Here is a 288358-nt window from a genome sequence, read left to right on the forward strand (position 1 = left end):
CAAAGGGTCCCGGCGACCCGTACCTGTTTAGCTGTCAATGTGTTTCCCACGACTGACATGCATGCGTGCATCTGAATAAGGGAATACTCTCAATTAATATTTACTTTGTAGACGTAACCACGTCTTCTTAATAGGAAGTCTAATGAATGAATAGTCTAATACCTACATGTTTCTATTATTAGATTTAGGTATCCATACTTAATATTATAAATGGAAAAGTGTGTGTCTGTTTGTTTGTCCGTCTTTCACGGCAAAACGGAGCGACGAATTGTCGTGGTTTTTTAAGTGGAGATAGTTGAAGGGATGGAGAGTGACAAAGGCTAATTTTTGTCTCTTTCTAACGCGAGCGAAGCCGCAGGAAAAAGCTAGTATTAAATGGATGAAAATATATTATTGATACATACTACAGTTTAGTGTTAGTAGTGGTAGTGAAACACTTTTTTGTACAAAAAAACACACATAATTTATACTAAAGCGAACTTATCCCATTTAGGAATTTCTTCCAGGTTAACCCTCGGGTTAACCCACCATTTTCGTTGGTGCAAGTGGCCCTTAGTGCCTAAGTAAGTACTTTGTATATCGTTGGAATAAAAAATACTAACATTAGTTAATGTCTTTCCTATACCTGACAAATACAATTTTCTGTAACCGTTACATTTTTTGTACGTCACCTATTTAAATAAAGACGTACTTAATGAAATCTTTTTTGTCGTTAAATTTTCACTCGCTTTAAGAATATGGAATATTAACGGTCTTCTTAAAATCCGGTTAAGATGACCTACGGGTCAAAATGACCCTACTTATAACGTTCCCACACAGCATCCAAAGCATTCATCTCGTATCCAGTTTAGATGACCTAAGGTCACAATGGCCCTACCGCTCTCACGGAGTATCAAAAAATCTTACTATGATTGACCTTTGGGTCAAATCTGGATGAGTCTAGTCTGGTTCGGTTCTCACGCAGCATCCAAAGGGTTATTTTAGCCGCATTGACCTTTAGGTTAAATCTGGAAGATTGTGGACTGGTTAGGTTCTCACGGCAACGGAAGGGTTGAGTGACCAGTTTTAAGATGTTTCAGTATTATTATTACTGGTCAATATTTTTTAAGAATATTAAGTTAGATATCTACCGTCTTTTGTTTGAACGATTGCCTTCAAGTAGGATAATATCCTAAGGCATTTTTCTCGATATTTATCAGAATTAAATGTTTCACACAGTGCGTAGACGGAATCGGTAAACTAGCAGTGAATCAATTTACTTGGTTGGTACAGCGCACTTGTGATTAGTGATAACTGATAAATCATCATCATCATAATATCATTCATTTTACATAATATCAGTCAATATATTGCAATAAAATGTGTAAACCATCCATCACAGCATAATTAATAATTTAAAACGTACCTTATTTCAAGTCACAGCACGTTCAAATCCAAAGATCTATTTTGCTATGTATTTTAAGATAGGTACCTACTACACAAAGGAAGAACTTAACACTTACGCCTTGTCTTGCGTGGGCGACGGTCGCGCGACCGTTGCCGTCGCGTCTCGTACTTCCATATCGATAAGGTTTGATTTCGTATGCGTCGCACCGCCGTCGCGCGACCATCGCGCGACCGTCGCCCACACAAGCCACGGCGTAAGGAATGTGTAACAATATCATTTACAAAATATTCATTGATATCAGAATTCGGTATTAAGTTAAGCGTACCTTAACTTTTTTTTCCTAGCCATGCCTTCCATGTTTTTCTTTCTCTCAAATTAAGAATTTATTTATTACTAGCTTTTGCCCGCGGCTTCGCTCGCGTTAGAAAGAGACAAAAAGTAACCTATGTCACTCTCCATCCCTTCAACTATATCCACTTAAAACATCACGTCAATTCGTCGCTCTGTTTTGCCGTGAAAGACGGACAAACAAACAGACACACACACTTTCCCATTTATAATATTAGTATGGATATGGATATTCTATACGATAGATTTTACAAAGTTATTCGTATTAACAGGTAATAATAACTTGTGTTACAAAGTTATACTTAACTAAAACCGAAACATGTAAACTAAGCTCATAACCCCACTCTTAGGGGGTGGTATATAACTACATATGTAGGTATTATGTAGGATACCTACCCCTTTAAGAAGGGTGGGAAGACAGTGGGCGAAGATGTGAAAATGTATGCTTTTAGAACCGTCAGAGAGTATTTATATTGTCCGATTCAATTTTTTTCTTTACTAGCAATAGGACTATTGAATTGAGGAATTTAATAGTCTACCTACTTACATAACGCCGCCAGCATCCTGTTCAGGCAGCGTTCCCACTTAAGACGATACGGTAGGGGTCAATTCTCCATACAAACGCTCTCGACTATTTCCTCCCTGGTTTTTGAAGATAGAGCAATGATTTTTTCAACACAGATTGTTATTATTTTTATCTGTGTCGGACCGTTTTGATTTTTTTATTCTACTTTTTAAAGACTCTAGAGCCAATCAAAAATTTCCAAAAACGGCCTTTTTCATTGTGGCGCAAAAAAAGTTGTGATACTCAAGATTGGTAACAATTAACCAAAAAAGCTAAACGGTCCGACATAGATTATTTCATTTTTATTCAGATTCTCAAATTTCGTTCCGATTGATTAAGTTTTGAAGGAGGAAAGAGTCGAGAGCGAAACCTTGATTCTAAAGATTTTTTTGAAATATCTTTTGACTGAGTTGTTCTTAATGGACAATGTTTTTTCGATAAATCTAGTTAATAACACTTGTATATTTAACTAAAATTCCCAAGTTGAAAGGGGGGCTCCTTTCCATTTTAGCATTTTCGCTACCGTATCCTCTTAAGCGTCGTGTGCCTCGGGGCGCGCAACGGACGTCTCCGCCACGCCGCCTGAATGTAATTAAAAAAAAACGTCTCCTCAGTACATTTTGTATAGGAAGGACGTAAGACGCGCCCCAGGCGGCGTGGCGGTGGCGATTTTTGAATTACATTCAGGCGGCGTGGCGGAGACGTCCGTTGCGCGCCCCGAGACATGCGTCTTATGAGTGTGGATGGTCCCGTGAGATTTTTTATATTCAGCAATATTTAGTTTTAGGTTTAATTTTATTTTTGTTGTGTTATATACTTAGATCTATCTTGTAATAAGTTGTCTACTTAACAAAAGGGCTTTAAAACCTCTACTTTTAATTATTTTCTAGATAGAAAATTTCTATATCTCATGAGAATTTATATATTAACCATTTTTTCAGGGTAGGTATAGGGGAACATTTTTCACGACAGTTCACTTTCCGAAATATGTATTAAAAAAACATCCTGTATAAGGTACCCGCGAGATATAATACTCGTACATCAGAGGGTGGTACATACCCCTAATAAGACAGGGAGGGAAGACGAAGACTTGGGACTATACAGCGTGGCCCGCGATAGTTTTCTCCCTCATATGTACAGGGTGGTACATACGATAAGACTGGGTGGGGGCGTGAAGACGGCGAGTGAAGACGGGTGTGGAATTATATAGAGTGGTTATCAATGTTTTAAGATCTTTTTACATCACATTTGCTCAATAAGTGCGGAATTGCACACAGGCGTAGCGGGAGTTAGAGAAAAAAGAGTTTCCTTAAGGAGTTATGAAATGTATAGTAAGGTGCATTAGGGTAATTTCGAAAGTCGTCTAATTTAGTCGTATAAAAACCACCATTATTTCCATCATATCAAGATTCCCCTTTCGAAATTACCCGAGCATTTCTGTGATTCGAAATTACTCTTATGCACCTTACTTATTTTTTTATCGTTTTATGTATTTTTAGGAAGTGTAATGAAAAACATTGTGTGTAACTCGAGGCGTAATAATTTCCCAAATCAAGTATTTAAATCGCTTACTCAGACAAGCTGACGCGATTTTACTACCTATACTCTTATTTACAATATTTTGCATAATGTACTATACATTCATGACATTTTGTAACACAATAAAAACATATTTTTATCTTGTTTCAGGTGACTACTTAAGAAATGGAGATCAAACAACTTCACTACATACCTAAATTGTATTTACAATTTACAGCTATGAGCACTATTTGGACCAAAAACAAATGAATACCACTTATGTTAAATTCTTCCTTCAATCACCGCCATATTTATAACACATCTACCTACATCAAAAATGTTCCATCATCAAACATTGTAAGACAGTTAAAACAAGTTTTTGAAGATACAGCTTCGAAATACAGTATATCTTCATGGATCAACTGGAGGGAGCGAGAGGAGATAAGAAAAAAAAATTCATGTTATTATTTTAATCTAAAATCAGTGTAAAGTATTTTCTTCTGTAAAGTATATTTACCTATAGAAAAGGTGCTTAGCACAAGGAATTTTGTACCTTGACCCGCCTGAATGTATTAATCGTTTGGTTTGGGCACATGAATTGTACTGTTACCCCCAACCAATCTCACATTGTAACTGACTACTATCGTCATAGGCATCACAAAAATATCATCATGACATTTGAGTTCTTCATATATTCATTCGAGAAATACTTAGAAATAGGTAGTCGGGATGACATAATTGGTTTAATTAGACAATAAAATCATGTCTTAAAGATCCGATAATCGTCACGAGATGGCGCTGTTATCAATCGGATAGACAGGTCAATGTACGACATTTATCATGCTAAGCGTCTTTTCTTTACTATGAAAAGACCTAGGAAATTTTAGTACCTTATCTGTTTACTGGTTTTTCGGAGGTTTAATCGAAAAAGTCACGAAGCTCAATTTTTAAAAGTGTTCATGAGTTTAGCTTGACTTTATTTAATTGTATGTATGTACATAATGTACAAATATGAAAAAGTTCAATTAAAATGTTAGGACGAGACAGTAAAGGCAACAAACTACTGAAATAAATGCTATCAAGGATAAAATTAATTCCAATATAAAATTAAAAGCCTGGTGTCCACTAGTTCGAGTCGAGTCTCATTAATTTGCCTTCTGCATTTCTTATAGAAACTGCGTCCATTAGCGACGCGTCGAACCGTACTCAAATGTATGAGGACTCGATTCGACGGGGCTTGATCCCGCCCAAGTAGACGCCAGGCTTAACCCACGGGGTTGTATCATCTCTCGTGGTATATTTCGGGGCACGCTCGGTGCGACTTTGAGGGCGAAAGCAGTTTGAAAGTCGGCGGTATTGATCGTCCCCCCCCCCCCGCGCTTCGCCCGCACTTAGGGTGCTAAGAAAATTACGATTTCACATCATTCGGTACCTCTAGTATGAAATTTTCATTCGAAAACGTAAGGGAAATGTTTCGATAAGCCTAATTTTGTAGGAGACCTTGAAAGTCGACCATTCGGTTTCATGAATTTCGTTCCATACTATCTCCACTACTAGCGATTTCAATTTTGCTAACAGAATAGAATATCGAATGGTCATTACCAATCAATTTAAAATTACTAGCCCTCCTTTTTCAGAATTCGTGAGTCCGAAATTCGAAAATCAGTGCCACACACTCATGGGACAAAATGCCCATTCTCCTTTCAAACTCAAACTCAGAAATATCTTTATTCATGTGTAGGCCTAATTACCAGCTCTTATCAATAGTTCATTACATATATATTACGATCTTAACTCAAACATTTCGATAAACCTCATTTTATGGGTTTTTAAACAGCGCTCTAACTTTTTGGAAACAGAACAGTGAACACAGTGTGAATGAAAAAGAAACTGAAGTTCTTTTTCATTCACACTAAGGAGCTCCGAAAACGGATATTCACCGCTAAAAATAATAACAGCAGAGGGGCATTTCTCTGACGTCAATCGTGCAAGTATTTTACGCTTTCTCTCGACTCGAATGTTCTCGAGAAAGGCACATCTCGAGCTACCGGATAGCTCTCGGGGTATAACATCAAGCATGTGCTGTAATGAAATATTAGTAACGCCTTCACACATAATTATTCATTACACCCTTATAAATAATCTTAGCTAGCAGCCCTATTAGCCCGGACACCTGAGAGCCGAAATATGATAGGAGATAAATGAACAGGGTTGTCTCGTGTGGGTGTCACCTAAAATTAACCAGTAGGTATGGAAAATTAATTGTCTAGTACGTTTTTTGATAAAATGTGATAGTTATTTTCTAACTAGTATGAAATAGTTCGTAGTTACGGTAATAGGTAATTACCTACATACAATGCCTTGCCTGCTTGAAAGCGAAAAAAGTCCAGCCACGTAAAACAAAATAGTTTGTTTTTTACAATGTTATTTACATTATTTTGTTACATTTTGGTATACAAATTTTTTTTTAATTGTTTAATGGTAATTTTTTACAATTCGAATTTTTCAACCAATGAAAGTAGGAGTTTACATTTAATTTATGCAATAAATATCCATCGGTATTAGTACTCCTCAGCTAAATCAATATTTTCAAAATCTAAGGCGTCGACGTCGAAGAAATTAAAAAAAATCCACTATCTTTTCTTATTATTGTATTTCATTTCGTTTTACACAATTTACTAGCTTTTGCCCGCGGCTTCGCTCGCGTTAGAAACAGACAAAAAGTAGCCTATGTCACTCTCCATCCCTTCAACTACCTCCACCTAAAAAATCACGTCAATTCGTCGCTCCGTTTTTCCGTGAAAGACGGACAAACAAACAGACCCACACACTTTCCCATTTATAATATTAGTATAGATTTATACTTATTCTTCATATTACGGTAGTTACTCAGTAACGGATATGTTTACCCGGCGTAGGGTTAGCAACGCGACACCGCTGCCTCTCTTCACTTGATAAATGACCACTCGAGATCGCCGTCTAAATGAGTCCACGTATAATACGCAAACGCGGGAGCGGACGCGGAAGCTCACGCGGTAGCGGGCACGGTTAAATCCATACTAATATTATAAATGGAAAATTGTGTGTGTCTGTTTTTTTTGTCCTTCTTTCAGAGCAAAACGGAGCGACGAATAGACGTGGTTTATTAAGTGGAGTCAGTTGAAGTGATGGAGAGTGACATAGGCTACTTTTTGTCTCTTTCTAACGCGAGCGAAGCCGTGGGCAAAAGCTAGTTGATCATAAATGTTTTTTGACGTGCAAAAATTTGAAAAATCGTTTTACCTACTCACGGATATGTGTGGCCGCTGTAGGTTTGTCTGTTTTTCGTTGATAAATTACCACTTGAAATCGGTGGATTACCTATTTTTCCTAAAGGTTATAATTGAAGGAAAATGGGTAATCCACAAATATCTATCAAAGTATGTTTTTTTTTAATTTAACTGTGTGATTCGAACTAATTAATTTCAGTCAAAATCACATTTTAGTGCGCCTTAAATCAAAAAAGGCCTAATGTTCTCGAAAATATTAAACGTGGATTTAACTAAAAAACGCCAAAAACGGTGTTATTTTTTTTTCTATTTTTTTTTAATTTTCTTCATCTGTAGGCCGTAGGGTTAGCAACGCTGCCGCTCATCACTTGAAGAACGAGCACTCGAGAGGCGGTCTCTTCGTAATTATACGATAAATATTAGACGATAAACACGAGGTTTGAGTTACGTCTGAAAACATGTACATTTTGAGAGGGATTACTTAATTGGAAATCGATAGCGGCACAAGTAAGGTTTTGTAGTTACGGCCCTTGATTTAACTGAGTAAATGAAATATAGATAACTATAACTATCCTAGTCTACAATCTTATGTCGTTTTAGGTTTTTGTGGAAACGGGCATTTATTTATTAAGTTCCCTACTCGTAATTTGCTCTCGCGTAATCAATTGGCTCGTCTTGGCGGACGCACTATTACCGTGCCCCAGATACGTAGCATAATTAAAATAAAATCCTAATTTGTGAAAAAAAAACTGCGTACCTAGAGTCTGAATAAAATGTATTACTTATAGCATTTTCCATTACAAGGTTTAGCAATGTCATCATTAAATCTTTATATGACAATTCTGAAACTGCCACACTTGATTCTATTTAAATCAGTGAAAGTTTAGAAAGAATTGGACCAACCCTAAAATCTATTACAACTTTAAAAACCTACACGAATACGAATGTATCTAGTAAACAAATTCAGAAGGTCCATTCTCAAATTAAACGTTATTCACGTAAACTACAAAGGCGACCTCGCGGCGACCCATTAACCGTTCGGATCGGCATCCCGAAAACATTTCAGTCTTCACTCCGCATAAATAATGGACATCCTACAAAGTGGGCATTAAGAAGAAGGGGCGTGGATCGATAGCAGGGTGACCACACTTTAAGGTTCGTTCCTTGCGGGGGGGCGGGCCGGGACTCTGCGGTCGTGGCGGGTGTTTCTTCTTTCGTTCCTTCGGCCCCACGCACACATAGAACTAAACTACACGACCAGTTTGCGAAGAACTTTGACAATTCATTCCGTGGCTCTGTTACTGGAGGGAACTCACCGCGCGGAGGGGGTAAGGGAGGTCTTCTTAAACTTGTCGAGTTTATATCTTCTTCCTTTCCTTTAGTAGGGTGGGTGGGGGCGTTTATGTGTGTGTGTGGGTGGGATCCGCAACTTTAAGACTGTTAGTGGGGTCGCAATCAGAACTAGTGCTTTTCATTAGAGGAGATGGTTATCGCTGAACGCTGGTACGTGTTTTGTTTGACGAGAACGGCCGTGTATTTGCTTTCGCTTTGTTCTATTTGTTTTTTTAAGATTTTATAATATGAGAAAACAATATAGTATGGGGTGTGTCGACTTAGGAAAGCGAGAGTGTTTTAGAGCACTAGTTCAAACAGGTTTAACTTTGATAGTTTCTAATTTTCTACGAAAGAGTTTTTGTTAGGTTTAGTTCCATTAAATGGGAATTTGTTATTTGGCCGTTGTAAATTTTTTATACTGACAATTAATTTATCTATGGAATGGATTAAGGTATTGTAGAATACGAATCTACATCTTAATTTTATACATATACATAAGTAAGTACCTACTACAAAAGGATAAGTTCGCCTTTGTACCTACTGTTCTTTACTGTAATTACTGTGTTTTTTTTTGTTATTAATTGTACAATAAAGAGTTTACTACTACTACTACTACTCCTACTACTACTACTACTACAAACCTTCATCAAAATCCATAATTTAAAAAAACCGGCCAAGAGCGTGTCGGGCCACGCTCAGTGTAGGGTTCCGTAGTTTTTCGTATTTTTCTCAAAAACTACTGAACCTATCAAGTTAAAAACAATTTTCCTAGAAAGTCTTTATAAAAACGATCTTAGTAAACCCTTATTTATTTTTAAATACCTATCCAACAATATATCACACGTTGGGGTTGGAATGAAAAAAAATATCAGCCCCCACTTTACATGTAGGGGGGGTACCCTAATAAAACATCTTTTTCCATTTTTTATTTTTGCACTTTGTTGGCGTGATTGATATACATATTAGTACCAAATTTCAGCTTTCTAGTGCTTACGGTTACTGAGATTATCCGCGGACGGACGGACGGACGGACAGACAGACATGGCGAAACTATAAGGGTTCCTAGTTGACTACGGAACCCTAAAAATCATCAATGCAAAAAAAATATTAAACCATTTTTCTAAAAACCGAAGTCGCTAGAAAATCTACAGTGCCAAAGACACACACAGTCACACACACACACACATCCTCGCATATCAGTCAAACTTTTAACACCCCTCTTTGCGGGATTTAAAAATAAAGGACCACCTTACCTTGATATCGCAAGTATATTAATAAAAGGAAAAAACATTAAAAGTTAAATCCTCCATGAGACTAAGTAGAAAAACCATTTGAAGTAGAAAAGGAAAGTAAATCCTCGGTAAAAAGAACTTCAACGCTGCGCTGTCTGGAGTCGAGAAATAGTTAGGGACGACAGCTTGCGGATAGGGTTGTCACTCGCCATGTGTTACCGTAAAAATATCTAAATAAATAAAAATATGTAAATAGACAAATTCTGCGAAAAAAAAATTTCTTTAAATAAATGTAGGAAACTACAATAGAAAAATAGTGTAAATTATTCATATTAAAACAAAAAAAAAACATTTAAATTTTGTACAATTATTTATTTATAAATTAAAAAATAAAATACCTACATTTTTATTATACCTACAGTTAGAATTATTCACAAATCTAATCTAGTAACTCTTTGGAACGGCAAAAGTACTATGAAATTATCTTCCCATTACAGCTAATGTCACTTCTTATCGAATTAGCGCTTCAAGTCTAGATTTTTAGTCCTATACTTTGGGACACTTTGGTTGCAGGAAAATCGTGCTAAACATAAATTCTAAATTGGTCTTGAGTCTCTTCAACTTGTCTGTATTATTCAACCACTGTCCAATGTCCAAATAGGTTTATGTGAGCTCAATTAACTAATTTATAATTAATAAAAATGCCACTATTTATTACGCTTGTTGATCCTTGTGATAAGAAAAGAGATTATCAGAATAGGTACCATTGGTAGGTATATTTCGCAGTTTTCTCCAAAGTAGAGGTAAAAATTATAGTACCTTTTTAGGGTTCCGTAGTCAACTAGGAACCCTTATAGTTTCGCCATGTCTGTCTGTCCGTCCGTCCGTCCGTCCGTCCGTCCGTCCGTCCGTCCGTCCGTCCGTCCGTCCGTCCGTCCGCGGATAATCTCAGTAACCGTTAGCACTATCTAGCAGCATCAGTTAAAGTAATTAGTCATGTCATAGATATAATAGCACCTTACTTGGCCGTAATATATAATATTTCAATTTCACAAGGCACCTTTCCAGATCTTATGAAATGTAGCAAAGTCATACCGCTTTTTAAATCGGGTGATTCGAGTGATATAACCAATTTCCGTCCCATATCAATACTTCCTGTACTAAGTAAAGTCTTTGAGAAGCTAATGTTAAATGATCTACTGGGACACTTCAACAGACATAGATTACTTACAAGCAAACAGTTCGGTTTCACAAGGGGCCGTTCCACGACCGATGCTGCTTCGGTACTCATTAAACATATATATAATTTTTGGGAAAATTCTTGTGATGCAATTGGCATATTTTGTGATCTTTCAAAAGCCTTTGATTGTGTGGATCATGGAACGCTCATTTTGAAATTAGAACATTATGGTTTGTCTATAAATGCCCTAAACTTTATGTCTTCTTACCTTAGCAATAGAACACAAACAGTAGTTGTTAACAAAACTCGCTCTAGCGGGACTGTAGTCCAATTAGGAGTGCCACAAGGCTCAATTTTAGGTCCATTCCTGTTTTTGGTTTATATAAATGATTTGCCATGTATAGTGAAAAACTTTTGTGAAATAGTACTTTTTGCTGATGATACATCACTGCTTTTTAATGTTGACCGAAAATCTACGGATTACAATGTAATTAATAGCACGTTAGCTGATGTACTGCAGTGGTTTACTGTCAACAATTTACTTCTTAATTCTAAGAAAACCAAATGTATTCGATTTTCTCTGCCGAATGTTAAACCAATCGATACAAAAATACTTTTGAATGATGAATGCTTAGAGATGGTAGATACAACACTGTTTCTTGGTTTAACATTGGACAAAAATCTACAATGGAGTCCTCATATAAAGAAACTAGCAAGCAAATTAAGTTCAGCCGCATACGCCGTTAGGAGAATCAGGCAACTGACTAATGTTGAGACAGCTCGCCTAGTGTATCATAGTTATTTTCACAGTGTAATGTCATACGGTATTCTGGTTTGGGGCAAAGCAGCTGACATACAGACTATCTTTGTATTACAAAGAGAGCCATTCGTTCTATTTACAACTTAGGAACACGTGAATCAGTAAGAGAACTCTTCAAAGAAATTAATATCTTAACTGTAGCTTCCCAATACATTTATGATAGTATAATTTATGTTGTTAAGAATTTAGACTGTTTCACTAAGAATTCTGATATCCATAATTATAACACTAGAAACAAAAATAAGCTTGCCATAAAGAAGTTTCGTGTCCGTAAAGTACAGAAGTCATTTGTTGGGCAATGCATTCATTTTTATAATAAGTTACCTGACACTGCTTTGAGATTACCCCTCCCAGCTCTTAAGAACTACTTAAAAAAATCATTGATGTTAAAGGCTTATTACAGAGTCGAGGACTATTTGACAGACAAACATGCATGGCCCGAACCAGAAACTACAAAAAACGAATAGCAATTAAAATAATTGTATTATGTATAGAGGACACAGTTCAGATAAGAAAGCACATCAAATATTTTATATTTTATGTTGTGTAGGTAAATTACATATTTAATGATATTGAGATTCATATTATCTTTTTCTTCTATGACAATTTGATATGTTTTCTCTGAAGAAGAACGACGTATTATTAAGCAATAATATAATTTATTGAAATTGATTTCCATAGAGTACCTAGTCTGTTCATATTCTTTGATGAATACTTTTGCATGTTAAATTGTATGTTGTTATTTAATGCATGTTAATTATAAGATGTAATGTTTTGAAAAGAAGTTGCCCGCCGAGTTTCTTGCCGGTCCCATAGTGGATACCCCCTCCCAACTGAGGGGGGACTGAAATCTTCTCGAGGCTGAGGCGTAGGGTTAGAGCCGGCGTAGCTTTATTTGACGTTCATATGCGCATTGTAATATGCCTACTTGAAAAATAAATATTTCATTTTCATTTCATTTTCACCCTACATGTAAAGTGGGGGCTGATATTTTTTCATTCCAACCCCAACGTGTGATATATCGTTGGATAGGTATTAAAAAATGAATAAGGGTTTACTAATATCGTTTTTTGATAATATTAATAGTTTCGGAAATAATCGCTCCTAAAGGAAAAAAAGTGCGTCCCCCCCCCCTCTAACTTTTGAACCATATGTTTAAAAAATATGAAAAAAATCACAAAAGTAGAACTTTATGAATACTTTCTAGGAAAATTGTTTTGAACTTGATAGGTTCAGTAGTTTTTGAGAAAAATACGGAAAACTACGGAACCCTACACTGAGCGTGGCCCGACACGCTCTTGGCCGGTTTTTATTAATAATAAAACTACCGTGAGACACTGACATATTAATTATGTAAAATCGGGTTACTCACGTAAAATTGTCGAAGATAGCTCGACATGTTTCGCTCCGTAACGAGGAGCATTTTCATTGACAATTTTACGTACCCGATTTTACATGTTTAATATAATTATAATATATAGTACCTATCCATCCGATAAATAAAAACAGTATTAAATGTCGATGTGGAAAATAACACGAAAAATCTGATAAATAATTTTCCTTAACCCGGCAGTGGCAACCCTATCAACGTCAAATCCTCTCGAACGGTAAAAATAGTAAGAAGATTTGCATAAAATTGTCTTCATAATGCCACGCGATAAGAGCAATTAGCTGCGTTTTTCCTCTACACTTTTTGTTTTTATCCTTCGTCTGTGGTTTAAAAAGTTTAAAGGTTTTCTTAGTTTTAAAAGATACTTGGATATAAAAATGACAGAAAAAGTTATGTTATGCAGCTGCAGTTGTAAATATTATCAGTAAAAATGTAATGATACACAGTTATTATTTAAAAAAAAGAAAACAAATATTCTATAACTAACAACATCATTCCGGAAGTTATCAAATAGCATAATTATGAATAATTATTTTTCACCACACCAACTGGTAAAGGCTTACTTTGCTATTCGAAAACAGGTAGCAAAATTGCATTTTATCCACAAAAGTGCAAAGTAATTTCATACAAATTTTAACTTGATGTCTTGAGCTGGCTGGTAGAACTTACCTATAAATGATGATTTTGGACCATAAATATTGAATAAATTGATGGATTTGATTTAGTTTCATGTTTTGTAGTCAGTCTTTTGTTGGTGTTGGTGTGGTGAAAAATTTTGTGTTCCACTCGGTGGCAAAGTTTGTTTAACCTTCGTGCCTTGAAATCCTCGCAACACTCAAGATTCCACTTTTTGAACCACTTGCTGGGCTCGCGGTTCAATACTGGAATCTTTCGCTTGCTCGGGTATCAATATTGGCACGTGCGGTTAAACAACAACTTTGCCCCCTTGAAAAACAAACTACTATTATTATACTTTTGATGTTTTTTAAAATCTGTTGTTTTGCGTGTAATCTATAGTTGGTTTTTTTTAAATCAGTGACATTTATCGAACTCTCATTTTTACCAAGAATAATTAAAAATCCAAAAACAAGATTTACACTTATGAAATCATAAGCAGTGACAATTCGCTTTAAAAAAAAACTAGTGAAGGACATTTTTAACGGCCGCCATCTATTCTACGCGACTGATCCTAACGACAAAATTAGATAAATAAATAATAAATAAATATTATAGGACATTCTTACACAGATTGACTGAGGTCCAGATTGATTGAGGAGATAAATACATATTCACTAATTGGCACTTCACATTATACTTATTCATCGTTGCGACAACCCTAGCTGCGTTAAGTCCTCTCGAACGATAAAAAATGTGAAAATAGTATGAATATTAGCATAAAATTGCCTTCTTAATGCCACGTGATGACTGCAATTAGAACGTTTGCAGTCTAGACTTTCATTCGGTCTGGGACTAAAATGTTATGACATGGATTACGATTTTATATAGGAAATTATTATCGTCTCGTACCGTTTGGGTCGAAAGTAAAGTATCGGGTATCAAAATTATATTCCATTGTCTAGTGACACTACTTACTTAGATATTTTTAAATTAAAGGGGAAATGGAAAAATTCACACCTTCGGCAGGCCTCGAACTTCCTATACTGCTTTGCCGGAGCAGACACAATGACCAACTTAGCCACGGAGGTCTGCTAGATGCGTGCAAATTTTTCTCTGCCTTCCCTCAAATTTCCTTTAACTTAAAATACACTTACTAGGCTCTAGCGTCTTTAAAAATAAGGATATGAAAAAAATCAAAACGGTCCGACACAGATAAAGATTATAATAATCTGTGTTGAAACAATCATTGCTCTATCGTCAAAAACCAGGGAGGAAATAGTCGAGAGCGTTTGTATGGAGTGACCCCTACCATTATCGTCTTAAGCTTTGGTTTTTTTTTCAAGCCCTCAATTTCTTCACTCGAGAACTTTTGGCTGATGGTGAAATGTTATTTTTGAAATATGAACTAAAGAAATCAATCGAAATTTCATGGTAAAGACCACTTCTGTAAAATTGTATCCATTAAGTTGTTGGCGACTGGCTGGTGCACGACCTCCTTATAGTAAGTAGTTTAAAATTATGTCACTTTCGAAAACTGGGGGCCGATTTTTGAGTCTCACTGTCACTAAAATACCGGTTGAAAACGGTGAATTGCCTATTATTTTCAGTGGCAATTTTCTGAATTCGAACGCCGTGAGACTCAAAAATCGGTCCCCTGTTCTCATGTTTTGAAAAAGGATTGATCGGTAGTCAGTCTGCCTTATGTCACGGAACTATACGTTTTGTTTACCAATGTCAATTTAAATTACTTAATTAAAATAAGTGCTTTTAATACGTGTCTTCATCATTTTACATTAGTTAATACAGTCCATAACCCAACCCTGCTAGCTATCAAAGTAGTAGAATTGAAATTACTAGTATTGAAGATCGCACCTAAGTAACTCGTAAGCGAACCACGAAATTGAGCGTTCGACACTCAAAAACCGTCTCTGCAAATGCACCCTAGAAATGTATAAAACACGCTGTAGGTACTAGTACCTATACTTAGTAACAACACGGTACAGTAGTACTTCGAGATAAAAAGCGAGTCAAGAATGCAAGCAACCACTAATGAGTTTCAAATAGTCGAGCGAGGTTGCTCGCGGTCCACTTTTATGTTTCCGATGTTGTAGTTTAGCAAGTTGGGGAAGGTAGGCTACTGGTATAGCTACTTGAACTCGGTTTATATTAGACTAGCTTGTAGCCGCGGCTTCGCCCGCGTTATGGCCCAGCCACGACATTGGTCTAAGCGCGATAGCGGTGAGCTGCAGCCATACGTGTGAATGAAAAGTCCCATCGCTGTGTCTCGCTCCAATGTATGGCCGCCGCTCACCGCTGCCGCGCTTAGCCCAATGTCGTGGCTGAGCCGTTAAAATCGAAAACTGCTGTATGCTCCATACAAACTTCCAATCTTAGAGAAGTGGAGGGTTAGAAAGAGACAAAAGTAGCCTATGTCACTTTTCATCCCTTCAACTATCTCCACTTAAAAAAATCATGTCAATTCGCCGCTCCATTTTGCCGTGAAAGACGGACAAACAAACAGACGCACATACTTTCCCATTTATAATATTAATGTGGATGTATGTGTAATAGCGTTGTTCAGAATAAATTTTAATAAATCATAGGCCAAATCCTCTAAATATATTAGGGATCAGATATTGTCAGTATAAAAAGTCCTATATTTATTGGTAACATCATCCGAAAACCTTAGAAAATAAAACAAACAAAAAACTTCAAACTTCCCCACAAAACTGAAGTTACGGGGTAAAGTTAGGATTATTTAGACCCTGTGACACAATGTAAAACATTTCATAGCAACCAATATGGGACCAAGTTCAATTTACGTCTAAAATCGTCCTTAAGAAATCAATATCTTTTGAAATCATCATTTGTAGTTGAATACATATCCCAAACGCCTGTATCCCATAAAGTAGACAGAGCACATGAAGCTATACTCAAGTTTCAGTGCCAATCTTGGCAATTAATGTTTTTTTTTATTATAAATGGGCTTACTCTTGGCCACAGACTAGCTGAAGGCAAAGACGTGGCCTACGACGGAGTGAGCTCGCCCAGAAGATGCCTGTTCAACCGAAATCTTTTGTATCGTCAACATATCACTCGAATGAGCGACGAAGACTGACCTTTCGTGTGAAGTACTGTTTATAAAATATATCAACAATGAGGTCCAAATCTGAAAGGTCCGAGGTCATATTTTCATTAATGCGGGCGCCCCGAGGGCCCGGGCTGTCGGCTGAATCCCAATGTTCGTATTACGAGTAAAACTTGGAACTACGCGTTAGCAAGATTTATAAAGGTGCGATTTAGTTTTGTTTTGGTCACTTAAGAAAGATGTTACTTTTATATTTGATAACGACAAAGAAAATAACGATCTAGTAGAGTAAGTAGGTGCATAACAATAATAGAAAACTTCGCTTGATTATTTTATTTAAGAAGTTTATTTGAGGAAAAGATCATCCTAAAAATCTGCTTTGGGGATTTTCCTAGCGTTTGATAAGACGTTAACTAGTTTTACAACGGAAATCAGTAAATCTGTATTAAAACATAAAAATAACTTAGACTACTGAACTATAGTTTGAAATATAAAACTTTAGGGTCGATTTTGGATCGATTGTCAGAAATTCAAAACTTGACCCCCAAGTTACGAACTTTTTTTCCATATCCTACGAAGATACTTACTAGTGAATTCAGAAAGACTACTCTTGAGAAATATCCTCGAAAATGGATCGAAACATGTCGAACGCTATATCGACTTAACACGTGAGTAACCCGCTTAAAATACCGCAAGGTGAGTGAACAGGCATCTTCTGGGCGAGCTCACTCCATCGTAGGCCACGTCTTTGCTTTTGGCTAGTCTGTGGCCAAGAGTAAGCCCATTTATAATTAAAAAAAAAATATATGTTTGAGTCTCACGGGAGTTTTATAGTTAAAATAGTGAATTCAGAGTTTATAAAGAATTGTGTGTCACTGGTAGGTACCTACATTTTATGATAAGTAAATAAAGCTTCGAATGTTCCATCCCGAAAACCAATAGTTTCACCAAAACTATCCAACCATCCACAATCAAAGCAAAACACATAATATGCCGTAAAGATAACCCGTCCAACTTTATATTGATAGAGGGCCAAAATTTAATATGAAATATCCAACTATCACGCACACATAGACGTTAAGTACAAAGTGGGGTGTCTTTGTTGTACATTAAGGAAGGGCAAGATGGGATGGGGAGCGTTTTGTATTCGCCGCCCGTTCATTCGCAAGCGTTCTATGGCGTCACTGTTGGCTTGGAATTTGTTTATTAAGAACGGGTGTGGTTACATTTTTGGGGTTTCGGATCGATCTATTGATTTGGTTGCGAATTTTGATTGGTACAGTTCGGTAGTCTTTAGGTTGAATTATGCTTTCACTTTTTGGTGGATACTCCTCAATTTTATAGCAGTACGAGTTTTACGCGTTAAATCAGCAGAGTTTTAAAAGTTTGACTACTGATGTGCGAGCTGGCAATGACTGAAAATAAAATAGAAATGAAACAAGACATTTGACAACATTGGGCAAGCAATGATGACGTCGCCTGAAAATATTTCGACTTTTCCACCGAGGTTTCACCCCATATGAATAGCCCTAACTGAGATATTTCTTATACAATGGATATTATACTATTTAGTGTGTTTAACAGTTGTTTAGAAAATATCAATTGTTGCAAAATTCTCAAAATTCTTGTCTTTTATTTTAAACTTTTTTAACTTATGTACTTACTCGTAAAATATGTAACAAAATACTTGACTTATTGTAACAAGTTTGATATAATTAAACTCTTTCCCAACAGTATAAAAATGTAAACACAAACATGTCCCGTCTTCAAAGTATCCGGGTACAAAAAACCCGGGCCGCGGAAAGTTGCGCGGTTGCGGCGCGTATTTAAAACTCATTAGCGGCCAGTCTTACCGCGAGGTTATTTGCTCCAGTTAAGAGTTGTATAAACTTTGGCTTTTTGTTACAATTGATGGCCTATTTTTAGTGGAAGATCATCTAAGGCTTCCAAACGTAATTATTTCACGAATGTAAAAAGTCAGTTTTGGTAGTTTTTTCTTTTATTTTACAACAATTTCGACATGAATTATATTTTTTTCCCCTCACTAGCTTGGAAACACGTGTTTTGTCCTTTAATACCAGCGGGTAAAAACGCATTTCATCCACTAGTGGGTAAAGTAATTTGACCTTACATAAAATCAAATTAACTGCTTTAAAATTGATAAAAGTAGGTGAATCTAGTAATAAAGATGATTTACCATCTGTGGAACTACTGGAAGCAGTGATAAACGCATTTTTTTCGTTGTAGTTTCCTCGCTATAGTGAGGGGAAAAGTTTTGTGTTACACTCGGGTGCAAATGTATTTTAATTCTCGTGTGTTAAAAAACTCGCAAGTTCAGGATTCTATTCTAGAACCAACTCAACTATAGAATCCTTTCACTCGCTCGTTTTTCAATTCCACACTCGGCGTTAAAATACAACTTTGCCCCCTTGTATAACAAATAACTATTAAAGCATTACCTAAGGTACAGTGGGGCAAATCTCGACTTCGGAGCAAATGTAACTGGACAATTTTTCCATGTTTTACAATGTTTGCATTATTAAAAAATAGTGTCCACCGGTTATATGTATATGGTAGGCGTGTTCAGTGGGTACCTGTAGAACTCAACATCATAGTATAATAATGGAAAAAATGGATCAGTTACAATTGTCCCCCAGTCGAGATTTACCCCGATGTACCTTAGTTGTTTTTCAAAAGCCGTAAACTTCAGTAGTTAGTAGGTAGATAGCTATGCTTTACGAATAAGCACGACCAATTTTATTTGGTAAAACATGTGCAACAGTCTTAGTGAGTCTAAGCACTAACAAACTAAAAGTTACCTTTAGTACATTTATATAGCCGTATTATAGCCACCCATACCTAACTAAAAAGAGATCAGAAAAATATACTTAATAAAGCTTGTAATAAAAAAAATATCACTTAATATTCTATAAACTTCTCTGACATGTCAAATTAACCATATTCTACAATAATTTGATATATAGATGTGAGAGATATTTACATTTAGTATGGGCACTTATTACCATTTTTTTTCGCGACTTTCCCAAGTTGTGGTCTGTCGATTTTCGCCCTTCTTCCGGAGTCATTATGCTAATACTGTATACAGAGGACAATACCCTTTGTGAATTATTTGGAACATTATGCGAATGTTATATGAACGGACAGCTATGGGTGACACAGCTAATGTAAGTAAAATTGTGAAAGACCTAGTTCCAAATATTAAAACACCACCTAAATACGGCACTCATAGTTGATCTTAAATATTGTTGACATATGTTCCTATATAGTTATGGTTATATTACTTGTATTTATAGATAAAATAACCTAATTATATAAATATTAAAACTTCACAGAAAAATTGTAAGACAGCGGGGCAAATCTCGACTGGCGGGCAAATGTAACTGGTCCACTTTTTCCATGTTTTACAACGTTTGCATTATTAAATAGAGTGTCAATCGGTTATATACGGTAGGCATGTTCAGTGGATACATTTAGGGTGAAGACACATATATCAGCATCGAATCGCATTTAGCTGGATGATTTTAGACACACTATACGCATCGGAAGTTAAAGTATGCTGTTACATGTGTTCAGGTGCTAAAGGGAGCTAACGCACGTTTTTAAAGCTGAAGTATCATATAGCATGCATTTCATCCGCTAAAGCATGCGATCGCATGCTATTGAATTGAATCGCTTGAATGTGCTAAAATATGGAAATTGTTGTCGTCCTTAAATTAGTCCTTTGCAAGGACACTGGTTAAATAAGCACCTATGAATATCAAAATTGCGTATTTTGCAAATACTTACGGTTAGATGACATTATTTTCGCTATTTCTTGCCCTGCATTTTCCTTCCTTTGATGATCACCAGACATCGGATTCCGTGAGGCGATACTTCTTGACAGCTAGGGACTTCCTATATCGATAAACTCATTTATCGATACTAGTTCTAAATACTAGTGATCACACAAAGGTTTGCTTATAAAATATTTTTTTATTAAGAGTATGCGCATGTGACACTGTTTGAGTTGCAGGCGTCCATAGGTTACGGTAACCGCTTTCCACCGCACCAGACCGTATGCTTGGTTGCCACCGACGTTGTATAAAAAAAACATTATATAATTAAATAAGAACTCAATTTTCTTCTTCTTTTTTGAAAACGTTTTTAAAAGTTTACTCGTCACAATTTATGTCGACGCTATTTATTTTAGACGCTATGTACTCGTATGAATTTCATACTGGTCTTCAGAACAATAGTTACAAAAAACACACACAATGTTGGGGGCGGTCACTAGTATATAGAACTAGTATCGATAAATGAGTTTATCGATATAGGAAGTCCCTTGCTGTCAAGAAGTTTCGCCCCACGGAATCCGATGTCTGATGATCACTATATATTGGTGAAGCCATGTCATACAGGCAAGGATATTTTTGCACTAGCATAATCATTATAATCAATTTATCCTCGTTCATTTTCGCAAGTAAGTAATTCTAAGAACATATTAAATTATTTTCATAGAAAATATTTTAATGTATTTTTTTTTAAGCATAACACTACTATTATGTTATAAACATTAAATAAATGTCATATACAAAGAAAAAGTGACCAAAGCCTCCAGTGTTCCGAGCTGGAATCGAACCAGCGTACTCCGCTTACCGGGCGAATGCCTCAGGCAGGAACACTGGAGGCCTTGGTCCACTTTTTCTTTGTATTATATGACATTTATTTAATGTTTAAGTAAGTAATTATTGCAATGTAAACAAACTAGTGCACTTTGCTAGATGGACACGTAGTGATAATAACGCGGTGGTCCGCCCGCACTCTGTGAATATCATGCTTAAGCAGCCTTGCTCATTCGCATCCCTCCCTTAAGCAGCCGTTATCAATCGCAAGTGTCATGACTCACGCGTAATCATCTTTTCTCATCCGCAAGCATCTAACCTCATGTCATAAGCAGCCGTTCTCATGCTTTATCTTAAATAAGCATTCTTCAGCATGAGAAGTGGATAGTTACACTTATACGCATTTAATGCTGAAGCTGAATCGATGCGGAAGGGTGAATTGATGCGGACGCATCTCCATACAATATTGCGTTTTTGTACTACAAAATGCGATTCGATGCTGATATATGTGTCTTCACCCTTAGAACTCAACATCATAGTGTAATAATCACTCACTAAAATGATATTACTTTGTCACTATACACAGTTCGCTCATTAAAAAAAAATACAAATACAGAACGTTAGCTCTATTAGCTATTTCCAATAAAAAAAAATGTAAATATTGTGAAAAGGAGTGGATAAAACGAACTTAAAAGTGAAATTCATTTGAACACATTTTCTTTATTTTAAAAGTAAACATGCGTTATTTCAACATAGTTTTACATGCACCGATGTCTTTTGAATAAAGTTGGTTTTTATAAAAAAAGTCTACAAAGTAGGTAACAAATTACCAACATAGGTAGTGCAGACTGCTACGAACTTTGTTGAATTTATATTACTTAGTTGTATAACTATTTATTACAAAATTCAATTTTAAAAGATCCCTTGCTGGTATGGTATACCTAAGTAAACGGAAACCGAAAGTCTTAATTATGTATATTATCATAGATATAACAAGATCATACCATCCCATACATTAAAATGCGACCGCCTACGAACGCGCTTACACTCCACCACACATAGATGGCGCCACAAAAAAAATGTCTTGTAGCTTTCGATTATACTTGTAGATGGCGTTAAGTGTCACTTTTGACATAAATTTACAGCTCGGAATTGACACTTAATGCCAATCTACAAATAATCGGTGGCAACAAGGCATTTTTTGGAGCGCCATCTATGTGTGGTGGAGTGTAAGCGCGTTCGTAGGCGGTCGCATTTTAATGTATGGAATGGTATGATCTTGTTATATTTAATTTATGATATTATGAAGCAAAGTACTTCTACAGGGAAGCGCTGGTAGCCTAGCAGTAAGTACGTGCGACTTTCGTTCCGGAGGTCGTGGATTCGAGCCGGGGCTGGCAGGAGGATGATGATGCGAAGCAAAGTACTTATGTAGTAACCAGTACAATACACTATTACCTAATACATTTTTTAATAAATAATAAACCTCAAGGTGAAATATTTCTACCAAAACAAGGTTGCCTAGATAATGCCTAGACCACCTTCAATTTACACCTACCCACCAACCCGTCAACAAACAAGCAACCAAGACCCCTATTACCAAGTACTAAAGTTAGATTTCAGTCTAGATAGCTAAAATGAGGTATTTTGGACAGGCGCCCTCGCTAATTTTCTTTACAGCGCTTCGATGGTGCGAAAAATTGTGTTTTTCAAAGGTTTTCGACGAAGATCGGATTGGACGAGTTACGTAAGCGTTCAGGCGAGTTATGCGAAAAATTCTGAAAATAGTTTGTAGAAAATGCTGAAAATAGTTTTTAATTATAAACGTTGCTATACATACTCTGAATTGAATGTGATGCTTCACTAATACAGTTGATTTTTTCGATATCTAAATAGAAATAATATAAGCAGTGAATATCGAAAAATGTTTAGAGATTCGGGTTAACTACATAGTATTAACGGCACATTTTATTTTTATATATTTTTTATTACAGGAATGTTTGTTCATTAATTATCTTTTTTTATAATTGGGTACCTATTTAAATAACTTATTGAATTATGTTTTAACTATGTGATGTATATGGTTCAATATTATAAGCATGTTTATTTTACTACTTTTAAAATAAACTTGTGCATACATTTGCTGGGTAAAGCCATCTGTTGTTGAGTAGTCAAACTTTACGTTGTACTCTATTCGTCACTAGATGGCCACTGACTAAAATTAGTGCCATCAAAACTCCGTACGCAGCGCTATAGTCGCATCCTACCGTGAGCGCCATCTTTTGATGAGTAGAAGTATTAATATTTAGAATAAGGGTTTTAGAAAGATTGACGTTTCACTTTTAACGACGTGTGACGATAATTAATTTAATTTGTTTAAATTTTTTTTAGGATGTGGAATTTTAACGAAAAAAAAAACAAATAATATGTAAGTACCTACAACTAAGTAGAATTATAAATAGGTACAACAATTCTCCAGATAAACCTATATTGTATTGATGTAGGACTACATTGTTTCATTTTATTTATAATCATCGTCATGATTTATTCTGTAAACACTTATACCTTTTATTAACCTTATACTTTGACAACCTGTGTGTAGGTTATATTGATTTATTTCTATGTGTAGGTTATTATTTACGTCTTATCACTCATATAAAATGGTAATTTTTATTTAAAATACTCCCCGCCGTTTTTACATTGGTATATATAATGACGGTATAAATTTATTTTTCTAGTCAAGGATAATTTATATAGGATTTACAATCTTCATACTAATAATCGTACCTCGATTTTTTAGCGCCACCTATTACATACTATCATAACTAAAGGTTGCCTGGAAGAGATCGCTCTTTAGCGATAAGGTCGCCTGTTGTTTACATCTGTAATAAAATTTATTCTAGTGTGTTCCTTTGTACATTTCTGAGGTTGTGCAATAAAGTGAATTTGTATTAGTGTAGGTGACAAAGCCTGTACAGCTGATTTGTTTTATGTCCACTTGACGAAGCCTGCGCTGCTGATCACGAACTATTTTTGTTGGTATGGTTTTTGGGTTTGGTTATGACTTTGACTTTTTTTTATTGTATTTTTTTTAACCCTGAATAAATGAGTTTAATTTGTATTGTACCTATTGAATAACTACACTGATGATGCCTACAAGTTTTTTTTTTTTTTCAAAATGTATATTGACGTGATATCATGATATTAAAATAAAGAAATATGTCATTTGTTCTTATAAAAAATAAAAACACGCAAAAATATTTGTGAAAAATATGATTTTGGTTACTTCCAGGCTGTGAAACAGCGCCATCTAGTGTTAAGCCTAAAAGGCACATACATTTCAGGGGTACGCTTTTTTGTATGGGCTTTGTACGCTTTTGCTTCCAATTTTATCACTTATCCACGTGGATAAGACATCTGTCACTCTCACACTGCTTTGTCAAAGCGTGACAGACGTCTTATCCACGTGGATAAGTGATAAAATTAGAAGCATGATACGCCGGCTGTAATAAATTGTTCTTGTTCTGGTTTTCAGTGTAATTTATGGTTTATATGCGTGGTAGAGTATAAGTAATGTATTTAATATTTGTAAGAGGGCGATTTTTTAATCTCGCATACGGAATTTTGTCACTAAAATACTGGTTGAAAACGGTGACTTGCTTATTATTTTCAGTGACAATTTTCTGAATTCGAACATGTGAGGCTCAAAGATCGGCCCGTTGATCTTAATCCCTAAACTATTGTACACCGCTAAGATTATACCGATTTTGTAAACACAAGCCTTCTTGAGCTTACCGTGGGACTCAGTCACTCTGTGTAAGAATGTCCTATATTTATTTTAATAATATTTAATGTATATGTGAGTGTGTTTAGTAAAACGTTCCACTTTATCGGTGACCATTATGGTGAGATTTACCTACTTGTATCTTTATATGAATAAACTGATTCTGTGACGTTTTCCCGTATTGTGTGAGTGGGACGTTTTCCCGTGCACAATCGCATATTTTCAGGACATAGTAGAATTATTAAAGAATAATACGAATGTACTTATCACATTTTGGCAGAAGAAGCAACAACTCGAGAAAATAAGTAGAACCAAATAGGTACCTAATTATATTTTGAATTTTATTTAACACTACTTCCTCTGCCCTTTGCTTTTACCTATTTTTTTATAGCATACAGGGTGGATGTGGCACTACAACAAACGGTCAATTAGGCCGTTTATTCATTGTTTTAGTGCTAATCGATTTTATTTTCATCTCGTCATAGAGAATAAGCCTACTTTACTAATACCAGTATTTTAACATCGACCGCTCGATTTCATGTGGATATTCTGTGAATAAAATATCCACTCTTAGCGATTAAAATTCTACTAAGAATTGAAAAATTCAATCCCTTAAATAAATATAAATTTTTCTATCCGAAAACGGATAGCAAAATTCCACTTTATCCATAAGAGTACTTGTACTATTATATATTTTGAGTTGGCTGGTAGAATTTACCTACAAATAATTATTTTGAAGAAATTATTAAATTTGATTTTGTTTGATTTTTTATAATCAGTATTTTGTTCATGTTGGTGTTGTGAAAAATTATGTGTTTCACGGTGGCAAAGTTTGTTTAACCTACGAACCTTGAAACCCTCGCAACGCTTAAGATTCCACTCTTTGAACGACTCGCTGGAATCTTTGGAATCTTTCGCTTGCTCGGGTATCAATATTGACACGTGCGGTTAAACAACAACTTTGCCTCCTTGTAAAACAAATAACTATTTTTCCTTAAATATAAAAACTTAAAGTATCGTTAGCGGACGTTTCCACTTGTAACAAAATTGATCATGGAAGTAGTTTCTCGATCACCCCAATCCACTCACAATGTAAACCAGTTCGCGTCTGGTCGCAGCTGCCGGACTCATCTCGTGTGTCCGGTAGAATGTCTCGATTGTGATGGTAAGTAGTAGATTTGATAATTATAATATCGTGAAATAATTATGATTAGCTGAATGATTGTGATTGTATATAGATACTAGTTTTTGCCCGCGGCTTCACTCGCGTTGAAGCAGAAAATTGCGGAATGCTTTATTCAAACTTCTACCCCCCATTTTAGGGAAGTGACAAAAAGTAGGTAGCCTATTTCACTCTCCATCCCAACTATCTAAACTAAAATCATGTAATTTGTCGCTCCGTTTTACCGTGAAAGACGGACAAACAAACAGACACACACTTTCCCATTTCTAATATTGAGTATGGGTATGGGATGGAGTCAAACCAAGCTAAATTGGAAGTGATTATGAAAGTGAAAGCACAGACTGTGAAAGTGTTAAATAAATTTCATAATTTAATAGAAATTTGACTTTTAAACGCTTGCTCGTTTTACTCGTTATCAGCGGTTTGTAGCGGCGGCAAACTTTGTCTGCCTCTAAATACCTATTTTAGGTCATCATCATCATCATCATACAATCACGCCTGTATCCCATAAAGGGGTAGGCAGAACACATGTACTAAAGTTGTAGCAAATAAGGGGTTGAAAAAAAACGAAACTGTGACATTGCAGTGACTTGTCTCGCCTCTAAATTTAACCTATTTTATTTTTTAGGTGCCTACAAATTTTCTCCAAAAATACATAATGAAACAAATTGTTTCACTTTTACTTTATTTTTGTCCTGTCAAGACATTCTCGATATTGATGTTTATGTATACAAACCGTAGTTATGCAACCAAATAGTAACCTGGCCCCGTAGCCGAATGGCATTTCTACGACGCGAAACGAAAACGAAACGCCGCGAAAGGTAGTCAGGCTCTGTCGCGCCAATACGCAAGAGCGATAGAGATAGATTTTGTTATCCTCTTTAACTCTTTCCTCCCATTTACTTAAAAGTTAACTGGAAGAAATAAGATATGCCTACTTCGGATGTATCTAAAAGTTACGTTACTACGATATCTACGAGCGTTTCGTTTCGTGAGCGTTTCGTCTGTGGTTTCGTGAGCGTTTTTACATTCGGCGACGTACGCAGTTAACCTGTGTCAACAAACACTAAACTAATCCATGTCCATGTTGAACCTTGAACCGCCACGTCGCCCCGGTTCATATAAAGGCATATCGGAGTAAAATTACCTAAAAGTCTAGTACTGTGGCATGGTAAAGTGTTACAGGCTTATTAAAGTTTTCCAATTTTTTTTACTTTTGAAAACTTTCAGCAATATTCATATTTATACATCAAACAATAACCATAACCCGTGTCAACAAATAGACTAAACTAATCCATGTTGAACCTTGAACCACTGCGCCGGTTCATATAAAGGCGCCGACATCAGAAGAGTAAAAAGTCTAGTACTGTGGCATGGTAAAGTGTTATAGGTTTATTCTATTTTCCAATGTTTTTTTTAACTTTTGAAATGTTTCCACAATTTTCAAGTTTATACGTACATCAAAAAGTAACCCTAATCCGTGTCAACAAACATAGTAAACTAATCCATGTTGAACTTGAACTGACGTGCCGTACCGGGCCGGTACGGGCACGTATAAAGGCGCTGACATTGTAGTAAGAGTAAAAGTCTAATACTGTCGGGTTCAAAAGCGGTTGGAGATTGATTTTATTTTTCAGGAACTTTTCTGTTGTTAAAAAGTACCATGTAAGCACATGTGTAGAAACAATGATCGTGTCAATAAACAAAGTAAACTAATTTTAATGTTTAATTTGAACTACAAAGCTGACATTCGATTGGAGTAAAAGTGAAAAAGACAAGTACTGTCGCACGCACAAGCGCCGCTATTTTAAAACAGAATCTATTCCGATTATACAATGATTGAAGGTACTATTATTTTAATTTGAAGGTACATATTTTAATTTCGATCTTAAATACTATTTACTATGATGATACTAAATGCGCCCCAATCACCAATATGATCACCAAGGTCATATCAAAACCAGCTCAAAACACATTAATTTCTAACTTAATTCCCAATGCATCACGCTCGTGGTATATTGATAATATTAACATGTTTTCCAGTAATATAATATGTTTAATATGTACAAGGACCGTATAATACGGAACTGAAAAAGCCCATACAAAAAAGCGTACCCCTGAATTGTATGGGCCTTTTAGGCTTAAAACTAGATGGCGCTGTTTCTCAACCTGGAAGTGGCCAAAATATTTTTGAGTTTTTTTATTTTTTATAAGAACAAATGATATGCTTCTTTATTTTACATACATACATACAACATACATACAATCACGCCTGTATACTCAGAACACATGAAACTACTACAGCTTTTGCCACTCTTTAAGGGGTTGAAAGAAAACGAAACTGTGACATTAGTGATTTTTCGCCTATAAGAACAATCCCATATGCTTCTACGACACCCACGGAAATCAAGGTATCAACGTCAATACACTTCTTTATTTTAATATCATGAAAAATACAATTTCGAAAAAATAATTTGTAGGCATCATCAGTGTATAATTGTTATGATGATATTTTAATAGGTGGTACTTAATAAAAAAATTAGGTACGATTCTTAGTATCGAGACTGTAAATCATATATACATTATCCTTGATATGTAATATATTCAATTGGTTGGTGACCCTGTAACAGAGTATAAATAAATCAATATAAAAGCATTGTATAAAATGTATAATTGTTTCATTACTCCCATTATTTCTCAGTATCCAAAATATAGTTAAATAGTAAAAAAAGCACAGTATTTTATTTTGCCTTATTAAATACACTAATACAGAACCCATCCCTTTCATAACCTACATTAAACCCTCAAGTTAATTCAATAACCGTTAACATATCCAAACACTTCTCTCCTCGCTGCTACCTGTTGAGCTCGCATCTTTTTATTCCCATACACGCGCGACTAAAAATCGAATAAATCAAAATAACCGATCACCGCACAAAAGCTCATTCAGAATTTAAACCAGTTTTATTCTTTTTTAACTGAAAACACGCAGCATCCGCGGCCATCTGGCCAGCTATTGTGCGTAAGACAATCTCGCGATAACCGGTTTTTCTTTTCACTATTATCGGTTTTATTCTTATTTTAAAACTATTTAGGGCAACGGACAGTCACTATAGTCAGTGTGTGGTGGATTTTGAACGTGGAACGGTTGATTTTGGTTGTAAAAAGTGTAAATATGAGAAATTATTATTGTTTTTCGGTAAAAATGCGGCTGAGTGGTAAGATTTTTTTTTAATAGTTCTAGATTGATTTGTTTTACTTATAGGGCTATTGTGCTACTATTCGTCCATATAACTAGTTTTCGTTCACACACGGAAAGTCAAATTTAATACAGAATGATTTTGTAAGTAGTCAAAATACTATAGCCAAACTTTGCATAATAGTGACTTTTAAAATCATATGGGAGGTGACTTTTGAAATACTATGAAAAGCTTGGCTATAGTACTTACGAAATCATCCTGTTTAGTAAATTTTAAATATATTTTTATACCACGCCGGTGGCAAACAGGTATACGGTCCGCCTGATAGAAAGCAGTCACCGTAACCTATGGACGCCAGCATCTAAAGGGGTGTCACTTTTTTGAAAAACCCCATACTGTATAGTTCATCGGAAATACCTCTGCATGGGAGCTCATTGACGAAATATCATTACGCGGCAAATAAAACTAGAGTGGACAAAAACTAGCACCGAACCCTATATCTATATATTTTCCTTATCAAGAAGTTTATTTTCGAAAATTGAAAACATGTCCAAGTTAGACAAACTGTCCGCGTGATAGTAGCGGCCACTTAATGTATGGTAACGGTCGTCGTGTCGTCTTGCTCAGGTCTTAATTAAAATCGACCCTTCATCGGCTATTAGATAGTATACTTGCATATGGAGTGTAGGTATGTACTACATATCAATTGGTACTGGTACAGTTCGCGACCAATATCGAGTTTAAAAACTATTGGAAAGTACCTATAGTGAGACAGAAAATAGGTATTTTCAATATTAAAATGGAACTATTAAAAGCGTAATCTACGTTCATAAAATACAATTTTTTTAACTAGAGCATTTGAATCAAGTTCTTTATTTGCATTATAATTTTTTTAACCCCGATGGATCCCTCCCGAAAATCGAACTATGTAATATTGTTACTCGCTGTTTTTTCAAAATTTTAATTTTGTGGGTAGGTTATTATTAAAGCGTTTTACGTCTTAACAAACAATTACGAACTAGAGCAAATTCACTGAATCAAGAACTTTTTATAACAATCATAATTTTATTTGTAGAAACTATAATATTGTTACCCGCTGTTTCAACTCGTAATATTGTAAGGTTTTACTTAGTAATACTATAAAGTCGTCTTTTTTTATAAATTCTCCTAAGCTAAGGATGGAGCACGCTCGGCTGAAAAGAAGAAGCAAAGCGCTTCGTCATAAAACACTATAATGTTCCTTTTTTATATAATACAATGAAGTGTTTTCTTATAAATTCTGTAGATTCTAAATGAATAGTGTAATAGGTAGATTCTAATGAACATAGGTGGCACCGGTGGCACATAATATGTAATAGTTTTGCAGTACTAATCATATTATTATTTGGCACAATGACATATTGGAAGTCACCTTACTGGTTGGACTGGATTGGACTGGATATCGACTTATAATATTAATTGTTTGCAAATATACGCCATACGTTTAAATATAATATACTGGAAAGTTACTTCTCTAATCTACTAAACACAGAATACATATTAGTACAACTGGCTCTAATTTAAATTTATCGATTGATCAAAAAATGTGTTTGTGATTGTCTGAAGACGATAAATATTTCGACAAGATGTACTTACGAATGTTACCAACCTCCGTTCGCAACACAACTTACCGAACCGTTTCAAATCCCTTCCCTATCCAGGCAATAATCACCCAAAAAAAGTAAATCGGCCGATACGGCCGCCATTTGTGTATCGATTTTGAGTCCCCTTTCTCTTATTATTATTTTTTTACATAACAAAGAAGAAAATATAAAGGAGGAGTCTAGGGCACGCGCCCCCGGGCGCGCTTGTGTGGGTGCGTAGTGCGATAGTGGTGGTGTGTTTGTGTGCGTGAGTTGAGACGATCGGCCGTGAGAGCGAAATTGGGGGAGTGATTTGAAGCGCGAATGAGTGATCTTGATGGTAGTAATCCATTCTGTGCCTTGTATTTCTATATTGCGTAGAATAAATCTCACCTGGCTCGTAGGAATTCTATTCTAATTTTAAAAAGTGTTATTGTTTCAAAATGGTTTTGACACGACCTTGATCTCTAGCCAGAATTTATATTCCGATCTAATCTAACATGACATAGTGATGGCTACAATAACGGTCTATCAAAATGTAACCTTTCACTTTATCTACCATCCTACCAACGACGGTAAAACGCTTGTGCTACGTGACAAGTGCTACGCTACGACGTAGACCGTTGCATTGTTTTAATATTACGTTACTGCTAAGTAACAAAATCCAATAAAATCTTGATGCCGACTTTTGTAGTTGATTTTTAATTGTGCCGTCATTGTAACAAAAATCGGTCGTTTTTGTCTTTGGCTAGGCTGTGGCCAAGAGTAAGCCCATTTATTAAACAAAGTTGTGTCCTATTATCATTTCAATTCCAATAGGACCAATAGAAACGAGACGAAAACTATCGGTCCGATTTGAACTTTACGATAAGTCAAACGGAAACGTCTCGTTTGACCAAGAACGATTTTTACGGGACTGATAAAGCCCAAACAAAAAAACGTACCTCTGAAATGTATGGGCTTTTAGTCTTAAAACTAGATGGCGCTGTTTCGCAGCCTGGAAGTGGCGAAAATCATATTTTGTCGAAATATTTTTGCGTGTTTTTATTTTTAAAGTAAAATTACATATTTCTTTATTTTGATATCTTGATATCATGTCAAAACACATTATGAAAAAATAAATTTGTAGGCATCATCAATGTAGTTATGATAGTATTTAATAGATGGCGCAAAAAAATTGTATTCGATTCTTACTATGAAGATTGTAAATTCTATATAAATCATCCTTTGCTTTTGACTTTGACATGTCGATTAGCGATACTATAACTAATGTTTGATGTTCTTAAAGTTGCAACCGAGTCGTACTCGTATTTACTTTACGCAGAAAGTATTTAGATATCACTTCCTAAAACACCGGCAAACAACTATCAAGTTGGCTCGAACGCGTCATAAGAAACAAGGAGCCGAAGAAAGCATCTCTTGGCTCTCCCCTCCTTGCACACACACAGCCGTGTTTGTGTATTTAAAAAAATACTTGACACGTACACGCATAAGCGCAGCTACCAATAGATTCATTAGACACATTTCTTTGATACAGCCCTGCTTTTAGCGATCTGTAAAACAATTTTAAGCTTTCATTTAGAAAAAGGAATTCCGCGCGTATGTCAACCTTAATGGGAATAAATAAGAGTTGTTTTTTTTTCTAAAGTTGTAAATGACAAAGTGGTCTAGGAGTAATTGCGTCTTTGGCTGTTTTTTTTTTCTTTTTCCTTTTTGCTAGGGTTGGGACCCTACGCTGAGATGCCGTTTGATGTGAGCCCGTCTTAAGATGAATGGAGAGGGTTATGAAATTTTGATTGTTGTATATTTGTATGTGTGTTTAGCAAATGTCTGGTGATTATGACGGACTGAAAGGGTACGGCGACGTTTTGGGATTACTTTGTGGAAAATAAAATGCTAGCATTAAAAACCTTTTTGTACGTGTTATACCTAGTTAGCTTTTCTTTCGTCTGTCGGATGGGTTATAAACAAAATACTGCACATTTTTAATCTTAGAACGCAATAAAATAGGAATAAATTGATTGATATATGATTTGACTATCTGAATTTTTATCATATTTTCCTAACCATTATCATCCTCCATGCCTTATCCCGGCATTTTCCACGGCTCTTGGGAGCCTGGGGTCCACTTTTGGCAACTAATCCCAAGACTTGGCGTAGACACTAGTTTCACGAAAGCGACTGCCATCTGACCTTCCAACCCGAAGGATAACTCATACTTTCCTAACCAAAATGTATTATTAATAATAATAATTTCCGTATTACTACCTAAGGTTAATAAATTCCTCCATTTTGAATAAAATACCAATAAAACGAAACCAGACATAAATCTTCATGTATCAATAGTTCGGAGGGGAGGGGTGATCAGTTTCGATATTAGGGTAAGATGGATAAACCGCGGAATGTAGGGATCGCATTAGATGCCTTGTTTATAATAACATTTGCAATATTCAATATTTATAGTAATGTACATATGGTAGTGAGGAGTTGTACTTTTATAGGTATTTTAGGGAAATACTTATAGGTAAAGTCAACCAATTGGAACCCTAGGCCACTCTACAACCATGTCAAAATGACAAGCAGTAAGATACTTCCTACAACCTGATTTATAACGTCACTATCACATAGATCTAAAGCGGCCTAGGGTTCCAATTGGTTGACTGTACATTGGGTTTTTTTTTATTCTACTCTTAACTTTTTTGTACATTTTGAAGATCGTAGATAACATACTATTGCAGGTGACTGAACTATTTACCGTTAAAATCAAAAGTAATATAAAACTACAAATAAATAAAATAAAAAATAATAAATTATATAAACAATATTCAAGTAAGACAAATAAACATCTAAAATGTAGTGTTCCTGCAGAAAAACGCAAACGTATGTAGTTTTGTGACCTCGTGGGTAACAGCAATGAGGAGGCACACTGACAATTTATCTCGCCAGGCGGCGCCTCTGCAAGTGTCTAGACATGTCACTGTCATTCTTATGTGAGAGAGAAAAAACATATCATCGTCTCGCTCTCACGTATGAAATTCTTTATCTGTGCAATGGACTAATAGGGTGGCGCCATCTGTCATAACCTTTGAGTGTGCGTCCTCATTCTGATAAAATTATTTTATTTTATTGAATATTTTTGATTTGTTCTTTTTTCAAGTCACTACGGCGGGCGTGTGGTCTAGTGGTATAGACGTTAGCCGCGTAAGCTGAAGACCCGGGATCGATTCCCGCCTCGGCCACCAGTGGGCCTTGCCGTTTTTTTCTTTCGTGTATAATATCTATTTCAATTCATGTAGAATGTAATTCTAAGCAGTCAGTACTATATTTTCTTCACCCTTTATCAATTATTTTTTGTTTAAACCAAAGCTTTACGGGTCAAATTGATCGTTTCACTGCTAATGAATTTCTAATCCATCTTGTTCGCAGAAATGGTCGCATTAAAATAATATTTCTAAACCCTGCGAATGCCACCTGAGCGTAAAACTTGTAATTATCTGTACAATAACCCTCTCTGAATGGTCTGTTATTGAAGCCAGGCTACCCGCTGAGACGAGCTGCTTGGACAGTAGCTTACATCCCAAGTTATAGGCGAGAGCGAGATATAGTTTTGGCCCCCTTCACTTTTTGGGGGTTTCGATACCAAAATGCTCATAGATTCGTTGTGTCCATCAGAAAGGTCACAACCATTTGACTAGGTAAGTAAAACATTTCACATGTATGCGCATTAACAGAAATTGTAAGCGCGAGCGAAGCGAGCGCGAAATTTTTTTCTATTATTTATGGAGAGGGGTGGGGGGGGGGGCGCTTGATTCAATAAAAGCTCCTGTCTTCATAGGACACGTACGCGAGGTTAATGCTTTTCTGTGCGGCGTGTTCATTGAGGAGTTCACTAGGACAAGAACAAATGGTTGTGATAAAACAAAAGAGGCCAAAGACCAAGCTCTGGCAGACCAAGAAACCGATAACTGATAACAGTCGGATTTGAGCTTTAGTTCAGGGCCAAGGCAAGGCATGAGAGAGAAAAGCAAATTGCAGCAATGGCCAACTTGGACAGACATGGAGAAGTCGAGAAGTTCGACTCTAATTGCAGAACTGCGGAAGAGCAAAGCTTGGAATTAAATAGGCATAATTGCTCTCATGTTATTCGGCCCTTGCCATATTTTGGGGTATTTAGACTTGGGTTATTAGAAGTGCGTTTATCATCACGCTTACGCTCCTTTGTCTCATACAAAATTGCGCCTCTGTGAGACGTTTTGCGCCTCTGTGAGACGTTTTGCGCCTTTGGCTTTAAGAGGAACTCCGCTTTGAATTGCGGATAAACACTGAGCGTTTGGATAGCGAAGTAACATTGTATTTTGTTGTTCGGTATCGCAACAATGTGGTTCGTCAAGAGCTAGAAACATCCTTCGCGGCGCCCTAGCAACAGTAGCAACGGCTCCCACCTTATGAATGTTGTACATTGTGGTGTAACTTTTCAGATAATCTGAATCACAATCACAAATATAGATTTTCAATATCTGAATAAAATTCATTTCCGGCTCCTCTCGCCATTTTGGGCTATAATATAATAATAATATAATATAATTTCTTTATTCAGACACAGGTCCATGATTATTGTTAGTTAAGTTCTTAAAAACTATGTTATTTTAACTAATTACAATTAATAATTCTTACCTAATTAATTTAAGTAATAAATATCCCCACTATGGGGGTTTATTAGTGCCGACATCCAATGTCTTTGCAAAAGACTATCTGGCCTGTCCGCAAGCATGCTTAGAATGCTGTTGGGACTACCCTGTATTCTGTTCCTGATGGACAAGGCTTTTTTACGCATTACGGCATGGAAGTCGTCTACGTGAGCATCGGCGAACATTCCAGATGCACTGCAGAATCTAGGGAGTCCCATCAGAACCCTAAACATGTTATTATAGAGAACACGTAAGGCGTTGAGTGCTCTCTGGGTATAACTAAACCACAGGCCACTGGTGTAAAACGATTGACAGAAGGATTTGAACAAGGTTCGCTTTACTTCTCCCGAACAATGAGCGAACCTGTGAGCCAGCATATTCCCCCGAACAGCCAACGCCCTACGTTCCCTATATATTAATATTGTCAATAAACTTTTTTTTTCCCTCTCAATATCACTATCGTCCTTTAAATCACTCCTGATAATGTGACCTAGATACTTGAACTTGTCAACCCTCTCCAGCTCCTTATCGTACAGTTTGATGGGCGGCATATATCCTAGAGACCTGCCTCGCACCGCGAAAGCCATGACCTGGGTTTTAAGACAATTGCACTTCAAACCATGTGAGTCGGCATAGGATTCGCACTTGCGCAGCAGGTCCCTAAGTCCACAGACAGCTATGTGTGCGCCCACGCAATGACGATTTTGGCGCCCCCTTACCATTCGGCGCCTAGAGCGGCCGCTCCACTCGCTCTACCCTTAATCCGGCCCTCTTCACTGAGTAAAACTTGTAATTATCTGTACAATAACCCTCTCTGAATGGTCTGTTATTGAAGCCAGGCTACCCGCTGAGACGAGCTGCTTGGACAGTAGCTTACATCCCAAGTTATAGGCGAGAGCGGGTAGCTTCACTGAGTAAAACTTGTAATTATCTGTACAATAACCCTCTCTGAATGGTCTGTTATTGAAGCCAGGCTACCCGCTGAGACAAGCTGCTTGGACAGCAGCCTGTGTCCCAAGTCATAGGCGATAGCGGGTAGCTTCAGTAAAACAACGTTTACTTGGGCACAACTACCAACCAAAGAATACATACATACATACATATAATCACGCCTGTGTCCCATGAAGGGGTAGGCAGAGCACATGAAACTACTCGTTTCAGTGCCACTCTTGGCAAATACCGAAACTGTGACATTGCAGTGACAGGTTGCCGCCTTTCGCCTACGCCACAATTTAAACCATATCCACACACCTTCTATGACACCCACGGGAAGATATTGGTAAATTAACCCGTCACCACACAGGCAACCAAAGAATATATTGTAAATTATAAAAGTACAAATACAGAAAGCTCACCGTCAGTGACCTGTCAACGGACTGCATGCGTCATTGAGTTTTATTGCGCAGCGAAGGTCTTCAAACTTTATAGGCCATCAACTGTACGTGAATGTATGAAAGAAACGCGGAGTAAGCCGCCTCCGCTAGCGCTTATGACTTGGCCCACACAGAAGTTTACTTGGCGACCGTAAGAGGGCGCGTGGGCCATATTTTCGCGCGTGGATGGCCATGTTATTTATCTGTCGGAGACATGTTTCGATAAGTTTACTTATTTAGTTTCATATAATATCAATATCGGACTGATGTCATGTGGCATTCAAAATATTTAAGTCTAAGTAATGTAAGTATAAGTTAATTCAATAAAATGTATTTTCGGTCATTAATTTTTTAAATTACTGTTCTCGTAATGCTAATTCACCTTCCGGTAATTATGTTAGTACCCATAATTTTCTACATTTAAGTACCTACCCACATAGTTTTATAATCTTCATGTACCTACGGGACGATTCGCGGGACGATTCGCGGAAACTTGGCGAGAATAACTTGATGTTAAAATAATAATTATAAAAATATAGACTATTGCCTGGCTCTTGTGAATCTATCCATGAAACTAGTATTTTTATATAGACTGCAATATTGTAAAAAATAAGAAAACTCCAAGTCTAAATTTAAGAAAAAATTGTAACAATATTTGTAAACGACTGTTTGTTTTCTCAAATAAATAAATAAATAAATAAATATCATACGTATGGAATAAGGGCCTAAATACTTACTTCCTAATTGTACCATATTTATAGATGCCATAATAAACAAGATAAAAAATTCCATCCTTGGGAAACTGTAGACATTTTTCTATAGAGTGACGGCAGGTGGACCAAAATGTTAACGGAATGGTGGCCGCTAACAAATGTAAGAAGTGCCTGGCATCCGTTGGCTCGTTGAGTCGACGACATGCGAAAAACTGCGGGTCACAACTGGATGAGATTAGCCCAGGACCGGGAGAAGTGGCGTACTAGTGTAGCCGGCTAGCAGCGGGGAAATTAAACAAAGGTTCTTCCAGTAAATAATATAATATAAAAACTATATATACAATAAAATGGGAAATATCTGTCAGTACGCAAGTAGGTATTTACAGGATGTACTTATTTAAATGATCGTCACTGGCCTCAACGTTCCTTATGCTGGTCTTCGTCGAGCAGTATAACGTGGTCTGTCCGCGGATGCCACTGCGCGACTGCGCATTTCTCCGAGTCGTATAGAAACCAGCGCTGAGAGATGCGCTTCCAGCGCTGAGCGATTGTGCCATTCGGCTAGCCACCCAGGCTAAGATGTTCCAGCAGTATGAGCGACGTTCAGCAAAGTTCTTCTTAAATTTTAAAGTAGAAGAAAGGGCTGCAACAATCGTGCGTGCTTAGATCTGCAGTCGGAACCTAGCCCAAGCCTTATTCGCTTTCACGAAACAGTGACGTACTATAAGACTTGGATTAGGTTTCAACATTAAACGAATAAACTTAGAACTATTTACATATTATACAATTATAAATACCTGCATAAGAGGCAGCCCAACACAAACACACTGTTTTTACAATAGAAGTATTTCACAAGTTTTAAATACAATTAAATAAATAGCACTTGAAATGTATATCAGCCTTCCCCGGCAGAGAAAATTTTGTGCAAAAAACAAAAGACGCGCGATATGGCCGTACTTTTTCTTCTTAGCGGCCAGTGCGCGCGACGGCTGCAACATGCAGGTTTGCCATGTTACACTAGAAGAGAGGCCTATGCTCAGCAGTGGGCGATAAAGGGCTGATATGATGAGACATTTGTCACGCTTTTTTATTGCATTTATAAATTTCAGATAAGTATGTAGAAGTACGGTTCTCACGTTTTCTACATCGGAATTGTAGCTACAAGATGAATTTCCTAGTAACCACATGTTATAAAAGTTACCTGTTATAGTATATCCCGGTCAATATAAGTCATAAGTGCCATAAGTGCTTACTAATTTTAAAAATATGTCTCACAAAGTATAACTTAAATAATTTAATTTATTTAAGTTAATAGGACGAAATGTGTGTGTATTAATGTATATGTACTTATAGTGTACGTTGGGCGGCTAGGGCGGGCCGCGGCGGGCGGGCGGCTCCCCCGGAAATGCTAGTTACATCACGTGACATCGTCGCAATCATGGTCCGAAGACGAGCTAATTGAGTTCAAAGGTTAATACCTTTAAATTGTATAGTACAATTTCAAAAATTAATCTAAGCTTAGGTACTCGACGTTTTTAGGGGCCATAAAACTATTTTGCCTTTTGCAAAATTTATTTGCTTACATACAATGTGGGAAGTCCGGGAGACTTAAATTAAACCATTTCAATAAAAAGTATCAAAATCTAATTTATTTTATCAGTAATCCAATCACTTGACGGTATCGACTTGGAGATGACACATGCAAAGTAAAATAAATAAATATTATAGGACATTTTTTTACACAGATTTACTGAGCCCCACGGTAAGTTCAAGAAGGCTTGTATTGTGGGTACTCAGACAACGATAAATATAATATACAAATACATATATACATAGGAAACATCCATGACTCAGGAATATCTGTTCTCATCACACAAATAAATGCCCCTACCGGGATTCGAACCCGGGACCGCGGCTTAGCAGGCAGGGCAGCAGCAAACGCGAATTTTCTGCTCATTGGCTGGGGTAAAAGGATCTTTTTCTGAGGTAATATGCATAATCATGCACATAGAACTGATTACATGCTTTGAACGCCGAAAATAAATCCGCAACACACGAAACATAATGCGTTTAACCGGGACAGCACATGGAATACCTACCTACTCCAATATTGAAGTAAGGATACAAGAGTAAGAACCGTCCCATGTAACGTCCTGCCCTAGCTTACAACTCATACAAGCTAAGACAAATTAAGTCCGTGTCGCTTAGATTACGGACTATTGGCCCGATTCGAACAAAAGTTCAAAAATACCAAAATATGTTGGATCGGATATAATTTTTTTTTTGTCAACATGATCGGATATAAATATGACTCTTACAGTCTGACCAAAAAGAGTCATCATCCTCCTTGCGCTATCCCGGCATTTGCCACGGCTCATGGGAGCCTGGGGTCCGCTTTCACAATTAGTCCCAAGATTTGGCGTAGGCACTAGTTTTACGAAAGCGACTGCCATCCGACCTTCCAACCCAAAGTGTAACTAGGCCTTATTGGAATTAGTCCGGTTTCCTCACGATGTCTTCCTCCAACGAAAAGAGTAGAAATTATAAAGTGACGTAGTGTCGTCCCGTTATCTTTATCTCACACCACACCAATCTCACACATATTGATTTGAAAGGGATTTTTTTAAATTTCTACTCTTTTTGGTCAGACTGTATGCCAGTGTCAAAAAATCATTTTTCTCAAACATGCAATGAAATATTGTCTTTACGTTCCTTAAAATGGGCTGGGAAGTATCGCTTTTTGGGCGCAACAACTCGAGAGGACTGTAAAGGGATTTCATATTATTTTTTAGGCCTAGGCCTGCAAAGTAACTTTTTTTTATAAAATATTGTCCTTTAGAGCATTTTTTTTTATTTCATTGTATGTTTGAGAAAAGCACTATACATGCCTCGGCGTTAAAACGGATTCCCGGCCTCGTATCCCTATCCGGCCTCGTATCCCTATCCGGGTATATACCCACTTGGCCGGAAATCCTCATTTTCCCGGCCTCTGATGTAATGTACTATCTATTAGTTTAACGGAAAGTCACTTTTGATACTGGCATATCCGATTCCTACCTGACGATGTTTATCAATGTTACTATCAGTCTCTTTTTCAGTGTCCGTATTTTTTTTATCCATGGGCGGCTAGAGGTTATACGGTAAACACATACTTTACCTAAACACCGGTCTAATCAAATCATCGAAGCAGTTAAAAATACAACCTGTTTTTATTGAATTCCGTTAACTTTAAGGGAAGGTTCTTTAGATCAAATACAATTAATTTCTCTAAGAAACTAGCGTCTTAACTCTTACGGCTATCGAGTTATTAAAAAAATTAAGATAATTACTGAACACGTGTGTGACAACCTTTACCAATTCCTAATGTTATTTGTTTTGACATGTGCTGTCAATCACTTGACACTAACTTGAATGTTATTCTTAAGGGTCTCTCCCACTAATAAATCCATTTATTATGTATGAAAATGATTAAAAATATTTTTTTGCGAATTTAACTAAAAGTTATATACAGGGTGGTTCCTGATAATGAACCTTAGCTACGTGTCGAATTTAACGGAAAACAAAAACAACACGGTGTATACTTTCTATCCAATAACCCATACATGTCAAGTTTATTTATCAATTTTATTTCCAAACATGTCATGGACATGCATGTATCCATCATTTATAATTTTTATCTGTATCACCAGTCCGTTACAGTTAAAATTGGAATGTTCAATTTTTTTTTTTTCTGTTACCAGCCAGATATAAAAAGATTTGCACGACCGCTTACAAGGTCGAGTTTGTTCGGACTTTTTTAACACTTTCACTGTCATATGTGCTGGACAGTGTTTTAGACAATAGTTGGATGGCCGATTAGTCGGCCGACTAGTCGGCTAGTCGGCCAGAACATAAATTTCAACTAAAATCACCAAAATTTTCAGTCATTCAATCGCAATTTTCATTATTTTTACAGGCTCAAAGTTCTGTGAGAAAATTTTATTTTTTTGACAACTGGTGTGGCTTAGTGGGCACTGATCCTGACTATGAAACCGATAGTCCTAGGTTCGAATTTCAATGAGGGCCATTTATTTCTGTGATGATTAGAGATATTCGTTGTTTTGACTAAGAAAGGACTAACCAATAGGTACATAATACAAATATATCGGCTGTTAATTTATTTTCGTCCTGTTTTTCTATCACTTATAAGGGGCCGACTAATCGGCTTTTTTTGCCGACTAGTCGCCGACTAATCGCCGACTACAAATGTGGCCGGATAGTCGGCTTTCCCGACTAGTCGGCGACTAGTCGGTACATCCCTAATAGAAAACACACAAATATTTACAGTAACCAACGAAAGCTTAGGTATATTAATAAAATTTACCTAACACAACAGACCTTCTGCAGGTATGATTTCAATTCTTAATTAAAATGTGTAAATATTATATAAATGTGTACTATTCATGGTATAAAGTATTAAAATATATTCCGTTTGGGCCTTTTTTTATAGATTTAATATAGTTTTAAATAAAAAATTTAATTGGATGTCCTGACTTATCCCAAAAGTTATTGTTACACGCATTTTACGTTCTCATATGACAAATACTAAAAATATATCAAACAAATATATTGCAATAATAATCTAGACAGTTTCAGTCATGAGTAATACTTAAGTACTTGTAGGTACATTTTTTTTCTCCCTTGGTAAGTACACCAACCCAAAGGAAACTTAAAAAATGCAGCCGCCGCCAAAACCGTTCAATTTCCGAACCGTGCGAACTTGCCAGCAAAAACTCCGTTATTATTTCCATCGAGAAGATTCCGAATTCAAAATAACGAAGCCCCGGAGCGCGGCGCCGGGAAAGTTCCACGAAAGTTCTTAACCTCATTAAATATCCAATAATTCACGAATTTATGTCTTCATTTACATAAGGAAAAGATAAAGACAAGACGCCCCTGCGCCATTTTTATTTTTTAACGAGGGGTATGATTTCGCCCGCTCAGCGCGCGGTCTATTGCTTGATTTCGGCCATTTTGGAACCCCTTCGAATTCGAAGTGCATTATTTATTGCGAACGCGGTATTATTATGTTGTTGCGGTGATTTTGTAGATTGCAAATATTGGGGTACCTAAGTATAAATATATTAGATTGAAATAAAATGACGGAACTTTTTTTCAATTTGATATTTATTCAACTAGACAGATTTTTAAAATAATTTGCTGTGAGAAATTAACTTCTATTCTAAGGACCACTTGCACCAAAGAAAATGGAGGGTTGACCCGAGAGTTAACCCACCATTTTATATGGAATATGACAGATGACAGTCCACTAACCCCGAGTTAAATGTTTGGTGCAAGTGGGCCTAATCAAGTTAAGTCCACAGAGCATAGCCCATTCAACTGGAAAAATACCTATCCACCTTACAGAAAACAATAGACAAATAACATGTGTCCAGCTCAAAGAGGGTGTTAAAAGACGTGGTGCAACAAAAAAAATACAAAAAGAGGAATAGTCGGGTGAAACAGAATTAAGAGTTTCTGGACCATGATCCCACTGTACAAGTGTACAGTCACCTGGTACATACTATACCAGTGATGGGCAAAGCACGGTCCGCGAAAGGGGCGCCACTTTCCCGAATGAAGGTTGAGGGAGGCGATGGCTGAGATACGCGTCGTACTCGTGAACGGGTGCTGTCTGTGAAGACCGGTCTGTTTAAGCTTACAGGGGTTATAAGTGACATTCATTCTGATTTATATTTCATTAGGACACTTTGTTCGGTACTCGTTTGTTTCTTTTTTTTTAGTTAATATTTTGATTACTATACAATTTTGGCTCTTGGAGACCCTATACATCTCTAAGGATAATTAGATTAAGTATATGTACATGTTATCTTTAGTTGTGACTTTAGAGTCATTTGCATCTCTAAACTAATTTTAGACTTCTTTTTTTGTATTTTTACTTTTCTATAACATTATGTGTACCTACTTGTGTAGTTTTTAGTTGAAAATCGACATTTAGAGACCTTATACATCTCTAATCATTGTAGCAGCGTTATACTTTAGTTAGAACTTAGAATTAGTATTATCAATTGTAATTTCAGTTCAACTTGTATATTAACGTGTAAAAATGCCCCTGTTGCAATTTGTAATTTGGTCCATCAAAATAGTGTGATATGGCCAGCATGGTATTAAAAATGAATTTTTGGTGTAAATCCGGCACTCCTCTAAAATTTCTTTAAATTTTGGTCCCCAATGAAGAAAAGTTTGCCCACCACTATACTATCTTGTAGATCTTTTTGTGTTTTTTTTGTACTAAAGTAAAATACCCTATAATGGAGGATGCCATTATGGACAAACAAAACGCATATCCTTAAAAATTAGTTTCTAAAACCTGACGGCACTGTACCATAAAGCTGAAGAACTGTACCATAAAGCTAAAGAGCTGCTTAATTTTGGCGCTAAATTTAATTCTGTTATTTCTGAAGGATTTGGTGACGTGACAAAATAAAAGTCATCATGTTTACTGCAAAAAATATAGGACGAATTCTTAGTAGTGTTGCTAAGGCCCACTTGCACCAGCCACTTAACTCAGGGTTAGTGGGCTGTCATCTGTCAAATTTCATACAAAATGGTGGGTTAAACCGAGGGTTAACCCTCCATTTTTGTTGGTGCAAGTGACCCTAAGAGAGGCAAGTTCATGTATTTAAATAATACATAAATAAATAATGCTCGGTGTACACTTTAATGAGTTTTACTTACTGCATTAACCATGAATAAGATATAAAACATACTAGTTTGTTACTCCAAAGATATAAAGAAATAGTGTTATTTTGTAAGTGTCCATTACTGGAACCGGAAAACTGCATACCTCCTATGATGGACAAGGAACAATTTACGAAACCAAACTTTACAAGAAACAATCCTATGTTAAAATAACGCGAACTATTTTTATTTGGGGTAAATAAAATTGACTCATTGAGTATCAGTTGGGCGGATTTAAAAGTAAAATTTTAAACTTATTTCACTGTCCATAATGAGGGATCCATTACTGGAGAACTGACGTCCATGACTGGAGAAACCTCGTTTTAATTTTTTAACTATGAGGTAACCAATAGCAGTATCTATTCTGCAATACGCTTGAAATGTAAAAGAAGGATAGTACATTCAAGATATAACACGCTTAGCGGTACAATTTTTACATTTATCAGTGAAATATCAAAAATAGGCAAAAAAAAAACTTAAACTGTCCATGATTGGGTCCGTCACCTTACTGCTTCTAGATATATTTGGGGAGTTTTACGGCAACATACCCACTTATATTTGAGTAAACGAGTAGTTATTGTTCACGGTTGAACAATACAAGCTAGAGCGAACTAAGACAAAGCTCGTCTCAGCCGCGTTGCCAAATTCTACGATTTATGGCGCAGGAAGTCTTACTCGTTCCGGTGACGTCACTATACTCGTGCTGCTTCACTTTATAGGGGGTTCAAAAACAAGAAATAATCAAAATTATTTTTTAACAAGCAGAAACGTCTACTAACGAATCTCCACATTTTATATTAAAGGAAAATATGTATAAGGAATAACTACTTAATCATTTGGTAAGGTACAGCGGGACAAATCTCGACTGGGGGGCAATTGTAACTAATCCATTTTTTCCATTATTATACTATGATGTTGAGTTCTACACATATCCACTTAACACGCATACCATAGGTATATATAACCGATGGACTATATATTTAATAATGCAAACATTGTAAAACATGGAAAAAATGGACCAGTTATATTTGCCCCTCAGTCGAGAATTGCCCCGCTGTACCTTAGGTAAAACATTTTTAATTTATTATCGATTACCTATTTATATTTAATTTCAATAGGTAAGTAAGTTTTTGCCTATGGTCTACTATAAAAATTCAAGATGCAAAACTAAAGCAGCATTAGAGTATTGCATGTTTAAAGATGTGCACTATTTTCGATCAAGAGTATATATAAGTAGGTACTATTTATTGCATGTTTACTTTTGGCTTCCTATATCTGCATTATTATTCTTTATAAACCATACCTAAGGTATTCTTTGTCAAGACTTTTATATTTATTACGATTCAAAATCTCGGCACTTTCTGCCGCTGCGCCCGCTTTTATCTTGGTCCGTTGGAGGTGAGACGGTGCCAATGTGTCTACGCAGGTAGCATCCCACACTAACATTCGCCCCATACTCCAAGGGACCAAGAATACTCCATCAGGCCTCTTGCCATCATCTCTGATTATGCCAGTCGGCTCAAGTTAGCTTTATTTTTTTAGATTTCGAAATTTTTTAGACAAGATTATATTTTCTTAGCTCTCTTTACCTATAACTGCACCGCGTAAGTACTTAAATCTATAAATTGAAATAGATATCATACACGAAAGACAAAAAAAACGGCAAGGCCCACTGGTGGCCGAGCCGGGAATCGAACCCGGGTCTTCAGCTTACGCGGCTAACGTCTTTACCACTAGACCACACGCCCGCCGTGGTACCCGACGAAATTTCTCTAGTGTATGTTATCTCTGATCAAAAAATATTCAATAAAATAATTTGATTTGTTCCTTAGTTGTACTTAAATCTAATTTAATATTTCTAAAGACGTCCAGATTTTGATATGTTCTAAGAATGAAAATCATAAACCCCCTGTAGACGCACAGGCACTTCCGCCGCACACTTGAGGGAATATATTAAGAACTTCCTTGGCTCGTGAATGAATTTGCGAAGTCGCATTGTGTGGGGTCGCTTTTACCCGCCGAAGGTGAGGGTTATGTTAAACTGGTTTCTAAAACAACATTTTTTGTGTGTGTCTTTACTATGTTTTTATCCGTTGGTAAATATCATCATTTATATCACGTTTTAAGATACAACATTAATTAAGATACCTCCAAAATAGTTGTGTGTAATTAACACGTTCTTGTTCGTAGATAATAAAGACAACACCAAACACTAAGTACAGTCAACCGATCTGAATCCTAGGCCACTCTAGAACCCTTTCACAGTAAAAGTTAAACTGACTTCTATAGCAAATGTGGAAAAATACGAAAGAAAAGCTTTTAGCACTACATCTGTACTTACTTACCATCGTTTACGCCACAGACATCAAAACGGGTGATATCTATCCCTATCGCTCTTGCGTACAGGCATCTTTTCGTTTGGGCGAGCTCACTCCATCGTAGGCCACGTCTTTACCTTTGGCTAGTCTGTGGTCAAGAGTAAGCCCATTTATAAAATTAAAAAAAAGACATTTTACTATTCGGTAAACAGTTGTTTAGCCCCGTTGTCCCAGACAACTGTTTAGTCCTTTGTAATTATTAACATCTATAGAAATCTTCTCACCAAAATCAAAACTGTCCCCTTGAAACCCAACAATCCAAGTAACTTCCAAGTCGTCGACGATTTATCGACAAATATTTGGACAATATCGCTAATTTCGCATTCTGCCAAGACAAACTGTAATCCGCAACTATGGGCGGTATTCAATAAATCGCAAGTTGCCGACCAAGACCGGACTTATGCCCGAAGAAAGTATAACTCCCGCTGACCGGAGCTAGGGGTGGGACAATTTATCGACACGATCGCAATATCGATACTTTCATAAATAAATTTTAACATAAGTAAATAAAAAAAAAAAAAAAAATATTGGGGACACCTTACACAGATCAACTTAGCCCCAAACTAAGCAAAGCTTGTACTATGGGTGCTAAGCGACGATATACATACTTAAATAAATAAATACATACTTATATACATAGAAAACATCCATGACTCAGGAACAAATATCTGTGCTTATCACACAAATAAATGCCCTTACCGGGATTCGAACCCGGGACCGCGGCTTAGCAGGCAGGGTTAGCAGGCAGGGTCGTTGCCGCGCCGCCAGTTTTTGCGGCAGGAAATCTGCGGCGCGGCACTACACGCAAGAACTCGCGGTGCGTCGACGCACCGCAAAAACTCGCGGCGCGGCACCGCAACGCAGAATTTTTGCGGCGCGTCGCCGCGCCGCCAAAATTGGCGGTGCGTCGCCGCGCCTCGATAACTATACACAGTGCAGAACTTCACGATCAGTCTTTATCCAGACATGGATCCCATTACGCGCATTCTGCTCTTGCTCGTATTACGGAGGCGCTTACAAAAAAAGGAGACGAAAAGAAGATGCTGGGTCAACCCATATATATATAAAATGAATAATGACGGAACTCATTTTGAAAGGAAATATGCGGCATTAAAGACAAGTGAAGTGAAGTTCAAAGAATATTTCAGAATGACAATAGCAAGTTTCGAAGAACTGGTCTTTAAAATCTCACCTCGAATAAAAAAACAATATATAAGGTCCTAATTTATTAGTTGCAGATATTTTAACACATGATACTTTACATTAAAATAATTAACGCCGACGACGAGACGACTTGGACGCCTTTATGAGTGACTGCATGGCCGGAAAAATAACACCAGAGGGAGTTGAGGAAATCAAGGGGAAAGGCCTTTGCCCAGCAGTAGGGCACTATAACGGGATAATTAAAAAAATCTGTACCAGTTTAATTTTAATATATTTTTAAGAAATTTTTGTACTAAAATGTAGATTCTAGCGAAAAAACGTACCTAGGTTTTTCCAGTTGAATTTACGATTTAATCGATTTAAATAAAACTTGCCTACTAAATTATCCATTTGCATATTGATCGTAGCGAAAACACGTACGAAAACGACGTACGTTTTTCTGTTTTACTTTTTTAAAGGCACAGGTCACACGTTTTTCATCAAATCTATGTCGTACCGTTTAGGTTTTTTGGCTAATTGTTACCAATCTTGAGTATCACTTTTTTTGCGCCATAATGAAAAAGGCCGTTTTTGGAAATTTTTGATTGACTCGAGCGTCTTTAAAAATTAAAATATCAAAACGTTCCAATACAGATAAGATTAATAATTAATAACAATCTGACTGGGAGCAAATCAAATTATTTTATTGTGATTTGTTATTTAATAACCTAACAACAAAATTAAAATTTTGAAAAAACTCCCGACCGCGACATAGTGGACCGATTTTCATGAAACATGGCTAAGAACACTCCCGACTAACTCAGCTTTCAGACAAAAAAACTAAATTTAAATCGGTTCATCCGTTCGGGAACTACGATGCCACAGACACACACACACACACAGACAGACAAACAAATAGACAGACAGACACGTCAAACTTATAACACCCCTTCGTTTTTGCGTCGGGGGTTAAAAATAGTCTTTCGCTATATCGTAATGCTGCAAAGGAGATAGGAGGTGCAAGCACTAATTGTTGCCTTGGGCCTTGTCGTTTTTTATTTCGTGTATGATGTCTATTTCAATTTATAGAATAATCTGTGTTGAAAAAATCAGTCTACCTTCAAAAACCAGGGAGGAAATAGTCGAGAGCGTTAGTATGGAAATTGAACCGTCCTGTATCGTCTTAAAAATATAATCGATTGTCGATTTGGCCCCGCTCCCCAGCTGCCAGCTTGCAGACCTGAGGTTGACTATGATAAGAGAAGTATCTTAGCAGGTTGCCTCAAGGGCCTACTCCAAAATCCTGCCAGATTTCCGTCCATAGTCCATAATAGTGCGTAATTTTATTTTCACGAATTTATCGGATTCGGATCGGACGTAGTTCGAAAGCGCTCTATTTTTAACGTAGGTACCTATCGTCATATTCAGATAGAACGAATATTTTCTTTACCTATGTATTTACAAATTGTCAAATCTTTTGGGAATTACATAAAAGTCATAAAATTATTTATTTAATTAAATTTTGAAAAAAACCCCCGACCCCGACATAGTGGACCGATTTTCATGAAACATGGCTAAGAACACTCCCGACTAACTCAGCTTTCAGACAAAAAAAAACAATCTAAATCGGTTCATCCGTTTGGGAGCTACGATGCCACAGACAGACACACACACAGACAGACAGACAGACAAACAGACAGACAGACAGACAGACAGACAGACACGTCAAACTTATAACACCCCTTCGTTTTTTGCGTCGGGGGTTAAAAATGTTATTGTTTAAATCTACCCATCGATGTACCCATTGCGGAAATATAAATTAGAGAGGCACTCCATAAATGTCAATAAACCCTTAATTGCATGATTTTACTTTTTTTAACAATTTACAGATATATGACACCATGGTGGTATATATGCTGAGCCTGGAAAAATACTGAAAAAAATCTATCACCATTTTTTAAATATGAAACAACGTAACTAATAAAAAAAGATGATTTTTAATAGCATATTGAAAAATTCGAATATTGCTTAGTATTTTATCGTGAAAAACTGTACTAAATCTACTATTGATTCAATGTTTGTGATGCTTGGAAAAAAACCATCACCAAGTAAAGAAGGGTTAAATATAAACGACACGAAGTTTAATTCGAACACAACAGTTCACAATTGCGAGCAGCGGTTACGCACCGCCAGTTTTGGCGGCGCGGCGACGCGCCGCAAAATTCTGCGTTGCGGTGCCGCGCCGCGAGTTTTGCGGTGCGTCGACGCACCGCGAGTTCTTGCGTCGCGGTGCCGCGCCGCAGATTTCCTGCCACAAAAACTGGCGGCGCGGCAACGCAACGCAGAATTTTTGCGGTGCGTCGCCGCAACGCGCCCATGTGGCCAGGCCCTACCAACTAAGCCAGACCGGTCGTCAAATAATCTATAATCTTCTACACTACATCAGTGGTAAACGTTCGGCTCGAAAAAAGTAATGGGGGGTGGGATGTGATGAGAGCAACTTTATCGATAGACTGAACAAACTGGCAATAAGAAAGCATATACGTATTATCCTTATTAGCATTATATTAGACGTAGAGGGCCTAGTTATGAACGTAGCGTGGTAAAAATCTGCGTATTTAATTATTTATCTAACTTACTTTGCACAAAAATACAAAAAGTTGCAAATGACGGAGTTTATGCACGATCTTAATTTGAGATTTAGGTATTGTATTGAATTTGTTTGGCAATATGTTTAATCTGCAACTATGGGCGGTATTCAATAAATCACAGGTTGCCGACTAAGACCGGACTTATGCCCGGCAGCATATGACTCACAAATGCAAAATGCCTACTAATCGTGCAACTTCAGCGATGTTATTTGCGCGTTTCTACCCTTTTAAAACTTTTTTGAGTAGATAATTATGCCAATGACTATGTTAACGTAAAATATTGCGGCTTAGGATATTGTAAAATTATTTATTATATGTACCTTTGCAGAGCGAAATGTTGCTTTTGACAGCATTTTCTTTAGTTATTCGCCCATATTTTTTATCGATAGTCCTTTAGACCTACACCCCATCTCTAGACACGGTCCGCCTTGTTTGCACGCGGCAAGTCTGATCGTTTAAGCTGAAACAGTAGCTTACTTATTACCTGAGATGGCACAACTTGCTCTAACAAATGTACAGAAACTGAGAAGGAGGGAAGTGAAAATTTGCTTGACTTGCAAAATAAAAAAATTAAACATCTAAAAATAAATAATAATAATAATACCGAAAAAAGACAATTTATCATAGCACGAAAAAAGTGTTATTAGGTAAAAAATATATCATAAAGCAAAGGTAACTTTTTGTGTGTAAAAGAAGAAATTGAAATCGAGTGGCGATAAATTATGAGTAGGGAAGTAGTGGGGTAGGGGGGTAGTAGGGAGTATTTTAAATCGACGAGAGCTACGAATTTCCTTTTCGCACGTGTATCGTTCGACGTCATGTTGCGCACTACTGCAGGCCAAAAAAGCAATCTGTACTGAAAATTTTGTTTATTCTATTTATTACTTATACTTAAACTACCTTCTCCGCGTAGCCCGTCAATAGAGTTTCGCTTCGGCGAACCAACACATGCAAGTATCCATACTAATATTATATTATAAATGGGAAAGTGTGTGTGTGTGTCTGCTTGTTTGTCCGTCTTTCACGGAAAAACGGAGCAACGAATTGACGTGATTTTTTAGGTGGAGGGTGGAGAGTGACATAGGCTACTTTTTGTCTCTTTCTAACGCGAGCGAAGCCCCGGGCAAAAGCTAGTTAATAATAACTTAATGCTTGCTTTTACACTCCATAACCGAGTTTTGTTATCATTTCAACCACCTTAGTTGCCAAGAGTGTCACTGAGACTCGAGTAGTTTTATGCGCTCTGCCTAGCCCTTTATGGGATACATGCGTGATTGTATGTATGTTTCTATATTTAATATTTATTTAAAAAAAAGTCCTCAACAATATGCGACCTTCTTCACCCAGCCTGTAGAGTTTCGCTTCGGCAAACCAACACATGGAAGTATTAATAACTTAAGGCTTGCTTACCGCCTGGGCCGTGTTTTAAGACGAATAATTAGGTAGTATTTTTTATACTCTCGCCATTTACCAAAATACATTCGATAACAACTTTGTTCCCTTTTAGTTTAGAATAAATATTATAACAGAATATTGATTTAGACTAACACGATTTGCACTCATAATTTTAGAACAAAACGGGACTTAATCGCGTAAACACTTACATTTATATTAGGCCCGACGTTTCGAACATCACATTATGTTCGTGGTCACGGGTAGACTGGCGAGGAATTGCATCAACATCTTCTAGCCGCGCGAGTTTCTCGAACTACCCGCACTTGTTCTTGATTATTCACTTTTGCGCTAGGGTTGTCACTTTGCCTACACACAACACTCACGACATCAGCCGGTGTGTCCCTCGGTGTTTTTTCACGCTTACATTTGGAGAAACCAAACGCACAATAGCGGTAAGGGTCAAGGAGCATATCGCGGCTGTCAAAAACCGCCAAATTAATAAGTCTGCGGTAGCTGAACATCTGCTACAGTCGGGACCAAACCACTGGATCGAGCTCCATAGTCCCAAAATTCTATCAACGGAACGTCTGTTCTACAGCACAAAAGTACGTGAAGCGATTGAAATTAGGAAGCATCGAAATTTCAACCAAAATGAGGGACAGGGAATTTCTTCTTCGTGGAATCCAGTGATTAGCAAATGTAAGCGTGAAAAAACACCGAGGGACACACCGGCTGATGTCGTGAGTGTTGTGTGTAGGCAAAGTGACAACCCTAGCGCAAAAGTGAATAATCAAGAACAAGTGCGGGTAGTTCGAGAAACTCGCGCGGCTAGAAGATGTTGATGCAATTCCTCGCCAGTCTACCCGTGACCACGAACATAATGTGATGTTCGAAACGTCGGGCCTAATATAAATGTAAGTGTTTACGCGATTAAGTCCCGTTTTGTTCTAAAATTATAAATATAACAGAGTTCTATAAGATCATCATTCGCCTGCCCTATACTTGTACCATTTACTTAGTATCGACCAAGCTAGTACAATAACAAGTATCTTATCTTCTTATCATATTCATATTCATATTCATTTATTTCGTAAATGCACAGATACATTACACGTCAACAGTTACAGTTCATATATTATCTTATCTTATCTTCTTAGCGTTACCTAGCGTTTTCCCGGCCTAACGTCGGGGTCCGCTTTCCTGCTCAGTCTTCTCCACTTCGCCCGGTCTTCGGCCTCCTTAGGTGTGAGATTGTTCTCTTGCATGTCCGCAATAACAGATAAATATATACACACACACACACACAAACACACATTTATATATTTAAAAAAACGAAAAGTCCTTAGCAATATGCTACCTTTTTCACGTAGCCCGTGGTCGAAACTCCGTTCGGCCACACATGGAAGTATTAATAACTTAAGGCTTGCTTACCGCCTGGGCCGTGTTTTAAGACTTTAGTTCGCTCCCGTTTACCAAATTACGTTATTACTAGAGTTACACGTGCAAGTTCTTAGTTACACGTGTCATATACATACTACTTGTAATAATTATTACCTACATTCATTAATAAATTTTAAATATTATAGAAAACAGAAGAGGCTTGGCCACGTCTTTGCCTTTGGCTAGTCTGTGGCCAAGAGTACGCCCATTTATAATTAAAAAAAAAAGAAGAGGCGTACTAGTTGGACATCTGACGACACGGCGACACGATCTGTTCCTCAAAAACATCGTAGAAGGAAAAAAAAGGTAAAGAGAGGAAGGAAGAAGAGCTAGGAGGAACTATTTCAGCCAAATTAAAGAAAAGGTTCAGGTCATGTCATAAGGCCAGAAGGTGAAGACACACCGACAAGAGCACAGGCTCTTAGAAGAAGAAGACGTTTATAGTTATTTGTTATACAAGGGGGCAAAGTTGTATTTTAACGCCGAGTGTGGAATTGAAAAACGAGCAAGTGAAAGAATTCTATAGCTGAACCACGAGCGAAGCGAGTGGTTCGAGAATAGAATCCTGAACTTGCGAGTTTTTTAACACACGAGAAGTAAAATACATTTGCACCCGAGTGTAACACAAAACTTTTCCCCTCACTATAGCGAGGAAACTACAACGCAAAAAATGCGTTTATCATTGCTTTCAGTAGTTCCACAGGTGGTAAATCATCTTTATTACTAGATGCACCTACTTTTACCAATTTTAAAGCAGTTAATTTGACTTTATTCAAGGCCAAATTACTTTACCCACTTGTGGATAAAATGCGTTTTTACCCGCTGGTATTAAATGACAAAACACGTGTTTCCGAGCTAGTGAGGAGAAAATTAGTTAAAGTGATATGGTGTAAGTGTTTGAAGAGTTTTTCTTGCAGGATAAAATAGAAAGACTGTCTATATACGGAAAAAAAAACATCTTAACCCTAAAGAAGAACCCTTCAGTCTTACTCTAGGTAAAATGTAAAATGTACATTGAAATAAATAAATATTGGGGGACACATAACACAAATGAACCTACTAAGCAAAGCTTGTATTATGGATGCTAGGCGACGATATGAATATATAGATAAATACATACTAAATGTATTTTTGTAATTATATATGTTTTATTAAGATTATGTAAATAAAATAGAATAAATTACACAATACATACTTTTATATACATAGTCTTCTATGACAGAAACAAATATCTGTGTTCATCACACAAATAAATTCTCTTACCGGGATTCGAACCAAGGGCCGCGGCTAAGCAGGCAGGATCACTACGCGCTAGGCTAGACCGGTGGTGTTATGGTGTAATTTAAAATTTTATTATTTGGGTACCTAATTTGGAGAATCATAGTCACCTACTCGTATCATGGCCACTTAACCTACAGTCGAGTTTTTTAAAAACATTGTAAGCCAATGTTTCAAAGATACACTAAGCAAGTATACATATATTCCTCTATGACACTCAAACACGATACTTAAACATATTTTTCTACTCGTCCACTTTAATCTGTCAATTAGGACACCACAGACTAAACTATACGTGCTGACTTTTCAGTGTTGGATAGTATTTGACACTTAGTCACTCAGCAAGCTTCGTGGCCTAAACATGGTACCTACTCGACTGAAAAGCTTTGTATTATATCACGATTGTATAAAATACTATTTTGGGACGTTGGTTTGTGTACTTATAGATGTTTGTGAACTCGATGGTAGACATTTATTGGTACCCGCCAAGACGGAGACCCTGTGAAGGCTCGTCTGCAGATAATTTCAATTACACCTTACAATTCAAATTACCCCAACGCATTCAAGAGACCCCAAGATCGCCATCAACAAATTAGACCAAAAGACAACTTTAATATCTTTCACAAACTCCTATCTTACACTTACATAAACAAAAAACCTACCTACAGTCATTGAAATACAGACGAAATTCTGATGCATTGTCAAAGGTTAGACATTTCCAAAGTTACTTCGTAAGTGAGCATCGATACAAGGTCTACCAAAATGTTCAGTTTAGGACGTTGTCACAATAAACAAAGATTGCAAGTTTCGACGCTGGTGGAATGTCGGGGGAAGCGTTTTAATACGACAAGGTTCTAAGTGTGCTATTCAGAAACCGGACGATAGATTTCTAATCAAAGATGCGGGTAAATCTTAGCAAATTAGAGGGGAGCTACCCTTTTGTGGATAGGGCTGGCGATACTATAGGATAGTCTACTTTTATCGAAGTATTAAAATATGAGAATCTTAAAATAGGGTTCGCTTTTGCGATCGTAAAGAAAGTAGGGATAGATATTTATACCTACATACATATACTCACGCCTGTTCCCCTGAATTTTGACAATTTGGCCCATATTGTTAGCTTGATATGTGTTAAAATGTCAAATTTATTAATATAAGTCGCTAAATTGTCGCGCACCGTGCGGTTTCAGAGGAATTTCCTCCCACAAACGCTCCGGCTGTAGAATAAGCTCCCTGTCGAGGTATTCCCGATGAACTACAGTATGAGGTTCTTCAAAAAAGGAGTGTACAAGTTTCTAATGGGTCGGCAACGCGCATGTGACACCCCTTGAGTTGCAGGCGTCCATAGGTTACGGTGACCGCTTTCCATCAGGCGGTCCGTATACCTGTTTGCCACCGACGTGGTATAAAAAAAAAATAAGCGCCATCTAGCCGAGCGTTCCCCAAAGGTGTAACGCCATCTAGGCCACCGTACCTTTTTCTCTAGGGCTTTTAGGTACGTTTTTTTCTTAGACTTTATCCGTCTATACGGAGTTACACTCTCACTCTCTTTGCCCACGATTGACCCACGGATTTGACCACCATGGAAGACTAATAGTTATTTGTTATACAAGGGGGTAAAGTTGTATTTTAACACACGAGAAGTAAAATACATTTGCACCCGAGTGCGAAAACTTTTCCCCTCACTATAGCGAGGAAACTACAACACAAAAAATGCGTTTATCACTGCTTCCAGTAGTTCCACAGGTGGTAAATCATCTTTATTACTAGATTCACCTACTTTTACCAATTTTAAAGCAGTTAATTTAACTTTATTCAAGGTCAAATTACTTTACCCACTAGTGGATAAAATGCGTTTTTACCCGCTGGTATTAAAGGACAAAACACGTGTTTCCGAGCTAGTAAGGGGAAAAATATAATTGTTCTTTTAAAACTGATACCCCTGCATATTACCACCAAGGAGCTCGACATATCGTCTTAAGTGGAGGGCTCTAATGTCCAACATGCGTCTCGGTACATGTACAGGGTGGCTAGCCGAATGGCACAATCGCTCACGAAACGCTCACGAAACGAAGCGCTAGTAGATATCTATCTCTATCGCGCTTGCGTATTGGCGCGACAGAGCCAGCGGCGTATCGCTTTCGTTTGGCGTCGGAGAAATGCCATTCGGCTACGGGGCCAGACATGCAAGTATATTAGGTGACTCATAGGCACTCCATTAGTTAAGTAATTTCTTGTCTTGTCACAACTAAGAGCTTTTTAATATATTTCTTGTAAAGATTCAAAATCCATTAGGTATAAAAATTTTATTGACAATGTTGGAAATATACGTATGTATAAATTACATATGTACCTACTTATACTTTACAATTTAATCTATGACTGCTGCTTTGATAGCATGGTACGGAAATGGAGTATTATCGAGACTAGAAGAAAAAGTAGTAGTATTTCGTTAAATTTTAATTATTTTATTACAAATAAAATAAATAACCTGTTATGTGCGGTATTTAATTTGCCTGTTGATGTTCTGTAGCCAGAGCCACCTAGCTAGAAAGACGGGAACTAACAAAAATGGCAAACGATCACTACTACCATCTAGCGGCGAGTAGATGCAAATCACGCTGTGGTTTTTGGCTTGTTTTTGGCCAGTTTATTTTAATAAGGTTGTATTTGTATAGGTAAGTAAATTAAGTTAAGTAACTTAAATATTTGTTATAATTATATCGATAATATGAAAATAGTTTATATAAATTACGAAATACTTAACTGAAAAAGATTAACAGCCTTTTTTATCTTGGTTTTTTGATAAAAATTCTGTCAGACTAGAAAAGAATATTCACGTCATCGCTTGTCAATTAATATGAATTCTTTAGTATTGTTTTTCGAAGTATAATAATTTACTTTAATTATAAAGTCTTATAAAACATGTTTAGATGTAGGACAGCGTGGCTGGTAAGTATTTTATATTTTTTATAAGGAGGAACTTACAATGTGTTGCATAACTTGCAATCCGAGAAAAATATTGGAGACCAAACATTTGCTATACTACGTATTTTTAGGTATTTTTGTACATTTTAATAAAATTTTGCAAAAAGAACAAAGGTGGGCACACTAAATTGCCAATCAATGCTAATTTGCGTCCGTCCCCATTTCACCATAGGACCACTAGACAATCGGCAATGCGGCATCGCTTCATGGTCAGTATTCCAAAAATGCGCACTAAGCGTTTCGCTTCAACATTTCTTTTGCGAACCGCCAAGGAGTAGAATGCCCTGCCTGAGTCTGTGTTTCCGCACGAGTACAATCCAGGCCCCGTAGCCGAATGGCATTTCTCCGACGCGAAACGAAAGCGATACGCCGCTGGCTCTGTCGCGCCAATACGCAAGCGCGATAGAGATAGATATCTACTAGCGCTTCGTTTCGTGAGCGTTTCGTGAGCGATTGTGCCATTCGGCTAGCCACCCTGGTCTCTTTAAAGCAAGAGTAAATAGGTATCTCATAGGTAAGCGTGATCCACCGTAGACCGCATCATCACTTACCATCAGGTGTGATCGTGGTCAAACGTCTACCTATCCATACTAAAAAAAAATAAGGGTAAAATCATTAAATATGTATATTTGAAGCTGCACTATTTTAATATCTATCATATGGTAGATATACCGTGCCCTTCTTACAGTCTGGCAAAAAAGAGGAAATGTGGTAACTTTTGAGTCTCTTTTTTAAAAGAACGGTAAGAGTTGCCATGATAAAATTGTACATTACGATAGAAGTGCGTAAAAAAGGAAGTACGAAACGAGTAGCGATAAATTAAAACACGACCGAAAGGAGTGTTTTAAATCGTTACGAGTTACGAATTTCCTTTTCGCACGTGTATCGTACGACGTTTTTCAGTACAGATGGCCCTCCGAAGTTTCGACCTGACATATAATGAACCACTTCTCGCACTAGTGCGTAAAAAAACACCATCTGTACTGAAAAGATTGTTTCATTGCTAGTCTTTCTTGTGAACCTGTGGTTTCTAGTAGGTACATATTTAAAACATTCATATTTTGCAGGTAATTCGAAATCACAACAAATGGCTGCATTTCCACGAGACTCAAAAACTCAGCTCAAGAAGCAAATATCAAAGCAATCACATACACACCATTCGCGACCATTTATTTTGGTATTACGTTCTTTATATTCTCTCTCCATATTATACATACAATCACGCCTGTATCCCATAAAGGGGTAGGCAGAGCACATGAAACTACTAAAGCTTCAGGGCCACTCTTGGCAAATAAGGGGTTAAAATAAAACGAAATTGTGGCTCCATATTATATTTTACTAATACCTAGTAGTTTCCTTTAGTTTGTCTTAAAGAGAATATTTTTGTTTATTATTTTGTTTTCAGTAATAAGCGCTGGTGGCCTAGCGGTAAGAGCGTGCGACTTTCAATCCGGAGGTCGCGGGTTCGAACCCCGGCTTGTACCAATGAGTTTTTCGGAACTTATGTGCGAAATGTCATTTGATATTTGCCAGTCGCTTTTCGGTGAAGGAAAAACATTGTGAGGAAACCGGACTAATTACAATAAGTCCAGTTACCCTCGAGTTGGAAGGTCAGATGGCAGTCGCTTTCGTAAAACTAGTGCCTACGCCAAATCTTGGGATTAGTTGTCACAGCGGATCCCAGGCTCCCATGAACCGCGGCAAATGCCGGTATAACGCAAGGAGGATGATGATATTTTATTTTCAGTATAAAAACTAATAATATCTAGTTGTATTTATATGACCACTAGCTTTTGCCTACGGCTTCGCTCTTAGAAAGAGACAAAAAGTAGCCTATGACACTCTCCATCCCTTCAACTATCTCCACCTAAAAAATCACGTCAATTCGTCACTCCGTTTTGCCGTGAAAGACGGACAAACAAACAGACACACACACTTTCCCATTGATAATATTAGTATGGATATTACTATGGATAAATCCCGCGTTTGCTTAGCTATAATACCTATGTAATGTTAACGTAACTATGTAAATAAATAAAATGAATGATGAATACTGCATGTTGATAATTAGGTACTTCTCTTTGTTATTTTTCTTATAAACTTATTTTTCATGATTTTTATATTATGTATAAGTATAATTTTTATATTCTCGTCAACAGCCACCCGAAGTTCCAGTCGACAGCAGCGCTTCGCTCCATCCACTTCGCAGTTTCCCTGCGAAAAGAAGAAGAAGTAAAAGCGCCAAATTTCCCTGACTCGGTCACTACTGGTGATGTCAAGTGAGAAATACTTACTTTTACATTCTAAACTGAGATACGCGTCATACTCGTGAACGGGTGCCTTTATAACTAAGTAACTTTAATTCTGATTTATATTACACTAGCTTTGGCCCGCGGCTTCGCTCGCGTTAGAAAGAGACAAAAAGTAGCCTATGTCACTCTCCATCCCTTCAACTAACGTTAATTCTTCGCTCCGTTTTGCCGTGAAAGACGGACAAACAAACAGACACACACACTTTCCCATTTATAATATTAGTATGGATTAGGACACTTTGTTCGGTTCTCGTTTGTTTCCTTTCTTTTAGTGAATATTTTAAATATATGGTTTTGACTCTTGGAGACCCTATACATCTACTTTTTTCTTTAGTTGTGACATTTAGAGACATAATTTTAGACTTTTTTTGTATTTGTATTTTTCATATTTAGTGTAGTTCTTAATTGTAATTCGACATTTAGAGACCTTCTACATCTCTAATTAATTATAGTAGAGTTATACTTTAGTTAGAACTTAGTATTAGTAGTACTTATCAATTGTAATTTCAATTCAATTTTAAATATTTTCTAAATATTATGTACATGTGACGTGTAAAAGTGCCCCTGTGGCCTATTTGCTGAATAAATTATTTTAAAGATTTTTGATTTTTGTATGTACTTAGTTAGAAACAACATGTGAGTACGTGACATTTCATAACTCCCCCGGGAGAACGGTAGAGAGAACGTAGAGGGAGTTACAGAAAAAACTTTTTCTCGATACAACAATTTCTATTTGCGTCTTTTTTATTTCAAGTGTGATGAAAAATATTCTGAGTAGGTAGCTCAGGAATATTGCAACCTCGAGTCTTTTAAGACGCAATTAACCGGAGCGAAAATGCTAAAATGGAAAGGAGCCTCCCTTTCAGTTTGGGAATTTTAGTTAAATATACTAGTGTTATTAACTAGATTTATCTATTTAAAAAAAATGTCCATTAAGAACAACTCATTTAAAAGATATTGCGAAAAAATATTTAAAATCGCACATATTGCACAATGTACCTACTATTGTTTCTCACAGATACGTAAAGAAAGAAGGCGACGCAGTGGCCATGGACGAGGTTGTTATGGAGATCGAGACAGACAAGACAGCATTGCCAGTCATGTCTCCGGGGCACGGCAAGCTCGTCAGGTACCTGGTGAAGGAAGGCGAGGCCGTCAAGTCGCAGCAACCATGTTTTATAGTAAGTCTTTGTTTGAATTTGTCTAGTTTGCCATAGACACAGTAGTAACACTTATGTATGTAATATGCGCGCCGTGTACGTACGCAACACACGTAAGCGCACTCGCCTAATACCATAAAGAGACACTATACAGTACTAAGCTTTTGCCCGCGGCTTCGGCTTAATATGCCTACTTGGAAAATAAATATTTCATTTCATTTCATTTCATTTCATTTCGCTCGCGTTAAATTCGAAAATTGCGGAATGCCCCATACAAACTTCCACCCCCCATTTTAGGGAAGTGGGGGTTAGAAAGAGAATAAATAGACTACACTCTTCATCGCTTCAACTATCTTCACTTAAAGAATCACGTGAATTCGTCGCTACGTTTTGCCGTGAAAGACGGTCAAACAAACAGACACACACTTTCCCATTTATAATAAATGGATCGTCCTCGTTGCGTTTCCCGGCATTTTCCACGGCTCATGGGAGCCTGGGGTCCGCTTTGACAACTAATCTCAAGATTTGGCGTATAGGCACTAGTTTTTACGAAAGCGACTGCCATCTGACCTTCCAACCCGAAGGGTAAACTAGAACTTACTGGAATTAGTCCGGTTTCCGCACGATGTTTTCCTTCACCGAAAAGCGACTGGCAAATATCAAATGACGTATCGCACATAAATTCTGAAAAACTCATTGGCGCGAGCCGGGGTTCGAACCCGCGACCTCCGGAACGAAAGTCGCACGTAGGTACTTAACGCTAGGCTACCAGCGCATTTCAAACTAATTCAACTGTACATGCAACAGGTAGACGTGACCGGCGTGGCGCCCGCAGCCGCCCCCGCCCCCGCCGCCGCTCCCGCGCCCGCCGCCGCCCCCGCTCCCGCTGCCGCCCCCGCTGCCGCCCCCGCTCCCGCTGCAGCGCCCGCGCCCGCAGCACCGGCCGGAGCCCCGATCGTGGCGAAGGTTTCTACTAAAGCAGCGGGCCCTACTGTAAGTAATTTAGTTAAGGCGCTACAGGAGCGAAAATGCTAAAATGGAAAGGGGAATTTTAGTTAAATACACAGACCAACCCCTATAGACATCCATTACAAGACGACTCGCGGTCACCAGCCTTACTTGTATTTGCCATGATATAAGCGCGGGCGCTCGCCATGCCCGATCAGTAACGACCAAGTAACCGACCAGAAAGCAGCTCGTGTTTTTCGCAATAAAAAAATTGAAAAAGGGTATTTTGATGCCTTAAAGATGTCCACCTGTAGTGTGGAAAGGTAACAAGAAGATCAAATTTAAAAACAGACGGTATTACATTCCACAGATAAGTCATATTTATAATTTATTCAGAGCCGGCATAGGTCAACTTACACTGGCTATTTACGCGACTGCCTGCCGTCCTTGAAACGGCCAATCGCAGCGCGCTAAACACATTCCCCTCCCGCTCCTCGCGCCCCAAGCACTGGTGATTTGTAGCGCGCACAAAATTTACAATATTGGCACTCTATAGGAGGTTCTCTGTGGTTAAATATAAGTACTAATGTTATTACCAGGGCCCGTAACTTTCATGCCGATGACATCAATTTGTCGTCACGTTGCATATAGGATGATTCAAATAGTTTTATTGTAATAATTAATCATTATTCATTAATCAATTTAATCGTGTACAAGACTTCAAAAGAAAACTATTCATACGTGGAATAATTAATTCCTACTTGATACGTGAAACGAAAAGGAAACAATTTGTTTTGTTTTAATAATTTATTGAAATATGGTAACAAAACTATTTATTAAAATGTATGTATGAAAAATAAACAAATAATTTAATTTACTTTTCACGTATATTCAAGTAAGTATTAATTATTTCACTTATGAATAGAATAGTTTTGAAGTCATGATTAAAAAAATGATTGATGAATAATGATTAATTATTAAATAAAACTCTTGAATCATTCTATATGCAACGTGACGTCAAATTTATGTCATTGGCATACAAGTTACGGGCTCTGGTTATTACCTAACTAGATTAATCGAAAAAAAAATGTCCATTAAGAACAACTCAGTTAATATAAAAGATATTGCGAAAGAATCTTTAAAATCGAGGTTCCGCTCTCGACTGTTTCCTCCTTCAAAACTTATTTAAACAATGAAATAATATGTATATGTCGGACCTTTTAGATTTTTGGCTAATTGTTACCGATCTTTGAGTATCACACCTTTTTTTGAGCCATATTGAAAAAGATATGGGATATGGGTTAAATTGTGGCGTAGGCGAGAGGCTGGCAACCTGTCACTGCAATGTCACAGTTTCGTTTTCTTTCAACCCCTTATTTGCCAGGAGTGGCACTGAAGCTTTGGTAGTTTCGTGTGCTCTGCCTACCCCTTTATGGGATACCGGCGTGATTGTATGTATGTATGTATTGAAAAAGGCCGTTTTTAGAAATTTTTGATTGGAGTGTCTTTTAAAATAAAAATAGCAAAAAATCAAAAAGGTCCCACACAGATAAAAATAATATTAATCTGTGTTGAAAAAATCATTGCTCTATCTTCAAAAACCAGGGAGGAAATAGTCGAGAGCGTTTGTATGGAGAATTGACCTGTATCGTATCGTCTTAAGTTATATAAATGGCACTATAGCACTGGTTGATGTAAAGTTATGCCATCAGTTCCTCAGCCGCTTCTTCGCCGGCTCCAACACTAGTAGCAAGAATCATTTTTGATGGGTGGTTAACATAATTTGAAATAGAAGATCGCTTTGCGATTTTTCTACTTCGGTCAAAACATAATCCAAAACCTTATTAATTATTAGGTATTTCCTGAGAAGGCAGACATAAATTACTGTGCAATAAGTAGGTAAGCCTTTTGGAAACATCTTTTTTTACATTATAAAAATTCCTTATAAATATGTCTCTTACACACATTATTAAATCAGTAATTGGATATACTCTTAGTTCGACACGTTCGTTTTTCGTCACTTTCCTAAATTGGTCCGATTCTGCTTTCGTCAGCCATTCTTGATTCGTCAATTTAGTCTGCAGTCATTATCGTCTTTGACCATAATGAGTTGTTGGCCTTTTTCTTATTTCGAGTCAATCGTTTTTCGTCATTTCGTATTTGGTCATACTTTTTCTAAGTTGGTACCGACCTAAGACTACGAAAAAACATAGATTTAACAGCGAACATGCCGAAAGAAGATTAAAGAACGAGACGAATTAAGATAAAGATGAACAACGACATTGACCGTAGTCGAGAAAAACCATCGACGATCGTGACGAATAAAGAATAGCTGACGAAAGCAGAATCGGACAAATTTAGGAACGTGACGAAAAACGAATATGTCCACCCAAGAGTATACCAATAATTGTATGATTTCAGTTAGCAGCGCAACGTCTCACAGATCCAACGAAGACGATATCCGGCACTCGCACCGAGCATCCCGTGCCCATGAATAAGATGCGTCTGCGCATCGCACAGCGGCTGAAGGAAGCACAGAACACTACGGCCATGCTTACCACATTCAACGAATGTGACATGAGGTAAAATACACTTTTCATTTGTCTTTCTTCAACATTTTAACGCCAAAGATTCATAAGTTTTTTATATGCCTACTCTCAGAACCCTCATCCCCCGATTTCTGGGAGACTAAACTCATTTGATTTTTAGGGCTCCGCATTTTTTAGTCAGGCCAGCGGGCCGATTTTTGAGTCTCACGCGTTCTAATTCAGAAAATTGACACTGAAAATAATAGGCAAGTCACCGTTTTCAATCGGTATTTTAGTGACAAAATCCCGTATGCGAGATTCAAAAATCGCCCTCTAGGTCCTCATCATCATAGCATTCTGGTGAAATCGAGGTCGAGGGTACTCCTCAAAGCATATTGATTTATACTTATTTGTTGTGTTTCCGACTTCGATCAATTCATGCAGTCCAGTTGGTAATCAGTGATTTTTAACCCCCGACGCAAAAACAACGGGGTGTTATAAGTTTGACGTGTCTGTCTGGCTGTGGCATCGTAACTCTCGAACGGATGAACCTATTTAGATTTAGTTTTTTTTAGGGTTCCGTACCTCAAAGAGGAAAAACGGAACCCTTATAGGATCACTCGCGTGTCTGTCTGTCCCTCTGTCACAGCCGATTTCTCCGAAACTACTGGACCGATTTACTTGAAATTTGGCACACGTATGTAAACCTGTGGCCCAAAGACGGACATGTAATTTAATTAAATGAAATTTAATCACAGGGGTCACTTTTGGGGGGTAAAATTGAAAATTAAAAATCAAAGTTATTAAAACTATATTGTGATACATATCAAATGAAAGAGCATTTTATCAGCATCTGAAATATATTTTTTTTATATTTTTTGTTTTGGTAATTTAGAAGTAATTTAAGAAAATAAGCAAAAAATGACCATTCCCCCCCTTATCTCCGAAACTACTTAGCGTAAAATTTTCAAAAAAATACACGAGATAGCCCTCTCCATGTAGATTACAGGAAAACCTATTAGAAATCTACAGTCAAGCGTAAGTCGGACTTAAGAGAAAAAAACTCAGATTACGAATTTCACTCACTGCCGCTGCAAGTAGTTACTAAACGTCTTAAAATTGTGTAATCGAGTTGGACAGGTATAAAGAAATTCATTTCTGTCTTTTTCTTTTTAGAACTTGTTCAATTTTTTTTTCATTTGTACAAAATGACTTAAGTTCCTACTAAAAAGGAGGCGCTTAAGACCGTTTATAAATTGACTAAGCAAAATTTTATTCAAATCGGTCCAAAAAAAGGTGTCTGTTGACGAAAACATAGAATTTGTGCCACCGAAAGCCCAAATCTGAAGTCCATTTTGCTCTATCTCTTATCGTTTCCGAGATATATACGTAAAGTCTTGAAAGTTCGAAACGTTAACTTTGCCATCATAGTCGTTCAGGCGCTCATGAGTTCTTTGTATGGAAAAGTCGAAAACCGACTCGCACTTGACCAATGTTCATAGAACGTTGTGGTTTTTTTTTATTAGCAAAAATGACTTAAGCGCCTTCAGAAGTGTAGGTGCTTAAGACCGTTTGTAAGTTAAAGTTAGCTGTGATGGCTCAACGAAGAAAGAAGATTTCAGTATCCTACTTATCAGGGCGAGCGGTAGCGAAGCCCTCCTATAGTCGACAAAGTTCCGAACCTTGTGGTACATTTTTTGAAAAAACTATCACGCCTATGAAGTTGTGCTTAAACATAGTAATTTATATTCATATCTAGATTTCATATCTGTAAAAAAATATTATTTTATTGTCATTTAAAAAAAAATCAAATCTTAGTTTTGTGTTCAATATTGTACTACTAACGCCATCTGTTAGGACTCTAAGGAGTAAGAAAACATCGTTTACTATTTTGTATAACTAACGCCATCTGTTAGAAAACTAAAGAGGTAACGTTGTATTTTTGACGTCTGTCAACTATGACGATCAATCGAAACTTGGCACTGGAAATGGCGCGTAATTCAATTTTTCTATGGGAATCAAAACTTAGCCCCTACATTTTTAATATTATGTTATGGCTCGTCAAAGTTTAGGAAGCCAGCCAGAAGCCAAGGGAAGAAAGGGAGGGAGAGAGAGGTTATCAACACGGTGTTTTCAGTCAAAAGAAAAAGTAAATTTTATTTATTTATTTATTGTTGAGAAACCCAATGTACTTAGGATATGTTTAGGAAACTCAACGATAGAGTTGTTCGCTGTCGTTCGCTAGATGTCACTGTTACCCCCGCAAACTGGGCAATGACTTGTTTTCGTAAAATGTATAAGTATTTTTTGATGTCCACATTTTTCGTTAGATGTCGCTGTACCACCTGCAAACTAGCGAACGGCATTCTATGGTTCAATAACATATATTTAAATTGTATTAATTTCATCTTTTTTAGGGTTCTGTAGTCAACTAGGAACCCTTATAGTTTCGCCATGTCTGTCTGTCTGTCTGTCCGTCCGTCCGTCCGTCCGTAGAATGCTGAAATTTGGTACCAATATGTATATCAATCACGCCAACAAAGTGCAAAAATAAAAAATGATAAAAATGTTTTATTCCAACCCCAACATGTGATATATTGTTGGATAGGTATTTAAAAATGAATAAGGGTTTACTAAGATCGTTTTTTGATAATATTAATATTTTCGGAAATAATCGCTCCTAAAGGTAAAAAAAGTGCGTCCCCCCCCCCTCTAACTTTTGAACCATATGTTTAAAAAATATGAAAAAAATCACAAAAGTAGAACTTTATAAAGACTTTCTAGGAAAATTGTTTTGAACTTGATAGGTTCAGTAGTTTTTGAGAAATATACGAAAAACTACGGAACCCTACACTGAGCGTGGCCCGACACGCTCTTGGCCGGTTTTTTTAAAGCTGAATTAGTCGGGAGTCTTCTTAGCCACATGTCATGAAAATCAGTCCACTATGTCGGAGGTTTGTTTTGTTCTAAATTTTAATTTTGTGGTTAGGTTATGGTGTCAAATCCCAACTCATCAATCATCGCATTGTGGCATTCAGGCGCACAACGCGATTTGACAGCAATCTATCAGGCACTGGCTCCATTCATAGAGAACGGCCAGTCTTATCACCTGCGTGAATCGGGATTTATTATAGGTTTATTTTTGCAGTAAGTTAATGGAGTACCGTAAGGCTAACCTAGCAGCATTCACGAAGAAGTACGGCGTGAAGCTTTCTTTCATGTCTCCGTTCCTCAAGGCTTCTGCCAACGCGCTCATGGACCAGCCTGTCATCAACGCAGTTATCATCGACGGCAATATCGTCTATAGGTGAGACGTTTTCGGGTAATTATTTCAAGTCAACCAGAACCTAAATACCTAATCTACCTAAATAGCAGATTTTGATACACGCTCTTGTTTACCCTGTATTTCGTCCTCAATCTGGCTTGATCGTCACATTCCAAAATATTGTTTCAACAATGAGGGTTTTCTGAATCGTTTTCATTTCGCCAGGTGACGATTCTAAGGCAGCAGGTCTTTCTGACATGAAACTTCAGAATCCACCAAAAATATTTTGAAAATTCTCATGTGACATATTATTCAAACATACCCATGATTTTAATTTAGCAAATAAGTTTTTCTATTTTTTTAATTTAGGTGCTTGCGCTTTTATATTTTTCCCATCCCTTCTTGAAGGATACTCTCACAAAGCTCCGATGGAAAAACGCTGATTTAATTAAATATACTTTATCCATAGATTCTTAAAAGGATCTATTGTTTCAGGTAAACTGACCCCAGGGGACATGCAAGGCGGCACATTCACAATTAGCAACGGCGGTGTGTTTGGCTCGCTGCTTTCCATGCCAATCATCAACCTGCCTCAATCTGCCATCCTGGGCATGCACGCCATTTTCCAGAGGCCTGTCGCTGTCGGAAAGAAGGTGAAAATCCATTCTAGTCCTATTTCAGAGTCACATAAATATGAAGGTAGATGGCAGTGGCGGCTGGTGAAAATTTCTGCTAGGCAACACCAAAGCAAAATAAACCTGCCTTAACATTAGGTACTTTACTAGTAATCAATTTTAGGCAAGCCGGTGGGAATCGGCTTGTATGGACCAGCCGCTGCTGGTAGATGGATACAAGGGTAGTGAAAAGTCTAAGAAAAGATGGATGGACTGTTTGAAGAATCATAATGCGAATGAAAGGTATCACTATGGAAATGACGGCTGATAGAGTGGAATGGAGGAGAGATCTGTTGCGATGACCCCAGGTAATGGGAGAAGGGCAAGTGAATGATGATATTTCAGACAGTCACATTAACAACACATGGTCTCACTAGAGTTCCCCTGAATCGGATGTTCCCTACTGTGAACCTAGCACATGATTGCCGCGAGAATCGCGAGATAGATCACACATCTTCTTCTAATCGTATTAATGACATAAGGATGAGTAGTCTATCGCGCGGAAATCATGTGCTAACCATGCTGAGACCCAGGAGGTCTACCACACAAATCGAAATTTGATAATTGCCAATGTGTCGCTCGAATATGCAACAGCAACTCTGAAGCCAGTAACTAAGTAACTAAATTCCGACATTGGACAAGGAGCTATCCTTTACACGATGACCGAGCCCTGAGCCACACACCCAACCTATTTATAGTAAACCTTCTACTAATAACTAATAACGAAGATCAAAATTTGGAATAGAATAGAATAAAATCTTTATTTATCTCATGTTGCTCTCATAGCAACATGATACTCTACAGGGTATTGCAATATGGTACATCTAATTGCGTTTGTGATACTAACTCACGATTTTTCACTTTTTCCAGATCGAAATTAGGCCGATGATGTACCTGGCACTATCCTACGATCACAGACTAATCGATGGTCGCGAAGCGGTGCTCTTCCTCAGAAAAGTCAAGTCTGGAGTCGAAGACCCAACGTCCATCCTCGCCGGAATGTAGATTTTAGCCAATTTGGAATATGACAAATTCAAAAAGGCATTTATATGTATGATGGATGATGATGGATTATAGAATCTTAATCTTACCCTTATACCCTTTAACCGCTGTAGTCCGATATATAAGACAAACAATATCCATCAGCTCATTTAACCGAGGTTTGATAAATAAGACAAATCTTCGTATAACTTCGTAATACCGCCGGCGACATAGCACGGCTCAGTGAAAAATTCAAAGCGGTTAAAAGGATAATGAATCACCACAATCTCACAAGAAGCTCACAACTCGTGTCCATATTTATCAGCGCCATAATTATCTGCATGCATATACTAAAATTGCTGTGTCAAGTATTCGATGGCGCAAAGGACTTATAATTTTATTGAAAACTTGATAAGGTGGTTGGTTACTGAAAAAATCGGTTGCGTTTTCCTTTTTGAGATACGGAACCCTAAAAAGGACAACACACAAGGAATTGCATGCGCTGCATTGCCGGCCGCCTTTTCGTATTTGTACACGAGATTGTCACCAGGCAGCCCTAATATTATTTTTGCATAAAGATTTTTTATTTTGTTTTAATACGCCCCTACTGGTGGTCTTCTACATTTTCTAGAAATAAAGCGTTGGCATTCCCATTTTGCTTACGCCGGGCACAGATGGGAATAAGTTCATCATTGTACTTACATTAGCCATATCATGTCCCATCTGTCTGTGTCATGTGTGGATGTGGCTACGTCTTATGGAGCACAGATGAATGGGAACACACCTAGTACGTCTTTGGTAATATGTTTATACTCGTGTAATAAGTATCCTGGACTGATTGCTGACAATTCAAAATAAAAGTAAATTGATATGCTATTTGTTTAATTTATTTTGTTTTGGAGTCACCTATTGAAAGTTAAATTAAGTGAGCTTTTCAGGAATCCCGGTGGTCAAACTGAAAACGATAAATTCTGTCAGTATTTACTTACTGCGATGGCTCAGCGACCCGAATTGGATCTTGGCCTCCGACACAATATTCCGCCATTCGCTGCTATCCTGTGCGATCTGATGCCACTCAGTCACTTGAAGGTCACACAGGTCTTTCTGGACCTCATCGATCCATCGGTACCTGGGCCTTCCGACCGGCCGTTTTTCAGTAGACCGCCACAAGTGAGCTCTTTTGGCCGCACGATCCTCTCCCATCCTCTCCACATGGCCGAACCATCGCAGACGAGAAGCCTTGCTCTCACCGATGACGTTGGGCTCGCCCACTAGCTCTTCTACCAGTCAGTTGTCAGTATTTGGAGAAAAACCATTGCTGATAGTGATATGTACCTACAGTCAACCTACAGTCAGAACTGGTCAGAACCCTCTAGGCCATTCTCCAACCATGTCAAAATGACAAGCAGTAAGAGATTTCGTGAAGTTTTCTTACAATCTGATTTATAACGTCACTATGACATAGTTCTACAGTGGCCTAGGGTTCCAATGGGTATAAGGTCACTCTTTATTTATTTATATTGCATAAAATTATAAAATACTAAAACGTAATAAGGAATAATATATGTATATACACGATTATACAGTATTTAAGGATAAAAAAGTAATCTATTTCCTAACTTAAAATTAACTTATAAGTAAGAAATGCTCCCCAAGTCGTCACTGTGTGTTATGGTGCCCAGAAAGCTGGCAGCGTTACCCCTTTAGATAGCCAGACTTAACCTCTGGCCGAAGTAGCTGCCAGCTCTCTGGTCACCAAAGGCATCCACCAGGCGCTGGGATATCTCTTTGAAATACGGAACCCTAAAAAGATTTCGCGCTGGGCCCCCGCGGTCCCAAAGTTTCGACACCGACTGATAGGTAATTTGAGTAATTTTATAGGTAAATTTTCTGCAGATGATTAAGTACCTACTCAGACGTTTTACCTGCCTATTCATCTATTTGACGTAGTTATTCAATGCTCTTTGGTCTTTACAACTCAACAACAACATAACCATAACGCATACGATTTTAACATCAACAGACTGATCGATTTTTAATCGATTACGAGATATACAATCGATAAAAATTTCATAATTTTGGGTAATGGCAACATTTTAGCAACTGTCAATTTGTCAACAATAAAAAAAAATTGGTTGGTAGATGCGGATTGACGGAAACGTTTGCTGTGTATTTTTATTAATATTTCAGCGTGGTTACTTGTTTATTTACGCGTTATATCATAGTATCAATTATAATATAACATTTATCTATTAATTTAAGTTTCATTTCTTCGTTCTGTTCCGTGAATATGTGGTAAAACCGTCAAAATGAGGCGAGGTCATTCTGGCATCGGTGGATGGCGGAATGAAAATCCAAGACATTTTTGGCCTCGCGGAGGCGGTGTACCTCGGCATGGGCCTCCCCAACAATACCCTCTACTAGATCTACCCGCCAAGTAAGTTGAAATGAACACTAAACTCTAAATATTTAGATTGCATCATATTGCGCGCCTAAAACGTGCCCTCGAGTTTTTTTTATTTACGTTACGCTTGTTCCATCGAATTCTAATACAATACTAGTTATAAGCTTTTTAGTAATAATAAATAGAAATAATACCAGGGTAATTATTTTGTTTAAAGATATGGAGTTCCAAGATTTAACCGAGGAGGACCACATTATAATCCTCACATGGGACCAAACCTTCGAATGCGAGGAGTCGATCGCCGATCGTTCGGACCACACGATAATCGGCCTCGGTTTCCAGGGCCCAATGATCGGTACAACTATCAACCACCCCATTTAAGAAATGATGACACCAGTGACACAACAAGTTACAAAAATATAGTCAGTTATTGTGAAAGCAGAAAAAATGACCAGAGCCGCATCAATAGTATGGGGGATGTAGACCACAGGCAAAACTTTAATTCACCTCACACTCAAAAACCATACGGCCAACATCCTATTTCACCATGGGCTAACCCTCCACCCGAAGGGAGGCCTGGCTATGACGACAGAGGTCACAGACGACCAAGCCAATACCATGACAATGTGGACGGGAACATTCCCAGTTTTACTAGCCATAGGCCACCTTCCTCTGACCATTATGGAACTAATGTGGCCTCAGCTATTGACAACTCAAATTCATTCAGCCGTTCTGTTGATGATACTGTAGATATTGTCAGAAAAAGGCTATTAAATCGGAATGAATCTCACAACAATACAGATCACCCTCCTGATCAGGATACTAATGAGAGGACTGACTCTGAGGCAGCACCGACCACCTTATTCCAAAGTGAACCACAGACACCTCCAGCCAGAAAGAGGATACAGCGACGGAGACAGAATGCCCAGTCCAATTGTGACAAAATCAAAAACAAAATTGTGCACCAGTTGTTCAAAATGGACAAGGAAAAACTTAATAAATTGATGGACAATCCAAATTCATCTTCTAAATTTGAATATGCCATAAGCAGTCTTATAACAGAGTCTCAAAACAGTTTGGACAGACATCTCAGATCTGTTGCAGAAAAGTCTCTCTGTAGCTCAAGTACAGAGTTCATTCATGATGACAACAACACTATTTATGAAGATACATTTTTGAAACAAATGCAGTGTATCTTAGAACCTCAAGATACAGTTTTACTTGAAGATATCAAGCCACTTGTAATGGCAGAGTTAAACAAAGTTCTACAATTAGACGATTTTGACCAGAGATTTGAAAGAGGTGACGAAGACCCTAGTTACTACCCATCAGAAGAATCAGCTGTCAATACAGACTATCCAAATAATTATGCATATGACAATGTAGATTTCAGTAACGATGTACTGCCAAACTACCCCGAAGAAGAGAACCAGTCTTACTATGAAGACCGGCAATATTCACCATCCAATTTTCCAGAGCAAGACACGCCAGAAAGTCCAAGAGGGCATGAGCAAAATGAACAGTACAGTTACAATCAGTCTTCTAAATTATTTGAAAGAAGAACTGCAAGAAAGAGTTGTGATTACAGCCAACTAAAGAAGCAAAGTGCTGAGAGCCGTGACCAAATGAGGAGGAGCATTGATGAAGAACGGAATAGGTTTAATGATGCAAGGCGTAAGCTAGTGACTCCGCCCCCAGTGTTTGATGCAAATATTGAGCATCTCTCAGAAGAAGATGATCCATTCGCTGATTTGGACAAGCAGTATCATGTTGCGGTAGACCACAACTTTATAGAATCTGAATTGGACAAGCAATACATAGCTGCAACTGAGAAAAACAGTTCAAAGAAAGAAAATGAAATAAAAACACAACTAATAAGCTTTGTTGAAGAGCCTCCACTGAACAAGCCCATCAAAAAGGAAGTTTTGCTTAGCCCAGAAATAGATCCAGTAAATATTAAGAAGGAAATTGATAACCAGTTACTTAACATTGCTAAATCTCCCTTAAAATTATCCTCTTCCACTAATAAAGATCGGAAGAGTCATAGAAGGAGTCATTCAAAAAGTGAGAAGAAGAAGGATGACAGTGATGTGTCTGTTCATGACACTAGTCATGTAAAAGATGAATATCAAGAATTAAATACTGAAAATATAAAGCATGAATACAATCCAGACGTTACAGATAGCCAGGAAAGTTCAAGATCAGAAACCTCAAGCACAGTAAAATCAACTATTGCACCGAATTCTCGCAAAAGATCCATTGATCAAAAGCCTTCTCATCGAAAAGAAAAGCGCAAAAAGAGTGACGTCAGCCCTGAGGCCAATAAACAAATATTAAATAAAAATATAATAATAAATGTAAATGACTGTGGATCAAAGTCTACAGAAAAGAAATGTGATGCTGCTATATTCAATTTATTTTTCTCTAAGGATGAAAGTGGGAAGGAGTTACCAAAAGAGAGCAAAACGGTTGAATCCAGTGACAAAGCTTATTCAGATAAATATGTCAAGAGGAAAGAAACACCAAAAAAGAAAGAAGATAAGAGGAAGCGATCCTCAAACAGTCATTCCATTGTTAGCCCTAAAGATACCAATAATAGTAGTAGTGAAGCACAACCCAAAACGGATAGTAAGAATAAGCTTAGGACAATAGATATGTTTCTGAGTCATCCAGTTAAAGTATCAAATGTGCACCAAGCACGTAGAAATACAGCACAAGCTCCAGCTATTAAAAAAGAAGAAAGTGACAAAAGTACGTCACATGCCAACAAGTTAATAAAACGAAGTGTTGGGACACAAATGATACATAAAACACGTAATAAAGAAACACAGGCAACTTCATCGAAAAGTTCATCATCAAAATTATGTCAAACAGAATTTAAAAAATTTGCAACAAAATCAATACAGACAGATCCTGTTGTGTTCGAAAAGTCACGAATCAATTCCAGTGACACCTTTGAGAGGATGAAAGAGATTGATCTCGAAATACAAGTATTACTACAAGAGAAATTTAAACTTTACAATTCAATTGAGACAAAAGAATCATGTTCTAACGCTATACAAAATTTGGGTATGACTGTCCTGAATGTCACTCCTATTGAAGATGGCAAAGATGATGCTAATGACGATGTTTTATCAGAAGACGTCATAGTTGATAACTTCACCAGTATTCCAGTGGAGGAATTGGAGCAAATCGCACTTGAAAGTGTGCAAGATATACCTACTGAATCCCCTAAAAAGACTAAGAGAAGTCAACGCCGAGCAGTTATAGAAAGGCAACGGAAAAATTCACAAAGCCCTACTGTTCGCAACAAAAGCAATAAGAAGCTAGCTGCTCCTAACATATCACTAATAGAGCAGATTATAACTGATGATCGACCTTTAGAAGACATCATATCTCTTGACGATTTTGAAAATCCCACTGAAAGTCCAGTCACAAAGAAAAGCAAATCTAAAAAGGCACAAAAATCGAAATCCAAAAAGCAACCTAAGAAACCTAAATCTAGCAAGCCTGTTGTCAAACACTCAGAGTTCACATTAAAAGAATGCCAAGTAGTTTTAACGAGAGAAGATTTAAGCAAGTACATGTCTAAATCTGACAAATCAGAGGAGCCACCACAAGAACTTATAGTAAAAGAACCTGAAATTCAAAAAGAAGTCAAAGTACAAGAAACTGAAATTCAAAAAGAAGTCAAAGTACAAGAAACTGAAATCCAAAAAGAAGTAATAGAAGTGCCAGATGTAGAGAAGACGGTGGATGCAGCTGATATGTTGGACATGTTAGATGTATCGGAAGATATAGTTATTGGGGACAACTGTGAGATCAAGTCAGACAAAGAGACAGAAAGAATATCAATAGGTGATGATATAATTCTGGATAACAGTCAGTCGTCGTCAGATGATGTGGCGGCGGTTGACGGGCAGAGTGAAGATGAGTGTAAGATGTTTGATTACTCATCCGATGAGGCCCTGAAACGAGAGTCTATCACGGTCACTGGGAATGCTGATGCTGTTCTGGCCATTGAGGTATGTATGTTTTCTTGAGCCACTTTTATCTGGTAAAATCACGCCTGTAGCTGACTTCCACCCTAGTTTTGGGTGTCGTTAATTAATTGTATACTGTATTTTAAACAAATTGTCTTGGTTAATAAAGTATTTTAACTTTTTTTGTTATGTTCAAATTTCTTTTTTAACACATTTATTTAATGCATTAATAGTTGAACTGCCCAAATATATACTTTACCCCTTCAAGTCCCAGCGACATCATATGATGTCAGTGTACAGAAGATAATGATGTCAGTGTTACAGAAGATAAGATTCTGAGGTTCAAATGCTTGGGACTCGAAGGGTTACTTACCAACCAACTTAACCTTGAATTGTCAAAAAGCGGTAAGAGTTCCACTTTTTTTTGCTCCTTAAGCAGATCTGTTTCAGTCATTAATAATTATCAGACCCTTTAGCACAACTTGCCTTGTCGCGCGCGAGTCCATACATCAAGCGCGACTTCAAGTATGGACTCGTGGGCGACAAGCAAGTTGTTCTAAGAGAGGGGCAGGTGCTTTTTAAGAATAACTATTTGGCGAGTGTTATACGGTATACAGATTCATAGTATAGCATAGTATAGAGGGTGTCGTTCAGGACGAGTGCCTTGGTTACTATTAAAAACAAAACTTATTTTTTTTTTCAGGCCATAGACAACAATTTCGTAGCAGCATGCCTAGACGGCAACGTATACCACTTTAACAGCGACGGTCAACTGTTGGCCACTCTACGGGGGTCAAACTTGGCGGTCACATGCCTGATCATCGTCAAGGAGAAGTATGGGACCACTGTGTACACCGGTTCTCTGGACTCGAGGATACGATACTATGATTTAGAGGTGAGTTTTTTCTTACATACTATTAGAGTAGATACGCGGAATGGGCTCTAGCCGACTAAAAATCGCTCGTTATTTTGAAGACGCTGACGCGGCGTCGTCGCTAAACCCATGCTTACGCTTGTTCATAGTAACTAGCGATTTTTAGTCTGTAAAATCCGATTCCGCGTCGATATTGTTGGGGTGTAACATTTTTAACCCCAGACACAAAAACGACGGGGTGTTATAAGTTTGACGTGTCTGTCTGTTTGTCTGTCTATCTGTCTGTCTGTGTGTGTCTGTCTGTGGCATCGTAGCTCGATTTGGATTTTTTTTTTGTCTGAAAGCTGAGTAAGTTGGGAGTGTTCTCATGAAAATCGGACCACTGTGTCGCGGTCGGGGTTTTTTTCAAAATTTCAATTATGTGGTTATTAGTGATAATAACTCTGAAAAAAGGCGACATTTAGAAAAGTTTATATGATGAGTTGATGACATTGTAGTCTCGAAATGTGAACAGGAATACTCTATTAAAATTATTTGATTTCCTCATGTTACACTGTAGGTATATAGATAAAAATAACAACAGATTTCATACTATTAAACACTGGAAATTTACACCAGTTTAAAGTTTTATTACCGATGCAACTGGATACTCTGTAGCATTACGAATTGCTGATATTAAAATGTTGTTCATTAGAATCCATGCGAATTTTTTTGCGCACTCAACAGAAAAGCGAATTGCTTAAATTAGTTGACATAGTATATTTTATTCGCATACTATAATTTATTTACATTTGAATGTTATATAATTTGAAAACCTGAGCTGAAATTAGTGTTTTGTGTAAATATAAACTGAAATATTATTCAAAAGGCCACAAAATATAGGCCCACTGAACCAGGCCCCTTTATGTACAGTCAACAACACAGTTGTGAATACAAAATGCCAAATATATCTATACAGAACTTTATTGCCTGTTCATTAAGGTATACATATTTTTGGCACTTTGTACTCACAGCTGTGTCACAGTATAATAAAGAGTACTATCGTACAGTATGGCCACTACCGCTCCCCGCTGAAAGTGCCGCCCACCCCCTCTCGGTTACCTCACAGTTACCGCATGTCAAAAACGCGAACAGTCGACCTGTCATATCTCACTCACACAAGCATGGTACGCGTTCACCTACACGAGCTTAGAATGTGTGCTAGGAACGCGCTTCTTTCATATATTTGACCGCCAGTGACCGAGATGTGGCTGTGTTTTTCACTGTACTATGGACTTGCTACAAATAACCTTTACATGTAAAAACTAAACACAAAAAACTTAATATAAAAAAAAAACCTGAGATTTTATACGATTACTGTCTGGCGAAAATTACAAAAGATTTTATCGACTTTTTTTCAGACTGGGTTGGAGAAAGGTCCAGAATGCAACGTACTCAGTCCCATACAGACAATGGACCGTGCGTGGGACACCGTGTACGTCGGCACTAGAACGGGCTTCGTCACACAGTATGAGTGCAAGGTATGTGTAAACTAAGAATCTTTTTAGTAAATAAATCTCTTTACTCAGTACAGGAATATCTCTCAATGTGAACTGACGATGACCAAGAAAATACATTATGTATTATTAGTATTCAATTTTTTTTTATATATTTTTTTTATATATTAATGCCCGGTAAGGGCATTTATTTGTGTGATGAGCACAGATATTTGTTCCTGAGTCATGGATGTTTTCTACGTATATAAGTATTTATATATTATATATATCGTTGTCTGAGTACCCAAAACACAAGCCTTCTTGAGCTTACCGTGGGCCTCAGTCAATCTGTGTAAGAATGTCCTATAATATTTATTTATATATGTTAATAACCTACTTGACATGACATAGATACTATATTTGACGAAGCCTGTGCTATGGATTTTTTTTGTACTTATTTTTTATTTTATTTGCTTATTTATTCAATAAAGGATTATTTATTTTATTATGTAGATTTTTTTGTAACTAGTTAATTCATTTGACATGTTTTTATTAGACACTTTCTATCTTTATTTATTCTAATTTGACATTATTTAATGGTACAATATTTTTTTTATTGTGAAACCATTTTATTTAAATAATTAATGATGAACTGATTTATAACGTAACCAATGGTTCTTAAAATGTTTTATGAATTGAATTGTTTACATGATGCACATACGACGATCGCTATACAATAAGTAATTGCTATTGTACTCTTTTACTTTAAATATGAAAATTGTATTGAGAGTCATAAACTAAACTAAACTGTGAGGAATGAAAGACTGACAAGCAATGCAAATTTGATTAATAATGGACAGGTAAGAATACTATCTTCATACAGTCAACCAATTGGAAGAGATTTCTTACAATCTGATTTATAACGTGACTATGACATAGTTCTACAGTGGCCTAGGTTCCAATCACAGAACTTAATTTAGATAGAAGAAACAAATTCATATTTTGTATAGGGGCCGAGCGTGTCAAATTTTGTACTGAAGTTGATTCTTGCCTGTAATTTTAAATATGTCTCAGGCTCTTGATTGTTCATAATTTTTGTGTTGTTGCAATTGAATATCACGTAACGAGGCATTTTTTATGTTTTGGTTGACTTCAACTTACAAAAATTGACGCCCGAAAGCTGCAAGCTGCGAGTAAAGACGGACAACTCAGTGGATTTCACTGAGTTCATTTGACGCGCTGAGTAGATACGTTTGCTTGATCTATGATATATATGACATCTGTGGTTCCAATTGGTTGACTGTACATCCAAATTCAAATAAGTACGTATTCCAGATTACTATCATTTGCATTGTCCCGGCCGTGGCTCATGAGCCTGGGGTCTGCTTTGACATCTAATCCTAAGATTTGGCGTAGACACTAGCTTTGCGAAAGCGACTGCCATCTGACCTTCCAACCCTAGTAACTAGGCCTTATTGGAATTAGGCCGGTTTCCTCACGATGTTTTCTTTCACCGAAAAGCGACCGGTAAATATAGAAATGACATAAATTTCGCACATAAGTTCCGAAAAACTCATTGGTACTAGCCGAGGTTCGAACCATTTAAAAAATGTATCTACCAAAATAAAATAAAAAATCTTATTTGTCTTTCAATAGACATCTTTAACATTGTGCAATGATAATGCGAGGGGCAATACCTAGGTTATATACATAATTATGTGATAACAGATTGTAATTCTTCTAAAACATAATTTCAGAACAATATGCTGATACCACGGAGTACAATGAAATTCTCAGAGCAGTCCATTCTCTGCCTTCGCGCGCTGAAGGAAGGACCTAGAAAGGTAAGATTAATATTTCCGCTAGTCTCCAAAGTAATGTTTATTGCCAGCTTTTGCCGCGGCTCACCAGCCTTACTTTATTTAGAAAGCGGACAAAAAGTAGCCGTATGTCAGTAACGACCAAGTAACCGACCCGAAAGCTTCAACTATCTCCAATAGGAGGCAACTGACATTTTACCCGCCAGGCAGCGCCACCAAGTGCATAGACATGTCACTGTCAGTAACAAGAGAGAAAAAAAAACATTTTCTCGCTCTCCACGTATAATAGTTATTTGTTTTACAAGGGGCAAAGTTGTTGTTTAACTGGCATTTACGTGCTGATACCTCCTTGAGCATGCGAAAGATTCCAATACTGAACCGCGAGCGTAGCGAGTGGTTCAAAAACTGGAATCTTGAGCGTGGCGAGGGTATCAAGGCACGATAGGAGGTTCTCTGTGCTCCAAACAAACTGTTTATTGCCGAGTGAAACCAACATTTTTCACCACAAACACGAACAAAATACTGATTATAAAACATCAAAATAAATTAAATCCATCAATCTATTCAATATTTATGATTCCATCATTTATAGGTAAAATCTAGCAGCCAGATTAAGACATCTTAAAATTTGTATGAAATTACTTTGCCCCCTCATTTTGCTATCTGTTTTCGAATAGCAAAGAAAGCCTTTACCAGTTGGTGTAGTGAAAATTCTTTATCTGTGCAATGGACTAATAGGGTGGCGCCATCTGTCATGACCTTTGAATGTGCCTCCTCATTAAAAAACTACGTCAATCTTCGCTCCGTTTTGCCGTGAAAGACAGACAAACAAACAGACACACACTTTCCCATCTATAATATTGTATGGGTGTCTTCTTGAGATGAGACTAATTAATTAATAAAAACTGTTTGTACTCGTATTACTATGTTACTTATAAGTTAGTTGAAAAAGAGATCTGCATAAATTCGATGTAAGATTATATATTTTAATTATGCTCAGATATTTTATAACAACTCAGACGCTCCAATATATCTAATGGCTAACTATCTTTATCGACCGGTCTGGCGCAGTCGGTAGGGACCCTGCCTGCTGCGCCGCGGTCCCGGGTTCGAATCCCGGTAAGGGCATTTATTTGTGTGATGAGCACAGATATTTGTTCCTGTTTCATGGGTGTTTTCTATGCATATAAGTATTTATATCCATACTAATATTATAAATGGGAAAGTGTGTGTGTCTGTTTGTTTGTCCGTCTTTCACGGCAAAACGGAGCGACGAATTGACGTGATTTTTTAAGTGGACATAGTTGAAGGGATGGAGAGTGACATAGGCTACTTTTTGTCTCTTTCTAACGCGAGCGAAGCCACGGACAAAAGCTAGTTTTATATATATCGTTGTCTGAGTCACAACACAAGCCTTCTTGAGCTTACCGTGGGCCTCAGTCAATCTGTGTAAGAATGTCCTATAATATTTAATTTATTATTATTTAAATATATCTTTGATATCAAATCAAGAGTGAACAGACATCTTCTGGGCGAGCTCAGTCCATCGTAGGTAGTCAATCTCGGTCTCGCGAGATCTCTTTTGTACGAGATCTCGGTCATTTTTAGCGAGATTAATCTCGGCCGAAAAATCAACGAGATCTCGCGAGATTAAAGAGATTGAACTCAATCATAAAACGTCTTATTCAAAGCTTGCAAACTGACTAGACATGTTTCGTTCGCAAGTTGTAAGTGATTTATATGAACTATTATATCATTTGACTGAACTCGTCAACTCGGTAGAGATTTAGATTTCTACTCAGATTCAACTCGCTTATTTCAGTCAGTAATTTACCTATCTCAGTCAAATGTGAATGACGAATGACAGATTCGGACCGTTTCGAAAGAATTCGGGGGGTGTCAGGGCAATTTGCATGATTGGCGATTCTTTATGGTATAACACTTATGGGTGTGTGTATAACCATCTATTATACGAATGTAACGAATTTTCGTGCAGTTTTGTTGGATGTCGAGAGAGCAGAAGCCTTATACTACGGCTCGGCTGTCGTTTGTTAGGCAACCAATAACAATTTCTATTTTACACTGAAAAAATAAATTCATTTGATTATATTTTTTAATTCTTATTTAAATAGTCCCACCACTATAATATGTTATTGTTAAATATCTATTTCTGTTTTTAGTTTCTATTTAAGTTTCATATTTAACTGTTGGGTTTCAGAAGCGTATTGTATTGGTAGTCTAATATTTTTATGTACTTTATTTTATTAGTAGTCAACTATTTATAATTTAGTATAGCTAATGTTTTTATGTAGGGTTATCTAATGATGGTAGGGATAACCTTGACTTTTATAATGTTAATTTTTTATCCATTCATCAACAAAGTGATACGTTGAGGAATTTTCAAGTAGTCTCTACAGTGTACTGTTTGCGGTTGGCATGGTAACGAATTCAAATTTCCCGATTTTGGCACGTTTCGTTTTTTTTACTCACTCGTGAATAATTATTTAATTTAATTTTCTTACATGATAATTGATAATCTAAACTATATTGTGAGTTGTGAGGTACATAATTTATGTTACATAATATAAAATACATTTGAAAAAATAGTCAAGATAAATTGAAAAAGATATCATACACAAACATCACACGCATATTAAACATTATCATACATAAAATAAATATTTAAGGTCCGACCGAGATCTCGGTCTCGGTCTCGGCATTCTCGGCCGAAAATTGGGCCGAGATTTCGGTCTCGGTTCTCGGCCAAAATGGGCCGAGATTCTCGGCATAACCGAGACTGCGGATTTAGATTTCAGTTTGTTACATCGCCCGTTTGGTATCCCGATTTTAGTGATTTTGGTAGGGTCTTTATCGATATTTTAAGCCAAAAACAAACAAATACCTAGGTATAATTCATAAAAGTGTAAAATATTTACAACTTGATGTGTGTGGAAGACAACGACGATGCGAAAAATCAAAGCAGCAGGTTAGAATAATACCTACCTTACATGATAGAAATGGCGAATTACGGAATATCGGACGAAATTTTGAGCTTTGTGGATGCTGTTTTGAGTTTTTTTAGTAAGTATCCAATGGGTTTTCCATAGTCATGTTTTTGATATACATACATACAATTTTGGAAATAATCGCTAATCGTAGGCCACGTCTTTGCCTTTGGCTAGTCTGTGGCCAAGAGTAAGTCCATTTATAATTAAAAAAAAAAATAATGAATACAAACTCAGTAATTTCATGTTTTTAGGTGTTGCTAGTAGCAGCGCGCTCCGAAAACGTGACAATCAAGGACGCACAGACCGGTCTCCTGATGCGGACGCTGGAAGGTCCACGCATGACGGTCTACACGCTCGTGTTCGAAGAGGGCAAGGTCTACTGTGGGACCTCGAGTCATCAGATACATGTGTTTGAGTATAACGTGAGTATACACTATAGTCATACTAGTTATGAAAAAACTCGTGTTCGACGGCAAGCTGCACTTTTAGATGGAAGCAAGCCGCTTTGCATGGTGATAGTAGACATCATAGTAAACGATTTTTTCCGAGGATATCGAAATTTCATCCCTTAGGAAGCCGAACGCAGCGAGGTGTTTTATGAAAATGAAAAAAATTCTATCTTTTTATCATATGGTCCGATTTTGACAAATCGTATCTCAAATGAAAGATATTGATTAGTGCAACTTAAAAAAATTAAAAAAAAAAAGATATATTGTTCAGAAAAAGTAACAAAAAAAAAAAGTTGAAAAATGTAAATTTACGTATCGCATTAAACAACTTCAAAGAATGAATGACAAAATGTAGAATATCGATATACGAGTTTTTTTATATCAAAGACAGATAAATTCATAATTGAAAACTAAAAACCGCATCGAAATCGGATCAGTAGTTTTTAAGGTACATGTTGCCAAAGTTGGAAAAGTTTAGTTTATATGATCACTTTGCAATTCCTTTGCCAGAAAGTCAGAAATAATCTATTTTTCTTAGACATAAAAGTACACAGTGACAGTACACATCAAAATAAAAGTTTTTTTCTCGAGGATATCATAATTTAAGCCCTTAGAAGGACGAGCGTAGTGAGGACTATTAAAAACTGTTAAAAAAATTCTATTATTTTTGTGCTTTGTCCGATTTTGACAAAAAATGTGTCAATTGAAAGGTATTGTTTAATGTAATCGAAAAAAAAATTAAAAAAAAAATTGCTAAAAACGTGTAAGAAAAAATTTAAAAAAAAACTTAAATTTTCGTATCACGCTGAATAACTGCTAAGAACGACAGATAAGATATACAATGTCGATACATGAGTTTTTAAAATCAAAGACAAATAAATTCATAATTATAAACTGAAAACCGAATCGAAATCGGATCAGTAGTTTTTAAGAGACAAGTTGCCAAAGTTGGCTTAGTTTGTTTATATGGTCGCTTTTAAATTATTCAGCCAAAAAGTCAGAAATAATATATTTTTCTTACAGCTAAGAGTATGCATTGATAGAAGACATCATAATAAATGATTTTCGCTGAGGATATAAAAATTTCATCCCTTAGGAATCCGAGCGTAGCGAGGTCTGCAACGAAAAACAACAAAAAACAAGTTTTTTTTTTGGGTTGTCTGATTTTTACAAAACGTGTGTCAGTTGAAAGAAATAAATTTATGTAACATAAAAAAATTAATTTTTTCTTACACGTTCTTAGAAATTTTTTTTTTAATTTTTTTTTCGATTACATTAAACAATACCTTTCAATTGACACATTTTTTGTCAAAATCGGACAAAGCACAAAAATAATAGATTTTTTTTTAACAGTTTTTAACTCCTCACCGTGCAGTCCTCACTACGCTCGTCCTTCTAAGGGCTTAAATTATGACATCCTCGAGAAAAAAACTTTTATTTTGATGTGTACTGTCACTGTGTACTTTTATGTCTAAGAAAAATAGATTATTTCTGACTTTCTGGCGAAAGAATTGCAAAATGATCATATAAACTAAACTTTTACAACTTTGGCAACTTGTACCTTAAAAACTACTGATCCGATTTCGATGCGGTTTTTAGTTTTCAATTATGAATTTATCTGTCTTTGATATAAAAAAACTCGTATATCGATATTCTACATTTTGTCATTCATTCTTTGAAGTTGTTTAATGCGATACGTAAATTTACATTTTTCAATTTTTTTGTTACTTTTTCTGAACAATATTTTTTTTTTAATTTTTTTTTAAATTGCACTAATTAATCAATATCTTTCATTTGAGATACGATTTGTCAAAATCGGACGATATGATAAAAAGATAGAATTTTTTTCATTTTCATAAAACACCTCGCTGCGCTCGGCTTCCTAAGGGATGAAATTTCGATATCCTCGGAAAAAATTGTTTACTATGATGTTTACTATCACCATGCAAAGAGGCTTGCTTCCATCTAAAAGTGCAGCTTTTGGTCAAAAATTCTCCATAACAAGTATGACTAGCGTGATTGATGTACATATTGGTACCAAATTTCAGCTTTCTAGTGCTAACGGTTACTGAGATTATCCGCGGACGGACGGACGGACGGACGGACAGACAGACATGGCGAAACTATAAGGGTTCCTAGTTGACTACGGAACCCTAAAAAGGTGAGTGGCGTGGGTAACAATTTGAGGCGAAGCCGAAAATTGTTAATAAAGACGCCACGAGCATTTTTTGACTCAGTTAAACACCGTTGCATACAATACTTTTTCTACGACCAAGCACTTATTTTGAAAGAAAATTATAAATTCAACAAATACCTACTTTCAGTCATCTTAGTTATCTAGGTGGACCGCCTACCATTTTAAATATGCAGTTTGAGTGCAAACATGAAAATAAAACTGTCTATGGCACGAGCATTTTTTGACTCAGTTAAACACCGTTGCATACAATACTTTTTCTACGACCAAGCACTTATTTTGAAAGAAAATTATAAATTCAACAAATACCTACTTTCAGTCATCTTAGTTATCTAGGTGGACCGCCTACCATTTTAAATATGCAGTTTGAGTGCAAACATGAAAATAAAACTGTCTATGGTATGGTTCTTTGAAGCCTGGCCACTAAAACGAATCGAGCCGAGTTGAATCGAGTTCTCATACATTTGAATGCGATTCGACGCGTCGCCAATGAACGCAGCAGAAAACGAAGGAGTCTCGACTCTGCGAATTGGTTTGTTAAGTTGGTAGCAATGTATTTACTGAACTGTAACAGCTATATCGTGCTACTGCTACTAAATGTTTTCAGGGTATAGACTAGATAGACTTGTCCTGACATCTTTTATGTAGGGTTTTAAAGTTCTATGCACGACCTTGTAACTCACGAATAACAGTACGGGAGTAGAAAAACAATATTAGGATATACTTACAGGCTTGTATGATCATCAGACATCGGATTCCGTGGGGCGAAACTTCTTGACAGCTAGGGACTTCCTATATCGATAAACTCATTTAGATGATACTAGTTCTATATACTAGTGACCGCCCCCAACATTGTGTGTATTTTTTGTAACTATTGTTCTGAAGACTAGTATGAAATTCATACATAGCGTCTAAAATAAATAGCGTCGAAATAAATTGTGACGAGTAAACTTTTAAAAACGTTTTCAAAAAAAGAAGAAGAAAATTGAGTTCTTATTTTATTATATAATGTTTTTTTTTATACTACGTCAGTGGCAACCAAGCATACGGTCCGGTGCGGTGGAAAGCGGTTACCGTAACCTATGGACGCCTGCAACTCAAACCGTGTTACATGCGCATACTCTTTTAATAAAAAAATATTTTCTAAGCAAACCTTTGTGTGATCACTAGTATTTAGAACTAGTATCGATAAATGAGTTCACCGATATAGAAAGTCCCTAGCTGTCAAGAGTAGAAATATTTTCAATAAATATAATTTGACTTGTGTTAATTAGAATTGACCTTGTGATTTTTAATTTCTAATTCATGACGAAAACGTTAACCCTTGTTGTTTTTTTTTTCAGAGCGGCTCCCACTGCGGCACACACGAAGGGGGTAAGGGCGCCGTGTGCCTCCGCGCGACCGGCGGCCTTCTATTCGCCGGCTGCTACGACGGCTGCGTGTACGTGTACCGCGAGGGCAACACCAGGCCCATCGCGCAGCTGCGCGGCCCGGGACTTATGTTGCTGTCGCTGGCTGTTGTTGGGACTAAGGTGAGATATCTAACTCCACACATATGTGCTACGATGTATGAAGCTAGGAACATACTACGCGGACGTCCGTCGTAAATCGACCGCGGACGGGGATCTGGACAATGAATATACACTTAACCGTGCAAACTATCGGTCGACGGACGTGGACGTGGCCTTGAGCGCATGGACGTCCGATCGAAATCTGGCTCGCTGGATGTTTTGTGACCGTGCACACTGATCAGTCGCGGTCGATTTACGACGGACGTCCGCGTAGTATGTTCGTAGCTTTATTAGTGCTACGGCGAGCGTTGTGTATCTAAAGGGGATCATGTGGCCCGGGACTTATGTTGCTGTCGCTAGCTGGGACTTGGGTGAGCACAACCGTTTTCGGCCAGGGCGACTGCGTTTTACTTTTGAGGCTTTTGGCGTAGCCAAAGCTACAAGTGCTACGATAGTTATTGTGTGCTACAAATACAAATAATTTATTAATAAAAACATAATTGTACAGTGATTGTTCTTAAAGGCTAAGAATAATAGGCTCTTAAAGGCTACGAGAGCAACAAGCGGCTAATGGCGCTGTTGCGGGGCATGGGACTTATGTTACTGTCGCTAGCTGTTGGGACTAAGGTAATATGTGCTACGAATATTATGAGCGCTACGATAGTTGTTGTGTATCGTAAGGGTGATATGGGGCCCATGGCGCAGCTACGCGGATCGAGACTTAAGTTACTATCGCTAGCTGTTGTTGGGACTAAGCCGAGATACATCACACAGACAGCTGTATGAGGCCTACCTCTACCAACGGCTTACTGTTCACAGAATTCTTTTATTCATAAAAAATTTACATTGTGTCTGAAAATATACATATAGTTATTAGCCCTTTCCATAGCATACTTGCAAAGTGATAGTAAAACATGACCTTCCGCTCTACATCGATTTTAATAGAAATATAAAATAATATCTACTATTGATCTTTATTTCCACTCTCTTGTACAATAAAATTGTTAGTGTTAAGTTAATCCACTCTTCAAGATCAATTTTATATTAAAAAAATTTATTTTTGCAGATTATCGCCGGATACAAGGACAGAAGTTTGTACATATGGAAGATTCCGCTTAGCATACTAAAAGAAATGATTTTGTAAATTTCACCATCTACCATACTTAGTGTTGTAGGTGTTTGCACTGTTTTAACTGTGTGTTAGGTTAATTTAGTTACGGGAACATTTATTTTACTTTACTAGATGAACTAGATCGTAATGTTTCAATTAAAGTTTAATTAAAGTGTTAATTGGTTTTATGTACTTGTTTTATTTATAAGAGAACTTATATTAAAAACGTGCAATTAAGTTTGTCTTATTTACAGCCCTTTCCTAAAAGATTTAGCTTAGCTATACCGACCCACACAGTGACATTAATGTATGTACATCGTGCAACGCCGGGTGGAAGTGAAATATTACAAACAAGAGTAAGTTTTAAGTAAATCAAAAGACTCTAGTATGGAATATTCTTACGTCCCGAGGTTACACACAATGTTTTTCATCAGACTCGCAATGTAAAAAATATGTAAATAGATATGTTCGATGTGTCCCAAAATGAGTTGTCACGGAAACCAACTGAAACGGAATAAAGACCCAATACTTGTTACTGACTTAAGTAACTGAAGACACGGACGCAGTTTCCCTAGAATAGTACAGCGGTTCCTAACTTACAAAAAATTCGGACCCGATCCATAAATACGGTGATAGTCCCGTTTATACTTGACATATGGCAACCCTATTTATAGAAAGAAAGAGACAGCTATATATGCTTTCTCTTTTTCCAACTAGTGTTGTCCTAATCGGTAATAACCGAACCATTTGAATCACACAGATTAAAAAATATCGATTGTCCATTTACTTTTGTTTTTTATGAACGCACTTTAATTTCTGCCAAGTGGCACTCCTGTGAATACGTTCTGACTTACGTCAGTGTGGGTGTTTCGGTTTCAGTGTGGCGGCCATTATTCTACGTTTAATTATTTAGTTTTTTTGCTGTTTAGTGCTTTACCAAACAAAGAACTTGAATATTTTAGATATATTCTCTAAAGCCATACTTTTGGACAAAATACGTTTATAGTACAAATATGAATCCAGAATAGTAGTACCAGTTCCATATCGTGGCGATTAAAAACAAGGATGGGCAGAAATCCGTTCTATTTCGCAGATTCATTGTCTCTTGATACAATTTTTCTTTCATTTTGTATAGTTTTTAGATAGAAGCCTTTCTTTTGAAGTGATATTAAGTTTGAATATTCTGAAATGATGTGGTGACTCATTGTGTTCGTGTTAGGTACATTCGAGGAATTTATGGAGAAAAAATCCGTAATCGTATGTAATATGAATGGCGCACTTGCTAACGGAGATCATGAGGCAGCCACGATTACACACTGAACTCTGCGCGTGCTAGATTTGTGATGAAATATTTTCTCTTTGTTACTCGTATACGCCTCCTTTGCAATCGCATATTTGTAATCTATGTCATTTCAAAGTTTGCTCACGTTTGTCATTCATTCTATGAGTATCACATAAAGTAAACGATAGTACTGTTTGACGTACACTAATATGGGTCTGATTTGCATTGTTTTCATTGTAACTAATCTTTATATTAATCATTGCAAACAACTATTCACTTTAATATTATTTTTTGCAGCGACTATCTGTTCAAGCTGCTCCTTATCGGAGACTCTGGAGTGGGCAAGTCCTGTCTTCTACTCAGATTCGCCGATGACACATACACAGAGAGCTACATCAGTACTATTGGTGTGGACTTCAAAATTAGGACTGTAGAATTAGACGGCAAGACAATAAAACTACAGATATGGGACACGGCAGGTCAGGAGCGGTTTAGAACCATCACCTCGTCATACTACAGAGGGGCACATGGCATTATTATTGTCTATGACTGCACAGACCAGGTCAGTACACTAATATAGTTTGATTGAGTCAGTCAAGCTGCTCTTTGTTTAGTATTCCTTTGTATGCAGGCAACATTAATTTCTTTGAAAATAATTACTTAAAGGTATATTATAATTTTTGTACCTTCTATTTTTTTTTATAAAAGCATAACAATGGGAATAGAATACAAGAAACAGTAGATTGACTCATTTTTTTTATTATGTGAAACTACAACTATCAAAAGCTAGTGAAATTAATAATAATCAAAAGCATAGGAATTTTTAGATTAGTTACCAAATGCACTTCAGAGACAGGATAACATAAGGAAAATAATGCCAAAAAGATATATTAAGTGTGAAGCAGCATAGACTAAACTAAATAAAGGAAGACATGTAACTCAGTACATCGCTACACGGCCTACTTAACGCGAGTTATCGTCGCTGGTACCTCTTAGTTTTCGAGTTATTTACAGATGGCGCTATTATCAATGTTTAAAAGTGCCGTCTAGTGAGATAATAATTAATTACATTGCCGAGTAACCATATCTGAATATGATTCAATATTTTGAGCCGGGCGGCTCCTTGTTTTTTGGCTTAGGGGTTAGTGTATTTGACTTGCACGTCTATGATCCCGAGTTCGAGACCCAGGTCCGGATTTTTTTTAATATGTTTGAAAAACAGTTATATTGTTGTTTTTTACTTTTTTTATATATATAATTGAATATTAGAAAAATAAGTATGATTTGAAGTTGAATCATAGAAAATTAAGTATTGTTCGCGCCTACTTGTTGTCTGTTTATAAAAACCATAGGTATAGGTCCTATACCTACTCGACTCTCTAATCACTTGCCGCCGAAGTCAAGAGGACGGAATAAAATAATAGGTCATATGAATTATTTAAATCATGAGTTGTATAGTAGGAACATTAAATTGTAGGTATGTAACCTCAACAAATGTACTAGTAAACCCTCAGTACCAAAAAGTACGGAAGAACCGGGATTTACCGGTTCTTTCCCAGTACCGGAAATCTCAGTCACGGTTCTGGGACTGGTACCGGTTCTGCATTCCCTAGTAGTGAGGTGTTTTATGAAAATGAAAAAAATTCTATCTTTTTATTGTATCGTCCGATTTTGACAAAACGTATCTCAAATGAAAGGTATTGCTTTATGTAATTGAAAAAAAAATTGAAAAAAAAAAAAAAATTGTGTATAAAAAAAGTAAATTTACGTCTCGCACTGAATAATTTCAAAGAATGACAGACAAAATGTACAATGTCGATATATGAGTTTTTTTATATCAAAAACAGATAAATTCATAGTTGAAAACTAAAGACCGCATCGAAATCGGATTAGCATTTTTTAAGATACAAGTTGCCAAAGTTGGGAAAATTTGCTTTATATGGCCACTTTGAAATCCCTTTGCCAGAAAGTCAGAAATAATATATTTTTCTTACACAAAAAAGTACATAGTGACAGTACAACTCAAAATAAAATTAAAAATTCCGAGGATAAGGTAAAATACCCCATAATGGATGGTGCTGCCATTATGGACAAAAAAACACAAATCCTTAAAAATAAGTATCTAAAATAAGTTTCTAAAACCTGACGGCTATGTACCATAAACTAGAGTTGTAGAGCTGTTTCATTTTGAAGTTTCAATTAATTCGGTTATTTCTGAAGGATTTGGAGACAAGATAAAATTCGCCAGTTTACTGAAAAAAATATCAAGACAAATTCTTAGTAATGTTGCTAAGAGAGATGAGTTCATGTATAAAATAATAAAAAATAACGCACGGTGTAATCTTGAATACGTTTTACTTACTGCATTAAGCATGAGATAAGGTAGAAAACATACTAGTTTGTTGCTCCAAAGATATAATGAAATGACGTTATTTTGCGAGTGTCCATTACTGGACCCGAAAAACTGCCTACCTCCTATGATGGACAAGGAACAATTTACAAAACCAAAATTTACAAGAAACAATCCTATGTTAAAATAATCCAAACTAATTGTATTTATGGCGTATAAAATCGACTAATTGCGTATCAGTTGGCTTTAAAAGTAAAATTTTAAACTTATTTCACTGTCCATAATGGGGGATCATTACTGGAGAACTGCCGTCCATAATTGGAGAAAAAACACCTAGTTTTAATTTGTTAACTATGAAGAAACCAATAGGAGTATCTATTCTCCAATACGCTTGAAATGTAGAAGAAGGATAGGACATTCAAGATTTAACACGCTTCGCGGTAGAATTTTTACATTTATCAGTGAAATATCAAAAACAGGCGAATTTTTTTCTTAAACTGTCCATGATTGGGTCTGTCACATTATCATAATTTCATCTCTTAGGACGACGAGCGTAGCGAAGTCTGTTAAGAAAACCGAAAAACAAAATTTGTACGTCGTCCGATTTTGACAAAACATATTTCAATTGAAAGGTATTGCTTTATGTAACTCAAAAAAAAATATTGAAAAAAATTGGAAAAATGTAAGATTAAAAAAAACTTAAATTTTCGTATCACAAAAAACGGTAGACACGATGTATAATATCGATATATGTTTTTTTTTTAATTAAAGAAAAATAGATTCATGATTATAATCAGCACTAAAAATCGAATCGAAATCGGATCAGTAGTTTTTAAGATACGAGTTGTCAAAGTTGGCTTAGTTTGTTTATATGGTCGCTTATAAATTCCTTAGCTAGAAAGTCAGAAACATTATATTTTTCTTACAGTTATAAGTATGCATTTGTAATAGACATCATACACACATATACAGTTACATAAAACAATACCTTTCAATTGAAATATGTTTTGTCAAAATCGGACGACGTACAAAAAAATAAGATTTTTTTTCGCTACGCTCGTCGTCCTAACCTAAGGCATGAAATTATGATATCCTCGGAATTTTTTATTTAATTTTGAGTTGTACTGTCACTATGTACTTTTCGGTGTAAGAAAAATATACTATTTCTGACTTTCTGGCAAAGGAATTTCAAAGTGGCCATATAAAGCAAATTTTCCCAACTTTGGCAACTTGTATCTTAAAAAACGCTAATCCGATTTCGATGCGGTCTTTAGTTTTCAACTATGAATTTATCTGTCTTTGATATAAAAAAAACTCATATATCGACATTGTACATTTTGTCTGTCATTCTTTGAAGCTATTCAGTGTGAGCTGTGTGAGACGTAAATTTACTTTTTTAAAGTTTTTTCTTACTTTTTTTTATAATATTTTTTTTTTAATTACATAAAGCAATACCTTTCATTTGAGATACGTTTTGTCAAAATCGGACGATACAATAAAAAGATAGAATTTTTTCATTTTCATAAAACACCTCGCTACGCTCGGTTTCCTAAGGGATGAAATTTCAATATTTTCGGAAAAAATCGTTTACTATGATGTCTAATATCACCATGCAAAGCGGCTTGCTTCCATCCAAAAGTGCAGCTTTTGGCCAGAAATTCTCCATAACAAGTATGACTATAAAAAGCTCGTGTTATTATTTTGAAGTTTATTAATAAACGTTACGAAAATTTATGTTTAAGTAAATAAATAATTTTATTTTTAGCAAAGTGCCTTTCTTTTTCTGTATACCTCATGTTCATTTAAGCAAAGATTTCTTTATTATAAATATTATAATAAAAATTTGTTACTTTTCTTAATTATAAATATTATAATAAAAAAAAATATCAGAGTAAAACAAGAAAAAATACAAAAAGATATGTCATTCTTGGAATTGGAACCGGGGACCTCACGTTTGCGAATCAGACGGAGTAGCCGCTACACTAACTATCCTCTTACCGATGCTGACGAAAAAATGTAACGCTTACACATGTCATTTCCTAGGGGAGGTCCTTTACTCTGATGCGAACTGTACGAAAAATCCCGATTGGTAAAAAATACTTAATTGTTTTTGTAAATTTCGGTGTTATATAATGATAATGTTGTATGATCAAGTTCCAAATTTTTAAATATTACGACTTGGGTCATTTAAATGAAATTATTTCGTGAATTGAACAATACCATTTGTCGCGAGAGTATAGTAATGCCATCTATTGTTTTACGAGTCAAACATATAAAGCGATGTACTGAGTTACATGTCTTCCTTTATTTAGTTTAGTCTATGGAAGCAGTAAGCCATGCCATATAAACATATCTTGATTTGATGTAATAATTAAAAAAAAACATTGGCAACTTTGTCAGACTTTGTTGATGTCCTTTGGTGGTCAGTAGATTAATGACCTGAAGTTAATCAAGTTCAATGTTAAAACCTAAACAACTGATCAAATACCTATTTTTCTGCAAGAAAAAACAATTTGATATCAATAATCTGTTGCAAAATAGATGTTATTCTCTTAGATTATTTATTTATTTTGTTTAATAATCTGTGCATTTATATTACATAAATACAATTGATTACCCACTTACCCACTGATCTGAGTACCCACCACACAAGCCTTCTTGAGCTTACCGTGGGCCTCAGTCAATCTGTGTAAGAATGTCCTATAATATTTATATTTATTTACCTAAGGCTTTATAATTTAGTGCTTTATAAACAACTGCCTACATTTCTACAAGAAGATACAATGGTATCAATAAACTATAATGCTAAATAAGTATCATTGTTAAAGAAGAAAATATTTGTTTAGTAATCTGTACATTTACACACATTACACAAACACAATTGATTATTTTACACACTAATACATTTTGTATTCAAATACATAGAAAATAACTTAGATAAAAATAACAATAGACAGTCTTATGATTATATTGCAATTTCATCTTTGTTAGAAAATGAATATTCTACAGTACCAGAGATAAGTTATAATGGAAACAACATGTTGTGTTGTATTATACTAGTTTGTCCTCTGCTTCTTATGTTTACAACTTATTTGTAGATAAGCTAAAATAAACATATTTTACCCATAGTTCACTGTATCAAAGTCGTATTGTGAGTCATGCATAAACAGATGATCAAGTTCAATACATAATTGATTTAATAGCAGTGTGAATAGTTCATATAAATAGCTCATGAACATTACCTGTCAGAGCTCAAAGATGTATCGCCTTAGGATATTTAACTGCACTGTTAAATTTTCAATACAATTTATGTGAGGCATTGTCCTTGATTTTTCTCAATATGCTACCGATATACATAGAAAATATCCATAACTGTAAAAAAAATATCTGTGGTCATCAGACAATGTAAGGACCTACCGGAATTCTGACCCAGGACCATTGACTTAGCAGTCAGGGTCACTACCAACAAGACCTGACCGGTCGTCGTAATGTTGATGTTTTTGAATCATTATGATATAATTTACAAACTTATAATTACTGACAAAGCAGAGCAGGTAACTAAGCAACTGACCTGGTGAATCAATACCTTGTATTGACTTTGATTTTATGACTTTGACCTGATTTTCTCTATTAACTTGTCTTCAACTGGATGTTGAAATAAAAACTTTTTCAGAAAATGAAATGTTAACTTGACCTGTTGGTGGACAATAATACTACACACAAGTTTTAAATGTAAACAGTCTCTGGTGAACTAGAAGATAGGACTCTTCTATCATAAATTGAAAATGAGTTAACATCATGAGACTTAATATCAATTTCAAATAAAAGTGATAATGTTATCAATACTACAATTGAATACTGATTACCATAATTATAATATTGAAACACTGATTCTTATATAGTTGAATACTGCACAAACAGTTATCTTGTCTTCGCAAAGTTGATATGTTTGAAATTAAAACCAAATTGAAAAAAAAAGTAGGTCAGTGAAAGTAACTACATAGAGTACTAGAGTTGTATCAATATTTTCTAATTATGACATCACAATTATTTAAAATTATTTAGCTAATGGTTCTTCTTCTTCTTCTTGGTTATGGGCTTTGTAAGGCTACAGAGCGCCTTATGTATCACTGCGACCATTTCTGATCTATTGTGATTGCCACCTACTACAACTCTCGATCAAGTCCTACAAATTCGAAGATTTGTAGTATCTTTTTGAGATCGAGATACCTCACATCCTCTGGGTTGCTATAAATGGGTAGCTAATGGTTACTTCGTAACAAAATTATGATGAAGATGCACTCGATGACTTTATTCCATGTAAATTCAGCAACAGCTGATTGTTGAGTAAAAAGTATATTCATAATTTCACCTTATAAACTCTCTATCTTTTACGGATAATTTATCATAATATCATCACCTTTTTTTTATTTTTTTGTATTAAATCCCCGTGCGTAGCCGGGGTGGCCCGATAAATAAAAAATATAGGTAAGGTACAGCGGGACAAATCTCGACTGGGGAGGGGCAATTGTAACTGATTCATTTTTTCCATTATTACACTATGATGTTGATGTATTCTACTTGTATCCAATGAACACGCCTACCTTACCTACCTATATATAACCGGTGGACACTCTATTTAATAATGCAAATATTGTAAAACATAAAAAAATGTACCAGTTACATGTGCCCCACTGTACCTTAAATCATTTTTCGTAAATATAATTCTAAATTACATGGGTGATTCTAAGTTAAGAGGTAATACGTTGTATGGAGAGACGGCGCGAACTTTTTTGTTGTTTTTTACCTATTTGTTTATTTGTATTAGTTAAAACTGCCAATTTGAAGTGTTTACAAAGAGGACCAGTCAATTTATTTGTTTTATCGTGTTTTATCAGCGACCAGGGGAAATACTCAGTCCAGGGGAGATACTGTTGCACAGGGGAGGATACTTTGTGACCAGGGAAGAGACAGTTGTATGAAAAATTTAGTTTTATTTTTTTAAGAAATAACTCTATTTATTGTTTTTATTATAATTATTGATTATTTATACTCAGACTTTACATTTCATAACATTTTTACAGCAAGAAAAGTGATAATTCCTTAATGAGTTGACTTATTTTTCACTTCTCCATATTATCCATTAAAACAAAAATAATTTTAATGTACAATCAATAGGTAAACAAAAACCTATCCTTTTAATATCAGTATTAAACCTTTTTATTAAACAGCTTCACGAAAATTTCATATGAAGTTATTGTGAATGTGTCCTCTTTTTTTCTTAATAGTTGCGTTTTTCTGGAAAGAAAACCTTCTATCGTAAAGCTAGAATAAAAATAGGTACAACGCTAAACAAAGGTTAAGAGAAAACGGAAATAAAAATAATCAAAACTAGTACAAAAGTATCTCCCCTGGCTTTTTTGATACGCCAGGGGAGATACATTTTCGATGAAAATCAAAAATAGCTGTAAAAGTGTTTCTCGTACGCAATTCATAAATAAACGTAACAATATATTCAACATTTACAGTGGATATTGTTATATATATTAGTATTTAAACAAATGATTGTGAAATAAAAGTGACCAGAGGAAAGACTGCATTCACTCAACATTTCTGTACCCAGCGAGTGCCGTGGCCGAAATAATCAACAAAACGGATGCATAGTTGCCTTACGCGCCTCTTGACGGTAACTTCACATAACACCCTGTGTATTAGACGACAGAACCTCCACAGATTAACAAATTAAACCGACTTTTGAACGAAAACTAAAAAGCCAGGGGACGAGACACGAAACACGTAGGACAAAGTTTGGAGTTCATAATTGTTGTTAAATACAGTAATATAAGAAATTCCACTCATAAAATACTGTTCCTTAGTTATTTATGTTTGTAAAATTAAGGCTATTAAAATAATAAGTGAATTTTAACAAAGTCATAATTACTTGTTGACAAATAAATTCGGTTGGGGGACAGGCCAGGGGAGAGACATTTTTCCTACATTAGAGCTGATTGTGACTAATTTACATGAATTTCTGTAATAATTTTGAATGCCCAGGTAGAAAACATTTAGTTTTATAAAATAAATATGTTATTATGAAGTATTATCCTGAAAAAATATATTTTTTTGTCAGTGCCGTCGAAAGTACCTCTTAACTTAGAATCACCCACCTATTAATTCTGGTGTTAGGTAATATAATGGTCTAAATGTAGGTAAATAAGTTTTTCCGCGTACCTCGTTGACCTAGTTCAGATAACTGGTTCGTGTGTTCAATAGACTTTGTGTAAACAGTTCTCAAGTTTCTAATGGGTCGGCAACGCGCACGTGACACCCCTTGAGTTGCGGGCGTCCATAGGTTACGGTGACCGCTTTCCATCAGGCGGGCCGTATACCTGTTTGCCACCGACGTGGTATAAAAAAAAATCTACGTCTTAGATAATCTTTTTAAGTGTTTGTCTATTGTTCTGTGATTTAGCTGTTCTCACGAAATTGCATTATGATGTTTGTGTTGCTGAAATTAGCCAGTTTTGTGCCGTTATGGAATATTCTAATAGATCTTATTGAAAAACTTATAAAACCTGGATTTTAAGAGTATCCCAGGGTAACGTAACCATAGCAAGGAATGAAAATAAAATGTTATTAGCTGGGTCCCCACAGAGCCAGGCACGATGCAAAGTAATGTGCTCGTGCGGCAAATGTTCACTGTAAACGTGCCTCAACCGAGGCAGGTCGCAGGCCCGAGCAAAATGTGCTTGCTGCCGCCGCCTCGGCCGAGGCACGTCTAAACTGAACGTTTGCCGCGCGATCACATTGCCTCGCGACGCTCCTCGCTCTGTGTGACTATGAACCCGTTTATTCTCTTCAATTATAAAACAAAGCTTATCCCCTAACATTCACTAAAGTTATCAAGCCGATAAAAGTGTGATAGAAAGGTACAGTCGAGTTCATAAATATGTGTACATTTCTTCACCTTAATTCGTTGCAATAAGGTGAAAAAATGTACACATTTATGAACTCTACTGTATACAAACGAACTTTATCGGCTTGATAACTAACTTTAGTGTAAGGTACAGCGGGCCAAACCTCGACTGGGGGGCAAATGTAACTGGTCCATTTTTTCATGTTTTACAATGTTTACATTATTAAATAGAGTGTCCACCGGTTATATATGGTAGGCGTGTTCAGTGGATACATGTAGAACTCAACATCATAGTGTAGTAATGGCAAAAATGGATCAGTTAAAATTGCCCTCCAGTCGAGATTTGCCCCGCTGTAACTTACGTAGAATAAGAGGGTACGTGTATAATAAATAAAGTGCCAGTTCATTAAAGCTCAAGTACGTATAATGTGCAGTAAAATCGCACCGTTTGGCGGCTCGCCAAGCTCGCCTAACTTCAATATGTAAACAATGCCAGGAACTAATTACATAAACATACTGACGTCTAAACAGTTAACGCTGACGTTCCTACAAAACGAACATTCATGGAAGAAAACAATTTTAATACATTGCACAAAATAAAGCAGGAGATAATTATAAGAAAAATATGGACAGTAGTTATTTTTAAACTCAATTTATATTGAATAAGTCTGAAGAAAGATATAAAGTAAATGACCGATATAGATATAAGTTGACCGTGACCTCACTCGACACGATTTCATATTAATACTTTAAAACCCAATTTATATTGAATAAGTCGGAAGAAATATATAAAATAAATGAGTTGACCGTGACGTCACTCGACACGATTTCATATTAGATAATTCCTTATTAGCAAATCGTTTAAAACCCTTTTGACAGTTATAATAATAATAAAATTTCATTTATTTTCACCTCACAAAGGATACATAAGAACAATTTTAACAGAAAATGGAGTTAAGCCCAAGTTCTTAATAATAAAAAGATGCTGATTTGACTAGAAGCAAAGTACTGAGAACTGATATGATAACACGCAGCTCGTCTATGAGCTCGGGGTCATTGACTCATTATCAAGCTATTAATGTCACCTGTGAAATGCGCCCGGCGTGAACTGCAGATGTGCGTTATCGTAGTTTAATTTTACTAGATAGGGTACAGTCAACATCAATAGCAGCGGATGAAATAACGCACCAAAAGTATCTGAATAATTTATTCTAAATATAGATGAATCTACAGTTCACGGTCAGAAATGTCAAAGTTCAAATATTTTTTCTATGTATAGGCACATCTTTATTTGTTAAGCGGTTACCGAATGGTACTTTCTCATGAAGCGTTATTTGGTCTGCTAGTTGATGCTGACAGAACGTACGTCCTTACACTACACTACACTTTGGTTTTCATCCATACGTGACGTGCCACGGTTAAAGCCCAATTTAGACGGTACGAGAACTCGCATACGAGTTTTATTACATTGCGCAATCCTCATCAGCCCGCAATGTAACTAAAATCGCATGCGAGTTCACGCCGTCTAAATCAGGCCTAAAGGTATCTTATGGCGGTTGGCTCTTACGATGCTATTAATGACTTCCATTGGCCAATGCGGTGATATGCGACGTCACTGATCACCATAAGTTACCTTTTCCCGTGGAAAGTCACATTTTATTCTCCGTGAGCGTGCCTTACGTTTTTCTATGTCGCAAAAATACGATGGGTAAATCAAATGGCAATGAACAGAAGGCATAAAGCCTAATGATTAGTGTTAAAACGGTATTTTTTGTCGGCATAATTAGGTATTCAATTAGAAATCGACGATAAACCTTGTACTTACATTCAAACTACACAATAATTTTAGGACACAGTATAATAACTGAAATAAAATCCACTTGTTCTTGAAAACCATCTTACTGTACACTATTTTATGCAAATAAATTACTTACTTACTAATGATTTTATAAAATTAGGTTCTGTAATTATGCAGACAGGTCGTTCAAGCAGAAAAATAGCATCTACAATTCGTTTCATTGCGTCGACAGTGATGGGGATGGGTTTTTCTAGGTAGTGAAATAGGTCTAGTTTGAGAAGTTTTAGTCATATTAATACATTTTTTTTAGTAACGATATTTTGCGTTATTTCACAGGATTCGTTCAGCAACGTAAAGCAGTGGCTTGAAGAGATCGACCGCTACGCGTGCGACAATGTGAACAAGCTGCTAGTCGGCAACAAGTGCGATCTCACCACCAAGAAAGTGGTCGATTACACCACGGCCAATGTGAGTACATAATTGAAATTAACTATTGACTTCAGAGCATTTAATACTAGAGAGCGGACAAGCGTGTTGCAGTAGTTAGCTCATTGAGCATACAGTTGTCGTGTGCGTGCGTGATGACACTACTCGTTGGTCGTTCGCATGTACACAGACATGGAAATGATGTGCGTGTATTGCTCAAGAGCCCAATAGCACCGTCCATCTCCAAGTCTGTGTGGGTTCGGTTCAAGAACTTTTTTTTACGCAGATCCGCCGCCACATTGTCTTCCCAGCGATACCGAAGCCATTCCTTCGAACAGCCACCAGTCAATCAAATTGGTTTATTCTAAAATAGTACTCTAAAATGATTTTTGTCTCAAATCAACTTAGTTTCACAGTAAAATCAATAAGACATTTATGATGGGAATGTTTAACCGTATAGATAGACAAGAAATGTACCTATAACCACTACATATTACGTTACCAGAGATCTAAAACTATTTATTATACGTCATTGAATTTATTTAAACAGAGCGTTTGAAATGAGCCAAGCTCAAAGTTGGAATACTGTTCCATCTCTAAGGACCCATTTACAGGCATGCCAGTTTAATTACACTGCGTGATTTGATCCCTTGTCTTATTGAAGGAACCTCAATGGCCCGCAATGTAAAAAACGTATGTATGCGAGCTCGCGAACCGTCTCTACGAATGGCCCTAAATATACAAATCATTTAATTACCAATTCAGGGATTTCAGGGTTACTTCGTCAAGTTTCCTGAGGATCAAATTTCCTATGTGGCCATTTTTTTTTAATACCACGTCGGTGGCAAACAGGTATACGGTCCGCCTGATGGAAAGCGGTCACCGTAACCTATGGACGCCTGCAGCTCAAGGGGTGTCACATGCGCGTTGTCGACCCATTAGAAACTTGTACACTCCTTTTTTGAAGAACCCCATACTGTAGTTCATCGGGAATACCTCTGCAGCTCATTCCACAACCGGAGTGTCCGCGGGAGGAAATTCCTCTGAAACCGCACGGTACGCGACCATTTAGGTTGCAAGGTGTGTGGATGAGCGCCCTGTCGATGGCTGGCTGAATTCCGTGTTTGGATCTCATTTAATTCGCCACCTCAACTCAATATTCCGTCTCCTTCCAGCAATACGCGGAGCAGCTCGGCATCCCGTTCCTCGAGACGTCGGCCAAGAACTCGACGAACGTGGAGCAAGCCTTCATGACCATGGCGGCCGAGATCAAGGCGCGCGTGGGGCCGCCCTCGGCCGGCGCCGCGCCCGCCGGCACGGCCGTCAAGATCGAGCAGGGCCGCCCCATCGACACCGGCAAGTCCTCGTGCTGCTGAACACCAAGTGAGGACCTACTCTTTTTACCTACCACTCAAAAAGGCGTAAGGCACCGGTCCCATATAAAGCGAGTAAGAGGAACTCCCACCCGACGTCCATCGTGGAACTAGGGTTGCAAATAGAAAAAAACAAATGTTTTTTTCAAAATTATGAAAAAAAACCGAGCACCATTGATTTTTTTTTTCAGATGAACAAATAATTCGACAATAACGGTTTTTCGTGAGTTGTAACGGTTTCAATAACAATGACGTACATTTTAATTCGATTAACATTCAGTATACAAACGTTTATTGGGGAATCCCCGATGCGGCGTGCAGCGTGGAGAGGCGGTGGTGTTGCCAACAGTAAATAGTGATAACTACCAACTACAGATTTCGTAAATGTTACTTTTATAAGACCAGAAATTAAAGTTATTTGATTAAATTCGTTTAATAGTTAACATTAAGTCTAAATAAAAAACCGTATAAAAGTACTAACTGCTTTGCAAATTTTGAGATTTCGTACTTTAGAAAAAAAACATACTCCAGAAAAGAAACTTTTTTTTTTTTTCAAGCCAGAAAAAAACACTTTTTTCAACCCTACGTGGGACCGGGGCCTAAAAGGCCCCATCCATCTTTGTCTGGTTCTAACTTGCCGATGACGCTTCTTCATCGGCATCTAGGTACTTTAGGCTATATTAGCCTCTTGCATACATCACGGTTAAATCAGTGCTGCTCAGTACTTAATGTGTTTTAGGAACGCTGTCCTAAGGTGTTTTAAACTACCGAATTGAATGTCAACTTCACTTTATATCGACGTATCACTAATTATTGAAATGTAAAGTCCGAGACAGAGGTTATCTTATCCAAGACGAATAAACTATAATTTTCATAATATCCCCTTAGCAATCCTCAAACCCCCCTCCTCATAGCTCTTGTTACGCATAGGTAAACACATTGAAGTTCACAATGTAGTGCAAATAATAACTAATAACAATATCCAATGTGGAATCTGTTTCTAGGCGTGGACCTAGAAACAGATCGCAGTATTGAATTTTACAATCGCAAAAAATCAATTGAAAAGCACGAAATGAGCGTGAGAAATGTCACTTACCTTACACAACGTATACTTCCTGACAGTACTTCAACTTAGTGTTTTTCAAATAAATAATTTTAATTTCAGGCTGGCGGCTTGGCTCGGGCGCTGTGCGATGCGCCGGCCGCACCACACATAACAAATGCAATTACCACAAATCGTTTCATCGCATCGTTAATTATAAACTAATATAGTGCCCGACCGGCGGCGGCACAGTACGCAAAAGGTAATAAAATTAATACAAGACGAGAATGGTTGTCCCTACATGTTTCCTGATCTGGAAATGGGATGTAATAAGTAATTACAATCAAGTTAATAAATAATGTTCAGCATTTTAAATCTATTTCTATGTCTAAAATTCGATTTATGCTTGTCTCATTTAATACGTTTTCTAACCTTAAAATTCACATGTTCAACAAAAATTTTAACAAAATAGATTTTTAGCTTCAACAAGTCAATTTTAAAGTTAGAAAATTGTTTTGATATAAGATAAATAGACTTATCACGTCATCTGGAATGAATGCAATTCTGTTTCAAAGACCCGAATGATTCACGATCCAAAACCGCACCAACTAATGTTAAAGCCATGTATAGTTGGTTCCCTCAACTGTCAAGTCGAACACAATCTAAAAGCAAGTATACCATAGAGATATCAAGGTAATTTACCATCAACCATAATATTACCAACGGAGAGGTCCTACAGAACTGTCAACAAGAGTAAAAGGGAAATAGCTATTATTTACCCTTATCCTACGGGCGAAATCAAATGGTGTCACCTTGTGTTTGCTCAATGTCAACAATGATCCTAAATTTTTAGGTATTTGTCAAGTATGTAGTGTTAAAATCCGCTTTTAATTTCCTCGCATTGCGTATATTCTCTCAGACGCGTGTACATTCTATGGTATACTTGCTTTTAGAAAAAAAGCGCCATCTATCGGTAGCGTCCAGCATTTTATACGAGTTAAACAACTGTCTCTACCCGTACTGTGCCGCGTGTGGTATTTAAATAAGCTGACTTAAGTTGCTATGTCCGAATATCTTGATAGTTAAAGGGAACGAAATGGATGGGTGTATGTTTATACATGTTTATATATAATGAATATTGTAGGTTAATTTTGTGCTGTTCCGCGAGGTCAAGCCGATTTCAACTTAGGTCAAATTTGTATGTGAGGGCTCGTTTTGTATGTTCTAATGTGTGTTAGATGTGGGGGAGGTAAATAAGGCTTTTTTACACAGTTATACTCATTCGAATATCTAGTTGCACAAACGCTTGCTGGTACAATTATCTGTAAAGGCAGGGGCGGCTCACTCCGCGATTCTATCGTTGCGCTATAAGTACGTGCCGGCAGCCGCGAGTTTGTGGCCCATTCAGTGGTGACGACCTTCGCGCGGCGCAATAGAATTCAATGTCGGGTGCTCGCGTGCGGTCCGTTTGTTAATGTAGGTAAGAATTTAGAATGGCGGCATTTTGTGAACATCAAAGGAGTACTTGTACTATTATATATTTTGTGGTAAAGGCTGGCGTCGCCTGCATTTATTATGAAACTGCATCCATTGGCGACGCGTCGAATCGAATTCACCGTTCATAGTAAATGTATGGAGAACTCGATTCGAAGCAGCTGAATTCCTAAGTGGACACCAGGCTTTATAATATGTTACTTTACAAAGGTCTTAAAAATGTGTCCGACTCTTATGGATATCAAACTTAAGCTGTTCATAGTATCAAATTTGCTCTAAATTTGACAAAAGAGAAGAGGTAATTGTGGGCACATGCTAATATAACTGTTAGCTATGTCAGAGCATTTGTGAAAGGATTTTTTTCATGCGGCTACTGAGACAATCAATGTTTAGAATGGTGCTGCAAAAAAAACAAAATTGTCAATCGGATGGAAAAGTAACTGTCTCAAAATTGGATTCCTATAGAACATCGAGTTTCCTGCTGTAAAAGAGTTATTTACCTCCAAGTTCTAATGCACACAAATCTACTTGATAGTTAGTTATGCTCTTAAGGCACTGGTCCCACCGCGAGCTAGTAAGCTATGAGCTATCGGCTATAAAAACGGACAAAAGATAATCACTCCCGTGTAAATAAAAGAGACACGGCGATGTTTATAGTTACTCGCCCGGCGGTGAGCTATCAATATCGCCGTGTCTGTTTTATTTGCAAGGGGGTGCTTATCTTTTGTTCGTTTTTATAGCCGATAGCTCATAGCTACTAGCTCGCGGTGGGACCAGTGCCATAAGCACTAGCTCCAAAGCGAGTAACCTATGAGCCATCGGCGAAAAGAAACGAACAAATGATAGTCGCTCCCGAGTAAACAAAAGAGACGCGATGATAACAGCAAGCGAAGCCACTAGCAAGTTAAGCCACGTAGAATAAAGAGTACTATTGTACAGTATGGCCACTCCCGCTCCCCGCTGAAAGTGGCGCGCTGAAAGGGGTCTCGGTTACCTCACAGTTACCGCCTGTCAAAAACGCCAACAGTCGACCTGTCATATTTCACTCATACAAGCATAGTACGCGTTCACCTACACGAGCTAAGACTGTGTGCTAGGAATGCGCCTCTTTCAATATATTTGATCGTCAGTGTCCGAGGTGTGGTTAAGCTGAGTTTAGACCAGCAAGTTTTGAGACGCAACGGTAAGAACGAGTGGCAAGTATCTGCATCTCTTTCTTGCATATACTTGTCTCAAAACTTGCAGCAATAACGTGCATGTCTAAACTCAGCATTATAGCTCGTCGTCGAACGATGAACTGTAAATCGCTCACTCTCTTTTATTTATACGGGAGCGACTGTCTTTTGTTAGTTTCTATAGCTCAACGCTTAATAGCTTTTAGTGGAGTGGCTTAAGAATGTAAAACCATGAGTTCTTGTAGATTTGTGTGCGTTGCAACAAGTCGTATCATACTGGAGCGAGCCAGCAGCGATCTAGTTATAAGTCTATACTTACCTAGCCCGTTCGGCTGTTTCATTTATACCCGCTGATTTCACTGAGGTACTAATTTTATATTCGCACTGAGTGTTTCGATACAAGACCGAGCTGTGTTGGATTTTGTGTTCGAATGTGATCTTCCATGCCTTAAAGATCCATGAATCTTAATGGAAAACCACAAATATATTAACACAAAATTGTAGATATAGCATTATGGCCTTAGATATTATAGCATCCGTGTAGGCAGAGGGATAGTATTAAAGACATTTCATATATCATACAGCAATCGTGTGATAATTTTAAAAGTTTAACGGTCTTCTATTATAAACGCCAGATGTTATTATTTCGTCCTTATTTAAAGTATTATCGCTGGTGTTTAAAATGATGGCCGGTAATTTATTGTATAAAATCTATAGCTGACTCATTTATGTGGTTATTTTTCTACATCAGTTAGTTAACCAAATCAAACGCTGACCCACTGTAATTCTGTATGAGGGTTCTTAGAAATTAAAACAGTATGCTATTATAAAGATGTTTTATTTCAACCTACATTCCATAGTTAATTTAAGCTGACTTCACGAATTGGTCGAATTATTAGCAATTTAGATGAAAATGAAAATGAAAAAAGTATTTATTAACTCCATCACAAAGTATACATGTACAATAATTTTCTTACAATTAATGGATGGTTACAATAATTGCAAAACTTGTGCGGTGGAGACTGGTGCCCAAACTAGGTTGAACCTGTGTGTCAGGTCACCAGGTCTCCAATCCTCAGATGTGTATAGCAACGCAGATTAAAGTAGAGATATGAATAATAAAATAGCCTGACAGTATTTCCTTCACGAAGTACACTTGCCTCCTGAGAACTAATTTTTTTTTTAATGGTATAGGAGACAAAACAGCAAATGACTCGCCTGGTGGTATGAGATAGTCATCTCCTATGGAAAAAATAACACTTGTAACGGCGTGGAATGCCCTTGTTTATTTGTGAGTGTGCAGGGGAAAACGTCCCACTTTGTCAGTCTATTCATATAAAGATACAAGTAAATCTCGCCTTAAAGGTAACCGACAAAGTGGGACGTTTTATACTAAACACACTCACATTTTTGGAACTTTTTACTCAAAATAAGTTCAGAATATTTGTACAAAATATGTGGTAGCTCAGGATGCAAGAAGGTCCACTATTTCATCTATAAGTTAGTAACCTTTCTAAACTACAATCAGTCTTATCTCTATGATGACTAATTTGCTAGCAGCAACACCTCATCATATACTCGTAGTCGTGACAAAGCCCGTGCAGATTCAGCGGGCACTGGAGGAACTCTGGACACAACACTGGCAGTTTATCTGAAAGTTACCGATTCAATATTACTTCTGCGTATGCAAGTACAGCATTAGCCGGGTCCACACAGCGAGACAATTTCTCACGCGGCAAACGGCGAACGTAGACGTGCCCCAACCGAGGCAGATTACTCGGCCGAGCAAAACACGCACTTTGTCACGTCTACATAGTACGTTTGCCGCGCGAGGAAATTGCCTCGTGACGTGCTTCGCTCTTTGTCGACCCGGTAATTAAATGAACAGCTTTCCCAAACGGTTACTTACTATAGAACTTACGTCTCAGACGACTGTTACATAGCTAAAGCCTGACCAGGAATATAAATAAGCATAGTCAAGAGGGCGCTGTTAAATCTCATGTATGTGTTGACTTGAGTACTATGAAAAAAATTGTTCGCTTGATATGGCGCGTAGTCGTATATTTCTGGCCAGGCTTTACAAGTTTTTACTAATAGAAATCCCTCAGAACACCGAGAGTATCTATTTGGTAAAGGAAAATATCCTTTTCCCCTCACTAGCTCGGAAACACGTGTTTTGTCCTTTAATACCAGCGGGTAAAAACGCATTTTATCCACTAGTGGATAAAGTAATTTGACCTTGAATAAAGTCAAATTAACTGCTTTAAAACTGATAAAAGTAGGTGAATCTAGTAATAAAGATGATTTACCACCTGTGGAACTACTGGAAGCAGTGATAAACGCATTTTTTGCGTTGTAGTTTCCTCGCTATAGTGAGGGGAAAAGTTTTTTGTTACACTCGGGTGCAAATGTATTTTACTTTTCGTGTTTTAAAAAACTCGCAAGTTCAGGATTCTATTCTCGAACCACTCGCTTCGCTCGTAGTTCAACTATAGAATCCTTTCACTTGCTCGTTTTTCAATTCCACACTCGGCGTTAAAATACAACTTTGCCCCTTGTATAACAAATAACTAGTCCACTTTTCCCTTGCTTTTTAGAGAGCTATGACAATATGCGACTCGCTCGCAACTTGCCCAGTGTGGGCTATCACGTTTTCTCATTATCCGATCCGATATAGGAACGATGTCAAAGAAAGCGCCGTTAATATTGTATATCGGTCCTTTAAATAGGTCCTTTCATAACTTACTAGATGGCGCTGTTATCAAAATACTCCTACCTAAATGGTAAGCGCAGCCGCAGCAGTACCCGTGTATGATGGCGTCATCGTCCTCGCAGCTCTTCGGGGGACAGCCGTTGCACCACATGCCGATACCCAGCCATGGCACGTTCCCTTCAAACCAAAAGTAACGTGATAATAATTTTCCAGTTCAATTTAACGTTTATGATTCAAAATCAGGTAAGTAAACGTCAATTTTATGGACTGTTTACCAAATCTTGGCAAATTAAAATTTTGAAAAAACCCCGGACAGAATGCAACTTTCTCATCTGTTTCTGAAGGATCTAGATAACCGTTACCAGTTAATTTGTTTAAAAATAATTTATATAAATTGGTAAAAGGAGGTACCTATACTTACATCTTGAAGCTTTCCTTACTCCATCTAACCCAGAATCAGTCGAAGAAGGCCACAGTAACCCTGCAGCATTTACAAGACACACCACAAGCAATACGCACAAGATCCTAAGAACAGCCATTTCGTGTAAATGGGGCTTGGCGGGCAAATTCGGGGTTTTAAAGGGGTCAGCTTTATAATTATGGGTAGGTCAGTGCCTGATAAGTTAATTGGTTTTAAAGTAAGCAGTTGAGATAATAAGGTATGTGTAAGTATGACTAATATCAAATATGGCATTTGGTTTCTCTTTCTGATATTTAACAGCGTGTCCCTACGATTAGCAGCTATCAATGACATCAAATTTTTAACAAAAGAAACTTAATAATATATGAATCTACTTACATACTTTATCTTGATTCATATAATAAACTATTTTCATATCGTTTAATATTCAAAATCAGATTTCCTTTCAGCTTTTTGTATGATATAATCCATACTAATATTATAAATGGCAAAGTGTGTGTGTGTCTGTTTGTCTGTCTTTCACGGCAAAACGGGCGACGAACCGTCGTGATTTTTTAAATGGAGACTTGAAGGGATGGAGAGTGACATAGGCTACTTTTTGTCTCTTTCTAACGCGAGCGAAGCCGAAAAGCTAGTACAATATAAATAATAAACAACTATATGTTACATAAAACATTTATTACTAAACATTGAACATTGGTACATTACCACATTAAAAACATTAACATTTTTTATGAAATAAGATTAAATTCAGTAGTAAAGGCCCACTTGTGTGACTAAATTATTAAACTTATAAGTAAATGGCCGGGTCCTCACAGAGCGAGGCAATATGCTCACGATAAAACCGTTCAATGTACATACGTGCCAAGGCCGAGGCAACATACAGAGTAAACTGCCTCGACAGAGGCAACATACAGAGTAAACTGCCTCGGCCGAGGCATTGATACAGAATAACCTGCCTCGTCCAAGGCATATTTAAAATTTGCCGTGCGAGCACATTGCCTCGCGACGCGCCTCGCCCTGTGTAGACCCAGCTAATGAGATCAAAATAATCACAGATTAGCGATAAGTCATTTTTGTGCTTGTGTATGTTGCAGTGATTAGTACATTTGGCTATTTAATACGCATGTAATGAATACTTAGTGCAAATAACATCTAGCTAGACAGAAGTTTCAATTTATCTAAAAAAAATGTTTAACCCTTTCAGTGCCAATCACGAGTATCACGACACATTGTCATGGAGATGTGGATGATTTCACTATATAAAAGACTTAATTTTTTTAAAATAGTAATATGTATTTAATGTAATAGAACAGTTTCTATCCCTGATATGTTTAAAAAATGCTCAGTGATCTTTGATACTTATGACGTTGACTACACTGACGGGCCGATTTTTGAGTCTCACGCGTTCGAATTCAGAAAATTGTCACTGAAAATAATAAGCAAGTCACCGTTTTCAACCGGTATTTTAGTGATGCCGGTTAGCCTTGCCTGGCCTGTGAAGGCCTGTCAGGGCTGGTTTGCGATCTTCTTCTTCTGTGGTTTTGGTTGCTGGATTGATTTGTGCAGCTTCAGGTTGCGGAGTCCTTCAGCTGCTGTCATTGTCGGACTGCGCTAGGCTCACCAGGTCTCTGGGGAGCAAGCGCTGTCGGCAGCGGTACCAGAAGTCCGGCGGTCGGGTGTGCAGTGGTGCGATTTCTTGTAGGTGCGGGTGTCTTGAGATGTCCGCTTGCGCGAACATCTTCCTCGCCAGGCTTCCAATGAAGGCGTCCCACACAGGCGGATTTTCTTAAATTTCTGGCCAAAACTAATGGATTGAAGGAAACGTTAGAAACGCTGAAATAATAAAATAAAAACACAATTAAATTAAACTACAGCTTTATTTATGTTCGATTTACTGTTGCAATTTTTTTTCTATATTTTATTAGTTATGTTTTCTTACATGTCCAATAAATACTTTAATTCTTTTGGATAATCATTTATTTTTGTATCTTGTTTGTAATGTTTTCGTGAAATATCCGTTATGTAAGGATCAGATGAAAGAGAAGAACCTAAAAACAAAGAAAAAATAAAAACTAAATATTTTCGTGATTTCTACTTCTACTTGATAATTGACTAATAAAAAACAGAGTAGCACGTATTAGCAATATAAACTATCAAAAAAGTTTAGCTAATACGTTGTGTTTTGTTAAAATCTTTACGCAATAGCGGAATTCTATTGAATTTATAACTTTGTAGCATAATATAAGCATCCGGCAAGCGTAACTCCGATTGTAAATAAACTTTTTTTTTCTTGTGTGCAGACAAACTTAAAAGTATATCCATTTATATTAAAACATAGGTACATACCTCCAGCTTCACAATCCATAATATAAATTGCACTGAACACATTAAAATAAGATAATATCTTATATAAATAAACTTATCTTTAACAAGTAATTAGTCTTTGATCAGAAGTCGATACTTTGTTAGTGTGGGTAGTATTGAAAACGTTCATTTAAATTGTCATGCGGACTGTCATTAAATGCTAAGAAGCATACAGATTAGAAAAATAAAGTCACGTGACCATTATAGTTGATTTGATACCATAGACTTTTGGCCATAAATTTAAGAAAATCCGCCTGTGTGCGTCCAGGCCTCGCTATTTCAAATCGACCGCGACCGCGACCGATCAGTGTGCACGGAACAAAACATCCAGCGAGCCAGATTTCGATCGGACGTCCATGCGCTCAAGGCCACGTCCACGTCCGTCGACAAGCGCGGATCCAGCTTCGTGCCCAGGGGGGGGGGTCACGTGATAAAGGCCCAGGCCTCAGGCGGGGGTCACGTGGTCAATTTGTATGGCCAATCTAGGCTCCAGGGGGGGGTCATGACCCCCATGACCGGGGGGTCCAGGGGGGGGCCCCTGGATCCGCGCATGTCCGTCGACCGATAGTTTGCACGGTTATGTGTAATTTCATTGTCCAGATTCCCGTCCGCGGTCGATTTACGACGGACGTCCGCGTAGTATGTTCCTAGCTTTATAGTTCGTCGCCGAGCGATGAGCTAAAAATCGCTCGCTGTCTCTTTTATTTACACTGTAGCGACTATGTTTTGTTCGTTTATATCGCCGATAGTTTTTTTTTTATTCTGAATGGGCTTACTCTTGACCACAGACTAGCCAAAGGAAAAGACGTGGCCTACGATGGAGTGAGCTCGATTACTCGCTTTTGGTGGGACCAGTGCCATAAGCCATAATATAAGGTCCTAATTTATTAGATGTAGATATTTTTACAGCTGATAGTACTCGGTCTCTGGAGTATATTAAACCGTGAAACATTATAGCTTTTACGATGTTTTTTTGGAGAAAACGGAAAAACAAATTTGCTACGTAAAAACACCCTGTTTATGTGATTATTAAATGAAAACTCATTGAACAGATTCTAGTACCTCTTTTACGTACCACTTAACTGTAACTGGCCACTTCAATGACATGTGCAGTTTTCCCGCCGAACCTTTACGACATTTACAACAAACAATTGTTGACATGACAGACAGTGTTATTGTGACATTTGATAATGCACATGATGATTTTTTTTAGACGAAATTATAATTAATTTTTTTGTTAGGAAAATGAAATAAAAAAAGTTACATGAAAAGATTTCTTAATTTATATTTAAAGTTAATTATTTTAATGTAAAGTATCATGTGTTAAAATATCTGCAACTAATAAATTAGGACCTTATATATAGGTAAATGGTAAAATTAAAGGGGCCTGTCTTAAGAAAGCGAGAGTATAGGTACAGTAAATATCTAAGCACTTATCTATATTCGATTAGACAAAGATAAACGTAGACAAGATAATAAATATAGACAAAGAAATGAACATATAAGCACTTAATTAACTTCTAATTTAAATACCCTGTTTTTAACAGATAAAAATATACGACTAAAAATAATAATACAAAAACATGTAAGATACTTAAAACTAATAAATGTGACAAATAATTTTAACTTCTGTCATTTTTATTACAATACATGAAAAATGTGTATAAAATCTTTGCTTAAAATATCTAACTATTTTGTGTATGTCCTAATTATTTAATTATTCTTATTTAAAAACCAGACTTACTGTTTGTTCTTCGTTTGTGTCTATTTTATTGACTTTCTATTTTACTTTATTTAGGAAATAATAACTTTGGTGGAGATATCGGAATTACAAACGAAATATATGTACTAAATTAATAAAAAAGGCTACTTACAACTACATATAAAAGTTAGGTATTTGGCAGTAACTATGAAATTATTTTTGGCACTAAACACATTTAAAGAAATGCATATCCTCAATAATATTGGAAAATCCTACGTGTTATGAGTTATGACTAACTTAGAAATTAAGCTTACACATATAAAAAAAATCGTAGGAAGTATGGTGGGAAGATTCTATTTACATTAGGTACAATTTGGCACAAAAATAATACTGATCTTTAAATTATAATATTTTAGATCTTACATTTGGCTTTTCTGACTCAGATTCAAAAACTATATAACAAAATGAAAGGATTTTATCCTATATTATTTATTAAATAACAAAACAATGCTTGGCAAATATGGATGATAATGTTCACATTTAAATTGCATTTAATAATAAAAATGGGAAGCGCTAACACTTTTACGAGGAAAAAGAAGCACTATGAGTGCATGAATATTATAATACTTAGTGGCCGTTTCACACTAACGAATTACCTCGATTTTTTCTCGCTGGTGTGGTAAGGCCTTATTACAACACTAGAATAAGTTGAACTTATAACGCCACTGGTTTAATAATTTTAATTTATCGTCTTCACTTTAGTATTTATTAAATAAGTACTTCATTATTTATTTCATTTACAATTAAGTTAAATTCGACGCCGAGGCGAGGTAATTAAAATTAGTTTTATACATCTAATTATTGACTTTATTCAATTTATTTTACTTTTGGGCTGTAAATACACTAAACTTAAAATACACTAGTAGTCAATATGCTACAATTTCAAAACGACCTTTGCTCATAACACACGAGACCCTAATTACTATATTCCCAAAAGGACCCTGTCCTCGATATGCACCATTCTCGTTGCGTACTATTTCCAAAATACTATAATCCCAAAATACCCTAAATGATCTCCACTCGGAAGTGCCAAAATACTCTACTGTCATAAGGCATTAATTCCAAAATACTCTAATCCCAATATACCCTAGTCCCAAAATACACTATTTTTTTTAATGCCAATTTCTCGTTTCACGGGGGAGGGCTCACCTGGCGTTATTGGATTGAAATATGTTTTTTTTAGCAATGCCACTACTTACTTAACTTATTATTGGGTTCCATCGTGGTGCGGGCGGTGGGCTGGCAACCGGTCACCATCACAATTTCGTTTAATTTCAACTTCTTACTTAGGAATTCATAATCATATCATTTCCTATTCCTAACCATTTGCACCGGCCGTAGCTTAAGAAATTAAATTAATTTTAATCCCAATGCCAATTTCTGTTTTTACGTTATTAAATTTTCTTTCAACTCCTTAATTGCCAAGAGTGGCACTGAAATTCATAGTTTCATTTGCTCTGTCTACACGATTTGTGAGTTTATGTACGTAAACTTATTATACAGGGTGTATTTTGACAACACCTGGTTTCAAGACTTAGCCGTAAAGCGTTCAAAAAGACACAGTCGCGATACTCTCTCCTCGGCGGTGGGGCCTCAATTTACGTGTACGAAATGCGGACGGGCATGTCGCTCCCGGATAGGTCTATATAGTCACGCGAGGCGTTGTCTCTCGCATTCGGACGCTGCTTAAATCATCTGTCAAGATGTAAGAGGCCTTATGATTTTGATAGCGGGTCAGTAAGGGCAGCTATGAGATGCCGTAGTCCGACGTGAAAATGGTCTCCACCCCCTCCCCCCACCCCCGCCCTTCCGCTTAACGTAGAAACGAGAAATTGGCATTAAAAAAATAGTGTATTTTGGGACTAGGGTATATTGGGATCAGAGTATTTTGGGAATAATGCCTTATGACAGTAGAGTATTTTGGCACTTCCGAGTGGAGATAATTTAGGGTATTTTGGGATTATAGTATTTTGGAAATAGTACGCAATGAGAATGGTGCATATCGAGGACAGGGTCCTTTTGGGAATATAGTAATTAGGGTCTCGTGTGTTATGAGCAAAGGTCGTTTTGAAATTGTAGCATATTGACTACTAGTGTATTTTGAGTTTAGTGTATTTACAGCCCAAAAGCATTACTCTTCTAAGTTTTTTCAAACACATTTATGATTCCAGGGAGCCAATGTTGAGTGTTGAGAGCCTTATAGGCAAGATGTCTTTAACCAACTGAACCAAGTACACTGGCTTATTATTTGAAAAAAAAAAAAAAACATATAAGGCGGATTTGATATTGAACTATTATTGAAGTGCAAACTTTTTTTATTGCTTGGTGGTTTCATCTCAGTATACCCATGTCATGTCATTTGTAGCATACTATGTGTTCAGACAGAAGCGCGATCAAGTGTCTCTGTGAATGGAGGCGGTAATTAGGTTGCTAAATTGGCATATTTCTTGTGTTGACAATATAGTTATTAAATTACCAATTAATGTCCATGTGTTTGACGGCCGGTCTGGCCTTGCGCGTGACCCTGCCTGCTAAGCCGCGGTCCTGGGTTCGAATCCCGGTAAGGGCATTTATATATATATATATCGTTGTTGAGTACCAGCAACACAAGCCATCTTGAGCTTACTCGTACCGTGGGCCTCAGTCAATCTGTGTAAGAATGTCCTATAATATTTATTTATTTAATGTATGTGTGTGTTGATTTTCAATGAATCTCACTCGATTATGTAGTCTGTTCTTGATACCATGTGTTCAGACGGAGGCGCGTTCGAGTATCTCGAGCGAGCCTCTGTGTGTGGAGGCGGGCAACAGCTCGCCTTCACACGCCTTACTGCCGAGACAGTTGCAGGAACATACCTGTAGCGAAATAACAATCATCAATTTAGACACTTAAAATAATCATAACTCTTATAAATAGGTCATCTAGTCAAATAAAATAAAAATACAAAAAAAGGTTTTTGGAAATTGTAACCGAAAATTTCAAATAGCAGATTTCGCAATAGAGTCGTACTTTTTTAACCCCCGACGCAAAAACGACGGGGTGCTATAAGTTTGACGTGTCTGTTTGTCTACCTGTCTGTCTGATTGTGTGTGTGTTTGTTTGTGCATCGTAGCTCAGGAACGGATGAACCGATTTAGATTTAGTTTTTTTTTTGTCTGAAAGCTGAGTTAGTCGAGATTGTTCTTAGCCATGTTTCATGAAAATTGGTCCGCTATGTCGCGGTCGGGGGCTTTTTCAAAATTTTAATTTTGTGGTAAGGTTATCAGCAATCAATTTAACTACTTCTAATTTTGCGGATAAGGAAGAAAATGTCAGTGATAAAACCATTATCAAACATTTCCTTACATCATCGTTAGGCTTCGTACATCTTTAGAGATAATTTGAAGATCTGTGATCGAGCGACAGCGCCGCTATAACTTGCAAGTCAATGGACGCAGAAGACAGTGCAAGGTTCAGAGACAATCGAAAAATCAGTTTTTAGCCTCCGACATAACTAGATCAAAAGCTAAGATGAAAGAAAGATAATAATAAGAGATAGAAAGTGACACTAACGTCGCTTACCGAAGCCTGGTCATCGTGGTGCCTGCCTTTAAGTCCTTGTGCGTCCAGTGGCAGTATGGTTTTAGCTTCTTTCTCTCTCTAGTAAACTAGGAAGGATAGAGAACAGATAATATAAAGTGAGACTAACGTCGCTTACCGAAGCCTGGTCATCGTGGTGCCTGCCTTCGAGACCATGAGCATCCAGGGGAAGTATAGTTCTGGCGGCTTCTTTCTCTTCGTCACGAGCATTTTCTTCGGCTTGCCTGTCGATATCGAAATCGAAAAGAATATTTTAACAGTTTTTCCTAAGATGACTGGGCACAGAGTTCCTGAATGTGAAATGTGCTCCGTGCCGTGGTTTTCTGAGGGTTTAGATGAGATTCTTCAAAAAAGGAGTGATAATTATGTAAAGAGTCGGAAAAGCGCATAAAAACAGACTCCAATATCGTTTAAAGTGTAGGACAGAGGAGCTAGCGCGTTGACAAACAGAATTAGGAAGAGGTTGAATCCTTTCATTTAAGTGGAGTATCCCGTAAGGGTAACCTTTTCCTAGAGCCAAGTCAAATGAACGGGTAAGCAGGTTAGCCAGCCAATAGTTAGGGCTATTCATTAAATGACAAGTATTTTTTCTGGGAAGAGGTGGATCGGTTGCTGTCCAAAACAGTTTTTTTTTAATTATTTTAACCCTTTACCGGATGAATTAAAAAATATTTGTTGACATTTAAACTTTAATAGTTCTCATCATACATCATTATATCGACCATAAATGGCTTAGCATGCGGTAAAATAGTTAACCTACTTACATGGTCATGAACCGTAGTACCAGCAAGTTGATGCTAGCGGCCACCACCGCCAGCCCAAATAGAATGAATACTAGACTGAGCGCCACGTAGCCCGGTTTACTGGTCAATGCTTGGTCGTTCTGAAAAAAAAAAAAAGTATATTAAACATTCCCGATATGGATTAAAAAGAAAAACCAATCATTCGACGAGCTAAGGCAATAAATAATGTGCACTTGTACAGGACTATGTTGCCCAGCTGACTGAAGGCCGCCTTCTTGCCTCAGGCGAGGCAAAGGTGCGAGCACGAGCACGGAAGTTTTCCGCACGAGGCAATTGCCTCGCGAGGCTGTTCGGTTAGTGTTGACCCAGCGTCATCCTATTTCATATAATCTAGTAATTATTCTAGCACAGCGGTTCTCAAACTTATTTTCCCATGGAACCCTTTTAGATGGTAAAATATCTGACGGAACCCTTAAATTAAAAATTGAAAAAAAAAATAATTATATTAATAAGTCATCATAAGTAGTAAAATCTAATTATTAGATTCTAATGTGATGAGGTTATTACATGAAACTGTTTTTTTTTAAATAATATTTGGTTTTATGGAAGAGAGTTGAAGTTGCATATCAGGTAACCAAAATTCACACGGAGACCCCAGAGAGGCTTTGCGGAGCCCTAGGGATCCGCGGAGCACACTTTGAGAATGGCTGTTCTAGCACTTCGTACAAATTTTCAGCACTGTTCACTATGGCATTTTATACAGCGATGGGTTCCAATTTAATTTTGACTACTTCTACTCAGTAAAATGTCTGTGACATGAACAGATATGACAAAATTATAAAGGCACTCTCTTACTATCATCTGGCCGCACAACAATAGCTTGTCAAGTAAAGTAACAGCCAACTAATAGCCAGTGAGCCTACAAGCGCTATTTTGCGATTTAGGTTTTAGAATTTTAAAATGTATGTACCTGTAAAGCCACATAGTCTCCAAAGCCGATGGTTGTCAGCGTCACAAAGCAATAGTAGAAGCTGTCGAAGTAACTCCAGCCCTCATAACGAGAAAACACTGCTGCACCTGGAACAAGTATTGTTGAGATATTATATTAGCATATGACGTCTCATATGTACACAAAGGTATAAGATATAAAGGATATTTCGATATGAAAAAGTAATAAAATATACCTAAAAACAAAATTTTACCTCATACGGCAGTTCTAAAATTCGTTTATAAAGAATGAATACTGAACTGATCCATTTTTTCCATTACCTATTACACTGTTCAGTTACACATGTATCCACTGAACACGCGTGCCTTAAATAACCTGTCCACTCTAATTAATAATGCAAACATTGTAAAACATGGAAAAAAATGGATCAGTTGCATTTGTCCCCCAGTCGAAATTGTCCCGCTGTACCTTATAGAAAACATCGTGTGTTGTATTTACCTGGTCATCGATTTGCTGGGTAGTTCTTAGGCAATATAGTTATTTTTATGACATAGGAGGCAAACAACGGATCGCATGATGCTAAGCCAGTACCGTCGTACAGAAGGAAGGCGTTGCCGGTATTCAAAATGGAACTAAGCACTTTTCTTGAAAGCTTGACGATTGTATGTTATTTTGAATAAATCGTAGGTAATAGCCGGGTCCAAACAGAGCGAGGCCCGTTGCGAGGCAATATCCTTGAGAGACGAACGTTTAATGTATATAGACATGCCTCGGCCGAGGCAGGTTGCTTGGTCGAGCAAAACGCACGCGCTGCCTCGGGCGAGGCACGTCCATGTAGCATGCTACAGGATTGTTGTGCAATATTGTTGTGTTGTCGTATTGTTTATGTATGTGTGTAATGTTTGAGGTTCGTAAATACCCTAGGAGGTAAGCCACCAACAGTGGTTATGCAGTTTCTTTAAGGTGTTTTTTAGGTCTTACCTGTAGTAATAATTATACTAGACAGCATCCCCGTCGCAAACATGAGGTTCATCTCCGTGGCCTCCGTAGTCTCACAGCGCAGGTAGCACTTCGCTCTGCGTATCACGACTGAGGCGAACTTGTTGAGACGCTCGCCTATGCTTTGGAACATCACTAGGCCTAGAGGAATACCCACCTGAAGAGAGATTTGAAATACTAGTAGAAAATGAGTGGTAAATCTTTTATAAAGCAAAAAAGCTGAAATGTCTGTCAAAGAAGCTTAGGATAAATTTCAAACATACTGCCTTGAACTCAGAATGCAGAAGCCTCACCGAGACAGTAATCAGAAGTAGGGACTTGTAAATTTATTTCATAGATATAACGTATATTTAAGTCCAAAATGTTTAATTGAGTAAATAAATTCGTGCCAAACTAGAATTAATGATTGTTGGGGCATGATCAACTTGATTATTTTATTAAGCGCTTCTCTAATCATGATAGCAAAAATTCTAGAAATTACTTACCATAGCATAAGCCATACAGAATGCTTTGCCTCCCACAGTAACCGGAGTAGAGTGCCCATACCCAATCATAGCCAACACCACAGTGGCGAAGTAAAATGCCCCGGCGAACTTCCACTGTGGCCCCGCTTTGTGCGGCTTGTTCTCTATTATAACTATCTCTATCATGTGGTAGTCTTCTGGGGTGATGTTGTATTTACGCATTAGACCATTCCTCATGTCTGAAATAAAATTAAATTGGTGTTGAAATATATTACAACTTCAAGAATTATGTAAAGTATAATAATTTTAGCAACATTTCCTAAACTGTGATTTACAAGCAAATTGGTGGGTTGTGAGTATAGAGTGGGCTCTGACATAGCTGGGCACCGTTAATCAAATAGTTAACTTCGTTAATCGCTAATCCGTTACTAAAAAAGTTAAAGTTAACTTAATCGTTAAAGCGATACTTTTCGACAAATTTAACGTAAGTTAAAGTTAATCGTTAATCCGTTAACACGTGAAAAAAATGAACTTTTCTTTAAATATTTAGTTGCATCAGTATCCACTATAACGTATTATATTTCTGTAAAGGCCGAAGTACAGCTAGCCTATAAGAAATAATCAAAAACAAACAAAAGTTGACAAAACTCACCAGAAAGAACTTCCCACCTCTTGCTCTCAGTTTCAGACTCTAAAGCGTCGAAAACTGCCGCACCGATCAGCAAATATGTGAACGTGCACACCACCAGGGACAGAGTGCGGACGTTCTGACGCTTCATGATGCCACCAGCAATGCAGCAATATGCGGCAAAATAATATTTATCGCACCGAGGTGCGCACCTGCGAAACAGTTGTAAATATTATCAAAAACTGTTAAATACACCATTATTATTCATGAAAATAGTAGAAAACTTAACAAAGAGAAGGAAAACATGTGTAATTTACCATTTTATAAATAGAAATTGTGTGATATACGATAATATACGTGAGGTATTTAAATTCTGCACTGCAGATTACGATTTAAGTAAAAATGTAAACGACTAATGTTTAATTTGGCTTTGAACAGTCTTATAATTCAAGTATAGGTAAAGAGGAAGCTATTATAAACAATAAACGACACGAAGTGTTACTTTTAATTAATAAAATAAATAAATTGTTTGTACAAAATCACAGCACAAATGAATACACAAATCGACAGTCGTGGGTGTGTGTTTCTATCATTAAAAAAAAAACTTTTGTCAATAATAGTGTTGTGCTTTTTCTATTCTTAGTGTCGGTTTTTATTTTGGTATTAAAAGGCACCTACACGGTGCAACACGACAATTCATAGAGAGTAGGATAGAGCGAGATAGAGTGACGAAAAATATAGCTATCTCATTCTCAGAACTCGTGTAAAGCAGTCCTAACAAAGTTAAAACAGTAAAAACGCTTCTAAACCTTCAAGTGTCACTTTGTTGTTGACAGTGACAGTTCTTCGTGTGCTAACGTGGGTCGGCTACGCTGCGCCTTTTCCTTTACGAAAATTATTTAGGATCGGCGGCCAAAAATAGCGACACCATGAAGATCTCCTGCAGTAAATCTAACCCACCTTTAGGTAAAAAATATAAGTTTTATACAATAAAGTGGCTATTTCCTTCACATTAAGAGCAACTTGTAATTAAAGTACTTTCTCTTTAATTTTAAGGTGGTTTGCTCGCTGTAGAGCTGTATCGGGCTTCCGGGAAGAGCATCGAGGTCTCATGGGGGGCTGACTCCACCGTTACCCTGCCTAATGGGTCTAAAACTGTGCCATATGGAACCAGTAATGATTTGATAAGAATACTGGAGAATGCGTTCAACAAAGCCGCCGGGCCGCTTCAGAAGGTTACGATGAACCACTGGCTGTCGTTCAGCCTCATCTTGGAGGACGAGATCCCGAAATCCATCGAGTACTTGGATAAAACTTTGGGAGCACTGACATATCTGGTAGGAGAAGCCTTATCAGTCAGTGATTTGGCTGTGTTCAGCGTGCTTCACGGTGAGTTTTTATCAGATATCATAAATATTATTTTATATGCTTTTAAACACAATTAGGCTAGAACTGTAGAAAAGTTAGTAAGAATGTTTATTAAAGTTTAGAGCATGTGATGTAAGAGGCATTTATTATGACTCAACCCAACAGAAGCTGTATGCAAGAGTAGTAATTCATTTTCAATAATTCAGGGTCTTGTTAAGTGGAATTCCACTCACTTATACAATTATATAACTTTTTAACCATTTTGCCATAAATTTAAGTTTTATAAATTAAAAGCAAATTAAATGCAAGCTGCCCTTGTCAGCTATGTTAAGCCTTGTTAAGCCATCAAAAGCGATGTCAAATAAATCATCTGAAATAGACACTAAGGCCAGTATATATAAATGCACAGATGTAACCAGTGTTACGCCAGTGCTGTTAATATTGATAGTTTCAAAAAAGGCTGAATTGGAGTATTTTGTCAAATTTGCTGCGAGATGCTACTTGCACAGTTATTTTAAATGTATAACAAATAAACTAAGTGATGCAATTTTTAGGAATTTGTTGGTATTTCATATATTACGCAATTTTATAGCAATATAGGTATCTGATTCTGATTTATATCAGAATCAGATATAAATAAATAAATATTGGGGACACCTTAACTTAGCCCCAAAAGCTTGTACTATGGGTGCTAAGTGACGATATACATACTTAAATACATAAATACATACTTATATGTATACATAGAAAACATCCACAACTCAGGAACAAATATCTTTGCTCATCACACAAATAAATGCCCTTACTGGGATTCGAACCCAGGACCACGGCTTAGCAGGCAGGGTCACTACTGACTGAGCCAGACTGGTTGTCAATATAGGGGTAATATATTATCCAAATTTTTTGGAGGTCCTTTACATTTATCATCCCACTTATCTATATCATTCAATCAACATAATACTCATGACTATTTTTATTTTGCTATTCCTGGTAATATTTTATTTACCAAAACTTGTATCAATTTGGTTTGTTTGATTAGTCTGACACAACTTTAGACTTGTTGTTTTTTTTTTTTCACCTCACAAAACAATTAAAATTATTCTTATGTTAAAACATTTATAGTGCAACAACTACTTATTAATTCATGTTTTTATAACATAGCCAATTTAACAATTCTAACAACATTCATTCAAATTCTTTGACATTTAACAATTCTAATATATCTTAGTTTAGTGTACAGTTCAGTTTAAACCATATTGTTCTTAACCCTTGCTTTAATTTCACAAACTACAGTATCCAGCAAGTTTAAGGATATCTCCAAATCCAGTGCTCCGACCAACATTCAGCGCTGGATGAAGCTGATTGAGTCCCAGCCTCCTGTGATAAAGGCCCTGAAGGACCTGCCGGCCGATGCCTTGGAAAACCTGTCTAAGGCTTCTTCAAGGTATGTTTTAGTGTATTGGACGAAGCTATTGGTGCATGTTCTATTCGGTAGGGATGTAGTAGAGTTTAATAAATGAAACACATGTTGACTCTCCAAGGTATCAATATGTAATGTCGATTAGAATACAGATAGAATAAGCTGATCATTATGAGTAATACAGTTTCCATATATAAAGCATCTAGCCTACTTAATCTAATTAGGTATGCTTACACATCACATTAGTATGTTTTTTTTTCTAAATTGTTTTCACTTTCCGGTTTTTTGTCATGTAGCTATTATTATATATTGTTGATTTATTATATTGCCAGCAAAGTCACAACAACTGTCACATAATACAGTCATTTATCTCAATTTATTTATCCATACTAAGTAATATTATAGGAAAGCATGTGTGTCTGTTTCTTTCACGGAAAAACGGAGCGACGAATTGACGTGATATTTTAAGTGGAGATAGTTGAAGAGATAGAGAGACATAGGCCACTTTTTGTCTCTTTCTATACCCCCTCTTCCGTAAAATAAACTTATGGCACCTTTCAATCACCTTTTGGTTAATATCAGAAATTGAAATTATATCTAATAGTAAAACTGTATGTTATAGTTACAGAATTGTACATCAGCTGTAACTATAAAGTACTTAAGACTTACAATAATGTGACTGATAAATTTTTATTGAAAATAAAATGTTGTAATTTCAGGAGGTCACCACCTGTGGATGCCTCAGGGCCCAAGCAAGAGGGTAAATTTGTGGACCTGCCTCATGCTGAGATGGGGAAGGTTGTTGTTCGATTCCCTCCTGAAGCATCAGGGTAAGCAAATGAGTCATATTTATATACAAAGACTACTTAGTATATTTTAGTGATAAGAAATTAGCCCCACTTCTTTTTATTCTACGAAAAATCCTTTTTATACTTCGTTGAATCTTTTTTCTTCTGTTTAATTGAAGAAAAATATTTTTCTCCTCACCAGCTCGGAAACACGTGTTTGGTCCGTTAATACCAGCGGATAAAAACCCATTTTATCCACTAGTGGGTAAAGTAATTTGACCTTGAATAAAGTCAAATTAACTGCTTTAAAATTGATAAAAGTAGGTGAATCTAGTAATAAAGATGATTTACCACCTGTGGAACTACTGGAAGCAGTGATAAACGCATTTTTTGCGTTGTAGTTTCCTCGCTATAGTGAGGGGAAAAGTTTTGTGTTACACTCGGGTGCAAATGTATTTTGCTTCCCGTGTGTTAAAAAAAAAATTCCACACTCGCCGTTAAAATACAACTTTCCCCCCTTGTATGACAAATAACTATTGCCAAATACACGGCACCCCAGGCACGACGAACCAAAAAAGCTATAACTTGATGTCATGAAAGTGGACATGAGCGGGCTTCTACGGGCCACGCGAGTCCAATACGGAGTAAAGTAGAGAGAATAGTAGAGGAAAGGAAGTAGAAAAGCGGTCCTGGCAAACCAAGATAACGATTATTTGTAAAATAAGATTTTGAAACCAATTATTATTTATTTAATTATTACAATCAAAGGTAACATAAATAATATAAATATACAGTGCTCCACAAAACTACGGTAAGTTTGACTGTGGAGTCAAGAAATCAATAAATAATTCAATACCTAAATTATTTTTTATTAAGCAGAAACGTCTGCTAACGATTCTAAACACCACCCCAAGACGCAAGGACGTATATAAGGGGGGGGGGGTTCAGGGGGTTCAAACCCCCCCCTTAGGCAGGGCCGGATTAAGGGTAGAGCGAATGGAGCGGCCGCTCTAGGCGCCACATGGTAAGGGGGCGCCAAAATCGAGAATGTGGAAAAATCCATACAAAAAATTATACGTTGCGTGGGCGCGCACATATCACAAAATGGCAGGAGGATTCGGAAATTAATCCACCTATTGAAAATCTAGATTTGTAATTCAGATTAAGTGGAAAGTTGCACCATATTGCCATTCATAAGGGCGCTGTTGCTAGGGTGCCGTAAAAGGAGGATTCTAGCCCTTGACGAACCACATTGTGCGGTGAACGGCAAAGTTACGTCGCTATCCAAATGCAAAAATATACCCGATAGTCCAAAGCGGAGTTCCTCATAAAGCCAAAGGCTCAAAACGTCTCAGAGAGGCGCAATTTTGTGAGTCGCAGCATATGGTGAGCGAATTTCAAAGCACTCAGATCACTTAGTGGCAAAATACCGAAATGGGCGTCCCGACGGTGACGATCGAGTCCGCAGTTAATCTCTTAATTAACTCTTAAGCATTATTATAAAAATAATAGTGATGGCGAAATGTAAGGCCTAAAAGTCGGGAACATAGACGCCCTGTGAAGTCAAAATACCCCAAAATATGTCAAAGACCTCCAGAGTGCAGCTCTGCAGAATGCAGACGATAAAAGCTTGAAAGTTCGCGGATTCCCCGCTGGCACCTTGTCTTAATTAATCGAGTCAATAGGAAAAAAATTCGCGCTTACTATTATTATTATTTTTTTTTTTAATTTATTTATTTAAAGGTAACATACATTTTACATTTTTAAAGTTCCTCGCCAAACTGCTCATGCAGTTTGTTGGCGAGACAGCGCTCATTTTTTACAAAGCTATGTACCGTTCTTAAGTGGCTATAATTCTAAATAATGCTTACCCTAAATTTAACATTAAATAGTAATTTAGTAAATACACAACTATGTGAATATGTGCTTAGACTAACATGCTTTACAAAATAGTAAGTATGTATAACAAACAATACAATGAATTCCTATTACTGCTTGGTAGCTGCATTTAAGGTAGGTTATCTATAAGTGTTTTTTTTTAATTTATTCTTTACTTGCAATAAACTATATTTGTTTTCCTCTCTTAACCATTCTATTTCATTGTATATTTTCGGGACTAAAAATTTATCTGTTCTTCTACCATAATAATTTTTAACTAAATGTTGTATATATTTTTTTATTCTAATATTCTTTGTTCTATATCTACTTTTTTTATATATTTTATACTTATTGTTACAGTAGTTATCAATAGCTATCAAATATTGCATTCTTTGAGGCAGAGGTAGTATTTTATACATTTTATAAAGTTTTTCATAATCACCGTTTAGTTTATTTTTTGTTTTTCTGTCCAATAAATATTTTAAAGTTCTTTTCTGTAACTTTTTAATTTCTTCAATATAAGTTTGGAAGGTTCTACCATACACATTAAGTCCATAACTTATCACTGAGTCCGCTAACGCGTAATAAACGCGTAATAATAATTTATAATTATCTGCTCTTTTAGTTAGGACAAATTCCGAATTTGCTTTCCTGACTTGGCCACTATAGTGCTCCATTTTGTTTGTTATTTTATGTACATGATATTCACGTTCAGCCACACGTAACTATACTAGGGTGCGGCTACGAAAGTTCAACCATTTGTCCCTTTCGCACTCTGTCTGATGAAATCCATAAATTTTGTATTGCGTTAATCTTCAAATTACGGCATTACTATGAAAAAAATTTCGCGCTCGCTACGCTCGCGATTTATTTTCCTACGTAGTGAAACTTCTTCATAAGGGCGCCGAAAATTTATGCCCTGGCGGTGAACTAGTGGCACCTCGTACAACTGGTCGCCAAACCCATCGCAATAATGTTCCAGGGGAAACTGCGGAGATATACTACCAGCGAAACGTATTAATATCCTTTCTTGGAACATTTGATATCCGAGTTAGACGCCCGATTCCAACCTCATGAATACGCAGTTGGCACATTACAAAAGGTCTTGCCAACGAAGACTAATGTTGACAACGCCACAAAAACGGAACTACTGAAAGCTGCTGAACTTTTTCTCCACAAATTCAAATCTGAATACGAACTCTGGCATAATCATTGGTCAACCCTGGAGCCTGAAAAAAAATCTAGAACTGCTATTGGGGCCATCGACCAGTGTGATCCAAATTTCTTTCTTTCGATCAGAAAGTTGCTATTGATACTGGCCACTTGGCCAGGTTAAAAACATTTTTGCGTAATAGGACGGGACAAGAGCGCCTCACGGGGCTAGCCCTTATATGTCTATCCATAGGGAAGTAGCTGCTCTAATAGACGCTAATGATATTGTCAATCAACTAATTTTAAGAAGAAAACGATTAAATATAGTTTTATAAGGAAGTAGTGTCTTTTACACTGATTTAAACTTTCATGATTATTACACATAATTATTTTTAAAATCGGGACTTAATCGCGAACCAAAAAACATCGCAATTTCAATCGGGACGAAGGTTTTAGGATCTCATCCACATGGAATCCTGTCATTAATAAGTGTAAGCCGAAAATAATATCGACAGTCGTTAAATCGAATATCGTCAGAGTTGTATGTCGACAGAGTAACATCCCTAGTGCGCAAACAGTTCAAGTTGATAATCAAAACCAAGTGCGGGTAGTTCGAAAAACTCGCGCGGCTGTCAGAAGGTGTTGATGTCATTTCAAGCCAGTCTTCTCCGAGACCACGGGGACAACGCCGTCTTTGAAACGTTAGAGGTCAGTTTAATATGTAGTTATACGCGATTAAGTCCCGATTTTAAAAATAATTGGTGTCTTTTAATTTGCATCATTATTAATTAAATGTTCGAGACCGCTTTTTATCCGGTTGAGTTTATGACCCGGACCCCCCCCTTAGACTTTCTATATATACGTGCTTGCCAAGACGTATGTACAAAAGGAAAGGCATGGAAAGATTTGCGAAGTCCGGCGTGGCTTCCGTAGCTCAATTGGTAAGAGCATTGCACGGATTGCAAAAAGGATGCGGGTTCAAGTCCCGCCGGAAGCGTAAATTTTTCCATTTTTTTTCCTTTAATATAAAAAATTCAATACCTCTAAGGTAACAATCAGTTAAAATGTCCCTGATGAGGGATAAAACAGGATATCATCGTCATCATCATCAAGGTTAACATTTGAGTATAAACATTAAAATAACATAAATGCAGGAAGGCAATCCCTTATAAAGTTTCTAATTCATTTGTTGTTTCAACCTATGCCCATTTTTCGTGCCCTGCTACTCCTTGAAAAGAGAATGCACATAGCGGACATGAGAATGTTGAGATGGGTGTATGGAGTGACCAGAATGGATCGAATCAGGAATGAGTATATTAGGGGAAGTTTGAAAGTTGCGCCTATAACGGAAAAGATGACTGGCAGGTTGGTATGGTACGGTCAGGTAATGAGGAGGGATGCATGTCATATAGGCAAAAGAATGTTGGAGATGAAGGTTGATGGATGGAGAGGGAGGGGTAAACCCAAACAACGATGGATGGATTGTGTGAAAGAGGATATGAGAAAGAAAAATGTGAGTGTTGAGATGACGAAGGATAGAGGAGAATGGAAGACGAAGACGTGTTGTACCGACCCCACGTAACGTGGGATAAGGGTAGGAGGAAGAAGAAAAAGAAGCTACTCCATATCCAAAATGAAGTGGTATTTCTTTGTATATCCAATACAATACAAATATTCTTTATTATTCACCAATATAACAAAATTACATTAAAAAAAAGCACATAACTTTAATTAACTATGGTAGACAACAGGCGGTCTTATCGCTAAAGAGCGATCTCTAATAATGTGGACACCAATCTCTAATGTCACAGATACTTGCACATTGGACACGCGAAGGCTGCGCTGCTGAACCAGTACTACCAACAAGCGTTCGAGGGTAAACTGGTCATGAGGTTCGATGACACCAACCCCGCTAAGGAAAACGTCGAGTTTGAGAAGGTATGTTTCAAGATTAACACTACTTTTGTAGGTTTAAGTATTGCACTTAGGTATATGCGAAAACTCGCAGATTAGGTAATTTACATTGCGGTATTTGATTTATATGCTGAATTTTATGTAACCTCAACAGTCTGCGACGTAACTAAAATCGCATTCGAGTTCGCGCGTCATGTAATAGGTAAGAACTTACGTTGATGATGATGGGATGATCAAATTAACAAAATTATTGTCTGATCCTTCTAGGTTATCCTCGAAGACGTAGAAATGCTGGAAATCAAGCCGGACCTCTTCACCCACACGTCCCAATATTTCGACCTGATGCTGCAATACTGCGAGAAGCTCATCAAGGAGGGCAAGGCTTTCGTGGACGATACTCCCGCTGAGCAGATGAAAAACGAGAGAGAACAGAAGGTTGACAGCAAGAATAGGAATAATTGTAAGTATTATTAGGCATTGGCAGGATCGCCATGTAGTATTTTGTTTAAGTAGTAGTATTAAAACACTTTATTGTACCAGAAAACAATACAATACACAAGAAAAAAGCTTATCATGAGTACTAAGGTGAACTTATCCCTTTAAGGGACCTCTTCCAGTTAACCTTTGAGCAATTAACGTTGGATAACCTGAAAGACTCGTCAAGGGAGCAAGTATGGTCCACTAGTATCATTAGAACTGACACTGAATTTGGCAGATGTTTGAAAGCTGTCACCAAAAAAGCTAAAAGATTTTATTAAAGATAAATCAGCCAGGTATTGACCAAGTCATTTTGCAAGAGCGCCAGCTGCCAACAAATGGGATATTTGAGATATGAGTGGTATTAGACATTAGTATACAGTGAAGACTGTTAAGAACTTCATTTCATTTATTTGCCATAAATTGTATGTTTACATAAGATGGTACATGTACATGTTTAATAAGTTTCAAAACAATTTTACCAGATTGGTGTAGCATTATTTAAACAATGTTTACAAAAGTAAAACTAACATGCAATATATTTTATTTTATTTTACAAGCTGAAAGTACTCTTTAAGACTATATGGACACAGTTCGATAAGATATTTTTTTAGACAATTGAGGAATTTAGTGGATGAAAGAGACTTTATTTCTATCGGTAAGGCATTGTAAACCCCTGCCGCTAACTTCATTGGTTAATATAATAAAAAGATATTTTCATCCACTAATTCGTTCCATTCGTGCCAGCTCTTGTAACCTGACCTGACCTTTATCCTAACTAAAAGTTTTTTTCTCTCCAGCGGTCGACAAGAACATGCAACTCTGGGAGGAAATGAAGAAAGGATCATCCACCGGCGTGCAATGCTGCGTGCGAGCCAAGATCGACATGCAATCAGCCAACGGCTGCATGCGGGACCCCACCATCTATCGGTGCAAGCCTGAACCACACCCTCGGACCGGCACACAGTACAAGTGAGTTTTTCTACTATCTCTCTCACTCTTTCCCTGACTCTCTTGCGCTCTCGGTCTGTCAACTGTGCGATTAAGGACGTACAGTTAGCTAATGGTTGCATGCGGGACACCACCATCTATCGGTGCAAGCCTGAACCACACCCTCGGACCGGCACACAGTACAAGTGAGTCTTTTGACTATCTCTCGCTCTTTCTCTGACTCTCTTGCGCTCTCCGTCTGTCAACTGTGCGAGTAAGGATATAAAGTCAGCCAACGGTTGCATGCGAGACCGCACCATCTATCGATGCAAGCCTGAACCACACCCCCGGACGGGCACACGGTATAAGTAAGTTAGCTAACGCAAATCGCTATTTCCTATTCGCTATCCCTGTGCCTGCCAAAAACGTTAATTGACCTGCCTAGTGAATTTCGAAAAGGTTCACCATGACAGCAATAGCATAGGTGTAGGTTTTCATGAATTAGGTAAATCAACAGAATATTCCCTACTAAAGTCTGACTGTACACTATATTTCCATAGTAGATATGATATATTCTTAATTTCTTATAGGTATCTTTGGCGCTTCAGGTTTTCGCCAACAAAGACGCGCCGTTATTGTTCAATATCAACTTTCGTTAATTTCACCAGGGTTGATATATACGAAATGTTCAAAGGGTTAACCACATTTTTTTGGAAATCTCTGGGTCTATAATGTTATATCCGATCATGTATAATTGTATATTATTCCAGGGTGTACCCGACATACGACTTCGCTTGCCCCATCGTGGACGCAGTTGAGGGCGTCACTCACGTCCTACGCACAATGGAGTACCACGACCGAGACCCGCAGTTCTACTGGTTTATCGACGCTCTAGGTCTACGCAAGCCTTACATCTGGGAGTACAGCCGGTAAGATCACTTTATGTTACATTACTAATTAATCCCACTTCTGATACCAAATCCAACATCAGGGCCTAATTGCATAACAATTTACAACTCATATTACAAGCGGTAGTCCCCCTCCAATTCATTTTATAAGAAAGAGAGTTCCAGTAATACAAGTGGTTATGATTGGGATTCATTTTCTACACATGTTGTACATTTGTGAGTACAGTCGGTGAGTAACATGCCCCATAGTGGACGCCTTTGAGGGCGTCACTCACGTCCTCCGTGCCACGATCGAGACCCGCAGTTCTACTGGTTCATCGACGCTCTATAGTCTAGGTCTACGCAAGCCTTACATCTGGGAGTACAGTCGGTAATTTACTGTGACCAATGTACAGAATATAGGTACGAATTAGCTAAAAATCGTTGGTCATGTTGACTTATGTTATGTATGTATTTGTGGGAAAGGGACGGAGGAAGTCACTTTTGTTTGTTTATTCTCAAAATAAACCCTTTTTTAACAACATTAAATCTTCTGCCAAACTGCAGGACAGTTTGTTGGCAGAGGGTGTTTGTTGTGCGCGTGTCACGGGACACGCAAGCGCAGACTTGTGGCCGAAAGGTGTGGTTTTTCGGCGGTTCTGGGGCAACCTGCCGAATCTTACAATGGGGCAAACTACGCAACGGATTAACGGTTACGTCATCGCTCAAAACTTATTATTCGTTTGTTACTACATAGATAACACTTTTCTTGGACCATTGATGTCTTAATTAAATAAATGATTTGAAAAACATTTTTTTCTACTCGTCGACTGTAATCTGTCAATTAGGACACCACAGACTAAACTATAAGTGCTAACTTTTCAGTGTTGGATACTCTATGGCAGTTCCGAATCAACTATAATATCTCATTATAGTTGACTTTAGCTAACTGTAATAATTTCAAAAATAGAACTTCATACAATTTCTATACTAATTTGCGATACCTGGCAAATTTTTCTGCATCTGAAACACATTTTTTTATCTGTCGCGTTATCGGCCATTCAGAGACGTTTATTACAAACAATTGGTTGCTAGGTAATTCGATGTTGATACAACGGTGAACGACGCTACTAACATTAATTTTAACTTGGAGATGATATTTCATTGATGATCTTAATTAAATATAATTAAATTTTCACTCTCGAAAAACAATTTTGGCCTAACCAATTTGTATTATATCAGTTCTATTTAACCAATCAGTTCCAGTATTTTTTATGACGATTATTTTTGGAGGGTCAATAATGTATGTATGCCTATGTCTTTTCAGATTGAGTATGACGAACACGGTGTTGTCAAAGAGAAAATTGACCTGGTTCGTGGAACAAGGACTCGTCGATGGATGGTATGTTTAGTACATTACGTACAAGTGCGGAAAAGTGGAAGTTCATTTTCGCACGTGTATCGTACGACGCTTTTAGTACAGATGGCCCTCTGAGGTTTCGACTAAGAATCACTATGTGTACTGAAAATTAACATCTACATTGACTCATTTGCTTTTTAAATGTAGCATTACTGAAAATATTTCTTTTACTTTTACGATTGCTATGTATTCAATATTAATCCAGTCATCATAAAATGTTTTAATTTGTATTGCTTAAGTATAGCTAGGCTAGTTATGAAAAATGCCAAATCAAATTTGGGCCACTTTAATTCAAGATGGCGACTAACCCCGGCGCCCCTCAAGGTCGAAAACTTGCATTTTTCATAACTAGCTTATACTTAAGCAATACAAATTAAAAAATCTTATACCCCACCTTTTGTACGGCAAAGCCCCTATTTTACACCCAATGACTGGATTATATCGCGATCAAACCTAATCAAACAAATTTTCCAGGGATGACCCCCGCATGCCAACAGTACGGGGCGTACTCCGCCGCGGTATGACCGTGGAGGGACTTCGGCAGTTCATTAAGGCCCAGGGCTCCAGTAGATCTGTCGTGTTCATGGAGTGGGACAAAATCTGGGCCATCAACAAGAAGGTATATAACCAAATGACATATCTTATACTTTTAAACGAGCAATTCTTGTATATTTATATATTTATTTACACTGACGATCTCGGAAACCGCTCTAACGATTTCGCAGAAATTTGTTATATGGGGGTTTTTGGGGGTGAAAAATCGGTCTAACTTATCCTTAGGTCCCGGAAAACGCGAATTTTCGAGTTTTCATGCGTTTTCTTCGCGCGCCATCTCGTGTGCAGTAGTTGTACTGTTAAGACAGAATTCTTTCGGTCGATGTAAGTACTATTTATTGCAAACACTAGATGGCGACACAGGTCAAGGCTAAAACGAATAGAAAAATACACTATTTGAGTTTTTGTGGCGAAATGCGCGCCATCTCGTGTGGAGTAGTTGTGTTGTTAAGGCTGAGAATTCTTTCGCTCGATGTAGGTACTATTCATTTTTGAACTAGATGGCGACACATGTCAAGGATACGAACAGAACCGAGCGAAGCTCGGTTGCCCAGATATTTGTATCTGATAAGTGATAATAGGCTAGTTTAGTGTAGTTTCCTATACTTAAAATTAAATATTTTATGCAGTGCACGAAATAAAGCACCACACAATTAGAAGAAAAATATGGACAGTAGTTATGTTTAAACATAATCTCTATTTAATAAGTCAAAGAGAAAGATATAAAGTAAATGAATTGACCGTGACGTCACTCCTCAGTATTTCATAGTAATTCCATATTAGCAAATCGTTTTGAGAGTTCTTACACTGAGAGAAAATACAACCAGTTTTCATGTTCGTTCAACAAGTTTTTTGGTTAAAATAGCGCCTACGTGCTCTTTGGTTCAAACAACAAGCCATTTGAATCAGCAATATATTTGAATCAACAAGTCGATTTTATAAAAACAACCTGATACATATTGTTTTAAACATACGTTTGGCTGATTCAAACGGATAAACCGCAACAAGTCGAACTTGTTAAATTCACAATGCAAATTTCTCTCAGTGTAAAAAGAAACTGATTTGACTAGTAGGAAACTAGCCTATTTGCACATTGGTCTCTGGGTATGATCAATTGATGATTGACCAAACGATGAAAGTTATTCTACAGGGGCTCATTTCTCAAAACTGAAAGTTACAATTTACAAGCGGAAGTCTCTTTCCAACCTGTCATATTAGACATTGACAACCGCTTGTAAATTGTAACTTCGAGAAATGGGCCCCAGGGGCCCGTTTCTCGAAAGGTACAAGCCTTGTATTACAAGTGCGCGAACTGTCAAATCGTATGGGTTGTCATGGAAACACACTTGTAATACAATGCTTGTACCTTTCGAGAAACGGGCCCCAGGTCACATTTCTCAACCAATGGGGCTCATCCATAAATTACGTCACACGTTAAGGGGGAGGGAGGGGTTCGACGAAGTGTGACAATGTGTGACAAGAGGGTGGGAGGGGTCCTAAATTGCGTGACGTCACATTTTAAAATCTATCATAATGTAAGTGTGTGACGTCACACTAGGTAGGGGGGGAGTCTCACAGATGTGACCAGCTGTGACAAGGAGGGGGTGTACATGATTTTTAGTGTGACGTAATTTATGGATGATCCCATTACAAGCGGGCGGTTATAAATTACGACCCGTTTCTGACATAGTGCGCCATCTTTTGTCTGATAGCGAATGTTTTAAAGATGCTGTGGCCAATGACGATCGTTTCTTTTTTTTTTCCCAGGTCATTGACCCGATCGCCCCGCGCTACACCGCACTGGAAGCCAACCCAGTGCCAGTAAACCTAAAGGGTGTAAGCGACTCCACGCTAACCGTCCCCCTGCACCCTAAGAACGCGGACGTAGGGTCCAAAGTCGTGTGGGTCTCGAAGCGGCTGCTTATTGACCAGGTTGACGCAAAGACGCTAAAGGAGGGAGAGAATGCTACATTCATCAATTACGGGAATGTTATGATTAATAAGATTCACAAGTGAGTAGCCTTTATTTTTAACTAAATAACCTAACCTCAAAATTTTACAACTAGGGAAGGAATCAAATTATTTTATTGAATATTTTTGGCGGGCGTGTGATCTAGTGGTAAAGACGTTAGCTACGCGGCTAAAGACCCGGGTTCGATTCCCGGCTCGGCCACCAGTGGGCCTTGCCGTTTTTTCTTTCGTGTATGATATCTATTTCAATTCACCTGATGTAGTAGACCGATTTCCATCAAACAGGGCTATAAACGCTTCCGACTAATTCAGCTTTCAAACAAAAAAAAATCGGTTCATCGGTTCTGGAGCTACGATGACGCACGATATAGACGCACACACAGACAGACAGACACGTGAAGTAGTTTCTTATATAATTATGTAATTGACGACCGGTCTGGCTCAGTCGGTAGTGACCCTGCCTGCTAAGCCGCGGTCCTGGGTTCAAATCCCGGTAAGGGCATTTATTTGTGTGATGAGCACAGATATTTGTTCCTGAGTCATGGATGTTTTCTATGTATATAAGTATGTATTAATCTATTTAACTATGTATATCGTCGCTTAGCACCCATAGTACAAGCTTTGGTTAGTTTGGGGCTAAGTTGATCTGTGTAAGGTGTCCCCAATATTTAATTATTTATATTTTCATTTTTTATGTTCATGTAAATAAATGTACCTCTATTTAGTATATTAATCACCCACCAGATCTGCCGACGGCACAGTGACTAGCATTGACGCAACACCCAACCTCGATAACAAAGATTACAAGAAGACCCTCAAACTGACCTGGTTAGCCGACACCCCACAATCACCAGCCCTTGAAGTGTACTGCGTATACTTCGACCATATCATTTCCAAAGCAGTGCTTGGAAAGGATGAGGATTTCAAGCAGTACATTGGACATCAAACCAGAGTATGTATTATCAAAGATATATGTAACTCCTTATAGACAGCTAAAGCCTAAGAAAGAAACGTACCTCAAAACCATACATAAAAAGGGGCGATGACGTAGCTGGCGATACACCTTTGGGGGACGCTCGGCTAGATGGTGCTAATATTAAGATTTGACATTTTAACACATATCAAGCTAAGAATATGGACCAAACCAAATTGTCAAAACTGAGGTTCAAAAGTTTTAAGCATGTGTCGAGAGATGGCAGTCTATGCACTGTGATTACACATTTTACTTTGACAGTAACTCTCTATAATACTCGATCCTCTTTGGTATTATGAATGTATTGGGGTCAATCCGCGGGAAGAGACATGAATCATGATTATGTTTTATGGCATGGTCAATTTATTCACAATACAAGGTCAAATAGTAATCTATCTCTAAATAAGTGTTACTTTCCCGATATATGCATAGATTACTTTCATTTGCAGCTGTGTATGTGTGTTCAAATAAACAATCAATGAAGTCGTGACTCACGTTACTTTTACATGGATTCACCCGTTAAAAAAACATCTTTGGTAGTTCTAACCAGAAGTTAGTTCTGCACCATAAATAAAAAAGTGACAGCCATACTAATATTATAAATGGGAAAGTGTGTGTGTCTGTTTGTTTGTCCGTATTTCACGGCAAAAAACGGAGCGACGTATTGACGTGATTTTTTAAGTGGACATAGTTGAAGGGATGGAGAGGAGAGTGACATAGGCTACTTTTTGTCTCTTTCTAACGCGAGCGAAGCCGCGGGCAAAAGCCAGTCTAAAATACATTCGCAACAATAAGAACTACTCACACAGAGACGAACAAGAGTCGCTCCCGTGTAAGACGAGATGATAGCGCGAGCGAGTTGTTCGTCGCCGGGCGATAAACTTATAAATCGCACGTTCTCTCTTGTATTTAGATGGGAGCGACTATCTTTTAATCGTTCCTATTCGCCGATAGTTCGTCATTTACTTTTGGTGGGACCAGCCTTACGGCCCAGCCACGACATTGGTCTAAGCGCGACAGCGGTGAGCGGCAGCCAAACGTGCGAATGAAAAGTCCCATCGCTGTGTCTCGTTCCAATGTATGGCCGCAGCGTGCTTAGACCAATGTGGCTGAGCCGTTAGCCTTAAGCTCCAAATTCGAGTGGAAGTTTTAGAGCAATATGAATTGAGCATTTCTTTTTTTTTGCCAGTTTTATGAAGTGTGATATTTTTGAAAAAAATGCGCTATTTCTACTCAGAATTACTAGCTTTTTCAATCCTAGTAATTTAAAAATTTGTCCCATACGATTTTTTCTTATTTTGTTACCATTTTCCGTACATGTTATATGGGGTAACAAAAGAGGAAAGTAACAAAAATGTATGGAAATTCTGGGACACTTTTTGTCTCCCAGTGAGATTGAAAGTACTCGTGATTCTGAGTACAATTGACCTAAAATTCCCTAAAACAATCAAAATTTTTTTATTGGCAAAAAAAAAGAAATGCTCAATTACGCACAAAAGGCTAAATTATTATTTTTTTCCCAGTGGGAGATTCCCATGATCGGCGAGCCAGAGCTCTCCAAACTGAAAGTCGGCGACATCATCCAACTACAACGACGAGGCTTCTTCCGTGTCGACGCGGCGCCATCGCCGCCCTCCGTACACACCCAGCGCGCGGCGCCACTTGTGTTGCTGCATGTACCTGATGGCCACACCAAGGAGATGCCTGGACAGGTCAGTGGTACTATTAGAAAACAATATCTGGGTTCTGTTTCGTATCCTTGACATGTGTCGCCATCTAGTTCAAAAATTAATAGTACCTACATCGAGCGAAAGAATTCTCAGCCTTAACAACACAACTACTCCACACGAGATGGCGCGCATTTCGCCACAAAAACTCAAATAGTGTATTTTTCTATTCGTTTTAGCCTTGACCTGTGTCGCCATCTAGTGTTTGCAATAAATAGTACTTACATCGACCGAAAGAATTCTGTCTTAACAGTACAACTACTGCACACGAGATGGCGCGCGAAGAAAAACGCATGAAAACTCGAAAATTCGCGTTTTCCGGGACCTAAGGATAAGTTAGACCGATTTTTCACCCCCAAAAACCCCCACATAACAAATTTCTGCGAAATCGTTAGAGCGGTTTCCGAGATCGTCAGTGTAAATAAATATATATATAAATAAATAAATATACAAGAATTGCTCGTTTAAAAGTATAAGATATGACTGCGAAGATAGGGATACTTCGGTGCCGTCCGTACACACCCAGCGCGCGGCGCCACTTGTGTTGCTACATGTACCTGATGGGCACACCAAGGAGATGCCTGGACAGGTCAGTGGTACTATTAGAAAACAAATGACTGCGAAGAAGCCCCAGCGTGCCGCGCCACTTGTGTTGCTGCATGTACCTGATGGCCACACCAAGGAGATGCCTGGACAGGTTAGTGGTACTTTTAGAAAACATATGACTGCGAAGACAGGGATACTTCGGTGCCGTCCGTGCACACCCGGCGGCGCCACTTGTGTTGCTACATGTACCTGATGGCCACACCAAGGAGATGCCTGATGAACAGGTTAGTGATACTATTAATACTAGTATAGACAGAAACCATATTACTGCAAAGATTGAAGGTTTTTGCGCGGCCACCGTCCGTGCAAACCAGCGCGCGGCGCCACTTGTGTTGCTGCTTGTACCTGATGGGCACATTAAGGAGATGAAACCATATAGCTGCAAAAATATAATATTTCCTTGACGACGTCTTGCAGAAGTTGGTGGCTATGGAACAATTTTACTAATGATTATAATAACACTTATTTAAAGGCGAATCGAGCTCTTATTAGACCTTTATGTCAGGCTGTGTTCAGATTTCAGTGATTTGGACAGTCGTATAAAGGCATCTGATGTGTGTGTGTGTATGTTAGATTTATATTAACCGAAATAATGCGAAACGTCTCCGTTGAAGTGGTTTCTTCTGTTCGGATATTCCTCTACAGGTCAACATTATCAACAGTCATTATTGTAAGCAATAATTATATGAAATTATTTTGTCAAGTGTAAAGTATTAGTTACACATACATAGTACACATACTTGGTAATTTTTAAAATAAAACATCAAAAAAAGGAAACTTAAAATGTAATCTCAACATATTTTAAACAAATGAAACTTAAACATTCTTCTATAATCTCCGCTTAACTATCAACAGTCATCAAAGGACTCGTAAATAAATGGGTTAGCGAAAACGAACTCGATAGCGATTCTACACCGAGGATGCATGGCTAGCATACTGGACAGGAGGTCTAAAAACGCTCGTAGTTTCTTCTTGTCCTCTCGCTTGCTTTCTATGTCTTTCTCTTTCCCCCAATCGTTGGAGTAGGCTTGGAATAGGGAGGTGTTCAGTTTTCCGTTGAATTCGATCTCGTTTATTATTACTTTCTGAAAAATGGAAGAAAGTTAAGAGTAAGTAGTCGGCGTAAGTGTAAGCATAGATTAAATATAAGAAGATCATATCCCATACATTAAAATGCGACCGCCTAAGAACGCGCATACACTACACCACATATAGATGACGCCACAAAAAATGCCTTGTAAACGAGGTAGGCAGAGCACATTTCACTGCTCAGGTTTCGGTGCTACTCTCGACAGTTAAGGTTTTGAAAGATAAGGAAATATAAACCAAATGAAAGCGTGTTAGTTACCTCTCTACTCCCAAGTCTCTTCATAAACGCAGTTCCTCTAAAATGCGCATTCCTAAACTGGGATTCCATCAGCATTTCCATAGGTATAGCACCAAGCGTGCACAATTGCTGATACAATATATTATTGTTATAAAACCCAGGGAAAAGTTTGTTATTCGTCGCCATTTCGTACATGACTAGAGCGGTTGACCAGACATCTATTCCGTAACCAGCTGGGTAGCCTAGTATTAGTTCTGGTGCCCGATAGTTGACAGTCCCAGTGTTGGGCAAAAGGCTGCTTTCTTCTAGGTAGGAGGCTTGGTCGAAGCCGCAAAGCTTTATGCGGGTCTGAGATGAGTTTATTAGGATGTGGCTTGGTTTTATATCTGGAAAATAGAATATATAAATGAAACGAATGAACTGCTTTTGGGCGTCGTTTTGGTGACGTCCTCAGCTCTCTTATATACAACACGGCCGTAAAATTCCAGAGCGATTTGATTGGTTGTACTGTGCATGTGGCTAAAAGATTACTCTATAACTGGTTGTTATCACTCGACTATAACGAGACTGAGACATTACTCTTGAAAATTGTTTATTATTATCACACATGTAATAAATATAACTAACTAAATTGGAAGAAAATTGCTAAAATGTCAAGCCTACCTGGTTACTTACTACACATATAGTCTAATAGGTAAATTATGTAAATTGAATGTATACTAACTAACATAATTGTAACTTTCTGTAATTTACTGTATCTATCCGTAATATATATTTTCTTTCCTTCATCGTCATTGCATGACATTCAACTTAAGCATCTGGTCTCCCGCGATACAGGCCTAGCCTAGTGCGGGGACTCCTGAGGTATCGGTAAACCAACTAAGCTATGCACGTAGGTAATTGTAAGCTATGTAAGAATGCATCTCATTTGTGTCTTTTTGTGCAATAAACATTTTTTATCTTTTTTATCTTTTATCTTAAATGAATCAGTCAAAAAATTGTTTTATTTGTTAGGTAGTTTAGATGATTCAGTGGCGGAGTAACCTAAAATGAGAGCTATGATTATACAGATGTAGTGCGAAAAGATTTGCCTTCGTATTGTTACGGAAACGTACGAACGTGTCATGCTATTTCAGTAAATAATATATAATAGTTATTTGTTATACAAGGGGGCAAAGTTGTATTTTAACGCCGAGTGTGGAATTGAAAAACGAGCCAGTGAAAGGATTCTATAGTTGAACCACGAGCGAAGCGAGTGGTTCGAGAATAGAATCCTGAACTTGCGAGTTTTTTAACACACGAGAAGTAAAATACATTTGCACCCGAGTGTAACACAAAACTTTTCCCCTCACTATAGCGAGGAAACTACAACCCAAAAAATGCGTTTATCACTGCTTCTAGTAGTTCCACAGGAGGTAAATCATCTTTATTACTAGATTCACCTACTTTTATCAATTTTAAAGCCGTTAATTTGACTTTATTCAAGGTCAAATTACTTTACCCACTAGTGGATAAAGTGCGTTTTTACCCGCTGGTATTAAAGGACAAAACACGAGTTTCCGAGCTAGTGAGGGGAAAATATTATTACACAGATTGACTGAGGCCCACGGTAAGCTCAAGAAGGCTTGTGTTGCGGGTACTCAGACAACGATATATATAATATACAAATACTTATATACTTAGAAAACATCCATGACTCAGGAGCATATATCTGTGCTCATCACACAAATAAATGCCCTTACCGGGATTCGAACCCAAGACCGCGGCTTAGCAAGCAGGGTCACTACGCGCTAGGCCAGACTGATCGTCAAAATTCAGTCAGTCTCAGTACAAGATGTACTGGCATTGACTGAACTAGCATGACAAAAACGAACGTTTCCGAAAAAATATGAAGGAAACCCTTTTCGCATTACATCTGTATTGGACTATATACTTTATGAACAGTGATCGGAACTATGGGAGCAAAACTTTAACAAAACCTTAGAGCTGACATAAATTTAAAATAAAACCAAGATTATTATTTTCAGATCAGTGGTGTTACATTTGATTCTATACCTGAATCCAAGATTTCTAATACATTACTACAAGGATATTAATATTTTCATGGCTGTACGTACTCTAAAATGTCCACTTAGCAAGTTTTGTTAAAGTTTTGCTCCCATAGTTCCGATCACTGTTTATGAATATGCTCTAACGCGATGCATATCGTCACTACTTTTAAAAAATCTCGTTTCTCACGCTGCTCCTCAAAGTTAAAACGCAGTAAGTCTATATGCATTCCATACATACTTACTACAATTTTCTTTTCATTGACAGACGAAGATACAAGTTTTTTTTTAAATTAGTGACGATATACTGATAGATACGAAAGACCGATCTATCCACCTAAACGTTTCAGCATTAAGATTAAATTAATCCCTATATTTTTTTGCCATTTAGATTACATAATATATACCAATTTCTCTTTTAAGTCACCTTATCTAGTAAACAGTGCAGCTGAACACTAAACCGGGTTTCACTAAACTGCGGACTTAAACTACCGAATGCGCATATGTGACATATGTTTGTTATGAAAAAGCGGCACCCCGTGAATCTATTTTTAACTTCCGAAGTCCTGACCTTATCGACATACACAAGTAATCTAACGATATCAATACCACTGGCCCTCTAGCCAAGCATGCAATCGTTAACGCTCCGTCGTTTCGTAGTTCTCTCTCTTTCGCTCTTCCGTATTGGCGCGACAGAGCCGCGTGTCGTTCGCCAAGGAGCGTTAACGATTGCACTTCTGGCTAGAGGCCCTGAAGTGCGTAACTAATCTATTTGGACAACACAATGGGGCCTTATAAGCATGAAAGTACTTTACACACGTTTAGTTTACTTTTATAGTTTGTTACAAAGTAATCGCATTGAGGGAATTTCGTACAGTTTGAGCAGCCGTGTTTATATTGTGTTACAATTTCCGGGAAGGCGATCTTTACAGTAAATCAGAAGTCACTCTGACCGCTTTTTAAACACCTTTTCAACTTTGTAACTGAGGTTAAGTTTGTTGGTCATCTTTCATACCCACGAATGCTGGCCACCAAATACATGCCTATAAAAAATAAAAGAAAAAAAAGACGTACCTGAATGAATAATGTTATTGTTCCTCAATATAGTAACAGCAGAAACCAGCTGCCTGCTCAGAATCTGCACATGATCAATGTGGAAACTTCGCTTATTTTCAAAAAAGGCCTGTTCAAGATTCATAGGATAGTACTCCATGAAGTAGCACCATAGCCCAGAGGCCACAAATCCGGTGATTAGTCGAACACAGTTGAGATTGTTCGCTGGGACGCCATTTTGAAGTTCCATCATCATATTCTTCTTTTGAAAACCTAAGTTGTATCCGTTGGACTGCTTCCTAAAAATAAATACATACAAGTTACAAATATGTTCACAAAGATGAGTATTTTATGCAACTGGTAGTTAAGAGGTCAAAAAAGGTGAGTGGCGTGGGTAACAATTTGAGGCGAATTTAAGGCGAAGCCGAAAATTGTTAATAATGACGCCACGAGTATTTCTTGACTCAGTTGTACACCATTGCTTGCAATATTTTTCCAACGAAGCATATATTATACAGCAGTCAAATTTTATTACACCCCTCTTTTTGCATTAGTGTCAAATACATATAGGTAAACTTTAGAAGCTTTCAGCCAGGCTGTTACTGAAATATTTAAAAGAAAGTTTAGGTATATGATGTACTTACTTCAATACTTTTATTGCAAAATCCTGTTTTCGCGAATCTATGCACCGATATATTTTGGAGAACCTTCCATCGAATCGTATTACTTCTGTAACAGTGCATTTTTCTCCCAACATCAAAAGCATTCTTGATTGCAGAATTTGAACAAACTTGCTATTGGCTAAGTTACTTCTTGCTACTTCATTTTCTTCACTATATTTGGCTTCTGTATCTTTGTGTGAATTTGTATCAAGCCTTGTGCTAACATTCTGCTTTTTTGCAGTGTCCGGAATTGTCTTTGGTACAATTTTTTTGGGAATATCTTCAGTTTTTGGTGGCTTGTCAGATGGTTTTGTATCAGTTTTATTCGTCTTTTGTAAATTATCTTTTTTATCTTTGAATGTATGTATATCTGTATTTGTTGTTCCAGGTTGTATCTCATTTGTTACCTTATCTTGGATAATAGTTTTTTCACTTTCGGAATTATTTTCAACAATATTTGTTTTCGTTTCGTTAATAATATCTCCCACTGCTGTTTTGTTAGGCTTACTTTGTTCAGCCGTAATTATATTTTGAGTATTAGCGCCATCATTATTTTCATCTAACTCACTGTTATCAACGCTTTCTTCAATGCCATAGTCTGTGTCTAGTACTAATACTGATTCAGAGTTGTCGCCTGTAGGTTCAACAAGTATTACTTTAGTTGATTCATTTAACTGACTTTCTTTGACATGTTTTATATCTCTTTTATTTTTATCTAATACCAATATCGATTCTGTACATTCTCTAGCAGGTTCAGAACTGGTTACAACATCTAATTTATCTCGCAAACTTTCCTTCTTAGACAATATGTCTGCAGTTTTTGTCTTTCGTTGTCTGTTTGTGATTAATTTCTGTTTCGCTGTCTGAATCATCAATTAAAATAACATCAGGGTCTGGTTTAATGCACGTCAATATTTCAGTTGTGTTATGGACAGCAGCAGCAGTCATTGTCTCTATTTGAGTAATCGGAGTTTGGTGCTGCGTATTTGAATACTTCATTACTGTAGTTGACATTTCGACTTTATTCTGTTTTTTGTTATTTTCATCGGTATTATTGTTTGTAGAAGCAATAAAAGATTTTATCGCGTTTAGTTCTAAATTGTTATCATCTTGAAGAGCATCTATGAGGTCTCTGTGATCAGAGTAAATATTACTTTCTGAATTAGACATTGTCGTAGGTGCTTCAGAAGATCCAAGTGGCAGTTTAGCATCTGTTATGATTTCTGAATCCTCCATTTTAGTCACTAACTGCAAGCCTTTGTCAAGGGTGTTCTTAACTACTCCAGAATTCTGTAATATTTTAACCAAATCTATATTACCCTTCATTTCTGTATCATCAATATTTGTTTCTGGCAGATATGCAGCAGATTCTTGATAATTATTAAAAGATACATTTGTGTCAGAGCTAGAAACATTCTCAATTTTTTTTACGTCCTCAGCTTGAGGATTGCAATTCTGGTATGTATCAGTTATAGTTTCAGTTCTGGCGCTTAGTTCTGTACTTGTGTTATCTAACTCTGTACTTATATTCGATCTTATTGTGTTTAGGTTTTCTACACAGCAGGTCCTGCAAAAAGAAAAAAACATTAAAATAAAGAACATTTCGAATATTTACAATTTCAGACATTAACAAACTAACCTATGATTATTGACTGTTGACTGTAATGCTGGTTCTTGATTCAATTCCATTTTATTTTCAGAAAGATTAACTTCACGCGTTGTATTTAATATCAAAGTCTCTTTATGAGCTATAGCCTCTATTATCTTAGTATTGTCTGATGTGCTGTGTTGTACGTTCATATCAACAGCGGTATTTCCCTCCGTCGTTTTTTTGGCACAGTCTTTACTACACTCGTTTAGACATTCTGCAATTTCATCTACGTTAAAGTCATCAAGGAAACTAAGGTCCATATTTTCCATTGTTTCGGCGCTTGTGTCAACCTCGCCTTTGGTAGATTCTTCGTCAGTTGTATCCCCATGACCAAATACAATGTTGATTTCTAGCTTTATTTTTTTACGTTTTTTATCTTTAGGTGATGGTTGCTTACGCGCCAATTTCTTTACCGGTGATTTCTTCATTGTGGGTTTTTCTTCATTGTCATCTTCTGCATTAAATGATATAATCAAATTTTCTTCTGGCACAAATCGCTCACCGTTAGGCACTGTGGCAAATTTATTTTTCTTGTGAATATGGTTCCAGTTATAGTCTTCTTTCCGATAGTCGGTTTTAGGATATTTACGCTTAAGTTTTGCTCTTAAATCAACGTGTGAACCCCTTTGAGCATGCTTCTCAGAATTTTGACTATGATAATCTCTATTTTTGCTTGATGATTTTTCGTAATTAGTATGGTAATCAGACCCAGACCCTTTATGGTAGATTTTTTCTGAATTATGAGATGGATGGTCTGTTTTTATTCGCGAAACGACGCTTTTGATAGGCGAGATGCTTTTACTTAATCTACCTTCATGGGCGGTTTTAGACCTTTTTTTTGCTGTGTTATCAGTATCAGGCGAAGATAGTTTAATTTTTTTAGTCTTACTGCTCGAATGTTCTCTTTGACTAGATTTTTTTTCTGCAGCAGCCCGTTTCTTTTTTAATATTTCAATAATTTCTTCCTTTGTTAAACGAGGTCGCTGCAAATGAGCGTCTTTATTGGCTACTGCCTTATCCTTAGGTCTTTTTGACTGTATATCGATCGTTCGACTTTCTTTCGATTGACCACGTTTTTCTAGTTTACTGGCTTTAGAAGAATCTGAAACATGCTCTTTCTTCGTTTTAATTTTAGTTGAAAAAGTTGGATCTTTTTTATTCTTTAATTTATAAATCTCTTTAAGAGTTTTTATATGAGCAATAATATCTTCGTTTGTTTTATGACTTATATTTCTTTTTGTATTTTTGGGCGGCGAAGGGTCGTTTTGATCCCTTGCCAAAGTTGTTTCCTTAATTGGTTTGCGCTGTTTAATTACCTTGTCATGTTGTGGTTGATCGTTTTCTTTGTTATTTGTCGTTTGAGTTTCATTACATTCTTTATATTTAGATGGCACGCGTTCACCACATTTTGTTATGTATTGTTTGTCAATGTGTGGAACCGTAACTTTCTTCTTGAGCAGTTTTGTTTCACTACAAGTTTTAAGTTGTTCGGAATTCTTATACACCTTCGCCTGAGTTTTGGCGTGGTTATATTTATCCTGGATATTACTTAAATCATGTTTTAATTGAATTGTTTCTTTAATCTTATTTTTATCAGTAGTTTCTTTATATGTTAGCGTATGAAGGGCCGCAGTTTTGTTGTGGTTTATTTTAACGATATCGTTATTATTTTTTGATGACGACACCAAAGTCTGTTTTTTCAGTGTGACGCTGTTTTGTATACAAATGTTATTAGTATTATTTGTGCTAGCAGATTCTTCTATTGGGTGTACTGACTGTTTGTTTTTTGATTGCATAGGAATCTTGTAGTTTTTAGGCAAAGAAGGTTCTTTTCTTACATCGGTTGGGCGTGTAATATTGTTTGTGTTGCTATTAGGCGTCATTTCTTTGGTCATGGTGGCTTGAGGTACTGTTTTAGGTTTTATAAGATTGATGTTAATCTTTGGTTGAGTAGTTTTTTTCTCCATTTTTTGATCAGCTAATACTGTATTAGTTTGTTGTTGATTAAAAGTGTATGGTAAAGTAGTTTCTCTGTTTTCTGGTTTGGCTGCCGTATTTGTGACGAGGGACGTTGGTTTTGACGCCAGGCCGTAAATCTGTCGAAAAATTATTAATTACTAAATTATGAAAGATTTTTTTTTACGTTTTTCTATACTTGTGGGCAGTCATGAACTCATGACGTCATAAGGCTAATTTTCTAGATTTTGAATTTATATAACATTCTGTTAGGTAAACTTGAATTTATTTTGTACTTGTACCTGTTTTGTACAAGTACACCGGTACTTACGAAGATAAAACAGAAGAATTTTGTGTTTGTGTAAGTGAGCAACACATTGTAATAAAAATAAATAATCATCTTTAGTTTCAATTTTGACAACACTTCACGAGTTAAAAAAAATCACCTATCTAACATGAATATTACATTTGATTTATTAAACATATTGAATACATAATCTGATTAGAACATTTAAGTAACTTGAATTTTATTAGGTAACATGCGCATAGCATAGCCAACCATACATTTAGAAATATAACTTCACCATATAAGATTGTGTGACTTTCTCAAATAACATAAAAAAAAACAAATTTGAATTACCTGTTAGGTACGGTCAGCCAAGAAAGTGTTTTACCACTTTCCGACTCTATTTTAAACACATAAGGTCGAAAAGTGGTAGACCACTTTTTCGGCTGACTGTACAGTGTCCTTAAGTTTAAACGACGATGTGGTACCTTTTGCTTGAGAACGGCACATATGTAGCTGCAAAATTGCATGGAGAAATTGTCAATGAATTAATTGATAATTTGACATGCACTTTTGCAGCTCACTGTACAATCCATACTAATATTATAAATGGGAAAGTGTGTGTGTTTGTTTGTTTGTCCGTCTTTCACGGCAAAACGGAGCAACGAATTGACGTGATTTTTTAAGTTTACCTACAACACAAGCTATCTTGAACTTACCGTGGGACTCAGTCTATCTGTGTAAGAATGTCCTATAATATTTATTTATTTTTTATATTTATTTATTTATTCTCTTAGTACTAAAGTTCAACAGGTTCACTGCATGACATATTGAGAACAAAATGATTATCTATTCCTATCACCATTACTGTTACACATTAAATAAAATGCCATGTGCTGCTGTGTGTACTGATGTGGATTTCAAAGAAATTGCATCTGTTTCTATGTAACTTTATACAAACTACACGTAAATCTTTTTTATTAAATATTTATTTTATTTGAGGATGTTTTTCTTTTACAACACAATAATCAATATCAATTGAATAATGTTTCTCTCACTGTATATAGATAACAATCAGTTTCTGGAGTAGTGCACCATTTTGTGTCTGGCACTTCTGGCAGTGAATATGTTAAATGCATGTTTACATATATTTGAGCACATTAGCGGGTCTTATATAGATTATAATCTGTCTGGTTTTTTTTTAATTATTATTGTTAAACTAAAATTTTGAGATGTTTTACAAAAATATAAAATAAGTGTTGTAGTTACTTGATAAATTAAAGTCACTTTATTATTCATAAAATATTCAAAACATAATTAGTTCATTTTATTCAATTCTAAACAGTCTGTTTAATACGATACAGGAGGGGTCAATTCTCCATACAAACACTCTCGACTATTTCCTCCCTGTTTTTGAAGATAGAGCACTGATTTTTTCAACATAGATTATTACTATTTTTATCTGTGTCGGACCATTTTGATTTTTTTGATATTCTTATTTTTAAAGACGCTGGAGCTCATCAAAAATTTCCAAAAACGGCCTTATTGATTATAGCGCAAATAAAGGTGGTATTCAAAATTGGTAACAATTGCCAAAAAAACTAAACGGTCCAACACAGACAATTTCATTCTTATTCAGATTCTCAAATTTCGTAACGATTGATTAAGTTTTGAAGGAGGAAACAGTTGAGAGTGGTACCTCGATTTTAAAGATTGTTTCTCAATATCTTTTAACTGAGTTCTGAATGGAAAATTTTTATTCAATAAATCTAGTTAATAACACTAGTATATTTAACTAAAATTCCCAAATTGAAAGGGGGTCTCCTTTCCATTTTAGCATTTTCACTCCTGTAGCGTCTTAATACTTTTGGATAACTACATTACTTTCTTGAAAAATCCATGATGTTTTAGTAACTTAACTAGTCTAGCTGGCTTGGCAAAGACGTACATGTCTCAATTCTTTTTATTTTAAAAATATTGTCCCTACTTCTACATACCTTTAACATACACATTAATTTTAACACAGGAAGTAGCAAATATCAAATAACATGGTCAGAGTGTAGCAAAGGGTGGCCCATATATAGGACTTAGAAAAATTTTAATTTTTTTTTTTTTTTGCTCGTTTTTACTACTTTTTTGATCAGAACATTAAAGAATATGTAAAAATAAGCATCTTTTACTGGAACTTTTTTTCTCTAAATTGAGAAATGGCCGAAATATAGCGACACAAAGTTTTATAAATTTCAACACTTAGAAAATTTTCACACTGAGCGGTGTCATTATAACACCTATTTTTGATGAATGAAACATATAGAACACATCAAAATAAGCATCTTTTACTGGAACTTTTTTTCTCTAAATTGAGAAATGGCCGAAATATAGCGACACAAAGTTTTATAAATTTCAACACTTAGAAAATTTTCACGCTGAACGGTGTCATTATAACACCTATTTTGGATGAATGAAATATATATGTCACCGCAAGATTGTAAAAACCGTTAGATTATAATTTTACTAGTCAGATTGTATCGCGCATTTTGGAAGAAACCTAACCAACCTAACCTAACCTTACTCTGGGGCCCTAATGGTCATAATGACACCACATACATCAAATTTTTTCTAAGTCCTGCGCCCTTCATACTGTGATAACTTCGTAATGGTGGCTCGTAGAAAAAAGTTTATTTGAAATAATATGGTTTTTTCGACATATAAAATATGATTACATTGGAAAATAAATAAAAAAAATTTTGGTCAAAATTTTTCTAAGTCCCAGGTACGGCCACCCTTTCCTACACCCCAACCAATAACATTCTGTAATTGATCATAAGATATGTGTACAAGTTCAAAGCTTGGGCTTACCCTGCCCTTAAGGTTAATGACCTCTGCTTTGCTAGGACCGTACACACTCAGGTTTGATTGCCCACCATGCTCACAATCGGACCTAGAGGAACAGTTTTTAGACAGTGAAGGGGCCCCAACAAAATTTCAAAGGGACCCTGGAATCTAACTGTCATGCCAAGTGCCTAGGGGCCATATCTTGAGCACAGGACTTCCAGTACTTGCAATAAGTCAGTACAGTGTAATTCAAACTTACAGTTAACTACATTACCACTAACTTACTCTGTCAAACTTTGTTGAAGTCCCACCAATACTTTGAAGATAATTAGCTGCCCAACTTGTCGGCGACCTCTGAACTTTACGCACATCTATCAGGACATCATTATTTCTACCACTGAAATTCAGTTTTGCACCACTTTTTCTTGCAAAAACATTGGAGTAAATGATTCCTGGTGTAGGAGTAGGCAAAACAGTATCACTTTCTTTCACTTTCTTAGGCGACGGTTCGTAAAACGTTTCGATGTTATCAGTAGGCACAATCACGAGATTTGGGCTGTCCTCCTGGACAACGTAAGGCTTCTTCGACATTTTACGCAGAAATGAAAATAAAAAGTCACGTTTTCGAGACGGTCGTTCATTTGTTACTCGACGTTCGAAACTTCAATAAAATCAAAGAAGGTAGGTAAACAAATTCGTTCTGTCAGCAGAAGTATCAATTTCGCAAAGTCTTATTAGAAACGCTGAACTCTTTATCTAAATTAGCATTTTTCGCTTATAATCCACATTTAATACGATATTGCAGTGTAATGGAAATTCATAACTTTTATTTGAATGACTGAAGCAGTTTAGAATAACAAAAAGTAAAACTAAATGTGTTTACAAATTACGACGGCCAATCGTGCTAGATTTGAAATATGACTCGCGCACATTTTATAACCTTTTCAAAGTTAATTCCTTACTTATTTCTCCACTTCGAAATATAATTAATTCATGCTTGTGTTAACAAAACTACTATCAACACTATAATTGTATTTTAAGTAAGCTTTCGCCCGCCAAAGATAACTTGTAGCAGTTGTAGCAAGATTCGAATGGTCGCCCCCGCGATAAGCTTTTTCTTGTTTTTACTCCATATGACATTGACACTAGAGGTAGGTGTTGCCCGGTCTCTCTTATTAAATATCTCAACTTTTTGTATTTAATTATAAACCTTGTCTATATTTTTATATTGACAAAAGAAAAGTGATAAATAATTAAATATAAATAAAAATAAATAAATATTGGGGGACACCTTACACAGATCAACATAGCCCCAAACTAAGCAAAGCTTGTACTATGGGTGCTAAGCGACGATATACATACTTAAATAGATAAATACATACTTATATACATAGAAAACATCCATGACTCAGTAACAAATATCTGTGCTCATCACACAAATAAATGCCCGTACCGGGATTCGAACCTGGGACCGCGGCTCAGCAGGCAGGGTCACTACCGAGTGAGCCAGACCGGTCGTCAAATATAATAATTGGTCAACCAAATCTTAGCACTAAAAAATGGCGCGAAATTTTAATTTTCTATGGAAATTAAACCTTCGCCCTCACATTTTCAATTTTCAAGTGTCACGAGTATGACTCGTTGATGATTCCATTAACGTCAAGGTTTAGGACAATAGGCCGGTGAGCCCGATATTTTTATTGAAATTTCTTTCTGTCTTGTGTCTTTTTATTTAATTAGTATCTATTTCCTATAATTAAGATTAAGGATATAAAAAATAGGTAGCTAAAATCAAACTCATTAAACGCATTCAAATTTGTCAGTCGCGCTAGTCATTTCAGATCGCTAAATGAGCTAAAATATGGTATGAAGCAGTTTGATAGGCTTACATTATCACGGCAATGACAATAACCTCTTCTAACAACATTTATAAAATGTAACAAATTTTGTGGGGAACTGTATAAATACATATAATATACTAGCTTTTGCCCGCGGCTTCGTTCACGTTAGAAAGAGACAAAAACTAGCCTATGTCACTCTCCATCCCTTCAACTATCTCCATTTAAAAAGTCACGTAAATTTGTCGATCCATTTTGCCGTGAAAGACGTACAAACAAATAGACACTCGCACTTTCCCATTTATAATATTATTTTATTTATTATTTATTAATCAGACAGGCAGTTATGACAACTGATAGTTGCCTGTATCCAACTATTTAGTATGGATGTATACTTACTGAGTATATTATATTCAGTAAGTAATGTAAGTATACGCCGTATGCAACAAAAAAAACATCGCCTCATAGATAGATTTCTTCTGCTTTTTCGTAATATACTATTCTAGTGAAACCCCATAACTTAACCAAATAAAAAAATATTCCTTGCAATTGACCTGGATATATCAAACTTTAATTCTCTGCTTTAAATACTAGCTAGAAATACGTAGTTATTACTTACTATCACAATCTTCCACGTAGAATTTTCAGTTTTTGTTCATAATACATAATTATTGTCGCAAATACATAGTTAAAACACTTTAAATTCACTTTTTCACTCACGAAACATGAAAAGAAGCTATCGTCGCCTAGTTCCTATAGTTTAATGTTACCTAGCGGTGTGCTAGGTAAGATATCTCCTAATATTTATTTATTATTTAAAAAATAAGAGATGATGCCATACTTTCACCCTATTGATTCCGCAAAGCGCCAATGACTGAATAACAACTGACTTTCGACGGCAAGTGGCGGTTTGGTAGTCATATCAGAACAATAATTTTGGCACGACCGAATAATCAAGAAAACTGGCATAAGCGAGCGCTCTGGTTCAGTATAATTGATTTGGGTAATACGATCACATTACACCGGACGGTAAGAATAACGTGGTGGAATAATGGATAGTGGGGACAAAAAAAAGGTTAGTCAGGTAACGTAAGCCCGATATCGATAACACTTGTCGGTTAAATAGGGTGTGTACTTGTGTACCTACTGTTTTTCCATCTGTATGAAATGAGTGCAAGTCGCCTTGTTGAGTTTCGACTAATTAACGGTGCACGGTGAAGGTGAGTCTAGAAGAGAGGATATAGACCAAATCGCACTAAAAATGGCGCGAAATTCAGATTTTCCATGGGAATGAAACCTTCACACGTACTTACATTTTAAATCGATATCGATTTTTAAGTGTTATGGCTCGTCGATGATTCTGCCTACGTCAAGGTTGCTAGGAAAGCATGCGTTTTATAAAGACAATTGGCCGGTGAGTTCTACATTTTTCAAAGTTGCCGGGTTTTTAGTGCCAAGATTTGGTTGGCCGTATATATAATTTACTCTCCCCTAGACAGAAGATCGTAATTTAATTCACTTAGAATGTAATTCAAAGTCGTGTTTTAACTTGGCTTGTTTTTACATGCGGTTTATTAACCACTTGGAGTGAAATGCCGTTAACTTCCCAATGCTTCGGAGATTGCTTACCTTCAGGCGGGCCGTATGTTTGTTTGACACCGACGGAGTATAATTATATACGGCGGAGTATAATAAATAAACACGCCTCGTCTTTTCAAAGTCTGCGAGTAAATGGTGAAAATATACACAGAAAAAATGCCACTCTCTTCTTGATGTCGGTTAAAAGATTACTAAGCATAATATGAAGGATAGCTATAGTTTTTTTTCTGCTACATAAGTAACGTTGATCTCAAATAAACGCAAACTTACCTGTGTAATTACATTTTCCTCTTCTAGGCACCTAATAGATACGAAATTGCTACAATTAAGTTCAGTGGGTATTCAAAATGGAGGAAAATTTGTGTTGTGTGGTACCCCTTTTGTTATGAAAAACACATGTATTACCGTAGCAATGCAGACTATAGTAGTCTTGAATGCCCTGATAAATTAAAAGGTCAGATATATAATAATGTATTGAGTATGGCTCATTTTACAGAAAAATATAAGTACTGAAATAACGTACTCGTACGACTAAACTCTGTCAAACAAGTCTGTCAGTAAATAAGAACAAAGAAAACTATAGGTATCCTTTTCTCTAGCACCCTAAAGAAAAGGATGCATATAGTTTTCTTTGTTCTTATTTACTGACAGACTTGTTTGACAGAGTATAAATACCACCGAAAATTATCACATTTTTTTAAAAAATTCGGATTCATTTAATATTCTGGCAACATTTACGCGCCGTCCTCGCGCGCCTTGAAAGCCCACCATGCGCAGTTGCGCACGCGGGACACATACGATACACGATACCGCGATAAATGATAAAAATATCTGGCCGTCCCTATCGCACTTACTAATAGTGCGACTTCCTTATACGAATTACTTCCTTACGAATTACATAATGTATCGAAAAGGGATGCATATATGTTTGTTGTCTCTTTTTGGTAGGGGGGCCACAATGTCGCCAGCGCCACGAAGTTTGCACATGTTACTCTTGTATAGGATACTCGGAATTCGGAATTCGGTTTTGTATTGGTTTTGTTCTTTCAAAGTTCTCTTTTGAATTCTTAATTACCTACACATGGTCGTATTTTACTAAAAAAGAGCTTTTTTAGGTACTTAAATGTATTAATACTACATCGTCGGTGGCAAACAAACATATGAACCGTCTGTTAGTAAGCAGTCGTTGTAGACTACGAACGCCTGCAACACTAAAATGATTATGTTCTATTTATATTGATAATATTTTGGAATTATAATACCTATAGGTTAAAGTTTTGTCAATAATAACAATATTGCTGCCTCTTGCTTTTTCTGTCCTATCCGTGATCTAATTGACGGTATTGTTTTTTCCTAGGTGATGTGAAAAGCAATGAATATCAATAAAACTATTTCCACCTTGAACGACAACATTTGACTCCCTCACTACGCTTAGGTTTCAGTAAACGCCCTTGCCGTTAATACAATTATGTTTTGCTTCGTACGTCCGTGGGCTATTTTACCACAGTGCCATTGACAATTCTGTGTCTAGGTTGATAAGGGTCCCCCCACATCTAGCGTCTCGCGAGCGTCGCGTCGGGCCAACTGTATGGGCAAAGCCTGACGCCGCGTCGACGTCGTCTTTTTCCATACAGTTGGCCCGACGCGACGCTCGCGAGGCGCTAGATGTGGGGGGACCCTTATCAACCTAGGCACAGAATTGTCAATGGCACTGTGGTAAAATAGCCCATCAGCGACAATATTTCCTTGTTGAACAGGCAATGAACGAAGAAGTGTAGTGTCGCTGTCGATGTCGGGCCACAATTGTCACTAGGTGTTGAGAAATAGGCCACTGTACTGTAGTAGATTCCCAGAAGTTGAGGGCTTCGGCACGGCCATATTTCTATACATTCCTACTTATCTATATTAATCTTAAACTACTCTTCATTGGAGTTGCTTAATAATAATACGCCTTTGCATCTATAACAGATGATTTAAGCAGCATCCTTGAGACACTTGCGTTCGTGGCTGTATAGCCCAATTCGAGAGAGAATCCCTCGTCCACACACACGGCAGGGTCAGAGGGTGTATGCTCCCCCAGATGGCGTTGCTTATACAGCGTATTATCAACTTTCTTTACAATTATCAATTCAAAGAAGATAATTTACTGTCCCATATATATTACAACTCTTTAGAATTTACGTAAATATAAAACCTAAAACAAAGAAATATATTACCTACCTACATAGACAACTATTGTATAACAATATGTATTCTGTGATTTCTGTGACACATCTGTGACAAAATGTCAATTACGTGATCAAGATAAAAGTCATATTCTCAATTGCTTTTCATACAGAAATATATTTATTAGTGTATTCATAATGCCCGTCGACTGCCAAAGGTCTACTTCTGGTGGGAAGGGGAATTTAGGGATGTTTATAGAAAGAACCCCTCACGTCTGCGCAGCCGGACTGCCGTCGGCTGAACCAGACGATAAAATAAAAGACTTTATGCAGCATTACCTCTTAAAAGAAGAAGCTGATGCCTTAATTTCAGACGCGATTCATCCACCAAAACCTTCGCGACCCCTTCCTCCTTTACGCAAACCCTTCCCCCAGGACAAGAGAAATGCCGGGTTTTTCACCGAGGTCAAAGAAGTAATGTTCTCTAAAAAGGAAACAAAGTTTCAAACTATAGCCGAGGATTTAAAAAACACCGTATATGCTTCCGTCTGGAAGAAACCATTGGGGGAATGCAGGGATTCTCTTCCTATGATGCCAGCAGGTTTCGATAAAAATACAACTTTCGGAAAGAAAACAGATCAGGGATCGGAACCCGTTCCCAAATACCATTTGATATCGTTCTTAAACCGTTACCTATAAATTTTGTTCAATGGGAACAAAATAATTTCGGTTACGGTTCTTATATCGTTCCCTAAACGAACGGTTCATTATAAATTTTGTTCAGTGGGAACAAAATAATTTCGGTTTCGGTTCTTATTTCGTTCCCTCAAAGAACAGTTCCTTACAGTAACGTTTAAATGAACGAACAGAATTTTAGCGTTCCTAAAACCAATATTATTTCGTTCCGAGCCGCGCGGGAGTAGGTATAGCGACTGTAGCGAGCGCCAGAGCCGAACGTTTTCGCCGACGCACGAGCCGCCTTTCGCTGTCTCTTTTTCACACGAAGTTCATGTATATTTCTGTTTCGGTTAGCCGGCCGGCCGCGGCCGGCAATGAAGGTGAAGGTAGGTTGTTTGTTTTGTTTACTTCATTTACTTGAGTTGCAACTTTCGGCGTATAAACAGCGAACGTGCAGTGATAGTGTATGCTTGATATTGAAACTATTAGGATAGGAAGAAACAGCATAGAATATACACCATGTATAAAGGGCGGCAAATTTTAAAATTGTAGGGCTCACCGGCCAATTGTCTTCATAAAACCTGTCTACTTAAAGTTTCACGTTAACGGAATCATTAAAGGATTAAGACGATACAGGAGGCAAGCACGAATTCAGATTTTTAGGTCTTTATCGCCGTCGCGTTGACGGGGGCGGAACCCACAGAGAGGCCCTGTATAGTAAAGTTGTGTGTGCGCGTGGCGCACGCACACAGACGCGTACGCCGGCGGCGCAAGTACTCGCGCTCGAGCCGACCGGCGCCCGCAATCGCTCTCTATAGTCTCTATCTATATTTTTCTAGTTTTGGACTTCTGATTTGCGTATAGTTTTGGACTCCGTGAAGTATACTCGTACTGATTTGAATAGAATGCAAATTTGTCATATTTTAGGTATTCTAAATATTATTCCTTACCTTATACATAATGTAATTATCTTAAAAGGAATCATGATACCGAAATAAAGTTATTCGGTATGTAAAAAACTAAAGCCTTTTCGATGTCAAAAAGAAAGTTTAAAATAATTTTGTGATAAAGTAAATATTTTCTGAAAGGATTGGGTTATACCTAGGGATTGCAATAATATAAAATCCGGATTTTCGGATTATTTTTAGGGCAAAATTTTTAGTAACTAAATTTTTTTTAGTAACTAAAGCCTGACAAGTTTTTATTTGACCCTGGAAGAGTGTCGCTACAAATCGTTTTCATATGGCAATAATGTGCCGACGTCATGTATAATCGGGACAGCGAGTACTGGGTTTCGTTTCGCGTTAATATTTGTAGAAAATTAAAGCATGGTTTTAGAGAATGACAATTTAATAAGCTAGGTTTGAAGACTTGCTACTTCCACACAGCCTAAAATTCATGAAGCTTGTGCCTGTATCGAAGTCGTCGATGTTTATTTTCTTCTTACGTGGGACCTTGTTTTGTACTGGTGGCGATGATGAAACGGCCTCCTTATTTCTTTAAATATTTTTCACGGCAGAGCTAAATACAGACACCATAAATAAGAACAAAAAATATATTAAGCTAAATCGAAACCAACTAATCATTGCATGAGAACATTATTAGGGTGCCCGCCCCCCTACACGTAAAGTGGGGAGAGATTTTTTTTTCATTTCAACCCTGACGTGTGATATACCTATTGTTGGATAGGTATTAAAAAATGAATAGGGGTTTACTACTAACATTTTTTGATATTGTTAATTTTTTCGGAAATAATCGCTCGGAAATGTATGGGACATTTCAGAGGTAAACTTTTGTATGGGCTTTGTCAGTCCCGGTATCTATCGTCCTTGATATTAGGCAAGTCAATGTGCACCTCTAACGACTCTTACGCAGTGGCCATTGAGGCCAATCAATTAAAGGTGAGGAAACAGTCTCAGCTGTTGCCATTAGATTTGGTGAAAATAACATTGATCGCGTTGGATATGGTAAGTATGGTTAAGAAACTAAAGCCTGACCAGAAACATAAATAACTATTGTCAGGCAGGAGTGCGCTGTTATTCTGATGTATGGAGTGACAGTTCAGTATAGTATGATGACTATGAAGAAAATAGTTTTGATGAAATTCCGCTACATGGCGCGTAGTCATATATTTCTGGTCATGCTTTACATGTGTATAAAATAAAACAAAACTTATGAATCTTATGATATAATCTTTCCAGTAATTGCCTATGGGAAAATAACATTGTAGTTACCACTGGTAACAACTTAGTGGTAACTCTGACTAGTGGAATAACCCTTATTTTATAACGATATTTCACTAACGAATGTACCAAAATATGATTGACTTTTACACTGAAGCTATAATTATGATAGAGTACACATAATCTTGATACACATTTAATAATATTTTTCTATTTTATTTTCGAGATCTTCTAAACAAGCCCGTAAATTCTCTTCGGGAACTTGTTCTAACTTTTTCTTATAACGACTGCAACTATATTACGCTTGCATGAACAAGGGCACATCGCGTCCGGTTCCGGTTCACTATAAATGGATTGCATGGGTTGTGCTCTCTCAAGGACTGCATCTTGGTCCTTAAAAACATTTAAAAACATATCACTATTACAAATTCACACAGATTAAGTAACACACATATTTATACAAATTAGTGCAGATTATATTTTATACAGCTTTCTCACACTATAAGCACTTACATCCAACTCAAGGTCATCAGAATCGCTTGGATATGGGGTAGTTTTTTCTCTATATATATTTTTTTGAAGGCTAGATCTTCATCATCTATGTCAAAGCTTTTATCTGCAATAAAAATATCTTATTTATTTTGCATAATGTACTTACATTTCTAGAAAATTATTACAATAAGTTACAAGCTTTTGAGAATTGGGCCCTTGGTGTATCTACATGGAATACACAACTGTAGTTGGCGAGTGTATTAGTGTCTACACTGTCTACAGACGACCAAACCGACCAAGGTCCAACAAGTACGGGATTGTAAGAGCGGGAGAGCTACGTCAACCGGGGTGGCTTTAGGAAAATTTGGGGTTACTTTGATGGTATTTGAACGGCTTTAAAATTAACATCATTCATTATTTACTGAAACTGTTCATGTAATTAGTAGATAGATAATAGATCAATAAATATTCTTGTAAATCTACCATAGAAAATCGCGAACTTACTTACAGTATGACTTTAAAACTAAATTTTCAAAGTCACCCCTGCGTTTTAAAGCCACCCCGGTTGACCGTATAAGGCTTTCTCATTTTTTAGGGTTCCGTAGCCAACTAGGAACCCTTATAGTTTCGCCATGTCTGTCTGTCCGTCCGTCCGTCCGTCCGTCCGTCCGTCCGTCCGTCCGCGGATAATCTCAGTAACCGTAAGCACTAGAAAGCTGAAATTTGGTATCAATATGTATATCAATCACGCCAACAAAGTGCAAAAATAAAAAATGGAAAAAAATGTTTTATTAGGGTACCCCCCCTACATGTAAAGTGGGGCTGATTTTTTTTTCATTTCAACCCCAACGTGTGATATATTGTTGGATAGGTATTTAAAAATGAATAAGGGTTTACTAAGATCGTTTTTTGATAATATTAATATCTTCGGAAATAATCGCTCCTAAAGGAAAAAAAGTGCGTCCCCCCCTCTAACTTTTGAACCATATGTTTAAAAAATATGAAAAAAATCACAAAAGTAGAACTTTATAAAGACTTTCTAGGAAAATTATTTTGAACTTGATAGGTTCAGAAGTTTTTGAGATAAATACGAAAAACTACGGAACCCTACACTGAGCGTGGCCCGACACGCTCTTGGCCGGTTTTTACAAATAACTGCGTCCCTAATTGACATATGTCGTTACGGTCGCCTGTAAGTACCTACTTTAGGAGTGACACCGAATAGGGCTTGTATTGTAATCCGGATATATCCGCTGATTTTGAAATTCGGATAATTTGCACGTTAAAATCCGGATAAAACGAATAATTCGAATATTGTGAATGACAGAAATACCATTGCAATTTTTAAGAAGCTCATTTGGAAAACAAATTTTAAAGTAAAATTAACACATTTACGATATTAAAGCGATTTATATCAAAAATTACTCCTTGAGTGGCACTACTACCTTATTTAATAATAGTCATACTAGTTATGAAAAGAAAGCTGCACTTTTGGATGGAAGCAAGTCGCTTTGCATGGTGATAGTAGACATCATAGTAAACGATTTTTTCCGAGGATATCGAAATTTCATCCCTTAAGAAGCCGAGCGTAGCGAGGTGTTTTATGAAAATGAAAAAAATTCTATCTTTTTATTGTATCGTCCGATTTTGACAAAACGTATCTCAAATGAAAGGTATTAATTTGTGTAATTAAAAAAAAAATACAAAGAAAAAAAATTTAAAATAAAAGTAAGAAAAAATAATATTTATATTTCCGTCTCGCACTGAATAACTTCAAAGAATGACAGACAAAATGTACAATGTCGATATACAAGTTTTTTTTTAATCGAAGACAGATAAATTTTTAGTTGAAAACTGAAGACCGCATCGAAATCAGATCAGCATTTTTTAAGATACAAGTTGCCAAAGTTGGGAAAGATCGCTTTATATGGCCACTTTGAAATTCCTTTGCCAGAAAGTCAGAAATAATATGTTTTTCGGACACAGAAAAATACATAGTAACAGTACACATCAAAATAAAATTAAAAATTCCGAGGATATTATAATTTCATCCCTTAGAACGACGAGCGTAGCGAGTCGGTTACGAAAACCGAAAAAAAATCTCATTTTTTTGTACGTCGTCCGATTTTGACAAAACATGTTTCATTTGAAAGGTATTACTTTATGTAACTTAAAAAATATTGAAAAAAATTGGAAAAAAAATGTAAGATTTAAAAAAAAAACCTTAATTTTCGTATCACACTGAATAACCGCAAAAAACGGTAGACACGGTGTATAATTTCGATATATGATTTTTTTAAATTAAAGACAAATAAATGTATGATTATAAACTAAAAACCGAATCGAAATCGAATCAGTAGTTTTTAAGATGCAATTTGTCAAAGTTGGCTTAGTTTGTTTATATGGTCGCTTATAAATTCCTTAGCCAGAAAGTCAGAAACATTATATTTTTCTCACAGTTAAAAGTATGCATAGGTAATAGACATCATAATAAACAATTTTTTACGAGGATATAAAAAATTCATCCCTTGGAAAGCCGAGCGTAGCGATGTCTGTTACTAAAAACAAAAAAAGGCAGTTTTTTTTATTGGATCGTCTTTGTAAGGGTTTCTAAGGAATGAAATTTTTATATCCTTGTAAAAAAATGTTTATAATGATGTCTATTACCTATGCATACTTTTAACTGTAAGAAAAATATAATGTTTCTGACTTTCTGGCTAAGGAATTTATATTATAACTATTATAAGCGACCATATAAACAAAGTAAGCCAACTTTGACAACTTGCATCTTAAAAACTACTGATTCGATTTCGATTCGGTTTTTAGTTTATAATCATGCATTTATTTTTCTTTAATTTAAAAAAATCATATATCGAAATTATACACCGTGTCTAACGTTTTTTGCGGTTATTCAGTGTGATACGAAAATTAAGGTTTTTTTTTTAAATCTTACATTTTTTTCCAATTTTTTTCAATATTTTTTTAAGTTACATAAAGTAATACCTTTCAAATGAAACATGTTTTGTCAAAATCGGACGACGTACAAAAAAATGAGATTTTTTTTTCGGTTTTCGTAACCGACCTCGCTACGCTCGTCGTTCTAAGGGATGAAATTATAATATCCTCGGAATTTTTAATTTTAGTTTGATGTGTACTGTTACTATGTATTTTTCTGTGTCAGAAAAACATGTTATTTCTGACTTTCTGGCAAAGGAATTTCAAAGTGGCCATATAAAGCGATCTTTCCCAACTTTGGCAACTTGTATCTTAAAAAATGCTGATCTGATTTCGATGCGGTCTTCAGTTTTCAACTAAAAATTTATCTGTCTTTGATTAAAAAAAACTTGTATATCGACATTGTACATTTTGTCTGTCATTCTTTGAAGTTATTCAGTGCGAGACGGAAATTTACTTTTTTTATTTTTTTCTTACTTTTCTTTTAAATTTTTTTTCTTTGTATTTTTTTTAAATTACACAAATTAATACCTTTCATTTGAGATACGTTTTGTCAAAATCGGACGATACAATAAAAAGATAGAATTTTTTTCATTTTCATAAAACACCTCGCTACGCTCGGCTTCCTAAGAGATGAAATTTCGATATCCTCGGAAAAAATCGTTTACTATAATGTCTACTATCACCATGCAAAGCGGCTTGCTTCCATCCAAAAGTGCAGCTTTTGGCCAAAAATTCTCCATAACAAGTATGACTATAAGTAAATAAATAATAAACAAAAATATTGGGGGACATCTTACATAGATCAACCTAGCCCCAAACTAAGCAAAGCTTGTACTATGGGTGCTAGGCGACGATACGAATACATACTTATATAGATAAATACATACTTATATACACAGAAAACATCCAAGACTCAGGAACAAATATCTATGCTCATCACACAAATAAATGCCCTTACCGGGATTCGAATCCGCCGGGACCGCGGCTTAGCAGGCAGGGTTTTTTTCATGAATATTTGTGGATAATCTCATGTAAATGTATATCAATTTAACTCAATCAATCAAGTGACACTGAGTACCGTATCAAACGCTGCACTTTCATTATTGTTAGCATCCGAATACATTATAAATAAATAAATAAATTGCAAACAGAACTAAAACTGTTCAAATTTTCTGACAAAAAGAAGTCTTCTATGTATCCCGCGGCGGAAGACCTGTTTAGTATTGAACTGCAGAACAAGATGAAGTAGTTAAGCAGATACGCTTTTACATTTTATCCTTTCAAAATAGGTTGCAAGTGTTGCAACACCAAAACTTTTTCGCTGTATACGTAACGTAAGGCCCTCTGGCTAAGAACGTCTACCCGAGAGTCCCAAGTGTAACTGGAATGGAGTCACGAAGTCATCAAAGATAAGAGGTGAAAATTATTAGAGAGAAAGATCATTCAGCCTTGTTATTTAACAAAGCTAAATGGTGTTTGTAATATGTCATAGTTCTTTTTGCATTTGAATAAATCGGCAATGAAAACCTCGTAAATGCAATCTGATATTTAAACAAGGAGTAGGTAGGTAATACCTTTTTAGGTTTTTAATATTCGATCTAAACGATCACAACATGACGTTTTGCCTCATATGGCAATCAGATTATGTCTCTAGCATTAAAATTCATTAATATCAAATATTAGTCAAAATTACATAAAAATAAAATCATATATCTTATGGGCAACTGAAGTCATTTCATAAAAACCGGCCAAGAGCGTGTCGGGCCACGCTCAGTGTAGGGTTCCGTAGTTTTCCGTATTTTTCTCAAAAACTACTGAACCTATCAAGTTCAAAACAATTTTCCTAGAAAGTCTTTATAAAGTTCTACTTTTGTGATTTTTTTCATATTTTTTAAATATATGGTTCAAAAGTTAGAGGGGGGGGGGGGGGGGACGCAATTTTTTTCCTTTAAGAGCGATTATTTCCGAAAATATTAATATTATCAAAAAACGATCTAAGTAAACCCTTATTCATTTTTAAATACCTATCCAACGATGTATCACACGTTGGGGTTGGAATGAAAAAAAAAATCTGCCCCCACTTTACATGTAGGGGTGGTACCCTAATAAAACATTTTTTTCCATTTTTTATTTTTGCACTTTGTTGGCGTGATTGATATACATATTGCTACCAAATTTCAGCTTTCTAGTGCTTACGGTTACTGAGATTATCCGCGGACGGACGGACGGACGGACGGACGGACGGACGGACGGACGGACGGACGGACGGACGGACGGACGGACGGACGGACAGACAGACAGACATGGCGAAGCTATAAGGGTTCCTAGTTGACTACGGAACCCTAAAAAAGGCAAGAATGAAATAACTAAGTAACCTAACCTAACATTAAGGTTACGAACAACAGCTCAAGCCTGATTATAAAATAACAATTTCCTACGACGTGTTTTTCGTATCGTAGTACATAATTATGTTACTAATTATGAGATTTATTAAATAAAATAAAAAATATTCGAAATATCCATTTTATCCGAATATCCGGATTTTCAAATATCGAGTCGAATCATCCGGATTTCGAATTGGACGGATAATTGCAAGCCCTAACACCGAACCACCGGGCAGAGTTTCAGTATTTAGGTTTATGAAGGTTTAGTATAGGTAAGTACTTACTCAGTGGCTCATTCTGTGCATCGATCAAGTCATAAATATCATCATTAGTGCCCCTTTCACTCGCAGCAGTATAAGAACATTGGATGAATTGGGATTCTTCGAGTTCTGGGACACGGGAGTGTTGAATACTAAAAACAATTTATTTTTGTGACTAATTGCACATTTCACATCTTTCATTGTGACGTTTTTAGACTAAGGGCCCGTTGCATCAACCACATTTGACACACACATCATCGTCACGCAGCAGACGCCTATGGAACTGTCCATACAATAAAATTTAACGAATGCTTTAACGGTGACAGACGGTTTGGTGCAACTGACCCTAAAGGTCCATTGTTGATAGTAGCTGATGTAATTTCTATGGTAATTGACTATCTACAGTACCAACGACACAATTAATGGGAAAGTAGTGTATATTGTACACACGCACACGCACACGCACACGCACACGCACACGCACACGCACACGCACACGCACACGCACACGCACACGCACACACACACACACACACACACACACACACACACACACACACACACACACACACACACACACACACACACACACACACACACACACCTGAGATGACCGTACCAAGGTCAAATAAGGACGCTCGCTCTTGCTAATAGCGGCGTCCCGTCCTTATTTGACCTTGGACTGTACGATTGCCTGTAAATAAATACTTAAGCGTCGTGACATTACTTAAATTTTAAAATCGGTAAAATTGAAAGCACTAAGTTAAAAGAAAAAAACTTACTTCATTGTGGTTGTGGTGCAGAATGTTTTCGACGTATTTGTTTCGTTCGACGCCACGTTTACTCACCGCTAGTCTCAAATCAAACTAAAGTTACTAAAGTGATGGCCGTGGCCGACACCGCTTGCACTGTTCGTTCAAATTCTTGGAAATAGAAAAACCGAAATAATTTCGTTCCTGCGAACTGTTCTTTAAAGAACGTATCATTTAATTCCGTTCCCGCGAACTGTTCTTTAAAGAACGTATCATTTAATTCTGTTCTTCGGAACAGTTCTCACTCATAAACGTTCGTTCACTGAACGAAAAAGAATACCGGTTAATGGAACCAGAAACGCTAAAGTAAAGTTCTCGGGTCAACGTACGGAACCGTTCCGAAAAAAATACCGGTATCCGATCCCTGAAACAGATAGACCTGTGTCGCTATACGATATAATCATGCCCAAGGTTCCTTTACTAGACAAGACGCCGCCTTTTAAACAAGCTGGTGTTCAAAGGAAGCGAAGCTATTGTGAACCATTCAACCCCGACGCGTTTTTCGGCCACAAGTCAGGATTATGTAAGACTGGAAAATTCGCAAAGAAATGCATGACTGATGACAACGTGGAAAATGGTATCACTGCCGCTGTAGTTACAAGTAACCACGCAAATTATTTAAACACTACCCATCAACGGTTAGGAAAGGCATTGACCCCTTACGATAATATTAAAGAACGACCAGAAGGCAGTAGCTTTGGCGCTCCATCAGAAACCCCTAAACCCAGCGTGGAATCTTACACTTCCTGTAAACTATACCCTGAAAAAGAATTCATCAAGAAATGCTTTACTCATCTCAATTCTGTAAGAAAAGTTTTATCCAAGCAGTTCTTACCAGAATTTTTCGCTAAATTCTACTTACTCTTTAAACACTTGGATACGGAGAAGTCAGGATGGCTATCAAAGAATATCGTTTATGAACAGTGCATTATTAAGAGGATCAAGTTTGATTCTTTCATATTCGAAACTTTGCTGTCATTGTGGAAAGCTTTCGACGGTTCTCGAATAGAGTATAAGACATTCGTTCACATGATAAATTACAGAGAACCGACGCAAGAAATCCCAAAAATACCTGACATACAAGAAAATTGTCTAAACTATCAAACGACATACATGGAGTTGAGCGAGCCAAAATGTCCTGATGTGAGTCCGATGGCAGGTATTCCATCTGGCCGATATTTCGACCGCGACTATCCAATAACACCTGATAATTGCTGCAAGGCAGATAGATCTCTTCTTCCACATGAATCTGACGCAAAGTCCTGCTTATACCCAAGTGTATTTACCAAATTTAACGTCAGCCATCGTGACATGTACGCTAAAAGAGAGCCTGGATTGATTAGAAAAGTATTTGAGAACAGCGGGGAGCGGTTTACAGATGATTCTTTTGAGGAAATTTGGCAGGAAGCTAAGAAGTATCATTCTGAGGGGTGGGTCTGTTTTGAAACTTTTAAACGCGCATTGATTAAGTATCAAGGTAGTAAATAGTTCTCTTTAAGAACAACATAGGTGTTACAATCAACTTATTTATAGTTTACTTATATCGCCGAGTGCTGAAGTTAGAAATTTGATCTCATATGTTTTGCCAGCAACATTTTATAGGTAACGCATGTTTCCGTTACATACCTAAAGCAGGGATGTAACGGAAGTGCTTTTAACGGAAGCGGAAGCGGAAGCAGAAGTTTAGAATTTATTTTAACGGAAGCGGAAGCGGAACCGGAACCAGAAGCGGAACTTATAGATGTTAAAAATGAAAAGAAAAATACCACATAGGTATTACATAAACCAAAAATAACTAAATTACCTAGAACTTTTAGGTGTTTATGAAGTAAGAATTGGCTTGGAATATTACTTATACAATCCAAAAATTAAAATCACCTTAGTTGTTTACTCACTAAAAATCACATAAGAATAATCAACCTTTTTTATGCCGTAAAAGGTTTTAGAAACGGAAAGAAAAGTTACCCGTTAGGTATAATACAATCCAAAACTAACCAGTTAAAGTAATATGTGTAATTGTTAGCACACAATTAAATTTTTAAATTAAATGAAGTGATTCTAAAAGAAGTAGGTAGGTAAATTGTATTTAATAAACAAAAGCTTGGCAGCTTCATCTTCCTGCAGTCTGCTTCTAAGGGGATCGTAGATATAAGCCCTGCACCACTGAATAGTTGTTCACTTGCTACAGAACTAAGGTGGACAGGACAAAACATTGGCGCGAAAATCGAATGAAGCGATTGATATTTAGTATCGCAACACGTGGCAGCGGAGAGATGAGCGAATGACAGGTATAAACCTGTTGGTCTTTGATGTACGCCGCTCATGTCCCACCGTCGCGCTAGGTTTCGACATCCGCTATAACTTCCGTTTGAAAAATAACAGAACCGGAACCGAAGCGGATGTGTAAAACAAAACGGAAGTTCCGCAGAAACGGAAGCAGAAGCAGAGCTCCGTTACATCCCTGACCTAAAGTGTACAGCAAGCTCAGGTAGGTATTTATATATGGATATTATCTTACTAGGACTTATTGGTAAAAAGAGATTTAATTTAGATGTATGGTTTACATTTACTTTTAGATAGGCATTAATTTGTAGATACATATTATTTGAATATATGTATGTGAATAATTTTGATTAATAAACTATATTATTCTTTCAACTTTTTATTATTATACTTCAGTATCAGTGAAGAAAATATAAAACAGAAATTCAAACATCGACTCCCAAATATTGATATTGAAGTAAAACCCGAATCATATAAAAACGGATCAATAATTTGCGCAATACAAATGTCCAAGCACACCGAGTTTTACTTTTGCGGAGTTACAATGTGCATTTAAATAAGTTACCTAATTTTCCTGCAATGCAGTTTCGCTCCAGAAAAGTTTGGGTGCACCTTTAGTTGTCACATGATTTAAAAGTGAGACAGAGATATTGCGCAATAAAATTGTCTGTCTAAATCCTGTCATAGACAAGCTTAATTCTTCAGGAAGTCTTCGAAGGACTTGTGGTATTTGCCGTTGGGGTCGTATTTAGAGACGAGCTGTTTCCAGAGGTCGGGGTGTTTGTCCTTGAGCTCCTTGACCAGCTGTTTGCCGGCGCTCTTCTGTTTGTCTGTGCATTTGGAGCAGTGGGTTGAGAGGGCCTCGGGAAGTTTCTCTGTGAATAAAATATATATTGTTTAGAATGAAAGGATACCTATATCTACTTATGAAGACTGGTTGAAAAGTAAAGTGCTCAAGATAAATTTAGATGGGTTACAGGCTTACAGGAACTCCTATGACTCATATGACAAGCAACGGTATTGGTAAAACTAAATAAAATAATTAAATTTATATCTTTGAATTTTGGATTTTTGTCCCTCAATCAAATTCAAAGAACAATATGCGTTAAAAACCTAACGCTCAGGATTCTAATAAATATTTTTTTTTTAATCCAGCGGAAATTGTAGAATCTTTCGTTTTTCCACGGGTAAAAACAAATGGATAAACAACACAAAAGTGACAAAATTAAATTTTATTATATAGGTACCACCGGGTCTTACTCAAATACTAGGAATACCAACATTTTTGAACAAAATTTTATTAATAAAAGTCCTACTAAAGACGAACTGAACATACCTTTCAGCTGCTTAACCTCCGGGGTGCACGGGCCCTTATCCACCAAACAATTTGTATACGCCACTAGCAACCTCTCATTCCCCAACACCTCGGACAGATCTACGTCATCATGAGACGAGTCGTATTTCGTCTGCGCGGCGGCGTACGCGATCAGGCAGGCAAACAGTACCGTCTTCATCTTGGATGATTCTGATCTCCTGGTACTGCGATCCTGTATTTATATCCGATCATGTATCGATGTTAAAACGACAATGGTATTTGGCGGTTATGACTTTTAGAAGTTAGAAACACTTAGAGCAAACTGTATTAGTTCGTATTTAATTGTAATACGGAATATGGGTGATGATAGTGTTATAGAGACTTAGACTTTACTGAGTCCGTTGCTTTGGAGAACCAGCCACTAAGGGACGCAACAATCTGTCTGATATATAAGGTAGGCACTATTTTAAAATGATTTGTACATCACAGAACAACACAGCGGATGTCATTCCAAGTCTAGAGCAGAGCCCAACGGGGATAAGACGAGTCTTTACAGAAAACCGCATCTTAATTCAAAAATCAAGGGGATACCGAACTGGTCCCTAAATTTGACAATAATTTTGAAATGTTCACACTTTGTATGCGGCCTGTAACGTGCACGCAGCTTATTTATAATTAGCAGGGAGCGTACTTTTCGTGCCGATGACATCAATTTGACGTCACGCTCCATATAGGGTGATCACAAATTGTTTTATTGTTAATTATTAATCATTAGTCATCAATCATTTTAAGTTATGAATTTCTTTGCATGGTAATGAATGCAAGAAGGATGGTGTGCTTTACGTTTTAGAGAGAAATTCTCTTTTCTACTTCTTTATTGTAATGTGTTGTTATCAATACTATTTAATTAAAGGGCCTGGCCGGACTGCCATGGTAAAATCGCCCCTGGCTAAATATGAAATATTGATATGCAGGATTATTCGTATTGTTACTACATGTACTACTACTGGATATTATGCCTCAAACTGTTTCCGTTTACGAAAAAAATTAAAAAAAAGAAATTTTGTTTTTTATTTTTTTCTTTAAAACCGCGTATCCGATTGAGTTGTTCTTTGGATATTTTATAGATATATTAGGGATACATCAATAAAAAAAAATTAACTTCCTGACTTTTTGTTAAATACATTTTTTTTTTAATTTATGTTTTAAATATTTTTTTTTTACCACATGCGAGTTAGCGACACCTACTATATTTTTATATAATAATCGCCATTTTATACTCTATTACATATATTTTTATCAAAAATATTAGTTTGGATCAACAATGTCAAAATAAGTTATTTATATATTACTAGTATTACCCTTTAGTACGTTGCTCCTGGAAAGTGATGTATGAAAATTTTGGCATAATTAATGGAAGATTTTTTTTTAATTGGGATATGTAGATTATAGGCCGAAATTATTTTTCATCAACCCTCCCCACCCCTCCCCCTCTGCGTCACCCCTCTACCCCCTTAAAGAGCCGAAAATGCGATTTTTCTCGATTTCTGACAAAACCGATGAAGATACAGAAAAAGCGTGTAGGAACGAAGTAATCCTTAATAAATTTACTACAAATCTCTCATAAACACTTTAGTGCTAGCACTTATAGTTTTCGCGCAATCCGTCACGAAAGTTGCTCCTTTCTGCAATTTTCTTTAATGAATGATAAGTTTTCTCCTTAAATGCTTACGAAATCGTCGGTTTGATAGTACTAAAATATTATAAACTCAGAATGAATTTCAGGGGAAAAAAATCACTGCCATGGGCGGGACTTGAACTCACGGCCTCTAGATTGATAGATAAATGACGCTAGGGGTACCATTGATTCATATAGTAGAAAGCTGAAAGATTCGCTAGAAACTAGGGATGAGCTTTTGGTGGCTCAGTTGGTAGAGCCCTCGAGTTTCTATCCGGAAGCCGTGAGTTCAAGTCCCAACCATGGTAGTGATTTATCCCCTTAATTTTATTATAGTCATGAGTTTACAATATTTTAGTCGTATCAAACAAATTTCGTAAGCATTTTGGGACAACACTTTAATATTCTTTAAAGAAAATTGCAGAAAGGAGCAACTTTCGTGACGGATTGCACGAAAACTATAAGTGCTAGCACTAAAGTGTTTATGAGAGATTTGTAGTAAATTTATTAAGGATTACTTCGTTCCTACACGCTTTTTCTGTATCTTCATCGGTTTTGTCAGAAATCGAGAAAAATCGCATTTTCGGCTCTTTAAGGGGGGTAGAGGGGTGACGCAGAGGGGGAGGGGTGGGGAGGGTTGATGAAAAATAACTTCGGCCTATAATCTACATATCCCAATTTAAAAAAAATCTTCCATTAATTATGCCAAAATTTTCATACATCACTTTCCAGGAGCAACGTACTAAAGGGTAATACTAGTAATATATAAATAACTTATTTTGACATTGTTGATCCAAACTAATATTTTTGATAAAAATATATGTAATAGAGTATAAAATGGCGATTATTATATAAAAATATAGTAGGTGTCGCTAACTCGTATGTAGTAAAAAAAAAAATATTTAAAACATAAATTAAAAAAAAAATGCATTGACAAAAAGTCAGGAAGTTAATTTTTTTTTTATTGATGTATCCCTAATATATCTATAAAATATCCAAAGAACAACTCAATCGGATACGCGGTTTTAAAGAAAAAAATAAAAAACAAAATTTCTTTTTTTTAATTTTTTTCGTAAACGGAAACAGTTTGAGGCATAATATCCAGTAGTAGTACATGTAGTAACAATACGAATAATCCTGCATATCAATATTTCATATTTAGCCAGGGGCGATTTTACCATGGCAGTCCGGCCAGGCCCTTTATTTATAAAAACAAATCAAATAATTTTATTCACGTTTCACACTTCAAGTAGGTATTATTTATGCCACATGTAAATGGACTACTGTATTTGAAGTAATTTGTACACGATTAAAATGATTGACGACTAATGATTAATAATTTACAATAAAACTATTTGGGATCACCCTATACGGAGCGTGACGTCAGATTAATGTCATCGGCATGAAAAGTACGCTCCCTGATAATTAGTGACCCTGCGGCACTCCACCCAAAGTGGCGGGATTCGTTGGCGCTTTTAGGCGGTAGTCATGCATAGACTGGTTTCCCGGACCGGGTAGCTTGCGTAAAAGAATTTACCCAAAGTAAAAACTTTGTTATTTTGAGTTAGCGCGGTTTAACTCGCCAAGAATAAGCGTTTGGAATAACATTCAAGCTTAGAAAAAAGCCATAAGCGCCATTATCACAGTGGCGAGTTTTCCTATACTTTACGCAAAGCTCGGCATTATGATGACGTTTTACTTAGTAATTGTTAACATATTTATCTGGTAGTAATTGCGCATATTAAGTGATTCGCCGTATTGATCTATTTGTTGGATGCATGACTGATATGGAATAAGGATATATCTGAGAAATCGTTTATTTAGTAAGCTTTTGAATTGAATTGACTTTTTTATAAGGTACAGCGGGTCAAATCACGACTGGGGGTCAAATGAAACTGGTCCTATGTATGTATTTAGATTAAAGCAATTTCTAAAATGTAACATTCCTTTTGTACTTTTTATGATCCTAACATTCACATCACCCGTATGCGTCTACAACTACATGTACTTTAGTGAGCATTATAAATATTATCAATCTTTTTCAAAAAAAAAAAAAAACTAAAATAAATATAAATCGAGTTGCAACTTTTGCCATTCACACATAGTAAATTAAGATCTTGACCACACTATTAAATCATAATTGTGTACTGGCGCATTGCATCTTGATTACAATGATTAAGTCTATATGTGGGTTCCGTACGTGTCCAAGGTGTTTCCTCAGTTCCTTACTCGACATATTTAATCTATAATGACATGATGAGGACAAGGTGTCAGGATACTACATAAGTTGATATACATCGTGGGCCTGAATAACCGAAAAGATTCGAACAGTGTATTCCTGTTCACATTTAGAGACTACAATGTCATATAGACTTTTCTGGATATCGTCTAGTTTCAGAGTTATTTACCAATTGAAAAAAAAAATCTTATTGTCACTCAGTACAAAAGGCTTTTTTAACGGCGTTGATGCCATTATGGAAAATAGTCTCACTATCTTCAGAAAAGTAAAACTTTACAAAAATGAGGTTTTTAGAAAAAAAAGTTTCTAAAACCTTCATTTTAAGTGCCAGTTTATTATGTGAAATTAATAACATTTACTTTTTATGTGAAAGTACATTCAAAAATAGTAAAAAAAAAACAAAAAAAAAACTTTTTTCTTGTCCAACTATTACAAGTCATATAATTTTTATTTTGTTTTTTCATCAAACAATGCGTGGTCAAAATCTTTCGGGTTATTCAGGCCCACGGTGTATGTATGTGAGTAAAGTAGCTGACTTTGACCTAATTATTTATTGACATTGTTGTTCTAAGTCAAAGAGATGATATAACGTTTCCACGCTAGATGTAATGGGATACAGTAAAGTTAGTTTGTCTTAACAACACTGTCAACTATAAAAGTAACTTGATAAAAAAAAGGAACGATATTTAACATCATTTGTATGTTACAAAATAGTATAAGCGCGAATCAAATTTTTGGCTGTGGAGTTTCTTGCGTTATTAATATTATGCCTCTGGAATTGCTATGAAATTGAGGAGCTTCTGAATCATCTAATATATATTATTTCTGGTTTTTAGTTCGGACCCTCAATGTTTGACATACAGTACCTACCTATGAACGAAAACTTATTTAAAAGCCTATTATAATAATAACATTTTAAAAAGAAACATAGCTTTGTGTTTGGTTAAGAGCGCTATGACAAAAAAAGGCGATATATTGTAAAATGCACAATATTTATCGACAAAATTGTACACTTTACTCATACTAAAAGACAGTGAAAGTACTTGTTTCAGTTAGAACATCTTATTAACTGTCGGTTAAATAAAAAACATATGAAAAAAAAGCTTTTTCAATTAGTAATGATTGTTTTTCTGATGCTCGTTTAGGAAAACCGCGTGAAGCACAGAATTCGGAGCTCTTATTATGTACAATTTGATAAGATCACTCTCATAAATGAGGTAAATTTAAGTTCCAAATATCTTGTACTTAAGGCCCATTAAACAATATTTATCATTTAATCCTTTGAAATTGAGAAATTGAAAGTAAAACGAACTCAATTTTGTCTTGAAAATACATCGAAACAAGTGATCATTTCTCCGAAAATCTACATGTTATCGAAGTTATTTTAGTATATAAATAATCTGCACAATGTACTTAAACTGCTGTTATCCATTTGTCGTTATAATATTTTATCATGATTTTTTGCCAATTTTTTGAAAACTAGCCTTCCTGTCGCTATTTTACCGGCGACGGACGCCTGCGATTTCAGTGCCGCGCCGGAGCTCGAGCAGGTAAGACGTATGTCGCTTTGGTCTCCGAGTTTTCATCGCAAACGTCGAGAATATTTATTGTTGTGTGGGTCGGACGCCTTGTTTCTACACGGGCTATCCTCGCATTGTGTGTGTGTAAACAGCGACCAACGAATTTGATCCTAGATCCGTAAATATTTGCTTTGCTTTTGTAATACTTTGTTATGTTTAAATGTTAAAGTATTACAACGTTGTGATGATAAAAATGTGAAAATTACAATACGGTCAAGATGATAAGACACATCAAGATGGTACTCGGGATCTGATGATGGAGCCAGAAGGTGGTCACCAGTACCAGTGAACCATGTAAGTAAACGACTTCGTGTTTAGGCTCGTTGGGTTCGTCTCAACAAGACCTTTGACAAGAGGTGGTACTCAGGGTCTGATGATGGAGCCAGATGGTGGTCACCAGTACCAATGAACCATATAACTAAACCCAGAGATGGGGAAATCGTAATCGATTCCGGATTACACGATTACTTGATTTTACTTTGTAATCTGACACTACTGGGTGTCAGATTACTTGTAATGTAATCAAGTGAAACGGTAAATTACCATTACATGTAAAGGAATCACTAATCATCTATACAATCATTACTATTACCAATAATTCGGAATCATAGTCGATTCAAAATAACTGAAATTATTGACTTGATTACTTTCAGATTACGAATATGTAGTACCTCAGATTGCTGACTGTCACTTTGACACAAAAGTCGTCATGGGTGTCGTAAAATAGGTTTTAGGAGGTGCTGATTCCAAAATTAATGACTAATGTTCAATCTGACATTGCTGACTGTCACTCTGACACAAAAGTCGTCATGGGTGTCGTAAAATAGGTTTTAGGAGGTGCTGATTCCAAAATTAATGACTAATGTTCAATCTGACATTGCTGACTGTCACTCTGACACAAAAGTCGTTATGGGTGTCGTAAAATAGGTTTTAGGGGGTGCTGATTCCAAAATTTATGACCAATTTGGAATCTGACATTGCTGACTGTCACTCTGACATAAAAGTCGTCATGGGTGTCGTAAAATAGGTTTTAGGGGGTGCTGATTCCAAAATGAATGACCAATTTGGAATCTGACATTGCTGACTGTCACTTTGACACAAAAGTCGTCATGGGTGTCGTAAAATAGGTTTTAGGGGGTGCTGATTCCAAAATTAATGACCAATGTGGAATCTGACATTGCTGACTGTCACTTTGATACAAAAGTCGTCATGGGTGTCGTAAAATAGGTTTTAGGAGGTGCTGATTCCAAAATTAATGACTAATGTTCAATCTGACATTGCTGACTGTCACTCTGACACAAAAGTCGTTATGGGTGTCGTAAAATAGGTTTTAGGGGGTGCTGATTCCAAAATTAATGACCAATTTGGAATCTGACATTGCTGACTATCACTTTGACACAAAAGTCGTCATGGGTGTCGTAAAATAGGTTTTAGGGGGTGCTGATTCCAAAATTAATGACCAATGTGGAATCTGACATTGCTGACTGTCACTTTGACACAAAAGTCGTCATGGGTGTCGTAAAATAGGTTTTAGGGGGTGCTGATTCCAAAATTAATGACCAATGTTCAATCTGATATTGCTGACTGTCACTCTGACATAAAAGTCGTCATGGGTGTCGTAAAATAGGTTTTAGGGGGTGCTGATTCCAAAATTAATGACCAATGTTCAATCTGACATTGCTGACTGTCACTCTGACACAAAAGTCGTCATGGGTGTCGTAAAATAGGTTTTAGGGGTGCTGATTCCAAAATTAATGACCAATGTTCAATCTGACATTGCTGACTGTCACTTTGACACAAAAGTCGTCATGGGTGTCGTAAAATAGGTTTTAGGGGGTGCTGATTCCAAAATTAGTGACCAATTTGGAATCTGACATTGCTGACTGTCACTTTGACACAAAAGTCGTCATGGGCGTCGTCAAATAGGTATCCGGAGGTGTTTGAAAACTAATGACCAATTTGGAATCTGACACTTTTGACTGTCACTTTGACACAAAAGTGATCATGGGTGTCTTCAAATAGGTTTTCATGGGTACTGATCTCAATATTAAAGATCAATTTGGAATCTGACATTGCTGACTGTCACTTTGACATAAAAGTCGTTATGGGTGTCGTCAAATAGGTTTCCTTTCCAGGGGTACTGTGCAATGTCAGGTTCCAAATCGGTCATTACTTTTTAAATCATTTCATTAATTTTGGAATCAGTGCCCCCTAAAAACTATTTGACAACACCCATGATTCCTTTTGTGTCAAAATTACAATTAGCACTGTGAGATTCCAAAATAGTCGTTAATTTTGGAATCAGCACCCCCGGAAACCTTTTTGAAGACACCCATGACGACTTTTGTGTCAAAGTGACAGTCAGCAATGTCAAGATTCCAAATCGGTCATTAATTTTCAAATCAGCACCTCCAGAAACCTATTTGACGAAACCCATGACGACTTTTGTGTCAAAGTGACAGTCAGCAATGTCAGATTCCACATTGGTCATTAATTTTGGAATCAGCACCCCCTAAAACCTATTTTACGACACCCATGACGACTTTTGTGTCAAAGTGACAGTCAGCAATGTCAGATTTAAAATTGGTCATTCATTTTGGAATCAGCACCCCCTAAAACCTATTTTACGACACCCATGATGACTTTTGTGTCAAAGTGGCAGTCAGCAATGTTAGATTCCACATTGGTCATTAATTTTGAAATCAGCACCCCTAAAACCAATTTTACGACACCCATGACGACTTTTGTGTCAAAGTGACAGTCAGCAATGTCAGATTCCACATTGTTCATTAATTTTGGAATCAGCACCCCCGCAAACCTATTTGACGACACCCATGACGACTTTTGTGTCAAAGTGACAGTCAGCAATGTCAGATTCCACATTGGTCATTAATTTTGGAATCAGCACCACCTAAAACCTATTTTACGACACCCATGACGACTTTTGTGTCAAAGTGACAGTCAGCAATGTCAGATTCCACATTGTTCATTAATTTTGGAATCAGCACCCCCGCAAACCTATTTGACGACACCCATGACGACTTTTGTGTCAAAGTGACAGTCAGCAATGTCAGATTCCACATTGGCCATTAATTTTGGAATCAGCACCCCTAAAACCTATTTTACGACACCCATGACGACTTTTGTGTCAAAGTGCCAGTCAGCAATGTCAGATTCCAAATCGGTCATTAATTTTTAAATCAGCACACCCGAAAACCTATACTCGTGGTATATGCACTTGAAATGTGAAAGTGAAAATGCTAGAATGACATGTAAACCACGAAGTTGTATAGTCATATTGTTCATTGGTATTGGTGACCACCATCTGGCTCCATCATCAGACCCTGAGCACCACCTTGAAGTAATTAGAATTGTATTTGTCTTATTTTATCATCATATTAATATAATTATACTTTACTCTAATACTTATCATATAACAAAAGCAAATATTTGGGATGGGATCTACTTTTATAATTATTACTTTAATTTTTTAAATAAATTTTAACATAATTGATATTATTTCGCGCTATATTCTCGTATTTTCGTACAAAATAATGTTTATTAGAAACCAAAAGTTTATATCGAGATAGTAGATTGTGGTTGTTATCAAAATTCCATAGAAAGGATCAAGATTGTTTTGTCCATTATTGTAGTGCGAGCGAGTGATAAGACGTGCTAGAAAGGGTCGGCATATTGGGCTCGCGCGGCGGGTAAAATACCTAATTTCGCCCGACGCCGAAATGTTATAACGCTCTTAAAAAGTTGATTCGCCATACATTGCCTACTTCGTAGAGGTTATATTGGTAAATGGCCGAAAATAAAACCAATTACATAATATCTAAGTAATAATATATTTGTTAAAGCAACATAATTTCTTTAGGCACGTTCTCTAAAATCAACTAGCAAGAACCATGCTTCGAAAAAAACTTATTTTAAAACCTATACCTCTTTACTTTATAAAGAAATCACAGTAAAAATATACTACTGTTTTAATATGTAGGTAACAATAATCTGTGGTATGTTACAAAGAAAAAAATATGGCACACGTTAATACAATTTATAATCTAAAAAGTTACTTTTAGTTAATACAATTCCAAATTTGTTATAATAGCTTCTTAGAAAATTGAAACTATAAACCGTTAAATCTAAAATACGCTTTCGTATCTTTATCTTCTTCACAGTCTTCAGTTTTAATGTTAATATTATTCTGAAATACCATCGAGTCCGAACCGATATTTATATAGTCTTCTTTTTCCATTTTTACAATTGTTTCATTGGTAACAGCTGCACTTTGTTTTCTTTTGTTACTATTATTCCTTCTATTCTTAAAATAAATTGTATTGTTCACGTTATAATCAGTTTCAGGAGCGTAATCATTATATTCCTCACTAGCTTCTCTTTCACTCTCACTAGATTTTGGAGAACTATTACAATTATTAGCAACATATTCATCATTTACCATCTCTTGTTTAATCATTGTAATAGTAGATGCTGCATTTAGATTTTTCTTAGCATTACTTTGTGTAGTAACAGCGTATTTGTGGTAATCTGGAGTTGCAGTTGGTGAACTAGGAGAATACCTTACATTTTCATATGCATTCATGTTCAATCTGTTTAGATCTTCCTTTTTGATGCCTGGGATAATAGTAAGCGAATATTGTTCATTTACATCGTTGTTCATTGTGGTATTATCTACATTTTCCATTTTGACAAAAACAGATGAGCATGCAGGTCCATTCACGTTGGGATTTATTGTAGTTTCATCTAATTCAATACTTTCTGGGGTAAACGTAGGAGAATATGGCTCATTACCATTATCCGTTCTTACGGGAGAATAATCCATATTTCCTATTTTTATCAAATCAGGGGAGTAAGGTCCATTAACATCATTAGATATTACGTCGTCTTCTATTTTTATTGCATCTAATAATGACGGAGTTGGAGAATAGGCATCGGAAATTGGGTTTAGTACCATAGTGTTGTCAGAATGTATAGATTTCTTATCTGTATCGATACTATATGGACTGGGTGTGGGTATATAGTCGATTTTTGAAATTGGTGTGCTTGTGTACTCTCGTGATGGGTACAAATGTCTGATTTCTTTCTCACGCTGAAAAAAAAGTACCAATAAGTTTTACGATTTCATTAAGAGACGTTAAGCCAAAAAATTTGGGGACTATGCTGTATCAAGAATTCAAGACGGTACGGCTTTATAATTGGCCCATTCTACTACCTAATTAAGAATCAATTAGAATAAAAATATAAAACTTTTAGGTATTAATTAGTCTTGATGAAAAACTTTATACGATTGGTAATATCCAACTTGATCTTTCGGTTTAGCCCGTGGTTGATTGTTGTTGATTGAGAATACCATCTGGCATTAAGTCCGCCATTTGTACTTTTTTGTATTGTGCAATAAAGTTTAAATAAATAAATAAATAATAAAAAGATTATATGATAAGTTTTGTACGGAACTCCGTTTCTGCTATATCTGGCCTTAACATTCAATACCTTATTATGTTGCGAATTTATTGCTTGATATCGATGTATTCGTGTGACGTCAGTGCAGCGGAAAGAAACGAGTTCAATGGAAATTTCTTACATTGTATATCACAAAGTAATCTTAGATTTTTTAAAGATAAACATAACATTATTAATACATACTTTCTTTAAGAGAAGGCAAGTCAATAATATAGTTGGTACAAGACTCAATGCAGGCATAAGTTACGAATTTCATACCTTATTTTATAAAAAAAAAAACTATACTCTGGCACGCTCAGTTTGTCAGTAGATACAGCATTAACAAACTTTCTATGGGAGGTCAGCTCTTCGCCCCTAATTTTTTATTTTCTGTCACTCTTTTGAGAAACTCGATGTGTCGGACATTTCCGTTACATTACAATATTCCATATTACGTTTACCGATGTACCTAGTGTGAAATGTTTTCTTTCATATTTACACGGGAACTGACGAACGTGTCATGCGATTTCCGTAAGTTTCAGTACAAAAAGAAGGTACTAACGTTGACTGAACTAGCTAAAGCCCCACATTCACGGTACGATTCATCGCTTCGATCGATCGGACAGATATCGTGAACGATCGGTCGCATCGAAAGCGCCGGCCACACACGAGGCGATCGATCGTTTACGATATCTGGTCGGTCCGCTCCGGTCGTTTCGATTAATCTGTTGCGATGGATCGTACAGATATATCGTACCGTAGGCGAGTGGATCTCGATGCGAAACGCGACGAGTTAAAGGCCCGACCATCAGCGATCATAAATTACAATTTTGTTAGAGGGGTGCTGACCTGCAGCGAGTGTGGTCGCATTCATGACAAAAATAGGCTACGTCAGTTACCTGAGAGCTCACGACCGTCGCTCTCACTAACCGGTACAAACCCAGTCGCCGAGGCCGAAACCGGCCGGGACAGGATGATGATGATCGTACCGTGAATGGGGGGCCTAAGAAAATACCATGGAAAACCATTATGCACTGCATCTGTTTATATGTTAGGGACCATCCACACTCATAAGACGCATGTCTTGCGCGCCGCGAGACATGCGACGCCTAAGTGGGGACGCTGCCTTAAGAATATTTGTGTAAGATCGATTAATATCTATTTACCTACTTATCAATTATTTACCTGTTTAGTCCGTTTAATGAGCGTGTCCAACTCCTCAGAGTCACTCGAGAAGCTTCCATTGCTGACGTCTTCGTATGAGAGGTTGTTATAAGCAAAAGCGTCTGTTAGGGCTATAGAGGATACGGGGGAGAGGCTGCCGTCTTTCGGGTTGAGATATTTATTTTCCTAAAATGGGAGAGAATGAGATTACACACGGTGAATATAGATAAGATAAGATAAAATTATTTTCAATTTATTGTTACACACTACAAAAGGTCTCACTATCCTCATTTAAGATTTCAGAAAGTGACAAATAAAACCTTTAAAATAAGATGTTATTACTAATTTTAAGTGTCATTTATATGAAAAAGTTTTTCTGAAAATACATCCAAAAATAGTAAAAAAAGATATGTAAAACATTTTTTCCTTACTCGACATATTTAATCTATAATGACATGATGAGGACAAGGTGTCAGGATACTACATAAGTTGATATACATCGTGGGCCTGAATAACCGAAAAGATTCGAACAGTGTATTCCTGTTCACATTTAGAGACTACAATGTCATATAGACTTTTCTGGATATCGTCTAGTTTCAGAGTTATTTACCAATTGAAAAAAAAAATCTTATTGTCACTCAGTACAAAAGGCTTTTTTAACGGCGTTGATGCCATTATGGAAAATAGTCTCACTATCTTCAGAAAAGTAAAACTTTACAAAAATGAGGTTTTTAGAAAAAAAAGTTTCTAAAACCTTCATTTTAAGTGCCAGTTTATTATGTGAAATTAATAACATTTACTTTTTATGTGAAAGTACATTCAAAAATAGTAAAAAAAAACAAAAAAAAAACTTTTTTCTTGTCCAACAATTACAAAAGTCATATAATTTTTATTTTGTTTTTTCATCAAACAATGCGTGGTCAAAATCTTTCGGGTTATTCAGGCCCACGGTGTATGTATGTGAGTAAAGTAGCTGACTTTGACCTAATTATTCATTGACATTGTTGTTCTAAGTCAAAGAGATGATATAACGTTTCCACGCTAGATGTAATGGGATACAGTAAAGTTAGTTTGTCTTAACAACACTGTCAACTATAAAAGTAACTTGATAAAAAAAAGGAACGATATTTAACATCATTTGTATGTTACAAAATAGTATAAGCGCGAATCAAATTTTTGGCTGTGGAGTTTCTTGCGTTATTAATATTATGCCTCTGGAATTGCTATGAAATTGAGGAGCTTCTGAATCATCTAATATATATTATTTCTGGTTTTTAGTTCGGACCCTCAATGTTTGACATACAGTACCTACCTATGAACGAAAACTTATTTAAAAGCCTATTATAATAATAACATTTTAAAAAGAAACATAGCTTTGTGTTTGGTTAAAAAGTTGATTCGCCATACATTGCCTACTTCGTAGAGGTTATATTGGTAAATGGCCGAAAATAAAACCAATTACATAATATCTAAGTAATAATATATTTGTTAAGAGGCCTTATTCCTAAAGACGAGCGTTTTTTGCAAAATAGAACCTTTTTCATTCAAAATTATAAAGAAACTATAAATGATTATTAAAAAAATGATAATGTTCCTAAAAGTACATATTTTAAGCTAGAAAGTCAATTGGTACTACTTTAAAATATGTCTTTTTATACTTCCGAAAAATCAGTTTTTTCGGAAGACGTTTTCAAATTTCGTAGTGGAATAGCACGTTTAGAATCGTGATTGTGCTGTTAAAAATGTTATTTGGGGTAATAAATGATCACAATCCTATTTGTTATATCCTGTACGAGTTAGCTAATACTTTGACATTTTAAGATTTACTTGAAATGGTGGATAAATAACCTTCCGTATCCTCCCCATTTTTTCGATAAAAAGAGGTTTACATTATGTATTTTTCCTGCGATTCCTGCATTTTTTGTAACTCTTAAATAATATTATCCTAAACTAGAACTTCTTATTGACCTATAAAAAAAAAAAAATCATACATATAAGACATACCTTTCTGTCGATAGATATGTTTTTAAAACACCTAAAATTCGAATAAAAGACACTGTGCTAACGCGAGCCCGCTCAGTCTGCGCCGAGCGCTCGAAGACAACGGACCTGCGTTTGATCGTCCGGCGCACCTAGCTTTCGTAAGCAGCGCGATAGTTCCGAGAAGTGCCGTAAACTGCGACTAAACAAATCTTGATCCTTTTTACACCTTATGCAATTTTAGCATTCGACATGCTTTTCATATGATTTTGGATTTTAAGTTATACGTGAAGTTTGTTGAGAGTTTGAATTATTATTATATTTTGGGACCAGGGTGAGGTTCTGGTTCTCATGATGATGGAGTCAGGCAGGAGATGTTCAACAGAACTGCTATTCTACTTATCATAACTCCACCATGTTTGGGCTCATTAGATTTGGGCTGATGAGCACCATCGATCTAGATGAGGTCCAAGGTCTCATGATGGAGTCAGGAGGTGGTCAACAGAACTGCTATTCTCCTCATCATAACCCCATCATGTTTGGGCTCATTAGATTTGGGCTGACGAGCACCATCGAACTAGATGAGGTCCAAGGTCTCATGACGGGGTCAGGAGGTGGCCAACAGAACTGCTATTCTCCTCATCATAACCCCATCATGTTCGGGCTCATTAGATTTGGGCTGACGAGCACCATCGAACTAGATGAGGTCCAAGGTCTCATGATGGAGTCAGGAGGTGGTCAACAGAACTGCTATTCTCCTCATCATAACCCCATCATGTTTGGGCTCATTAGATTTGGGCTGACAAGCACCATCGAACTAGATGAGGTCCAGGGTCTCATGATGGAGTCAGGAGGTGGTCAACAGAACTGCTATTCTCCTCATCATAACCCCATCATGTTTGGGCTCATTAGATTTGGGCTGACGAGCACCATCGAACTAGATGAGGTCCAAGGTCTCATGACGGGGTCAGGAGGTGGTCAACAGAACTGCTATTCTCCTCATCATAACCTCATCATGTTCGGGCTCATTAGATTTGGGCTGACGAGCACCATCGAACTAGATGAGGTCCAAGGTCTCATGATGGAGTCAGGAGGTGGTCAACAGAACTGCTATTCTCCTCATCATAACCCCATCATGTTTGGGCTCATTAGATTTGGGCTGACGAGCACCATCGAACTAGATGAGGTCCAGGGTCTCATGATGGAGTCAGGAGGTGGCCAACAGAACTGCTATTCTCCTCATCATAACCCTGTGACGTTCTGCCTGCGCAGGACTCACATATCCTCCGTGCCTGATGGGCCTGGGAGGTTTTACCGAGCTAGTCTCAGATGTGGGAGAAAGGGGGTGCAAGGCGAATAGAGAGAAACACCGGTTTCACTTAACTAATCGGGCTTTTATGCCGTTTATTCACACACACAAAATAACCTTAATACTATCGCGGTAACGCGGCTTATCCTATGCCATATCTAACCTTCCCCGGCCGGCCGGGGTTAAACGGAATCAATCTAGGGTGCGCCGGAAGGGCCTACAACTACAGGGACCTATCGAGGGTCAGGAGGTAGGAAACCGTAACCCGGCCTAGGCGCGAAATGGTCACCCCGGCCCTGATCACGGGGGAGATAAAATAAGGTAGGAGGGTTTCAGAGGGTAGGAATCGTAACCCGGCCTAGGCGCGAAATGGTCACCCCGGCCCTGATCACGGGAGAGGTAGGATATATAGGTAACCCGGCCTAGGCGCGAAATGGTCACCCCGGCCCTGGTTTGGGAATTCGCTGGTAATCGGATATCAACCCGGCCTAGGCGCGAAATGGTCACCCCGGCCTTGGTTGTTGGAGGATAAGTGGATGGGAGCGTCGCCGTGAAGCGACGGGGACGGAAAGGGCTGCTGCACTGGCTGCGCGCACTTAAATATGGTCGGCCGGCGATCCCCTCCACTGCGCCGTGCGCTGCCGGTGGGCTCGATTCCGCGCGGGGCGCGCCGCTGTGATGACATGGCGCGCTGGTGACATAGCTATGTCACAACCCCATCATGTTCGGGCTCATTAGATTTGGGCTGACGAGCACCATCGAACTAGACGAGGTCCAAGTTCTCATGATGGAGTCAGGAGGTGGTCAACAGAACTGCTATTCTCCTCATCATAACCCCATCATGTTTGGGCTCATTATAAATATGTGGAAGGTCGTTAATAATAATAAATGTTTTATTAGGGTACCCCTACATGTAAAGAGGGGACAGATATTTTTTTTTATCTACTACTTTTTTTTTATCTGTATTCATATACATTCAATATTTTTTTTTTTAATCGGTCCAGTAACAACGGAGATATCGAGGAACAAAGATAAAAAAATTAAAAAAATAAATAAACATACAGACGAATTGAGAACCTCATGATGTGATGTGATGTGTTAAAAAGTGACACATCATGAGCAGTTCCAATGCACCAAATGTCACTGTTCTGGACGTAAGTGCATGCTGTTCTTATAAAAATATGAAAGTCACTATAACTGTGATAATTTCCGAAAATATTAATATTATCAAAAAACGATCTTAGTAAACCCTTAGACTTATATTGACCGGGATATAGACCGTGATTACCTTTTTGATTTTTGTCGAGCTCCCGATATTTCGACGCAGTTGCATGCATCATGATCACGGAAAACTGACGAAGGCGGGTGGATGTTAAGGTTGTATAGACAGCGCGCGATCTACCCTCCTTCGCGCGCGTTTGCTGCGTTCACTTTCAGCGTTACCACTGGTCGCGTTCACACTCGATGGTCTATCCAAACACACTACACTCACAGTGTCACTACGTTTGTTCAATTCTGACTTCACCGGCCAAAGAAGCCATTCAGAGAAGCCATTGAGATTCACAAATATAAAAATTTCAATCGTGAGGATGGCTTCAAACTATCTAATGTATGGAATCCAGTGATTTGTTTGTGTAAAAAACCGGTGAAGTCAGAATTGAACAAACGTAGTGACACTGTGAGTGTAGTGTGTTTGGACAGACCATCGAGTGTGAACGCGACCAGTGGTAACGCTGAAAGTGAACGCAGCCGACGCGCGCGAAGGAGGGTAGATCGCGCGCTGTCTATACAACTTTAACATCCACCCGCCTTCGTCAGTTTTCCGTGATCATGATGCATGCAACTGCGTCGAAATATCGGGAGCTCGACAAAAATCAAAAAGGTAATCACGGTCTATATCCCCGTCAATATAAGTCTAATGAAAATAACCGTGAATCATTCAAAACTCTTAGTAAACCCTTATTCATTTTTAAATACCTATCCAAAAATATATCACACGTTGGGGTTGGAATGAAAAAAAAATCAGCCCCCACTTTACATGTAGGGGGGGGGGGTACCATAATAAAACATTTTTTTCCATTTTTTATTTTTGCACTTTGTTGACGTGATTGATATACATATTGTTACTAAATTTCAGCTTTCTAGTGCTTACGGCTACTGAGATTATCCGCAGACGGACGGACGGACGGACGGACGGACGGATGGGCAGACAGACATGGCGAAACTATAAGAGTTCCTAGTTGACTACGGAACCCTAAAAAACAGAAATCACTATTAAACTATTCTCTAATTTCAAGTTCCTAACTAAAATTTTCCTAATAAAAAAAAACAAATTGATCCCGCTACAAACTTTCACCCCTTTTTCCCTCTACTAGGGGTGTAAATTTTCATAATCGATTCTTATCTCTTCGAAATTTTGTTAATGCAATCTATACAAATTTCGACTTTCTAGCTTTCGTAGTTTCGGCTCAGCGGTGTTGGTTGTTGAATCAATCAATTAGGAAACCTGAATTTATATATGTACATGTAGACTAATACTATACTTTTACTACATTCATATACCTTATTTACTACTACCATACCATGAATATGAAATTAAATAAAGAGTCCCCATATAAAATTGAAAATTATGTTATTAGCAATTTAATTCAAAACTATCAAGATTATTCGTGTCTGCGTTGAAACGCGCGTTGAGTTGCCGGTGCTCGCGTACCGAGCGCCAACGCCATCTATCGATGGCCGTTTCGTGAAATTGATGAGCGCTCTAAGGAATAAGGGGTCTTAAAGCAACATAATTTCTTTAGGCACGTTCTCTAAATCAACTAGCAAGAACCATGCTTCGAAAAAAACTTATTTTAAAACCTATAATTCTCTTTACTTTATAAAGAAATCACAGTAAAAATATACTACTGTTTTAATATGTAGGTAACAATAATCTGTGGTATGTTACAAAGAAAAAAAAATATGGCACACGTTAAGAAGACCCCTTATTCCTTAGAGCGCTCATCAATTTCACGAAACGGCCATCGATAGATGGCGTTAGCGCTCGGTACGCGAGCACCGGCAACTCAACGCGCGTTTCAACGCAGACACGAATAATCTTGATAGTTTTGAATTAAATTGCTAATAACATAATTTTCAATTTTATATGGGGACTCTTTATTTAATTTCATATTCATGGTATGGTAGTAGTAAATAAGGTATATGAATGTAGTAAAAGTATAGTATTAGTCTACATATACATATATAAATTCAGGTTTCCTAATTGATTGATTCAACAACCAACACCGCTGAGCCGAAACTACGAAAGCTAGAAAGTCGAAATTTGTATAGATTGCATTAACACAATTTCGAAGAGATAAGAATTGATTATGAAAATTTACAGCCCTAGTAGAGGGAAAAAGGGAGTGAAAGTTTGTAGCGGGATCAATTTGTTTTTTTTTTTATTAGGAAAATTTTAGTTAGGAACTTGAAATTAGAGAATAGTTTAATAGTGATTTCTGTTTTTTAGGGTTCCGTAGTCAACTAGGAACCCCTATAGTTTCGCCATGTCTGTCTGTCCGTCCGTCCGTCCGCGGATAATCTCAGTAACCGTAAGCACTAGAAAGCTGAAATTTAGTAACAATATGTATATCAATCACGCCAACAAAGTGCAAAAATAAAAAATGGAAAAAAAATGTTTTATTAGGGTACACCCCCTACATGTAAAGTGGGGGCTGTTTTTTTTTTTCATTCCAATCCCAACGTGTGATATATTGTTGGATAGGTCTTTAAAAATGAATAAGGGTTTACTAAGATCGTTTTTTGATAATATTAATATTTTCGGAAATTATCACAGTTATAGTGACTTTCATATTTTTATAAGAACAGCATGCACTTACGTCCAGAACAGTGACATTTGGTGCATTGGAACTGCTCATGATGTGTCACTTTTTAACCATTCTCTCCTTCCAATCTCTCAGATTTGAGGCGAAGTTCTCAATTCGTCTGTATGTTTATTTTTATTTTTTTAATTTTTTTATGTTTGTTCCTCGATATCTCCGTTGTTACTGGACCGATTAAAAAAAAAATTGAATGTACATGAATACAGATTGGTCGCATTTTTCTCAGAACCCAGTTCTGATGATGGGATCCTGGAGTAATCGAGGGAACTCCTCGAATCTGAAAGGCATACGTATGGTGATTTTTGTGTTTTTAAAGGAACAGCATGCATTTAGGTACGGAACAGTGACATTTGGTGCAGTGGAACTGCTGATGATGGCCAGAACGGAACTTCTCAAATCTGAACGGCACGCTTATAGTGACTTTGGTATTTTTATAAGAACAGCATGCACTTTCGTCCAGAATAGTGACATTTGGTGCAGTGGAACTGCTGATGATGGTCAGAACCGATCTTCTCAAATCTGAACGGAACACTTATAGTGACTTTGGTATTCTTATAAGAACATCATGCACTTACATCCAGTCCAGAACAGTGATATTTGGTGCAGTGGAACTGCTGATGATGGTCAGAACACTCAGAACCAAACTCCTCAAATCTGAACGGCACGCTTATAGTGACTTTGGTATTTTTATAAGAACAGCATGCACTTACGTCCAGAACAGTGACATTTGGTGCAGTGGAACTGCTGATGATGGTCAGAACCGAACTCCTCAAATCTGAACGGCACACTCATAGTGACTTTGGTATTTTTGTAAGAAAAGCATGCATTTAAGTTCAGAACAGTGACATTTATTTAGTTATGTTTGTTGGTATGGCCACGCTCAGTGTAGGGTTCCGTAGTTTTCCGTATTTTTCTCAAAAACTAACCTATAAAATTCAAAACAATTTTCAAAGAAAGTCTTTGTAAAGTTCTACTTTTGTGATTTTTTTCATATTTTTAAACATATGGTTCAAAAGTTATAGGGGGGGGGCGCACTTTTTTTCCTTTAGGAGCGATTATTTCCGAAAATATGAAAATTATCAAAAATCGATCTTAGTAAAACCTAATTCATTTTTAAATACCTATCTAACTATACCTATATCACACGTTGGGGTTGAAATGAAAAAAATATCTGCCCCCTCTTTACATGTAGGGGTACCCTAATAAAACATTTTTTCCATTTATTATTATTAACGACCTTCCACATATTTATAATGAGCCCAAACATGATGGGGTTATGATGAGGAGAATAGCAGTTCTGTTGACCACCTCCTGACTCCACCATGAGAACTTGGACCTCGTCTAGTTCGATGGTGCTCGTCAGCCCAAATCTAATGAGCCCGAACATGATGGGGTTATGATGAGGAGAATAGCAGTTCTGTTAGCCACCTCCTGACTCCATCATGAGACCCTGGACCTCATCTAGTTCGATGGTGCTCGTCAGCCCAAATCTAATGAGCCCAAACATGATGGGGTTATGATGAGGAGAATAGCAGTTCTGTTGACCACTTCCTGACTCCATCATAAGACCTTGGACCTCATCTAGTTCGATGATGCCCGTCAGCCCAAATGTAATGAGTCCAAACATGATGGGGTTATGATGAGGAGAATAGCTGTTCTGTTGACCACCTCTGACTCCATCATGAGACCTTGGACCTCATCCAGTTCGATGGTGCTCGTCAGCCCAAATCTAATGAGCCCGAACATGATGGGGTTATGATGAGGAGAATAGCAGTTCTGTTGGCCACCTCCTGACCCCGTCATGAGACCTTGGACCTCATCTAGTTCGAAGGTGCTCGTCAGCCCAAATCTAATAAGCCCAAACATGATGGGTTTATGATGAGGAGAATAGCAGTTCTGTTGACCACCTCCTGACTCCATCATGAGACCTTGGACCTCATCTAGATCGATGGTGCTCATCAGCCCAAATCTAATGAGCCCAAACATGGTGGAGTTATGATAAGTAGAATAGCAGTTCTGTTGAACATCTCCTGCCTGACTCCATCATCATGAGAACCAGAACCTCATCCTGGTCCCAAAATATAATAATAATTCAAACTCTCAACAAACTTCACGTATAACCACAGAATATATAATAGTACAAGTACAGAAGGCTCACTCCTTTGATGTTCACAAAACGCCGCCATTCTAAATTCTTACCTACATTAACAAACGGACCGCACGCGTGCAGACGACATTGAATTCTATTGCGCCGCGCGAAGGTCGTCGCCAGTGAATGGGCCGCGAACTCGCGGCCGCCGGCATGTACTTGTAGCGCGGTGAAAGGATCGCGGAGTGAGCCGCCCCTGGTATAACTTAAAATCCAAAATCATATGAAAAGCATGTCGAATGCTAAAATTGCATAAGGTGTAAAAAGGATCAAGATTTGTTTAGTCGCAGTTTACGGCACTTCTCGGAACTATCGAGCTGCTTACGAAAGCTAGGTGCGCCGGACGATCAAACGCAGGTCCGTTGTCTTCGAGCGCTCGGCGCAGACTGAGCGGGCAAGCGTTAGCACAGTGTCTTTTATTCGAATTTTAGATGTTTTAAAAACATATCTATCGACAGAAAAGTATGTCTTATATGTATGATTTTTTTCTTATAGGTCAATAAGAAGTTCTAGTTTAGGATAATATTATTTAAGAGTTACAAAAAATGCAGGAATCGCAGGAAAAATACATAATGTAAACCTCTTTTTATCGAAAAAATGGGGAGGATACGGAAGGTATCCTAATACTTTATCCACCATTTCAAGTAAATCTTAAAATGTCAAAGTATTAGCTCACTCGTACAGGATATAACAAATAGGATTGTGATCATTTATTACCCCAAATAACATTTTTAACAGCACAATCACGATTCTAAACGAGCTATCCCACTACGAAATTTGAAAACGTCTTCCGAAAAAACTGATTTTTCGGAAGTATAAAAAGACATATTTTAAAGTAGTACCAATTGACTTTCTAGCTTAAGATATGTACTTTTAGGAACATTATCATTTTTTTAATAATCATTTATAGTTTCTTTATAATTTTGAATGAAAAAGGTTCCATTTTGCAAAAAACGCTCGTCTTTAGGAATAAGGCCTCTTAATACAATTTATAATCTAAAAAGTTACTTTTAGTTAATACAATTCCAAATTTGTTATAATAGCTTCTTAGAAAATTGAAACTATAAACCGTTAAATCTAAAATACGCTTTCGTATCTTTATCTTCTTCACAGTCTTCAGTTTTAATGTTAATATTATTCTGAAATACCATCGAGTCCGAACCGATATTTATATAGTCTTCTTTTTCCATTTTTACAATTGTTTCATTGGTAACAGCTGCACTTTGTTTTCTTTTGTTACTATTATTCCTTCTATTCTTAAAATAAATTGTATTGTTCATGTTATAATCAGTTTCAGGAGCGTAATCATTATATTCCTCACTAGCTTCTCTTTTATCCAATCTTTTTCCAAAGCAGATTTTGGAGAACTATTACAATTATTAGCAACATATTCATCATTTATCATCTCTTGTTTAATCATTGTAATAGTAGATGCTGCATTTAGATTTTTCTTAGCATTACTTTGTGTAGTAACAGCGTATTTGTGGTAATCTGGAGTTGCAGTTGGTGAACTAGGAGAATACCTTACATTTTCATATGCATTCATGTTCAATCTGTTTAGATCTTCCTTTTTGATGCCTGGGGTAATAGTAGGCGAATATTGTTCATTTACATCGTTGTTCATTGTGGTATTATCTACATTTTCCATTTTGACAAAAACAGATGAGCATGCAGGTCCATTCACGTTGGGATTTATTGTAGTTTCATCTAATTCAATACTTTCTGGGGTAAACGTAGGAGAATATGGCTCATTACCATTATCCGTTCTTACGGGAGAATAATCCATATTTCCTATTTTTATCAAATCAGGGGAGTAAGGTCCATTAACATCATTAGATATTACGTCGTCTTCTATTTTTATTGCATCTAATAATGACGGAGTTGGAGAATAGGCATCGGAAATTGGGTTTAGTACCATAGTGTTGTCAGAATGTATAGATTTCTTATCTGTATCGATACTATATGGACTGGGTGTGGGTATATAGTCGATTTTTGAAATTGGTGTGCTTGTGTACTCTCGTGATGGGTACAAATGTCTGATTTCTTTCTCACGCTGAAAAAAAAGTACCAATAAGTTTTACGATTTCATTAAGAGACGTTAAGCCAAAAAATTTGGGGACTATGCTGTATCAAGAATTCAAGACGGTACGGCTTTATAATTGGCCCATTCTACTACCTAATTAAGAATCAATTAGAATAAAAATATAAAACTTTTAGGTATTAATTAGTCTTGATGAAAAACTTTATACGATTGGTAATATCCAACTTGATCTTTCGGTTTAGCCCGTGGTTGATTGTTGTTGATTGAGAATACCATCTGGCATTAAGTCCGCCATTTGTACTTTTTTGTATTGTGCAATAAAGTTTAAATAAATAAATAAATAATAAAAAGATTATATGATAAGTTTTGTACGGAACTCCGTTTCTGCTATATCTGGCCTTAACATTCAATACCTTATTATGTTGCGAATTTATTGCTTGATCTCGATGTATTCGTGTGACGTCAGTGCAGCGGAAAGAAACGAGTTCAATGGAAATTTCTTACATTGTATATCACAAAGTAATCTTAGATTTTTTAAAGATAAACATAACATTATTAATACATACTTTCTTTAAGAGAAGGCAAGTCAATAATATAGTTGGTACAAGACTCAATGCAGGCATAAGTTACGAATTTCATACCTTATTTTATAAAAAAAAAACTATACTCTGGCACGCTCAGTTTGTCAGTAGATACAGCATTAACAAACTTTCTATGGGAGGTCAGCTCTTCGCGCCTAATTTTTTATTTTCTGTCACTCTTTTGAGAAACTCGATGTGTCGGACATTTCCGTTACATTACAATATTCCATATTACGTTTACCGATGTACCTAGTGTGAAATGTTTTCTTTCATATTTACACGGAAACTGACGAACGTGTCATGCGATTTCCGTAAGTTTCAGTACAAAAAGAAGGTACTAACGTTGACTGAACTAGCTAAAGCCCCACATTCACGGTACGATTCATCGCTTCGATCGATCGGACAGATATCGTGAACGATCGGTCGCATCGAAAGCGCCGGCCACACACGAGGCGATCGATCGTTTACGATATCTGGTCGGTCCGCTCCGGTCGTTTCGATTAATCTGTTGCGATGGATCGTACAGATATATCGTACCGTAGGCGAGTGGATCTCGATGCGAAACGCGACGAGTTAAAGGCCCGACCATCAGCGATCATAAATTACAATTTTGTTAGAGGGGTGCTGACCTGCAGCGAGTGTGGTCGCATTCATGACAAAAATAGGCTACGTCAGTTACCTGAGAGCTCACGACCGTCGCTCTCACTAACCGGTACAAACCCAGTCGCCGAGGCCGAAACCGGCCGGGACAGGATGATGATGATCGTACCGTGAATGGGGGGCCTAAGAAAATACCATGGAAAACCATTATGCACTGCATCCAGGGTTCGAGGATATATATCAATGGATATATATCACGATATATATCCAGCGGGGTTCGACGATATATATCAATGGATATAAATATCCGATTAACATCATTTTTTTTATAAATATTGCAATACAAAAATGGTTTAAAAAAAATGTTACATTGTTAAAAATATAGTTTTTTTTGTGTTTGTTACTGTTTTTCTGCTAAATGTTATGATTTTTAGTAGAATTTTCCTTATTCTTCAGTTGTATTCATAAATAATGCAACAAAATAATAATATGCCTTCCATACAAAATGGATATATATCGAAGTTGATATATATCCGATATATATCATAAATATCCGATATTTTGATATTTATTATAAATATCGGATATTTTAGAACCCTGACTGCATCTGTTTATATGTTAAAAATATTTGTGTAAGATCGATTGATATCTTTTTACCTACTTATCAATTATTTATATACCTGTTTAGTCCGTTTAATGAGCGTGTCCAACTCCTCAGAGTCACTCGAGAAGCTTCCATTGCTGACGTCTTCGTATGAGAGGTTGTTATAAGCAAAAGCGTCTGTTAGGGCTATAGAGGATACGGGGGAGAGGCTGCCGTCTTTCGGGTTGAGATTTTTCTTTTCCTAAAATGGGAGAGAATGAGATTACACACGGTGAATATGAGTAACCCGATAAATTTTAACAGCATATTCCTGATCCCATTTTAAGACTAAAATGTATATAAACTGTTCGGGATTTCGCCTAGTTTCAGAGTTATTACACTTATTTTCAATTTATCGACTGTATACATTGTGGCAGTACAAAAGGCTCAACCTATCACTCATTTCACATTTTGATTTCAAATAAAACCTTTTTGCAATAAGATGAAACTTAGTTTCATGTGCTCTGCCTATTTATATGGGATACAGGCGTGATTATATGTATGTTATATGTATGTATGTACACTTATTTTCAATTTATTGTTACACAGTACAAAAGGTCTCACTATCCTCATTTAAGATTTCAGAAAGTGACATATTACCCTTTAAAATAAGATGTTATTACTCATTTTAAGTGTCATTTATATGAAAAAGTTTTTCTGAAAATACATCCAAAAATAGTAAAAAAAAGATAAAAAACATTTTTTTGCAAAATTTGCAGATCGTCTCAGATGTGCGAGCGGGAGCGAGATATATCTCTCGCTCACAAACTGACTATGCACAGCTCTGCTGACGGTATTTAAAGTAAAACTTACTCTGCTCAATGTCGACCTGCAACATCCAGAAATATCTGTACACATGTCTCTCAAACAAATCGGCACAATCCTCTCATAGTATGCCTCTTCCCTGCACACATTATACGCAGACCTTACTATAGACTCCGAGCCCTCACAGTACAAAACACATTTAAACTTTTTCTTTTTTTTTATCTTCGTGGTTATTAACAGATTATCCATGTTCTTGTAAAAGTTAATTTTTCTTTTCAGTTTCTTCTTTGGCTTTTTAAGTTTTTCTGCAGTTGATGCTATTGAGATGGTGTCGGGTATGTCATCGCAGTTGATAATGTTGGGGTCATAGTGGGGTGTTTGTTGCTCCATTTTTGGTCATAGGATCTTGAATGCTGAAAAACGATAATTGAGTTTATGTTTTTTACTAACAGTTCACACCCGAGCTGATATGATCGTTGGGTTGTTAGCGAGTTGTTAACATATAATTGTCAATTTTAACATATGTCATTGAAATTAAAAATTTATTTAGCAAACCTCAATTTCTTCGGTTGGAAAGGGTTAAGATTTATTTCACTAGATTGCAGTGTTGCTGCACAAAAGTATGGTGGGCATTTTTAAGAAACATGCACCTATATTTAATGCAATGCTTGATTGACGGGTAAATAAGTTCCATATAATATAACGAAACACTAATAAGGGCGGATTTCTATCAATGAATCCCAACCAAAACTAGATGAATTTATTGTGTATTTTAAATTACTGATTTATTTACATAATTATATGCAAAGTTAGTAATGCCCCTGAGATTGTAGGCATTAAATAAATAAATAAATAAAATAGGACATTCTTACACAGATTGACCGAGTCCCACGGTAAGGTCAAGAAGGCTCGTGTTGCAGGTACCCAGACAATGATATATATAATTTACAAATACTTATATACATAGAAAACATCCATGACTCAGGAACAAATATCTGTGCTCATCACACAAATAAATGCCCTTACCGGGATTCGAACCCGGGACCGCGGCGCAGCAGGCAGGGTCACTACGTGCTAGGCCAGACCAGTCGTCAAATTTCATAGGCTACTGTTGACTGCTTACCAACAGACAAGTCAGCCATATGCTTGTTTGCCACCAAATTGGCATAAAAACCTTATCTGAAAAATATAAAAACTTTAGAGATCATTGTATACAAACTGAAATAGATATCGTACACAAAAGAAAAAACGACAAGGCCCACTGGTGGCCGAGCTCGATCCCGAGGTCTTATCACAGATAACATACACTAGAGAAATTTCGTCGGGTACTACGGCGAGCGGGTGGTCTAGTGGTAATGGCGTTAGCCACATAATCTGAAGACCCGGGTTCGATTCCCGGCTCGGCGACCAGTGGGACTTGTCGGTTTTTCTTTCGTGTATGATAGAGATGGGCCGAATATTCGGTATTCGGCATATTCGGCAAGTTTTTCAATGTTCGTATTCGGCCGAATAATTCGGTTGCATTGCCGAATATTTACCGAATAAACAAAGTAAATAACTAACGAAGATCTTACGTATTCCATTGGATAATAAGCTCTTATTTTAGTAGCTTTTTAAGATACTGCTAAAAAGAGAGAAACATGTGTCAGAATATTAATACAATTGTTTTGTAAAAAAGTTAAAAAAACCGTAGTTTAAGAGGTGAGAAGAGTTCAGAGTTGTTTTAACTAAGTTTAAGTTATCCTCTAAATGATAAAAACATAGTTTTACCTAGTAGGTAACATATGTAACCATTATCAATCATTTAATAGTTTTAATTAACATCCCCTTTAAAAATATGGCGTAGCCGAATATTCGGCCGAATGTTCGGTTCGGTAAGAGCTGAACCGAATGTTCGGCCGAATATTCGTATTCGGCAAAGTCCATATTCGGCTCATCTCTAGTGTATGATATCTATTTTAGTTTCTAAACAACAAATCAAAAAATATTTAATAAAATAATTTGATTTGTTCCTTGGTTGTTTAGAGACCATCTTTAATAACTTTACACCTACTTCCTTAGTTACCTTCTGTATGAATAAATAAAAAAAATATATGCAACATTCTAAAACATCAAATAATCTTGGTAGAGGTTAAAGAATGTGGTATGGGGATGCAGATAACAACAGCTTGTCATTGTTTGCCTTATGGTGTCAGTTAACCGACGGCGGAAACATTGAAACATGAGTTCCATAAGCTAAAATCATGAAGGTTACTTGCCAGTATTAAGAATAAACTGTTATATCTCATTTATACTGGTAAAATTCACTTGTAGGCGAGGTTTATAACTTAAAAATATTGCAATTAATTCAATTTTCTCCACAGTTAAAAGTAAATTGATACCAAAAGATCCTTGGGATTGTTTTTAAAGGGTTAGATTATAAAACTTATTTACGTCTTATAATTGAAACTTACCTTTGTTTACTTCAGTAAACATGCAGATAATTGATATGTGCACTAGTGTACATAAGAAATCTACCCGATATGTACCTGATTTATTGAAAATTTTAAGTTTCTTTAGGTAGCCTGAAAATGAATGCACTCTTACATGAATTATACTCGAAACGATTAACTCAAGACTATAGTTTATCTTCCTTGAAACGGTAACACCAACTTTTCAACACAAGCGTTTACTTTAAAGCTTATTTGCGTTTAAAATACTCATTTCGTAATCTAAAATCTCGATAGGACAAAAAATCGCGCCGAATACCCTTTTTGAACGAATTTATTTGACAGCCATCACTTCATCTGACACTTGACACTTGAGATTGCGTTTTGTTGCGTAGTTTTTTTGCATCACTTCCACTTGTCACAAACATGAACAGAACTTTACTCTTTGCATTATGTTTGCATTAGCAGTACTTAATATGTATTAAATGGCGTAAAACTTTACACACAATAATTTGCAGTAGATTAATCATTTACGTAAACTCCTTTTACGATTTGCGATGGACCTCGGTAGGCACATATGATCCCATATGTCACTCCATAATATTATATTTAAGTAATTTGAATAAATATCCTATTGATAAATTGATAGTTAAAAACTAAAATTGCGTTTTTACACGCCTGCTTGGTTACAACTCTCACAACAAATGCAAAAACTTTTTTCGGCCCTTTGTCTCTAAGCACCCTTGGGTTTTAAGAGCTCATTGGAAATCACCGGCTTTTGTTTCATGTTTCTCGCCAGATCATTGAAGTTTTAATACCACGAGTTTTAGGTACAATCGATTGTATTCAGAGAAGGACTGTGACTGTACCTTGCACATGTGTTGGCATTTGGCAGCTTTGCCTGATGAAAGAAAGTTTTTTTTTAAAGTAATTATGAACAGATGTTTCGTTCATTCATATTATATTACCTAGTCTTTTTTTATGAAAGGTAGAGGTACCTTGTCTTAAAAAACCGGCCAAGAGCGTGTCGGGCCACGCTCAGTGTAGGGTTCCGTAGTTTTCCGTATTTTTCTCAAAAACTACTAAACCTATCAAGTTCAAAACAATTTTCCTAGAAAGTCTTTATAAAGTTCTACTTTTGTGATTTTTTTCATATTTTTTAAACTTATGGTTCAAAAGTTACAGGGGGGGGACGCACTTTTTTTTCCTTTAGGAGCGATTATTTCCGAAAATATTAATATTATCAAAAAACAATCTTAGTAAACCCTTATTCATTTTTAAATACCTATCCAACAATATATCACACGTTGGGGTCGAAATGAAAAAAAATATCAGCCCCCACTTTACATGTAGGGGGGGTACCCTAATAAAACATTTTTTTCCATTTTTTATTTTTGCACTTTGTTGGCGTGATTGATATACATATTGGTACCAAATTTCAGCTTTGCTAACGGTTACTGAGATTATCCGCGGACGGACGGACGGACGGACAGACAGACATGGCGAAACTATAAGGGCTCCTAGTTGACTACGGAACCCTAAAAAGAAAACAAAAGGTTAAATAAATATCTTAGTCGGCTTCTTTTATTCCAGAATGAGGTTTAGCAAATACTCGGAGAGCAAATTAGACACATTATAAACGTTCTTCCAGTATTAAAAATCCAACACATTAATTTAATTGCGAAATTAATGAATGTCCTTTCCTCTAAGATATTTTTACGATTGTAGGTCTATTTGTTAATTATTATATACCTAATACAAATATGGTACAGTGGATGTGATGTGCTGCAAAATTACTTTTAATTATAAGGTCACACAAAGAAATCCATTAGCATTCCCTAGGTTTACCTATGTGCATACAATTTACTAACAAACGTTTTCTTTTCAGCCTAAACCAGTGCAATCTACCCAAGCCAAGCAGCCCGCCGCAAACGACTCTGCCAAGTTAAGCGACGAGGTCGCCAAGCAGGGTGACCTTGTGCGATCGCTGAAGGCCGCCAAGGCTGATAAGGCCAAGGTCGACGCGGCTGTGAAGACGCTGCTTGACCTTAAGGCCAAGTGCAAGGCAGCTACTGGCCAGGTGAGGATCATCTTAAATTATTTTTGCAATGATTAGAAGCGGTCAATGAAGACTTCCATGGCTGATGACGTGGCCAAGGTTGAGGCGGCAATGATTGACCTAGGCCAAGTATTTCACTTTTGCAATTGAGTGCTGTTGTATCCAAGCAGGTTTATTGAATGCGGTTACTGCAAGATGCCAATACTGTTTGGAAAATTTAAAAATCAGTTTATATCAAACACTTTTACTGAGTGAAATAAATAAAGAGGTCATGTGATTTTAAATGTTTGTTTCACGCAAACTAATCGCACAGTCCATTTTATAACATAGGTTCTATTTTCTATTCGCCTCCAAAAATCTATTATTTAAAGACGGTCAACCAAATCTATGCACTAAAAATTGCTCAAAATTCATTTTTTTTGGGAATTAAACCTTCATCCTACATTTAATATAGGTAGGTTAAGTATAGGTACATTCATGTAATAACCCATATAAAACATACTTAATTGCTATTCTTATTTAACCAGGACTGGAAACCGGGCGCTGCCCCAGCCGCGGCCCCTGCTGCATCAGGCGACTCTTCCAAGTTGGGCGATGAGGTCGCCAAGCAGGGTGACCTTGTGCGCTCGCTGAAGGCTGCCAAGGCTGACAAGGCCAAGGTTGATGAGGCGGTCAAGACTCTGCTTGACCTTAAGGCCAAGTATAAGGCTGCTACTGGACAGGTGAGCAAAGTTGCTTATGACCGTAACTTTTTAATTATTTACATAACAATGATCTTATATTTCCTTTATATAAGATGTACGTAATAATTTGAAAGCCACATACTTATATGTGGCTTTCAACTGTTTATTTATCCGTGAATGACCTTGATGTTTGATAGTGGTGGTTGTTGATGCTGTCCTAAGATACAGAGGTGCAAAGAGCCTTTACGAGCTCTTATCTGCAATGGATGGTGTTTGAAAGCAGGAAATATTATATTTCTCTAACGGCCTGTTTCAGAATCTCCAGTTATTATTATTTAGTATCTGCCAGACAAAAAATAACATTTCCTCTTTCTTTCATCTGCAAAAAAAAGAGAGCGTGTTATTTTAACTGGAGATTCTGGAACAGGTCGTAAAACTTTTACCTGCGCGTTAGAGTTCGGAAAGTGAAGAGTCGTGGAATGTATTGGACCCCATAAATTTTGCGACTCTTCACTTTCCAAACAGACTACAAGATTTTTTTTTGTGTGTGTATGTAGTAGGTACATTATAAATATTTTATTACACAGGAATGGAAGCCAGGCGCGTCACCCGCCCCTGCTGCCGCCCCGGCAGCGTCAGGAGACGCAGCCAAGTTGAGCGACGACGTTGCCAAGCAGGGTGACCTTGTGCGCTCTCTCAAGGCCGCTAAGGCTGAGAAAGCCAAGGTTGACGAAGCGGTCAAGACGCTGCTTGACCTTAAGGCCAAGTACAAGGCTGCTACTGGCCAGGTAAGCAACTCGTACTTTGAGTGACTGTTTCTGATTTCGGTATTCTCTGGGGTGGTCTCGTTCGCTTTTCGTCACGTTCCTAAATTTTTCCGACTCTGCTTTCGTCAACCATTCTTTATTCGTCACGATCGTCGATGGTTTATCTCATCTACGGTCAAATTTGTTGTTCATCTTTATCTTAATCCGTCTCGTTCTTTACTCGTCATATCCTTCTTTCGGCATTTGCGCTGTTAAATCGTTTTTCGTGTTTTTTCATAGTTTTAGGTCGGCACCAACTTAGAATATGACCAAATACGAAATGACGAAAAACGATTGAGTCGAAATAAGAAAAAGGCCAACAACTCATTGTGGTCAAAGACGATAATGACTGCAGACTAAACTTGACGAATGAAGAATAGCTGATGGAAGCAGAATCGGACAAATTTTAGGAACGTGACGAAAAACGAACAAGACGACCCAAGAGTTTACAATACAATACAAATATTCTTTATTGCTCACCAATATAACAAGATTACATTTAAAAAATAAGCACATAACTTTAATTAACTATGGTAGACAACAGGCGGTCTTATCGCTAAAGAGCGATCTCTTCCAGACAACCTTTGGGTAGTGGAGACAAGACACAAAAAACAACTGATTTGAGTAGATGATGCAGTGAGTGATAGAAAACGTCAAACAATCTTAATACTAATAAACATACATAAATAAGAAATAAAATAAACCTAAATATACCGTACATATATACTATAACAACACAGCTACGACACACAGTTTACTCTGATTTCTTATTTATAATTCGGTGCATCATAAGCGTGACGAAATCGGCTGTCTAACTCTGTTCCTATCCTAGCTCTTAGCTTTTGTTTTGCGCCAGATGTCATGTTTTTTTCTTTTGTACGGTACAAGTTGTACCAATGATTGACCTATTTTTTTTAACCGTCCATGAATTTTTATACGATAGATGGATTAAGGATTCCTTAGGGCAAAGTAGCACTTGCAGGAACTCCTGATACTGTTTCTTTTGCTGCAAATCTATACCCTATAATAATATTACATTTGACATAATATATTTTCTAGGAATGGAAGCCAGGTGCAGCCCCCGCCCCTGCAGCCGCGGCCCCACCATCAAATGACGCTGCCAAGTTGAACGATGACGTCACCAAACAAGGAGACCTTGTGCGCTCGCTGAAGGCTGCCAAGGCTGAGAAGGCCAAGGTTGACGAAGCGGTCAAGACTCTGCTTGACCTTAAGGCCAAGTACAAGGCAGCTACTGGTCAGGTAAGGACACTCTATGGTGTGCAATATAATCGAGAGAAAAAGTTTAGGGTCACTAGCATTTACCTGAATATCTTGACAACGAATAAAGCTTATCGAAATATATTTCACCTTATAGAGCCTAGACTGATCTCTAATGGTGTTCCCACACTGGGCTGTTATAAATGTTGCATAACTTGGTGTGACTTGATAAATCGCGCTGTCCCTGTGCACTATGGGGGTTTTGCTAAATACCCCAGGCGATTCTGAATTCATTTCTGGATGTATAAAAGCGAGGTACAGTCACCGGCATGAATAAGTAATGATTTCTGTACCTTGTCACTTTAACGTCGTGTTTGAAATGTCATACGAAATTGTCAAACGATTAAAAGCGACAAGGTACAGAAATCATTACTTATTTATGCCGGTGACTGTACTGTTAGAAAAGTCCTAGAAACCTTAAGTTTTACTGCTTTTACTACAATTTATATAATAGATTCACGATTTAAAACAAAAGACTTTTCTTTTGTAACTTATTACGTCACAATTCGACCCAACATGCACTAGCAACTGTGTAAATACAGTCATGGCACATTAACTTATCGGTTGATCAGTCTTTACTATAATCTGGACCATAATCGGTGTGTATTTTTTTTAAATTTAAATCCAGACTTGTATCCAGACTTAAAAACACTTAAAGTGCGGAGTGTTTGTTATTGTTTATACTATGACTGAATGTTTTTTTTTTCATAAATTACACATATGACTGAAAGTTATTTCAATTTGTGCGAAATGAATTCTCAGTCTTATTTCGTATAAATTATGATTAAATTTAAATAATGTATTATAGACCGTTTGTCAGTTTGCTTTTTATTTCTAAATATTAGTGTAGTGCGAAATTTTATATTATTTTGGAGTAATCGACAATGATATTAAATAATTTCATATTTTAAAAGGGACCTCACGGTAATAGGCGCTGACACCATAATGAGGCCCTCTCGATGTAGACTGTCACATTTTACGTACGTTATGACGACTTTACCACAGTATAATAAAGAGTACTATCGTACAGTATGGCCACTCCCGCTCCCCGCTGAAAGTGCCGCCCACCCACTCTCGGTTACCTCACAGTTACCGCCTGTCCAAAACACGAACAGTCGACCTGTCATATTTTTACCAGCGCTTATCCCCCAATATTACAAGCTGTCCCCCAATATTTATTTATTTTAAATTCACATTATAAAAGCCACAACATTGTGCTGCTGTGCAATTTTATCTATTTTAATTTATCTTATCCAGGACTGGAAGCCCGGAGCAGCCCCTGCCCCAGTGAAGACCGAAGCCCCAGCATCAGCAGTGTCTGAAGTAGCTACCGTGCTGCAACAGATAGCGACGCAAGGAGACAAGATACGCAAGCTCAAGGCTGATAAGGCTGAGAAGACCGTTATTGACATTGAGGTATATGCTTATATAACTTATGAAACTAAAAATCTGATATTCAAACTGAATGCTACAGTGAACTCGATAGGAAACGAGTATGGCCCGCTCGCTATCCTCAATTTCCTACAATTATGTACTGAAGTGTGCTGGAGACCAGTCTCGCACCAGAGAGTGGAACAGCTACTCTGAATGTTCATTAAAAATGTCTGCTCCAGAACATTCAGTCGCTGTGGCTTAAAGGTCAGGGCGTCATCATTAATAATATGTATTTTAATTTAGATTAGAGATACTACAAGTATCCAGGTCCCTTAGCTGAATGGCAGTTCTACGACGAGAAACAAAAACGAAACGCCGCGAAAGGTAGTCTGGCTCTGTCGCCCCAATACGCAAGAGCGATTGAGATGGATATCTACGAGAGTTTCGTTTCGTGAGCGTTTCATAAGCGTTTGTACATTCGGCTACGCACGTAGTTAAGCTTCGCCACAAACAAAACTGTATATACATCATCATTTCAGCCATTAATCGCCCACTGCTGAGCATAGGCCTCCCTTGGTGTACGCCACATATCCTGGTCAGGACCAGGATAAGTGGCTTATCTCATCCAGAAGTGCCCCGCAGTTTTTTTAATGTCGTCCACCCAACGAGCCAACGGATGCCAGGAGCTTCTTACAACCAATAGCGGCCACCATCCGGTCAACATTTTGGTCCACCTTTTTTAGGGTTCCGTAGTCAACTAGGAACCCTTATAGTTTCGCCATGTCTGTCTGTCCGTCCGTCCGTCCGTCCGTCCGTCCGTCCGTCCGCGGATAATCTCAGTAACTGTTAGCACTAGAAAGCTGAAATTTGGTACCAATATGTATATCAATCACGCCAACAAAGTGCAAAAATAAAAAATTTAAAAAAATGTTTTATTAGGGTACCCCCCCTACATGTAAAGTGGGGGCTGATATTTTTTTTCATTCCAACCCCAACGTGTGATATATTGTTGGATAGGTATTAAAAAATGAATAAGGGTTTGCTAAGATCGTTTTTTGATAATATTAATAGTTTCGGAAATAATCGCTCCTAAAGGAAAAAAAAGTGCGTCCCCCCCCCTCTAACTTTTGAACCATATGTTTAAAAAATATGAAAAAAATCACAAAAGTAGAACTTTATAAATACTTTCTAGACTAACATAACATTAATAAGAAACAATAAAATTCGCTTTTTAGGTGCATTGTTTTGAACTTGATAGGTTCAGTAGTTTTTGAGAAAAATACGGAAAACTACGGAACCCTACACTGAGCGTGGCCCGACACGCTCTTGGCCGGTTTTTTTTTTGTCGGAGTGGGGAATGCCTGGCAACATGCCCCGTCCAATTCCATTTGAGTTTGGAAATGAAGTCACCCACGTCCTGCACCTTGGTGCGGCGTTGGATCTCGACATTCCTCACTGGATCTTGAAGCTTAATGCCGAGCATGGTGCGCTCCATCGCTCTCTGTGCTACCCGTTTCTTATGCACAGCCTTTTTAGTGAGCGTCCATGTTTCGGCACCATATGTCACGGTGGATAGGACACACTGATTGAAGAGACGACTCTTCAGGCATCGTGGAACATTATTCGACTTAAGTATATCCGCTAGTTTGTTGAATGCCGCCCAGCCCAGCTGGAAAACTGTATAATGCTTTGTTTTGTAAGAAATTATGCCATTTTTTCCTTAGGTGAAAAATCTGCTGAACCTGAAAGAGCAGTACAAGTCCATAACCGGCACCGCCTGGACTCCTAACGCCGCGCCGCCCGCCGCCGCCCCACCGAAAACTGAGGTACTAACCACCTGTAACATTTTAAAAATAGCATTTTCTGTTACTTTTGTAGACATTATCAAGTTATTCTTGACATGATCTTCTTATATTTAATCTATGATTAAACGAAAAAGAAACGACAAAATATTGATTCTATTATTTGATTTCTACAGGCAAACGCCATAATGAACGGGGACGAAAAAGCCGCCGCACTCGGGGCCGAAGTCGCGAAACAGGGCGAGGTCGTACGAGACCTCAAAGCTAAGAAGGCTGACAAGGTATTACATATATTAATCGCTTTACTATTTCTGCTTTAACTGTCGGAGCATAATTATTTCTCTCCATATTCTTGTGCGGAAAGAGAAACTAGTGCTTTACCAAAGGCATCCTCTGTATCAATCTTTTATCCTGGGGCCCATTTCTTGAACGATATTTGACTAATAATATCAGTCCGCGAACTGTCATATCGTATGGGTTTCCATGACAACACATTACCTCTAATATTATTAGACTAATAATATTCGAGAAATAGGCCCCTGGTAGTTGACTGTCTGGTACAAATTCTAACAAAAAATTGTACATCGGGACGATCATGGAAAATGAAAGGTCGACTAGAATGGCGTTACGCTACACCTTTTGTTGATTCGTAACTAGATGGCATTTATTCTTTTTATCTTCTTTCCTGTAATTAATAGTAACATAGCTAGTAACACTTCTTATTTCAGTTAAACTCGGTAATGTATAGGTACAGAAAATTGATTCTTTAGCAATTTGCGGTTCGAGTAGATTTGGTTGACACGTACTTAGGCTAAGAGAGCTGTCTAATGTATAGTGAACCGTTAACTGCTAAAGAATAAATTTCCTCGACTGTGGTGCGTGGCGCGCAGGTAGGCGTGTTCTTCCAAACATATTGTAGTAGGTACATTTCGTCACTACTTTGAAAAAATCTCGTATCTCACGCTGCTCCTCATAGTTAAAACGCAGTAAGTCTATATATCTTCCATACATACTTACTACAATTTTCTTTTCACTGACAGACGAAGATACAAGTTTTTTTAAAAGTAGTGACGATTTTTAAAAAATTGTGGCTAATTACAATTATTTCATTTTGTCGTTACGTACCTATTAAATTATATGTTTAGTATTTTGTAAATATCACACGTTTTCAGGCCACGATAGACGCAGAAGTAAAGAAGCTTCTAGATCTAAAAGTCAAGTACCAGGCCGAGACGGGAACAGCGTACGTCGCGCCGGCGGCCCCTCGCGACTCCAAGCCTAAAGAAAAGAAGGAAACTAAACCTAAAGAGAAGAAGGAGAAGCCCAAAGAACAGGTAATAGACTAACCTATATCAAAAACATATGTAACTCCGTATAGACAGATAAAGTCTAAGAAAAAAACGTACCTCAAAACCATCAAACAGAAAAAGGTACGGTGACCTAGATGGCGATACACCTTTGGAGGACGCACGGCTGATGGCGCTAATATTAATATTTAACATTTTAACACATATCGAGCTAAGAATATGGGTAAAATTGTCAAAACTGAGGTTCAAAAGTTTTAAGCCTGTGTCGAGAGATGGCAGTCTGTGCACTGTGATTACACATTTTACTTTGACAGTAACTCTCTATAATACTCGATCCTCTTTGCCTATATGGAACTTGTATGTACTTAAAACAAAATATTTTATACAGATAAAGCAACAGATGCTTATAAGAAACACATGGGCAGTGGTTATTTTTCAATCCACGTTCCATTTAATAAGTCGCATATAAATATGTATACACATTCATATTAATTCCATATTTGTGAGCAAATCGTTCAAATTCGTTTTGACAATTCTTAAAAAGAAGCTGATTTGACTGGAAGTAGCCTATTGTTCTTTACTATGTATTGATATATGTATAATCTCATATATTGTATTTCGATTTGCCCATAATCATATTTCTAACAACACTGTATGTCCAATAAAAGTTCAAGTGGTGTATTTTATGTTATGAAAATTTTGGAAAATTTATTTTCTAAAAACTATAATGTATACATTATATTTAATTGTGTATTTTATTTGTAGTTTTAATCCTCCCCAGGTGATAATCTGTGTGCGTAGCCGAATGCCCACACGCTTCACGATTCGCTCACGATTCGCTCACGATTCGCTCACGTTTCGCGAAGCGTGCATTCGGCTACGCACACTGGTATCGGTATATTATCACCGTTACTTTCATAAATTATTCTTCACTTTCTGTTTAAGTTGCTTGTTTTGTACCTCCATAGAATCAGTCGTGTGTCTCAAATATGTTTTTAACCGCCTTCCAAATCTCAACGGAAGGAGTTCTCAATTCGTCTGTATGTTTTTTTTTTTTTTTATTTTTTTTTTTTTATGTTTGTTCCTCGATATCTTCGTCGTTACTGGACCGATTTTGAATTTTTTTTTATTGAATGTATATGCATACAGATTGGTCCCATTTTTCTCAGAACCCAGTTCTGGTGGTGGGATCCTGGAGAAATCGAGAGAACTCCTCAAATCTGAAAGGCATACGTATGGTGATTTTTGTGTTTTTAAAGGAACAGCATGCATTTACGTACGGAACAGTGACATTTGGTGCAGTGGAACTCCTGATGATGGTCAGAATGGAACTCCTCAAATCTGAACGGCACACTTATAGGTACTTTGGTATTTTTATAAGAACAGCATGCACTTACGTCCAGAACAGTGACATTTGGTGCAGTGGAACTGCTGATGATGGTTAGAACGGAACTCCTCAAATCTGAACGGCACACTTATAGTGACTTTGGTATTTTTATAAGAACAGCATGCACTTACGTCCAGAACAGTGACATTTGGTGCAGTGGAACTGCTGATGAAGAGTGAGCCGCCCCTGGTTAGAGTTCCGTTCTGATAATCATTCTCATCTGTAAGTACTTCAGAATCATCCAAATTTCAAAATTGGTTCAGAAATGACGGAGATATCGAATAACAAACATTAAAAAATATACAGACGAATTGATAACATAATCCAACATTTGAAAGTATTTATCACCAGAACCCCAAAGGAAGGCGGTTTTTTTTCTTAAAAATTATTTATAGTTTAAGTTTTTTAAGAGAAAGGGCAAAAATTGTAAGTCAAAAGAAGAATGTAAGTAAGTGTAAAGAATTATCTTGTTTTTCTTTTGAATTTTATATTTTTCGCTTTTTATCATAACAATGTAAATTTAACAAAAAATGAGTTTCGTTTTTGATATTAACACCTTTTCCTTGTATACAGTGTGTGTATACAGTCGACTACAAAGAGATGTATCCACTTTTTCACCTTATTACAGTGCAATAAGGTGAAAAAGTGGATACATCACTTTGTAGTCGACTGTACAGTGGGCCTTGTCGTTTTTTCTTTCGTGTATGATATCTATTTCAATTTATAAGATACAGTGTGTAACATTTTGATTCTCAATAATAATTTCGAAGAATATCTATTCATTTTACGTATTATTTTCAGTCACCGAAGCCTACCAAAGAGGAATCTGCGAGTGGGGTGAAAAAAGTGACTCGCCTGGGACTCGAAGCCAGCAAGGACACCGATTTGTCAGAGTGGTACTCACAGGTCATTACCAAATGTAAGTTAAAACCACAGAATATATAATAGTACAAGTACAGAAGGCTCACTCCTTTGATGTTCACCAAATGCCGCCATCCTAAATTCTTACCTACATTAACAAACGGACCACACGCGAGTAGCCGACATTGAATTTTATTGCGCCGCGCGAAGGTCGTCACCACTGAATGGGCCGCGAACTCGCGGCCCCCGGCATGTACTTGTAGCGTGGTGATAGAATCGCGGAGTGAGCCGCCCCTGTTAAAACTATAAAGATTTTTTACTAATTTGACAACTAAGATTTGGAATAGCTCATCATCCTCCTTGCGTCATCCCGACATTTACCACGTGTCATGGAAGCCTGGGGTCCACTTTGACAACTGATCCCAAGATTTGGCGTAGGCACTAGTGTTTACGAAAGCGACTGCCATCTGACCTTCCAACCCGAAGGGTAAACTAGACCTTATTGGAATTAGTCCGGTTTCCTCACGATGTTTTCCTTTGCTGAAAAGCGACTGGCAAATATCAAATGACATTTCGCATATAAATTCCGAAAAACTTAATGGCGCGAGCCGGGGTTCGAACCCGCGACCTCCAATTCAATTAAATTCAATTCAATGATTTATTCATAAAATGTACATTTTATACGTCAACAGGTATTATTTTACACTTCCGGAACGAAAGTCGCACGTACTAACCGCTAGGCTACCAGCGCTTTGGAATAGATAATACATCCATTAACATTTTTTTAGAATTTATTAACCAAAAGACCTTATTGAAGAAGATTTTTTTAAACGCTGAATTCGGTTTGGTGCAATCTACCACGAGACATGTTACCATTCAAATATCCTTCTTATTTCCAGCGGAAATGATCGAGTACTACGACATATCAGGCTGCTACATCTTCCGACCCTGGTCGTACAGCATATGGGAGGTCATTAGAGAGTTCCTCTCGACCAACTTCAAGAAGCTCGGAGTCAAGGATTGTTACTTCCCGATCTTCGTTTCTAAGGTATGAAAATAAGTGAACAGATTTCTTAGTATGAAGTAAAAGTGAGGGAGTTCTTTTGCATCCAAGACAGGGATAAACTGCCCTGTCTGTCTTTCTTTAGCATTGGTAACTGACCTATTAGTTCTATACACGACCAACTGACTTTGACGACCGGTCTGACAGCCAGACCACCGACCAGACTACCGACTGAGCCAGACTCTGGCTCAGTCGGTAGTGACTCTGCCTGCTAAGCCGCGGTCCTGGATTTGAGTCCCGGTAAGGGAATTTATTTGTGTGATGAGCACAGATATTTCTTCCTGAGTCATGGATGTTTTCTATGTATATAAGTATGTATTTATCTGTTTAAGTATGTATTTATCTATGTATGTCGTCGCTTAGCATCCATAGTACAAGCTTTGCTTAGTTTGGGGCTAAGTTGATCTGTGTAAGGTGTCCCCAATATTCATTTATTTATTTATTTTTTACATATCAGTCAGTCTACTCAATCTAGTTGAACATTTTAAACCGAATTTACGTCAAACTGACGACCTTAGTGCTAAGAATCTCGTCTTTCAGACTTTGTAATTTGTATTCAACTTGTACTATTGTCCCGATACTCAGTTTAGGCACACCTCGGACACTGGCGATCAAATACCTACATGAAAGAGGCGCTTTTCTAACACACAGTCTAAGATCGTGTATGTGAACGCGTACTATGCGTGAATGAGTGAAATATGACAGGATTGACAGGTCGACTGATCGCGTTTTTGGCAGGCGGTAACTATGAGGTAACCGAGAGGGGGTGGGCGGCACTTTTCAGCGGGGAGCGGGAGTGGCCATACTGTACGATAGTACTCTTTATTATACTGTGGTTTAGCGGATAATTTTGTCATTAAAAACGTTTAGGTTATGTACCAAAAAGTGAAAAATTTATTTACGTAGTCGTTTTATAAATTGTAACATTATGCTGAGCCATGCCGCTTATTAATATCATGTTGTTTGTTTAAGTACCTAGTTTAAATTTTTAAGATTATATGTCGAAATAGATTTTAATTTTATTTAATATTACATGTCTATATTTTTGTTCTAGGCGGCTCTTGAGCGCGAAAAGACCCACATAGCTGATTTCGCCCCAGAAGTCGCATGGGTGACCCACTCGGGCTCCTCCGAACTGGCCGAGCATATCGCCGTGCGTCCCACATCCGAAACCGTCATGTACCCAGCTTACGCCAAGTGGCTTCAAACCTACAGAGACCTGCCTATCAAACTCAACCAGTGGAATAACGTTGTGGTAAGTGAACATTACTATATGTCAGTAAATAGACGTCACAAGAAACATAGGCGGTCTTAGAACGAAGACCCACATAGCTGATTCCGCCCCAGAAGTCGCCTCGGTGACGGTCGGGACGACTACATAAAAAAAACATGGCATTTTGTTTAGTCCGTCAGTTAGATAATCCAAAAATAATGAACACATATTTTTCGCTTTTTCTAATTAATCAAAAAATACAAAGATATAGAGCATCAAAGTTCGGGAGTGGGGGCTTGTGACTTGTGACGTCACTTCTAAGTAAACATTGTACCTAGGTAAGACGTCACGCGAAACTTCAACGCACTGTATCGTCGTCATTTTTCGTTTACGAGAAAAAAGGAAAAATTCGTGTCTAAAATTCTTTGATAATCTAACTGACGGATTAATTACTTTTTTTAGTCGTCTCGTCTATTTTATGCCAAGCCAATGAAATAACTTTTTATAATTTTGATACATGTGTATATTGTTGACAGCGCTGGGAGTTCAAGCAACCACAGCCGTTCCTGCGTACCCGCGAGTTCCTGTGGCAAGAGGGTCACACCGCCTACCGCACTGCCGAGGAGGCTGGCGAGGAAGTGCTAAAAATTCTCGGTAAGTACTAGACTAGATACTTTAAAGTAGTATTCAATCTCAATACGACAAGTACCATGGTGGAAATTCAAAGCCGCCACAGCCGTAATCGGTAGGTACCATCTAAACTAAGGGCCGGTTGCATCAAACCATCTGTCATCGTTAAAGCGTTCGTTAAATTTTATTGTATGGGAAGTTCTATAGACCTCTGCTGCGTGACGATGATGTGTCTGTCAAATGTGGTTGATGCAACTGGCCCTTAGTTGTAAGACTATATCACCCTGAGGTAGTACAGTCAACCAATTGGAACCCTAGGCCACTCCACAACCATGTCAAAATGACAAGCAGCAAGAGATTTCTTACAATCTGATTTATAATGTCACTGTGACATAGTTCTACAGTGGCTAGGTTTCAATTGGTTGATTGTGCCTACTAAATACGGCAATGATCATTTTAACTGCGCTGAGAGTTCAACCACATCCGTTTTTGTGTACTCGTCAGTTCCTCTGGCAAGAGGGTCACACCGCCTACCGAACGGCCGCGTAGGCAGGCGACGAAATGCTGAAAATCCTAGGTGGGTCCTACCATCAGCTTTTTAACCAGGTTGATTGTTTTGGGGTTTCATGATTTCATGACATATTGGGCTTAGAATAAATTTGTAAGTGGAAATTGTCTGCCTTAGATGAGATCTGTACTCACGGCCTCTGGATTGATACTCCAGCGCTTTGCCAAATTAACTACCGAGACTTCAACCAAGCCAGCGAAATTTTTCACCACTTAGGCCAACTACGGGTCCCCGTAGCGAGTGTAGTTTAATACTCTTATGGTAGATACCATATGAGTATTAAACTTCTTAAACGGCAACCAGAGTTCCAAGTCATATAGGAAATTCACCAGTTACGATGCGCTATAACCATACTAAATTTTTAACTTATGTTTAGAAACGTCTGCAATCGATGCCGCTAGGCTTAGAATCAATTTAAAAGTGGAATATTATTTTAGATGCATTAATTTCATTTTTAATTACAGATCTGTACGCGCGCGTGTACGAAGAGTATCTCGCCATCCCTGTCATCAAAGGGCGCAAGACAGAGAAGGAAAAGTTCGCCGGAGGAGACTACACTACCACCGTAGAAGCTTACGTGCCGGCTAGCGGTCGTGGTATTCAGGTAAAGGATAGATGTTATATTTACCGGGATATAGACCGTGATTACCTTTTTGATTTTTGTCGAGCTGTGAGTGTAGTGTGTTTGGACAGACCATCGAGTGTGAATGCGACCAGTGGTAACGCTGAAAGTGAACGCAGCCGACGCGCGCGAAGGAGGGTAGCTCGCGCGCTGTCTACGCAATTTTGACATCCATCCGCCTTCTTCAGTTTTCCGTGATCATGATGCATGCAACTGCGTCGAAATATCGGGAGCTCGACAAAAATCAAAAAAATAAGCACGGTCTATATCCCGGTCAATATAAGTCTAATGAAAATGACCGTGAATCATTCAAAACTCTCAAAGTTTAGATGGTTCTTGAACAAAAAATCTCGTCAAAGTCGATGTACTCTTAATATTGCTCACTTTTTATAACACTTTTGTACAGTCGCTATCAGATATATAGGAGCTCCCGCGGTGTTCAAATGTATCTTGACACGCACTTAATGCCTTAACAAAATCTTATGACGACGGTAGTATGTACCATATAATAAAGAGTACTATCGTACAGTACAGCGACTCCTTGCTTCCCGCTGAAAGTGGCGCCCACCCGCTCTCGGTTACCTCACAGTTACAGCCTGTCAAGAACGCAACTATAGTATGAATTTTCTGAGATGAACTTTTCGCTTTAGCCATAATCTGTTAAACAAAGGCCTTTGTGTCTATTGTTTACGGCGGCTAGCTCCCGTTTAAACGGCGGCAGTTAAAAAGCAACTATCATGATAGTAATAAGGTTCAAATCCATAAAAAGCCCTTTCGGAGATAACACGTTTTGTCATCTTCAAAAAAAGTTACCTGCATACTGCAAACTGTTTAATAAATTTGAACCTTATTGCTATCATGATAGTTGCTTTTTAACTACACTGAGACTTTAGCACGTGCTGTGGAAACGGGAGCTAGCCACCGTGAATAATAGAAACAAAGGCCTTTGTTTAACAGATTACGGCAAAAGCGAAACGTTCATCTCAGAAAATTCATACTTTAGTCGATCCGACTTATCTCACTCATACCACAGAATATATAATAGTACAAGTACAGAAGGCCCACTGCTTTGATGTTCACGAATTGCCGCCTTTTAAATGCCTACAAAATTCTAACAAAGAAACGAGCCGCACGTGCGCAGCGCCGGACGATAGGGTTGCCTACGGATTAAAACGAATTAATACTCAGATGAAATGTTATGCTATTATATTCCAGTCTTGGGTACTTTATAGGTATATATACAGTATTTATATATTTTTGTTCAAGTCCCAACATCACAAGCCTTATTGAACTTTACCGTGGGACTTAATCAATAGTAGATCTGTGTAAGATTGTACTATTTTATTCATGATGTCTATTTAACTAAGCACCATTAGTCATTCATACGCGGACATCGCATAAAAAACTTTAAAAAAATCTCGCGACGTAAAGTAACAATAGAAAGTGCGAACGTGCGTTCCGTGAGAACGCGCGCCACCCCTGATTAGGCCGCGAACTCGCGGCCGCCAGCATGTACTTGTAGCGCGGCGATAGAATCGCGGAGTGAGCCGCCCCTGCTCATACAAGCACGGTACGCGTTCGCATACACGAGCTTAGACTGTGTGCGTTGGAACGCGCTTCTTTCATAAATTTGATTGCCACTGTCCGAGGTAGTACAAATAGTACAATTGTACATACATACAATCACGCCTGTATTCCATAAAGGGGTAGGCAGAACACATATTACTCAAGTTTCAGTGCCACTCTTGGCAAAAAGGGGTTGAAAGAACAGGAAATTGTAACATTGCAGTGACATGTTGCCAGCCTCTCGCCTACGCTACGCCACAATTTAACCCATATCCCACAGTCGACTTCTACGACACCCACGGGAAGAAAGGGGGTGGTGAAATTCTTAACCCGCCACCATACGGGTAGTACAATAGGCTAGTTTCCTATACTTACAATAAAATATTCTATGCAGTGCACGAAATAAAGCACCACATAATTAGAAGAAAATTATGGACAGTAGTTATTTTTAAACATAATTTCTATCTATAAGTCAAAGAGAAAGATATAAAGTAAATGAATTGATCGTGACGTCACTATGGAATTAGTATGAAATACTGAGGTTTCATACTAATTCCATATTAGCAAATCGTTTTGACAGTTCTTAAAAAGAAGCTGATTTGACTAGTAGGAAACTAGCCTATTAACGATTTTTTTAAACTAACGATTTTTTTCTTAGAACAAATTAAATTATTCTCATTTGAAAATATTTTAATTTGTATTTTTAAGTAGTAACACTACTATTAAGCTAAGCGCTAAGCCTTCGGTAATTGTGTCATATACTTGGAAATTTCGACCCTTGCTTTCGTGATCCGATGGCCGAGTGGTTTTACAGGCATCCGTCCGGTTAACGGAGTACGCTGGTTCGATTCCAGCTCGGAACACTTGGAGGCCTTGGTTACTTTTTCTTTGTATATGACATTTATTTAATGTTTAACGATTTTTTTGTTACTAGGGTGCGACAAGTCACCACCTGGGTCAGAACTTCTCCAAAATGTTCGAGATCGTATACGACGATCCAGACACACAGGAGAAGAAATACGTCTTCCAGAATTCTTGGGGTCTCACCACCAGGACTATTGGTAAGTGAAATTATATACTCTAAAAATATCAGGGTTTTATTATAAATAAATAAAATAAAATAAATAATTATAAGGACGTTCTTACACAGATTGGGCGAGTCCCACGGTAAGCTCAAGAAGGCTTGTGTTGTGAGTACTCAGACAACGATATATATAATATACAAATACTTTTCTACATAGAAAACATCCATGACTCAGGAACAAATATCTGTGATCATCACACAAATAAATGCCCTTACCGGGATTGCGGCTTAGCAGGCAGGGTCACTAAACGCTAGGCCAGACCGATTATACTGAATGGTTTGGTCGTACTCGGCTCACGGCTGATGCTGTAATCACGGTGCAAGTCTCGATAGGCTAACCCCCTTATTCATAAACGTACTCTAAAATTATCAAGCCGATAAAGTTCGTTTGTCCCTTTCCGACGTATTAGTGATAGAAAAGGACAAATGAACTTTATCGGCTTGATAGCTTTAAAGTACGTTTTTGAATAAGGGGGTAAGCATCCAATTCTGGGACTTTCGAACGGCTTGGAGTAGTGGCACGAATGAATGACGAAAACTGGCATTAATATGCCATGCCATGTTTTCGAGAATTGACCTGCGGGCTTAGCACTTTAGTTCGATTAACTTTATCGGATCGGTGCGTGCACTTACAAATAGTGCGAAGACCGCGGTCTGGCGCAGTCGGTAGTGACCCTGCCTGCTACGCCGCGGTCCCGGGTTCGAATCCCGATAAGGGCATTTATTTGTGTGATGAGCACAGATATTTGTTCCTGAGTCATGGATGTTTTCTATATATATAAGTATTTATATATTACTAGCTTTTGCCCGCGGCTTCGCTCGCGTTAGAAAGAGACATAAAGTAGCCTATGTCACTCTCCATCCCTTCAACTATCTCCACCTAAGAAATCACCTCGATTGGTCGCTCAGTTTTGCCGTGAAAGACGGACAAACAAACAGACACACACACTTTCCCATTTATAATATTAGTATGGATATATATCGTTGCCTGAGTACCCACAACACAAGCCTTCTTGAGCTTACCGTGGGCCTCAGTCAATCTGTGTAAGAATGTCTATCTCATTTTTTTTTTTTTTTTTTTTAAATGAGAAGTTTCTTATTTTAGATAAAGCTCTTTAATTTTTTTTTTGCCACTAGAAATCGTTATAAAATCAGGGTTGTATAACGCTCCTGATCCACGGCAAGTAGTTGAACACCTTAGTATAGACCCCGGGCACGTTGGCCAGCCCGCATGGCGTGGGCCCGAAACTCACCACGCCCACTACCTCGAATGCTTCCGCCATGGAGTACATTAGGGGACCGCCTGAGTCACCTACGGAAACAAAACGAAATTGCTGTAAAATAGTACATTACGATACAAGTGCGTAAAAAAGGAAGTTCGAAACGAGGGGCGATAAATTTTAAATCGACACGAGTTACGAATTTCCTTTTCGCACGTGTATCGTACGACGTTTTTCAGTACAGATGAGCCTCTGAAGTTTCGACCTGGCATATAATGAACCACTTCTCGCACTAGTGCGTAAAAAAAACACCATCTGTACTGAAAATAATGTTACAGCGGGGGCAAATCCCGACGGGGGGGGGGGCATTGTAACTGATCCATTTTTTCCACTACACTATTAAGTTGAGTTCCACGTGTATCCACAGAACACGCGTGCCGTATACAACCAGTGGACACTCTATTTAATAATGCAAACATCCACCAGACAATCGGCAATGCGGCATCGCTATACGGTTAGTATTCCAAAAATACGCACTAAGCGTTTCGCTTCAACATTTCTTTTGCGAACCGCCAAGGAGTGGAATGCCCTGCCTGAGTCTGTGTTTCCGCATGAGTACAATCCAGGTCTCTTTAAAGCAAGAGTAAATGTATCTCATAGGTAAGCGTGCTCCACCGTAGACCGCATCATCACTTACCATCAGGTGTGATCGTGGTCAAACGTCTACCTATTCATACTAAAAAAAAAAACATTGTAAAATATGGAAATAAATGGATCAGTTGCAATTGTCCCCCAGTCGAAATTGACCCGCTGTACCTTATAACTATTGTAGCAGAACATTTCGAAGGTCGAGATTATTTTTCGTTGAAATAAGAATTTCAAAATTAAAAAGAATTTCAAAAATCATTTTGCTCAATTTATCGGGTTTCACCAGTAAACCCTCGATTTGGCAGATTTACTTTGCATCGTAATGTTTTTGTTCGATGGTGTTCGATGGTCGTCAATATAAAAAAAAAACGGAACCCTGAAGGAACTAATTGGTTTGAAACTTAAACGTTAGGTTTGCGCTCGAAAGCCTATCAGTACTTATAGCATTTCTGTTTCCAATCGGACTAGTAACTGTCTGAGTCTCTGGAGGTACTACTTCATTTTCATCTTCAGACGACGAAGATGAGGAGTGAGATGACTGAAGATAACGGCTTGAGGGTTGAAAATCCGCATCAAGTAAATCATCATCAAAATCACTAAGTTCTAAGTCGGACTCGTTTAGATTTAAATATTTTTCTAATTCTGCATCCATCAAACCTGTAACAATACAACACTAGGAATAACCGCCCAAAGTCCTAAATTTATGACATAGCAATAATATACTACTATTGCAATAACGACCCATCGACCTAATTCTAGGACATCGAAGTTTGCTCTCATCTCCTTCTCGAAATAAACCACAGCGGAGATAAATTTTAAGTCATTCATATAGTATAAAGCTTAAATAAGTATTTTTAGTTAAATTTAAGTTAAAATAACTCAAGATTATGATGAAAAAAACGGATTTACTTACCACGTCTACGCGAGGATGCCATCTTCTCAACTTCCGCGTATCAGAATCGTGCTCTAGTAATACCAGTATCTATAGTTACCTTTGCACGTATCTTTGCCTTTTTCGCCTCCAGCGCATATCTGGTGGTCCCACAAAGCGACGTGGCGTTTTGGCACGTCGTAAGCCGGTTGACACGACTGAAATTGAAACAAATCGATAATATTAATGTATACATATATTGTCGCCTGTTGTTACCTAGTTTCATCGTTTGTGTATTTTTTTTTGCTGTATGGTGCAGAATAAAGAATATTATTATTTGTTTCTCCGTTTTAAAACTCTCGGGTCTTTTGAGCCCGGTCATATATAAGGCGTGCGTGGGGATATAGATCCAACACGTAGAGGCCGTTTGGAGATATTTGATGTCATGTAGAACGCTTGCTGGAACCCATTCACAGGTACATGACCCGTGAATCGGTTTCAACAGGCATTAGAAACTATTGTAAATAATATGGATAGAATACTGGTTTATGGTTTAACTTAAGCGAAAGTCGCACGTACTTACCGCTAGGCTACCAGCGCTTTTTAGGGTTCCATACCTCAAAAACGAAAAACGGAACCCTTATAGGATCACTCGTACGTCTGTCTGTCCGTCGTCACAGCCAATTTTCTCCGAAACTACTGAACCGATTAACTTGAAATTTGGCACGCATATGTAAACCTGTGACCCAAAGACGGACATGTAATTTAAATTAAGAAAATTTAATTATAGGGGTCACTTATGGGGGGTAAAAGGGAAAATTAAAAATCAAAGTTTCTAGAACTATATTCTATTACATATCAAATGAAAGAGAAGTACACATTTAAAACCTATTAGAAACCTACAGCCCACCTATTAGAAATCTACAGTAAAGCGTAAGTCGGACTTACAAGAAAAACATAAGTAAGTACCGGTCAAAATCATAACCCTCCTTTGCGTTGCCGTAGTCGGGTAAAAACTCAAATTACGAATTTCACTCACTGCCGCTGCAACGAGTTATCAAATCTCTTGAAATTGTTTGAGGGCGTTTGAATATTACATATAAACTCATTTCTGTTTCGTTTTGTTCAAAATATTGATTATTCGCAAAAATGACTTAAGTTCCTACTAAAAAGGAGGCGCTTAAGCCCTTCTTGTAGTGTACGGAACCCTTACAACGCGAGTAGAACTCGCACTTCGCCGACTTTTTCTTAACAATTTCTCTTTGAACATTTTTAAATTTATTTTATGTTTATATTATACCTCAATGGTCTTGTAAGGCAAGTCAACGTGTAGTTTGACCGCACTGGTTTCATGCGTTTCATTGTTGGGTCCCCACCCGGCCGCGAATAGCCTTCCAGACGGCGGGAAGTATGTAGTCAAATCGCTTGTGGGGAGGCAGATGGGCCTGATGAAATCTGGAAGCCAAATAATTTTATTAGTTTTTCCTGGAGGAGACCCCTCCTCCTCATATATCGGTCTCGTCTTTCGTCGACCAACATTTGCGTTCAGCGACGACACGTAAGCGTCTCCATAGCAACGAGAGATTTTTGGTCGGTCGGATATTTACTCCAATAAGTTCGTTTCGTATCTACCGTGTTCTATTACTTCGGCTCAAGAGTGTGCCTGGCTCTTTTATCGATTAGTTGGGTCGTTGCTTAAACCCCGTTCCCTGGTATAATCCGTTCTACATGTATTCTTTGCTGAGGTGTGCCAATAAAGAGTACCTATTCTATTTATCTACTACATATAATGAAATCCACGGGTCAATCCGCGGCAAGAGTAACATGAGTCACGATTTTATGACATGTTCCATTTATTCACGATGCAAGTTCAAATGTTAATGTATCTCTAAATAAGTGTTACTTTTCCGATATATGCATAGATACTTTCATTTGCAGCTGTAGTTCAAATTAACACTCAATGAAGTCGTGACTCACGTTACTTTTTCGTAGATTCACCCATATATAGAAATCACCATGGCCCCTGGCCCATGGGTCGCCTGGTCCCGGACGAAGGGGAACACCCATGAAATGTTGGCTTGATGTCGTTGGGGCTGATATACGTGCTAATGGTCTCACAAAAAGGGATGCAGAAGACCGTGCGAAGTGGAGGAGAAAAAGCCGGAAAGCGGACCCCGGGCTCCGAAGCGCTCGAGCTGAGAATGCAACCGGGAAATCGTTAAGATGCTCTCATCTTAACGATTTCCCGGTTGCATTCTCAGAGAGAGACCATGAGCTCATCTATACAGTCCTGATTTTCTTCTTTTACTTACCTGCATACGGTGCAATTCCAGGCAATCTCAGCAAAGCAACCGTGCCTTCTTAAGGTCGAAATGAAGTGCCTATTATCCATTAGATGGAGATGACCACTGGCTCTCCAGTGAAGGGCATACCCATTCCTCCTTTTGACGGGCACGTAATTCGCTCCCTGATTAGATATGTATGAAAGCTCTTGAAACAATACCTAATAACAACTGAACTGTTAACTTTACCTGTATACGGCGCAAGTCTCGACAATCTCAGTAGAGCGATGTCGTGTCTCCTCAACCGCTTAGTCGGGTCGAAGTCAGGATGCGGTATCACCCGTTCAATTGGTATCACCACCGGTTCTTCAGTGCAGTCCTCATCCTTACTATCCCCCCCTTCAACGGGCACGCAGTCCGCCCCTTCGTGGGATATGTCGTATTCGCCGAGGCGCACGTTTGCTCTACAAATTAAACAAATGTGAAAGTTCAACAGCAGCATAGGTAAGGTAGGTACTCGTATTTAGGCTTACGCTATTACTTATCACAAAAACAGTTTTGAAACAAAATACTTTGGACCTTATCATTATTATCTTCCACTGTTTAGTTCTGTTTGTAACAGGACTTTAATATCAATTAATGTCAGCAAATCATACGTTGAAAGATAATTTTATAAAATGGTTCTAATGGCCTATAGGATAGGTCATCTTTTATATTCATTAAATTGTGCTGGCAATAAAGGCAAATTCTGGGAGGGTCGCCATGCAAGGTTTTAGAAGGAACACAATTAAGGAAAATATCTTACGGCGTGCCAGCGTTAGATGCCAAGCCCTTGACACAGTGGCCGGCCGTCAACACATATCGTCCGGAGATGAGCGCGCCGCCACAAACTACACGGGTGATATCGCTTCTTTTGTTTTCTATGATCGCTAACCATGGGTACTGGTCGAGAGACGTGGCGTTACCTCCTGAAAAAGTAAAGTTATTCTTATCATAAAAAGTAAAGTTGTTCTTATCATATCACTTTCATGCTTTGGAAAGAGTATATCGCGTTATTTTACATTGTAGGTCTTGCTATAAATATTTAGGCGTCGTGATAACTTAAACAAGAGCTTACTAACTTTCGGAGAATAATTTATTGTTACGGGCGGTTATGGTAGTCAAGCTAAACTAGAAGCATTTAGGACGGTTGAGAATGACAAACTGAGATCGACAAATTTAACCGAAAACGTACGAAAACCATAGGGCTATGATATCTGTAGGAGAAACGCTATGCTTGTCTACAGCGAGATATTTTTGATATGCTGAGACTAAACCTTACCTGTTATCCTGTTTCCGCCGCTGCCATCAACCCCACAGCACCCACTGCCGGGGCTGGGAGGTGCCGCAGAAGGCACGCAAACGCCTGGTTCCGGCTCTTGTCCGCAACACACGTAAAAACCCGTAGGGCTGTGACATCTGAAAGAAATCATGGCATTGATGTTTACCATCATTGTACATAACATGCGACCCTAATTTGAACAGGTTACCTACTAGCGAGCACGTCAATGTAACACATGACATGCGTTCAACCTGACTGGTGGTTGTACCTAATCTTTAGTATAAAATTATGCAGACAGTTGTCGTAGATTACGTATGTATTTAAATACACAGGGACGGATTTGTGCATTATAGTTTCGTGGTAAAATTGTTTCTTTCTAAATTTGCGTTTTCATTTAGTGTTCTGAACAGGTCTGAGCAAGCATTCGTTCATTCGTGCACCGACAGAACTGTTCAGAACACTAAGTGAAAACGCAGCTTTAGCTTGGATCATTCAGACGCAGTCAGGTGGGTCTTGTCATATCATAATTTAATTCTGTCATATTTAGTCTGAATTTTGTTGCTCGCATCATCGTCTCACTGGTAATGCCAAGTCTTGAACTACCGAAATAGCCATGAAACTTACCTTATACTATTAACATAAGCTTTATCCTTATCCGAGACCGTCGGAGATTGCAGTCTCTTCGCTATGTGCTTGCACTCTAACACGTTTATGCACTGGCCTTCGCTGCCCTCCGGTGTAAGGCAAGTGTTGGTTGTCGCGCAACAAACCTGAAATTTAAACATGTGAACCATACGACGTTACAGAGTAGAGGTTACATTATTATAGTCTTCACGTGACGTCGCGGATCATATTGACCTTCTTTAACGCATGACAATTTCTCTTTCTGACATGGAGCAATTGAGAACGTGGCCACTGCTGACGAGATATTCAAAATGCCTTAGGTAAGGATTTTCTCGTCAGAAGTCATGACATTGCACTATCTCTCGCCAGTCACCAATAAAACATTGAATTGGGACAATCCGCGGCAAGAGTAACATGAGTCACGATTGTGTGGCATGTTCCATTTATTCACGATGCAAGTTCAAGTGATAATCTATCTCTATATAAGTGTTACTTTCCTGATATATGCGCAATTCCTTTCATTTGCAGCTGTAGTTCAAATAAATACTTAACGAAGTCGTGACTCACGTTACTTTTACGTGGATTCACCCTATTCGTTTCTAATGGGGTGGCAACGCGCATGTGACACTGTTTGAGTTGCAGGCGTCCATAGGTTCCGGTGACCGCTTTACATCAGGCGGGCCGTATGCTTGTTTGCCATCGACATAGTAAGGTGTACTCGGGTAATTCCGAACGTCGAAAACCGTCGGAAAATTCCGAAATTCAAATGATAATCACCCCTGATTCCATAGTAATAAGGGTCCCTTTTCGGAATTTGCCGACGGTTTTCGACGTTCGGAATTACCCGAGTACACCTACCTAAAAATCGTCTGTTAGGGTGAAGGATTTTCTCGAGTCTCCTCTGCTATAAATATTCTTACTAAGATAATATTTTGATTAGTGTCGCATCCCGTTTTGGTACCCATTGTCCAACTTAGCAGCCTTTTTAGCAAATCTTCGTACTTATTTCTTATTTTCGTTATAGATGTCTACCTGAATAAAGTACCTTAGGTAAACTGTCTTCGAATCCACAGCCAGATCTCTTGAGAAATTCCGCCTCGTAAGGAGTCATTTTTGGCTTGTTCACTATGGTCCTGAGCTTTGGGCACTCTATTATACTCTTGCATTCTCCGCCCTTGCCATCAGGGGTCAAACACGGAGGATCTGTAGGAAATTATAAATTTGTATTATTTATTGACGGAGGGACTGCGTTTCAGTATAAAGTTCTAGCTAGCGAGGGAAGTTCTCCGTTTCAGATTGGGCACAAATTCTGTCGATTAACTTCAAAACTGGATAAATCCATTCTGCTATAAGGTTGATTATTTTTCAGATCATATTAAAATGAAAAATGAAAATGAAAAATTTATTTTTCAAGTAGGCATATTACAATGCGCATATGAACGTCAAATAAAGCTACGCCGGCTCTAACCCTACGCCTCAGCCTCGAGAAGATTTCAGTCCCTCCTCAGTTGGGAGGGGGTATCCACTATGGGACCGGCAAGAAACTCGGCAGGCCACTTCTTTTCAAAACATTACATCTTATAATTAACATGCATTAAATAACAAGATAAAATGTAACATGCAAAAGTATTCGTCAAAAAAATATAAAAAAATATTCCCAAACGGGCTAGGGTATATAGCACATGAAACTATTTGCTTAACTGATTTTATTTTATGTACAGTCAAACAATTGGAACCCTACGCCACTGTAGAACTATGTCGTAGTGACGTTATAAATCAGGTTGTAAGAAATCTCTTACTGCTTGTGATTTTGACATGGTTGTGGAGTGGCTTAGGGTTCCAATTGGTTGACTGTACTCGACAAGTCCACATTATTACTACACACACAGACAAAGTCCACATTATTACTACACCATCTCCAGCAGTGGCAAAGGTGTCACCAGCTGATGTGCTAATCTGTCCATATCCAGTCTTAGTACCTATCCATCAAGTCTAAACCTAAATTTTATGTCTATTCAGTTTTTAACCCCCGACGCAAAACGACAGGGTGTTATAAGTTTGACGTGTCTGTCTGTCTGTATGTCTCTGTGTGTGTCTGTCTGTGGCATCGTAGCTCCCGAACGGATGAACCGATTTAGATTTAGTTTTTTTTTTTTTGAAAGGTGAGTTAGTCGGGAGTGTTCTTAGCCAGGTTTCATGAAAATCGGTCGACTAAATATGTCGGGGGTTTAATTAATAAGGTAATTTTGTGGTTAGGTTATTAACACATTTTCAAATTGTGCCATGGGCTTTCGCAACAGATTAGCTACTAGTAAAAAAAAAAATGTAGGGCCACGCTTATATTTCCGTAGTTTTTCACATATTTTTCTCAAAAAATACTTAACCTTATACAAGTTCAAAATAATTTTCGCCGAGTGTGGAATTGAAAAACGACTTTTGTGAAAGGATTCATATTTTTGAACCACGAGGTTCAAAGCGAGAGGGGGGACGAATTATTTTTCCTTTAAGCGATTATTTCGAAAATATTAATATTATCAAAAAACGATCTTAGTAAACCCTTATTCATTTTTAAATACCTATCCAACAATATTTCCCCTCACTATGGCGAGGAAACTACAACGCAAAAAAAATATCACCCCACTTTACAGTAGTTCCACAGGTAAAATCATTTTATTACTAGATTCACCTACTTTTATCAATTTTAAAGCAATTAATTTGACTTTGTTCAAGGTCAAATTACTTTACTAGTGCTAGTGGATAAAATGCGTTTTTACCCGCTGGTATTAAAGGACAAAACACGTGTTTCCGAGCTAGTGAGGGGAAAAAATATGAAATTGGCAGTTTAGTCTAAGAACTTAAAAAGTAACTATTGTGTCTTTATCAGTGCAATAAAGCGTCAATCTTAAAAATAAACCACACTAAATAAAAACTTGTTTACTTACGCCCGTCCACAACATAATAAGTCAAGGTTATAACAGTAAACCATATTCTCGTCATTTCCACTTTCCAACACAACTCACTGTATATGTTATTGCAATAATCGCTACGAAAAGAAAAATCAATATATTGATTGCTAGACTTTAATCTATAGCCAGTTTATACTTGTATACATAAATTCGTATTATAATGTTATGTTGGCAACCGGTCAAACAAGTTGAGGGCATACGAGCGGCTGATCTTGTGTCGTAGCCGAATGGCATTTCTGCGACGCGAAACGAAATCGAAACGCCCCAAAAGGTAGTCTGGCTCTGTCGCACCAATACGCAAGAGCGATAGAGATAGATCTCTACGAGCGTTTGTGCCATTCGGCTACAGGGCCTGTCGTGATAGGACCGGAATTTGCAAGTCTTGTGTGCTGCATTTAAATATATGCGGAAAATTTATGATCTTATAGAATTGAAATTAGATGATTACATTAAAGAGGTAAAAAAGATGTTGCTTATTAACCCCCGGCGCAAAAACGACGGGGTGTTATAAGTTTCACGTGTCTGTCTGTCTGTGTGTGTGTGTGTCTGTCTGTGGCATCGTAGCTCCTGAACAGTTGGGACGATTTAGATTTAGTTTTTTGGTTTGAAAGCTGAATTACTCAGGAGGTCAGGAGTGTTAGAAAATCGGTCCACTAGGTTTTTTTTTTTCATAATTTTAATTTTGTGTTTTTTTTTTCAATCAATTTTTTTCTTATTTACTAGTAAAATGATACTAACCCTCATAACCGTGGCCTCGTGACCCGTGAATTTCCTCACCCCCTCCTCCCGTAGGTCCAACTGTGGTGTGGGCGACTTGTTACCTACTGCGTTATCACAATTACACAGACCAACCCCTATAGACATCTATTACAAGACGACTCGAGGTGGCCAGCCTTCCTAGTATTTGCACTGATATAAGCGCGGGCGCTCGCCGTGCCCGATCAGTATCACCAAGTAACAGACCCGAAAGCAGACAAAAAAATTGGAAAAGGGTATTTTGATGCCTTAAAGATGTCCACCTGTAGTGTGAAATGGTGTGGAAAGGTAACAAGAAGCTCAAATTTAAAAACAGACGGCATTACATTCCACAAATAAGTCATATTTATAATTTATTCAGAGCCGGCATAGGTCAACTTACATTGGCCACTTACGCGTCAGTAGAGGGACAGTCATACTTCTGTCCCTTTTCATCTGGCGCGACTGCCCGCCGTCCTTGAAACGGCCAATCACAGCGCGCTTAACACATTCCCCGCCCGCTCCTCGCACCCCAAACACTGGTGACTCGTATCGCGAACCAAATATACAAGACTGCCACTCTATAGGAGGTTCTGTGTGCAATTACGTTTTCAGGTGAAAAATGTTCCGTATAACAAAGCTACGGCGACTTTTTATCTAAGCCTGCAAGAAAATCCCTTCAATCTTATCCCATGTTACCTTAATTAAGTTTTGAATAATTACCTCCGTACTGCTCTAAAATTGTACTTAGTAGTAATTTAACATATAAAAACCTACTGATGAATTGTGTAGTCGGCAGAATAATTGCTCGTCTTTGTTTTACGTGTTAGGAAACCCCAAACTTCGTTAAAACATTTTTTTTTTAATCCATTTAGGTGTTATGATCCTGGTTCACGGCGACGACCGCGGTCTGGTGCTGCCTCCTCGTGTAGCCGACATCCAAGTCATCGTGGTGCCTTGTGGCATCACAGCCAGTACCAGCAACGAAGACCGACAGAAACTTATGGACGAGTGCAGCAAACTTGTCGGAGAACTGGTGGCTGCTGGCATCAAGTCTGAGGGAGACTTCAGGGATAACTATTCTCCCGGATGGAAGTTTAACCATTGGGAGCTCAAGGTAAGCTACCTGTTGCTTTAAAAGTGTTGCAGCGTAGAAAATATCCAAGTAATCATGGTGCCATTTGGCATCACAGCCAGTACCAGCAACGAAGATCGACAGAAATTTATGGACGAGTGCATTAATTAACTTGTTGGAGAACTTTTTGCTGCTGGAATCAAATCTGAGGGTGACTTCAGGGATTATTCGATGGAAGTTTAACCATTGGGAGCTTAAGGTAAGCTAGCTTATTGCTTTAACAGTGTTGTCAGTGTTGTCACGTTACTGATATCCGAGTCATCGTGGTGCCAAGTGGCATCACAGCCTAACACTAACGTGGATCGTTAGAAACTAGTTGGGGAGCTAGTGACAAGTAGCTTCAAATCGAAAGCCGATGCCGGATAGGGTTAGACACCTGGTAGGAGAAAAGATTGCCAGCAAAATTAAATCAGAAAGCGAATATGGGGACAACCTTTTCGACAAGTGATTACGCCAAGTTTTTTATTTTAATCAAACTTATTTTTCTCATTGCTTCTCTGTTGAGGATATAGTGACCTCCGACGAATTCTTCTATTTTCTCACTTGTTTCATTTCAGTTCACTTGGACAAATGTAAAACATACCGTGTATGTAACTAACTAAACTATTATTGCTATTTAGGGTGTCCCAATCCGTGTGGAGCTAGGGCCGAAAGACCTGGCCAAGGGTGAGCTGGTGGCGGTCCGAAGACTCACTGGAGAGAAGCTGACTTTGAAACGAACCACCGCTCCTAAGGATCTGACGGATCTGCTTGAGAAGACGCACCATGAGATGTTGACCAAGTGGGTATTGTCTAGTAATCTAGGTAAATGCTACGGAGCCGTAATGGCAGTGGTGTTAATCATGTGTTAATGGTGTTGTATTAGACCATTTTATTCCAAAACTAATTAGAACGAATGGACAAGCGAGTTCTCTCCCGCTCCCGAAGCTACTGCTTACGTTAAAGTGAGCTGTATGTTTCTAAGGTTCTGACGGGTCTGCTTAAGATGACCTTTATGACAATTAGTTATTACGAAGTGGCAGTGTACATACCACTCTATTCCGCGAATAACCTGGGACTTTTTAGATTTGACCAAAGTTTTGGTCGTGGTCTGAAGGCTCAACGGGTTCGGTTCCTAAGGATCTTCTCGACTTAATCGCCCAGTAGGGGCTTTCCCTATCTTTGGATGCTAGTTTTTGTGCCATCGTTGGCACAATTAGACAACAGACTATTCGTAAAGTTTTTGGTTCGTCAGATACAAATATGTTAATATTTGAATATTCTTCGCAGGGCAACGAAAGAGCGCGATGAGCGACTCTCATCGGTGACCAAGTGGGAAGACTTCACGGCGGCGCTCGAAAAAAAACACATCCTTCTCGCGCCGTTCTGCGGAGAAATATCCTGCGAGGACAACATCAAGAACGACAGCGCCAGGTACGTTTTACCCTATCTTCCTCTTTTCAGAATGATGTTGCCAGTGTACCTTAAGTTTTCAGTCACGAGGTTAATTTATTGTAAATGATACTGTAAGTATTACATAAACTTATGTAAGAAACCGTCTACCTACAGTCTTTTATAAGGTCTGTAGGTAGGCACTAGACGTGTGCGCCGATCAATTTGATCGGCGGCGGCGTTTGTCAAAAAATCGGCGGCGGCGGCGTATTTTCGGCGTGAATTCGGCGTGACCTTGATTTCATGTTTCTTATATAAAAATCATTTATTTGTTTTTATTCTTGAAAATTTGATCAATACAGGTGTACTACGTGTACTTTTATATAAAATATGAGTTAAACAACACATATAAGTGAACACGGGATAGGAAAAAAACACTTTCGAGTATACCCAAATAGTTACCCTTTGCTGGCACAAAACCTTTTTTGATCAATGTTGGCTTCCATCAAAGGATGCCTTCTCTAAGTGATCATGAATCTACAACCATCTCTTTCTTTATGATGAGCTTAATGATGAAATTAAAGAAGAACTTTGTGCCAAACGCGATCGTCGGCTATAGCTGTATTAAACTCATTTGGAAATGCCTTTTGCTTATTTGGCCACCCTTTGACTTGCCCACCGGTGCTCAAAGATGTGCCATGTAAACTAATAAACTAGAAATCGTATTGTTGGTTACCTACTTTATTTTCAATTCGTAGTCTTTTTGGTACAGTACAGAAGGAGTAGTATAAAACGGACTTGAATTGATGAATGCCAACCTTCCGAAACTAAAATGGAGTTGGGAGTAGGGCCCATGTTGCTAGGCAAAGCGATGGCAGGTGGACTAATATTTTAACAGAATGGTGTCGGCTTACAAATGTAGGAAGCGCTTGACATCCGTTGGCTCGCTGGGTAGACGACATCCGGAAAATTGCGGGTCATAACTGGATAAGAGTAGCTCAGGATCGGGACAAGTAGCGTACTAGAAAAGAGGCCTATGCTCAGCAGTGTGAGGAGTGGGTGAAAAAGGCTGACATGATGATGATTACTAACGGACTTGTTTGTAGATCGGGTCACGCCAAAGCTGATTTTTATGAGGTTGGATCTACGCCATAAGGGTAAGAAAGCTGAATTTACATCGGTGACCTCTCAAAAGCATACAACTTCAGCAAAATTCCAATGATACCGTCGTTATCTGTGTCGAGGAAAAAAAGAGCTTTACACGCTGAACTATGCTGGAAACGAACGTCCGGCATAAAGGTCTCGGCATTTTGAGTTGGACGCAGACAGTTTATTAGAAAATGCGGTTCTATTTTTTGCGTCTTGGAACCACTGAATAATTTTCCATGTGCTATACGATACGTGCAGTACATGTTTGCACCTGATCGGTGGGCTAAAGTAGCAACTGAATGGTTACCGCAGCTTCGCCGGGGAAAGGCAGACCAAAAATAGAGATATCACTCGGACGGCGGTAGCAGGCATCAAACCGTGATGAGTGGACGAAGGAAGAGGAGGCATTTACCCAGCAGTGGGACACATATTAGGCTACTTAAAAAAACACGGTTCTATCAAATGAAGTTTGACACTTGCCAGTGATTGGAACCACAGAGAATGGAATGAAAAGCTTCATTTCCTGCAGAACCAGATCAGCAACGAAATTAGGATCATGCAAATTGAAGCAAACCTGGGTTACCTGGGGGCGTAAGGCGCAAAAAACAATCGCCTCCTATTCAATTTGCTGATTTACAGTCTTACACACAGCGGCTATAAGCAATTTGCCGACGCGGTGGGCACGTGGGTATTTTGGAACGGACAATATTTCGAGGAGCCATGAAATCTTGAATGGATTCAATGGTGATCTAGATGAAAAGATAGCAGAAGATCCAACAGGGAAAGTTCTTGGCTCTTCGGATGTGGTATTCTCGTAGTGCTGTAAACAGTTGTGTCAAGTCGTATGCCAGATCAAAGTCGTCACGATCATATTGTAGATCTTCCCCCGTATCCGGTTTTTCGCATCTTTCTTAGTGCTTAATACAGAATATTTTAATAAAAGTAAATTATATGTATTGGAAATTCCATAAAAAGTCCAAAAATGTAATCAAATACTAAGTTTGAGCAATTTATTAACCACCAAGGTCACGCCGATTTCACGCCGATTAATAATCGGCGGCGGCGGCGTGGCCAAAATCACCGGCGGTGGCGGCGCGCCGGCGCGGCGCACACGTCTAGTCTGTACTCTGTTGAAGCCACATTAAGATTGGATTAAGAGTTGTGCACCGCAACGCCTTTAATAGAAGGGATTAAAGCCGTCGTACCAACATGTTTTTTTTAGGGTTCCGTAGTCAACTAGGAACCCTTATAGTTTCGCCATGTCTGTCTGTCCGTCCGTCCATCCGTCCGTCCGTCCGCGGATAATCTCAGTAACCGTTAGCACTAGAAAGCTGAAATTTGGTACCAATATGTATATCAATCACGCCAACAAAGTGCAAAAATAAAAAATGGAAAAAAATGTTTTATTAGGGTACCCCCAGGGAAGTGGGGGCTGACCTTTTTTTTTCATTCCAACCCCAAAGTGTGATATACTTGAATGAGTTTTACTTACTGCATTAAGCATGAGATAAGGTATATAAGGGTTCATGGCATGAATGTCTTCTTGAACCTAATAGTGATGTAGCTTTTAGTTTGTTTCATGATAAATTCTGTCTTATATATAATCTTTGTTTCCCAGAGCAAAAAATAAAAGTGGCATCAAACACTAGTAGACCCAAATGGATTACGAAGGGCATAAAAAAATCATGTCAGACCAAGAGATATCTGAGGTTTCTTTATTACAAAAACAAAACTCAATCGCAAAAGGATATTTACAAGAAGTATAGTTCTCTACTAAGGTCGTGCATTAGTCAGTCACAGAGGGACATAAACCATAAATTCATATTAAACTCAAAGAACAAAAGTCGAGCTACATGGACTGTTATTAAAGACAAAACTGATATAACAAAACCCTTTGAAAGCATAGAATCGTTGAGTTCTAAAGATAAACATGTTCGCGATCCTTCTGAAATAGCCAATATGTTCAATGATCATTTCATTAATAATCCGAACGTAAGCAGTGACTGGAAGTCAGTACTCAATGTAGACCTGGTCAATCACAGTATGTTTATCTTACCCTGTACTATTAACGAAATTATGAAATACATAGAGTCGTTAAACAATACAAAAGCGGTAGGCTTTGATGGAGTCTCGACTCATATTGTCAAACTATGCTCTGGAGCCATAGCACCAATTCTAACTCATTTGATAAATGAGTCTTTTAGCCAGGGGGTGTTTCCATCTAGACTTAAAACTTCTGTAGTTAAACCGCTCTTTAAAAAAGACGATAAAGAAACCGTGAGTAACTATCGTCACAGTATAAGGAATATTCAGTAGTTAATCTCCGGCAGGTAGATGCGGGCGGTCTCTACTGCGCAAGGTCACGCAGGGTTGAACAAAATTACTATAAAGTTAATCAATCAACTTCGTACAAAGTAAGTTGGTGTTATCTAATAGGTACTATTAGGTAACTGTAAGTATTAGTATAACAATACCACACCAGTCAATATTGAATACATAAAAAAAATATTATTCATATATTAGTCTCATAAGCGCAATACTAGATTGTGTAACGATCCCGAGCAAAATGAGATATTCACGGGGACGGCTTTTCACATCACGTATGTGGTAATTTATATGTTATACTTAGATATTATTTAAAACAAAAACGCACTTTCTACTACGTACCATTCAAGTAGGTACGTGTTTTTCTTAAATACTGACGAAATAGTATTTACATAAAATGTCTGAATAGATAGTTCCACAATATTTAAGTAGGTACCAAACTTTCGAGATAAGATAGATCGCATCATCTACCTAAATAAAAAACAAGTATTTGGTTGCAAAGTAATTAATGTCGTTACAGGTAAATCCTTATTGATTTTAATGCATCACTATATCTCACTTTTACCTAACGCTGCAAAAATATAAGTATAAAAACCACTTACTTTTCTGGAAGTCTAGGAATTGTGAAGAATGTTATATCCGGATTTTTAGAACTGTTCTCCATACATCCATAAACACTACAGTAACGAAATGACCTCGGCACTGACGTCATTTTCACACACACATCAAAACAGCGCGTAAACGCGGCCCCGACTGTCCAGCCCAATAATTACCAGTTTCGCATGTTTTCGCTGCATGCGAGGGGAGGGAGGGGGACACACCGCGCGGCGTGAAGTTTGTAAGAAGAGTTATTACTGGTTTATACTGTGCTATCGTCCCATTACGCTCATATCTGTGTTTGCCAAAATTTACGAAAAAGCCATGCACCATAGAATGTCAACATTTTTAGCTAAGCATGAAATAATTGCTAAAGAACAAAATGGGTTCCAAAAGGGAAAGTCAATCACACACGCCTGTTACTCACTGATTGAATCTATTACTCAAAGGATAGACCAAAAAACTCCCGTGACCGGAGTATTCTTTGATATGAGTAAGGCTTTCGATTATGTTAGCCATGAAATTTTACTAGTGAAATGCGAAAGGTACGGTTTTAGAGGAGTAAGCTTAGCATGGCTTCAAAGTTACCTTCGTGGCAGAAGACAGTGGGTGGAAATAAGTAGGTTAAATGAAAACAAGGAAGTAATCACATATCGTTCTAGAGAAAAAGATAACTGCACAGGGGTACCTCAGGGCAGTGTTTTGGGTCCACTTTTATTTATTATTTACATTAATGACTTGCCAAAGACTAGTAGTTATAAGACGGTTCTATTTGCTGATGACATTTCTATACTGATACCAGATGAAAATCTCGATAAAATTATGTATATGTCTAGGATTAATGCAACTATTGACTCTGTTAGGAATTGGTTAGAATTAAATAATTTGACGATAAATATAAGTAAAACTAAGTACATACAGTTCTGTAACATTAAAGCTAACACGTCTAATTTAGATATCACTTGTAAAGGACATAGGTTAGAAGAAGATACTGAAACACGTTTTCTTGGATTAATCTTAGATCGATGTTGTAGTTGGAAATCACATATTGACACCTTATGTATTAGATTAGAGAAATTCTCATATGCTCTGAGGCGTTTACAACGAGTATCTGACGAAAAAACCGCTGTCATAGCCTATCACGGTTATGTTGCTTCATTGCTAAGGTTCGGACTGATTATTTGGGGAAACTCAACTGACATAAGCAAGGTATTTATAAGCCAGAAAAAATGTATTAGAGCTATATGTGGGAAAGGACCTTTACAATCTTGTAGACCTCTATTTAAAAAACTTAAATTACTGACTCTAACTAGTATGTACATTTTAGAAATTGGAATTTTTGTAAAGTCGAATCCTAATTTATTTACAAAACAAGTTACAAACCCAAGGTTGCGTTGCAGAGACCCTACAAGATTAATGGGACCAATGTGTAAAAGTGCTTTATTCAAAAATAACTGCCATGTAATGACAATTAAAGTATTCAATCAATTACCATTAGATATTAAAGAAATTTGTAACATAAAAATATTCAAACGGACATTGCATAATTGGCTATTGAATAATAATTTTTACAACTAACTGTAAATGCAATAACAACATATGTATCTCATACTGTATGTGACCGTTTGTTTCTTTCTCAATAAAATACAATAAAAAAATATAATACAACATTAAGGATTTTTTGACTACCAAACTGACTAATGACATTCAATTTTATCAATTTAAATTTTTGTAAGTACTTTTTACTATTGTAAACTACTTTCATTTCTGTGTTGTTGCATGAAATGTAAATAAATATTTTAGGTTTAAGTTGAAATTTTTGCATGCTATAAATAAGGCTAAATGTGTGATACTTGCAATTATTATGATACCTATTTTTAACCACATTTAATGCAAATAAAGAATTTTACTTTACTTTACTTTTACTATAAAACATAATAGTTTGTTGCTCCAAAGATATAAAGATTTAGCGTTATTTTGCGAGTGTCCATTACTGGAACCCGAAAACTGCGTACCTCCTATGATGGACAAGGAACAAATTACAAAACCAAAATTTACAAGAAACAATCTTATGTTAAAATAATCCAAACTTTTTTTTTTTGGTATATGAAATTGACTCTTTGAGTATCAGTTGGCTTTAAAAGTAAAATTTTAAACTTATTTCACTGTCCATAATGGGGGATCCATTACTGGAGAACTGCCGTCCATAATTGGAGAAAAAACACTTAGTTTTAATTTTGTAACTATGAAGAAACCAATAGGAGTATCTATTCTGCAATACGCTTGAAATGTAAAAGAAGGATAGGACATTAAAGATTTAACACGCTCAGCGGTAGAATTTTTACATTTATCAGTGAAATACCAAAAACAGGCGAAATATTTTCTTAAACTGTCCGTGATTGGGTTCGTTACCTTATTGTTGAATAAGTATTTAAAAATGAATAAGGGTTTACTAAGATCGTTTTTTGATAATATTAATATTTTCGGAAATAATAGCTCCTAAAGGAAAAAAACCGGCCAAGAGCGTGTCGGGCCACGCTCAGTGTAGGGTTCCGTAGTTTTCCGTATTTTTCTCAAAAACTACTGAACCTATCAAGTTCAAAATAATTTTCCTAGAAAGTCTTTATAAAGTTCTACTTTTGTGATTTTTTTCATATTTTTTAAACATATGGTTCAAAAGTAAGGGGGGGGGGACGCACTTTTTTTCCTTTAGGAGCGATTATTTCTGAAAATATTAATATTATCAAAAAACGATCTTAGTAAACCCTTATTCATTTTTAAATACCTATCCAACAATATATCACACGTTGGGGTTAGAATAAAAAAAAATATCAACCCCCACTTTACATGTAGGGGGGGTATTTTTATTTTTGCACTTTGTTGGCGTGATTGATATACATATTGGTACCAAATTTCAGCTGTCTAGTGCTTACGGTTACGGACGGACGGACGGACGGACGGACAGGCAGACATGGCGAAACTATAAGGGTTCCTAGTTGACTACGGAACCCTAAAAAGGTGCATCCCCCCCCCCCCCCTCTAACTTTTGAACCATAAGTTAAAAAAATATGAAAAAAATCACAAAAGTAGAACTTTATAAAGACTTTCTAGGAAAATTGTTTTGAACTTGATAGGTTCAGTAGTTTTTGAGAAAAATTCGGAAAACTACGGAACCCTACACTGAGCGTGGCCCGACACGCTCTTGGCCGGTTTTTATTTCATAATCATGCCCTAAATACACTTTATACTACTTTTACATTGGGAAGTACCTTATCCAAAACATTTGAATGGATTATTAGTATAATTTATCATATGTTTTTCTCCTCGCAAAGACGCATTTGCATGTTTTTGATGTATACCCTACTTTTTAAAACATTTATGAACCTCCAGGTCTTTTATACCTTATACATGTTTGCTACCTATGTTATTTGATATATGACTGTATGTGTTCTGAACAATAAATAAATAGTTATTTGTTATACAAGGGGGCAAAGTTGTATTTTAACGCCGAGTGTGGAATTGAAAAACGAGCAAGTGAAAGGATTCTATAGTTGAACCACGAGCGAAGCGAGTGGTTCGAGAATAGAATCCTGAACTTGCGAGTTTTTTTACACACGAGAAGTAAAATACATTTGCACCCGAGTGTAACACAAAATTTTTCCCCTCACTACAGCGAGGAAACTACAACACTAAAAATGCGCTTAATACTGCTTCCAGTAGTTCCACAGGTGGTAAATCATCATTATTACTAGATTCACCTACTTTTATCAACTTAAAAGCAGTTAAATTGACTTTATTCAAGGTCAAATTACTTTACCCACTAGTGGATAAAATGCGTTTTTACCCGCTGGTATTAAAGGACAAAACACGTGTTTCCGAGCTAGTGAGGGGAAAAAAAAATAAAATAAATACATGCAGAAAGAACCCATCCATCAGAGAAAAGAGTTGACTTTATTCAGAAATTCATCTTGTAGGTCGGTAAAATGGGAATCGCGATATGTAACACAGTATGAGGAGTAGGCAAGAGTAATTTATCACAGGCTAAATTATTAATTCAACTTTCTTTCCCAGAACGGATGACGATGCGACAACAGACGTGAAAGCCCCGGCCATGGGCGCCAAGTCTCTCTGCATCCCGTTCGAGCAGCCGCGCGCACTCACCCCGGCCGACCGCTGCATACACCCCGCGTGCAGCAACAAGCCCAAGATGATCACGCTCTTCGGACAGAGCTACTAACTTACATGGCATTTATATGCTTAAGTACAACTTTTATATTCAGTTAATAAATTATTGACAATAATTTTGACTTTTTTATTTTTACTAACCTGGACTGCAATGTTCAATACAGTAAAAAAAATCGATTCAAACCATTTCCATACACAATTGTTGCCAAATATATGATAGTAACATACAATGTGGCGCCCTCCTGTCTTCTCCACAATTTCTGTCACACAAACATTTTGAAAATAATTAAAAATATACCATTTTAAATGTATAAATTAACACTCAGTCCTAAATAGACTGACGTGAAAGCTCCCGCCATTGGGTGCCAAGTCTCTCTGCATCCCATTCGAGCAGCCGCGCGCACTCACCCCAGCTGACCACTGCATACACCCCGCGAGCAGCAAGAAGCCCAAGATGATCACGCTCTTCGGACGGAGCTACTAACTTACATGGCATTTATATTCTTAAGTACAACTTTTATAAAAATTTTGTAATTATTTCATTTTACCAAAACCTTGTAATTATTGTGGTTGCCATGATGCAGTAATACACCATTTGTTATAAGGGTTCATAAACAGGGCTTTAACTTCCCTTCATAGTTAACCTTTTAACCACTGAGGATTCCACTGAGCTGTGCTCGTGTTGCCAGCAGTAGTACAAAGTTATACGAAGGTTTGTCTTATCAGACCTCGGCAAAATGAGCTGGATATTGTTTGACTTATATATTGGACTATGGCAGTAAAAGGGTTAACATTCAGTACTGTTTGAGAAGTTCAATCATATTTGAACTTCACTGCTGCAGAAATTCAAAGAAACAAGTCAAAGAAGTTAGAATATATTGCATTTTTATTGCCAGATAATTTAATATTTCCACATGAACAATATGGTCCTTCATAATTAACCTTTTTTTTACAGTTACATAGTTTTAATCAATATTTTTGACCAACAAATCTTTATAGACTAATCCTAAACAGTAAAGAATAATACAGTTTATCCAGACAGAGTAGTTAGTAACTTAAAATTCAACAAAAACATGCATATTTATGATGGGATACTCCAAAATGCTTCTAAAAAATAGACAATCAAGTTATAGTTATAAATCACAGATAATGGTCATTTACTTCTTTACAGTTTAATTGGTATTTCCTTGAGCAATCTTCTGTATATTTTCTTCAAGTAGCTCAATTCTCCTTTTCTTGGTATTTAATATCTGAACAAATTTCCCATACAATACCGACTCTAATGTTGTCTTAATGTCTACATATTTTTCCATTTCCTGTTTGCATTTATCTAGTTCTCCAGTCAATATTTTGGTTTTTTCATCAATTTCTGTTAAAGCTTGATGTAAACTCTTATTTTCATCCAATAACAAATCTATTAAAACATCTTTGGACTCAGGAGCGTCCAGTTTCAAGGACACCGATCCATGGATTCTTGTTGCAGTAGAGCCTGCGAATTTCTTCTTCCAAACGAATGTTGCCTCATTGTTGCTGGTCTCACTAAAAGCGTATATAAAATCATCACTGTCCTCTTTTAAGCTCTGCTCAACATTTTTCAAGTATTCTGATTTAGTTTCGTCAAAACACTCCCTGTATTTCTCAGCAAACTCGACTGAAAACCGGCCCGACCAAGTACGATCTCCTTCGTAAAGTTTCATGCGAAACACGTCCGTTTTGTTATCTTTCCACAAGACTTTTATGTAAATGCTTCGGCCATTTACATCGAATTTTGATACGAATGTATTATTTTGTTGATTTATATCCATTTTTATAGCATTTTAGAGGTGCCTTTTTTGAAAAAATTCGTACTTGATTGAAACTATTGACTAGTATTGACAGTGACAAGTGACATTGACATTTATTGTGAAACTTATTAAACGAGGTTTACACATATTTTCGCGTCGGAACAACAAAGCGAGATTCAGTGACATAAAATAAAAAAGTTATTGAACTTGTTTGCAGAGGATATATAATTAAGAAAGAAAAAAAAGAGGCGGAGTAATTTGCTTCCGCGGCAGATCCGACTGTGGAACGAACACCCTGCAGAGGTTTTCCCAAGGGTTTTCTAAAAAGATGTGTCCAGATTTATATCGAAGTATTTGTATTGAATAAGGAATTTGTTAAATATCATTGACATGCTTGTGTGTTTGTTACCTCCTCCTCCTAAACGGCTGAACCGATGGGGATGAAATTTTGTGTGCTTATTATAGTTCCTCTCAAGTAACAATTTCTGGTCCTATAGTGGTCGAGGACACCAAATTAAATCACACTAAATGGTCCTATAAATAGTCTATATTGGTACTGTAGAGCCGATTTGGCGCAATTATGCAGCCATTTAGTGATATAATAGGCCTATAGCAGTATCATCCGTGACGTTTAAGGTCTATAATGGTGATGTAATGATGACTATTGTGCTAATTTGTTGACATAGAGGACACAGTAACGCTATTATAGTATCAATGTATGCTATAGTAGCATTTGAGATTCCGTTATACAGGTTATTTTGTTCTATAATAGCAGTTGCCGTCCCTTTTAATGCGAAATTTCTAAAATAATTTAATGTGTGTAATATTTAACAAAAACTGTTCTAAACGAGGAACTTAACGAAAAGTGGCGTGTGAACTTGTGAAGTTTAGTGTCAATTAACATAATTTGGATTTCATATACTTCCATAATTACTGCAAAAAGGTATGCGATGGAAATTTTATCGTTAAAAGAATATTAGTTTAATGGAGTATTTTAAATGCGCCCTCGATTTATACATGTTTTGAATAAAATCAATCGCCGATCAGTCCATAATAAAAAAAAAAAAAAAAAAAAAAATAAATAAATATAATTTAATACAATAAAATTATTGGCACCATAGTTTCTACTATGGATCCAAGAAGTAAAACATACGCTTTTATAGTTCGACTATATCACTTATCATACGCATTCACTGCCATAAGCCTGCCATTGTGGATTCAATTAGGGTTGCATGAGAATTTAACTATGATCCAGTTTAACTTATAAGTTCTTTATATAGAAAACAATACTTGTTTTCAATGTTTTACTATAGAAAGATCTTTTAAACAGTATTAATAAATGTTGTTTTCTTTTTAGTATGACAAATCTAAACTACAATTGGTCGCTATGTGTACCTATTTTTAAAGTTAATTTCTAGAAAAACACTGTACGGAACCAGATACCGCATCTTTGGCCTGATTTCATAATTACGATGTATAAACACCATAAAGCAGCCTTTTAAGGTCAAAATTGTCATTTAAAAGTAATCGTTTTCTACTCTTATATATCTGATTTGGTTTATAAAACATATAGTAAACTCAGCTATAACGCTATTGTGTTTTAAAAGAGATACCGAAATCATTATTCAACAGGTCTGTGATATTTAAAGAGTCATTGTGGCGTATACGGCGATGAGATATAAAAGGCATTAGAAAACGACTATAACCTTTTCAAAGCTATATAAACGTATCCTGAAAACTTCATTATAAAAATAGCTCTATAATGGTATTCATATCACTACTATACAGTGTTAAATACTATAGCAGTGTTTTCCAAAGCCACTATATCCCAAAATAGTGGTATAGTTAGGTTTTAAATCTGTTAAAACACAACTACTAAAAATACTATAAGCGGCTTGTTGGTAACCTTAATAGCGCAAATTGATTGCATAACAGTGATTTCTAACACCATTATACAGTAATATTGTTCTATAATAGTCATATTTGATCCTGTTATAGACCAGGCCTATAGCGGCTCTATAAAATGGTGATATAAACGTTTACATCACTTCTGTGACAGGTGGTAAAGGGGGTGATGTTGTTCCCTTTACCGAGCGCAGACTAATTGGGTTGAGGGTCCCAATAAGTCGACACTCTTATAAGATGGTGAGGGTTCAGGCCTGGCTTAACAGAACAACAACAACGATTCCAATTGGATTTATTTAGACAACACAAGAGTTACACGCAGGTTTACACAAATAGTCTTTTACACGCAGGTTTACACAAATAGTCTTATACAATGTAGTCTAGTAACACTAAGTAACACGAATGCCGTGAGTGGTATATCTAGCACTGTACACTGTTGCTTTCACTGAACTTCACTTTGACTATGGACGCGACGGTAGCGGGTGTACCGAAAAGAGGTGACGTAACGAGACGTACTCCGAACCGGGCTCACGCCTTGCTAGTAGAAGACTCTCCGTGTGTGATCGGAATTGCGACCTTACGCCAAACGCAGGGGTTTACGCAATGTGTGATCGGAACGGGCTTTCTCCGTACTTAGCAAGGAGCTATCTTAGGCCTAGAGTAAGGTCCTAGTTAGGAGCAGACTGGGATGTCAACTGACTTGGGATGTGTCCCGGCGGGCTTTTATACCACCCGACGGCGTGGGTGAAAGCGACGCTTCCTTCCTGAGTAACGGGACGCTGGACCCGCGCATCTGCAGTGGCCGGCCATCGCAATGTAGAAACAATGGTGCGGTACCGTTGGAATCGGAAGGGCCGGCGGAACCTTCTACCTGCGTTACGCGTGGGAAACTTGGTCGTGCTACAGTCTCCCCTCTGGATCCGACGACGTCCCGGCGAGGAGCCAGCACGAGGTAGCACTTCTTCTTTTCCATCGATTTTGCTTTTACATGCCCCTTGGGCTTCTTAGTCTTCTTCTTGAAGTTTTTGAGTGGCTGGGGTGGTGGTTCCGTAGGGGCCACCACCTCTTCATGATATAGCGCAAACGCTGCATCTTGGGGAGGTTTCATCTTCTCCGGACAGTCACTATTCCGAGTGACTATGCATGATGCGAGCTGACGTTGTGACTTTACGTCAGAGCTATCTTGTTTGGGTGCAAGTTTAGCACACTCAGCATGAGCTGGAATAACCACTACTGGATCACGTGGCTGCAACTTCAAAGCTTCCTGACGATTCTTTTCTAATGCTTCTTTTCTTTCTTCCGTTGAGGGAGTTAGCGTGCAGCCTAATTCAACTTTTGTAGGGCTTGGCCCTATTTCACCAGGGACGCTTGGGGCCCAAGAATAGAGGCCGACGCTCTGGTCTCCTGGATTTGTATTTCTGCAGCAATTAGGACACTTGCTGCGAACGACGCCGGGTCTGCCGCATCCGTAGCAACTGATGCCAACCGGTGCTGATGGAGCAACCTTGCTCACATCTCCCCCTGCAGTTGAGCTCATCTCTTATTGTTGCTGCCGCTTCTTTGTGCGACAATCTGCTTCGGCGTGTAGTGTGGGGGTGTCTGTCGTTTCAAACACTCCACAATGTTTCTCGAGCAGCTCCTCGACCACGGCACGGCGCTGGGCATCCTCTTCTTGGATCTCCACAGCGCATAACTCAACCCCATTCGTCTCCGGGAACAGGCCCTGGGATCTCGGCGACAGAGTGACATCAGCCTGCTCAATTGTTTCTACTGCATCTTGGTACAGGCACTCCATCAAGTATGGGGTATATCCGTCGAACAGCTGTTTCTTCACTTTCTTCGCCGGCTGAGACACGCCAGCTGCTTCCTGTGGTTTCTTTGCTGGTGGCGTGCAAGGGATAGGCGACATTTTCGTAGGTAGCGCTGTGGCTCTTACGGCCATGGTAGCTATGTTAGGGACCGCTGAGGTAGTGTACTCGGGTACCAGGTCGTATATACGATGTTTGTCGTCGTTGAAGTACCAGATCCGCTGAGATACATCCAACACGATGCCTGAATCCTCCAGGAATCCTACTCCCAGTAGAGTCTTATTGTTGCGAGCCTCTGGGAAGATCATGAATGTCGTGGGGATAACTCGGCCCTTAATGACCACGGGCACGCGAGTTTCCCACATCATCTGCTGCTTTAGACTTCCGTCGGCAAGGGTGATGTCACTTAGGGTTTCAGTGAATATCTGTCCCTGTCTCTTCAGCAGTTTATACAACTCGGTGGACGCCACGCTTGTTTTGGCGCCTGTGTCGACGTATCCAACCCCGTGTATTCTGCCCACCTTCAATGGCAATGTAGGGCGTGGCCGGACGTCACTTGGAGCGGCTGGTCCCCAAAAGCTGAATTCCGGGTTGCGATCGACTGACGGTGGCTTTCCGGAACAGGTGGGGCACTTGCTGCGTACGACGCCAGGCTTTCCACACCCATAGCAAGTGATTCCAACCGGTGCTGGCGTGGCGGGGGGTGGCCTTTTAACTTCTCCTCCCCCTGCAGATGAGCTCGACGGTTGTCGAGGCTGTTTGCTACGGCACTCTGCCGTCATGTGTCCATATCTGCGGCAGAACGTGCATTGTCGGCGTCTAGAGATGTCCCTGTTCTTGATTTCGGGTAGCGGGGGAACCTTCGGTTCCCAGTTAGGCCTCTTCTCTTGTAAGATTTCCTCAGCGCTACGGGCAAGTTTCAGGAGTTCATCCACTGTCTTGAACGCGCTTCTCGGCACCATTTCCCGTATGCTTAAGTGGAGCTGACCATAAATCATATGTAACTGATGGGTCTCCGACGGGATTGGTGCCGGTAGTTGGGCTATGAGCGCCCTCTTCTTTGCGACGAATTTCTCCGTAGGGGTCGTCGCATCCTGCTTCAGTTCTATTATCTTCTGATACAGGATGTCCGCTGGTATCTTCGGTGCGAACGCGTGCCGAAGCCGATCTTCAAAATCCGTCCAGGATTTGACGTCTGACTTAGCGCCTTCCCACCAGACAGCGGCGTCTCCTTTTAATAGGAGGGTAAGCCCTTCGAGAGCGTTCTCGTCGTCAATGTTCTCGATTTTCTTGTACACCTTGATGGCTGAGAGAAACGTCTCTACAGCCTCGTTGTCGCCGGTTCCGTCGTATACTGCGTTGCATCGTGCGAATGAACCTTGTCTGCTTGCCGGTGCTAGAGCTGCGATGATGCGCTGGAGCTGTTCTTCGGTCATGCTGAGGGCCATCTTCGCTCTGTGTTGTGCTCGTGTTCTAGGTTCTGAAGCCAGGGCCACTTAGTTGGGCGCCAGTTGGAACAGGTGGTAAAGGGGGTGATGTTGTTCCCTTTACCGAGCGCAGACTAATTGGGTTGAGGGTCCCAATAAGTCGACACTCTTATAAGATGGTGAGGGTTCAGGCCTGGCTTAACAGAACAACAACAACGATTCCAATTGGATTTATTTAGACAACACAAGAGTTACACGCAGGTTTACACAAATAGTCTTTTACACGCAGGTTTACACAAATAGTCTTATACAATGTAGTCTAGTAACACTAAGTAACACGAATGCCGTGAGTGGTATATCTAGCACTGTACACTGTTGCTTTCACTGAACTTCACTTTGACTATGGACGCGACGGTAGCGGGTGTACCGAAAAGAGGTGACGTAACGAGACGTACTCCGAACCGGGCTCACGCCTTGCTAGTAGAAGACTCTCCGTGTGTGATCGGAATTGCGACCTTACGCCAAACGCAGGGGTTTACGCAATGTGTGATCGGAACGGGCTTTCTCCGTACTTAGCAAGGAGCTATCTTAGGCCTAGAGTAAGGTCCTAGTTAGGAGCAGACTGGGATGTCAACTGACTTGGGATGTGTCCCGGCGGGCTTTTATACCACCCGACGGCGTGGGTGAAAGCGACGCTTCCTTCCTGAGTAACGGGACGCTGGACCCGCGCATCTGCAGTGGCCGGCCATCGCAATGTAGAAACAATGGTGCGGTACCGTTGGAATCGGAAGGGCCGGCGGAACCTTCTACCTGCGTTACGCGTGGGAAACTTGGTCGTGCTACACTTCCTAATAACACCTTTTAGCGGTACAAGCTTATATAGCTAAAAGGTGTTACTGGAGGCTTTTATACGACAGGCGGTCACGCGAAAACCTTTATACGACATCTATAGTAGCTTTTAGCGTCGAAAACCAGAATTATAGCACTAAAATGTTACTTGCTGTTTGTTTGGTAAAGCCTACTATCTAGCCGAAGTCACATAGAAGGCATTATTACAGTCCGAATTCAAAGCAAGTGTTAATTAAAATCACACATGGACGTGGCGCTTGTTTAACTAAGTACAAACTAAAGTATAAGTATCCCATAAATAAAAATAAAAAAAAGTAACTGACCGGTCAAGTGACTTATTGCACCCTTTAAATACGGATGCAACTACCTGGCGTTTTGCAAAGCTGTGACCTCATTGGCTAATGAATTTGAATTTGTCTGTCCACCGTGTTTAAGTTAAGTAAGTTATTTGAATACTTAGTGGGCCTAAAACATCTGGGGAATACAACTTTTTAATTGAATGTGGTAAATAACTAGGGAATGCAATTACCGGTCGTTTTTCAAAACCGGTAATTTACCGACATAGCGTCGCCAAAACCGGTAAACCGGTAATTTCCCGGTTTTCATTTTATTTCATGAAAAGTCAATATTTTCCGTCAAAATCGATAATTAAGTAGTTTTTTTAGTAGTGTTCATTAAACTACCACTTTCACAAGACAAATATGATTACTGAAATCTTAAAAAAAGCAAGTTTTAGGACTTAGGTACAAAAAATAAATACATTTTAGATGCTAAATCTTACAATTAACACTCATCTTCGATAAAATCAACTAAGACACCGCCTGCCTGCGAGCCTGTTGTGGATTATTTCATTTGTATGTACTTATGTAGGTGACAAAGCCTGTAGCTGATTTGTTTTATGTCCACTTGACGAAGCCTGCGCTGCTGATCACGAACTATTTTTGTTGGTATGGTTTTTGGGTTTGGTTATGACTTTGACTTTTTTTTTATTGTATTTTTTTAACCCGGAATAAATTTATTCAATATTTACTAAGACACTAGAAATCATCACATATTATTCACATAAGTATCACGTATTTGTAATTGCGTAAAGGACAACTACAGGACCCTGGTTCTTATATGGCACCAGAAGAGTGCTGTGTTACACAGCAGGTTATGTCACATCCTGGATTGGCAGATCCCGCAAAAACAGGCAAGTTTCGTCAAGGGCAAAGGTGCAATCAGATCCTAAATATACGTCCATTGATAGAGATGGCTTATGAATTCTGTACTTCGATGATCCTCTGCTTCATCGACTATAGTCGATGACAAAACGATGCAGTCAAAGGCTTTGCTATAGCAGCCTTTGACTGCATTGTTTTGTCATCAAGCATTTGGTAGCTTTCATTCATTTAAAACTCCGTTGAAAAAGGAAACTGAATTGGCAGAGAAACTTCGAGCCCTTTTACTTTTGTAAAAGGTGTGGATAAAATTACCCGTCACCTGCCTACGGTGAATATGTCATCAGAAGAGCCTGCGGAAGCTGGGAGGGAAGAATCATTGGTGCGAACCAAAATAACGAATCTTCGATAGGCAGATAACACCAATTTTCTGGCCGCCAATGAAGCGGAAATAGTTGACAGCACTGGTAAAATGGAACGCATCAGTCTGGAAACGCCTCTCAAGATTAACCATAGTAAAAACCAAGCTCATGGTGGTGGATTGTGGTAGGTAGATACAACACACAGATGCACTTAGGCCAGTAACAGTAGATGTACTTCGGCGTAAACATCGACAATACCGGTTCTTCTGAAAAAAAATCAGAATACGCATAAGAATGGCCAAAAGAGTCACAGCTACAAGGATTATCTCCATAATTCTTGGTTCCTGAGAACCGCATGTCTCTATAAAAACCAAAACCGGATTGGTTTACGCTCTAGACTTCTCCATTTTCATCTACGGAGCTGAGACTTGGAGTCTGAAAAAGGCTGCAACCGCATTGACGCTTCCGAGATGTGGTGCTAGATGAAGATTTTGCAAATACCCTGAATTGCCTTCCGTACAAATGTGTCTATCTTACGCGAATTGAAAATCAACACCAGGCTATCAACCATCTGTTTACGTAGAATTTTGGAGTTTTTGGAGGGCAAAAGGTCACAACCTTGAGAAACTAATCATTACTGGCAAGGTTGATGGCTAACGATCCAGAGGTCGCAAGATGGACAGATGAGATCCCTTTCACCCTCTACACCCAACTTCAGAACCGGAACAGAAAGTCAGAATAAAACTGATTCTATTGGGACTTCACGACCCTCAGCAATGAAGATACCAATGCGAGGAGGAGGGGGTCTTATCTTAAAAGCTAATCAAATATTTATATAACAATGAGTGAATTAATGGTGTAAATTTGGAGTTTATAAAACCTACTGTGGATAGTGATTGTCCACAGTCCACACTTGTTGGTTTTATAGAAATCAGGTTTTTTTTTATCTTGGAACCAACAATGCAGGCAACAATGCACGGACTCTAGCCGCTGCAAGAACTCATGCCTGATGATGGGTCTCCATACGACACGAAACATGTCGGCAGACATGCTTAGGTACGTTTATGACGACAACCCTTCATCGACGTATTACAGTGAGTAAGCTATAACAGACATGTTTTCAATACCACAATATAGCATAGCAATTACACAAAAAATAAACGTTTTCGTGGAGAAAACGAATTCTTGCCAAATAAAGTGTTTACCAGAAGTATCTACTAGTGTTTATTTACGAAGAAATTGCGACAGAAGTGCTTTTTGTAGTAATTTTTAAGTAAATTTAAATTTCGGTAAAAAACCGGTTTTTGAATATATTTACCGGTAATTTACCGAAGCCAAATCCAGATTCTCAAAATGTGTCTTCAAAGTGCAGGTAGTTGCAGGCGTAGCTAAGTTGCAGACGTTCATAGGCTATGGTAACTGCTTATGATCCGTGCCGTATGTCGGAATTGTCAGATGCATAGTTTGGCACCAATGATGATGGTGATTTCTTTTCAGTAAGTACATTATATTATGGTGTTTTTTCCGCACTAGGTCGCAAAGCAGTACATTTCTTGTCAGGTCGAAAGTTCAAAGGGCGATATGTACCTACTGGAAAATGTCGTACGATACAGGTGCGAAAAGGGAATTTGTAACTCACGTTGATTTAACTTTAGTACGCACTCTCCGGTCGTGCTTTTATTTATCGCCGTGTGCTTCAAATTTCCCCTTTTCCGCACTTGGATCGTAATGTAATGTACTATTTTCGTTTTGTTGTCATCATACACAGAGAATAACAAGCAGCTGTTAGAAATTAATTCTTTATTACCTAGACATTAAAAGATAAATACTTTGAAAATAATAAATATTCGTACGTATAATATAACACAGCAAAACTTAGGTACAGGTTATAGCAAACTACAGTTTCCATTTTTGTTCATGAGTCAGTTAAACATTTTTCAAGTCGTATCGACTTTGACCATTTACATTTTCAGGCCAACTGCAGTTTGTATTTACAATATATTTTTCCTCAAAATCACTTATTAGTGTCGATACTGTAATTTCTTTGGCTGGGTTTATTTTGAAACTCTAGTGTACCTTTCGTGAGTTTCTCTAATTGAATGACCCTGTGACATTGATTACATTAACACTAATACAAATTTTGAGTAAAAAGATCCTTGAATTGGAAACAGGACTATGGCTGGGTAGGGGGTGTCGTCATATATAATTTTTGCATTTTTAATAATAATATTTACCTTTACAAAGGGTCTAGGTCACACAAGTTCGTTAGACATTTTTCTCAATGACTAATCATCGGAGTAAAAGAGAAAGATCTCTGAAATTTGGGAAGATCCGTGTTCACGGTACACCCCCTCTGATGTTGATGTTGTAAAACTTTTGAATTTTTTTTAATATGCTTAAATTACCTAAAAAATTAATCCTTAATCTGGTCTGGATACAAACTGCTTAAACGATTAATAAATAGTTTGGTGTCAGCGCACACTGCATTCGAAGACGTGCCCTTAAAAGAACCCATTTCAGACTTTTTAGCACCAATCGTGTTTAAAAATCTACAGCAAAGTGCTTTTTCCATCTCAATTTTTAAATTGAAAAATTCTCGAGTGTCTTTCAAGCACGTTTCATACTCTGATTTGACTGATTCATACTCAGTTTTGTTTTTGTTTACTTTATATTTTAGTTGTTTATTTAAAGTTAAAAGAACATCTATCAAATCTGGACGAGCATTCTTTGAAGTAGTATCTAATTCAACTGGCATGAATCCTCGAATTATAGTCATTTCTCGTTTACTACCTTGTGATAATCTGTTTGCTATTTTTTGTTTCCAATAAAAAAATCCATCCTTAAGTTCATACTGGTAATCTTTTCTTCTTTTAGACAAACATCGTTTCACGCTGTTAAAATAGTCTTTCTCGGTAATGTTAAAATTTTTACTGAAGGTAGCTAGTCTGTTGTAGGAAAATTTGCCTTTCCATACAACATCAGCATCTGAGCGGTATAGATTTAGTTTGAATGAATTTTCTAGCCAACAGATCAGCACATACCATCTTTTACCATCTATTTCTAATGGTGTGATAGTAATAGCGTCATCTAAATCCATGGACTTGTTGTAAGCGTGAATCTGAGTCTGGTTTTTGTATTGGATACTTTTGGTGTAGATATGTTTTATTTAATTCCCATGATTTTAAGATACGTTTGTTACATTATTTGAAGACAAGAAAGTGACAAGTGTCTGTCACAATTTTGATACTTAATTTGTTCTTTTGCGTGAGTTTCTTTTGGTTTCCGTTAACAAGCGCCATATGCAAAGCGCCATACGCAATCTCTAAGTGCCCTTAATTTGTTGTTACGTCTGTACAAGGCTTATCTGATGGTGACAACATTTTGGATGAAACGTCCTCATAGGCGGTAACGCCTGTCCAGAAGGACGAAGAAAAAAAAAAAAAAAAATCATGTCCTCATGTCATGTCCTCATGTCATGTGTCATGTTGTTTATAACCTCAAAACAAAACAATACAATTGGTAATTTGGGAAATGTTAAATAGTAATGTTACATATTTTTTGATTTATTGAATATTTAGTCGTTTATATCGCCGTATTTATCAATTGTATGTAAAAATGAGTAGCAGTGAGAGTGAGGATAACTATGACAACTCCGAGCAAACTGAAGATCTCAACGACGGGGAACGTGTAAGTTATTTTAATCCTTTGAATTATTAACAATTACAAAGAAATCTCATAATTATACTTTCGGTTCCCGAGATACGGCTGCTCTTAGTTTTGGGCCGACGGATTGAAGCTTAACTGCAATTTTTCATAATGTAAATAGGTCCGTTTTTGAGAATAAACGATTTGTATTGTATTTTTGTTTAGACTGCTATCAGGTCCGAGTTGTCGACTCTGTCGTTCGAGGAACTACAAAAGCTAAAGGAAAGAATTGGAGCCAAAGTGTACAAGGAAGCTATATTTGGAAAAAAAGATGGCAAACTGATTCCGCTAAACCAAAGGTCTTTAAAAGGGAAAATAAAAACAGACCCCGAGAAATGAGCTCTAAGAAACCTGTGTCGATGATGATTGACGTGCCAAAAGCAAGGAAGAAGGAAATTCGTGATCCCAGGTATGTGCTTGTACTAATAACAGTAGGATGAGTAACAGTTTCTTAACCAGGCCAAGTAGTAACCCCTTTTTAGGGTTCCGTAGTCAACTAGGAACCCTTATAGTTTCGCCATGTCTGTCTGTCCGTCCGTCCGTCCGTCCGTCCGTCCGTCCGTCCGCGGATAATCTCAGTAACCGTTAGCACTAGAAAGCTGAAATTTGGTACCAATATGTATATGAATCACGCCGACAAAGTGCAAAAATAAAAAATGGAAAAAAATGTTTTATTAGGGTACCCCCCCTACATGAAATGAAAATGAAAATGAAATATTTATTTTTCAAGTAGGCATATTACAATGCGCATATGAACGTCAAATAAAGCTACGCCGGCTCTAACCCTACGCCTCAGCCTCGAGAAGATTTCAGTCCCCCCTCAGTTGGGAGGGGGGTATCCACTATGGGACCGGCAAGAAACTCGGCGGGCAACTTCTTTTCAAAACATTACATCTTATAATTAACATGCATTAAATAACAACATACAATTTAACATGCAAAAGTATTCATCAAAGAATATGAACAGACTAGGTACTCTATGGAAATCAATTTCAATAAATTATATTATTGCTTAATAATACGTCGTTCTTCTTCAGAGAAAACATATCAAATTGTCATAGAAGAAAAAGATAATATGAATCTCAATATCATTAAATATGTAATTTACCTACACAACATAAAATATAAAATATTTGATGTGCTTTCTTATCTGAACTGTGTCCTCTATACATAATACAATTATTTTAATTGCTATTCGTTTTTGTAGTTTCTGGTTCGGGCCATGCATGTTTGTCTGTCAAATAGTCCTCGACTCTGTAATAAGCCTTTAACATCAATGATTTTTTTAAGTAGTTCTTAAGAGCTGGGAGGGGTAATCTCAAAGCAGTGTCAGGTAACTTATTATAAAAATGAATGCATTGCCCAACAAATGACTTCTGTACTTTACGGACACGAAACTTCTTTATGGCAAGCTTATTTTTGTTTCTAGTGTTATAATTATGGATATCAGAATTCTTAGTGAAACAGTCTAAATTCTTAACAACATAAATTATACTATCATAAATGTATTGGGAAGCTACAGTTAAGATATTAATTTCTTTGAAGAGTTCTCTTACTGATTCACGTGTTCCTAAGTTGTAAATAGAACGAATGGCTCTCTTTTGTAATACAAAGATAGTCTGTATGTCAGCTGCTTTGCCCCAAACCAGAATACCGTATGACATTACACTGTGAAAATAACTATGATACACTAGGCGAGCTGTCTCAACATTAGTCAGTTGCCTGATTCTCCTAACGGCGTATGCGGCTGAACTTAATTTGCTTGCTAGTTTCTTTATGAGGACTCCATTGTAGATTTTTGTCCAATGTTAAACCAAGAAACAGTGTTGTATCTACCATCTCTAAGCATTCATCATTCAAAAGTATTTTTGTATCGATTGGTTTAACATTCGGCAGAGAAAATCGAATACATTTGGTTTTCTTAGAATTAAGAAGTAAATTGTTGACAGTAAACCACTGCAGTACATCAGCTAACGTGCTATTAATTACATTGTAATCCGTAGATTTTCGGTCAACATTAAAAAGCAGTGATGTATCATCAGCAAAAAGTACTATTTCACAAAAGTTTTTCACTATACATGGCAAATCATTTATATAAACCAAAAACAGGAATGGACCTAAAATTGAGCCTTGTGGCACTCCTAATTGGACTACAGTCCCGCTAGAGCGAGTTTTGTTAACAACTACTGTTTGTGTTCTATTGCTAAGGTAAGAAGACATAAAGTTTAGGGCATTTATAGACAAACCATAATGTTCTAATTTCAAAATGAGCGTTCCATGATCCACACAATCAAAGGCTTTTGAAAGATCACAAAATATGCCAATTGCATCACAAGAATTTTCCCAAAAATTATATATATGTTTAATGAGTACCGAAGCAGCATCGGTCGTGGAACGGCCCCTTGTGAAACCGAACTGTTTGCTTGTAAGTAATCTATGTCTGTTGAAGTGTCCCAGTAGATCATTTAACATTAGCTTCTCAAAGACTTTACTTAGTACAGGAAGTATTGATATGGGACGGAAATTGGTTATATCACTCGAATCACCCGATTTAAAAAGCGGTATGACTTTGCTACATTTCATAAGATCTGGAAAGGTGCCTTGTGAAATTGAAATATTATATATTACGGCCAAGTAAGGTGCTATTATATCTATGACATGACTAATTACTTTAACTGATGTTCCCCATAAGTCTTCCGTTTTCTTTAAATTGAGTGACTTGAATGTTTTAACAATATTTACAGAGTCTACTTGACTAAATTCAAATGAATTATTACATTTCTTAACATTAGCACAAAGTAATGAATGGGCTTGAGCCGCAGAAGAATGTAAACATTTTGTGGTGTTAACGGCTATATTTGAGAAATAATCTTCGAATGCCGAGGCAACATCGCTGTTCGACACTATTTGTTGATTATCTGATACAATGTTGACTTGACAATCGCGTGATTTACATTTACCAGCTTCTTTATTTATAATACTCCAAGTTGTTTTCACTTTGTTGTCCGACACTTTCAATTTAGAACTAATAAAGTTTTTCTTGGCAGTTAAACACACTTTCTTGAAGATTCTTGAGTAGTTTCTTACATAGTCCAGGAATTCTGAATTCTTGTTCAGCTCTCTCTCACCATAAAGTTCATAAAGTCTTTTTCTACTTTTGTGAATACCTACAGTAGCCCATTCACTAAACTTTGTTTTAACTTTTGACCCACTAATAGATTTCACTTTGAAATTGTTATTAAATTGATTAAGAATTACATTGAAAACATCTTGATACAAATGATTACAGTCATAATGCGAAAATGGTATTATAGACAAACTATGTAGAATTTCATTTTTGAATGATTCCAAGCGAGATCCAGTAATGGGTCTATATGTTATTGTTTGTGGAGTATCATGAATAACGTTTAAGAAAGCTGCCCTTTGGCCGCTGTGATCGGAATGAAAACAGTTAAATAATTTCTTATCTATACATTCACAGTTACAAAAAATATTATCTAGGCATGTTGCACTAGTCACACCTACCCGGGTAGGTTCAAGAAATAAATTAAATAAATTAAATGATTTAAACAAACAGAACATTTTAACAGTATTACTAGATGACTCGAGCAAGTTAACATTAAAATCTCCACATACAATAACATGTTTTTGGCCCTTGCATACTAAATTCAGAACATTTTCCATTGTAGATTCAAATATGCTGAAGTCAGCTGATGGTGGTCTATAAACACATACAATAATATATCTGTCTAATTCAACACATGAAATTTCTATAGTTCTTTCTATGGAATATTTTACAACATCTTTGCGCTCTTTACACTTCATACAATTTTTAACAATAATAAGGGAGCCACCATGAGCAGCAGATTTTCTGGCAAAAAAACTAGCTAATTTAAAATTAACATAATCAAATATCAACTGTTCTTGTTTCAACCAATGTTCAGTAATACACATAACTTCAACATTATTACTATCTAAAAATAATCCTACTTCTAATTCTTTGCTGGAAAAACCCTGAATATTCTGGTGAACAACGTTCATATTCAGGTGTTTTTCCGCTGTCTTACAATCTAGTTTAAATGAGGCATGGGGTCCTTGGCTTTGTCAGCTGACTGAGACTTATATATAACACTATTACATCTATTTGGCTCAATATTGAAGGCCAATAACTCCACTAAATATACAAATAATTTCTTTGGCAAAAATACCTTCCGTGGAGCTAGCATGAAGCGCTCAATGAATTTATTTAAGTCAAAGAAATGGTACTTTTTATTAACAGCTATGGCATGGTACATTAAAGAATTATAGTAAGCTATCTTACAATTATAGTCATATGATACATTTTCTGCATAAGGTAGTGCACATAATATAATTTTCCCCACACCAGATTTTTCAATAACATTTAGTGTGGACATCAATTTATCTATGCTAAGCTTATCTACATTAAGACTATTTCCTAATAAAATTACTAATGTAGTACTGCTATCATAACATCCCTTTGAAATAAGGTCACATAAATGAGACAAAGTAATGTTTTGATAACAGTAATTTGTCACTTGTTGCTCTAACTGGTAGCTTAATAATGGGCCCATTCCTAACCCAATCTGATCTGAAAAACAACAGTCTTACTGACTGCTCTAGGGGCTGTTTAACTACTGCCGCATGCCTAGTTGTGTCGTGGGCCACATCGGCTTGAATAATCTTTGCTGGTGGCATTTGGCCACAATTACAATGTTTTCCATTTAATAATGCCTTACACCGCTCCTCCAAATTTCTATTTTCTAGCAGCAATTTATTAAAAGCCTGTATGTGCTCCTCAACTTGTTTTTTAGTAGTCTCATACATGGTGGATACTGCCAAAAGCTCATCTTTCAGCCTGTTAATGTCGGCATTTAATTTCAGAAAATTTGATTCCTTGACTTCCAGCTCTGAATGACAGTCTTGAACCCTATTTTTCATAACTGTTAATGTATGTTTTAATTTACTATATTTTTTAATACATGCCTGGCCTTTGATCAGCTTTTGGGTTCTCCTAATATACCTATTAATCTTAATGTACTTTTTTAACTTATTACTACTATTAAAGAATACTATGTGTTTGGAGTCCCTACTCAATTGTGTTTCACCGCTTACCAACTCTTGGTACACATTCTGTAACTGCGAAGCATCATAGTGCTCCCGCTCTTTCCTAAACAAATTAAGTTCCTCATTAGCCGCACCCAGTTCTTCTTCTAACTGTGTGATGCGGGCCAAGGCCACTTCATGTGTCGAAGCGCACTGGTTGAAGGTGTCTATTGTGCCTTGCAAACGGTCCACTTCTCCGCGGGCATCAGTCAGCTGCACATCATTGTCCGCCAGCTCCCTTTTCAATTCTGAGTTTTTGTTGATTACTTTCTGGAGCTCCACTTCGCTTTCCTCCCTTTCCTCCAACAACTGCTTCGACAAGGCCCTCGACTCTTGTAGGTCCTGTGCTGTTGTTTTTAGCTGCATCTCTAGTTGTCGTGCCGTTGCCTTGCGAGTTTCGGTCGCAATATTGGTGTCCATTGTCACTCGTCTGGCTTTCTGAAAGATGTAATAAAAAAGGATGAGTACTTATCTCAACAGAGATTGAAAGATTTGCCAAGATGACGACAGAGATGAGAGCTGTAGGAATGAATAGTGTGCAGTGTGTCAGTAGTCGGCAGTGTCTGTGGCGAATGTGTCTTGTCTCGTCTTGTGCTTCCACTAGTTCGTCAAGCAAAGGGAAACTGCACGGTGCCAATGTTGTTTGTTTGACGTTGCTCACGGCCGCAGCAATGAGCTTTGTTTGAGTGTAGAAATAAATGATAAATAAAACGGAATACTCTCCCCGTTTCAAACGCAGGTTCCAACGGCTGCGATCACTCGTTGACAGTTGGGTAGTCCTGCCTCAAAGTCCAATAAATACTCGGTGTAACGTTGTCAATTTCACCAAAACTGTATCACTGATAATACTTTACTACTTAAATTAACTAACAATGAGTAGAAGTCCTCTTTAAAGCTAAAAATATAATTAAATTTCAATATTTGAAATCAGCTGGTCACAGAGTCATGTAAAGTGGGGGCTGAATTTTTTTTTCATTCCAACCCTAACGTGTGATATTTTATTTTATTTTATTTATTAAGGTCTGCCAACAGCGGTTACAATAATACATGGTTAGGTTTACATGCATTAGCATTTTAAGCTTATTGCACAACTAATTATAGGCAAACACCACTTGTGTAATCTTAAATTAAATTAACATTGAGTAGTTTAAAAAAGGAAACTGAAACATGCTGTAGTTTTACAATATATTGTTGGATAGGTATTTAAAAATTAATAAGTGTTTGCTAAGATCGTTTTTTGATAATTTTTATATTTTCGGAAATAATCGCTCCTAAAGGAAAAAAAAGTGCGTCCCCCTCCCTCTAACTTTTGAACCATATGTTTAAAAAATATGAAAAAAATCACAAAAGTAGAACTTTATAAAGACTTTCTAGGAAAATTGTTTTGAACTTGATAGGTTCCGTAGTTTTTGAGAAAAATACGGAAAACTACGGAACCCTACACTGAGCGTGGCCCGACACGCTCTTGGCCGGTTTTTTTTTTTTTGACGGAGTGGGAATGCTGCAAGTAGTAACCCTGCCTGCAAAGCAAAAGGCCCAGTATGACTGCTACCGGATGTGAGATGTAAGAGGGAGTGTCAGTGTCAACTAGGGATGTCACGAATGTCGCATGTGTCACATTTGCGAATGCGAATATATTCAGAATGCGAATGTGCGAATGCGAATGTGAATATCGCTGAATTTCATAAAAAACCAAGCAATCACCAACAACCCGCTAGGTAAAAATGCTTACTATATTGGTCAAAATGCTGAGTACAAACTTCACGCCGTACGAATTTGAGCTATCTGCACATGCGCGAGTCGACAGTCGACAAGTAGCTATTGGAGCGGCCGGCATGGGCGAGGAACAAGCTGCGACTTGCACATATTCGCATTCGCAAAACATTCGCATCGCTTGAAGCGAATGCGAATGTCAATGCAAGTGTTTAAAAGAATACGAATCTTTCGCATATGCGAATGCAAATGCAAATATTCGTAACATCCCTAGTGTCAACCACACAGATATCAAATAACACCTACCTCTGCGCATCCCAAATGCCGCTGCAGCAAAGGTCGTCCTTTTTGACATTGGGTTTTGTAAAATTCAACATCTATTAATTCAATCTGTATTATTTTTGTAGATTTGATCCTCTCTGTGGAGAATTCAATAAGAAACAGTTTTCCGACGACTACAATTTCCTAACAGAAATGCGCATGAATGACATCAAAGCCACTAGGGCCGAGTTACGGGAGACCACAGACCCGGAGAAGGCACTCAAACTGCGCCGGCTCCTGCAGAGGCTGAACGAACAGCACAAAGCCAGCAGAATGAAGAAGAAGGAGAGAATGGAGATGGAGATGCAGAAGAAACAGGCTGAAAAGGAAGTTAGCGAGGGGAAACAGCCTTACTATAAAAATAAATGTGAGTTACTAATGATGATTCAATACATTTTTTTAACTTATTTGGCAGATGTATGTCATATGGAGAAGTTTATCTGGCCTTCTCACTTGTTTGGAACTAGAGATGGGTCGTGGGTAAATACCCAATCTACCCACCCAGGTATTTACCCGGTAAATACCTATCTACCCGGTATTTACCCGTATCTACCCAAATTGACGGGTAGATTCATTTCATGTTGGACATGCTGATTTGTGTTAAAATGGAGATAAATACTAAGTTAGTGGTTGTAATTTTTATACACAATTTAAAACAAAACTGTTCAGTCAAATAGACAATTAAGTTTACAGAAGTTTTAATGTATATTTTTAAAAATAATTAAAAAAATACGTTTTATGTGTGTTTTTTTAGATTGTATTAATTAGTCGTATTTATTCGATAAAGATAAATTTCCTAGTACTGGTTGGTGGGGGTTATGGTGGGGTTAGGGGGGGTAAAATGTATTTTTTTCATATTTCATGGAAACTATCATTAATATCGAAAAGTATTGTATGTACGAACTAAAGTAGACACAATTTCCTACAAAAAAGTTTATATGCATTTTTGTCATAAAACATACTATGTATGAGTTATGAGCTTGAAAAAGATTTTTTTTAAATATTTTTAATCACATATTTTTATTTACAGTTTTAATTTATCAAACTTATAATTGATACTGTAAGCATTTGAAATTATTTCCGTATGTCAGAGAATGATATTACACGTTTTTTATAGTTGGAGTGATACACTAAAATCACATTTTATCTCATAGCAACCTATTCGTTCCCAATTTGAATAAACATTATGTGTACAATTACAAAGACTGACTTAAATTAATCTATTTTAGCCCAAGCACCATTTAAAAACGTCAAATTTGGAAGAAAAATGAAAATACCCGCGTATTTACCCGCGGGTAGGTAAATATCGGGTATTTACCCGGTAAATACCCACCGTCGGGTAGATTAGATTTAGATTTAGATTTAGATTTATTTATTTCATAATATAAAATTACATTATAAATTATTCTACCTTAATCTATAATAATTTATATTATGATCGTCGAGTATGGTTTTTAATGAAATATCAATTACAATTATAATTTGATACTAATTTTAAAAATATAACAATAATGATTTATAAGTAATCACAATGTCAATTTTTACATAAAAAGGAAAAAAGAAAAAACAAGGTATCTCATAATGATCGTCAAACTAAAATTAAAATACAATAATGGATTACAGTCAATTTATATTACATGTCATTTCCATATACTCATTTACAGAATATAATGGATTTTCCAATAAAAAGATTTTCAATTGGCGTTCAAAAGTTTCGTCAGATGTTTCTGTTCGCAATTTCGCGGGTAGTCGTTCGTAGTATGTCGGTCCAATCACTCTCGGGTTCTTTACTGAAAGCGCCATGCGACGCGGCACTGTTCGCAATCTCCCTGTGGACCGAATTTGTTTCCCGGAAACTTCAACGCGCTTGAACATCGAGAAATTGTTTCTCACAAACATTAGTACTTGGAAGAGGTAAAGTGAGTAATGTGTCATTATACCGTTCTGTTTGAAGAGCTCCCTGCACGGATGTCTAGTTTGTACTCCGGTTAGTAGTCGTACCGCTCGTTTTTGAAGGATTAAAACTCGCTTCGCATCCGTGGAGTTTCCCCAAATCAACGTCCCGTAAGATATTAGCGAGTGAAAATTTGAGAAATATACAGCCTTCAGTGCTTTTCTCGATATAAGCGGCTGAAGCTTCTTAATGGCGAAGACAGCACTACTCAACTTGTTGCATAACTTGTCAACATGGCACTTCCAGTTAAGATTCGAGTCGACCGTAAAACCCAGGAATTTGCTTTCGAAACACAATGGCATTGGACCGTTTTCAATACATGATGGTGCTTCAGTGCTACGGGCCGAAAAAATCATCACACTGGACTTCGCGACGTTCAGGAGCAAACCATATATTTACCTGGGTAGTTACCCATCTCTATTTGGAACAATCAGTGTTTATTGAGAGTTCATTTACATTCATTTATGTTCAGTACATTTACACTACTACTCACAATAGTAGCAAAAGTATGAACTCGCAAAAACACCAGTGATAACAAGTTAAAAGGCCAGACACACTAAACCTAGTATGGCACACATACTCATATTGATCTTATTTCAATGTACATGTTTGTTATTTAATGCGCCAATAATCGTATGTTTGTTAATAATAATATGTATGTCAAAAGAGCCTCTACGCGTTGGCTTAGGCCCCGCGCACGCCTTCCAAAGGTCCGGAACACCATTGTTCCGTGATGGGAAAGACATATGTATGTTTGTTATGGATTTAGAGAGAGAAAACTATGTTTAAACAATTAATTTGATAGCATCCAGAATACTGGATAATCACCTTGATGTCTTTAACCTTTCAAGACCCACTGGCTCCCCGGGGAGCCAGCAAAAAAATTTCAATGACACCTTAATTAATATTGGCATAATTCAAAATCGAGTGTTCATATTTGACATAATTATGGGTTTCGAAAGGTAAACCCTTTTGCGATTTTCCAAACCAGAATAAATTTAATTAAACGTTTTCTTTCTCATTAATAGTCATTATAGTTAAACTTTGAAAACTGATAAGTGATAATATATAATTACTTTCTCCTATTACAGCTGAAAAACGTGTAGAAGCCCTAGTTTCTCAATTCGAGGAGCTCCGCAAAGAAGGCGCCACTCGCGTCCAGAGACACATAAAGCGACGTCAACAGAAGGTCAAACGGCGCTCACACAAGGCACCTACTGGCGTCAGCTGACTCCTCTGATGATTATCTGCTTTCTTGTATGTAAACTTTAATTAAACTAAGACCTAATGCATTTTACATGCTTTTATTTAGTTTTACCACAGAATATATAATAGTAGAAGTACAGAAGGCTCACTCCTTTGATATTCACAAAATGCCGCCATTCTAAATTCTTACCTACATCATGGAGGAATAAGTAAGGGAAGAGTTGTAACTCCATACATCAGTAAATGCGAGTTATTTGTATAGGCATAGTTAAGTGACATCTAGCGACAATCACGCGTCAAGTAGCGTGAATTATCAGTACCACTACTCGATACTAGGTGTCACAGTGTCTCGTCTGCCAAAAAAATAATATTAGAACAGTTTACAACTTATATTACAAGCAGAAGGAATTGAAAACAGAATACTGATTAATACTATTGTAATATTAGCTAAAAATTTGTGAGCATTAGACTCTTCGTTCGTCGCAACATCTATTAGAATTAGATCAAGAGCCCAGGCCCGCCAGACCTTCCTCAAATTCTCAAGGATGAAACTTTGGGACAATGTAGAGTTCACATCGGCGTTTAATGTGTGCATATTTTCTAGTTCGGCCCATCGGCCAATTTTTTGCTATCAAGTGATGAAGGTGAAAAAAAAAAGTGCTTACTTTCCTTAAATTCTCAAGGCTGATTTTTATATATGTGTTAGAGCACGTTGTTATAAATTGGTTATCATCAATGCCAGACCGTTTCCGTTGGCCATAACTTTTACCAGACGCGACAAAGTTGGCAAAAAACGACTCTAACTTACCTCATTTTCTCAAGCCTGATTTTGATATATGATACGCAGGGACCTATAACTAGACCGTTTGTAAGCAGCCAGACCAATCGGATGGACCTAACCATCCGCCAGACCGACTTAAAGTTTCGATATGAGCATTAGTATAATTGAAATATTCCGGGTCTATAACAGCTAAAAACTTGAATTTTCTACGTTAAGCTACGTGTATATTGTATACTTGACGTAATAAGCGACTTTCAAAAATTTAATTCTAAGGAAATAAAAAAAATGAAAGTTTATATGTGGTGCAAGATTAATTTTAAGCTATGAATTTTATTTACACTGCGTATAGTAAGTATACAATATACACGTAGCTTAATGTAGAAAATTCAAGTTTTTAGCTTTTATAGACCTAGAATATTTCAATTCTACTAATGCTCATATCGAAACTTTAAGTCGGTCTGGCGGATGGTTGGGTCCATCCGATTGGTCTGGCTGCTTACAAACGGTCTGGTTACAGGTCCCTGCGTATCATATACCAAAATCAGGCTTGAGAAAATGAGGTAAGTTAGAGTCGTTTTTTGCCAACTTTGTCGCGTCTGGTAAAAGTTATATTTATAATAAAATATACATGTACTTACGCAGTGTAAATAAAATTCATAGCTTAAAATTAATCTTGCACCACATATAAACTTTCATTTTTTTATTTCCTTAGAAGTAAAATTTTTGAAAGTCGCTTATTACGTCAAGTATACAATATACACGTAGCTTAATGTACAAAATTCAAGTTTTTAGCTTTTATAGACCCAGAATATTTCAATTCTACTAATGCTCATATCGAAACTTTAAGTCGGTCTGGCGGATGGTTGGGTCCATCCGATTGGTCTGGCTGCTTACAAACGGTCTGGTTACAGGTCCCTGCGTATCATATACCAAAATCAGGCTTGAGAAAATGAGGTAAGTTAGAGTCGTTTTTTGCCAACTTTGTCGCGTCTGGTAAAAGTTATATTTATAATAAAATACACATGTACTTACGCAGTGTAAATAAAATTCATAGCTTACAATTAATCTTGCACCACATATAAACTTTCATTTTTTAATTTCCTTAGAAGTAAAATTTTTGAAAGTCGCTTATTACGTCAAGTATACAATATACACGTAGCTTAATGTAGAAAATTCAAGTTTTTAGCTAAAATGAAATGAAATGAAATATTTTTTTATTTTGCTTGAAATATGGTACAAAAGTTGTTCAGACAATATTATAAATAGGTAACACATATTTCACCATCATCGGGCATGCAAAAATATCTTAACCTACAATTAAAACTAAGTCTATACAATTATAGTCAAGGCCAACTTCAGTCAAAAGATGACATGTATTCCTCTATGGAATAGAAAGCTTGTTGTACAAGCCAAGCTTTTAGTTTTGCTTTAAACGTTTTCAAAGGCAACAGTTTAATATCATCACGCAGTCTATTATAGATCTTGATACTCATACAAAAGGTGTTTTTACTATATAAAGCTGTTCTTTTGCAAGGTATTGCTAGCCTGTCAGGGTATCTCGTGTTAAAATTACATATATCTTTATACGTCTTGAAAAGTTCTGGATGCATTTTAACAAATAAACATATTTCGTAAATATATATACAAGGCACTGTCATTAACATAAGGTCTTTGTACAGAGGTCTGCAAGATGTCATAATATCAACATCACATATTGCCCTGATGCATTGCTTCTGAGCTATCAGTGCTCGGATTGCATGGTGCGAATTTCCCCATAAAATAATAGCGTACGTAAGTATGGAGCCAACATAGCCATGATACGCTTGTATGGCTGCTTTCTTACTACAAGTTTTCACTAACCTCCACAAAGCATATACAAATGAGTTTATTTTGCCACATACCTTATCTATATGACCTACCCAAGAGCACGTGTCGTCCAAAATAATGCCCAGAAAATTTGTTTGGCATGATTCTTCTATAGGTTCATTGCCAAAAGATACACTAAGTGACTGCTTTTTAGCATTGTGATTTATGAACTGCTGGTATGTCGTTTTCCTTAAATTTACATTTAAGTTGTTATTATGCATCCATGTTACGATTGTAGAGATTGTATTGTTGATGTCATTATTATAACTATTTATGTCAGATAGCGGAATAACAATAGATACATCATCAGCAAAAAGTATGCAGTCCAATTTTGTTACATTAGGGAGATCATTTATATATAATAAAAAGAGCAGGGGTCCTAAAATACTTCCCTGCGGTACTCCAACTCGGTTTACTTTAGTGGAAGATTTGTGTGTTGTCATAGTATTATTATAATTGGTATTTGATACTTGCACAAACTGGGTTCTATCACATAAATAACTTTTTAACCACTCGTTTGCCGTACCTCTGATACCGTAGAGCTCACACTTTTTTAGAAGAATTTCGCTGTTATAGACCCGGAATATTTCAATTCTACTAATGCTCATATCGAAACTTTAAGTCGGTCTGGCGGATGGTTGGGTCCATCCGATTGGTCTGGCTGCTTACAAACGGTCTAGTTATAGGTCCCTGCGTATCATATATCAAAATCAGGCTTGAGAAAATGAGGTAAGTTAAGAGTCGTTTTTTGCCAACTTTGTCGCGTCTGGTAAAAGTTATGGCCGACGGAAACGGTCTGGCATTGATGATAACCAATTTATAACGACGTGCTTTAACACATATATAAAAATCAGCCTTGAGAATTTAAGGAAAGTAAGCACTTTTTTTTTTCACCTTCATCACTTGATAGCAAAAAATTGGCCGATGGGCCGAACTAGAAAATATGCACACATTAACCGCCGATATGAACTCTACATTGTCCCAAAGTTTCATACTTGAGAATTTGAGGAAGGTCTGGCGGGCCTGGGCTCTGGGTCTATATTGACAAGTACAATTTACGCTAGTTGACGTTTGATTGACGCGTGATTGTCGCTAGATGTCACTTAACTATGCCTATACAAATAACTCGCATTTACTGATGTATGGAGTTACATCCTTCCCTTACTTCAGCAATTTCCGTCAACTTTGTACAATGCCACGTCAGCAAATTTTAATTGATCCTATTTTGTTACCAACATTTAGTAATATACTTCGACTTTCGTAAGATATCTACAGGATAATTGTTATAATTAAGAAAATATAGATACTAGAGAACCTTAATGACGAAATAAAACTTAATAAAATCTCAATTCATCAACAAAATCTTGGTAACAAAATAGGAATTAATAAAAACAAATTTAACTTTTCCCTTAATTTTTGTACAAAGTTGACGGGAATTGCTGACTTACTCCTCTATGCCTACATTAACAAACGGACCGCACGCGAGAAGCCGACATTGAATTCTATTGCACCGTGCGAAGGTCGGCACCATTGAATTGGCCGCCAACTTGCGGCCCCGGCATGTACTTGTAGCGCAGCGATAGAATCGCGGAGTGAGCCGCCCCTGGTTTTACGTATCCTGTTCTATCTTGTGTGTTTCAACACTGAATCTGTTGTGCTGAAGCTGAAGCAGATAGTTTGAGTTTCGTAGAAGGATGTAGTGTAGGATCAAATTGAATTATTGCCTTTAATTTTTTATCAGGCGTTTAGTGCTATTTACTAGCTCTGTATTACAGTAAGGTACTTTGTAATGAATTTTATTTTAGAAAGGGTTCCTTTAGAAGAAAAAAAAATATAGGAAGGATCATGCCTTTGATGCTTCCTTTTATCTACATCCCACTGACATAAGAAGAAAACAAAAACAGCTGCTTAAACGTAATATTTTATTTTGGCATTAAAACCATCATCAGTTTACTGGAAGACGCAGGAAATCAGCCAGGGCTGGTCGATGTAGTAGACGTGCATGGTGACGAGACCGGGGCTGGAAGCCAAGTTGTACAGGCACTCGGGACCGTCGGGTACGATCGCCTGAAACAAATAAAAAAAAGTGAAATCAATACCTCTTAGTCAATCGTCCTCTTCTTAGCCTTGTTTTTGCACTCTTGGTAACTGAAATTTAAGAATTGGCATATCAGTCGCGAGCGCATTAAAAGGATTTCTGTCACCGATAGGCATGCTCATTGCCAATCACGTTCCACCCATCCAAAAGAACTACTGATACTGAAGAACTGGTACTGTTTGGTCGTGGAACTAAACAAGTACAGGCCCCGTAACCGAATGGCATTTCTGAGACGGCAAACGCCGCAGAAATGTAGCCTGGCTCTGTCGCGTCAATACGCAAGAGCGATAGAGATAGATAGCTACGAAAGAGATATTATCGTGAGCGTTTGTGTATTCGGCTACGCACCCTGGTATGGTATATAAGAAGCTTGAACCCACTAACTTCAACTTTTGGATTTTTAACTTTTTCTCATTAGTTACCTTGACAGCAGCGCTCTCGGGATGCTCGAACCAGTCCCTTGAGTTGCGGTCGAGGTTCAATTTTCCAGGAATCACAAAGCCGGTGGCGACGAGCTCTCCGGAGTCCACGAGGCCGAACCACGGGAACAGGGGCTCATCGGTGCAGCTCAGGTCTTCCGTCATCCTGTAATAGTAGTGGCGACCTGTGGAAGGAGAAAGCGATTGGATGTTTTCAATGTTTGCGGGAGTAACGGTATATTATGTTAACACTAATTCTGAAGGTCAGATCATAAACGAACACAAGAGTAAATCACATTAATCTTAGGTAGGTACAGTCAACCAATTGGAACCCTAGGCCACTGTAGAACTATGTCACAGTGACGTTATAAGTAAGTCAGATTGTAAGAAATCTCTTACTGATTGTCATTTTTACATGGTTGTAGAGTGGCCTAGCTTTCCAATTGGTTGACTGCAGTACATCTAAATACAAAATGGTCTTGCCTTTATCCTAATATTTAACTTACCCATCCAGGGAATGCAAGCCTGTCTGGTGAAGAGACCTTCGTCAGCAATCGTGCTGGTCGAATTGGAAATGTGCACGACCTCCTTGTGTGGTCCCACCACCCACACACCGCCATTCTCGGTGACCTTGTTCTCGTTTTCACGCCTGGTAGGGCTGGCAACACGGCTGGAGAGGATTTCTGTGAAAAATATGTGTACAATGTTGTAAAAAGATGGGAAATGAATAATTTTGAATAGTTGGTTCTAGATGTGAGCAACAGTTTCAGTGGACAAGAGAAATGATGAATATGTCCTTAAAAATACAAAAACAGACCTAAAAGTAGCATCAAGTACCTACCTATGCTAGAGTGCTTTGAGAGCAAAAAATTGTATTGTAATGGATCAGTGTTTGTATGCAGGTTCTGTCTAAATAAATAATAGGTAAAATATGCAATCATTGTAGTAAAGCAAGTAATCCTAAGAAGATAAGACAGACTCCTACTTAGACTTTTTGGAATGTAAGAAACTAAATAATAGCACTAGTTTATCTTGAGTTACCTTCAGTGGTGAAGTATTGCTGAATGGTCCAGTAATCGACACCATTGACTGTCCAGGTCGTGAAACCGGCGTCCTCCATGTTGTCGAAGTGCGGGGTGAATTTGTTCTTATTCAGCTGCAGAAGATTTTAAAATTATTTACTTTTTGTTCACAAAAAACAGAAAGTTTTATAAGTGGATTCAGATTAATAACAGCTTGAAACGGACAGCTTTAAATTTAAGTTGCACTCGTTCAGAGAGAGACAAAGGGATGTGAACAACTTATACATAGTGAATTGCATGTTTTTCAAAGCGTTGGTAGCTTATAGCAGTCAGTAAGAGCGTATGGCTTTCGATTCACGGTTTTGAAATGAGTTTTTCGGAACTTATGTACAAAATGAAATCTGATATTTGCTAGTCGTCTTTCGACGAAGGAAAACATAGCGAGGAGACCGGACAACCCTAGTATGACTATATGACCTAGGTAAGTCGTAAACCTAGCATAGTATTTACATTTTACACCAGATTCAATTTTACTTGTAGGCACCTCATAGGCAGTGGCATAATAACATACACCAATCTGCAAGCCAGCTACGTCGCCATTGCTATCGTATAAGTTGCAGATGGCATTGTCGGTGCAGCAGTTCATGGTGACGGAGGTGACGGGCAGGCCGGCGGGCTGGGTCCGCTGCACCCATCGCTCGGAGACGGCCTCTGAGAGAGAGTAAACAAATGCTATGAAATGAAACTTACACCAATCTGCAGGCCAGCTACGTCGCCGTTGCTATCGTAGAAGTTGCAGACGACGTTGTCTGAGTAGCAGTACATGGTGACGGAGGTGACGGGCAGGCCCAAGGGCGGGGTCCGCTGCACCCATCGCTCTGAGACGGCTTCGGAGAGTGTGCGCGGGATGTCAAAGAAGAAACTGCGGCCGAAGATCACGCCGATGTCGAACCTTACTGTAATGATGATGCTTGTTTAGAAATGCACAAAGATGTATGAAACCTTCTCTGTGTCATTTTATTTATACACACAAATGTTTTGCTCAAGGATGTTGTACATGATTAATTAATTATTTATTTCATTGCAAATAATTATGATTTTTTTTTCAATGAAATTATGCCACGGGAACGAACGGACACGGTAAAGAAAAAATATTACTTCTATTAAATTGTTGATCAGTGCAGTCAAAAATTATCTCTTCTAGATTAGTACTGGAAATTTTCCCGTCCCGCAAATATCCTCCACGAGGGAGAAATATTCCCGGTACTTTTACCGGAGTTTAATTCCGGTACCAGGTTCGGACATTTCTTGCAAATGAGTTGAGTGTATGAAGAATAGTATGTATAATTATTTTCCTAAAGTACTTAAGTAGAAAATATTACTTACTTCTGTATCCGCCTTTCCAGATACCTGTAAAAGTAAATTGAATGTTTTAAAATAAATATTGTGAATAGATTATAAATTATAACACAGACGGAATTCGGAACTCGTGTCGATTAAAAACACTTCCTCCCTTCGGCCGTGTTTTAATTTATCGTCACTCGTTTCGAATCTCCAATTTTCCGTACTTGTATTGCAATGTAGGTACTATTTCATAAGATTTGATTGGTTTAATAGGTTATGTAGGCCTGACAAGTTTTTATTTGACCCTCGCCGTCGGCGTCGCCACGTTGCGGAAAATAATATTAATAAAAGTGAAAATAATTATACTGAACATCATAAATTCTTTACAACAAAAAAGGATGAAGGATTTCACAGCATTTCGATACCAATGTTCTGAAATCAGTTGTTGACCGGTACTGACAGTTTATAGTGCGGTTCTCCTGTATTGATTAGTTGGTTTCGCGTTTAGCTTAATAAATTTTTTGTTCTTATTTAAGCTCTGCCGTGAAAAATATTTATAGAATTAAGGAGGCCGTTTCATAATTGCCACCAGTCCAGAACAAGGACCCACGCAGAAAGAAAATAAACATAGATGACTTCGATTAATGGATTTATGGATTTTAGGCTGTGCGGAAAGAAGTAGCGAGTCTCAAAACCTTGCCTATTAAATTTTGATTCTATAAAACCATGTTTAATTTTTTTTTATTGGTATTTAGGACAACAACAGCCGTAAATATTCAACTTACATAGGTATTTTTACATAGTCTTAGGCCAATAACAGTTATCCGTTGAGTGAAAAGTATTAAGTATACACAATATGTTACTAAAAAAAACTGTGTTACATATTTAAAATTACAGTGAAAGTGTGCAAGCCACACAGGAAACAGTGAACTGATGTAAACAATACATACAACGAAAAGTGAAGTTAGAGGTCGATACACAGGTTAAATATTACCCTACCTTAATAATATTTATAGGTACTTGAATTTAGCGATTATAAATAATTATTATAATCACGCACAATTTTCTACAAATATTAATGGGTAACCAGTACACGCTGTCCCCATTACATATGACGTCGGCACATTATTGCCATATGAAAGCGGTTTGTAGCGACACTTTTTCAGGGTCAAATAACATCTACTCAGGCTTTACACGAATAAGGAGTATATATAATTTTAAACTTACTAGCGCTGCCGACAGCCGCGAGTGCGAACAAAACCAAAAGAGTCTTCATTTTGACACCTCTCCAAGTGGACACTGAAAACCTGCGTCAGATGTCATCCTTTTATAACAGCTCTATGAGATAAAGATGTTCCGAGTGATAATTAATCTATGTACATCATTGACTTATGTATTACTTTGTAAGGACGTGGCATATGGCTGCCAAAGATGGTGCACACTGTGCTCAGCACGGTTCGAATTTATCAAGATAATTATTCGATATTTTTCCGATAAGAAATAATTAGGTACACTTGTTACATTTTACGTAAGAAAAATATGTACTTACAACTATTTTTTTCTATTTGTTCTCCTAAAAGCCAACGCAGATCCTCCATTTTGTTTGTCGTCGTCGTGTCGCCGTCACGTCCCATCTCATCGCTTATCATCGATACTTCATCAACGTCGCCGACCTAAAACACTTCCGTAGAGATCGAAGGTTTGATTTCATGGCGCCGCGTCGCGTCGCATCGCGGTCGCGCGACCGTCGTGTGACAGACCACGCAAACCACGGCGTAACAGGTGGAACAGTTTGCCTTGTCCTTACTTTTGAAATCGTTGATACCTAATTACCTACATATGTACATACTTATAAGTAATATAGGAACTTCATTAAATTGTAGATTTGCACACGGTAATCAGCTGATTACATATACATAGATAATATGTGGACACCTGTGCTAATTTTTCTTTTAGAGTACCAATCACATAACAGATATACTTAGGAAAGGAGATGGGGGATGTGTATTGAATACGCGTGTCGCAAGTTCTTTAACCCACAGTCCCACACACAACTGGATAACCAGCGAGTCGTGTCATCACGCACGCACACAACGACAACTGTTACTGTAGGATGCTTTTGACCAATGAGCTAACAACTGCGAAGTGCGAAACGTTTACCATAGGCAAAGACATATTATGTAACTCCGTATAGACAGATAAAGTCTAAGAAAAAAACGTACCTCTGAGCCATAGAGAAAAAGGTACCGTGGCCTAGATGGCGTTACACCTTTGGGGAACGCTTGGTTAGAATGGTTAGATGGCGCTAATATTCATATTTGACATTTTAACACATATCAAGCTAAGAATATGGGCAAATCTGTTCAAAAGTTGTAAGCCTATGTCGAGAGATGGCAATCTTACACTGTGATTACACATTTTACTTTGACAGTAACTCTCTATAATATACGATCCTCTTTGCCATAGGTCACGGTGACCGCTTTCCATCAGGCGGACCGTATACCTGTTTGCCACTGACGACGTGGTATTAAAAAAAAAGCTCTCTTTTATTATATGCTCTGAGGTAGGTAGGTATGTAGTAGGTACCTATATACTTATCCATATCCACTTATCCAATTTCCAGTGTGCTCTAAGAAACGCATAGAACGTGCAACGACTATTTAAATAAATAAATAAATAAATAAATATTGGTTGGTCTATCCACTGAAAGTGCGATACTGTGCCTTAAGTATACTGTCAAATATTACGTGGATAGGAAAACACCAGTCTATGCTGCCTTCTTAGACCTATCTAAAGCTTTTGACCTGGTCTCCTACGATGTGTTGTGGAAGAAGCTGGAAGTTATTAAAGTACCCTCAGAGACAATCCGTATACTTAAGTACTGGTATGGGGGCCAGGTCAATAGTGTTAGATGGGCAGGCACGATGTCGGACCCGTACAGATTGGATTGTGGCGTGAGGCAAGGCGGGTTAACCTCGCCCACACTCTTCAATCTGTACGTGAATGGACTACTTGAGGCGCTGGGTAAGATGCGTGTCGGCTGTCATATAGATGCAGTTTGCGTAAACAATATAAGCTATGCAGACGACATGGTTTTGCTCAGCGCGTCGGCTTTGGTAGTGTCGGCACGTTAATTGTTACATGTATGTGAGAAGTACGCCCATGAACACGGCCTTAAATACAATATAACAAAAAGTTATTTGATGGTATTTGACCCAAAAAATCGGATAAATGAGGTTCCTCCTATTTATCTCAATGATGTTCCACTTGAGAGAGTAGGGAGTTTCAAATATTTAGGTCATATTGTTACGTCTGACCTTAAAGATAATATGGACGTAGAACGAGAACGGAGGGCTCTGTCGGTTAGGGCAAATATGATTTCACGTAGGTTTGCGCGGTGTACAAAGGAGGTAAAACTTACCTTATTTAGAGCGTATTGTACTTCCATGTACACATGCAGCCTATGGAAATTCTATACGCAGCGGACTTACGGAGCCCTTCGGATCCAGTACAACAACGCGTTCCGGGTATTGATGGGGCTGCCTCGTTTCTGCAGCGCATCAGGGATGTTTGCAGAAGCGCACGTGGACTGTTTTTATACGACTATGCGCAAACGGTGTACATCCCTAGTGCGCCGGGTGCGGGCCAGCCCCAACCCTATCCTGTGTATGTTAGCGGATAGATTGGACTGTCCGTATATGCGACACTGCTGTGAAATGCATGTTTCCAGGCCCCGTAGCCGAATGGCATTTCTCCGACGCCAAACGAAAGCGATACGCCGCTGGCTCTGTCGCGCCAATACGCAAGCGCGATAGAGATAGATATCTACTAGCGCTTCGTTTCGTGAGCGATTGTGCCATTCGGCTAGCCACCCAGCAGTGAATATATATTGTAATTATTATTATTAGTTTAAGTACTAACATTTTAAACGTAAGCTTACTAACAAATTGTATGAGTCATTAGTTACTCGAAAATAAACAATTTCATTTCATTTCATTGGGGACACCTTACACAGATCAACTTAGCCCCAAACTAAGCAAAGATTGTACTATGGGTGCTAAGCGACGATATACATACTTAAATAGATAAATACATACTTATATACATAGAAAACATCCATGACTCTGGAACAAATATCTGTGCTCATCACACAAATAAATGCCCTTACCGGGATTCGAACCCAGGACCGCGCCATGCGTGATGTGCCATTATTTTTACAATTAACAGTTCAACGAAACAACATTGATGCCCCATATCAAACATTACACATTGTATTATATTTTATGAGTTTTGATAGATGACAACCACAATCAGTGTCGATTTTGACCACCGCAAGCACTGCAATCGCTTTGCTTACCCCCTCCATGCACTTCGCACGAAGCCAATATATGACATCTGTGGTTGCCGGCATTCAAGACTATTTCCTCCCTGGTTTTTGAAGATAGAGCAATGATTTTTTTCAACACAGATTGTTATTATTTTTATCTGTGTCGGACCGTTTAGATTTTTTTGATATTCTGCTTTTTAAAGACTCTAGAGCCAATCAAAAGTTTCCAAAAATGGCCTTTTTCATTGTGGCGCAAAAAGAGGTGTGATACTCAAGAATCTCAAGATTGGTAACAATTAACCATAAAAGCTAAACACAGATTATTTCATTGTTATTCAGATTCTCAAATTTCGTTCCGATTGATTAAGTTTTGAAAGAGTCGAGAGCGGAACCTCGATATTTCGAAAAAATCTTTTGACTGAGTTGTTCTTAATGGACAATTTTTTTTGACGTGAAACGTTAGGTGAACGTCTTTAAAAACCCGTAGTAGAGTGACCGGACCGAAAACCAGGTGTAACGAAAAGTGTTATGGCGCGGCGGCTTATATCTCTGTAACTATAATACCCATATAAACAATTTTAATATGAATGTGTAGAGGAAAGTAGCCATTACTCGGACATACATAGTTTGCTGATATAGGTGGCGCCACTTTTGCGGTAAAAGCGTTCCATTCGGGCCAAAAATGACGTTTTTTGCAGTGTTTGTTTAACAATTACTCACAAAAATTGTACTGTGCCGTATAGTTTAATGATATTGATAGATAGATCTAGTGCTGTTTTATCGAAATATTATAAAAGACTAACATATTTGTTTATGACCAGCTGGAAAAATTCAATAATGTGTCATTTTTTACAGAAATTTGGCGATTGTTCATATTTGAGGCCATCGTATGCAAAAATTAAAGCATAGAACTGTCAAAAATTACGTAAAATACTAAGATTAACTAATAAGGATTAAAATAAATATACATTATCTATAATTAAACTTATTCATCTTATCAAATAATTCATTAGAAACTATGGCGGCGGCAACGGCTGGCAATGTACTGAAACTTGTTGGCAATCGTGACTCTTTCGATTCGTTTGAGGCAATCGTATGGGAAAATTAAACCATAAAACCATCAAAAATTACTAAAAATACTAAGACTAACCAATAAGGATTAGAATAAATATACATTTTCTATATTAAAACATATCCATCTCCTCAAATATTATGCATTAGAATGTACTTATGGCGCCGGCGGCCGCATATAACATACCGAAGCAATCTTGTCTCTTACCATTTGTTAAGGCCAACGTATACAAAAATTAAAGCATAAAACCGTAAAAGATTACTTAAAATACTAAGACTAACTAATAAGGATTACAATACTAATTATTATATTATATTATATTATGTGCACTACCTTATGCAGAAAATGTATCATATGACTATAATTGTAAGATAGCTTACTATAATTCTTTAATGTACCATGCCATAGCTGTTAATAAAAAGTACCATTTCTTTGACTTAAATAAATTCATTGAGCGCTTCATGCTAGCTCCACGGAAGGTATTTTTGCCAAAGAAATTATTTGTATATTTAGTGGAGTTATTGGCCTTCAATATTGAGCCAAATAGATGTAATAGTGTTATATATAAGTCTCAGTCAGCTGACAAAGCCAAGGACCCCATGCCTCATTTAAACTAGATTGTAAGACAGCGGAAAAACACCTGAATATGAACGTTGTTCACCAGAATATTCAGGGTTTTTCCAGCAAAGAATTAGAAGTAGGATTATTTTTAGATAGTAATAATGTTGAAGTTATGTGTATTACTGAACATTGGTTGAAACAAGAACAGTTGATATTTGATTATGTTAATTTTAAATTAGCTAGTTTTTTTGCCAGAAAATCTGCTGCTCATGGTGGCTCCCTTATTATTGTTAAAAATTGTATGAAGTGTAAAGAGCGCAAAGATGTTGTAAAATATTCCATAGAAAGAACTATAGAAATTTCATGTGTTGAATTAGACAGATATATTATTGTATGTGTTTATAGACCACCATCAGCTGACTTCAGCATATTTGAATTTAGTATGCAAGGGCCAAAAACATGTTATTGTATGTGGAGATTTTAATGTTAACTTGCTCGAGTCATCTAGTAATACTGTTAAAATGTTCTGTTTGTTTAAATCATTTAATTTATTTAATTTATTTCTTGAACCTACCCGGGTAGGTGTGACTAGTGCAACATGCCTAGATAATATTTTTTGTAACTGTGAATGTATAGATAAGAAATTATTTAACTGTTTTCATTCCGATCACAGCGGCCAAAGGGCAGCTTTCTTAAACGTTATTCATGATACTCCACAAACAATAACATATAGACCCATTACTGGATCTCGCTTGGAATCATTCAAAAATGAAATTCTACATAGTTTGTCTATAATACCATTTTCGCATTATGACTGTAATCATTTGTATCAAGATGTTTTCAATGTAATTCTTAATCAATTTAATAACAATTTCAAAGTGAAATCTATTAGTGGGTCAAAAGTTAAAACAAAGTTTAGTGAATGGGCTACTGTAGGTATTCACAAAAGTAGAAAAAGACTTTATGAACTTTATGGTGAGAGAGAGCTGAACAAGAATTCAGAATTCCTGGACTATGTAAGAAACTACTCAAGAATCTTCAAGAAAGTGTGTTTAACTGCCAAGAAAAACTTTATTAGTTCTAAATTGAAAGTGTCGGACAACAAAGTGAAAACAACTTGGAGTATTATAAATAAAGAAGCTGGTAAATGTAAATCACGCGATTGTCAAGTCAACATTGTATCAGATAATCAACAAATAGTGTCGAACAGCGATGTTGCCTCGGCATTCGAAGATTATTTCTCAAATATAGCCGTTAACACCACAAAATGTTTACATTCTTCTGCGGCTCAAGCCCATTCATTACTTTGTGCTAATGTTAAGAAATGTAATAATTCATTTGAATTTAGTCAAGTAGACTCTGTAAATATTGTTAAAACATTCAAGTCACTCAATTTAAAGAAAACGGAAGACTTATGGGGAACATCAGTTAAAGTAATTAGTCATGTCATAGATATAATAGCACCTTACTTGGCCGTAATATATAATATTTCAATTTCACAAGGCACCTTTCCAGATCTTATGAAATGTAGCAAAGTCATACCGCTTTTTAAATCGGGTGATTCGAGTGATATAACCAATTTCCGTCCCATATCAATACTTCCTGTACTAAGTAAAGTCTTTGAGAAGCTAATGTTAAATGATCTACTGGGACACTTCAACAGACATAGATTACTTACAAGCAAACAGTTCGGTTTCACAAGGGGCCGTTCCACGACCGATGCTGCTTCGGTACTCATTAAACATATATATAATTTTTGGGAAAATTCTTGTGATGCAATTGGCATATTTTGTGATCTTTCAAAAGCCTTTGATTGTGTGGATCATGGAACGCTCATTTTGAAATTAGAACACTATGGTTTGTCTATAAATGCCCTAAACTTTATGTCTTCTTACCTTAGCAATAGAACACAAACAGTAGTTGTTAACAAAACTCGCTCTAGCGGGACTGTAGTCCAATTAGGAGTGCCACAAGGCTCAATTTTAGGTCCATTCCTGTTTTTGGTTTATATAAATGATTTGCCATGTATAGTGAAAAACTTTTGTGAAATAGTACTTTTTGCTGATGATACATCACTGCTTTTTAATGTTGACCGAAAATCTACGGATTACAATGTAATTAATAGCACGTTAGCTGATGTACTGCAGTGGTTTACTGTCAACAATTTACTTCTTAATTCTAAGAAAACCAAATGTATTCGATTTTCTCTGCCGAATGTTAAACCAATCGATACAAAAATACTTTTGAATGATGAATGCTTAGAGATGGTAGATACAACACTGTTTCTTGGTTTAACATTGGACAAAAATCTACAATGGAGTCCTCATATAAAGAAACTAGCAAGCAAATTAAGTTCAGCCGCATACGCCGTTAGGAGAATCAGGCAACTGACTAATGTTGAGACAGCTCGCCTAGTGTATCATAGTTATTTTCACAGTGTAATGTCATACGGTATTCTGGTTTGGGGCAAAGCAGCTGACATACAGACTATCTTTGTATTACAAAAGAGAGCCATTCGTTCTATTTACAACTTAGGAACACGTGAATCAGTAAGAGAACTCTTCAAAGAAATTAATATCTTAACTGTAGCTTCCCAATACATTTATGATAGTATAATTTATGTTGTTAAGAATTTAGACTGTTTCACTAAGAATTCTGATATCCATAATTATAACACTAGAAACAAAAATAAGCTTGCCATAAAGAAGTTTCGTGTCCGTAAAGTACAGAAGTCATTTGTTGGGCAATGCATTCATTTTTATAATAAGTTACCTGACACTGCTTTGAGATTACCTCCCAGCTCTTAAGAACTACTTAAAAAAATCATTGATGTTAAAGGCTTATTACAGAGTCGAGGACTATTTGACAGACAAACATGCATGGCCCGAACCAGAAACTACAAAAAACGAATAGCAATTAAAATAATTGTATTATGTATAGAGGACACAGTTCAGATAAGAAAGCACATCAAATATTTTATATTTTATGTTGTGTAGGTAAATTACATATTTAATGATATTGAGATTCATATTATCTTTTTCTTCTATGACAATTTGATATGTTTTCTCTGAAGAAGAACGACGTATTATTAAGCAATAATATAATTTATTGAAATTGATTTCCATAGAGTACCTAGTCTGTTCATATTCTTTGATGAATACTTTTGCATGTTAAATTGTATGTTGTTATTTAATGCATGTTAATTATAAGATGTAATGTTTTGAAAAGAAGTTGCCCGCCGAGTTTCTTGCCGGTCCCATAGTGGATACCCCTCCCAACTGAGGGGGACTGAAATCTTCTCGAGGCTGAGGCGTAGGGTTAGAGCCGGCGTAGCTTTATTTGACGTTCATATGCGCATTGTAATATGCCTACTTGAAAAATAAATATTTCATTTTCATTTTTTTGGCATTTTTAATGTGTACTCTGGGGTAGGGGCATTTAATTGTTTGACGAACACAGATATTTATTCCTGAGTCATGGATGTTTTCTACGTATAATAAGTACCTATGTAAGTATTTTCTATCTATATAAGTATGTATATCGTAGCCATATAAATATGTATAGGTATGGGTGCTAACCCATAGTACAAGCTTTCCTTAGTTTGGGGCTAGGTTGATCTAAGGTGTCGTGCAATATTTATTTATTTATTTGTATGTATAGTACTTTTTCTGGTGGTGCGCAGGGCCCGAAGGCCCCACGGTCTTGTCTTTTGTATTTTGCCTCTTGTTTACCATTAGTGTTTTGCATTGTCGTTTTGCCACGATAAGTGTTAGACAAGTCAATTTCGGGTAATGACCTAATGACCTTTGGTGTGATCAGTTTGCCTCTAACAGTAGTAGTTGCCCTGGTAAGAGTTTCAGATTCAGATTCAGATGCAGCCTCGCGTACTTAGGACCTTTCAGGGACGCTCCGGGCCTCCGGCCCTATTACGCTGAGCTCGGCATTTGGCCTTCGCAATATACTTAATTACTATGGGGATTGTAGGGAAGTTGATGTTTATTAACTACGAACCAAGAGAAGACCTAAGCACCTAAGCTGAGAAGCTTCTAAGCACGCGAGGCCGCAGGCCGAGCTGCAGATAGACAGTGCTCCCATGCGGAACACTTATTTAAACGTAAAAAGGCTTCGCTTTTCAGACACTTTTATTATTGTTCTGCGTGAGAGCATTGTCTGTCTGGAGCTTGACCTGCGGACTCGCGTGCTTGGGAGCCTCTCAGAGACGCTTCTGGCCTTCGGCCCTAGCGGAGCTCGGCCTTCGCTGGGTTTTGAAGCTCAGCGGTGGGTCTCCGCCCCTCCTCTTCGCTTTTCAGACACTTATTATTGTTCTGCCTGGGAGCACTATCTTTCCGGAGCTCGGTCTGCGGCCTCGCATGCTTGTGAGCCTCTCAGGGACGCTCCGGGCCTTCAGTCCTACGTGGAGCTCGGCCTTCGGCCTTCGCTGGGTTTCGAAGCTTATCGTTGGGCCTCCGGCCCGCCGCTTCGCTTTTTAGACACTTATTATTGTTCTTCGTGGGAGCACCGTGTGTCGGGAGCTCGGCCTGCGGCCTCGCGAGCTTGGGAACCTCTCGGAGACGCTACGGGCCTTCGGCCCTACGCGGAGCTCGGCCTTCGGCCTTCGCTGGGTTTCAAAGCTCAGCGTGGGGCCTCTGGCCCGCCGCTTCGCTTTTTAGACACTTTTATTATTGTTCTTCGTGGGAGCACCATTTGTCCGGAGCTCGGCCTGCGGCCTCGCGTGCTTGGGACCCTCTCGGAAACGCTCCGGGCCTTCGGCCCTACGCGGAGCTCGTCCTTCGGCCTTCGCTGGGTTTAGAAGCTCAGCGTTGGGCCTCCGGCCCGCCGCTTCGCTTTTTAGACAATTTTGTTATTGTTCTGCATGGGAGCACTGTCTGACCGGAGCTCGGCCTGCGGCCTCGCGTGCTTGGGAACCTCTCAGAGATGCTCCGGGCCTTCGGCCCTACGCGGAGCTCGGCCGTCGGCCTTCGCTGGGTTTCAAAGCTCTGCGTTGGGCCTCCGGCCCACCGCTTCACGTTTTAGACACTTTAATTGTTGTTCTGCATGGGAGCGCTGTCTGTCCGGAGCTCGGCCTGCGGCCTCGCGTGCTTGGGAGCCTCTCAGAGACGCTCCGGGCCTTCGGCCCTACGCGGAGCTCGGCCTTCGGCCTTCGCTGGATTTTGAAACTCAGCGTTGGGCCTCCGGTCCGCCGCTTCGCTTTTTAGACACTTTTATTATTGTTCTGCATGGGAGCACTGTCTGTCCGGAGCTCGGCCTGCGGCCTCGCATGCTTGGGAACCTCTCGGAGACGCTCCGGGCCTTCGGCCCTACGCGGAGCTCGGCCTTCGGCCTTCGCTGGGTTTCAAAGCTCAACGTTGGGCCTCCGGCCTACCGCTTCGCTTTTTAGACACTTTTATTATTGTTCTGCGTGGGAGCACTGTCTGCCCGGAGCTCGGCCTGCGGCCTCGCGTACTTGGGAGCCTCTCAGAGACGCTCCGGGCCTTCGGCCCTACGCGGAGCTTGGCCTTCGGCCTTCGCTGGATTTTGAAACTCAGCGTTGGGCCTCCGGCCCGCCGCTTCGCTTTTTAGACACTTTTATTATTGTTTGCATGGGAGCACTGTCTGTCCGGAGCTCGGCCTGCGGCCTCGCATGCTTGGGTGCCTCTCAGACTAGAGACGCTTCGGGCCTTCGGCCCTACGCGGAGCTCGGCCTTCGGCCTTCGCTATTTTAGTTACTAACTATGCCCTCCTCAACAGCGGTGGTCCACACAACGTTTCACGTTATCCATCGCGGCTGTGTCCCTGACGCAGCCTAGCTTAATTTTTCGATAAATCTAGTTAATAACACTTGTATATTTAACTAAAATTCCCAAGTTGAAAGGGGGGCTCCTTTCCATTTTAGAATTTTCGCTACCGTATCCTCTTAAGATGGGTGTACGCTATTTTCTTGAAGGTTTGCAGCTAGTGTCATAACTGTTAAAAAAAAATTTTTGAAAATCGGGTAATGATTCTCGGAGATATCGAGTAACATACATACAAAAAAAACAATAAAAAAAAACATTCAGTCGAATTGAGAACGTCCTCCTTTTTTTGAAGTCGGTTAAAAACATGACAACATCAAATCAATAATCGCGTAAATTATATAAATTGTACTTAGCTCAAGGTTCAAAGTACGAAAAATTATCTAAGTATGTAATGATAATGAATTATATAGAATCATTATATCAGGTAAAGCTAGAACGTGGAACTGATTAATTTTTGTCTTAGGTAGGTATATATTTTTGGAACGATTAAGGTACAGCGGGGAAAATCTCGACTGGACGGCAATTGTAACTAATTAATTTTTTCTATTATTACACTATGATGTTGAGTTTTACGAGTACTTATATCCCTGAACACGCCTACCATTATTATGTACCCGGTGGACACTCTATTTAATAATGCAAACATTGTAAAACATGGAAAAAATGAACCAGTTACATTTGCCCTGCTGTATCTTAATAAAGATTGTTGAAAACAGTGACCGATAGTTATTTGTTATACAAGGGGGCAAAGCTGTATTTTAACGCCGTGTGTGGAATTGAAAAACGAGCAAGGGAAAGGATTCTATAGTTGAACCACGAGCGAAGCGAGTGGTTCGAGAATAGAATCCTGAACTTGCGAGTTTTTTAACACACGAGAAGTAATAGTTATTTGTTATACAAGGGGGCAAAGTTGTATTTTAACGCCGAGTGTGGAATTGAAAAACGAGCAAGTGAAAGGATTCTATAGTTGAACCACGAGCGAAGCGAGTGGTTCGAGAATAGAATCTTGAACTTGCGAGTTTTTTAACACACGAGAAGTAAAATACATTTGCACCCGAGTGTAACACAAAACTTTTCCCCTCACTATAGCGAGGAAACTACAACGCAAAAAATGCGTTTATCACTGCATCCAGTAGTTCCACAGGTGGTAAATAATCTTTATTACTAGATTCACCTACTTTTATCAGTTTTAAAGCAGTTAATTTGACTTTATTCAAGGTCAAATTACTTTACCCACTAGTGGATAAAATGCGTTTTTACCCGCTGGTATTAAAGGACAAAACACGTGTTTCCGAGCTAGTGAGGGGAAAATACATTTACCCACTCGGGTTACACCACAGAACTTAATGTAGATAGAAGAAACAAATTCATATATTTGTATAGGGGCCGAGCGTGTCAAATTTTGTACTGAAGTTGATTCTTGCCTGTAATTTTAAATATGTCTCAGGCTCTTGATTGTATATAATTTTTGTGTTATTGCAATTGAATATCACGTAACGAGGCATTTTTTATGTTTTGGTTGACTTCAACTTACAAAAATTGACGCCCGATTGCTGCAAGCTGCGAGTAAAGACGGACAACTCAGTGGATTTCACTGAGTTCATTTGGCACGCTAAGTAGATACGTTTGCTTGATCTATGGTATATATGACATCTGTGGGTTACACTCATAACACAAAACTTTTCCCCTCACTATAGCGAGGAAACTACAACGCAAAAATGCGTTTATCACTGCTTCCAGTAGATCCACAGGTGGTAAATCATCTTTATTACTAGATTCACCTACTTTTATCAATTTTAAAGCAGTTAATTTGACTTTATTCAAGGTCAAATTACTTTACCCACTAGTGCATAAAATGCGTTTTTACCCGCTGGTATTAAAGGACAAAACACGTGTTTCCGAGCTAGTGAGGGGAAAAGTACTTTGTCATTCTGGAACTTTCTAAATAATACGTACTTACTTAGTTGTGTCCTTCTCTAGGCAATTGATTTTACTATTTTTGTTCAAAAATTCATACTAGAACCATGTCAGCGTACGTAGCTAGCTAATAGTGGCGACACGTGACATTTTTAGTTGGTAAAGCCGGAGGGGTTTTTGGGATCTGTTTTGTATGGACTTCTACAGATACTGCAGACTTAGGGAATCCGTTGGGAATCGAGTTGTATCGACGCTACGCTACTGTTACATGATAACGTTTTTATATCTCTATAGGCGCGATATTTGAAAATGAAAAATGAAAATGAAAATAGTTTATTGATACAGTGAAACTTATGATTAGACATATGTTACAGTAGGTATTACTTATAGTTAAACACTGCTAAATACTTATTTAAAATGTAGATGTTGCCTGTAACACCTGCACAAGGCTATGCCTGAATCGCAGGATGTCACTTTTCCTGAATTGCCAATTAAAATGATTATGCGCTAAAGAAAACTAAATTAACCTAGTTATGTAAATTAACTTAATGTAAGCAATACTAAGTCTACTACAGAGACAGTAAGTATACTATGCTACAAATTTTGTGTCTATTACTATACTAATAATAAGGATGTTTAACAAAACTAGATAGGACAGGGAGAGGAACCTTTAGAAGGATGGGTATAAGTTACTTTAAAAGTAAGAATGTGTGTGTGTAATGTGTGTATGTGTGTGTTTGTGTGTGTGTATGTGTGTGTGTGTGTGTGTGCGCGCGCCCATATGTGTGTGTGTTATAACGTTAATATTTTTTCTGTTTCACCATAGTTCAAAGTGCTTAACCATATTTTAACTTTAATTTGGGCTTCCCTTATTGAAGAAGTTTTAATATCACAATTTTTATTAACTATTTTATATATCGATAAGTGTTTGTATAAGCCGAATCTTTTTGCAAAGTGAGTCTTAAGTTCAGGTAACGGGAAAGTAAAAATGCGCTTTTCCAGTAGTTGTTCATAATTTGGCATATTAAGTACATATTTGTGTGCTATGGTCGAGCTACGCAATATAAACAGTTGGCGCACAGTAAGGACCTCACTTTCTGTATGCAAGCATTGTGTTGAGAATCTTCTCGGTTTTGAAAAAATTACCTTTAGTAATGAACGCTGGGCTCTCTCTAGAAGTATTAGATATGTACTAGCTGCGCTACCCCACACTGATATGCAATAGGTAATAATGGATTGAGCTAGGGCAATGTAAGTAGATTTGAGCAGAGTCTTATCCATGACATCCCGGAGATTTTTAAAAATGTATATCAGTTTTCTGATACGGTTCGCCGTAGTACGAATATGGTCTGTAAAATTGAGTTTCTCATCTAGGATAACGCCTAAGTATTTTAGAGACGAGGCTCGCGCTATAGTTTGACAGCTACATGACGAATAATTAATGCATGAGTGAACTTTTAAGACACTTGGGGATTGCGGAGCTGAAGTAGCTGTTTTGTGAAAACATAAATATTTTGTTTTGTCTGCATTCAGAGTCAATAGGTTGCTTTGAAGCCATTTTGTCACTGTGACTAGACCACTTTCGGCAGAGGTGATTACGTCGTCCCACGAGGCCCCATGAAATACGATTGCCGTGTCGTCTGCGTAGCACACAATGTCTGCATTGGTCAGTTTTAATGAAGTCAAATCGTTAATGTAAATCAGAAACAAAGTTGGTCCAAGTATACTGCCTTGGGGCACACCAAAAGTTATTTGTCTGAGCTTACTGACTTGTTCATTAACCCTTACACACTGCGTGCGACCCGACAGGTAGCTATGCATCCATTTTAAAGGAGTTCCTCGTATCCCGGATAACTCCAATTTCCTAATCAGGATAGGGATCGACACTGTGTCGAAGGCCTTGGCTAGGTCAAGGAACACTCCGACACAGGCCTTTCCTTGATCTAAATGCTCAGCGACTTTATCTGTTAGTTCTGTTATAGCGGCTTCGGTGGATTTCTCACTCCTGAAACCAAATTGTTTTTGACTAAATAAATTATGTTTTTCAAAGAAATTTACCACGCGCTTGTTTACCACTCTTTCCAAGACTTTAGAGAGCGATCCTAGAAGCGAAATGGGTCTGTAGTTGCCAAAATTATTTTTGTCCCCACTTTTGTACACCGGAGTGACAGCTGCTTTTTTCCATGAGTCGGGAAATGTGCCCTCTGTAAGACTCAAGTTACATATGTATGTGAGAGGTTGAACAATATGGTTTTTGATTTTTTTCAGGAGTGAATTAGTTAGTCCATCAAGACCCGGAGCACTGTCAGGTTTAAGTTTTAAAATAATGTTTCCAATTTCTGCCTCATCAGTTGGATTCATGAAAAAAGAATCAGATAGACTATTATTCAACCTAATACCGTTAGCAAGATCTATTTGGCTCGAGTTTATTTCAGAGAGAATTTTGTTGGCTAGGCTTGGGCCTACATTAGTGAAGTATTCATTGCAGCCATCTAGTGATTCATGTTCAGTATTTTTTATTTTAAGAAGGTTAATACATTTTACTTTACGTTTATTGTTGTAAGTGATGTTTCTTATACTTTTCCAAAGTCTTTTTGTATTATTTTTATTTTGATTTAAAATGTTGGATTCATATGAAGTTTTGACTTTTCGCAATAAATTAACGTAAAAATTTCTGTAGCGAGTGTATATAGCTCTTGCAGTGAGATCATTAGGATTTCGTCTTGTTTTGGCGTGCAGTCGGTCTCGGTGTCTAGAGCAACGTAGAAGGATTTCGTCTTGTTTTGGCGTGCAGTCGGTCTCGGTGTCTAGGAGTCATCATCCAGGGCTGGATTGTAAATTTAGATCGACTAACAGTTATAGTTTCTGAGTGTGATTCCAAAATACCAGATAATATTGCATCAAACTCATCGACAGCTTCATTCACCAGTTTTTTAGAAGTAACAGTTGACCAGTCAATTTTTTCAGATACTCTTCTATTGCTTGATAGTTAATTTTCTTCATGATACGTGTAGGTTTTTTATGTTTCGGTTGATTTAAATGTACCCCAGCCAGAATAAGATCATGGTCTGTGATATCCGATTTACATATTAAAGATTCAGAATAATATTTAGAGGTGATATTAATATGATCAAGACATGTATCCTTTCTCGTTGGCTTGGTGACCGTAGGGGACAAGTTAAGTTCTGCCAGCAAGCATAGGTAGCGAGCGCTGTAATCCTGTTTACTATCAGGGCATATATTGATATTAATGTCTCCTACAACTATCTTACAATTACCATTACCATTGTTCTTGAGGTTGTTTTCTAGAAAGTCCAAAAATGGGTCAATGTTAGTGAAAGAGGGAGAACGGTATATAGCGTATAGAGTAACTTGTTTATTTAAGGTTACGCACAGACAATTGGCCTCAGCGAAATCAGGCTCTTTTACCACGCACTCCCACCGATCGCTGACGTACACCACGACGCCACCAGCTTGATTAATGAACTTCGTTGTTCTATGAGAAGTGTAACCGACTATTTGTGGGATTATAGAATCTTCATGTATCCAGCACTCAGTAAGGACGATCACGTCCAAATTTATCATTAACCTAGCCAGAAGCACAAGGAAAGCATTGAAGTTTTTGTTAAGACTTCTTATATTCAGAGTAAGCACTTTGAAAGAAAATTTGTCAATTATGTGCAGACAATCTTCAGGTAAGTCGAATGTGTGACATGGAATTTCAGCCTGATCAATTTCATATAAAATGCTAGGATCTAAAGACGTGCCCGTTATAACATTTGAAAACAAACAAGTAATTAGGTGCGATTATTGAAATTCCTGTCAGGAAATATATAAATTTGTAAATGGGAATAGTGTATAAAATAAGCGCGTGTGTGTGTATGTCAGTGTGAATGAGTAGGGGTTGTACCTCGCCATCCCAGGTCCTATTGCATAATAAGAAAAGGAAACAAGTAATATTAAGTGTCATATACAGAAGCTTCTTAGGGTGCAAGGGTCTCTTTAGGCTGCTCCGGATCACTGACGCTGTCCTCACCCAATATCCTATCAAGGTCATCGGAGGTTTTAATGGGGATTGCTTGGGATCCTGGTCCTCTGCCGTCTTGCTTTCGAATGTATATAGTCCCGCCGTGAGTCCAGCAGTGTTTATAGTTCGCCTCGGACGCTCGGGCTCTACTTTCGCGAAACAAGGCCCTACCTATTCTCTCGTGTGAGACGTTCATTGAAATAGATTTTGGCAGGCGGGCCGTCAATGTCGATGTCATTCGTGTTGAGGCGTCTTGATCTTGCCGCTTTATAAAATTTGTCTCTCGTGCGCCTTGTGGTGAAGCGAACGACGAGGGGCCTTGAACTGGTGCCCTCTCTCCGCCGGCCAGCTCGGGAGACATATTCTATGTCCGTTTCTGTAATACCAAGGCCGATTTTCGCAGCTGTGACCATAACAATGTGCTGCGGGTTCTCGTTCTGATTTTCCGGAACGCCAGCAATTTCGACCTCGTTCCTAAGAGATTGTTGGGCCTGGTAGTTGAGCTGGTGCTCCAATTCAAACACCTTGTTCTTAAGTATCAGAACTTCAGCAGCTTTTTCTTCGGCCGCTTCTAACCTCTCCTCACAAGAGTTAAGTTTGGAAGTTACCTGTTGTAATTGATTTTCGCAGCGGGTTATCGCCAGGATCGCGTTATCCAGTTTCGTCTTCATGCAGCTAACGTCTTGCCTGAGCAACTGGATTTCGGTGGTGAGTGCGGTGAGCGAGTCAGCCTCAGCCGCAGGTCCCTCTACTGACGCAGGAGCGCACGACGTATCTTTCTTCTTCTGAGTCACGCTATCTACAATCGGGTTACTTCGTACCGGCGTAGAGGTGTTGTCCCCTCCCTTCTTTTCAACGCTGCGACACTCGGGGCAAATCCATTTATCTCTGGTTTCTTTATTTAAGGAAGTGAAGTTAATACACTGGTTACAATATAGTTTTTTACAAGCAACTGCGTTACAGGTTATGGAAAGTTTAACAACAACTTTATCATTACACCCGGCACAAGTTTTTCCGCTTCTTCCGGTGTAGTGTGTGTACTACACCTCACCCACACACGTGTATTCGTCTACTATATAAGCTGTCACTTAGGTTATTTGAGGGAATATAACTCTATACTCCGAGATAGTTGTTTGATTCAACGTCCCACATCACATGGCGACCCTGCCAGTGCGGCCTTGTGCTGCACTGGCGGCGCGCCGCGCCGCGCCATTGCAACCAAGGCCAAGGATATAATTAAAAAATATATATTGAAGGACACTTTATGGATTATAATATTTATAATACTTCAGTGTGGACTATTGAAATTTATATTTTCGGTGAATTTAATTGGTGAAACTTTCTCATTTAAAAAAAAAGTTATAAAAAATCGGTGACTTCGGACGCATTACCTACCAGTGTAAATTCAGTGTTCAATTCCGGACGAGAAATGAAGTTCGTAGACTTCGTTAAGAGGTGATGTTAACAAAACTTTTTTGATGATAAGTACGAACTTATCATACGAATGTGAACGTAAGTGATATAAACTGGCTCGATTTAAACACAGTGAAATAAGGGATAAAAGGATGGTATGCAGCAGGGGGTTGTTGGTGTCGTGA

At 37.6% G+C, this 288358-nt stretch overlaps 13 protein-coding genes across 19 annotated transcripts; 6 read left to right on the forward strand and 7 right to left on the reverse strand.

Annotated features, from left to right (window-relative positions):
- Nucleotides 1-57886: 57886 nt before the first annotated feature.
- Nucleotides 57887-70691, forward strand: LOC125232700 (dihydrolipoyllysine-residue succinyltransferase component of 2-oxoglutarate dehydrogenase complex, mitochondrial-like). The gene is made up of 9 exons (XM_048138457.1): nt 57887-57913; nt 59017-59126; nt 60109-60228; nt 61280-61442; nt 62229-62414; nt 64791-64951; nt 68046-68204; nt 68632-68815; nt 69707-70691. Exons 1-9 carry the CDS (start codon nt 57887-57889, stop codon nt 69839-69841), a joined length of 1245 nt encoding a protein of 414 aa, XP_047994414.1. The 3' UTR covers nt 69842-70691.
- Nucleotides 70692-71966: 1275 nt separating this feature from the next.
- Nucleotides 71967-88883, forward strand: LOC125232304. Its single transcript, XM_048137929.1, has 8 exons — nt 71967-72254; nt 72439-76246; nt 76908-77099; nt 78479-78598; nt 80311-80397; nt 83633-83803; nt 87368-87556; nt 88602-88883. The coding sequence occupies exons 1-8, from the start codon at nt 72127-72129 to the stop codon at nt 88677-88679; spliced, it is 4773 nt and encodes a 1590-aa protein (XP_047993886.1). The 5' UTR covers nt 71967-72126; the 3' UTR covers nt 88680-88883.
- A 601-nt stretch (nt 88884-89484) lies between these two features.
- On the forward strand, nt 89485-105779 carry LOC125232305 (ras-related protein Rab-1A). Its single transcript, XM_048137930.1, has 5 exons — nt 89485-89673; nt 90226-90490; nt 101329-101460; nt 102594-102801; nt 103957-105779. The coding sequence occupies exons 1-4, from the start codon at nt 89660-89662 to the stop codon at nt 102792-102794; spliced, it is 612 nt and encodes a 203-aa protein (XP_047993887.1). The 5' UTR covers nt 89485-89659; the 3' UTR covers nt 102795-102801; nt 103957-105779.
- Nucleotides 105780-107083: 1304 nt separating this feature from the next.
- LOC125232306 lies at nt 107084-109762 on the reverse strand. Its single transcript, XM_048137931.1, has 3 exons — nt 109637-109762; nt 109279-109392; nt 107084-108153 (listed from the first exon to the last, which is right to left on the reverse strand). The coding sequence occupies exons 1-3, from the start codon at nt 109752-109754 to the stop codon at nt 108056-108058; spliced, it is 330 nt and encodes a 109-aa protein (XP_047993888.1). The 5' UTR covers nt 109755-109762; the 3' UTR covers nt 107084-108055.
- Nucleotides 109763-116421: 6659 nt separating this feature from the next.
- Nucleotides 116422-121596, reverse strand: LOC125232941 (two pore potassium channel protein sup-9). Of its 2 annotated transcripts, none has more exons than XM_048138791.1 (8): nt 121446-121596; nt 121153-121340; nt 120522-120739; nt 120019-120193; nt 119059-119165; nt 118110-118228; nt 117464-117569; nt 116422-116621 (listed from the first exon to the last, which is right to left on the reverse strand). In XM_048138791.1, the coding sequence occupies exons 2-8, from the start codon at nt 121277-121279 to the stop codon at nt 116517-116519; spliced, it is 957 nt and encodes a 318-aa protein (XP_047994748.1). In that variant the 5' UTR covers nt 121280-121340; nt 121446-121596; the 3' UTR covers nt 116422-116516. The 2 variants fall into 2 exon arrangements, with proteins under 2 accessions (XP_047994748.1, XP_047994747.1); XM_048138790.1 differs by having other exon boundaries at nt 117455-117569.
- A 367-nt stretch (nt 121597-121963) lies between these two features.
- On the forward strand, nt 121964-238329 carry LOC125232620 (bifunctional glutamate/proline--tRNA ligase). 3 transcript variants are annotated; one of them, XM_048138360.1, is made up of 31 exons: nt 121964-122094; nt 122185-122517; nt 123790-123940; nt 124636-124746; nt 129546-129672; nt 129916-130108; nt 130926-131097; nt 131826-131984; nt 133270-133344; nt 133837-133981; nt 135685-135929; nt 136633-136840; nt 138385-138573; nt 200370-200561; nt 201068-201262; nt 201811-202011; nt 203089-203289; nt 204565-204723; nt 206406-206507; nt 206660-206764; nt 207656-207817; nt 209979-210096; nt 210938-211086; nt 212156-212356; nt 212851-212968; nt 213977-214116; nt 216635-216761; nt 228327-228568; nt 229207-229367; nt 229856-229999; nt 238100-238329. In XM_048138360.1, exons 1-31 carry the CDS (start codon nt 122058-122060, stop codon nt 238263-238265), a joined length of 5028 nt encoding a protein of 1675 aa, XP_047994317.1. In that variant the 5' UTR covers nt 121964-122057; the 3' UTR covers nt 238266-238329. The 3 variants fall into 3 exon arrangements, with proteins under 3 accessions (XP_047994317.1, XP_047994319.1, XP_047994320.1); XM_048138362.1 differs by lacking the exons at nt 121964-122094; nt 122185-122517; nt 123790-123940; ... (2 more) ...; nt 129916-130108; nt 130926-131097 and adding an exon at nt 131185-131261; XM_048138363.1 differs by lacking the exons at nt 121964-122094; nt 122185-122517; nt 123790-123940; ... (8 more) ...; nt 136633-136840; nt 138385-138573 and adding an exon at nt 139223-139285.
- Nucleotides 139963-152045, reverse strand: LOC125232621 (serine/threonine-protein kinase prp4-like). Of its 2 annotated transcripts, XM_048138364.1 has the most exons (6): nt 151298-152039; nt 145924-148031; nt 144267-145851; nt 143644-143921; nt 140543-140907; nt 139963-140279 (listed from the first exon to the last, which is right to left on the reverse strand). In XM_048138364.1, the coding sequence occupies exons 3-6, from the start codon at nt 145154-145156 to the stop codon at nt 140043-140045; spliced, it is 1770 nt and encodes a 589-aa protein (XP_047994321.1). In that variant the 5' UTR covers nt 145157-145851; nt 145924-148031; nt 151298-152039; the 3' UTR covers nt 139963-140042. The 2 variants fall into 2 exon arrangements, 1 of the variants encoding a protein (XP_047994321.1); XR_007177769.1 differs by lacking the exons at nt 139963-140279; nt 140543-140907 and having other exon boundaries at nt 143783-143921; nt 151298-152045.
- On the forward strand, nt 156715-168007 carry LOC125232622 (EF-hand domain-containing family member B-like). Its single transcript, XM_048138365.1, has 2 exons — nt 156715-157254; nt 166758-168007. Exons 1-2 carry the CDS (start codon nt 156813-156815, stop codon nt 167867-167869), a joined length of 1554 nt encoding a protein of 517 aa, XP_047994322.1. The 5' UTR covers nt 156715-156812; the 3' UTR covers nt 167870-168007.
- Nucleotides 169028-170214, reverse strand: LOC125232626 (allergen Tha p 1-like). The gene is made up of 2 exons (XM_048138369.1): nt 170001-170214; nt 169028-169539 (listed from the first exon to the last, which is right to left on the reverse strand). Exons 1-2 carry the CDS (start codon nt 170176-170178, stop codon nt 169358-169360), a joined length of 360 nt encoding a protein of 119 aa, XP_047994326.1. The 5' UTR covers nt 170179-170214; the 3' UTR covers nt 169028-169357.
- LOC125232624 lies at nt 182151-198757 on the reverse strand. 3 transcript variants are annotated; one of them, XR_007177770.1, is made up of 5 exons: nt 198506-198757; nt 196101-196465; nt 195325-195489; nt 192571-193475; nt 182151-182286 (listed from the first exon to the last, which is right to left on the reverse strand). XR_007177770.1 is itself a non-coding variant. In XM_048138368.1 (5 exons), exons 2-5 carry the CDS (start codon nt 196440-196442, stop codon nt 192699-192701), a joined length of 1251 nt encoding a protein of 416 aa, XP_047994325.1. In that variant the 5' UTR covers nt 196443-196465; nt 198506-198757; the 3' UTR covers nt 192568-192698. The 3 variants fall into 3 exon arrangements, 2 of the variants coding, with proteins under 2 accessions (XP_047994325.1, XP_047994324.1); XM_048138368.1 differs by lacking the exon at nt 182151-182286 and having other exon boundaries at nt 192568-193003; nt 193037-193475; XM_048138367.1 differs by lacking the exon at nt 182151-182286 and having other exon boundaries at nt 192568-193475.
- LOC125232623 (phenoloxidase-activating enzyme-like) lies at nt 217877-226870 on the reverse strand. The gene is made up of 9 exons (XM_048138366.1): nt 226693-226870; nt 224796-224953; nt 223751-223896; nt 223127-223263; nt 222611-222773; nt 222055-222269; nt 220824-220978; nt 219645-219741; nt 217877-218096 (listed from the first exon to the last, which is right to left on the reverse strand). The coding sequence occupies exons 1-9, from the start codon at nt 226745-226747 to the stop codon at nt 217936-217938; spliced, it is 1287 nt and encodes a 428-aa protein (XP_047994323.1). The 5' UTR covers nt 226748-226870; the 3' UTR covers nt 217877-217935.
- A 12658-nt stretch (nt 238330-250987) lies between the features above and the next one.
- Nucleotides 250988-261617, forward strand: LOC125232572 (rRNA biogenesis protein rrp36). The gene is made up of 4 exons (XM_048138294.1): nt 250988-251195; nt 251379-251622; nt 258458-258738; nt 261417-261617. Exons 2-4 carry the CDS (start codon nt 251549-251551, stop codon nt 261554-261556), a joined length of 495 nt encoding a protein of 164 aa, XP_047994251.1. The 5' UTR covers nt 250988-251195; nt 251379-251548; the 3' UTR covers nt 261557-261617.
- A 4464-nt stretch (nt 261618-266081) lies between these two features.
- On the reverse strand, nt 266082-270368 carry LOC125232940. Its single transcript, XM_048138789.1, has 7 exons — nt 270289-270368; nt 269104-269127; nt 268468-268673; nt 267737-267851; nt 267202-267378; nt 266699-266880; nt 266082-266245 (listed from the first exon to the last, which is right to left on the reverse strand). Exons 1-7 carry the CDS (start codon nt 270335-270337, stop codon nt 266129-266131), a joined length of 870 nt encoding a protein of 289 aa, XP_047994746.1. The 5' UTR covers nt 270338-270368; the 3' UTR covers nt 266082-266128.
- Between the last annotated feature and the right edge of the window lie 17990 nt (nt 270369-288358).

The sequence above is a fragment of the Leguminivora glycinivorella genome, chromosome 13 (genome assembly GCF_023078275.1).
Source record: "Leguminivora glycinivorella isolate SPB_JAAS2020 chromosome 13, LegGlyc_1.1, whole genome shotgun sequence".
NCBI lineage: Eukaryota > Metazoa > Arthropoda > Insecta > Lepidoptera > Tortricidae > Leguminivora > Leguminivora glycinivorella.

What these genes read in the sequence shown, in the direction of transcription:
- LOC125232940 (XM_048138789.1), bottom strand. Translation starts at nt 270,337, where the DNA reads ATGAAGACTCTTTTGGTTTTGTTCGCACTCGCGGCTGTCGGCAGCGCT. An exon ending in GGCTTGCATTCCCTGGATGG is followed by an intron (nt 266,881 to 267,201) that starts GTAAGTTAAATA and finishes CTCCTTCCACAG; the next exon opens with GTCGCCACTACTATTACAGG. An exon ending in CCGAGAGCGCTGCTGTCAAG is followed by an intron (nt 266,246 to 266,698) that starts GTAACTAATGAG and finishes TATTTGTTTCAG; the next exon opens with GCGATCGTACCCGACGGTCC.
- LOC125232304 (XM_048137929.1), top strand. Translation starts at nt 72,127, where the DNA reads ATGAGGCGAGGTCATTCTGGCATCGGTGGATGGCGGAATGAAAATCCA. An exon ending in CTACTAGATCTACCCGCCAA is followed by an intron (nt 72,255 to 72,438) that starts GTAAGTTGAAAT and finishes TTTTGTTTAAAG; the next exon opens with ATATGGAGTTCCAAGATTTA. An exon ending in TACATGTGTTTGAGTATAAC is followed by an intron (nt 83,804 to 87,367) that starts GTGAGTATACAC and finishes TTTTTTTTTCAG; the next exon opens with AGCGGCTCCCACTGCGGCAC.
- LOC125232620 (XM_048138360.1), top strand. Translation starts at nt 122,058, where the DNA reads ATGAAGATCTCCTGCAGTAAATCTAACCCACCTTTAG. An exon ending in ACCAGTGGAATAACGTTGTG is followed by an intron (nt 212,357 to 212,850) that starts GTAAGTGAACAT and finishes TATTGTTGACAG; the next exon opens with CGCTGGGAGTTCAAGCAACC. An exon ending in CTAGCGGTCGTGGTATTCAG is followed by an intron (nt 214,117 to 216,634) that starts GTAAAGGATAGA and finishes TTTTGTTACTAG; the next exon opens with GGTGCGACAAGTCACCACCT.
- LOC125232623 (XM_048138366.1), bottom strand. Translation starts at nt 226,747, where the DNA reads ATGACGAGAATATGGTTTACTGTTATAACCTTGACTTATTATGTTGTG. An exon ending in GCTTATGTTAATAGTATAAG is followed by an intron (nt 223,264 to 223,750) that starts GTAAGTTTCATG and finishes GATTTCTTTCAG; the next exon opens with ATGTCACAGCCCTACGGGTT. An exon ending in TGCCTTACAAGACCATTGAG is followed by an intron (nt 219,742 to 220,823) that starts GTATAATATAAA and finishes TTTCAATTTCAG; the next exon opens with TCGTGTCAACCGGCTTACGA.
- LOC125232624 (XM_048138367.1), bottom strand. Translation starts at nt 196,442, where the DNA reads ATGGAGCAACAAACACCCCACTATGACCCCAACATTATCAACTGCGAT. An exon ending in GCAGGTCGACATTGAGCAGA is followed by an intron (nt 195,490 to 196,100) that starts GTAAGTTTTACT and finishes CTCCCATTTTAG; the next exon opens with GAAAAGAAAAATCTCAACCC. An exon ending in TCATTAAACGGACTAAACAG is followed by an intron (nt 193,476 to 195,324) that starts GTATATAAATAA and finishes CTTTTTTTTCAG; the next exon opens with CGTGAGAAAGAAATCAGACA.
- LOC125232622 (XM_048138365.1), top strand. Translation starts at nt 156,813, where the DNA reads ATGCCCGTCGACTGCCAAAGGTCTACTTCTGGTGGGAAGGGGAATTTA. An exon ending in TTTCGGAAAGAAAACAGATC is followed by an intron (nt 157,255 to 166,757) that starts AGGGATCGGAAC and finishes CTGAAACAGATA; the next exon opens with GACCTGTGTCGCTATACGAT.
- LOC125232626 (XM_048138369.1), bottom strand. Translation starts at nt 170,178, where the DNA reads ATGAAGACGGTACTGTTTGCCTGCCTGATCGCGTACGCCGCCGCGCAG. An exon ending in GGAGGTTAAGCAGCTGAAAG is followed by an intron (nt 169,540 to 170,000) that starts GTATGTTCAGTT and finishes TTTTATTCACAG; the next exon opens with AGAAACTTCCCGAGGCCCTC.
- LOC125232305 (XM_048137930.1), top strand. An exon ending in TCTATGACTGCACAGACCAG is followed by an intron (nt 90,491 to 101,328) that starts GTCAGTACACTA and finishes GTTATTTCACAG; the next exon opens with GATTCGTTCAGCAACGTAAA. An exon ending in TCGATTACACCACGGCCAAT is followed by an intron (nt 101,461 to 102,593) that starts GTGAGTACATAA and finishes GTCTCCTTCCAG; the next exon opens with CAATACGCGGAGCAGCTCGG.
- LOC125232572 (XM_048138294.1), top strand. Translation starts at nt 251,549, where the DNA reads ATGAGCTCTAAGAAACCTGTGTCGATGATGATTGACGTGCCAAAAGCA. An exon ending in AAGGAAATTCGTGATCCCAG is followed by an intron (nt 251,623 to 258,457) that starts GTATGTGCTTGT and finishes TTATTTTTGTAG; the next exon opens with ATTTGATCCTCTCTGTGGAG. An exon ending in GCCTTACTATAAAAATAAAT is followed by an intron (nt 258,739 to 261,416) that starts GTGAGTTACTAA and finishes CTCCTATTACAG; the next exon opens with CTGAAAAACGTGTAGAAGCC.
- LOC125232941 (XM_048138790.1), bottom strand. Translation starts at nt 121,279, where the DNA reads ATGAAGCGTCAGAACGTCCGCACTCTGTCCCTGGTGGTGTGCACGTTC. An exon ending in GAGGTGGGAAGTTCTTTCTG is followed by an intron (nt 120,740 to 121,152) that starts GTGAGTTTTGTC and finishes ATTTTATTTCAG; the next exon opens with ACATGAGGAATGGTCTAATG. An exon ending in TAGTATAATTATTACTACAG is followed by an intron (nt 119,166 to 120,018) that starts GTAAGACCTAAA and finishes TACTTGTTCCAG; the next exon opens with GTGCAGCAGTGTTTTCTCGT.
- LOC125232700 (XM_048138457.1), top strand. Translation starts at nt 57,887, where the DNA reads ATGTTTAGATGTAGGACAGCGTGGCTG. An exon ending in GATGTAGGACAGCGTGGCTG is followed by an intron (nt 57,914 to 59,016) that starts GTAAGTATTTTA and finishes CATATTTTGCAG; the next exon opens with GTAATTCGAAATCACAACAA. An exon ending in CGCAGCAACCATGTTTTATA is followed by an intron (nt 61,443 to 62,228) that starts GTAAGTCTTTGT and finishes TACATGCAACAG; the next exon opens with GTAGACGTGACCGGCGTGGC.
- LOC125232621 (XM_048138364.1), bottom strand. Translation starts at nt 145,156, where the DNA reads ATGATTCAGACAGCGAAACAGAAATTAATCACAAACAGACAACGAAAG. An exon ending in CAATAACATTATTCATTCAG is followed by an intron (nt 140,908 to 143,643) that starts GTACGTCTTTTT and finishes TCTATTTTCCAG; the next exon opens with ATATAAAACCAAGCCACATC. An exon ending in AGAGACTTGGGAGTAGAGAG is followed by an intron (nt 140,280 to 140,542) that starts GTAACTAACACG and finishes TCCATTTTTCAG; the next exon opens with AAAGTAATAATAAACGAGAT.
- LOC125232306 (XM_048137931.1), bottom strand. Translation starts at nt 109,754, where the DNA reads ATGGCTGTTCTTAGGATCTTGTGCGTATTGCTTGTGGTGTGTCTTGTA. An exon ending in AGTAAGGAAAGCTTCAAGAT is followed by an intron (nt 109,393 to 109,636) that starts GTAAGTATAGGT and finishes TTTGGTTTGAAG; the next exon opens with GGAACGTGCCATGGCTGGGT. An exon ending in CGGCTGCGCTTACCATTTAG is followed by an intron (nt 108,154 to 109,278) that starts GTAGGAGTATTT and finishes GGTAACTTTCAG; the next exon opens with ATAAACTGCCAGTGTTGTGT.